We start from the raw sequence: 262766 nt of genomic DNA on the forward strand, positions 1-262766 counted from the left end.
GCATCTATTTTGCTAAAAAACATCTTTACCAGAAAATGCGTTTTTATTTATTTTTTTGGCCTGTGCAGAAAACTAAACTGCTGGAATTACCAATTGCTTAAAAGCAGGTCGTGTTGTGTAATACTAATACAGAAACTGCATTTATTTTAATAAAGAATATTCTGCAGGATCCTTGAAATAAGATCAGTTAATTGAAGTTAAATAAATAAAACACTAAATCATAAAGTAAATCACCAGACACATTTAACCCCTAACTGCTTGTAATGAATCAGTTGTGGAATTAATGTTTATGTAACAATTGTTATTTGACTACTGTAACCATAACATATAGGACTTGTGTAGTATGTGCTTAATCAATCATTCACAATCATTCCCATGCTCAGACTGATTCAAATACATTTTCAAAATTAAAAAGCTCAAACAGAAACATTATTTAGAATTACATTTTATTAAAACAACAGCAGCAGCAACAACAACAAAACAACAACATTTGGCTATGGAACTAGATAGCATTTCTGTAAGTGAAAAGCAGATGGATAAACAGCGGTAACTGAAAATAAATAAACTGAACAAATCAAGTTACCCCTTCACTTTTGAGCAAAACTGATTTACATGACGGTTATAATTTAGAATGACAGCGCTCATGCTGAAATGGGTACATCTGTAGAGGTGGGGATGCTTTTTGGACTCGATTATAATTCACAGTAGATGTTTGAATTTCAGTGTGTGCCAGTGGGATATAGGACTGTATGGTTGGTCTTTCCTTTTTATGTACACAGTTTGACAGTAACATTTGTTTTGTGGAAACCTATTATTTTGAATGACATTGTATTAAAACACAACAGCAGCAACACAAAGAACATGTGGCTATGGAGCTGAAAAGCAGATGGGTAAACAGCGGTAACCGTGTGGAAGCATGGCTGGCTCTGGAGAGGTTATTTCCGGGTCATCTCCATGGTAAGGGTGGCATCTTGTGTAAAACCATGGCCTAATCTTTGCTCAACTAACTCCAGCCTGTTGTTCAAATCCACAAGCTCCTGCTTTAACTGTGGGGGGGGGGAGGGGGGGGAAATAAACAGATCAAATTAAGTTATCCCTTCACTTGAGCACAATTGATTTCCATGCAGGTTACAATTTAGAATGATACTGCTCATGCTGAAATGGGTTCCACTGTTTTAGATTAAAAGGTGGGGATGCTTTTTTTCTCAATTATAAGTCACAGTAGGTGTTTTATATTATCTATCTATCTATCTATACATACTGTGTATATATATATATATATATATATACACACACACAGAGTATGGTGAATAATAAATACCTCTTTAATAGCCATCTGTGAAGTTTTGAGTTCAAAGTTCATCTCAGTAGCTGGAACCATATTTCTAGACTGCAAGACATAGCTATAAAAAAAAAAGTAATATTATGACATATTAACATAACAACATACAATAAAAAACAGTGAAAGAGGTCAGCAAAACTAGCCAGGCTTGGGTTAATTTCACATAAAACTCCAATGAATATCCTTACTGAAGAGAGGTGCCACTCTACTTGTTAGGAAGACATAAAACGTGTGTCACTGTACCCCACCAACTCATGCACTGTGTGTCACTGTACCCCACCAACCCATGCATCTAGGTAACACAGACTAGATCAGTCAAAGTCTCATTGTAGTTGTAAAAGCAGTACCAGATATATCATACTGTTTGCAAACATTATCAAAGGGGAAGGGACATTAAAAGGAAAAAAAAACAGATGCAACTGCAATTTGACGTAACATACTCTTTAATAAAAGCAAGCCCACTTGAAATCTGGTGAAATTAAAAGCAAAAGAACAAAAGGTTAACATGAAACAAATGAGCCTTGCTTTTAATGCAGTATACTCACCAGCTGATGTTCTCCTTGTGAAGGAGAAAGAGTTTCCTGAGAGAGGTGAAAGCTCTGGCAGTGGAGTGCAGCACCATGCCCACAGCGGACTGGCAGCATCCACACTGCAGGGGTTTATAGACACTGCAAACAAGAAGCACAACCCTTTATTTATTTATCTTTTACCAGGCATGAGCCAGACAGGATACAAGGAGTAGGTGATGCGGTGTTATGTACAGTAATGAGCACATTTATTAGAACAACTCAAGATTTATCATTGATATCCTTCATACACCTACCTGCAGAAAAACCTGAGTGGGAGAAGTTCAATTTTCAGTCAGTAATCACAGATATGGAAACAATATAGGCACTTGTGTGCAAATGTTACACCACTTTGTACTTTAATTAGGCACGTTAAACAATTTCTAAAAAGTCTCATGCATTTTCCAGTTTGTGGCTTTGTGTTTCTTTTCTCTTACTATTTTAAATGAAGTGCACGTGTGGCCTATTCTAGTGAATTCAATTAGACAATAACTAATTTGTCTATTTTGACAATGTTCCAAGATTTGCAGTGGTTTGATTTCATATGCACAACAAATTAAAAGTACAGATGCAATGGGGTTTTCTAATAAATATGCATACTACTGTATTTGTGACCTATTTTGAGAAAAGCTATAGACAGGGGGTAGTGACTATGCTTGACCTGCACCCAGTTCTGGTTTTTAAAACTACCTTGTTGAAAAGTGTTGCTAAAATGATCAGGTGTCAGTAATCTGTGCAACTTGTAATACATCTCACCTGAGTCAGTATGTCTTCAATTCATTATTTGTATTGTATTGTAACGCTTGAAATGTTTTTGCTTACGATTGTAAGTCGCCCTGGATAAGGGCGTCTGCTAAGAAATAAATAATAATAATAATAATAATTATTTAATTCATGCAGGAAACTGTGACTATGAATAGGTTTAGCATGAGCCTCAGTGAGAGAGAAAGAACCTCATGCAAGATACTTACCATCCAGAGACTTTTCCTTGCAGCCCAAACTGCAGCTCATCTTCTACCACCACATCATCAGTAACCTCTAAAAAAATTATAATGTTACAGGTCAAGAAGTTTAAAAAAAAAAAAAGAATTATGAAATTGCAAGCTTAAATGGTTTATGCAATATTAGCTTTCGCAGGGGCAAATGTATACAAACTTCCCTCACAAGGATGCTTATGTATGTTGTATGCCTGTCACAAAAATATAGGACTGAAAATCCCAAATGGAGGAATATTGAACCTGAGCATGCCTGCTATGCCATGGACGTTTTTGGCGTAGACTGGATGCTGTCAGCTACCAGGCAGTGTGGGCAGTCGGTATTAAAAAGTGTAACAAAATACTTGCTTACATAATCAGAAGTGTAGGGTAGAAATCATCAAGGGAGGCGTCACTTTAATGCATTAGGGAGAATTATCAAACACGGACCTAACAGCTTTGGACTGTCTTGCTTGGTAAATCCCTGGGCTAATAAAGAAAGCTTGTAGGGAAATGAACCTATTCAGCCTTGACAAAGAATGACCAGGGGAGACTTAAGGACATAGTTAGTAAATTTTGGAGACAGGTCAACGCAAAGTAGATTTTGGAGGGATGAACAAAAGGTAATTTCCAATAGTAACCAGACTACAGAAAGTAAGCAACCGCAGTCACAATTTTGTATAAAACGAGACTGCAAATAAAAATAATACGAGCAATTATGTACATAAATTGCACAGTATTTTTGTTTTATATATACAGATAACCACTTACTGAGGCAGATGATCACGTTCAGTCGTTTGTCGTCTCCGCACGTATTAAGAGAATCCCCCATCACCGTATTGCAGTGGCTGCACAGAAAAGCAGAATGGGATGTTGTCTGGAGATCGTTCGGTACTTCGTAAGTGGCGTTCTGTGAAATTCCAATGAGGAGGCTGTCGTCACCTTGTCGAAAAGGCTGTTTTGCGACTTTGTTGTAGCACTGACTGCTCATAGTTTTATCATAGGAAAGCTCATCAGACACATCATAAGTGACATTCGGCAAAACCATCCCCAGCACTTGGTGGTCTTGCATGAAATATTTCCCAGCATTCTGCCTAAGTGCGTGTTCACCAACTAAAGTTTCTTCGCAAGTACCTCCGAATACAGGAGTAATGTAAGTATTTTTTTGAGGGGTCTTTTTGTCTGTGTTTATATTGATATTGGATAATCTGGCAATTATATCGCGTTTTGCAGAGCTCTTACTAAAAGCCATATCTTCCAGGTCTCATGCACATTTTAAACCAAGCCCGCCCAGCAGCTCTCAACATTGAACCTTAAGCTTTTTCCGTCATTAAACTTCTTAAACCAATCAGAGACAACGAAGACGGCGATTGCTTCCTGTTTTCAATCATGACGCGCAACCAACAATTGTAGGTGTGGGTTGGGTACAAGCAAGACAATTTTAACCAATAGCGTGGTTAGCTTGGCTTTTTTGAATTTTGTTCTCTGTAACGGTTTGGCGCGTAGATTCAGATGGTGGAGTGTTCACAGAATAACTACCAGGAGCGGGGTTTTATTGTTTACTGAATTACATTACAAACATAAAAACATCAGTAAAATGGACATGGATTTGGAGTCCCTGAAATACGTGGAATTGCAGCGACTTGCAAAGGATGTTGGTCTTAAAGCCAATATGAAGGTACAGTAGATATTTTGTGTTGCGAGTATGAATGATAAACAATTTCATTACAATACATTTCTCATTTCCAGCAAACCAATACAATCATATTTTTTATATTCCAATTCATATTTACCTTCAGTTCAACCAGTGACTATCAGCGCTCATTTAGTTCCACAATGTAACTTTATTTACAATTGAAAAACATCTTTATCCATTTAATCAAATCTTATTAGTTTCTTACTTGTTTATATACTACTATGTGGGTTGTGTATCTTGTTGTATTGTTTCTGTTAAACTCTGTATTTATCAGGCTTATTAATTCTTTTTTCAAACAAAGCAAAATTGCTCATCTGCCTGGCAAGCAGAGCTTTATTTGTCAAACATAAATCTGCCATGTGGCATCACATGGAAGCTAATGAAGTGAAATGTTCTGAAGCTTTTAAAAAAATTAAATAGTTTTTCCTACGCTTCAATATAAAGTACCAATGCTATTTTGGTAAACCTTTTTTTTTTAATTTTGTTTACGGAATTACGGAATAGTTTTATTGTGGTTATGTTGCAAAAAAGCATTGGATTAATTCATTTATTTAGACAACAGAGTGATTTGTGTTGCATGCTCTTTTTGTATCAAGGCAAATAACCCAGTTGGTCATTTGTTAAAAATATGAACCATCAAATCAACAATTTTCTATAACGGGGCTTTGTTGGCTGTCAAAACTTTGCTTGATCAGTGTTATTAATTTCGGTAGATAGCATTGCTTTTGGCAATTGCATAGTCGGTTTCAGTCAAGTTTCTGTGATCAAACCGCTTTTTGCGACTTGACCTTGTGGCAGAACTTGGTCCCAGCCATAGTGTTAGTTTGTCCACAGCTGTTGTTGTTAATAATAATATTATCCAAATATCTGTTGTGCATTATGTCCTCCACGAGTAAATAGAGTTGGCATCACTTGACACATGCAGTACAATTGGGCCTCAACTGCTGAAGTATCAAACGTGCAACAACACTTTTAGCCCATTAGTTTTTGTTGTGGGGTCTTTGTTAGTTACTTTAACTGGAAAAACACTTCCGAACCTACAGTGATGTGCTGTATTAACATGACTTTTTTCTCTCTCTCTCTCCATAGGCTGAAAGGCTCCTGAAAGCTCTGAAGCAGCATTTTCAAAAGCCTCAGCAGGATGAGGTTTCAAGAGAACAGGTGAGAACAGGAATAGGGAGATGTCACATTACTCTAATCCTCTGGTTACATTTAACAAGTTATGGTAGACCACATTTGTTTGTCTCCGACAGGGCGTAAGCCATAAAAAGCCAATACAGTACTGATGGCCTCTTTTAATGTCAGTATTCCCCTGATCATGAGGAAATGTAGATTTGATGTTTAAGAATTAAGTCATCGGTATAAACATCAAGACTAATGTCCTTCAGTTGCAGCTTATGGCTTCAAATCCAATAGTATAATCAGTTTCTTATTTAAGACATGATTGCACTAAGCTACTTACTACTGAAGTTTTTTTTTGTTTTTGTGTTTTATTTTTTATTTTGTTCTTAGTCATATTTATATAAATACACCTACTGCAGTGTGTTTGTTCCCCTTTGTATGTTATACTAATGTGTCATTTTCATAGTTGAATTAAGTTCTCACCTGGTGATGTTTGTCTCCACTAACCCACAGGAAGAACATATCAATATGGATACCACTTCTTCCACTGAGTGTGGTGGTTTAAACCTCAGTCTGGAGCAGCAGACTATTGAAACTACAGTATTCGTAACTACACGGCGTAGACATGGCAGACAGGCTGCCAAAACCAAGGAAAGCTATCCTGAAAACAATCGTGAAGAAGTGAAAGCTGAACTGCAAAAAGAAGTTGAAAATGAATCAAAGGTAACTGGCAGGTTTCTGTAAGGTCTTTTGTTTGGTTGCTTTTTCTCTGGAACATTGTCGTCTTCGTACAGTTTTGGGATGGGTGTGGAAATATGAGTAATAGGTTAGGTCATTTATAAACATTCAGATAATTACTAAGCCTGACAACAGTTACCAAATATTTAGTATAGATTTTTAGGGTTCATTGTGTAGCACAACTGATCAGGGTTTTTATACCATATGAATCCTCTTCAACAAAGCAATATAATGTAAATTATGGTACAGCTGGGGTTTAATATGTACAGTAATAAAAATATTATTAAAAACAGCTACTAAACAATGTTCAGATTTCTCTGGTAAAGGCATGTCTGACCTAAATGTCATTTAATAAGAAAAATGAAGAAAGCAGATCAACAATTGCCACTTTGTCAAGATGTTCTGCTTTTGTGGGATCTTGGTACAGTCTACTCCACTTATGTGTATATCATATAAGTGTATATCCTGCCTGTATGTACCTGTGCTGGCCCTGCAGGCACAGAGTGAATAAACTAAACAAATGAATTGTTGGCCTGAATTAAGTGAAGCCTCAAGAAATTGTAACTACGTAGGACTGTGCCACAATGAATTGTTACCAGTACAGTAACAGCTTAAGTGTATGCTCCATTTGTGTGTAAATACTAATGGAAAACAGGTTATACACTAAAGCGGGTTAGACTGTATTTGTGCCAGGGGTAACTCGGTGTCTCAGATGATGCCGCTGATTGGCTTGTACAGTTGGATGTTTCCCCTCACTTTGTTCAAGGGAGGTTGAAAGTTTGGGGGCTTCACCCCTATTTATCAATTAGTATTTTTTAAAGGTGTGGGATAAGAATTTGGATAAAATAATATACACAAAAAAAAAGTTTAATTACATATAACCTTCACGTCGTAATTTTATTTTCCCAAACCTTTAGGCTAATGTTGAAGAAACGGAGCAGACTGTGGGACAAAACCCAAACAAGAGGAAACACTGCCTGAGAGAGACAGTTTCTAGTGATTCTGAAGCAGAGGTGGTAGAAAACGAAAGAGAAAAATTTGCAGTTTCAGAGACTGGTGCTGAGCAGGTGATCGAAAAAGGTAATGAGCGATTTTTAGCTTTAAATACATTTCAAATAAGATCAATCAGTAGATAGTATCAATAAAACAAATGGCAGAGGACTTTTTTTCCCCTTGTGCAAATGGTGACAAACATCAATCTGTTTAACTGCTATTGTGTTTATTTGCCTGAAATTATCCACCTCATTAACTATTACACACAATCAGTGAGCCTTTCATGTTGGAATATCATCTTTAATGTGTGTGTGTGTATTCTAAATTATTTTTGTGTGTTTACTATAGAAAAGCGTCAGACAATACATCCAGCTGGGAAGATTCCTCGACTTGCAGGGCTTCTAAATCGAAAAACTATAATGAAGCCAACAACTCCAAGTAAGAGTCCAAATGTATCTGCTCTTCCCGAGTGCCTGGGTTATGTCACAGCGGTCATTTAAGTGTGTTCTTATATTTTTTAACTTGAAGGAAAAAAAAAAGTAAGCGTACAGCCCTGTAGGTCATCGTGATGAAACATATCTGAATCTGGGGGTATGTGAAGAAATCTGTCTATTCAAACATACATTTTTACATGTACGTACATACAGTGGATAGGTCATGAAATCTGCTTTTTCATGTTGAGGGCTCTGCTTTTAAATTTAGAGCCGTGGCAGGGGATGAATGTCACTGACATGATTGTTAAATAATACATACAAATGTTAAACTTGTGATAGTTTCCAAAGATCGGGTTATACTGTGGAAAATAAGTGTGATAATTATGCTGAGTGCATTTTCCATCACCTTCAGACTTCAAGAAGCTGCATGAAGCACATTTCAGTAAGCTGGAGTCCATTGATTCTTACATTCAGAGGAAGAACAAGCAAATGGAAGCCTTCAAAAATTCAGTGAAAGAAGTCAAAGTAAGTGCTATTTTACTTTTTCTCTTCAGTCTACAGTATATACCTATCAATCCTGATGTAGGTTTGGATTTGCTTGGTTGTCAATCAACCATCACTTGGGCTTTTGCTCCAGTTAAATAAAAAAAGAAAACGTACAAAATGTGGACACCATCCAAACAAATGCATTTAAAAGAGATTGTCATATGTGTGTTTGTTTTTAAATGTTCTAGGTTTACTTGCTTTTGCAATTGAATGTCGTTTTAAATGTGGTTTCATTTATTTTAAATGAGTAATAGATTTTTAAATGTATTTTTATTTTAGATCATGTCTGCAAATATCTTGAAACCATCTGAAGGAAGAACTCCAGGCCAGAACTCCAAGGTAAATTGCATAAAATAATGTGTTTGCTAGTCACAGGGTGAACTGAAAATGTTGTAAAAGGTATCTGCATTTTTAAAATGTTTTTCCTTTTTCAGAAGTCCCTTTCAAGCCGAAGCAGCTCCTTGTTTAGCCCGAAGACTCAGGAAAAGAAACGTACTGCAACTCCTTCTAATCTGCACAGATCACCACGTACTTCTACCAATAAGCCCAATACAAGTGTGATATCTACTTTCAAACCAACTATACTCTCAGCCAGGAAAATTAACGTCAGGTAAATAAATCGGAAGTTAAAACGATTCTTATATAATGTATACTTTATTGGTCCAGTTATTTGCTACGGGTGGGTTTAAGAGCTTTACGGTTTGTTCACTAGCTTTCAGTGTTTCATGAGTGTCCAAGTATATTATATTGACAAATATTTATAAGGGGCCATGTCTTGGAGAAAAATTAGGTTAACTTGCCTATTGCTCTGTAGTGTTCCATTTAAATGCTTCGCTTCAGTTTGTTACTACACAATGTTTAGCTATTCATTTAAGTTTTAATTTTGCACAGAATTTAAGAGGTAACTGTTTGTGTGTGGTTTCTTTTAAGATTTTCTCAGGCAACAAAGGATAACGAGCACAAGCGCTCTCTTGTGAGGACCCCATCCCGGAGGTCCCAATATACTGAGATTGCTAAAACTCCAACAGGACAGTCGAAAAGGGTGAAGCCAAACATTGACAAGCCAGGGGTAACAAGTTCAAATAGCAAATTGCCAGGTGATTAACTCAGCACTCTATAATGACTGAAGTGTATATTTTTCTTTTTTCATTTAACATATTGCAGAACAATTTACCCATTATTGTAATCTTTTTTTTTAGTGGCTACACCATTCAAGTTTGAAGGAGCAACAGCTGGTACACCAGGGACCAACAAAAAGAATACTGTGTTTGACTTGAAGGCCAGTCTTGCGCGACCACTTGCCTATCAGCCTCACAAAGGTATACTGGATGAACTGGGGTGGAATGAGCCATAGTAAACTGTAAATCAGTTTTTCTGTAACACCTTGTTAAATCTAGTAACATTTTACATCAATCCCATAGATTGTATATTGAATTGTGTTTTTTTTAATGTTGTTGTGGACATAACTGTTGCCTTTATTTTCCTCTGATAAAGGCAAACTTAAGCCATTGGAAGCTACGAAAGAAAACAAAGCAGTACTGAACAAACCTCTGAATTCAAGTGTGTGTTCACACCAGAAAAATTACAAACAACATCCCATCCAAACAAGGTGAGTGGCTAAGTAAAGGACAGTGTGGATTGATTTGTTTGTTGGTTTGTTTTGTTTGTTTTAGGGATGTGCTTTTGGTACATTTTAATGAATGTTTTAAATGCCAATGTGTTTAAACCATATCTACATACACACACACTTTTTATATTACATTACGATGTATACTGACAGCTGCCCTGGTTAGTATTTCCCAAGCAAAGAACCCCTAAATAAGCAAATAACGTTTTAACGTTGCAAAGACCTATCTACAAAGTTTTAAAAAAACAAAACAAAAAAAAAAACACGCACACACCAAAGTCATATACTGAAGTTAGGTCATTGGTTGATTAACCGGTAGATTCATCCATGCAGGTTTGTAAAAGTTAACTATCTTTTATAGTGGCTGTCCTGCATGTAATACTAAAACATCAATAGAATCATCTAAAAAAGCTCAATGGGAATTTGGTCTTATTAAAAGCATTTGTATTATTTTTATCTTGGTAAATTGTATTTTTTGTACTACACTATTGAGGTGTACCTGTGGGCACAAAGTGAATAAACTAAACGTATATTTTATTAAAATGTTTTTACATTATATTCAAAGAACAAAACCAATAATAGTAATAAAAAAAACACAGCTTACATATCTTGCAAAATCTATCAAATGCACAGATTCCAATACATTGTTATATTAACTCTACAGTTCAGGGATCGGTGCCACAAACGGGAAATCCATTTAAAAAATAAATTTAAATATCCTTCTGTTCACAAATTACATAGATATATAGGACTTTTTTTTAAACAAATGATTTGCATAAGAGTGTACTGGTAAATTAAAACCTATACATAATTTATTTACACTTACGCATTCTCTGAGTTAATATTGAAAAAAACATCCTTTTAAAATGGTGTTATACGTATTCACAGTCTCCATCTAGAGCGTTCTGTTTATTATGGATGTTTGCTTTTTACTGCATTCAGTAACTCCATCCACAGTAATAATTAATGTTTTCATTTCAAATGATGAAGCATTGAACTTGTGTTTGTGGTACGGCAATTTTGTTAGGCATAATTATACCACGGTTTTTTCGTCCGGTTCCTCAAAATAATTCCAAATGTGGCTTTGCCTCGTTGTTTTGTTTAGAGATGCAATTTTATTAAAATATATAACAAATGTCAGAAAAAACGCTTTTCTTACCCTGTGTGGACTGAACCATACCACGCCCACTACAACCTGAACAGAGTGTGCCAATGATGCGCCAGACCAACCAAGAATAAAACCCGCCCCAGTGTCAATCTTTCTATTGCACCAATTAGAAAAACTACTTGGAGACAATTGCCAAACCCCTTCCTTTTTATAATATCTGCCCTTACTGTGACACCACAGCAGTTGGATGCTATATATAAAGTAATACATAAAAAAGTGCTTGTTATCGATGGTATCTGTCTTTTGCATGCAAGGTAAGATTTAACTGTCTAATTTAATGTAACTCTTGGCTGCTCACCTGAACAGCGTTTGCTTGGAAGTTAGCCTCATTGCTTCAGCAGAGCAGGTTTGAGTTTTATTTAAAAAAAAAAAAAAACAGTTTTAGCCTTATTTGTGTTTGAGTAAAAGCAGCAAGGTCTATTTATTATTTTAAAGTAGAGTGCCACATATGGTTAGCTCTAGCCATATAAAATTTGACACCATACCAAATGGACAAAATAATTAGTCACCTGTCACACAATACAGTTAAATGTCACTTGTGACTTCAATTTTACTGGTTTCCGTATCAAGAGTAGTCAGTTATGGTATTATGGAATGGTATGCCTAGTTTCATGATATACTAATTAGTTGTCGCACACTTTTTGGCCAGCTACAAAAAAATATATAAAACTAAAAGGGAAATGGTGGCTTACCATAAATTCAGTCTTTCATTTCCATACAATGGGTTAATAAACTTTTGGAATGTATTTATTAAAGCACCAGTGTTGGCATTAGATGTATGTCACAACATTTTCTACATGTTTAGAGAATCACTTTTATAATTTTTTCTCCCCAGGGGAGAGAGACGAGAAAAGCATTTTGAGGACAGGAAGCAGAAGAAAGATAAAATTCTTGGTGCCCGAAGAGGCCTGGCCATGAACTAAAATAATTCTAAAACCTAATGTACATATTGGATAACATTTCATAAACCATTTTATTTCATCTTCTTTTCAGCTGATTAGCACAATTATCACAGTTGCTTCCACCACCAACTTGTTGGTGTAATTGTTAGTCTTTTACTTAATTCTGAGGCTTGTAAATAGTATTCCCTTGAGTCTTGTGTCTTGCATTTTGTACTTTAAATGTCATTTCTGTTTTAAGTCAAGACTTTATTAAAAAAAAAAAAAAGTTTTGTACAATTTAAAATATATATATTATCTGTTTTCTTTTTATCTATGACTATAATTGTGTTTTTAGACAAGATTGTCTTTCATCTCATTTTTATCTGTTGTGGATTTAATTGAAATGGTATAAAACTAGACATGTGCATGGGTATTGTAGGTAGTGAACTGTGTATCTTCTAGGTAAATTGAATGAAATTTATAGACACATTTTTAGATACATCTGCACTTGTAAGACAACATTAAAGTAACTTACATATATTAGCAGTGGTTGGTTATCTCTAAAGGAAATCATATTTAGTAAGCAAATGAGGTGGGGAAAATGGGTAACAAATGCCCCAGTGCTACTAACAGTTTTATACTCCATTAATGTAAATGATGATTGTGTACAGACCTACAAAGTAAAGTGTAAAATCCCTTTTCCCAAAATGTAACATATGAAAATGGATGGATTAAAAAGTTTAATGATCAAAATGACCATCTATATTGATGATTTAGATTTGGGGGGGGGAGGGATAATTAGCAAGCTTGTCATATTTGCAGGTGGCACTTTCAGCCTACCAGGAAATCCAAAAGGATTTGGACTGCATGCAGAACTCGGCAGGTATGTGGCAAATGAAATAGAATGTCAACAAATGTAGTATGTAGGATACAAATACCAAGTGAGGTATCAACTCAAACAGACTCTCCAAGAGAAAGCCCTTGGTTGTTGTGAAAGTTATTGTCAGCAATCAAAAAGGTAAACAGCATGCTTGGATTTAGTCAGAAATGTAGTCTACAAATCAAAGGTGGTTATACAATGCACTATACAATCTGATCTGGTGTCAATCAATGGTGGAATCAAGTTACAGCTTACACTCTCCATCTTGTCATTCTGAAATTTAAAATTGAATTGTGGTAAACGATTTCACTATCCAGGCACCTAGAATGACGTGGGAGAAAAATTCTCTGTGTATTGCCATAGATTCTGAAGACCCTTAAAGAGCTGCATCACCTCAAGAACATTGTTTTATTTGTTCAGAGGGTCTCTTGGTGTTTGTTTCTTATTTTGCAACACTAATGTGAAAAATTCTTTCAAAAAAGTAATCATTGAAGTCTGGGATTCGGAGGTGTGCTTATGGAGCTTCAAAATAAAAAAAAAAAATATATATATATATAGTATATATTATATTGAAACAAAGCACACATTGCTTGTTGATTCTGATTAGCACCCACAACTGTTGGAATAAGAATACAAATAAAGAAAACAACACTGAGAACAACTGTCAGTAATGCGAACTGAATGACACAAGTACAGTAGTTTCTTTTAATGTTGATGTACTACTGTTTACACAGGTTTTATGAAATTCAGCCAAGGTAATGAAATATTCACAGTATACAGGTGTATAGAGAGATAGATTTTCTTGTAAATATATAAACACTTCTAACTATACTTCAGTGTATCAGATTCTGCCCCTCTGCAAGTGCACCTGTTCTGAAAACCAATACACTTGCAGCTGGTCTGTTCATATCAAGTATATTTCAATACTTTTACATTCATATCTTCCCCAAGCGCAGCCAGTATGAAAAGTTAGACTTCGGGATTCCTCTTGTACTTCTCATAAGCAAACTCCTCTGTGTGTGCCCGGTCATTGCACACAGCAATGAAGTCAATCTCCAGCTGAAATGGCCCATCAGCTTTGTCACCCAGGGTAAAGCCAATAGTGTTGATCTGGAAAGAGTTCAAAACCCACTCCATAAAACACATGTATATTATACTTCAACTTCTATGCGATGGTCACAATTAAAATAAAGTAGGATCTATGGCTCTAGTTACTACTTCCATTTAAATCGCACTCCTGTTACCGATGCTGTACTATGACATTTTATGCCCCTATGCAACTTGCTCCATGCTCATTCGTGACATAAAACTGACCAAAACAAGATTTTATTTTAGTAATTTCCAAAGGTAAAAACTTAACTCAAATACAACACGTCCAGTTTGGTCCAAAAACATCTGGTAGCCTCACTGTTGGTTGCTGCCAGTTATGCATTGCATTTGGATTTTATGCAGGGTCAACCATAGATCATTAAAAACGTAATGGTTGTCTGCAATTAAAGTATTTTTTTCTTTTTGTATATATTTTCTTTTTATGGTGTTACAGGAGTTGAGCAGTAAGTGAAGTAAAACAAATCTCAATAAATACGCATCCTGCTTCTGTGCATAAATGAGTTGACAACATCGGGTAGTTTACTTCACATCCAACGAGGCTTGTTTAGCTTCTATACTGAGCTTCAAATAAGCAGGTAATCTTTTTTCTCTGACCTTGTTAAATATAGTCTTGTGTCTGCTAAATAAGCTTTTAGCTTCTGGTCTATATATTATTATGTATTACCTTTAGCTACTGGTAAATACAGTATTTATTTATTACACAGACAGGCTTCTAGAAACATTTTAATTTATAGTACAAAAGTAATTAAAAAAATAAAAGTATATATATATATATTTCATATATAAAGTATATATATATATATATATATTTATTTCATATATTTCAGTGCCCCTCCAAAAAGTTTTATGTTCCAAAACATGTTTCTCTCTCAGACTTATCTGGTTACTTTTATTAAGAAAACCAATGCATACACATAAAGGGTCCTCAACACGTACAGGTTAAAAATCTTCAATAAACCGGTTTTATGTATCAAACCAAGATGCAATCCTTGGTTATAGAAGGCCAGCAGCATATGACAGAGGTTTGGAGACGATGGAATGGCTCAAACTGCTATGCAATAGGAGCCTTAAGTTATACCTGGACATATTTGTTATTATCATTTGTATGTCTCTGTGCTGTCTTCTCCAGCAGTCTTGTGGGTGTGTTCTACTCTCTATATTACTCCAGTCCATTACCCAAAAACATCTATGGTTTACCTTGTCTAACCAGAGTGGATGCTGGCTGTCTTGTATTCTCCCACGGCTGGAAAGAAAGAACTTTGAAAATGGAATCTAAAATTGGAAGAAGAAATGAAGAGAAACTAAATTAAATTCAAGTAACCAGCGCTGGAAAATTGGTTGGTTAAAACATTTGTTAATACACAAGCCAGTGGGGTCAACACTGCAGTGTAGCCAGATCATGTTCCCTAATGCAACAATGCTGGTGCTGTGATTGAAGTGAGTGGTGTATTGTGGGAACAGAAAACCAGCATTGTTGTAGGAGGGATGATGATCTTGATGCACTGTGATCTTGATGCACTGAGAACGCTCTAGAGCAAATGTTGAGAATATGTTCCCCAGTTGATTTATGGCCCAGCACGTGTAATTGAAAAATGTCAACACGGGACACAGCAAAGGTAACGGAATGTGTTTCTTGTAAGCGCTGCAGTGCTCTGTTACTCTTTAAAATGAAGACAATCATAGAATAGAGCTGTATCAAATATTAAAACAATGGGTTTTATTTAAAACAGTATATGTGAATCTCTGGTGTATTCTCTTTGAAAGCAAGTCAAATGCCATGTTTGGTTATATTTCAATACTTAAATAGTGGTGATGTTTAGATCACTTCATTAGATCCCAATAACTCTGTGTTATGTTTATATACTCAACTTAAGTCACATGGCTATAAATATGGAGGCAATGTGAGCCATATTTAACTGTAAACCCAGCTGTGGATATATTAAATATCTGGTATCCCATACCTTTACATCTTGCCAGTAGGGTCCACCCCGAGTAAACAGGAAATAGTTGTACATGTCGTCCTTCTGATGAGAGAAATATGTTTCAGCTGCAATGTTGATCATCCAGGGTCGCCCGTCTCCTCGGATACGCAGGTAGAGGGAATTGAAATTGGACCAGTCATGGTGCTTCTTACGATCAAAAGCACCCTATTGGGAAATCAAAGCAACAGTCAAGATGCACCAACTCAGATTTACAAAAAAACTATTATTTATTTTGTTTCGAAATACAGTTTGCATCAGTTTATCTTTTGCATTGCAGAAACCCTCTGCAGTATTTAATGCTGTCTCTACTGCAGCAATATATTTTTAAACAATCCATATTGTTTTGATACTTTTTAATTTCACACATCAAAGATCAAAAATCAACTGCAGTATGATCTAGATCTGGTAAGTGTTATTATAAGGGGATATAGTGATATGTCAGTGGTATGTCACACTTCACATTGTTGCATATCTATTCAATTCTAATAACACTTAGTATTATTATGTAGCACAAGTTATTGAATATATCAGATCCTGGGGATATAGAGGGAGTGTATGTCTGTCCCTCCATCTGTATGTCACACTTAAACTTTTTGCATTACTCTGGAGAAACCTTTATCCAATTGTCATCAAATTCGGTATTAACGTAGCAAGTTTCCCCAGTAGCTGGGGATGTGTATCCTTTGTGGAGAATGATACCATCATCAATGTTTGGGTCAAGAAGTCACATCAAGAACTCCTGTAATGATTTCCATTACACGAGAGTAGATGTTAAAACTTCATGCTGATTTGAACTCGGCTCTCGCCAAGATAAGCACCAACTAAGACGTAGCTTTACAGTAAACTAATGTGATCCATATGCGTCTCCATCCATTTACGTTTCCTTCCATATGATGATGTAGATATCCTTCTGTCTGGTGTTAATGGCTGAAGTGTAATGCTGGCTCCAGGGATCAGCTTATTTTGCCTCCCTGGCGCATCAGCAGTACCTTGTCCTCAAACAACAAAACTGCTCCACTAGCACTCACAAATGTACATGTGGGGGAAGCCCATATTGTACTTACCAGTAACTGTTTCGATCGTAGTGAGCAGTACCCACTATATCTTGTCTCCCCATCTCTGGGAACCTCAGTGCAGAGGTTCCCATACAGCAGAGCGGTAAGGTTGTTTCTACCCATTTTCATATATGCCTCACTCTTCCCTCCAATCTCCCTGTCTGAAGATGCCACCCACTGTGCCAGGCTTTCCGGGCCCCGGAATTCCCAGATCACCCGCGTCTGCTCCAGAATGTGCTCCTTTAAGGGTCTCCCTTCTGGTCCCTCGAAACGACCCAGCATCTCTTTTTTCAGGAGGCCAAAGTGCTTTTTCACACCCTCTACACCCTTGGCAAAGTTTAAGTTAATTCTCTTCCAGGGAGGAATGTTTTCCGGTGGCACACCAGGCCTGCGATAGCTCCGGCTGTGTGCCTGTTCAGGGCGTGCCCCATTGGACAGAGGGTACAAGCTTGCTTTAAGGTATGCACGACTGTTTTTAATACACAGCAGTCTGTTTGTGACCAAAGCCATTGTCTATAAAAGTAATCCCCCTAGTTTTCTTGCAGGAAAGGGTATTCTTTATGGCACAGGAATGAATCCAGGTTTGGTTGTCTTTCTTTAGTCAACTCTGTCTTTGAGCAAAAGAAAAAAAAAAAGCATAATTTTGAAGCAACACAATAGAAGCAAACGGAACAATTACAGCAGAGCATACGAGAAATATTTTCTGACTCACAAACCTTTTCCAAGATGGACCAGCTTGAAGTTTAGAGTAAAGGTGGTCTACCGCAGAAAGCGTTTGTTCAGCATTAACTGAGGACATTGGTTTAGTACCAGTTGCACTAGCTTCCATATTTTTTTTTTTATTTATATCTGGCATAATTTGACAATTTAAAAAATATATATATAAAAATGTCCACTAAATTTATAAGCGGTGTGAATATATTCTGCAACAAAAATGAGACTACAGGGAGAAATGTTAGCAATATACAAGCTAGAATCGATCTCTAATGTGACACAAGCTACTTGACCATATTGTTGTTTCATACTAAGAGGATTTGACATTCGCACTGTTATAACACTAATTTAACTTGTACCTGCAGGAAACATGTAACATGTCTGTGCGACAAATGTTTCTAGCGATAAAAGAATCCCAACAAATGACACTGAGGTAAAACTATCATCACATTTTATAGTGATAGTTTTAGAGGCTTCTAAATTTGAGCTATTGAACAACTCAATTGGCTCAGGAGTCGGGAGGGGGCGCCGTTGGACCCACAGAGCTGAACGTTCGGATATTCTTTTTCTTATGGATACCATTTGTGTGCATTTCTTAAACGAAATTCCTTGTCTCACTGGACCAGCATGGCTTTATCAGAATTAATTGTGTAACACAAATGGCTCTGCAAAGCACAAACCTGGTATTTAAACCATTTGCACCAAAAGTAATTACATATTTTAATTGCAATTATACAAATTACTTACGTTCCAAAGTTAAGGTCACACGGATTTCTCTTGCGAAAGAGAAGTGCATCCGGACTCGATCAGTGAAACACACACCACTGAAAATTTTACCTTAATAAATATAATCTCTCGTATACCAAACTGAAAATACGTTTTACGTTGTATTACTATAGACATATAGCTGTTAAAATCTGACCTACTTGGTAAAAAAAAGCTTTCCAGAACCCTGAAATTCTATAAGTGTTCCGTCATGTTATTCAGTCCGAATGGAAAACGGAGCTACTCTAAATATTCACCCCAGTCTGTTGTTAGATTGTTGATTTACGAGTAATCTACAAGTAAACGTATATTTATGTGTACTCTCATTAATACATTAACATTAACTGACAATCATCTAAAATTTGAATCTTCCCCACGACAGGCTGTAAAAAATATTAATACGATTAATACGTCAGTCAAATTCAGTAAAATATGCACAGGACACTGGGCAAGTCCCACTCATCACAAACAGGTTTTAGCCTTTAGATAATTATTTGACATCTATCTATGCGAACAAATGGGGCAAGATGGCGTTCCAATTTACACACCAAAATTACGTAATATCCAATGTTCTCCTTTTATATCTATGGATATGGTTTTATGACCTATATATATATATATATATATATATATATATATATATATATATATAGTGCAACTTTGGCTTGTTATGTTAACTTCACCAACATGGCCACCAGCTGACTTCAGCCTGAAGGAAGAAAACCTGTGACGTCAGTAAAGTAACTCAACGACGCTGGCGCGAAGTTTACGTAGCTGAGTACGCAGGCTCGGGGTATACCACAGCGCCTTTGTGTGGAGTGTAAGGGCAGCTGTAAAAAGGTTTGGATCTCTCTGGGTTCATTCAGGCAGTTTGTACGCTCTACACGATACAGGTAAAACCATGGCGAAGAAACGGAAAGGACGAGTTGTTATTGATTCTGATTCCGAAGACAGCGCAAGCGACGACAATCTCGACCAGGTAAAGCAATTTACAGGTTTACAACAGTGCATTTTTTGTAGCATTTATTTTAGGCTGCAAAGGAAGCCGCGCTACAACAGGCCGTCCCAAAAAGCCTCGGGTTTGGCTAGTGTTTTTGGTCGGGAGAGGGTATATTTGCAAGCAAGTCTGTGGTATAAAGCGGCCAAAGGGCTGCGCTGTACGTCTTTCCTCTGGTGTATTCTAAAATATTAAAAACATGAACTATATAAATATTCATGTATTTGTAGTAAAAGCAGCAGTATCTACGTATGCATGTTACATAAACAATACAACAAAATCAATCTGTCCCTGAGTAGCCCTGTCTTGTGTGATGGCATTCGATTTGCAGATTGTAGAGTGGCGCGTTTTAATATTATCACATTCACTTGATATATGATTTTACAACCTTGTTTTTGCAATGAATAGCTTATTTCAGGTTGCTTTACCGTACATTATGATAGTGATAGTATCAAAAATTGTGTGGCATGTAGTACTGTCCCACTTCACGAGTTACAGGCACACATCCAGTAGCAGCAACATATACAGATTTATTTACTTTATTGAGTTTTGTTTAACTGGGAACACTATTATATGCTGGTAAGCAGATGCCTAAAGAAATACATGTCAATGTTTCTGTGCAGTTTCTATTACCTGGGTCTATGACCCAGCTGAAGTGAAACACATTCATTATTCAATATTCAGATAGTGATTAAAAATTGAAGTTAGACACACACCAGAATAATGGGTTTACCTATGGCGAACCTGTCGTATTTGTTTTGAGTTTTTTTTTTTATTGGACAGAAATATGTTTATCACCACAAACACGTGAATTTATATAATATGAAATAATGATGGTGTTGGTACCCTTGATGACTTTTTAAAACTAGACATGGCTCAGGAATGTTTTCACAAATTGCCCTTGTAGTGTTTAAAAATATTAAATCTGCATTGTGCAATTTGTTTTCAGTAAGGTTGTAACTGATGTTCTGTAAAGCTTTAAAGTTGAAATCCCTTATAAGTGACTTATATAAATGTAAAAAAAAAAAATGCTACTATATTAAGTTTTCTAAATAGCCATGTCAAAGGGAAAACAAATATGAACTGCTTTATTGATGTTATTAACAGCACAGAGTCTTCCCTTGTTTGTTTTGGATTGATTTATGCTATGCAAATATTTCAAACTGGATTTTTAAAACCTTCAAAGTGCATGTCTTTTAGTCCTGGTGATAGTCTGCTCTTGTTGCTCCTTGCAGGATGCAAGGTCCTGTATTGTAATTCAGGGACCAGAATTGAATGCAGTGTTCAAAGTGCAATCTCCTCCGTGCATTGTGCTCATCATTGCCTCCCTTGGTTTTTCCACTGTACACTACAGCATACTTGCTAGCTTTTTTTTTAATTGCATGGTTGCTTTCTTACTGAATGATTAGAACTTCAATGTTTTTACCATTTTGGTATCTAACAATAAGCATGTACTGTGTTTAGCCTAGTTTGCTGTTGGTCTGTGACCTAATTTTAACCAGGTCCTTTCTTTATTTAACAATTAAGCATCTTTATAGAGGAGTGTATGGATTTGAAAAACTTCTGCCGCTGCTTCTACATCTCCAGCCCTTTCAACAGCAACTTCATACAATCAGTGTTATGGAAACTATTTGGGCAAAATCCAACAGCACCCATCACTTTGACATGTTCCCTGATGGGTGCCGTATTTGGGGCAAACCTGTGACTTTTTGCTACAATGATAGTCTCATATCTCAAATTATCCGAGGTAGTAACAGCATATTTACAGTGTTACATAAACCTGCATGCTAAATTAGTTGGTGGCCATGGCACTAACCTATGACCTAATATGCTGTCATATTGAGGTCATGTGACATTGTCTGCTTTATAAAGACAGTACACCAAATTATCATTAATGATTGGTATGCAGTTGTATTCTTATAATAAGCTCAATACAATGTTATTGCATCAGTTATACCAATGTATTGTACAATTAGACACAGTATATAAATAATAATATAATGTATTAACAGACATTCAACTTTATGTACTATTTTCCTGATACCCCCTATTGTTGCTGCGGTCGGTTGTAAGTGGCAAATCATGTCTGAGTACAGCTGCAGCTCATGGTGTTTGAAATAGCAATTATTTAATCAACATGTTGGCTTCAAAGTTCCGGAGATGTGTGGCAGCATTTTAAAACTAGTTTCTGGTGAGGAAACACTCTAATTTAAAGTGTCACCTAGATTTGTCAGCAAAAAACTATAAAGCTAGAACTCCGGACCTAAACTAATTTCAATACATGCGCTGTAAATTAAGCCACCTTAATACAAATAAACTGACCTGCTCACAGAAGCATCCAATTTCAATGTAGCTTCCAGATGTTTGTCTGCTGTATCCCTTTCCATTGCAGGTGGTTTATTGTAGAAAATAACCATTTTACTGCGTCATTGTTTAACTCTTCAGTGCCGCTAGAAATCGTTCATATGTGAATGATGCTGTAATCGTGACATCATGCCCATTTAAGCAATTTCAAATAAACATTGGTTGCTTACCAAATGACTGACATCTCCAATGGCTCCAACAGCCAATCAGGGATGGTTTTACATGCTTTCAGAACGAAAGTACAGTTAGATAGAAAGAAAGCTAGAAGAGATTTTTTCTTTTTCTAACGGGAGTTTCAGCGATCACAAGTACAAGCTTGCCAGAAATCATACTAAATCGTCCAACATGTTTAATAAACCCAAAAATAAATTAACAAAATATTAACTGTAGTGAACTATTCATAGGATAAATGTCCCGGATGACTCTCCAATCAAAATGCATTTCACTTAAGCCCCAGGCCAATAGAGATACATTTTATGAGGTGCAGCATTTGTGTCTTGGGTTTCAGTTTCGATTACAGTATATACCATGGTTTTAAAGCTCAGCATTACCGGAGAGCATACTAAATTGCTTTACATGACCAAGAATGCTTACTGACCCTGAAAGAATTATTATTTTTATTTACAAACATGTTAAAGAGTTGACAGCTCTATCTTATGGTGAACTTCTTCTCATTACTCACCTGTCAAACAATTTGGTGGAAAACCAGACACTGTATTTATAAAATTCTTTCTGATCCCAGTTCCTGAGGGTTGTGGCTACCACTGAACTTTTTACAGCAGGAGTAGGAGATTACTAAATTACACTTATGGAGACATTTCTAAAAAAATTAATTTGATTATATTTTAAAACTTGTTATATTCAAACTAGGTAATCGTAGGTTATATTTCATCATAGAGTGAAATCGTTATTCTCTTAATAATCTTCAGACTCTCAGCTGTTTAGAAAGGTATAATATGGTATACTGTCTGTGGATATTTGTCCTGATACACAAGCTGAAAGTCACGTTATGTCAGTCAGACCTCCAACAGGTACAGTGTTCACTGGTGTGGACGGGTTAAACCTCTGTACATGTTAAACTCATTCAATGCATGGAAAGGCTTATTTTACTTCTGAGATCTCTTTCGCAGTAATATGGTACAAAAACTGTACTTTTGTTCAAAACCGTGCTAATTCAAAATTATATTTGAAGACAAGTTTAAATTTTGAAAGTATAATCTAACATAAAAAACATGTTAATCAGAGCACTATTCCACTCGGATTATGCAACCAGGGATGCTTTGTTGTTTTTCACAGTAACACCCATTTCTGTTTAACAAATTAATCTATTGATGTAATAAATAGGGGTGTGCTGAAAGTTAAATGCAAAACATGCTGCAGTGTGCCATTCATATTTATTAGTATATACAAGTGTTACGTGGTATATCGATACCTATGGTATATCATGATATCACTGGGCAGCAGTGTGGAGTAGTGGTTAGGGCTCTGGACTCTTGACCGGAGGGTTGTGGGTTCAGACCCCAGTGGGGGACACTGCTGCTTTACCCTTGAGCAAGGTACTTTACCTAGATTGCTCCAGTAAAAACCCAACTGTATAAATGGGTAATTGTATGTAAAATAATGTGATATCTGTATAATGTGAAATAATGTATAATGTGATATCTTGTAACAATTGTAAGTCGCCCTGGATAAGGGCGTCTGCTAAGAAATAAATAATAATAATGATACCAAAATCCTATGATACCTAATATGGGGTTAAAATATTAAAGTATCATGATTTTTTTTAATACCGTTATTTTTTTTTAGGGTTTTTTTGAGTTTTTAAAACAGAACTAATTCTGTGCTTCTAAAAACTATATAAACTTGGCTTACTCATTGCCGGTTAGCGGAAGTGACCAACTACCCTGCGCGTTCTGGGAAAATACAATTACTGAAGCAGTCCTGGCGAGTGAAGCGATAAAGAAGCTTGATGTGGAACTATTTAGAATTTCAGGCAGATGACAACGGCAGTCTGATTGACGGCGGACAGCCAACATGTTTTAAAGAAGTGAAAAACAAGGGAGGAAACACCACCAATTTGTTGAAGCGTCTTCCAGGTCACCACCCCGATCTTTTTGCTGAAGTTTACTTTTTTTTTTTTTTTTTTTTTTACTGTAGTTTCTTCATTTATTTTTGTTTAAGTGAATCCCCAGTGCATATTACTTATATTTAAAAAGGCACAGCAAAGATAACCAGTATATCAGGAATGCTTGTTTATTTCGTCATTGAAGTGCATTTGCTATAAGCTCCAAAAATATACTTTGCAGACATGTGCCATTAAAACTACTGCGTGTCAAATGTTAGCAATGTTTTCATGTTCTTTGGATTTTGTGGTAATCAGTATGTAATGTGATAACTGTGTTTTGAATTGTATGCATTAACGATGGAAAGACCAGGGTGAATACAGGCTTCATTGCTAGCATATCAGTTTCCCTACAGATAACAGGTTTAATGTGACTCTTCACCTGCAGAGGCTGCAGGTTCAGCATGAAATCAATAAAAAGCACTTAGTTTACTGCAGGCGCCAGAGTGGTTGTCTTTTGTCTAATTTACTTTCTTTGTAAGATTTTTAACCAAACACGCATGAATGGGCTCCTCACGCTAGTAAAATGTCTTCTGTTCTTATTTAAGGTGCACTGGGGCGTTGTTTTGATGGAGACATTTGGTTTGAATACGCTTAAACAGGATTCTGTTCTAACAGCACGTAAGAGGAAGGCATCTACATTAGTAGCCTGTTTTGTTTTAGAAATGTAGCATTAAATATCATGCTTAACTTTTGAATTTTTCACTATTGAATTGCATATGTTAGCAGCGTTTTTAGTACTATCAGAATCAGTTCTATGCCAGAAATACCTTTTTTATTATTTTTTAATCCGCTGAACTAATTTTATTAAATTTGGAAGTGGTGATTTTAAAAATCTTAACACTATAAAATTGTTAAATGAATGCATAGTGTTTAAAAATTAAGGGATACATTTGTGTGTATTCCCTAATTTGAACACATTACTGTGTTCATTTAAAAAAAGTTTTGCAGTGTACATGAATCAATCAGGGTGGTCTAGTTTAGCATTATACTCTGTGTTTACTTGTTTTACTTTCTGAGAGATTTGAACAGTATAGATTCATGGAGGTATTATGTTGTATGTGACTTAAGAAGATAATAAATGTTACAAACAAGAGGAGGTCCATATGGCCCATCTTGCTCATTTGGTTGTTTGAACCAAGCAAGAACCTCAAGCCATTTCTTGAAGTACCCACGTGAATCAGCATCCACAAGACTGCTTCACTTTAATTCCTTGCTCACTTCTAAGATACTCCTCTATGTCAAACATCTGGCCTAGTTATAACATGTCTGCTTCAAGGAAAGTATTTCTGTTCTTTTGTTATATATAAGAATTAAGAGATTCCTTGTAATTGGAGTATTTGAAGCTGTCTGAAATGCTAGTTCTCTTTTTATATGTAAGAAATTAAGAAAATTGTGTATTTTTACACTATCATTATTATTATTATTATTATTATTATTATTATTATTATTATTTATTTCTTAGCTGCCGCCATTATCCAGGGCAATATATCACATTATTTTTACATACAATTACCCATTTATACAGTTGGGTTTTTACTGGAGCAATCAAGGTAAAGTACCTTGCTCAAGGGTACAGCAGCAGGAAATATTTAAACAGCAAGCTTTCCACCATGCAGTAGCATTATTAACTGTGTATTAGTCTCTTATGCACTTTGCCCTTTCAAAAAAAGGAATTTGGCAGCCATTTAACATGTAATAGACATAAGATCCAAAGTATTGAATATCACGATACTGTGCATGGTACCGATGCTCCCTAAATGAGGTATCACAGAACACTAGTATATACTCCCCCTGACTTTTCATTCACTGTATACAAATAATGTTTTTGTCAAGCCCACTGTAATTGAACCAGAGACCTAAAGCTGAGGGAACACTAAGCCACTTTGTGGCTTGGAACTTTCAGGAGACTAGATTTCAGGCTACTGCATGGCACACCGGGGGAGATGGGGTTTGATACAGGAAAGTTGCCTACGGCCCAGTCCACACTATGCCTTTAAACCGTATTAGTTACGTTTAAGCCGGCTTAAAAGTGCTAAATACGGTTTGTGTCCACACTACGCAGCATTTAGTACCGTACTCGAGAACCCGACTCGAGACCACCTGAGGAGGTAGTCTCGAGTCCGGTTTTAATTGGATCGCATCAGGTAGTGCGGCTTATCAGAAGTGTGGACGCTGTAATACCAAACTACATTCTTTTTGTGTATCCTCCAATATCTCAAAATGCTTTGTGGTATGTTTGGCAAAATACTCAGGGCAGGCACCTGAAGGACTTGCTATCAGTGTACACTCCGCACTAGGTATTCATTTTTATGCTTCAAAAAATCTGTCAAGACATCTCTGTTAAACTAGTGGGGAAAATAACAAAAACACAACGTTAAATTAGGCGACTGCAAAAATGAAATGCGAGTTAAAAGTAGGATCACATAATTTGTCAGCTCTGTTTGAAATAAAATTAAGAATTAGGCTCCGGCAAGATATGAAGGTAAAAACAAAGTTTGTTTTGTAATTAACAGCTTTTTCTGATTTTAATTATAAAACACAATCAGCTCAATTTGTTTAAAGGGACTTCACCTGATTAAAAATAAAACCTGAAAACTTCAAGCCCTACTTGTATGTGTTCGGATTTACTTTTTCCACAATACTTGTTATATTTCTTTTTTAGCAATATGGACCTCTGTTAATATGGGGCAAAACAAATTATTTTAAAATAAAATAGTGCATGGTGGGATACTAACATATTTAATGTCCACGGTTCGTTGAGCTGCTGGGAATTGTAATTGAACTATTCTAATGGTGTGTGGACGCATCAAGCCTGACTAAACACGAAACGGTACTTCAGTGTGGACGCTTTGATCTGGATTAATTAGAACGGTTCTCGAGATCGGTTATGTAGTGTGGACAGGGCCTAGAACTCCCGGTCTCCTGGAGCCAGGTTTGAAGCCACTGTTCCTGAAAAAGTGACTTTGTGTTGCCATCGCTTAAGCGGAGGTGTGTTATTGTTGATCATCACCGGAGCCCTGTGTTTTTTCGCAAGTACGAAAGAACACAATGTAACTTATAAAACGAAATGCAAATATAAAAAGAAATAACACGAAAAATAATTATAAAACAATCGTAGTAACATTTTTAAATTGTGAGGTTTATACAGAAAATACTTTAAATAAATACCATAGACAAGGTCTGGAAGGGAAACGGAAGCTCTGACTAGCACATGAGCAGATGTATAATTTGAAGCGAGTCGTTTGGGAATTAAAATTGTGATGGAAGAGAAGAGACGTTTGTTTCTAAAATGCCTAAACCATGCAAAGAATTTGAGCATGAGGGGATGTATGCAGCTGACAGTAACAAAATAATGATGTGCAGATTTTGCAACTGTCTGCTGGCATGGGAGTCGAGAGATACCGTCGTTAAGCATCATTAGCTGTTTATTGTTTTTAGGGGGGAAATATGACTTGTTTGCTTGTGTTTTGTATTAGTATGCTAATTCTTTGTTTTATTTCAAGTGGTGCAAACTTTGCACTGGAGCAAATGCTGTTTTGGTTTTGAATGGATTTGAATGAATGAATCTACTTTGTTTAGTGTTTAAATACTGAGAAACTCCAAGCTTGTTGTATACTGCTTCAGTGCACTGGAATTTAAATACAAATCATATTGTGTGTGTTTTTTTTTAATGGGTAGATTGCTGTACGTGCAATTGACAGCCCCACAATAGTAGGGCAGTGTAAATATATATTTATCTTGTATTTTTATAGAGGGATGGGCAGTATTTACTGTAAATAGGCAGTTGATTAAAGAGTGCGGGATTGTACGTTACAATTACTGCCGCCAATAAGAAATGATGGTAGCTAAATTATTTTTCTGTGCAAGGTCTGTTTGTCAATGTTTTAAAAAAATCGGATAATGTTTAATAAATATGCAAGTAGTTAAAACATGATGTATCCTTTTATAATTAATTAAACAACATTTGTGAAAAAATGGTATTACTGGACTTACCCCCAAGTTCTTGCTAAGAGTCATGTGATGTCTTAACTGTGAGGTAAGAATCAAGTACTCTGTGAACACAACAAGTGTTATCTGACCGGACAGTACATTAGTTTAGGATCATCTAATAACAACAATAAAAACACTACCCTGCATGCTCATGGTACTGCAGCCAGGATTTTACAAATGAGGATGCAAATGTGAAGTTTGGATTAGGGCTGCTTCGATAAAGTTGATTTTTCAGTCTTTTCCGTTCCTCATTATATACATAGAGATAAATACTGGATAATCAATTTAAATAATTACATTTTTATTTTTATCAATGAAACTGCACCGAACACTCTGCCTTGCTATTTACAGTATTTCTACCAATGACAAGCAATGGGCGTGTTCTTCTTTTCCTGCTGAAGTGTTAACTAGCATCTAATGGGCTGGTCCCATCCTGATTACCAGCAAATCTGTTTTGAAAATGCTGCGCAAGTAAATACGTGCCCTCTGTGTATTCGATGTAAACAAAAAGCACGCTGCCTTGGATCCAGAGCAGGTCGACAAGCTTGTATTCCTGGCAAACAACATGTAAATAAATTGCGCACATTGAAGAACTGACTGTATATAGTTAGCGCTTCTTTAGAGTTTCAAAATGAACTGTTAAACCTGGGAATACTGTTTTTTATTTGATTTTTGTTTTATTTCCCCCCAATATATTTTTCAGACCGGGCTGCATGCACCATCAGGGTTTCCTGATTGATGACCAATCAATGCTGTCCACAGCTGATAAAACATTTTTATGCCAGTACTCCTGTACAGTCCAACGTGCAAAGCTATATTGCAGTCAGTTACCCCTCGCACTCCATTGTTGTGCACAAGCTTTTAATGAACAGCAATGATATTAAAGTAATTACGTCAATGGGAGGCGGGAGCGAACATTTCTGTGGGCAGTACAATCATCTATGTTTTTGCCAACGATTTTTTTGTGTGCCCAATTAATTGATTGCTATTTTGGTGGCTTAACTGACAGCCCAGCCCTAGTTTGGGTGTAAATTGTTTTCTAGATTTTTAAAAGTATGCAGAGTACAAATCCAGTTCACAGTGCATGTCACCACAAGTGTCAAACAGGTGGCTCTTTTGGAATTCTGATTGTTTGAAACCTTTTATGTTAAATGAGACCTGAAGGTTTACACAAAATCTATTTTGTTCCACGCCCTCTTCTGCACTTTTTTTCCTTTTTTTTTTTTTTCCTTTTTTTTTTTTTTTTTTTTGTGAGTGTCAACACACAAGTGGGTGTACTGTTGCGCACTGTGGTAATCTCTAGTCTCTTTCTTTCTCTTAGGAGCTGCTGTCGTTGGCAAAGAGGAAGCGGGCTGATTCAGAGGAACAGGAGGAGCCAGTCAGCAAACCATCCGCATCGACAGACTCGGAGACCTCAGACAGCGATGACGAGGTACTGAAGCTTGGGACCTACAGTGAAAATACTTTTTTTTTTTTTTTGTTTGTTTTGTTTTGTTATCTTAAGTGCAGTAATTGGTTGTGAGATCTTGAACACCTTTTACTTATCACTCAGTTTTCCCAAATTGCAAGATTCAATATTCTTGCGCTTGGTTCCAGTAGAGCATTTCCATGATTAAACATATGTCTTGATGTGTGTTTTTTTTATTCTGCTGTAATACCAGTGAACTGTGTATAATTTGTCTTGTCCAGTTGTCAAAGTCCTTGCTTAAACCACCCACTGTGACATGGTCTTTACAGTTGGTACACAGCTGTATTCAATGGTCTTGATGTTCCATTACAGGTGGTATCCAGCAAAGAATCGTTTTACATTGTTTTACCCAACAACGATCATATCAAGGCATGCTTTGATAATGCCTTAACATTTAGTACACAGTTCCGTTACAGGTGTTGCATATTAGAAATGAAATATTTTGCTGACATGTTTTCTGGTAAGCTTGCTGCCCATACACTAGTTCACTTTTAAAACCATTTTTCAATGTTTACAAACCTGGCTATTAGTTACCATTCCTCTTGACATTATTCCCTGGGGAAATGTGTTTTTATTCACAAACAACCCATTCTAATTCTAAATGGAATGGCCTCCTCCTTTGCTTCTAGTGGACTGTGGGAGGCACAAAGGCCAAGAAGAAAGTTAAGCCAGGGAAAGGAGGGGAAAAGAAAGGAGCAACAAAGAAACGAGTTCACAAAGCCGCATCATCTGGCAGTTCAGATGGAGACAGTTCAGCCGAGAGTTCTGCTCCAGAGGAAGGTGAGAGTGACCAAGGGAGAGAGTCCAGGGAGCCCCAGTTTCATTGCTGTCCATAGTTAAATGCCTAGAAATCTTTACCTGTTTTAGATTTTAAAGATTTGTACTCGGTGATTTACATTTTGTGTTCTATTTTATATGATTATTTGTGTATAATGCAAGATCCATTTGGTTTTTTGTCTTATGCCCACATTGGCTAATCCACCGTCTTATGTTTATAGGTGAAGTTTCAGACTCTGACAGTAACAGTTCGTCCTCCAGTTCGGACTCTGAGTCCTCCTCGGAGGATGAGGAGTTTCACGATGGCTACGGAGAGGACCTGATGGGAGACGCGGAGGACCGGGAACGTTTGGAACAGATGACTGAGAAAGAAAGGGAGCAGGAGCTGTTCAACAGAATTGAGAAGAGAGAGGTGCTCAAGAGGAGGTGAGGCAGCTCTAAATTACACTCCAGGGTATCTTTCTCTTGTCTGATAAAACCAGAATTATATGTGAAACGGTTCTGTGGGGCTCACAGTCAGCTCATCCTAAAACCAGCTTGGCCCAAGCACTGTCGTACGCAAGTCATCTCGGTTATAGCTACTGTGGGTATTAACTATGTTGCTCAAAGAACTGAGTACACTATTGTTGTTGTTGTTGTTTTTTTATTATAATATCCGGCAGTTTTACACAACACATACAGTTTGTTCACTTTTAATTTGCTTGCTGTTTTTTTAGGTTAGTGAAATAATGATTCTGATTGTAATTACTATTCATGAATGGTTTGACCAGACTTACCTCTGTAATCCGAGATGACTGCCCTCTTATTTGACTGGCATCCGACAGTGCTAGGGCCGACCTGGTTTTGGGACTAGTTGGCTGGTATCCTTCTGCAGTACCTACCAGACATGAAGCATTTTGAATTTAGCATACATAATTGAATATTCACTTTTAAAGCTGCTAATATTTATATCTTGCTTATCACGAAACAACAAATAGTACAGAGCTTCATTCAGATTAGGTTTACACCATTTCTTGCTGATGCGCCTTATACATTTGAATCATTTCATAAATAAACATGTTTTTTGTTAAGTATACATTATTTAATACCATAGAAAACATTAAGTTAGCTCCAAGAATTGATGAACCGCACGCCCAGCGCTCAGTTCTAGACCCAAATGAGTGGGGAATATGTTCAAGGTAGTCTTTCTGAAATCTTTTCTTTTTTCAACCATGAAGGGTTTTATTTACTTAATCATACTAGGTTTGAAATCAAGAAGAAACTGAAAACGGCAAAGAAGAAAGAGAAGAAAGAAAAGAAGAAAAAACAGGACGAGGAGCAGCAAGAGAAGAAGAAGCTCTCTCAGATTCAAGACACTCAAGTGGTAATTAACTTTTGGAGCTTTACAATGGTTACTGTTGAGGCGACAGTCCCTTATCTTTGGTTCCATCACCTGACCTCGCGTGCTGTCTTGTTTCAGTTGAGGACAGTTCTTGCTGGACCTAAAGACTAAATCCTGAAACAGGATAACTGTTTTAAACAGTTGCTGTGTGATTTGTTTTTGACCTTTCCTGCATTTTGGCATCCCTTGACTGGGGCAGGGCCTTTTAAGCCAGCTTGGTCGAGAGTGATTCATACACTGGAGGAATCAGAGACCTTTTTGTACCTTTCAGAAACAGAAGATCAACAGCCACCTGGAGTTCCTGTGGGGCTTGGCATTGCCAATTCTCCTTATGGCTGAATGGCTTACTTTATTAAATTAGGCATATTTTATGTTTTGTATTTGTCATAACATTTCCAAATACCAAGGATTGAAGGATATTAGCAATACAGTGGTCCACTTTAATTTCATTTGACAGATGCTGCCAACAGCCCTGATTTTAACATTAGCCCCTCCCAAACAAAGGAATTAAATAAAACATTCTTTGTCAGGAATGTGGTGTGTATTTGGAAATCTAGTCTTTTGTATCCAAAATGTAATTCTTGCTTGTTTATATTCATTGGGATACACAATCTAACTTGATTTTGTGTTCGTCATTTGTGTTGTTCTACATCAAATGTATAAGTTCATTTCTGATGAAAGTGCTTTTAGTTGATGCTGTACTGAATAAGCTGATGGATATTGGGAGGTGTTTTAGCAAAGAAAATAAGAGATGCCCTTGCTGCAATTTAATCTCTCAACGAAGGATTATAAATAGCACCATAACGTGTGAATTAATTTTTGCTTGTTTTAAATTATACATTTTTTAATAAGAAGAGTGTTTGCTGTTTTCAGGTGATGTCGCACAATAAAGAACGGAGATCTAAGCGGGATGAGAAACTGGATAAGAAATCACAAGCCATGGAAGAGCTAAAGGCTGAGAGAGAGAAAAAGAAAAACAGAACAGGTACTTATTGGTTAGAACTTTATACAGTTTCTTTGTTGTCCATTCTGCAGCATTCAGTTAAGGGGAGCTTCTAGGATAACTCAAACTCTGTTTGTATTTTTTCTTGGAGGGAGCAAATTATATTTCATACACTGCTTCACGTATGTAAGTGTAATGTTCCACTTCTGTTGTGGGAAGTTAACTGTACCCTTCACTTTTACCTGTGACCTGTATTTTACGGTTATTTTGTTTGTCATATTTTACAGTAACACATTACACACAGAATATAAATCTGTTGCAGGTATCTGTTTCGTATTGCATAATATTCTGTTGGGTCATTCCATGTGAAATCAGATCCAAGTTGAAATGTCACCTAAACAGCAGCCTTGTTTATGATTTAAAAGCTGACCCATAGCATCTGACCTTTTATTTCCTGAGATATTAGGTCACGTAACATTGGCAGAAAGTGAAACTGTGAACAACTAGTCATTTAATAACTTTATTCTAAGCTAACCTGAGTTCCAATCACTTTCGAGTGATAGATATAGCAAATATTGCATCACTTAATATCCATTAGACGGGGGGTGCCTAGAGAAGAGGGAATTGTGGATGCTATATCTGTTAAACTGTTCTGTCAAAAGAGAAAGTAATTCAATAAATGGTTAAACGACTACTTGCACTACGAACACATATCTCTGAAATTATGGGTCCTTTGTTTGCGCCATAGACCCTCACAACAATTACGTCCGAATCAGAGTAATAAATATCACCCTATTGTGTTGATTTTTATTGATATTTCACTCTCCTTTTGTAGTTGAACTTTTGTCAAAGAAGCAGCCCCTTAAAACAAGTGAGGTTTACTCGGATGATGAAGAGGAGGAGGATGACGATAAGTCCAGTGTGAAGAGCGATCGATCCTCAAGGTCGTCCTCATCCGATGAGGAAGAAGAGTACGTAACTATGGAAACATGTACACAAATCCTCATAGTAACTGACAAGCGGGTTAAACCCGGAAAGTATAGATTTGCAAAGGTTAGTCTTCCACCTTCCTCGGTAAGTAGATAGGCAAGGTTTATACTCGACATCAAAACAAAGCCAATTAGAAAAAATAAATACAATGTAGAAAGTTGTAGCTGTGAATAATGAGTTTTCTCAGGAAGGTGTGGTTAATTAGTGGAGTTCATCAGAAGGAAATTGGTCTGGCCACTCTTCTAATGGGGACAGCTGGGGACATCTGTCCATCAGACTTTCCTGTAAACAACCTGCAGAAAATCTATATGTTTGTAGGGGAAAGAGTAAGCTTGGGTTTTAGAACTAAAAAAAAGTTGAACAATATTGTGTAAAATTACTTCATCAACTGTGTTTGTTTTCTTATAGGAAAGAAGAGACCCCACCTAAATCTCAACCAGTTTCCCTCCCAGATGAGCTGAACAGAATCAGGCTATCTCGCCATAAACTGGAGCGTTGGTGTCACATGCCATTCTTTGCCAAGACGGTAACAGGCTGCTTTGTAAGGATAGGCATTGGAAACAGTAGCAGCAAACCAGTATACAGGGTAGGAAATTCTTATCTTTTATCATTTAAGATCTGACACATTCTTTTTCGCCAACAACAAATCGTATTGTCTTAACTTTGTCATTTGTGAACTTTTTTTTTTCTGTGATCCTTCTGGGCCATTAACGAGGACATTTATAGATATTTTTCAGCTCTGAAACAGTTGCATATTTCAAATTAGCTATAGCATTTTATAAGTAACTTTTTAGGAGCTGAGAACAATTAAAAAGGTCTAATTATTAGTTCAGTTAAGGGGTCTAGTTAAGTAATTGAGAGCTCAGTTGGAATGAAAATCAGAAGACACAGGGGGGTCTCCAGGACCAGGGATGGGAGCCCTGCCTTAGGTGCTAAGGTAACATGCAGAAGTCAGAATAACTGGGTTTTATAACACCGTGTAACAATTTTTTTTTTTTTTTTTGTTCCTGGGTAGTGTTATTTCCTAATTGCTTATGCCTCAAAAGTATAGAAAATGGCTATTATTCCCCACAAACTTTGCTTTTGTGACCAGGACAGTGATATTTTGAAATTTACCTATTTTCCAGAACATTCCAGATAGATTCAGTGCTGAGTAAACTTGGAGTAACTTCTAGAACTTTCCAGTAATATAAATAGTAGTATAAATACAGGGGCCTTAAGCCCACCAGTTCAGTTTAGTTCCAGCTGCCTAAGTGGATACATATCTGCATTTTCCTGAGATGGCATCAAGAGGCTGCAAGCATCCGGCAGACGCATTTTGCTATGTCTGCGGCCAATTTATCAAGACGAGCGAAAAAGTACTCCGTGGAAGCATCTGCTAAGATGTGTGAGGCCTACAAGGCATATTTCGGCATGCCTGTCGGGGATCAAGACAAACCCTGGGCACCTCATTTCACCTGCGAGCACTGCAAAAAAACTCTGGAAGGTAAGATGGACAATTGTTGCTCGGAATGTTATGTTATAAAATTTGTTAATTTTTAAAATTGTAAATTTTTAATTTTAAAATGTTTTATAATTTTCAATGTTATTGAAAAAATATCATATATGAAAAATGTTGTGAGAATCTCTTACACATTAGTCATGGGTGAAATAAATGTATTTTTGTAGGATGGTACAGAGGGGAAAAGAGAGCCATGAAGTTTGCTATCCCAAGAATTTGGCGGGAACCCACTGACCACTCAAGCAACTGCTACTTCTGCATGGTGGACCCTTCCAAACGTTGGACTGGCAAGAATGCACCTGCTATCACGTATCTGGACCTTCCTTCATCCATCGCCCCGGTGCCACACTGCCATGAGCTCCCCATACCCACTCCTCCGGAGAGAGAGCAGCCGTCTTTAGAAGAGAGCAGCAAGTCAGAGAGCGAGGAAGACGTTGTAGATCCAGATGACAATTTCAGAGGTGGAGCTGAGGAGAGAAACCCATACTACCCCAACCAAAAAGACCTCAACGACTTGATTAGAGATCTTGGTCTCACCAAGTCCAATGCCGAGCTTTTGACGTCTAGGCTCAAGCAGTGGAACTTGTTGGATGAAAGTGTGCAAGTCGCAGATCAGAGGAAGCGTCACCATCCTTTTTCCAGCTTCTTCACCCGTCAAGATGGGCTCTGCTTCTGGCACAATATGACCAGTCTGTTCGAGGCAATCGGAATCGCCTGTAACCAGAATGAGTGGCGCCTCTTCATTGACAGCTCATCCAGGAGCCTTAAAGCCGTGCTGCTCCATAATGGTAACAAGTACCCGTCTCTTCCCCTGGCTCACTCTGTGCACCTCAAAGAGGATTACAACAGCATCAAGACCTTGCTGGACGCCTTGAAGTATGATGAGTACGGCTGGGAGGTCATAGGAGACTTCAAAATGGTGGCATTCCTGATGGGTCTCCAAGGAGGTTTTACCAAGTTTCCTTGCTATCTTTGCCTTTGGGACAGCAGGCGGGACTGGCCACAGCGGACCAAGTTCTCTGTGGGGAGGAACAACATCAAGTGGGAGCCACTGGTGGACCCCCGGAAGGTGCTGATGCCACCACTGCACATCAAATTGGGCCTTATGAAACAATTTGTCAGAGCTCTAGATAAGGAGTCGGCAGCCTTCAAATACCTTCAAGACTTCTTCCCTAAGCTGTCTGAGGCAAAGGTCAAAGCTGGTGTCTTCGTCGGACCACAGATAAAGAAGATCCTGGAGTGCAATGAATTACCCCAGAAACTCACTAGTAAGGAGAAAGCGGCTTGGAACAGCTTTGTCGCAGTTGTTCGGGGCTTCCTGGGCAATCACAAGGCCGAAAACTATGTGGAGCTGGTTGAGACTCTGGTGAAGAACTACGGCACAATGGGCTGTATGATGTCCTTCAAAGTCCATATCCTTGATGCTCATCTTGATAAATTCAAGGAGAACATGGGAGCGTACTCGGAGGAGCAAGGCGAGAGCTTCCACCAGGATATACTGGACTTTGAACGCCGCTACCAAGGACAGTATAACGAGAACATGATGGGAGACTACATTTGGGGGCTGATTCGTGAAAGTGATTTGCAGTATAATAGTAAATCTCGAAAAACTACTTGCTTCTAAATCTTTTGAGGTTAAATTTCAAAATATCACTGTCCTGGTCACAAAAGCAAAGTTTGTGGGGAATAATAGCCATTTTCTATACTTTTGAGGCATAAGCAAATTAGGAAATAACACTTACTACCCAGGAACAAAAATTGTGTTACATAGTGTAATTACAGGTAGGCTAATGCCACCTGGTGGCAGCAAAAATGAAGTGCTGCTGATGCAAAGTTCAAAGGAAGTCTGTTAGATGGTTTTTACATATACCTAGAGAACCTCATTCAGTTTGATAACTTGAAAAGCATATTTTTTAGCAAAGGTTTGGAGTCTTGGTAATTTTTTCATGTTAATTTAGTATCTACAGTTGTGCCAGTGGATGAAAACATGCTTGCTTTTCACAAAAAAACCCAGCATTTAGGCAGAATTTGGTATGACAGAGATCTCTACTGCAAGAGATGCCGAACAAGTTAGATACATAATCTGGGTTTCTGCTTCTTGGTAGAGGCTATACTACCAGGTCTTAACGATTGAATACAAACCTGGTTTATTTTGGTTTTACAACACAGTTTTATCTTTACAGGTTGCTGAAATTGTTGATGTTGTAGAAACGGCAAAAGTTTACCAGCTAGGAACCACCAGGACAAATAAAGGTCTACAGTTACGGTAAGACCCATCCTTTAATTTTTTTTGGAAAATTAAAGAAATATGCTTCCTTTTTGTCCTTCGCACACTCTGGGTTTACGTTATCTGACATTTTAACATTAAATCTGTCTCCTCTTCTTAACTTATTAGTAGAGGAGACCATACATATACCTGTCCATAGGTCTGTGCGTACATCTAGAGCCCCCCTAATCTACTTTAAACTTTACATGTTACATGTTCTTCCAGTAGGACATGGTGGTCCTAGTTTTTTTTTTTAATTTTGCTGATATCTCATTTGGTATAAGCTGTGGCAGGGGAAATTGTATACAGTACACAATGACATGTGGGGACCTGCCTACATACCATACAGTACTGTAATAGTTTGAGTACTAGTATTTCACTTAAAGAATTTGTAAAGAGTGGTTTTAAAAAGCCACTAAGACTAATGGAATAAAGAAATGCAAAGAAATTAATTCAGTAACAAATGTTTCTCAAGGTTTCTGGTCAGGAGAATAGAATGGCACCCACGCATTAACTTTTTTTCCCTCTCTTTATCCAGAGACTGTCCTGATCCTCCGAATTGCATTCTTCTTAGCTCCTGAGTAAAAAAAGAGTGATGTTTTCAGGTATTCAATTTCTCTATCTCTGTTTTACAGGCATGGCAACGATACACGAGTGTTCCGCCTGGAGTTTGTCTCAAACCAGGAATTTACAGAGAATGAGTTCATGAAGTGGAAAGAGGCGGTAAGTGACCTTGATGAAACTTGTACAGTTCTTTGACAAACATTTACTGTGACATCTTGGAAGAAATCAGACACATTCTTTTCTTTTACATATTTATCAATGTCTCAAAGTATTCTGCATATTTTAAGATTTTAAATTATATTTTGGTTGGATGAAGTTTCTATAAAACAAACTATTTTAGTAATCTGCATGCGAGAGACAGTTGTATTTTCCATCATATACTTAAAATAAACGACAGAAACGGGTACAAGTTCAGAAAAAATACTTTTGTTTTTCTGTGTGAGCCAAGAAAACAAGGTAATCTGTATTAAATGAGAGCTAATACACTATGGTTCTGAGTGGGAATACCCTGCCACTTAGTCTTAAACACTTTAGAGTAAACGTAACCCATTGCAGGATATTGAGTCATATTGCATCAACTACTTATGGATTGCATAGAAGTTTGTCGATAGTAATTCTCTGACGTTCATGCTGTACTCTTTGTACAGGCTGCATTGCCAGTTAAATTAAAACAAAAGAATCTTAGAATGGATAAAGCTTGTATTTACCATTTGTTTTTCTTTGTTTCTATAAGAACATCAGGGATGGAAATAAGACTTCTATTGCATAGCAGTTTTATCCATTTCAGGTTTTAATACAGGTTTGGTTAGCCACTGTGTCTTATTAACCAGGCATCGATCATACTGCTACTCACTGGGGGAGTCTTATTTCCATCCCTGAACATGTATCATCTCTGTTAGAATCTGACAAAGAGAATTCAAAGAGGCTATACAAAATTATAAATTTATGAATTGTGGATGGTAAATAAATGTAAGCATTTAACAAGGTTTTTTTATAGCTTGTATTGTGTGTGTGTTTTTTTTATTTTTTTTTACTTTAAAATGTAAGCCACCAAAAACAATTTTCTTCAGTAAGGGCATGTAATTTATTTATTTAAAAAAAAAAAAAAGTCTATGTGTCTATATATGTTGTAGAAATATTGATACTGGTGGAGACAATCTGTCAAATCTGAAGAGTACATATAAAATCTTGTTTTTCAGATGATAATCGCAGGAATGCAGGTCCCTAATTTGGATGAAATCACCAAAAAGGAACATGCCATTAAAGAAGCAGTCAACCACAAATTCAATGATAAGGACATTGAAGATGTAAGAGAATTTAGAGGGGGCTTGGGTTGGACTAGTGGCCCAGTTGACTGCAATTATTGCTTTAAGAGGCATGTAAAGACATTTTTACTTAGCAGTGTGTCACATCTCGGATCTGTTTATTGTATGGTATTAGATTATTATTATTTTTATTTATTTCTTAGCAGACGACCTTATCCAAGGCGACTTACAATTGTTACAAGATATCACATTATTTTTACATACAATTACCCATTGGGTTTTTACTGGAGCAATTTAGGTAAAGTACCTTGCTCAAGGGTACAGCAGCAGTGTCCCCTACCAGGAATTGAACCCACAACCCTCCAGTCAAGAGTCCAGAGCCCTAACCACTACGCCACACTGCTGCCCTAGATAAATGAGAAGTCTCTAATCCTTATTCTCCACAGTAGTTCCTCATCTAAGGAAGTTCCTATTTTGTGTGTTGGCTTTTGTGTATTGACCAGAGTAGAAATTCAAACGTTTCTGAACTTGTCTCGCTTACTTGATGATACACCAGTGACCTTGACCTTTGAACTAAGATAGCTTGGAGACTTGCAAACATGACTTTAAATATACAGAAACTTGCATGCTTTGTTTTTCATTTTCTTATTTGTAGATTGTAAAAGAGAAAGATAGGTTTCGTAAGGGACCTGCAAATTATGCCATGAAGAAAACCCAGCTTCTAAAGGAGAAGGTAAGATCAAAAAGAATGTTCTGGTAAAGGGGTTTGTTAAAAACAGTGTACCGGCATTTAAAAAAAAAAAAAAAAAAAAAAAAAAATAGGAAACGTATTGGCAGGGATTTCTGAACCCTTCAGTCTGAGTGTGTTGCAGACATTCCATTCAGGTTCTGTTAGTTTCTGCTGTATCTGCTTTCCACAGTTATTGTTTTAATTCCTCTAATCTTGTGTACATTATATTACTAGTGTTGTACAGTACAGTGTACCCTCTCATTGTGGCATTGTTTTAACCTCTGGACATAATCGGTGATACAGACCATACTCTTTGACTTGGTGTCTTTATAGATGCTACACGGCTGTAATCGACAATTCTGTCATTGATTTGTGTTGTGTGTGTGGTGTGGTGTTTTTTTTTTTTTTTTTTTTTTTAATTCTATAAACACTGTTTTGTTTTTGGATTTAGCATTTTATAATCATCTAAAATCCCCAAATATTTAATGGCTATTTTTAAGCCTGGGGGAAAAAAAAAAAAAAAAAAACACCCAATAAAAGGTTGTTTCCCGTCACACATCTTTAAATACTGACATTATTGAAGTCCATGTATTTGAGGTAAATATATAGGGAAGACAGAATATATTTTTCAATTCGACTACAAAGCGGTATAGACCACATTTGTAATGTACTTTCTTTTGACACTATCAAGTCTCTCTTGCCCTCACCCACCCTGAAATATTGAATTTGTTAACATTACATACAAAATGTAATGCACAATAGTTTTCTAAAGTACAGGGTGATTAGAAAGTAAGTTTACTACATCAATTATTTGGTGTGTCAACTTTCTAATCACCCTGTATATAAAAACAGTAATAGTATTGATTTTGCATAAACTGAATAAATATATAACCATCAGTAAATAAATAATTGTCATCTCTTGCTTTACCAGTAGCGGAACCACTTTCTGTGAAATCTAGATCATGCACACTTGCACTTAAGAATGGGGAAATGTGTTTATGCACCTTGGATAAATATGGGACTTGGCCATTTTAATGATCTTTCTTAACAATGGGATTGCTGAAACCCAGAACAGGGTGCATGTCTATTGTGAGTTTCTAACTCTGTCTTCATTTAAGAAACTACAATTCTTTGAATTTGTATTTGTCTTTAGGCCATGGCAGAAGAGTCTGCAGATGGTGAAAAAGTGAAGCGCATTCAAAATGAGCTGGAAGAGCTGGAGGAGAGAGCAGAGGCACTGGACAGGCAGAGAACCAAAAATATATCTGCTATCAGGTCAGAGGAGCTTATTCTTACTGTATCTCTGAGGATTCAAAAGCACATTTCAAGAATTCAAACATTAAGTAGCAATGTAATGAATTATGAATTTGTCATTTAGCAGACACTTATCTAAAGCGACTTACAGAGACTAGGGGGTGAACTATGCATCAACAACTGCTGCTGCAGAGTCACTTACAATAGGACCTCGGTTTTTCATCTCATCCGAAGGATGGGTAATGTTTGGTTCAGTTAAATGTTTGATTTTTGCTGTTGGAATCAGAAGGCAAGTGGAACAAGTGCTAATTACAGAATTGTTCCTCATCATGTGTAATCTTCGTGGTATTTGCTTTCATTGGTATTTCACTATTTTAAGAAGTGTCACCAAGGATACATTGACAGCAGCTAGTCACTTGGCCAAATGTCTGACTTGGCAATTTGACAACTTTTTCACCAATCAGTGTAAATCAAGTTTTTAATTGCACTTGGTTTCATGATGCATGAGAGTTTTGAATAGCAAAAGTTTTCACGCTGTGTGCAATAGTTTCAGAAGACCCTTTTGAAGGCGATCAAACAGACTAGAGGGTTGACCACATTTGGTGTATTGGGTCCTAATTGACCCAGAGACCTGTAGTTTACTTCATCGCAAGGGCCCTGTGAAATTCAGGGGAGAATTAAAACAGGACTAACCTGCAATTCAGTCCTAAACCTCCAGATGTCAGTGTAGCCACTCCAGCTAAACTGATCTAAAGAATAATTAAGGAATCAACACATTACATTCTGAATAATTAGAAAATACCCCCTATTTACCAGGGACTATTATGGCCATTCTAGAAACTGATGAAAAAAAAAAGATGTACCAACAAAATCTAAAAATTTCTTTGGGAGATTGCACGTTGCAATATCCACCTGGTGTCTCGGCTCTCCCTGATTTGCAGTGCATGGTAAGGGCAAGAAAGGCTAAAAGATATTTCAGTTACCAGTTCTGTGGATGCTGAAAGGTTCTTCATATGGATACATTTTCACAGAGCAATGTAAATCCACGAAAGAATACCCCTTCTGATCCAGAGATCAAGGAAATGTAATTAACAAATGATTTGCGTAAAAGTGTACTGGTAAATGAAAACCTAGAAATGTATTTATACTTGTTCTCCTGAAATAATGAAAAAAACGTCCTTTTAAAATCCTGTTATACGTATTGACAGGGATGTAAGGGTTAAATAAATGTCAGTACCCATCTACAGCGTTCTGTTTATTAATCTGCTAATATGTACTTTGTAGTAACGGGACGAGCAATTCAGATGTTTAATGTGATGGGATGATTGCTCATTACGTGGCACACTGTGGAGGCTATATTGACATTGTCTGGTTAAAGGACTAAGTTACAGGCTAAACAATAAGCTGTGAAACGCAGGTCCCTAGTCATAGCAAGGAAATATTTAATGATTTCTGACTTTGCAGTATAAAAAATATTTATGTAAATTTCCACAATATAATGTGTGTGGTTTTTTTTTTTTTTTTTTTGGTGGGTGCTTATACTTCTATCAATGCAAATGATAGGGCAGGTTTTATGTGCATTTAAACAGTTTTGTAATGCTTGCAGGTTGCTTTTGCTGGTTGGGATAGAACTCAGAATCCACAGGTGCAATGTATCCGTTCCCTAATTGGCACTATTCATGGTACCTAGTCGGAGAACATGTGTACCAGAATATCGATTCTGTTAGATCGATCTAAAATCTCTAATGTATTTAAATTCCTAAATACTGTTTGTTTTCCAGTTACATTAACCAAAGGAACAGAAGTTGGAACATTGTTGAATCTGAGAAGGCACTTGTGGTAATTAATCATTTTAGTTTCATGAAAAACTATAAAGGGTTAGCATTGTGTTTTGAGGTGGGTTGGGTCCCTCCTTATGCCACTTTTTTTTGGAGGGGATGTCAGAACCTATTGAGGGTGTTGGAAGCAATTACAAACCAGTATTGCTTTTGCTTTGCAGTTCAGCTGGCAATTTAAAAGTCCAGACGTGAGCCCAGGCTGCGTCTAATCGTTTGCAGCATGACAATCCACTGAAAACTGTGATGTCTATCATAATTGTTTTATATTTGGTTAAAATAATATTATAAAAGCCATTATTTGCCCAATTTTGAATTTTTGAATTTTGTAAATGGCAGACAGACATTTCCCCATGCACACAGAAGAGGAAAAAAAACAACATTTGTTACTTTTTTTTTTCTGAATCCAGTTATTTTTTTTTACTTTCGCAGCTTGAGGGACAAAATGCAAAGAACCAACAGATGGATCCCTTCACAAGACGTCAGTGCAAACCCACCATGGTGTCCAATGTACGTATTAACCTTTTTATATTTGACTTTCTTTCCTGCAGTTAATAAACACAATCAAAATTCTAAAGTAAAACTAAGTTGAAAGAAACCAAGTAATACAAGACAAACAATTTCGGCTAGTGCTTTCGGTGTATACTGAAGAAGTGACCACTCCGATTTAACAAGATTAAAAAATGAAAAGTAAGGATCCAGGAGTGGCTCACCTGGTAAGTCTGGTCTTCCCTGGGGATTCCTGAGGGAGCGTTGCACTGGCTTTGGTGCTGCCGTCAGGGACTGTTTCTCCTCATTGCGCTACAGCAGACCCTACTGACCAGGTTCCTGGTGAGCTCAGGCAGACACCTACAGGCTGGCCTTTGTCCTCTAGAGCCCGATAGCTCACTTACATCTGCTTTCGAGTTCTTGTGTGTAAGAGGAAACTGGCTTGGTCATGGGATCGGAGGACACCCACTGAACCTTCAGTTCTCCAGAGTTGTGTGTGGAATTGCTGCAGTGATAACTGGACATTCTAAAAAAAGTAATTGGAGATTCTAAATTGGGGAGAAAATCGGGAGGTAAAAAAAAAAAATTCTAAAATGCAGTCTGTTTTCAGCAGTGTTGTTTTCTTGTACAAGATTATCGAAAATACTGAAGTCCTAACTTTACAGAAATATATAACTTAGCAGAAACCCAGTTTGTGTGTGTGTGTACTTGTTTGCTTTGTCCTGATGACCTAAAGTGATTTTTTTATTTTACTTTTTTTTTTTTTTTAGTAGCATGTTCAGAAAATGAACTTTTACATTTTGTAGATTTTAGAGTTGTGCCTCAATTGATGGCACCTGTACATTAAATAGAAGCCTCTGTGTAATGACAGCTTTTGTTTATTTGCAGGCCAGAGATCCTTCTGTTCATGCTGCTATCCTTGCTCATCTGAACCAGAAATATGGCTCTGATTCCACACCAGACAACAGTCAAGAAACCAGTAAGATGGTAGGTAGCTTTCAACCATATTTAATGTGTTTTGAAATGCCAGCGAAACAATACACATCCGAGTTAAAATTACTGAATCAAATGCTAGGATTTGATTTGCGTTACGTTAACCGAGATTGCAAACTTTGTAAGAATGAAAGGACTGAATGTTGTGGATTCAAGAGACCAAGGGCTCAATTTTGAGTAAACCTGATAAAATGTGAGCTGGAAAATTGTTTGGAAAAAGTCTCACTTGTTCCCTCACTCCTTCACTACTTGCTGTTCCCTTTTCGTAATGGGATCGACAGTGCCTGCGTTTCAAATAAACCTTTTACCTGGTTAGTTTGTGAACTCCATCTGCACTGTCATTGAAATCGCTCAACACCAAGATGCAAGTGAGGCCCGACAGTTATGCCGACCACTTGCACCAACACAGACGGAAAAGGACGGGACAAAGTATGTCAACAAAACTTGTTTTGTTTTGCCCCGTTGTCAAAATTGGGCCTCAAATCTTAATTTTATTAAATGAGACACAGTTGAAGTTTCTAGATTAAACCTGTCCGCAGATCATGAAATTTAAGGATGTGGTTTTGGTGGGGGGGACAACTTTCCTAGATTTATGTTGTCATTATTACTTTGCAGTTTGTATATGGTATGAATGTAGAATAATGTTGGTATTTTTTTGTGCAGGCCCTTGGGAAGGTGGTAGGGAAACTCTTATTTAGTTTTAAATGATGAAATTAATCATTCGAAAGCTGTCTTTTTGCGATTTGCTTTGTGATATTTGTTATGTGTTGCTTGATACTCCTTCAGGGTCTCGGTTGTAAGGATAAAGACGTTGCCAAAACCAATAGTGACCTATCTGAGGATCTTTTCAAAGTTCACGATTTTGATGTCAAGATTGACCTTCAGGTTCCAAACACAGGTGAGAAGGGATCTGCTTTAAAACTTGCATTTTTGGTTGTTTTTCTATATCTTTAATGATGTTTTCAATCTTTTTATATATAATATAAACGAGTCCTGTTTATTTTATTTTTCCCTCCATAGAAGCTAAATCCTTGTCGGTGAGTTCCAACATACCACCAGTAAAGCATGGTGCACCCAGGAGGTCACTCAATTTGGAGGATTACAAGAAGAGGAGGGGACTGATTTGAGCCTGAACAGTCTGCAGTTTACCTTGCATGTGTCGGTCATAGGGCTGGGACCTCATTCATACATTATGGATTACATCATGGACTTTCTGTACACCTGGGAGAGAAGAGACTCTTATTGTGGTTTTTTTTATTTTTTTAATATATAAAAAGTCTATTTGCGTATTTTGTGCAGAACTGCACCCTTTTTTTTTTTTTTGGTCCTTGAATTGTTTCTGTATTGCATAACACAGTACATCAAAATTTTCCAATGAAACACCTCCAGCTTCACAGAAGTAATGTTTTAAGGTTTAACCAAGAACCCATTTTAAATGGAAGAGGTCTGACTTAGAATGTGATAGGTATGTTTTTATGTGTCATTTCTTTGTTGGTTTCTTGCCTACAGCACCTCTTGCTGTAAAAGAAAAAAAAAAAAAAGATCTGCATTATGGATACTAGATGTCAATTGTAGCACCCAACAGACCTGCTTGAACATCCTGATTTGTAGTTGAGACCCGTGTCTTACGGAGTTCACAAGGGTATCCTGTGGTAGAGTGATACTTGTGTGTGACTGATCCAGTCCTTTTTCAATCCAGGACCTTGTTCTAACCAGGTATTTTAAACACTTCATTGAAATCCGAAGTCTCTGGGCTGCGTCAGTTCTATATTTAAGATCATGGTTGGAACAGGATCCTGGACTGGATTTAAAGAGCCACAAATGAATACCACTGCTCCAGTCATTTCTACATTTGGAAACAAGAATAACATTTTTAGAAGTAGTACTGTACAGTGATGGTCTCCTTTTTTTATATATATAAAAAATGAAAATTGAATGTTCAAGAGTTGTATTTACATGTGAATTAAGATATACCTCCGTACACTAGATCATTTACTTGTAGATGTGGCATACCTTGTAAATATGCAATTCTGATGGGTGCTACTCAATAATAAAAAATAAAAAAAAGACTTTTTCATACATTTGTTTGGTTGTTTTATCAGTACTTTATAAAGGTGTTTTTCAAAAAAAAAGTTTATATATAGCTTTTTCATCAGAACTAGGTCAATTATTTCCAAAAGCACATTTATATAAAGGTTGATGTTTAAATTAACGGCCACTTCAGCATGGCAAAACAGCATATGTATTGATCATATGAATATAATTGCAACATGGGATGTGAAATCCATAAGGATATGGCCATACATGTTGCCACCCGCCCGTCACATGGTCATGATCTTTTAAAAGGAGCCGTCATTTCATCTTCTGCAGTCGTTATGTATACCCTGCAACACTATAGTGCACAAACGGAACACTTCTATGGAATTTAAAAGAATGCTGCACCTGCATTGCAGGAATATTAAGAGGATCCCAGCCTTTTGAGTACAATTCTAATATATAGTAGGATGCAGACATTGTTGTTTTGATGTGTTTTATGTACAACTTAAATTATTTGTTATACATAATTATGCATTAATGTGTCATTGTGATATTAAAAGAAATCAGTGTTTTATCCGAGAAACTTTTTCACCATAGAGGCCAAATTAAGTAACCAGAAATACATACAACCGCCACTGAGTTTTGTCGCTACGGTAAAACTTTATAGTAAAAAAAAAATTATGAAACTGCACCTGCCATCTACACTATTTCTTCTGTGGCTTGCATTTTAACACCTTTCTGCATTAATCATCTACTGTAGGCCTTAATGCTGCTTGTACTAGTGATTTTAATACAGTAACCAATTGTGTGTAGTTTGAGTGATGATGTCATGTGAGGAAGAATTTGAGAAGTGAAATCTCCACTTGCAGCAGAAGAGATATTTTCCTCAATTTATGAACATTGGAAACTCCCAAGATTTGAAAATAATCCCGCCTTGTTACACAAGACTACATAGATGTACAGTACAGAATACTGTTCTCAGCCACTGCCTACTTTGATTAACCCATGCGTGCTGCCACTCTCTTTCTTTGGTTTTAGCCCCACGTAAGGTTTCATCACAGTGGTGAATTATTCGTTATCCAATTATGTATTTTTCAGGTTTACCACACTGGCATCCCCCAGCCTGTGTGGATAATTGAAGTCTTACTGTACCTGCAATTCTGCTGCAGCATTGACTAGTATATGAACAGATGAAGAAATGCAGAATGATTGGTGTTTTTGATGCCCAATTTACTCAACTCAGGAACTTTTTAAATATCATGATATCCCTGAATAGGTAATGGTCTCCTACTCAAATATATATAATATGGACAGATTTCAATATACTAAACAAGTACGATTTTCTCATTAAATTATCAATTTAGTTAAAATTTATGGAACTACATTAAAATGGCTATGTTAAATGCCAAAAATGCTGTTTTTATTGTGTTTGAGTTATCACAAGCAATTGTAATTAAATTGTTCATCAATCATCCCTAGTAGTTTCTGTAACATGTTTTTTTGCTGGAGTCGGGTGGAAGCCTTCAGCTATTAAAGTTGTTTGGGGCATTATCTGTGTTCACTCCTAGATGTGTGTTTTCTTTTTTCCAGGTTCTCACCTTTTGGTTATTAATGAATGAAGGGTGAATGGTAGGAATGCAACAATGCATTGTGTTTGGATTCATTTTAATACTTCAAACAATACAATATGTGATGTAGAAGGGAATGGTCGAGCCGTGTTAGCAAGCTGAGCAAGCTCCTATTTTGGCCATGTTTCTTAATTTTTTATATCAGTTAAAAATGTATTTCACAACACGTAACTACAAATAATGGATGTTATGGGCAGTTGCTGAAGTCGGGCACTTAACAATACCTGGGCAGAGCCCAGTTTGACATCGCAAAGCTAACATGCAAAGAGGCCACACTTCAAATGGCTGCTCCACCAACATGTTCAATCAGAAACATTTCATTTCCTGATGCCTCTCCCAAAGTTCTGCATTTTGATTGGTTCAGCTGTCCTACCTGCTCACTCTGGCACAGGTTAATTAATCGCAATGTTTTGCAGACCCCTGCCTGATGCAAGATGTACAGGGGGCATACCTCCAGCCATATGGATATTTATTATTTGTACTCACAATATGTATAAGACGGTGTCACACAGAACACTTTGTAGCCGAAGCAGTGAAATCTGCTGTCCATCTATACGCTGTTGTGTTGTTTAACATGTAGAGTTCTTGCTTAAGGTTGTATGACTGGTTCTTATTCCACTAACCCACCAAAATGATTTCTGTATTTATTTATTTATTACCATTACAATGGGGCTTGTCATGCACATTCATAAACCTGTTCCTGCTGAACTTGGGGAGAGGAGTCAGAACCAATTAAATGTTTCTGACCGAACAGATTTGATTTTAGCAGCTGATGTTATGAACTCAGAAGAGATTTCAATGGGAAGACCCGATGCATAACGGATGTGAAATTAAAATGACTGGCCTAAACAGATTTATATGTGAAGAGTAAAAAACACGATTATTTTGAAAAATATATTGCAGGAATATGTACAACAAAGCAGAAAGCTAGGTAAAGTAATGCGTTGTGTTCTAAACCCTACAGCTTGTTCAGTAACACTTCAAACTACTGTACTTCATTTAAATGCGCTTTTATGCTTAAACAACAATTGCATGTGTGCTCTACTTAGGCTACTCACTCACATTACTTGAAATCTTTGCATATGTAGCCCAGAAATTGTTGTTAAAAAAAGAGAGCTTTTAGTCACAGGTATTTATTAGTAAAGATGGAATCAATTGAGTAAAATTTACACTAAATTGTAAGGAGCATTAATGCAAAGTAAAGCAGACACAGTGTCTACCTTAAAAAGCATTTTATTACAACAGTACATGTATATACAGTAACAGGATGGGTTGGTGGAAATGGAGCAGTGGTTTAGAAGCACTTCCTGTGGACGATGGAGGGGCCTGCCTCATCATATTCCTGCTTGCTGATCCACATCTGTTGGAAGGTGGACAGAGAGGCCAGGATGGAGCCACCGATCCAGACAGAGTATTTACGCTCAGGGGGAGCGATGATCTGCACAAGAAACAGAGAGAGAGTTTTAGAGAGGATTAACCCAAATCACTGGTTGACGTTATTTGACCCCTGTGTTTCTCCCCAATTTAGAATGCCCTTCACCGCGGTAATCTCTACAACAGCTCAGGAGAACTGAAGCTTAGTGGCTGTACTCTGATTCTCATAGCCATCCTAAATCCTTTATTAAACCCTGGAGATCTATAGTGGATGCAGGTGAACTACCACCCCTTAGAGGACAAAAGCCATTGCTGCAGTCAGGGTTCATCATGGCAAGTATGGTCTGCTGTAGCATAGGGAAGAAAACAATCCCTGAACTCAACAGGACTATTTGTGTTTTTATAATAAGTTTATATAAAAAAAAGTTACCTATCTAAGATTCATATTATGTTACTTTACAATGTTCCTGTAAATGCCCCTATTTAAAATGTCCATTTATCTATGTAAATATACTTTTTAGGTTCGTCACAGTCTGTCACACATGCTAGTTAACGATTGTTGTTTAAGTACAACAATGGGACTGGAATTCCCGAAAAACACTTCTCATTTAAGTTAGATTTCAGTTTTAATGTGAAATCCTATTTCTCTGCACATTGCTACTGGTTCAATTATATCTCACCTTAATCTTCATGGTGCTGGGAGCCAGGGCAGTGATCTCCTTCTGCATGCGGTCAGCAATACCAGGGTACATGGTGGTACCACCAGACAGCACGTTGTTGGCGTACAGGTCCTTACGGATGTCAATGTCGCACTTCATGATAGAATTGTAGGCAGTCTCATGAATACCAGCAGATTCCATACCTGTTCAGAGGGTGAGATATTGTTGTTTAATAATATATAATGCACCTATCGTTGTTCACGTATTACATGTATTACACTAAGAATCAATGTCTCAATACATTCGTAAGGACTGGCCCTGATTAACAGTAGTTTTGGACTACTTTACCTAAAATAACATTAGTGATTTTTAGGTAAGATTAGTGATAATCACGGTCTGTGAAACCAGCCATTAGAGTCAGCATGTGTTTTATTGGTAATAGGGGAGGAACAGTAGGTTATGTGCCTTAGTGGTTGGAGCTGAGGCAGCCTGCTTGTGTCTGTAAGTGTGTTAAGAGCAGATTACTGGTAGTGATTGCAGTGATAATTACCAATGAAGGAAGGCTGGAAGAGGGTCTCAGGGCAGCGGAAGCGCTCGTTGCCGATGGTGATGACCTGGCCATCAGGAAGTTCATAGCTCTTCTCCAGGGAGGAGGAGGAGGCTGCAGTTGCCATCTCATTCTCAAAGTCCAGAGCCACATAGCACAGCTTCTCCTTGATGTCACGCACAATCTCACGCTCAGCTAGGGAAGGGGTAGTATAAAGACAGGTGTAAGATGTGCAGGAATTATACTCTTGTTCATAAGGGAAGTGGGTGTAAAATCGAACTCTCACCTCCTTAACCCCAGTGGCTATATTCATTTCATTACTATCATTATTATTTAACTAAAAAAATGCCTTGTTTACTGTAGATGCTTTCCTCAAAATGTACAGCGTTTAAAGGGACATGACCTATGGTCAATGCTCAAGCTTAATAAATACAAAGTACTTATTTAGAAGGTAAAACGTTTTCCATATAAGGTTTTGCATATCTATTTATTTATCTATCCATTTATGTTTATCTGCCTGTCTTTGGCACATCAAATCTTTGACACGGTAGACAGAATGAGGACCATCGTTCTTTTACTTGGCTTTAAAACTCTTCCTCTCTCTGTGTTAGATCCTTACCAGTGGTGACGAATGAGTATCCTCTCTCAGTCAGGATTTTCATCAGGTAGTCAGTCAGGTCTCTGCCGGCAAGATCCAGACGCATGATGGCGTGGGGCAGGGCATAACCTTCATAGATGGGGACATTGTGGGTCACACCATCTCCAGAGTCCAGCACGATACCTGTAGGCACACAAAAAGACATCAGACAAGCCTGCTGGAATACTTCTATTTCTGTAGCGGTAAACTACAGTCAAGAAAACTTTAAATATCTAGATGCTGTGGTCTTACTCACTTTGCCAGTTGTAAAAAAAAAAAGATGAGTCACATACGGTATAGAATTGTAGTAACAGTATACAGTATAATATAAAATATTCAGTGAAGTAAGATTTTTTGATACTGAAATAAAAATCTATAACGAAAGTGACATTTTTCTGTATTTATGTTTTATAAATTTATAAATTATATTATGTATAATTTAGGCAGATTTGATCAATTCATTACCCAGAACAACCTAGACTTACACGATTAACCCTGTTCTAATGAGTTTCTTATCAACTTCTGGATACAATCATGCTTTTACATTAGCAAATGCTGTTTTCTCTTAGTCCTATTGAAGTACAAATGCAATCTCTATGGGATACTTACCAGTGGTACGACCAGAGGCGTACAGGGACAGCACAGCCTGGATGGCAACATACATGGCGGGGACATTGAAGGTCTCAAACATGATCTAGAAGAGACAATAAACCATTATGAAAATACAACGGTCACATTTCACTGTCTGAGATTTCCATATTTATTGTACCACATTAATGAATCAATACTTATCCAAAATGTAAGTACTGTCATTTATTATACCGTATAACCACTCATAATGAACTGAGGGTAGGTCATGCTTTATTTTAATGGTCAAAAGCGATTTTGACAAACTGAAGATCTGCAACTTGGCACAGCCAGGTCACTAACCTGCGCTCTCCTGACTGCATGAGTCACCTTCCACAGTCAAAAGATGAAGTAACCCAATCAGAACTCTTTGAATCAACACCAGGTTCTTAATGCTATTAGTGATGCTGTGCTTACCTGGGTCATCTTCTCCCTGTTGGCCTTGGGGTTGAGGGGGGCCTCAGTGAGCAGGGTGGGGTGCTCCTCTGGGGCCACACGGAGCTCATTGTAGAAGGTGTGGTGCCAGATCTTTAAGGTTTCAAAAACAGGGGAACCTTTTTTTTAATACAGTACGGGAATGCTGTTCATAGGTTATGTTGTCTAAACTTGATAAGCTTATAAGTCTGTTCATGATATCTACTCTCGCACGTGATTTCATCGCACATGATTCATTCTACAGAGCTTGGACTTACTTTTTCTCTGGACTATGTTTCTTATCAAAGTACTTATCTGACCCATACCTAGGAGTAGGATCTGAAGAAATCAGCATCTAATGGTATTAAATTCACATATATATATATATATATATATATATATATATATATATATATATATATATATATATATATATATATATATAAAGATAAGCTTAAGGGAGAAGAGAAGTAAGAAGTTTTCTGGATGCTCACCTTCTCCATGTCATCCCAGTTGGTGATGATGCCGTGCTCAATAGGGTACTTCAGGGTCAGGATACCCCTCTTGCTCTGGGCTTCATCTCCTACATAGCTGTCCTTCTGACCCATACCCACCATCACTCCCTGGTAGAGAGAACAAGGAAGAGGAGTCACAGGAGGAAGAATAGGGCTGCTGCATGGGAATGTCTTTGAGAATGCTTCCACAAAAAATGATTAAATACAATAAATGTATGCATCTCATAATCATGTATTTTTTATGTACATATATATTTTTCACTATTAAAATATTTTGAATGCTATTTACTATGCATGGAGCTCTGTTGCTGTGAACACAGTTGTTTTAATATGAGGAAACATACCGTGAACCATTTGCAGACCCAATGTAAACGAAGTACTATTTCTGTAGTGAGAAGGCATTCTATTCTGAAATTGCAGAGACTGTACAGATCCAAGTGTTCATTAATGTTCTAATCATTTGAAACTGTGTAACATAAAGGTATCTGTGTTGAAGTCACTGCTGAGCTGAGCAGTAACATACTGGTTACAATATAAACTGGCCAGTGTTCCATACCAATATTCAGTTTGACAATCAGCCAATCAGAGTGCATTGTCCATAAAGACTGATCTTTACCTGGTGACGAGGTCGGCCCACAATGGAGGGGAAGACAGCACGTGGAGCATCATCTCCGGCGAATCCTGCCTTGACCAACCCAGAGCCGTTGTCACACACAAGAGCTGTGGTCTCGTCTTCGTCACACATGGTTAGTTTGTAATGGGCCGGTCTGAGGGAAGCGGAGCAAAGACAAAACTAATCCTTAGCTTCTAAATAGCACTGACACATATCTAGAAGACATTATGGGGAATGCAAAATCTCCATTTAAGATTGCCCCAAAGGTATTTTCTTTGTCCATGCCACCCCAAAACAGTACATCTTTCCTATCCAAGTTACATCTAATATATTTTAAAGCCCAGCAAGAAATCAGTTGTTTGAATTTCCATCAGATTATCTGTAGACTAGATATTGTTTACTGGGATAAAAGACACATGCAGTACCCACACTGAACAATAATGACAAAATAAATCACTTAGTATTGTTTCATAAAAGAGCAATGATTCCGATGCTTTACCTGAAAGAAGCTATAAAATATATTGCTGTGTTTTCCTGATCTATCTGCTAGCCATGGGCATTTAAATACAATCTTCCTATTCCCAAGGCAGGCTTGGTTCAGAGTGGGGGCTTAACCAACAAATGGAACATTGCAATTGAATAGGTGTCATTGTAAATATATCATACCATCTATACCCACTCATCTATAACAACTCAACCTGGGTATTCATTTTCATTTAGCTTTTCTAACATTTTTAACACAAAAAAAATAAAAAAATCATCAAACTTCAGCAACTAACTAATGTAACTACTGGATCTTTCTGATTGTTTTTTAATAACACTGTTCAATTTAAAAATCAGCTTCAAACAGTAGTTACTACTACACCCCCCTTTTAATATATTTCAACTTAAGTCCTGTGCTCTTCTTCTCTAAGTTATATCCCAGTGCAAAAGGTAACAAAAAAGCTTTAGCCAGTCCCTGCAGGCAATAATATTCCAAAGACACTCACCAAGTTGTACCACAAGACAGATGCTTCCACAGGGACACAGCTCAGAGGGGGCAGCTCTTTAAATAACCCCTGAGAATGGAAGCTTGGAGGCGGGCCCAGCTGTCAGGCAAGCCCTAAAAAGAGTCTAAAAACAGTGCATAAATGGGTGTCTGCTGAGCTGTGACAGGATGCCTTTGAAAACAGCGTGGTGCTACTGACCCAGAAGTATGCTGATGTACTTTTATTGTATAAATGAGAAACTACTACTACTAATAGACAATTACCTCAAATATGAAGGCTCTGGGATTATATGTGATTCGTCATATATTAATATCACCTTTCTGAGTTATCTGTATGTAGACAATCTATTCAACTGCCCATACATAGTAAGGAATGTAGGAGTGGCCTTTTTTAACCTAAAAAAAGACACACTTAACAGTTGCTGGGTAAATATCAGTGAGGAACTTGTAGGTGTTCTATAACAGTAAGGTTATTTTGGTAGACATAACCCTTAGACAAGTAAATACATAGCAAAGTGCAATACAACACGGTGAGAGCATGGTCATGCATAGGTAAGCACTGAAAAGCCCAGAGAGGTATGCTAAAGCATAACATGGTAAACTTTGATAAATGTATAAGGAAAGCATGGGGAAACTGAAAAATGAATGTGCACATTTACTGTGAGAAAAAGAGATCATAGCATACAAGGACATTGTTTAGGCTAAAGTGTTTACGCATATTTTTTTTTATCAAAGATGGATCCTTTCAAAACAATAGAATCTCCTTTGTTAATCAAAATCTAGAATTAGAGAAAACCAATGACTCCTTAAAGGGGAATGTTATACTGCAGCGGTGTCTTTAATCAGAGTAGGTCACCCCAATATCTATAACATTCTGAGTGGCCACAGCTTCAGGCACAAAATACTGTATATGTCACGTGGGCAGTACATTGGTATGTGTGACAGCCTAAACACGAGAGACAGCTGAAGGTATGCCAGCCAGGCTTCCACCTCAGTGGCTGCTAGCTCAGTCTGTGGCAGAGGAGCACTCTGATAGGCTCAGTGGTCTCCTTTTAGGGTTATGTAGAAAAGCAGGTGTCTTTGAGTTAGTGGTGGGGGTTGGTGCAGGCTGTTGAATGTACTTCTATAGGTCCATATAAGTCACCCCCAGTTTGAATGAACACAGCATTTATATTTTGGTATGGAGTGTCATCCCATGCAAAGCATTTAAGGTACACATCAAACTTCTTTTTCAACATCACTGTGTTGATTACCTAAAAAAAACCCTCCAGTTCATTAGGTACAATATTGGCATGGACCGATGTATACATTATCATCAGCTTACCTTATCTCTTTTAGGAAAAGACTAAATATATTATTACTGCATACATTATCACAGCAGTGACACTTATAGTCAGGGGAAAATATCCTTTCTGTTGGATTCATTTTCTTAATAGCTTTGAGCCATATGAACATAATTTACAGCTAAGGCCAAAAGTTTTGCATCACCCTATAGAATTAACACATTTTGCTTTATAAAGTCGAATGAAACCTGCTGAATAATGTTATGTGAACATATTGAATTACATACTGCTTTGTAGCTTTCCATATACTTAATGAAAAACAGACAAAAAATAAAAATGTGATATTTCAAAATCTAACATGAAATACTGTACTACTATTATGGCTTCTGGAATGTTATGATTTTGTATTTTCTTTGATTAGATGATTTAAAAAAAAAAAAAAAAAATGTCCATATAGTTTTTTTGTTATTTAATTATGTCTCAATCCTAAAATTCTAGGTGATGCAAAACTCTTGGCCTAAGCTGTGAATCTTTTATTTAACATCATGTCATCAAAGAAACTACAAAATAATATTGCATAAAGTCTACTGGAAGCCAAAATAGTAGTACTGTATTTCATGTTAGATTTCGAAATGTCACATTTTTCAATGTAATATTTAAAACATACTTGAAGATATTAAGCAATTATTTATTATCATTTTAGCAGCAAAGTCAAAAAATATGAACAGCTAACGAGTCAGAAGCAGAAAGCAATGCATCTGGGAGCTGTAAGAAAGCATTTCAAAAGGGCCCAGGCTTGGAGCTGTTAGAAGCTGTTGGCTCATTGCCATCATGTACAGTATGTTAAGGGGCTAGGGTAAAACAGCTTAACAGATAGAAAGATTGTGCTCCTGTCATTCCAATTGCATTACTCAAGTTGAGCAAACTTGCTGGAGACTATTTAAGGAGATGTACACAGTGACCAAGTACAGACTTGGGAGGAGTCTTTAGCCCAGCCTACCACTCTCTCTGTTTAATATTGTACCAGTACAATCACACTGTCATGCAATGACATGTACATTTTAATTGCTTGATCATTTATCAATTCATCAAACAGCAAACACAAAACACTTTAAAATGTTAACTCTCCAAAAGTATAAAATATTATTTAAAAGTTTTTTTTTGGATGTAGACAAGGTTTAAATGATAAAAAATATATATCATTTTTTGAGGATGTTTCAGACAAAATCTGAAGAAGGGCTTTGTCTGAAATGTCCTACAATTTTGAATACATTTTTTCCTTTTTTATACCTATATCATTTGTGTGTACTGTGGCAGTGCTGAGATTATAAATAGTGTGTGTGTGTGTGTTTTTTTGTTATAAATAAAGCTTGTTTATTTTCAATGTAAATTTGGCAGGGATGGGGTTACAATTCCGTTCCTGCCAAATCCATGTGCAGAATGTGCCTAGGTGCTGACTGATCGATTGATTGATTGATTGTCAATCAGCCCTGGTCACATGGTATAAAAGAGCCAGATCCTTTCTTCTGGGCTCATTTCGTTTAGGGAAAACGATGTAACCCCAGTTCCCTGAAAGAGAAGATGACCGCCAACAATACTTTGGGGATATACCTGCTTGTCAGGTATTTGCTGAGCATTTTACATCAAAGCTGCTGATAGGCCCCTCCATGGAGTGAAGTCCTCGGTCCCGCCTCCCGAGGTAATAAATAGTCACTGCACAAAGACGTCAGTCTGTTTTGCATTGAACCCGCGAATGCGAGTGATGCGACCTTGCAAGGTTGGCGTTCATCTTCTCTTTCAGGGAACATTTCCCTTTCAATTCAAAGATGACCGCCAACAATACTTTTGGGAAAGAATACCAAAGCCGTCGTGCGGGAGAATGAGTGGACAGCAAATGAGGGACATCTCGCTACTGCTGTCTAGTGTTGGTGGTGTGAGCGTGCAACCTCAAGGACCCTGGTGCCTACTGAAGGCATAGAGGAATCTACGACATTAAGATGGTAGAACCTGGTAAATGTATGTGGAGTAGCCCAGCCAACCGCAGTACAAATATCGCTCTAAAGAGGGCGCATGACGTAGCCAGGTGGGGGTAGGCCGGCATTAGTATACGCAGTTGAAGCCGTGTCCACAATCCAATGGGACAGTCACTGCTTAGAGAGGGATTGACCTCGGGTCTGTTCACCATGGCAAACAAAGAGCTGGTCAGACTGATGCAGCACTCTCATTCTATTCACATAACATCTGAATGTCCAAACTGGGCAGAGGGAATTTAATCTCCTATCCGACTCCTCCGTGACGGGAGGGGGATGGAAAGCCTCTAGTTCCACTGACTGATTCAAGTGAAAAGCTGTAATCACCTTGAGGAGGAAGGTGATTACAGCTTTTGTTTCCATGTTTCCATTATCCCAAATACACATACAGGAGCAGTGCACGGACAGTGCCTGTAGCTCACTGACCCGCTTAGCGGAGGTGATAGCTAATAGAATGGCTGTCTTCATAGAGAGTTACTTCAGCTCTATGGAATGTGTGGGATCAAACTCCATTCTGGGAGGACGTAACCGCCGAGCACCCTTTAGAAAACGGAACGCCTGTGTGTGAGTGCCCGGGGATACTGAGTCAACGAGAACATGGCAAGCAGATATGGCTGCTAGGTACACTTTCAATGTAGAAGGGGATTTACCTGCCTCTAGTAGATCTTGCAGAAACTGTAAAATAATTGCTACTACTCCTTCCTGGGACTGGGAACAAATTAACCAGTCGTTCAGCCGCAAGGGAGCTAGGATGGCGTCCATGCACTTTGAGGCACCAAGGGTGTTGAGGCACGGAGGTACGCGAGGGTCTCGAGGGTACTGGAGCACAAGGCTTAAAAGACCTTGAAGCGTCGAAGCGCTGAGGCGTATAGTCCTCGAGGCACCAAGGGTGTCGAAACAAAGAGGTACCAAGGCTATGGAGCGCAGGGGCACCGAGGCCACAGAGGGTGCCGATGCGCAGGGCTTAAAAGCCTCTAAGGCGTCGAGGCGCCGAGTCCTCGAGGCACAGAGAGTGTCGAAGCACCAAGGTACCGAGGCTCTGGGGCAGCGTGGCACCGAAGGCGCTACTGCAAAGGACTTGAAAATCCTCAAGGCGTTGAAGTGCCGAGGATACCAAAGCACAGAGGCTATGGAGCACCGAGGCACGAAGCCACCGATGTTGGGAAGCACTTGAACACCGAGGGGGCCAAGGCACCAAGGTGTCAAGGCATTAGTGCACCGAAGCACCGAGGCTCTGAGGCACTGAGGACCCAAGGGTACCGCGGGTGTCGAGGCCAGACACTGGGGCGCCGAAGCACCAAGCACCAAGTACTGAGGGCAAAACACCAAGGTTCTGGACTGTGTGTCAGTGTCTGGGCTGCTTGCAGTCACACAACCAGGAACAGCACGTAGATTACAACGGTGTGGAACGTAGCCTGCAGACAGTTGCAGTGCAGTCACACAACCAGTGCAGCGTAAAGCTTGCAGTGGAGTGTAGCACCCAAGATGGCGTCTGGATCGCGTGCAGCATACGGGTGGCACACCGCGTAGCTTGCTGCGGGGCGGCACAGCCTACAAACCTGGAGAAGGGAGAAAAAGAGAGACAGAAGAAAAAAACACTTTTTTTTCATACCTACCCACCGCTTTATGGGTGAGTAGATCATTGTGCTTGTCTGCTCAACAATAGGGCCAGATAACGGGTCTAATGGAGGAAGCATGAGGTTGTTATATGCAAGGCAGTAGTACACACAGACACTCGACAGTAAACTGGAGAGTGAGGATTTATTTTTATTTTTATTTTTTTAACTGTAACGCAGTAACCAAAAAACAGTAGTAATCAACAACCTGTAGGGGCACTAGGCCGCGCACAGTGAGTGGCCGTACCGAGGTCACCCAGAGCCCTCCAGTCAACAGCGGGGCAGAGCGGGGCTGGACTCGCTGGAGGGTCGCGTTCTCCCTATATATATATATATATATATATATATATATATATATATATATATATATATATATATATATATAAATATATATATATATATTAAACTAAGTACAGTTGCGTAGCATTAAGCTCAGCCTTCAGCTGCAGGGTTTCTGATTATGGGGAATTGGCAAGCCTACTTCCAGCAATAAAATTGCAGGGGAACTAAAGAAAAACTCAAGACAAAGCACTCTTAAAAGGGTCAATTACTCAACTGGAAGAGGTTAGTTTTTATGCTCACCCTGCCTACCTGTTCATGAAAGGCAAGAGTTAAGGCTCTGTGCAGTGACTATTTATTAACTCGGGAGGCAGGACCGAGGACGTCACTCCACGGAGGGGCCTATCGGCAGCTTTGATAGAAAATGCTCAGCAAATACCATGATAAGCAGGCATATCCCAAAAGTATTATTGGCGGTCATCTTCGAATTGAAAGGGAACACTGGGAGCAGCTGGTTATGCGCCCTACCGCTGCACTGTAATAGCGATTAATTTAATATAATTTTGTTTAATTAAGCGTAGTTCTCCCGCTTGGCCGCTAGGGGGTACTCTATCCCACCACTAGCACCATATATGTAGGGTAGCGTAACCTAATTATATTAGGCTGGCTTAGTAGCAACAGACACAGGCGGAAGACTGCAATTCAGCGGGGCTGCGCACTTTTATTAACAAATGAAACAAAATATTTAAACAAATACAAAAAACTAAATAAATCAATGCACCCAAGCAGAACTATCTGCTTAACATACATCTTCGTACATTTTGCTCTCCATACAGTGATTTTCTATTACACTGTGCTGTACACAATGTACTGTAGGGGTGTGTAGATTGTCCTAAATGCACACGGTACTACTGCGCACGCATTGTGCAGACCATTACCTTGTTATATGATACATAATATTAGTTTAAATCCTGTCGATGTAATTAATACAGAAATACAATGCAATAATGTAAATTATTTATATAAAGGTGGGAATTTGCTCAACAGCGCACAGAAAATGTATCTTCTCATCGTCTCCCGGTTTACATTTTCTATACAGGTCTATATTATGGGCTAGTTGGTTCCCATGGTCAGTTTAACTTGGTCCACTTGATAATATCAGCTAAACTAACTCGTTTTGTTCAATTCCTAGGGATTTTTAATTCCGAAGTTAGTCCGCTTAAAACGTACTAAACCACTGCCACGCTGCAACAGTTCTTCGCTACAGTGCTGCTCGCGGATGACTGTTTATATAGTTTTACCAGAGCGTGTTTACGTAAGACAGAATGACGCGTCCTGGTCCGCCAGCACTGTAATGCAGTGATGGCTATGTGTGTTGCAGTATAAGTTTTAAAAGTTATTTTTTTGGATTTAACAACCAAGGCATCATTATTTTTGTACAGATGGAATACTTCGCTGTATTATGCCTGTTCAGCATTTATTACTACGACTACTTCAAGAAGTAACAGATAATTTAGCATTGGGGCCGTTCTGTGTCTGTTTTTTACAGAATGAGTTTTTGTGAAAAGCGTCCTAGAAGAGAATAATGAATATACTGATAGTCAGGATAATGAACTGGAAGCCCTTGCTTCCATCTACGGAGAAGATTTTCAGGATCTACGGAAAAGTCTACCGTGGAAGGTAAGAAATGTTGCATGTAGTTAAAAATAACGTCATGCATGAATTCCCTAGTTTTAACTCCTCTGAAAACAATTTTAAACTAATTATCTTAGTTGTGGATACAACGAAGTATAGACTGAATGGTGATTTTTGTAGTAGGGATCAGATATTTTCACAGTGTACAAATGGGGCTTATTGTGACACTCCCACAGCTATGTAAGAGACACCGCCAATGTGTCCACTACTATACGTGTCTAGGCGACATAGTTATTGTGTCAACAGGTACACGTGCTTATATTTATCCCCCTTAAAATGGTTACTGAAAATGTACATTAGTAACTAATTTAATTTTTGTCTTAAAAAAGTCCAGAATGAAATGATCATTTAATTGCATTATGCATCATACAAGTAGCATATCAGGACCACCTATCATGATACATATCTGCATATTGCGATACAGATGTCTATAGTGTGACACAGCCACTGTGTCAACCAGTACGGGTGCTCACAGTGTATTGTGACACAGCAACTGTGTCAGCTAGTACTGTGGAAAGCCAAATTGTCATTTAGGGATATTTCAAATTAATGTGTAGATATCTGTAAATATTTTAAGATATCTCTAAATCATTGCCAGATATCTCTAAATATTTGAAAATATCTTCAAATATTTCAAGATATCTCTAAAGCCCTTTTCACACTGGCATGCTCTACCCATGTCAGAACCTACCCGGGTCAGGACCCAGTGTCAGGGTATGCGATTTCACACTGCTTTTGATAAAGCAGGGTTGACCTGGGTGACAGACGCAAGTACACAACGTGCCTATCAATGTCCCGGAAGCAGCTTGTTACGGACGCTTCCATCCAAGCTTCTCTGGATTGAACCGGCGGCCCAAATGTTGATTAGAGCAAATGTTTCTTCATCCCTGCTGCAATGTGGCTCATGGTGTGTCTCAAGGAACAAAAATATGGCTAAACAGAAACGTTCCTTGTGGAAGTGAAACCTTCAAGCAGGTGTGGCTGTTTGTTATTTTGTCGGCCGGCATGTATTTTGACTTGCTCAACCCGGGTCAAAGCATGTTGACCCAAATCCTGAGGTGGGTCGCTGGAACCCAGGTCAACCCAAGTACGCCCCAGGTACGTGGTTTCGTACTACATGGGATTGTGACCCGGGTAGCCTGAACCCAGGTCTGGACACGGGTAGGTGTGCCAGTGTGAAAGGGGCTTAAATCTAAAATACATTGAGCTATCTCAAAATTATTTCCAGATATCTTAAATGGAGCTATAAATGAGAGATCTAAATTGCATTTTAAGATATCTCAAAATGTTTTTGAGATATCTTTAAATTCTTTTCTGATCTCTAAATAACTTCCTGTTCATTTAGAGATATCTCTTAAGTCATTTTAAGATATCTCTAAATAACTTGCTGCTCATTTCGAGATATTTCAAGACAGCTGTAAATGAACAGGAAGATTATTTAGAGATATCAGAAAAGGATTTAACGATATCTCAAAAACAAATGATTTACAGATATCGCTAAATATTTCAAGATATCTTAAAATTAAGTTTGAGATATCTCTAAATGATCATTTGGCTTGCCATACCAGTTGACACAGAAGCTGTGTCACTTAAGGGACAGTTGTACCAACTGATTATGGTTTAATCACTAACACCACATTTGATTTGATTTTACAATCTGCACCACGTATATCATTACAGTATATATCTACTGACTAAAATACATAAGACTTTGGAAAACCATCCAGTTAGACCGTAATGTCTGGTAATGGTTCTTAAACAGAAAATATTTTCAAGATTGAAGATTTTCATATTCAGCGTCTTGTATACGACCTTCCTCCTTATATTAAGGCAGCAGTGTGGAGTAGTGGTTAGGGCTCTGGCCTCTTGACCGGAGGGTCGTGGGTTCAATCCCTGGTAGGGGACACTGCTGCTGTACCCTTGAGCAAGGTACGTTACCTAGATTGCTCCAGTAAAAACCCAACTGTATAAATGGGTAATTGTATGTAAAAAAACTAAATTGTAAGTCGCCCTGGATAAGGGCGTCTGCTAAGAAATAAATAATAATAATAATAATAATATTAAAGACATGAATCAAGTTTTGTTGATGTTCTAGGATTTTGGATTACAAGAAGACAGTATTGTGCATACCAAGAATGTTCAAACTTTATATACTAATATTTGCAGCTATGGTGTGGGATATGCGTGTTACTGTTTATTGTTTTGCATTGACTATTATTATTATTATTATTATTATTATTATTATTATTATTATTATTATTATTTATATTTTAGGTTAAACGTCCACCAGAGGTTTTCTTATCCCTGCGTCCTCAGGGTTTGACAAGTCGTCAGGAGACTTATGTCACCATTGATCTGTGGGTACAATGCCCACCTACATACCCTGATGTGTAAGTACTTCCTAATTAACTTTTAACTTCTGGAATCATCCTGCTATCCACAGATTGTTTAGTGATTTTTCAAACTCCAAACAAAGTGCCATAAATGTTAGTGATAGGATACACAGTGAGCTGTTGTGCAGGGTAGTGTATTGTACGTTGCACAATTTGGCAGTGATTTACCTGCACTTTATACTCTCTGGATTTTTAGTTTTTTGTTTACTTGTTAATCCACTATGTGTGTTCTTATGAGATAATAAAGATTCAGAGTTTCCTTTATGCTGGGGCTAACAGAACAAACAGAATTATCCAAAATAAATGGCATGCTGATAAAATTAATTCTTGACAGTATATAAATATCAAAAGGAGTACACTTTTTTTAGGGTTGGAACAATGATCATTTATTGGATGATGGCAAACAAAATAACATAACATTTTTTTTTAAACAATTAGGAGTGTTGTATAGAACAAAATTGTGTCTCTGTTACATAAATTAAATTTTTTTTGTGAAAAAAAGGCATGCTCTTTTTTATAGTTTTGTGTAAACTTTAGGAATAAAATTTATGACAATTATCTAGGGTTATAGGTGCAACTAGAGGCAAGTAACAATTTATTAAGATAGTATGGGAGTTCAGCCAAGATCGACAATTCCGGTATATACTAATATTTCAGGCCCCCAGAAGTTGAGTTGAAGAATGTCAAAGGGCTGTCCACTGAGAACCTGCAGAACCTCCAATCAGAGCTGAAGAAGTTGGCAGCAGAACTCTGTGGAGAGGTAAGCCCTGGTTTTTAACTTGGCCCCATTTATAGTAACCTGCCTGCTTTTGTACATGGGAAATGGGAAATCAGATATTCTTTAAAAATCCAGTTTTGTTCTTCCACTTCAGATCAATTCGGAACATCTCAACTAACTTTGAGTGAGGCTGCAGTGAAGACCAACCAGACTAATGCTAGGGCTTAAGAAATGAGATGAAGATAGGCTGAGGGAACTGAAGCTTTGTAGCCTAAGAAGCATTAGGGGGAGTTGATTGCAGTTTTTTAAATCTTAAAAGGAGTTGACAAAGTTAACCCTATCCAGTACTTTAAGCACAGCATAGAGAAAAGACCAGAGGATAATTAAGTCGAGACAGACCTAGGCAGCAGTGAAGGCATGGAATGGGTTACCAAGCAATATTGTTGAAGCTTAATCATTGGTATCCTTTAAGACCCGACTCAATTTTTGGGATCGATCAGCTGCAAGAAACCAGCCTCCCCTTGCTTGTAAATGTTCTTGTGTATTACCGCAGTTCACTCTGGAGTTTTATACAGTGTATACAGTGGTGATTTGGTTTTTCCTGTGATCGCTTTATTTTGTATTTTGTTTTAATACTATGTTTTCCAGTACAGTATTCTGTTTTTAATATTGGTTCTTTTAAGACGGTTAAGCCCTTAGCGTTACTCTTGTGGTGCAGGTAATGATATTCCAGCTTGCTGAGCATGTGCAGTGTTTTCTGAGTGAGCACAACATTCCACCTCCCAAGTCGTTCCATGAAGAGATGCTGAAGAACCAGCAGCGTCGGCAGGAGAAGCTAGCACAAGAACAACAGCAGAGAATTGACCAGCAAAGGAAGCATGAGGAACAAATGGTAAGAGTCAGTATGGAGCATTGTCAGGATTTTCGAATCCTGCTCCTCGCTGTTGTATGAAAGTTAGAACAGTGTACTTTGGTACTGAATGCTTATTTCTTAGATCCCTTTAACATAGCTAAGCACATTAATTTACTTTTGCAGAATGGTCTTTATATTAATAAAAGGCTAACTGGTTGTAATACATATTTTCTATTGCCTACTTAGTAGATTCCAAAAGAAAATTCCCTTTTTAGGTGATTGCATTTATATGATTCCTGAGTTAGGATGGAGAAAAAGAAATGGACTATGTAGAGGTGATGGTATGTAGGTACTGAACTATAAATTGGACATGTGTCCTTAAATTAGTTTTATGACCCACGTATTGTGAGCTGTTTTATAAATATACAATACAAATGTATTTTTATAGAGCACACTTCAAGCCATGGCATCCCACAGCGCTGTACAAAGTTAAAAACAAAACAAGCGTTTATATGTACACTCCAGCTACAAACAATTATATAAAAGCACATTAAAAAAATGTTTTCAATTTAGACTTAAAAGAATTAAATGTTTCAACCTGCCTAATGTCAACCGGAATAGAGTTCCACAAACGAGGAGCGCAACAGCAAAAGGCTCCGACTCCATAGGATTTAAGAGGATTTGTTGGCACAACTATAAAAGTGTCTTCCTTCCAGTGTAATAATGTCAGTATTTTTTTTATTACAGCAAAATGAATTTCGGGCTGAAATACAGAGACAAGAGGAAGAGAAGAAAGAAGAAAAGAAAAGGAAAGAAATGGCCAAACAGGTGCTGCAGTGACCTTTTACTTTAAAAAACATTGTGATTATCTACGTGTGTGTGTGTCTATACAGTATATATTATGTAATATATATAACAACACTGGACTGGGACAAAAGTGTGGGCATGCTTTTATGAAGCATTACAGTCGACTGTAAAATTGTGATGAACCTTACAGTGTATGTACTTCATGATGATTTACTGTCATGTGATACAGGTAACAGATGGTCTGTATGTCACACGTAAATATATCTACAGAACTGCTTCTCCAATTATGATAGGACTTTAACAGGACAATCTAGCACAGTTATGTAGGGTATCAGAATATGGAGGCCAATGGAGGCTGTCTCTGTTTGTCTTTCTGTCCAATGAAGCAGCTATTCATTAGCAGCAGTATTTGAAAGTTAGTGGAAGTATCGGGAGGAGTCTATCCATCTGTCTGTGTGTCACACTTATTTTTCTACATACAATGGATATAGGTCATGGTAGTGATTGTTTTCAATGTTCCTGATAGTTCTGATTTTGTATTTTGTATAATACTTAATATAATATAATGTATATTGTATATGATTTTGTGTTGTATAATGTACAGGAACGTTTGGAAAATGCTGCTATGACCAGACCAGAAAGCCCCAAGCTGGTATGTGCCAGTGGAGGAACAGCGGACCAACCAGAAGCCAAACGAAGGGGGAACAATCGAAGACGAGCCCACTCCAGTGGACATTCCAGGCATGTGTTTGTAATGCTTCTTGATCTGCACTTGTACATTGGCTTAGTAAGTCATGATTTCAGAGTTGTAAGCTCTTCTACCTCTCTTCCCATTTACTCACATACCTCTTCAACCTCTCGTAAGTCTTTCTACTTAACCTGGGAGCACAACTGTTCAATTTGAAACAATGTAAAACTAGTATATAAAAAATGCATAGAATGTTTTTTTAGTAATGCTTGTGAGGTAATCCTATTTGAACAAAGAAGGTGCCAACGTAGCTAGCTATGTACGCATCGGAGAAAGAGCTTTCTATGAATATATCATCCTTTAAACTGTTTCATTGGAGGTGTGTGGAAGGGTAGCTTTGCATTCAAGACAAGCAGCAGGCAAGAATAGCAAAGCAGGGTGCAGACTTGAGCGCTAGGCGGTCTGCCTGCCACAAGGAGCCATTTCCCTTTCTAAGTACTTTCATTATTTACATGTCACTGGAAAAAATCCTTTATGCAAGGAAGAATTTCAAGGGAGTGTAAATATTGAAGATGTGTATCTCTTTTTCTGTTTCTAGAAGGGACAGACAGCATTCCTGTTGTAGTAATGAGGAAAGCACCAGACCACTTGAAGTTTTGCAATTTAGTGCTGGATCAAGGGGTGATATCACTGTGTTCAGAGGAAAGTGCATTGGTAAGATATGAATTCAGAAATATCTCTATTTATTTATTTATTTTTTCTTAAGAATGTTTGTATGTTACACCCATTCATTTGAATGCAAAATAGGTGTGGGGTGATCTCAGGCGATGGTAATATGCAAATGCCAATTTTCCACCCTCCATACACCATGTAATATTCCCTTTAACCTACCTGGCTTCTGCTGGCTGCTTTTTATTGACAATGATACTAAATGTTTTTCGGTTATAACATTGATTCTCTCAGAGTGCCAAGGATGTATATACTTTAGCCAGCAGATTGGTGGAGGGTATTTTTATTTTTTTTGTTTTACTTTAAGACAAATAATGCTGTTCTGTTGAAACTCATTTTCTCTGCAAGATTCAGTTCTGACTGGCATAAAATAACCTATATTAATGCTTTGGCTCATTTTAGGTTCAATTAGCTAAGCTTCAGGGGAACCAGTGACATCTTATTTTTCAGTTGTAAGTCTCCCTCTTGTGTTCAAAAGAGGTATTAAAGTAACTCCCTTGAAACCATTTGAAATAACTCGGAAGTAAAGCTGCTAAACTTAGAGCCAATTTTGTTCATGTCGTGGGTTACATTAGAGAACAATAATCAAACCATTAAAATTCCCTCTAAATCAGTAAATACCTATAAAACATTATAATAATGAACCTGATTTAAAACAGGTAGATTCCAATTTAACTGACAAAAGGGACTCCTTGTCTTAGCTCTGCATGTTTACCTGATTTACATACTTCATTTACATGTGCCTACGTCGGTTTGGGATGCATTAAAAAAAAAATGTACCATTTAACTATTGTGGGACACTCCAGCTTTATTTGTATCTTGCAGTGCCAACAAATCAGGCTGTTCCTCAAAGAGATTCAGTATAGAATGACATTCATTTTAAATGCCTTCTCAGTGACCACATCTATTCTCTGACCACTAATTGAGCAAGAAATAAGACCAAACCATCATCAATCACCATGTTAATCACCAGTGTGATCTGGACATCTTCCACGCATTCCAAACCTACAGTACGCTCACCAGCCCTAAGAGCAGCGTTCACACTGTGCCATTATCTTCAGACCTTCTGGTGTGCTGTTAGGGTGCTTTTAGATGGCATGATTGTGGGCTTGTTTCTCATCAATGAGCACACAGCAGCTCAAGCATTTCCACTGCTGCCTTAGTAAGACATACAAGAGCAATTCAGTGCCAAAGTGACAGCCTGAACAATGATTTTCTATGGGATATATGTAAACTTCTTAGCCAGCATGTACACAGTCATGTATAATAAATAACTTTTGTTATTCACAGGGGAGAGTGAGCAGCTGGGACGCAGGGTTTACTATGCCTTCGAGGCAACCTCAGGAGACTTTGTGATTGTGTACGAATGGATTCTGCAATGGAATAAGAAGATGGGGAAGTTTTTCACAACCCAAGAAAAGGACAAAATTGAAAAGTGTAAGAAGCAGGTAAGTTTTGTCCATTTGTAACGGTCAGCGGAGTCACCATTAGGGTTCTTAATAACCAGTCCTGAGTAGCTCTACAGTCTCTACGGTCAACCCTCTAACATGATGGACATACGGGACATGAGTGTGTAGTTGAGAATTTGTATACACATCTCTAAATGACCCTTCTGTTACTGCAGTCACTGAGCAAGGGGATCTAAAAATGTGTTTCAAACTTATCTTGATCTTTTAAATGCCGTGGTAGTTAAATTAATTCTATGGGATTAAATTGGTTTTGGATGCTAGTTTGCAAGTGCTTGCGTAATCTATGACTAATTAAGAAACTTTAAGAAGTGGGAATGAATGTGGAGGAATAAATAGCCCACATTGCACCAATGACCCACATTTAAGGAACTGTTGCATGGACATCCTGCCATTTGTTTCTTAACATACTATGTGAGTGTAGCTCGCAACAGCATGCTTTTACAGTGCTTACACCTGCCTGACTGAGCATTGAAGGCTATATTTTTGGTACTGCTCCTCCAAATATACAAATGATTTTGAAGAGCAAGAGCCTGGGCGGGCCATATTGGGAAAATTGAATGTAGTTTTGTTTAATGCATTACACTTATTATTATGATGGTAATGTGTGTATTTTTTTTTATACTCGACAGATTCAAGGAGCAGAGAGTGAACTAAATTCATTATTAAAACTGGATCACCCAAACCTTGTACATTATACTGCCTTGAGCCACAGAGAGCATGAGGACTCCATTGTGATAAACCTCTTGGTAGAACACATCAACGGATCCAGTCTCTCCTGCAGTCTCAGCAAAAGCACTCCACTTCCGATTGACCAAATCCGTAACTATGCATCGCAGCTTCTCACTGTGCTCGACTTCCTCCACAGCAACTCCGTAGTTCACAAAGTGTTATCCGCTGTGTTTTAGTGGACAGTGAGGGCAATGTGAAGCTGACAGACTACAGTATTTCCAAACGCCTGGCTGAGATTTGTAAGGAGGACATTTTTGAGCAAACGAGGGTGCGCTTTTGTGAAGATGCTCTACCAAGAAAGACTGGGAAGAAGGGAGATGTGTGGAATCTGGGGCTCTTGTTGCTTGCACTTAGCCTGGGCAAAGAAGTGAAGCAGTATCCACTAACTGTTCCCTCTAGCTTGCCAAGTGACTTCCAGGATTTCCTGCACAAGTGAGTACTTTTTTTTTTGTTTCTATACACTACTTTAAACCTTATGGATTAGTTCAGTGTGTTCAACAAGAAGTACCATTGCAGAGTGCAACTTCATATTTTCAGTGCTTCACTTTGACATATGAATGTAATTTATGATGTCACAGAAACCATGGAAGAAATTATTTTCCTGTAGCTCACTGAAGCTATGTATATAATTTTTAAAAACATTTTTTACTTTCAGCTAAAATTGGGATGGGTTTCAATCAGGCAGTTATTTTCCAGGTTACGGTCCATGCAAGAAAAATAGTTTGAATAAAATAAAATGCTTTTGGTGTTACTCCCACTATAAAAAAAAATGTGTTTGAGGACTTGCTGTGTTGGGGGCATGTTGTCGGCCCTTAGTGAAAGCTTGCAAATAGTCATTCAATCTGTTGTGTTTTATTGCAGGTGTGTTTGCGTAGATGACACAGAGCGATGGAACACTCAACAGCTACTGGAACATGCATTTGTAAATCCTCCGCTAGTGAAAACACCATCACAGCTCAAAGAAGACAGCCCGGAAGGCAAGTCATATTAACTTTCCATTTTCTGCTTTTGACATGCTGCTACAACAAGAAGGATTGGTCACTGTATAATAGTCTTCTAGGGTATGGGAGAAGTTTTCAGCAGAAAGGTTCGAATCAGTCTTGAAATGCAGAACATGTCCTGGGAACAACTGGTGCCAATTACATTAGGGCCAAAGAAATGCTGAAAAAACCTGACTCAGTTTCCACTATCTGGGCTTTTATTAAGCAAATGTATTAAAACAGTAATCGATCAATTTTCTTTTGTGGATTTGCTTTCATTTTACAGAGACAGGAATAGACTTTGTTTCAACAATGACACCCAGCAATTATATCCTAAATGCTCCTTTTGGTCCAGAAATACATAAGCAGTTTTCGCGGTATTACACTGAGTTTGAGGAACTGAAGCTTCTTGGGAAAGGGGCATTTGGAGCAGTTATTAAGGTATGTATATCTTTTTACAATTGGTTTTAATATATATATATATTTATAGTGTAACAGAGCGGGGAGGGGGTTAATCCTCCCTGCATGGAAAACGTGCGAATGCACAGTAGTTTAATTTAATTGTTTTTGTTTATTGATTAATTATTTCTGTTAATTGTTTTATTGTTAATTATCACCTGCACCTGGCTATGATTGTAAATTAGAGCCAGGTGCAGGGTTTATACGGAGAGCAGTCAGTCTGCTTATGGCTGCTGAGTAGAAGGAAGCAGAAGGCTGTGTGTGCTGTTTCCGAGCAGTCTCCTTTGTAAGTACTGTGTGTACGGTTGTGTGTTTATGTCTACCGGTAAACAGCTTAGCTGTCCGGTTTGGTAGTTAGGGTGAGCCTGCCTGTTTAGTTAGTGCTCTAAAAGGAGCTAGGTGTTTGTTTTATTTATTTTGTGTTTTGTTTATTTTGTTTATTAAAAATATAGCGCGTCAGCGCGCAAAAAATCCATTCCTGCGTCCTAGGTCTGATTTTAAAGGGGCAAAGAACCGTGAATGGTGCCGGCCGGTTCACAATATATATATATATATATGTGCAAAACTCTCTCGCTCTCCATCTGACCTCTATAACAGCAAAAAAAGGTAAATTATTATAGGATAATAATTAGTAACAACACAGGAAGCAGAGAGTTTTGTAACTTCCATTTGGGGCCACATACTCAGTGGTGTGCCACAGGGTTTGGTGCTGGAACTGCCTCGCTTTCTTATATACATAAACAACCTTGACCCAGGGATAGTCCATAAAATTTGCATACGAAGCAGGTGGAAGTGGCTGACATGTCTCAGGAAATCCGGAGGGATTAAAATGGAGATGAGCAGAAAACTGTCATACAAACCTTAATGGGCATATATATATATATATATATATACACCATCTGGGATACCATTCCCCTTACGTTCTACCCCTAGGGATGAACTTGTTTTTTGTGTTTACTCTGCAGGTCCAGAACAAACTGGATGGCTGTTCCTACGCTGTGAAACGAATTCAAGTGAATCCAGCAAGCAAGCAGTTCCGCAGAATAAAGGGAGAAGTCACTTTACTTTCTCGACTCAATCATGAAAACATTGTGCGTTACTACAACGCATGGATTGAAAAACAACAGATGCCCTCTAGTGGTGTCCTAAGCAATGAAAGCTCAGAAGAGAAGACTTCCAATGCCAGTCCTCTCCAGGATAAGGTAAACGAGCTGGGGTTGATGGACAATGTGGAAGACAATGCCCCTCCTCCTGCTTTGGCGAGCTCCGTGGAGTGTAGTACCACTGTTGAGAAGTCCTCGAGAGCCAAACGTGGTGGAGAAGATCAGGAGTCCAGTGATGATGAAGATGTGTTCTGCGCCTCTTTCCGGTAAGTTCTCCTTTGCAAAATTGTTATGGATGAAAATCACGTCAATCGCACACGAGTTTTCTCTGTTAATGAGTCTGGATAGGGTAAATTGGGCACTAACATGGATGAATATGTTACAGCGCCTATAACAGTGACTGCGACAGTGACATCATATTTGCAAATGGGGATGGCAGCAGAGACGGTCACTCACAGGTAGGTTCTGGAACATTCATTTTGCTTAGCTTTCTGGGTAATATGGTGCTGACAGTGGGTCCCATGAACATTTCCCCAGTACCCTGACAGGCTTGCACCGTCAGTACCATGTTAACTTTATTATTATTATTATTATTTATATAAACATGGATCAACTGCATTTTATGAAAAATCCCCTGAAGAACCATCAATCGTACAATTCAACGCCTTGTGCACCTTTGCAGGCAATCTCAGGTAGGGAACAAATGATTGGATTGGCTTAGATACTGCCGTCCATTAGCCTTAACAGGACAGTATTCCAGGGTCTGTTAAGACAGGCTTCTAGCCACGTAATTCCAGTGCTTGTGCAGGACTTCGAGATGCAGATAGAACTATGGACAGTGTTGCCAGCAAAGAGCCCTTCATCCACTCTGACAATTATCACAAAATAGAGGGGAAACGTAGTGCTAGAATGTTTTAATCTTATAGATTAGTACACATCTTAAAACCAGTAACTTTTTGTTTGTTTTTTTCAGTGTATCATGGTGACAGTCAGATCTTTTTTTCACTCTTGTCCAGGAGGAAGAAAGTAAGAGGAATGCTGCTGGCCCTTTGTCTGCTCCAGAGAGCAGTGAGGAGGAGAGACCAGTCCTGTTGACAGTCCACTATCTGTACATTCAGGTCAGGCACATTTCTTCACTTCATCTCTAAAGTGTGTCAATGTTAGCTGTGTTTTGTGAGATTCTACAGCTATGGCCAAAAGTTTTGCATCACCTAGAATTTCAGGACTGAGACACAATTAAAAAAAATAAATAATAAATAATAAAATAAAAAAACTATATGAACAATTTTTTTTTTTTTTTTAACATAATGTAGTCAAAGAAACTACGAAATGATATCGCAAGTGTCTACCGGAAGCCATAATAGTAGTACAGTATTTCATGTTAGATTTTGAAATGTCCATTTTTTTTGTTATTTACTAATGGAAAACTACAAAACAGCATGAAATTCAACATGTATTCAAACAATGTGGTAACACAGCATTATTCAACAAGTTTCCTTTATTGATCACATTTATATATATTTTATAGTCACATTTTTACAGCTGAAGCATTATCATTGGAGACAATAATGAGGCCACGAGTTATTAGCAGAAGTTCAGCAATGATATGTTATCAATTTCTGGTAGAAACATCGGAAACCTCGCTGTTTATGCAGGATCTTGAATGCTTCTCAAATGGCTGCTCTTTTATAAAGTATCCTTGAGTGCAAAGCTAAACCTTGTTTTGCTTAACATATCTCTTTAAGTTCCACAGTGGTCCATTCTTTATTGCACAAGGTCAAGTAAAGTCAGGTCTCCACAACCCTCAAAATTCCTTATTTTAAAAGGAGTAAAACATCCTCTCTTGAGAGCATTGTTTGCACATCTACACCCTGTACGTTACAGCTTTCTAAATGTTATTTGCTTAAAAAATCACAACTCTCCGTTTCCATCTATTTTTAAGCTGATTGACTAAATAAAAGTTTGTTTTGTATAGACACTTGGAGATAGGCTTTGTAATTTCACCAATAATGCAACATTTTACTTTTCAGAAATCGAACCTTATGAGTAATGTGTAAATACATATATTTTTTACTGGTAGTATCCTGCTTTTGTAAAGCTGTATTGAATAATGGTCCAGTGCATCCTGGTACAGGTGCATTAAGAAAAGCATTACCGTCGTTCTGTTTCTTTTGCAGTATTTTACACTACAGCTTTGGCATGACTGTTTTTGGAACCCAATGTGATAGAAATAAACAGATTAGTGAAATCAAAATACGTGACGGGATGTCTACAGTGAACAACTCGGCAAGTCGCAACATTTTTTTAACTTTTTTTTTTTTTTTTTTTTTTTTATTTTTTATATAAAGTGTTTATTTTCTCTTTTAAAGATGGAATACTGTGAAAGAAGCACTTTAAGAGATACCATCGACCGAGGGTTATATCAGGACAATAGCCGTCTTTGGAGACTTTTCAGAGAAATCCTTGATGGGCTGGCATACATCCATGAACAGGTCGGTGTCCACTAAATGCATTCTACATGTGAGCAAACTGATAATGCTGTTTACCTCCCCATCCTAAAAAAAGATTATAGCTTCGGTTGAAGACGCATGTCAACGTGATGCATTGCAATCTTTGCTTCTGGGGCCAGGAGGGTATATGCAGGTGCACAGAGCCTTTCAATTCTTTTTTTGGATGTCCACATTTTGTAGTGCGGCAACCATCAACTTCAACTGCTTGGATGCACTCTACATACATGTAATACTGTAGCCCTGGGATCCTTGCTTTTACACAGGAATCAATATTGATTAGCGCCGGGATAAAAACACAGTGAGAAAGTGGCAGTTTGCTTATTGTGTTCTACCCTAAACTAAAATGTGAAATCATTATTATGAGGAGTGTATTTCTTGCATTAAGCACTGCAACGGTTATAGGGGAAAGCACCTGTTTTATAATGTTCATCCTTTTTAAATAGGGAATGATTCACAGAGACCTGAAGCCTGTTAATATCTTTCTTGATTCCAATGACCATGTGAAAATAGGAGACTTTGGATTGGCTACAGATCATCCAGCTAATGTGGTTGGTCACTTTTCTACTTATTTTATTTTAATGATAACCAATAAGAACATGCAATATTCCTTCTTTACCCATGTTTCAGATGAGTGATAATTAATCAAGCTGAGATATATAATGCTATATATGTTTATTTAAAATGGTTGATTTGGAAAATACACCAAACATTAAAAAGTAAGGTTTTACATGGATATCGGTGTAGTTTCACCAGTGAAGGTACTACCAGAGGTGGATGGACAGCAGTGACTGAGTCCCAGTGCTACCCTCTTCCATACCCCAGTCACTAGGCAATGCTCTATGGCAGCCACAGTTTCCTGCCACTCTTCTTCTATCTTAGTTTAGACTTGCTGTACTACCAACACATTCTAAAGTATAAAGAACCGTATCTCTAGCCCTTGGTAGGTAATCTCAGTTGTACAGTGTATTCTCATGTTCATATTTCTTTGTCTATGACCATTCCAGGCAGACAGTGTTTTTTACATTTCTCAGTGTTATTCTTTTTGTATTTCCTTCCACAGGCTGCAGACAAGTGTGAAGTAGAAGACAATGTCCATGTTATCAAACAAGATGCAACAGGTGATATAACTCAAAGGGATTGACTCGTTGCTGGGAGTTTAACCTCGCCCCTGTCGTAAAAATGTTTTGGGGTCCTTAATAATTTTGTAAGAACTGAGCAACAGCAAGGAAGATAGTGTGATGAATCTGCTGTGGGCTTTATTCCAATCTGCGGGGCTTTATTATTTGTTTATTTATTATTTGTTTATTTAGCAGACGCCTTTATCCAAGGTGACTTACAGAGACTAGGGTGTGTGAACTATGCATCCGCTGCAGAGTCACTTACAACTACGTCTCACCCGAAAGACGGAGCACAAGGAGGTTAAGTGACTTGCTCAGGGTCACACAATGAGTCAGTGGCTGAGGTGGGATTTGAACCAGTAACCTCCTGGGTACAAGCCCTTTTCTTTAACCACTGGACCACACAGCCTCCTTATTTGAATTGTACAGGGCTGATATGAAGTCCCTGGATTTTGAAAACATAAATTTACAACAGCACATAATAATCCTGATACTGAACTTTATAGATGATAAGAATGTCTCAGAATCCATTAGTTGTCAAAACATAGTGGCTCCAGTGCAGCCAAACACCTAGAAGTAAGCTGTCCTTGGTAGTTAAATATAGATTAGTTTAGAAAACATATTTTTGTTAGTGTTCTAAAATCTTTCTCAGCATAACCACACCCATACTGTATATGAGGCCGAGATATCTGGAGTTACACAGACATAATCGCTGTTTTAGGAAACCATAGAGACAACTTCAGAAATACTGTCATAGTTGAAACATTTACTTTTACCAAGAGAACAACTATCTGATCCTAAGATGAATAAATACATATATGTTTGTTTTAGCATATGGAAGCTGATTCTCAAAAATAACTAAATACATATTTTAATAATGGTAATTAAAACATGACTTTATTTAATCCGTATAGACAATATGACTGGAATGGTTGGCACAGCCTTATATGTGAGCCCAGAAGTTGAAGGCAGTACCAGAGCTGCATACAATCGGGTAAAGAATTAAACAAAATAGACTGGCTTTGGTTCCCAAAGCAAAGTTTAATATAGCTTTGTAAGGTAGTAATACCAAACATTATGTTGCCTTATCCCTTTGCGGTCCATTGTCGGACCTGATCCGACATTGCAATTATTCCTATCCGGTCCATTGTCGGACCCTGTCCGACATCATCAAAAAAACGCAAAAAACGGGAAAAGCAGAGAAAACCATTCAGTGGCCGAGTGGGAGCGACAGGAGCCGAGGCAAGCCGATTTAAAAAAAAAAAAAAAAGGCGGCGTATCTCATGATTAGTCATACTTGCCCCTGGCATTACATAGGGGCGGTCATATGGAAACAAGCTGGCTGCTACTGAGTCAGCGCACAGAGACTATCACGGACATTTGCAGAGCTTTTTGAGATGTTATAGTAATAAAATAATGACTTGGATTGCATTATTGAGGAGTTTGGTGATAAAACGAGTGATCAGGAGATGATTGATCGGTATGTACGACTATTATTATTATTATTATTATTTATTTCTTAGCATATGTGAAAGCGATAGCGAGCGAAAGGGTGGAGCATGGCTGGAGATGCCTAGTGAGTGCTTTGTTGATTTGCAGGGCCTTTTAAACCCGTTTGACTGGGGGAAAAAAAATACTTTTAAACAGCGTGTCTAAAATTAACTGCGCGTGTGAAAATAAATTGGACCTGACGCACCTGACGCGCACTTAATAAATGGACTGCAAAGGGTTATTATTATGAAGATGTTAGTATAGTACATTATAATACAATTGTGTGCTTAGAAAACACTGGAGAGTCATGCCTGTGGTCAGAGGGTGACTTTCCCTTCATTTTATTTTGCTTGCAAAATGTGGCCTTGAACTTGACCTCTGACCCAATATGGCCGTCATGTGAGCTGCTATGTGACTTTTCCATTTCTAGATGATAGGCACCACTTATCAGCTATGGTAAGTCCCACCCTTTTTCATTTGTCCACCATTTTCATCCACTAGTGAATTCAAGGGTAATGCAACAGCGGTGAGAGACATGGGGGCATGCCTTCTGTTTATATTAAAAGGTGGTTCGCACTGTGTATTACTGTAGTCAGTTGTACAGCACAGATATACACAACCACTTCCCTTTTGTCTTTTTAATTTAGAAAGTCGACCTGTTTAGCCTGGGAATTATCTTCTTTGAGATGTCTTACCGTCCAATGACTACTGCCTCAGAAAGGATCTCTGTGCTCAGTCAGCTGCGCCTGGTAAGCAGAGCATGTATCCCTGTCGTCGAAACTAGAAGAGCAGAAAAATATTGATTCTCCAGCACAGTTGCTGATGTTGTGGAGGTTGGGTGATTCACATAGTATGAGGAGTGTTGCCCATTAAATACATTTCTGTGAGATTGGGAGAATGATAACGGTTACATACAGTACATACAAATAAAGACACCTACTGGGTGTACTGGAACTAAACTTTGTTTCTCTGTTGCTTTTAAATGGCTTCGCAGTTAACTCCCGGTGCACAAAATATAAACACAAAAACAATATTTATGTTTGCAAATGAAGTCTATGAAGTTCAACCCGTGAATTGAATTAATTGTGTTTATTTTTATTATAAAAGAAGAATGCTTTGCTTTTACCTCACACAGTGTAAAATATAAATTTGTCAGTTGTGATTGATCGTTTGCTTTTCTATAACCAAAAAAAAAAAAACCCTTTCATTATTTATAATTCATTCCTCTTTATTTCCACAGCCAACGATAGTTTCCTGAAGATTTTGATTATGACAAAACTGAGACAGGTAATTTGTTTAGGATTCGGTATCATATATTTGTGTATTCTTCTAATTGAAGGCAATTGAATGTATTCATTTTTTTTCAGTTCTTTATGAACACAGGTGGCCCATCAGTGCTCATCAGGTCTAGAGCAGTGGCTGATTGCTCACTTGTTGGAATGTTTGCTGCAGTTGTTTAAACTGTACAGAATGCTGCTTTGTAATTAGAGATGGATGGGAAAAAAAGGCATGGATAGAACCAATTTCACAAGAGACGGACAGCAATAGCGTCATGAAGAACAGCAGTTCTTCATGACACTATAGTAGCTAAGAGAAAGCACTGGATTCAGAGCTCAAACTACAGGTCAAGCAGCTACCTTTGCTGATTTTTATTTTGGCATGACAATAAAATAAAGAAATTCAACCATAATCGGAGAGTTTGACGCAGCAAAATGCTCAGGAAGAACAATACAGACAATCAACAAAAACCCTAATCTGAATAACAGCACGTTTGCAGAGCGGAATTTTAGCAGTATAAAATATAACATGGTGATCGCTCCTCTATTGCACTTCATTTGTTTTTCTCGTCCCAGAGACGGGTCATTACTTGGCTTTTGGAACACGATCCAGCCCTGAGGCCGACAGCCGCAGAGCTGTTGAAAAGCGAGCACCTGCCTCCCTCCCAGGTGGAGGAATCTGAGCTGCATGAGGTGTTGCACCACACGCTGGCTAACCTGAATGGAAAAGCCTACCGCAACATGCTCAATCTGCTCTTCTCACAAAATATCTCACCAGTGATGGACTACACGTATGACATTGACCTCTGCAAGGTTTCTCTTTTTATTTTCATGATGAAGGTGTAAAATGCCAGGATCCTTGGTAACTGGAAGGGCATGCAAGTCAAGGGGCAATCCAGGAGCAAAGTGCTTTACCGTCTTGCACTTCCATTACCTGTGAAAGCCCCACATGTGCTGAATTGAAAAGAAACGCATGTTAAAGCAGGAACACTCCATCAGAATGACTGTTTATTTAGTTTCTAATATGATGCAGGCCACATATTCAGAATTCATTCAATTGGAACACCATAGGAAGAACTTCTATTCCATTGGAGTCATTATTATTCTTTTTCTGACCATTATTTTAAAGTGTAATTGTTATGGCAAACATGTATTTAAAAGATATGTATATATTGTACCATACTAGGACCAGAGAACACAGTTGGAAATGAAGTGGAGATGCTTAGGACAGGGAATGAGAGACTTCGTCACACAGACAGTGTTGAGGGTATATAATTGGCTATCTAGGCAAAGTATTATGCTGAGGGCCGAGTGAGTGTGGCCAACAGTTAATAAATAAGGTTATTGCATACCTTTTTATGCTTAAATGGGTATGTTTCATCCACTGCCTGTACAATATGTGGTTGTAGTCTCAGTGATGGTGAAAGTATTACATATTGATGTTTTCTTGTTGTTTTTTTTTATTAGGGAAGTTATTCATCCCATGGTGCCAAACTACAGCAATATGTATATGAAACAGTAACCAGGGTCTTTAAAATGCATGGTAAGTACTGAAGGGGATTTCATTGAACAGGAGAACTGCTTTTCTATGTGTGAAACTTGGTTAGGACATTCCTAAGATCAAATAACAGAGAGGATCAGAAACTGGAGATAATAGAGATTTCTGTCTGTCTTTATGTACAAACAAACGCCATACTAGCAGTACATGTAGAATAGCTTATCCAGTTGTAAAACAACAACAAAAACTTGGTTATGACATACTAGTTAACAAAATAGTTCCACAAAATAGTTTTGCAAACTTGTATTACACCAGGTTAAAAAAATCTCATATCATGCCTTTACATTGTCCTGCACATCATGGGTCATTTCACTCTGTCCATAACCAGTCAGCTGCTTCCCTTGTTGGCTGACATGCTTTCAGCCAGTAATATGCTTTGACCCAGAAGACAGTCCTGGGCTGAACTGACCAAAGAGTAAAGCAGTAACAGACTTCCTCGAAAGGCAAGGCAAACAAACTGAGTATTTGTTTTATCCTAGTGTAGTACCAGTACATTAATACAAGTGCAAAATGGGTTCGATGTATGGAATTCTTTTGTTGGTGTATATACAGTACATTATATCTTGAGAATCAGCAATTGTGAGGAAACTTGGTTAGAACATTCTTTAGTACAGGTACTTGTATTCTTTAGTACAGGTTGTTCTATTCAGATTTCAGTGTCTGAAGACATTGTAATGGCTCATTTATTTTAGTAACACGTTTCAAAGGTAGTTTGTTGAATACGAGGGACAGCTATGGCCAACAGTTTTGCATCACCTAGAATTTTAGGATTGAGACAAAATTAAAATAAATAAATAAATATCTTAATTTATGTATTTTATTTAACGTCATGTAATCAAATAAACTACAGAATGATATCGCAAAAGTATTCTGGAAGCCATAATAGTAGTACAGTATTTCATGTTAGATGTTTTTCAGTTAAATATATGGAAAACTACAAAGCGGTATGTAATTCAGTATGTTAACGTAACATTATTCAGCAGATTTCATTCGACTTCTTTATGAAGCAAAATGTGTTCATTCTATAGGGTGATGCAGAACTTTTGGCCTTCGCTGTACATATTTTAATAAGACAAATGTATTATGGGGTACCATTCCAAACTTTGTTCATAAAAGAATGTGTTACTATTTTGTTTTCCACAGTAGAAAGGATTTTCATTTCTGTTTGATAACAGGTTGTAAACCTACCTAACCTGGACATGTTGCCAAGTTTTCATAGTTTCCACAGTTTAGTGAGGGAATGCTCTGAAGCTTACAATGAGCAGAGACTGAAAGCTTTAACCCCTTAAGGTACACAAGGAATTGAGCGTGACAATTTGGATGACCAGAGCCAACCTTTCAGTATATTTTAAACCCTGTTTCGTGCACCTCATTGCAAAAATAAGAAAGTTAGCATAATTTGTATTTGTGGGACACCTGACCATTGTACCTTAAAAGGTTAAAACTGGAATCATATTCAAAGGGACTTTGCTTTATCTTTCAGGAGCGGTAAAATTGCAAACCCCTCTTTTTATGCCAAAGAATAAGAAATTGTATGAGGGCATTGAGGTTGCATGTTTCATGGACCACAGGGGGATGCTTGTGATGGTGCCATATGATCTCAGGGTAAGTCCTTTTTATATTGAAATACCAACGGTTCATTACACTCAATTCCATTTTGTGAGACTGTAATGTAGCTCAGAACTGTTCCATCCCCGCATTTGTGCTAAGCATTTTTTTTTTATTTTTCAGATTATGTTTGCAAGATTTGTTGCAAAAAACAACATTACAAACTTGAAAAGGTAAGGAAGGACACTCTGTAACTGATGTATACATTTATAGTAATGTTGTGCAAGTGGTAGCCAACTCATTCAAAAATGATTTGTTCTCCAATGTAAGATACTACATTCTGTCTGTTGTAGTCAACACCAACAGTTTTGAGCTATCGTCCAATTGTCTATCACATTTAGTGTTCTTGGGCTCTCATTTTTAACTCTAACCCTTTTTTTTTTTGAGGTACTGCAGTTAATACTGTTTTCTTTCTCTAGATACAGTATTGAGAGAGTGTTCCGTCCCCGGAAGTTAGATCGCTCTCATCCCAGAGAGCTATTGGAATGTGCCTTCGATATCGTCACATCAACAACAAACAGCCTTTTACCAGAGGCAGAGACGATATACACTATATCTGAAATCATTTACGAATTTCCAGTACTTCAGGTATTTACCTCTTTGCAGAATCTACCCATTTTTTTGGTGCTTAAATGATGTTGCCTGCAAGTCTTCTATTTTAAACTGTGTTGTAAATGTCATTTTTAAAGTTAGTGGTGTACACATTTCAATTGTATTTAGTTCATGTAAGACATACAACCATACAATTGTTAGTAATTCTTTGTTTTGTGTCCTGAGATCTGATAAAGATGTAATACTGGCTGTTACTTTTATAGGAAAGAAACTACAGCATTTACCTAAACCACACCTGCCTCCTTAAAGCGATATTGCTACACTGTGGAATACCTGAGGATAAACTAAGTCAATCTTCCACTATTCTATATGAAGCAATGGTAAGGAGCTGTATCAATTAAGACAAGGATTTTGCTATCTTGTAAGAACAGTTTAAAGACAAATGAGAACATTTCTTTGAAGAGTGCACATTTTTCATAAGTTTCTTAAGAATTTGTTGTGCATGAAAGTTCTTAACCTTTTTTTTTCTGGATTTAAGATTTTTCTTAAGAACGTTTCAAGAATACGACCCTGTTTTTTTTTTTTTTTTTTTTATACCAACATTTGTTAAATATATAAATAACTATTAAAGGTTTGTATTCTGCGGTTTTAGCTTAGAAGCTCAATTAGAACAAATGCTTTACCAAAAAGAGGTGACTTTTTTCAGGTGAAATGGGTCATTTGCAATTTGGTTTTATCCCATGGACCACATGAAAAAAAAAATCTCCCAAAACTGAGATGGTGACTCACTTCTGCCCTGTGGATGTTTTAGCTTTGTTCACAAAGTCTCATTACTAGACCGCTTACTAAGCCTCTCAATGAAACATTATTTTGCATTCTGAAATGCACCTCTTTCTGTTGCAGAGTGAAAAGCTGACAAGACAGGTGCTTGAAGCCAAATTTTGCAATCTTTCACTGTCAACAAAAAGTGTGAGTATTTCTGTAACCTATATTTTCTAGGACCACTGAAGACTCTGACTTTTCGAACATGCACACACTGTTCACTGTTGATGCCTCTGCATTAAGGGGGTATTTGATCTGTACCTGTGGATTACCCCCAATTTACTACCCCGAATGTGATCAATCAGTTTGCTGTCGTGCCGCTTGTTATTTAGCATGAATGAACTCAACCAGAATCAATTTTCTGTTAGTTTTTTATGAGAAAAATGGACATCCACAGAAATAATGTACTTTTGATGTAAAATACTTTTTTTCTGTAATTAAATACACACCACCCTAACTAAAGGGACTAGATTTGTTTGACATGCCATATATCCATTAGTGCAGAAACAGTAGTACATTCTGAATAAGAACGTGAGAACAAACAATATTCTTCATATTGCATCCTACCATGTTTTTTGTCACAAGCGGTTATGTTGGGGAAAGGTATTATATGTATATGTGTGTAAGAGAATCTGGTTAAAGGAAAGTTAATTGCTGCAGATCAGGTGGATGGGGAATGAAAGATGGGAGGGAATCTCATTACCTAAAAAGCAATGTCATAAATAATATAGCTGCTGAAAAGGCTGATGCCTTTGCTAGATATGCACTAAGCCTCTGTAAGGACAGCCTTTTCTGCAATACTATATTGCAACCGACAGTGAAGTGGAAAGGAAGCCTGGAGGACGGATTTCATTTGCTGGTTTCATTTTGTGGTTTTGCTAATCCGTTGTTATTGGATTAAGCCTAGCGGTTAATGAACCATCCCTTTTAAAACCAGGGACCCAAGGCTTTGTAAAAATCTGATTCTTTATTTCCGTGTAACATTCTGTTTTTTTATTTTATGGATTTCAGCTGCAAACACTCTATAAGTATATAGATCAGAAAGGGGACCTGCCGGAACTGAGCCCATTAATAAACACCCTGACCAAGCAGAAAACAGCCGTCGCTCAGCTGGCAAAACAGGGCATGAAGGACCTGGAGGAGGTCACTGGGCTCTTAAAGAAACTAGGTGTGAAACTGCAGGTTAGTCTCCGTCATTCTCTGTCGCAACACAACACAGTACAGTGCATCTGAAGTCAGCTTTACGTTATTGGTTTCTTTTTTTAGTTTTATAAATGTTTTCAGAAAAGGGAATAATTTGGAATTGGGGAAACTTTTTTCAGTATTTATCTTTTTTTATAGCTTTTTGCTGATACATCCCAGGGATTCAATGAATGGGTTGTGAAGATGGGAACTAAATATATTTAGCCTAGAACAAAAAAAAAAGATGAGGAGAAACTTGTTAACCTTAGCCAATAATTTAAGCACAGAGGCCACAGTTGGAAATTCAATTGAGACTTCTTTAAGACAGAGGGTACAGTGTTGAGGGTATGGAAAGAGTTTCCAGGCCACCTTGTTGATGCAGGATTATTGGGATCTAATCTTTGGGAATAATTGGCTACAAGAAACCGGATGAGCATTGATGGGGGATGGACGGCCTCCTTTCGTTCGTAAATGTTCTTATGTTCCCTAACATCAAACGTATGACAAATAAATTACTTGAAGGTTACGGTTTCTAAATGTATTTCTTTGCTTCTGTACTGCAGGTGGTCATCAATCTCGGTCTGTTCTATAAAGTTCAGCACCACAGCGGGATCATTTTTCAGTTTGTAGCGTTTGTCAAGCGAAGGCACAGGACAGTACCAGATATTGTGGCAGCTGGTGGAAGATATGATCACCTGGTAAACATCTACTGGCTTGTTCATTCATATTCAGAATTGAGAATTCAAGATGCAGTACTGAGCTGTGTTTATGTTCTTGTTTTTATAGATCCCACAGTTCAGAGGACCCGAGTTATCAGGACCAATCCCTTCTGCTGTAGGAGCCAGTTTAGCTCTGGAAAAAATCTGTGCTGCTCTTGCTAGCATGGAAGAACCTGTAAGAGGACATCTATTTACTATCGCAAAAGTCTACCGGAAGCCATAGTAGTAGTACAGTATTTCATGTTAGATTTCGAAATGTCATATCTTTTCAGTTTTTTGTTAAGTATATGGAAAAACTACTAAGCGGTATGTAATTCAATATGTTAATGTAACATTATTCAGCAGGTTTCATTTGACTTTATGAAGCAGAATTAATTAATTCTATAGGGTAATGCAAAGCTTTTGGTCATCGCTGTATTTTGTTACTTTTTATTAGTGTGAGCAACTATATCAGTAGCCTCGATTCAGTCTTTGGTTTTAGCTCAGGATGCATTAAAACAAAAATAAGCAAATTGTGTATATTGGAGGAGTCTACACCTACTGTACTTGTGGCACACCTCCAATTTTACATGTATCTAGAGAACAACTTATACAGTTGTGATGAGACTTGGTTAGGGAAATCTTTACCACAGATTATAAAGTATCATAATGTGGCATTATATGGTGGGTCCTGTCCATCCAAGTGTTGCTTTGTCACATTTGGTGGATGTAGGTCACGGTGCTCTACTTCATGATACAAACCCAGCTCTAATGTTGTATTTATAGCCGTGGCAGGGGGTGTATGTAACAGATATACTTATTTATCATTATTAAAGTGTTACAGAACACCCTGCAAAATTCACAAGAAACTCATTGCGTTGCGCTTGCTATGTCCCTTGTGTTCCAACGCTGTGATTTTATATATAAAATCAAGCAAAGAAATGTGTTTCTTGTAAACACTGCAGAGGGTTCTGTAACACTATAACATGCAAATCTATCTTGGCAGCTCAGCTATGAAACATGGTCAAGGCGTCGGAGATGTGGTCTGCACAGCAGTAATAATTGGTGCTAGGAATTGTACATTTTAAACAGTCTTTCCTGAAGGAAATGGGCACCTGTCTTTGAGGAAGCAGTTGGCATGGCAACTTTATGGGCTACATATAGAGGAAGAAAACCCAAGCTGACACACCATGCCTTAGGCAACAGTAAACAGTACTTGTACAATAAATCATTTTCTTTAGTATTCTTTATTGGGTGTCATGTAACCAAGGTAATACAGTAATCATGGTGTTTAAGTATTTATTTTGCTTCAGTAAATAAATCTCCACGTTTTACCTATATATTGAATATGAATTTTAGATTTCACAAAACCATTTTTACCCAGCTAAAATGTTACTTGAATCTGGCTCTTTTATTTTCTCTTGTCAATTAGCCTTCAATAAGCTGCTGTGACATGCTGGTGGTTTCTGTTGGCCAGGCGTCGATGGATAGAGCTATTAAAATCCTTCAGAAACTCTGGACAGCTGGGGTGTCGGCTGATGTCATGTACGATGTGTCGCAGGTAAGTAATTGCAATAGGGTCTTCCTTTGTAAAGTGATGCTAGAGTGTGACGTTGTTTCTGAACAAGAATGCAGCTGAAGCCAAAGTTGCAGCCATTGCTTGCTTTTACTGTCCTGCATTACAAGGATTTGGCAATAGTATTAATTAATTTCTTAGCAGATGCCTTTATCCAGGGCGACTTACAATTGTTACAAGATATCACATTATTTTTTACATGCAATTACCCATTTATACAGTTGGGTTTTTAGTGTAGCAATCTAGGTAAAGTACCTTGCTCAAGGGTACAGCAGCAGTGTCCTCCACCTGGGATTGATCCCACAACCCTCCGGTCAAGAGTCCAAAGCCCTAACGACTACTCCACACTGCTGCCCACTAGTAACTTGTCTAGGTTACTGTATGTGAAGTTGTAACAAACGTTATTTGATCAAATCTAAAAAGGACTTGATTATCCCAAAAGGAGTTGACAAAGTTAACCCTGACCTAATACTTTGGTCAAGTGCAGCACAGAAACCAGGACCAGAGGACACAGTTGTAAACTAAGTGGAGCTAGACTTAGAACCGAGGACAGGATAGGCTTCTTTACACGGAGAGTGGCGACGGTGTGGAATGGGTTACCTAGTCCTGTTGTTGATGCTGAATCATTAGGATTGTTGATGAGCTACATTAATCTGATGCATCACCAGTCTTATGTTAATGGAGGGGGGCATTTTAACAAGACTATGTAGACTGTATACCCTTCAGGAATGTGTTGGGTGGCCTTGTCCTTGACCTCCTAGTCTTGTACACCAGTTTTTCTTGTTTTTGCGACACATTTTGTAATCTTGTAGCTGTCCATTTTGTGAACATGCTCCTTTTTTAGGTTACAGTCAAGTAAACTGTTGATTTTAAACATTCCCTCTCTTCACGTTCTTAGCACTTGTGTAGACACTGCAGTTTAATTGAATTTGAGTAATACGGTATCAAGTGAAATCTGACGTGTTTTACAGCTGTTGGCAGCAGCTTGATCAAGAGGAGAAGTCATTTTCTTTGCTAATAGAGCATAACAATGCATATGTGTAAATTATGCAAAATGCATACTACTGTAAGTCGTAACATAGTAAACTGTTATTTCTCTACCTGTAGTCACAAGAAACTGTGCAGGAACATTGCAAACATGTTGGAATCGCCTGTGTAGCATTCGTTTCTGAAAAAGAGGGAAACTACATCAAGGTAATGTGTGAGGCTTATTGTGTGGATGAACCCAGAGTCATTTGCTCAACACAACAATCAGCTTTATTAAAATCAGCATGCAATATGAAAATGGCATTAATGCACATAACTAGCAATTTCGGAGACAACCGACTGCTATTCACACCAGTGAGCCAGATAACGATACTGTTAATTATTTATTTCAAATATATACTAATTGATAACATTATGGCTTGCCCAAGTCCTTATACAAGCAATAGAAATGGGTATCATAGGACCCAATTCATACAGCTTGAACTGGGTTATTTAAAGTCTATTTTAATGAGCGAGATGAAGCTGAAAACTCTTGAAACCACCCCAGACTGGTAGAAGATCAACTACTGATCAATATTGAAACTGAAAAAAATATTTCACAAGATTCAGTAGTCTGTTAACAAAGCATATGCAATCAGCAGCAGAGGTCTTAATGCATTGTTGAGTGATCTTCCCTTAAACCAGACCCTAAAGAATTATTAGTAGTTGTGAGTTTTTCCAGCAACTTGATCATTTCTGAATATACCAAACCAGGACTCAAATTAATTTATATCAACGTTTTGGAAGGGAGTGACTCTTGTGTCCAAATAGTAGATAATTTTTATAAATTCCCTATAATGCATGTCTTTGACATACTGAATAAAGTTACAGGCACACTCCTTTTTTTTTTTTATTTAAGGTCAAATCATTTGAAAAGGACCGGCAATCAGAAAAGAAGATTTTAGAGACAGATTTAGTGGACCACCTCGTTCAAAAATTCAGGACCAAATTTTCTGATGACGGGTTTACCAGGTAAGATAAATTGAAATTGTACGTGTGAGATTTCAAAGACGACAGCACACGGAAACGGGAATCTGCTTCGGAGACCAAATAGTTTTTTTTAGTGAGCTACATGATGTAAATATTGCAAAAGTGTAAGAGGACATGTGCTGTTGCTGAATGTAAGGCCATATATGCATTATTTTAAGTGTAGGATTGACCAAGCCCTGCAGTCGTTCCCTTTTCCATGAAAAATTATAAGTATGTTTGGATTCCTGTCAACTAGTAATAAATGCAAAGTTGCAGGTCTTTGAAAATCAAAATGTTTTTCAAATCAACCAACATTCAAGGTCTTCAAACTTGTACTACAAGACGCTGTATAAATGTAATTGTTGTTATAGTATGATGGTATAACAGATACAGGATGATGAGTTTTTCCCTCTAAATATGCCTTTTGCTTTTGTTTTTTTAGAGATGTATCTGAAAATGGTGCCCTCCAGAACCCCAAAGCATCACTTCTGCTTACTTCAGGTGCAGCTAAGCTTAACATTTCTTGTACTTCTTGACCCATTCCTCCTTACCTGCTGGGCTTAGTGAGGCGATCGCCTAATTGATACTTTAGGGAGATCGGAGACCCCCACATACTGCTGTAGAGAAGGAGAAAGAGGTGGAGGGATGTTGATGCTAGCACACATTTACAAAGCAGGGATGCAAGTCCTTTATATACTTGAGGAACAATAAAGATCCAAGCACTGGCCCTTGTGGTACTTCAACCCACTGATTTGTACACCTCCACAAAAGTCAAGATTGACCTTGGTCTTATAAATCCAAGCTGGATGTCTGCTATTCTATTGTTGCTACACAAGCGGCCTTCAAACCTACCCTTAATATTGCTTCCCTCAGTTGGCATGTTTTGGATGTTAAACGAATGGCACTGTAGCTACCTGTGTCTGTCTTGCTTCATTTTAAAATACTGGCAGAACATTTGCAAGTTTCCAGCCCTGTGGAACCTCACCTGTTGCATATTTCTTTCCATAACAGTGTTTCTCCGTTTATTATTATTATTATTATTATTGGTTAGGAAATGATGATTGCTTCCTCCAAACAGCTGTTCCTTTTGTTCTAGGATCATCTGAGCCATATGGAAGCCGCACAGTGCTGAATGTGAATGTTGTCGCGCCTGAAAAATTGTCTGCCAGCGCAAGAAGACGATATGAAACGCAGGTATGCTACTTTTATATTTCATTTGTATCATTGCTTTCTTTTTAAGGGTTTTGTTAGGCATTTTCACAGAGCAAATGGATATCGAGCATCAACATTATAAGAAGTGTCCCAACCATAGGATATGTGAAACCACAAATTTTTGTGGATTCACAGAGACCTACTGTTGGAGAAGTGCAGTTTTCTTATGAACCTCATTAGAAATGCCTTTTCTTACAACACCCATTTGGGTGCTTGACATGGAAAAGTTCTGTTGTAACCAGTAAGGGCTCTGAATAAATATCCTCATATTTCTTCTCACTTCTCCCTTAAAGACGCATTACTGGAACTTTCCATCAACAGTCCAAAGCACCTTTGACCATTGTTCCATAGTCCAATTTCTGTGTTTGTGCATATTTTACGCTTTTAGTCTTGTTCCCTTTTTAATAGAGGTATTCTTACTGCAACACATCCTTTAAGTCCTGATTTCAAGAGTGACCTTCGTACTGTTGATTTGATGGACAAAGACACCTGTGCCTTCTGCCAGTTCTGTTGCCAATTCAACGCTTGTCGTCTTTCTATTCCTTAAGGATATTATCTTCAAGTATTGCTCATCCTTGTTGGACAGCTTTTTGGGTCTTCCTGTCCTGGGTTTGTCAATTACAGATGATGTTTCTCTATACTTGTTGATTATGCTTCGGATACCACACCTTGAAAATCGAGTGATGCGAGCTATTTCACTCAATGTTTTTCCTTCTTTGTGCAAGTCAAGGTTGTTATAATAGTAGAAAACACTAGTGGAGGCTTTGAGTAAAAATGCAACATGTCTAAGACTTTTGCACAGCAGTGTATATCCTATTGTATTTTCCATTTTTCTGGATATGCATTCGTATTTTAGACGAATGCATAGTCCTATTTTTTTTTTTTTTTATTTAGTCGTTGCCAATTAGTTTTTATTATTTTCTCCCCAATTTGAAATGCCCAATTATTTTTTAGGCTCAGCTCACCGCTACCACCCCTGCGCTGACTCGGGAGGGGCGAAGATGAACACACGCTGTCCTCAGAAGCGTGTGCTGTCAGCCGCCCGCTTCTTTCACACTGCGAACTCACCGTGCAGCCGTCTCGGAGCTACAGCGTCGGAGGACAACACAGCTCTGGGCAGCTTACAGGCAAGCCCGCAGGCGCCTGGCCAGACTACAGGGGTCGCTGCTGCGCGGTGAGCCGAGGACACCTTGGCCGACCTAACCCTCCCTCCCCCCCCGGGCGACACTCTGCCAATTGAGCGCCGCCCCCTGGGAGCTCCCGTCCACGGTCAGCTGTGGAATAGCCTGGACTCGAACCGGCGACGTCCAGGCTATAGAACGCATCCTGCACTCTAGCGAGTGCTTTTACTGGATGCGCCACTCGGGAGCCCACATATTCCTATTTTTAAACATACTCAAAATTACCTATTTCTCAAGGTTTGGGAGATTCCAACTTCCGTGATGTAAATGCGATGCCCCCTGGAATTGCTATGTATTGTAGGAAGGAGAATTCCCTTCCACTGTCTGAATGGAAGGCTCCCGTGCCTCTATAACGATGCCCCATCTGCACCAATGTGTACCGCGGCTCAAGGTGCCACAATCTCGCCTGCGTGATTTATTTTTTGTTGTTTTGAAACATTGTAACAATTTTTTTTTTTTTTTTTAGATACAATCAAGACTGCAGAATATGGCCAGTAATTTTCAAAACAAATATAATGACATGGAAGTGTTAGCAGTAAGTATTTATTTATTTTATAAACAAAATGTCAGGTTTTACATATTTGTTAATTTTTATAATGTTCAAATTTGGCATCCTCCCATCAGGCCAATAGTCCTGGGAAGAGTTGAATCAGACAGAGGAGAAAATACAGGAATTGGTTAAATAAGAAATCTGACTTGCTATGTATTGTTCATTGCTTTAGTCTTTGGATGCTTCAGCATTCTTTTTTTCTTGATAAATCAACATGTGATATTTATTAGCAATATGGGCTAGTTACAGAGAGAGAGTCTCACAGTCGTCATCCAGTTACAAAGAAAACAAATAGTTTTCTTTATTTTCTGTATATCCATGTATGGAAAAACATAATATAGTATCTGTATACATCTGTGCTAAGAATGTTTGATGCATTTGTGCTTTTAAACCATACTGACAATTAAAAGAGCTACAAAGTAAAATCTATAATTCCAAAGCAGATTACATGTTATAAACCTGTAGCACAGTACGCTTGTGTGCTGGATCGGAAATGTGAGCTTGTTGAAGATGTGCTGTATTTTACTGGTCATGTTTACAGATATTACATTTCCTGTGATTTTCAGAATTGTGTTTGCTGGATAATGATTGCTAATGTATTAACAAGCGTTGCATGGACAGCTATGCTTTCTTATTCAGAGTCAGCTGTGCTGCTTGTTCTGTTGTAACCAGTAAGGGCTCTGAATAAATATCCTCATATTTCTTCTCCCTTAAAGACGCGTTACTGGAACTTCAGCAGTGTCAACGGAATCCAATTGATGTTTTTACAAGTCTCCTACCAACACTTCACCAATTCACAGTAAACCATTTGAGAACAGCTTTTTTAGTGTTCTGCAAAATGTAACTGTGCCCTTCGCTTTGACTGTATACTGTATAGCTACCGTGCCATACTACCACACTTGTGTGAAACGATCATATCTCAGGAATTGTTATAATAGGACTGCAACCTTTGTGTGCTTTAAAATGACTAGTATATAACATCTAGTTGTTTGTTTGTTTGTTTGTTTGTTTTTACAGATTGACTTGCCCAAGGAAATGTTAATACACTTCTTGACACTTGAGGTGAGCAATACCAATGTTTAAAAATATATAAATTGTATTTATACATACTTTACAGTATTAAGTCAAGCCAGTGTATATTGTGTAAACCACATGTGGCTCAGTATGAGGGTGTTTAATTCAGAACAGATAAAACACATACCCCATTGTACTGTATGTAACCCATAACATATGTGTAATTTACACAGGGGACATGTCCCCCTCACTTTTTCATTATTTCAGATACAATAATCTTTATGTATGCGTCAGCTACAGAAACTGGGCCCCCCCACTTTTGAAACCAAAGTTACGCCAGTGACCCATAACCAAGTTGATATTACTGTGTGATGAATTTGACACAAGGTATGGTGAAATGAATATAAAACGGTGATATATTTTAAAGAGCCTGTCGCAACATTAGTAATAAAAAGAGCGGAGTGAATAAGTTTAACATTGATTCATTTTTATATTTGTTTTAGTATGATGGGGACGAGCAAATGTTTTATGCAAGTGTGAAACAGTTGCTCTCTCGACTGCCAAAGCAACGATATTTAAAATCAATCTGTGAAGAAATTCACCAGTTCAAAATAGTTAAGAGGTAACAATTTATTCTCCTATCTATCTATCTATCTATCTATCTATCTATCTTGTAGTTAAGCTACTTTTGTTTGACATAGCTCCACTAAAATCACTTTCATTATGGATCTTCTCAATCTGTGTTGGCTGTCTCCAGTAGTAACAACATACAGTAGGAGATAACCAGCATTTATTCAGAAAAGTATATTGCTGTTTGACAACCCTCTTGAATGTATTTGGAAAAGTATATATTTTAACTTGGCAAAGACTGCATAAAAGAAAAATCCTTAATGAAATCCGTGGAGAATACAAGGTAACCATATCACAATCCAGCTTCTGATTTCCCACTTCAGTTGTATTCCCTGTTAAGTATTAGTCCCACATTTGCAATTTGCCAGTGAGAGGTGACCTCTCCTGGCTCTGGTGATTGTAGTTGAAAGTATGATTTATTTAGGTGTGTTCTCTGTGAACATGAGCTGGTAGTGTGGACACCCAACAGCACTGACATGTATATTTCTTTGTTTTTAGGGTGGCAGTGCTGGTTTTGTACAGCTATAAAGATGATTACTACAAGGTTCTCTCTTAAACTTTAACAAAACAGATTTCCACGAAGAGCAAAATCCTTAGTGTTTTTTTCTGCCTTCTGTATTTTCTTCATGTTTATACATATGTTTAAAATGTTAGACACACTTGCATACTGTAGATTGCAAAAGGAGGAGATGTGTAAAAACATTTGATTCATGGTTATAAAATAACTATCTTTTTATTAAAGAATATTGCTTACATGGTTGCAAAGAGGCTGTGTGAACATAAACTTCTCTTGTTGAACCAGGATAGTAATGAGATGTATTTCAGTCGTTTTTATAAAAAAAATAAATAAAAAAACGAATACAAACAAAAGGTGGTCTGCTTACCTTAAAAATGATTATGCTAAATAAAGTATTCTTAGTTTTTTTTTTTTAGGTTCTTGGTCCAACGGCACTAAATTTAAAGTCACTGATGTTTGTGGATGTCCATAGGCTGTAGCAAGCTTTTGGATTTGAATTATTTACAGTTTATAGGCTGAAGTAAAGTAATTGTAGCCAACAAAAGCATGACATCTGGCCCTACACTAGGGGCAAGTGAAACTGTCTGCACCTCTTGAGCACATACTTACCTGTCAGTAACCAATCAGCTGTTTTCCCTGATGACTGTCATGCTTTGACCTTGAAGGCACTGCAAGGGGGAATTGACCAAGGAAGTAAAGCAGTAACAGACTTCCTGGAGGGCAAGGCAAGCAACCTGAGAACTTCCTTGAACTTGTACCAGGTGTCATGATTTCAAATGTGTTTATTCAGAACTGCACATTTGAACCCTATATAGTGAATAAATATCTGCGAACATCTCAAACCCCTGAGCAGATGCTGAGACATGTTAATTTGTCATCCAAGATTTGTGCAATGTGGGGCCTGTGAAAGTTTATCATTGAACTATACCTATTCGTGCCATATTGACACTGGCATTGCCTATGGCTGTTCAACAGTGTGGTGCAGAGAGCTTCGTCTGCTCTTCATTAACAGCCAAGCTAACCTGGGCAATTTGCCACCCATGAACCGGAAAAAAGGCTCTTTCAAAACAAGTTTCAAATAAGAGCCCACTCAGTTTTCAAACGAGGGGTATTTAACCCTTTCAGTTCTAAATTATTTTTATATATTTATACACCACCTCAGACTGGGACCTGGGAGTTCTGTGAGGTTCCATCACGATTTCTTCCGGCATACGTTAACATACGGCACCAAGATAAGGTGGGACCTGAAAGGGTTAGTACAGTCAACATTGCTAAATGTATTTGCTTTATTACTGTACACATTTGAGAATGAAACAATTCACAGAATATATACATTCAAGGCAACAACGATTTTGATCACAAATGTATTTATTTTTCAAGGAAAGATGTTTTACAAATCAAACATTTGCTGTTGGGAAAATAAATAAGCAACTTTACATGTTCTGAAGAGTAAAGTAGGCAAAGAAAAAAAAAGGTTAACACAACTAAAAACGTACAGCAGGTGTGGCTCCATTGAGCTTTCCGCTCATTACCTGCTGACCACTATAATTAGCTTTTAAAACTAGTTTTATTAATAATAAATAAAGCTATGTGAAAAAATAAATAAGGAACTCTTTCTTTCATCTAATTTGATGCTTATTTTTACACTTAGAGTTACAAGCATTTGCAAAAGCATTTAACATGTAGCTTTTCCCCCCATGCCTTAAAAAACACTTGGTTAAGATTAGTAATATTCTTAAATATCATCATCATCACAGCAAGTTAAGTCTATGTTATTAGTATACAAGCACACTGTCCAAAAAATAAGATACCCCAAAATAAAAATCTCTTTATATGTAAACCATATAATAATAATAGAATAACAATAGTTTGTTTGAACTTTACAATCCGCAATAATTTTGTAATGTATTTTACATGTAGTAAAACAAGCTCATCAGAACAGTAGTGCTTTTATATAAAACCAAATATGCAACTACTGCACCTTTGCTCCAGCTGTCAATAATATGGCATCCATCTTTCACAGCTCTCCTATAATTTAAGAAACTCTGCATTGCTCTGGACTGTTATATTTTTTTATATATTAAGTATTTTTTACAAACAAATCATTTCAATGATGTAACAGTTTTGTGAAAATTGCATGTGGTAGAAGCAGCTTGTCGCAATGAACCACAGAAATATACAATTCTCATTTTTAAACAGCATAACCTTTATCCACAGAAGAAATCAACCTGCTAGTGTTAGGCTTTTAAGAATAGGGACCGTATGCTGGTGTGTCTACAATTTACTTACCTAATGTGCCCTAAAAATAGAAGTGATTTAGACTTCCAGCTGAAAAAAGATGCTTAAAAACCTTCTCTGGTGCCCATCTTTTCTGTTATACCGATGGCCCTTTTGAAAAACGTTTTTTAAAAAAACACACATTCATAATTCACTCATTTGGTTTATTCACTAGGCCATGTTGACAGTAAATGGTAAAAGTCCTAGATTTTCCTGCATAAGGACCCTCCATTAATACCACTGTTTTCAATGCCTCATGTTTTTTTTTGATGTGCAAGTCAGATAGCGACATAGAGGGAGCCCTGTGATTGTGAGAGAGGCTCAGCCCTATATAGAACTACTCTGCCAAAATTCCACAGCTGCTGCAATACACGAGGTGTAATCAAAGCTACCCCACTCCCAGCCTTTACCAGTAGAATTCATGTACATACAATTTAACCTGATAAAGTATGTTTTAAGAACTGTAACACTGCTAAGTGTTTATCACCATTGTTTTTTTTTTTGTTTTTTTTTGTATCCTCGTAGTTTACTTCATACAAAATTAGTGACCTGGTAATGCAGCATTTGTGTTGAATAAAACATGCTTCTCTTTTCGAGCTCTTGTTAAAAACACATTAGTAAGGAGGCAGGCATATACACGGTCTGCTGCATGCTGCTGGTAAATTCTTTAGATTAGGGTAGTTGAATGCTTTTCAAAGTGTTCAAAACTCATTGCAGTAGCTATAATGTTAAAATGCTCCAAATATGGGTAGAGAGAATGCATGACATATGAGAAACAGGTAAGTAATACTTTAGCATCCATAACTATTAAACATCCAATAGTGCTGAATTTGGAAATACTAAAAGAAATTCATTCAATGACAAGCATTGCTACAAGAAGCCTTTCTGATGTCTTACCCCTCCACAAAAAACGAAGAATGCACAATTTTGTCGTTGAATTTAAGCATTTTAAGTAAGACTAACAGTTCTGTGCTGTTTCGCTGTCAAATAAACAGTTGAGTAAAAGGTGTTCTGAATCTCCTTTCCATTAAAACAATGCGAAAAGGCAATGCAGATGCAGTATAAATAATGACGTATGTTTATTTGTGTAAGCATTGTACTATTACACAGTTAGCACTCGGATATACGACACTCAGATACACGTCAGTCGCGTTTTACTGTCCTTGTATTAAGAAACAAATCAATTCCCATTTTATACATATACATATATACAGACGTGCTCAAATTTGTTGGTACCCCTCCACAAAAAACGAAGAATGCACAATTTTCTCTGAAATAACTTGAAACTGACAAAAGTAATTGGCATCCACCATTGTTTATTCCATATTTAATAGAAATCAGACTTTGTTTTTATTTTTTATTCAACATAATATTGTAAATAAGAAAACAAATGAAAATGGCATGGACAAAAATGATGGGACCGCTAACCTAATATTTTGTTGCACAACCTTTAGAGGCAATCACTGCAATCAAACGTTTTCTGTAGCTCTCAATGAGACTTCTGCACCTGTTAACATGTAGTTTGGCCCACTCTTCCTGAGCAAACTGCTCCAGCTGTCTCAGGTTTGATGGGTGCCTTCTCCAGCCTGCAAGTTTCAGCTCTTTCCATAGATGTTCGATAGGATTCAGATCAGGACTCATAGAAGGCCACTTCAGAATAGTCCAATGTTTTGTTCTTATCCATTCTTGGGGGCTTTTAGCTGTGTGTTTTGGGTCATTATCCTGTTGGAGGACCCATGACCTGCGACTGAGACAGAGCTTTCTGACACTGGGCAGTACGTTTCGCTCCAGAATGCCTTGATAGTCTTGAGATTTCATTGTGCCCTGCACAGATTCAAGGCACCCTGTGCCAGGCGCAGCAAAGCAGCCCCAAAACATAACCGAGCCTCCTCCATGTTTCACTGTAGGTATGGTGTTCTTTTCTTTGAAAGCTTCATTTTTTCGTCTGTGAACATAGAGCTGATGTGACTTGCCAAAAAGCTCCAGTTTTGACTCATCTGTCCAAAGGACATTCTCCCAGAAGGATTGTGGCTTGTCAATATGCATTTTAGCAAATTCCAGTCTGGCTTTTTTATGTTTTTCTTTCAAAAGTGGAGTCCTCCTGGGTCTTCTTCCATGGAGCCCACTTTCGCTCAAAAAGCGACCGATGGTGCGATCAGAAACTGACGTACCTTCACCTTGGAGTTCAGCTTGTATCTCTTTGGCAGTTATCCTTGGTTCTTTTTCTACCATTCGCACTATCCTTCTGTTCACTCGGGTCGATTTTCCTCTTGCGGCCGCGCCCAGGGAGGTTGGCTACAGTTCCATGGACCTTAAACTTCTTAATATTTGCAACTGTTGTCACAGGAACATCAAGCTGCTTGGAGATGGTCTTGTAGCCTTTACCTTTACCATGCTTGTCTATTTTCTTTCTGATCTCCTCAGACAACTCTCTCCTTTGCTTTCTCTGGTCAATGTTCAGTGTGGTGCACACAATGATACCAAACAGCACAGTGACTACTTTTCTCCATTTAAATAGGCTGAATGACTGATTACAAGATTGGTGACATGTGTGATACTAATTAAAAAAACTAATTAGTTTGAAATATAACTATAATCCAATTATTTATTATCTTTTCTAAGGGGTACCAACAAATGTGTCCAGGCCATTTTAGAATATCTTTGTAGAATAAGCAATAATTAATCTCTTTTCACAGCTTCTTTGCTTTATTCTATGACATACCAAAGGCATGCAAGTATACATGATAAAATAGCTTTTAATTTCATCACTTTTCAGGAGGAATGAAGCATTATTTCAATGAGCTGTAAGGGTACCAACACATTTGAGCAAGTCTGTATATATATAACAAATTAATGCACTTACCTGTCACTCGTGATTTCACACTCAACAGTTTTCTGATACAAGCCTGTCTCTTCAATGTTACTATTTATTTGACTATCCGTCACAGTCTGCATTTTTTTCCTTGCATGTGCAAATCAGTCTGTCTTTATTGTGCAGTTACACATCGCTTCCTGCAGTTTAACCTGATGAAAATGCAGCAAAAATAAAGCGAACGAGACCAGCTATTGTAATGTAAAACAGTTAGTCATTAACCAGTTTGATACTGTGATGTAATTTTATTTTATTTATTTTTTTAAATCGGTAATCTTTAGTTGCTTTTGTGCATTGTCATAACTGTTGAACTGTAACATTAGGGCCATATCGAGCACTATAGTCTGCAATTTTGAATACTGACTTTGGATACTGTTTTAATTCTGGAAACTTTTTTTAAATCTATTGCTAAATTGCATTGCCTTTTATGTTTTACGCAGTTCTGTGCATGGGTAACATTTTGATTTCATTTTGCTGTCGTTAACGGTCGTTTACTGGAAACCGGATTTAAAAGTACGTACTGTATTACAGCCCACGTGTCTGTTTTGACAAGTGATATTTTCAGAATCATACGTTCTGAATTAAAATACTTAAGTTGAAAATATAGTACTTTACCAACAAAACCAACTACAGTACATCTAAATGGATGCCTACTTATTTTACAAACACAGTCCTTTCAGCTATGTATTTTTGACATTGTACCTTTTTTGTGTTCCCTGAAAAACGGACAAGAGTTGGAACGGGCCAAAATGAAATAATCAGATATGAGTCACACTCTTAACCATCACTGATGTCAAAAAATATAGGGTCGGATATGTGAGTGCCGACTGTGTACTGGATTTGGCTGTGTGGGAATGGTTGAGGAATATCACATTTTCAATTCATACTGTTGCACACAGGGTTTGCCTTAGTTTAGGTTATTTAAAGCTTTAGTAAATTTATATATATAAAAGATCACAAGATAAAATTGCAGATGTACTTAGTTTTGCATTGCAATATCTTTCAATAAATGTCCATTTTATGGGCTGTAAAATGAAACCCAAATCCCAGGCCTCCGTGTGTGTTTCTATCCCAGCAGCCGACTTTGCTGCTGCTTCTGTTTTTCTGTTTGATCGCTGTGTCTTTCATTGCTGATTTGAACTTGCTTCTGTGGATACATTTACTCTGCATTCATTCCTGACATTTCGAAATGTATTCTCCTTTGAAGGCTCCATATATACGACAGAGTTTTTGTTTACATGTTTTTTCAAAATTACGGTCTAAAAAAAAAAAAAAAAAAGCCATAAAAAAGACATACAAAGTAATTTCAATGTAAAAAAAAAAAAAAATGTATCTAATGATGCAGTGAACAAAATATTATGATGTATTTATACGTTACATACCATTTTTTATATTTTCTAATACACAGTAAGGGTAAGTACATAGCTACTGTTCATTATTATTTTTATTATTATTATTCACACATGAAAAAGGGATCATTTATTATAATAAACCTGTCGTAAAGAATCAGTGTCAAACACATTATTCTAATTTTGAGGTTTCTGTTTCCAATTGGATGAACATGTCAGTATTCATATTCCTAATTCAATGACCTTATATTATATTACATTTAAAATTCAGTAAAATGAAAACGTTGTTTTCATTTTACTGAAAGCTCAGGTCGGTTTGTCAGGAGGTGTCTTAGCTTGATTAATGTATTTATGTTCGGTGTATCTCTATGCATTGTTCGTAGTGTCCTGCCTTCCTTGGTAATGTTACCTTTACGTGGTATCTGTTGGCATAAGGCGATTTCCTTTACTGATTGCTCTCCGATGCATTTGTACTTGTGATGTGAGGCACTGTAAACATGTCATTCACATGGTGTTATATGTTCTAAAGTGCTGTGTGTTACTAAGGCGTTAATGTATTTCTTACCTTTTTGGGTGCACTGTAGCAGGGCATTTGTACCCATTTCTTCTTCTTGTTTATTACAAGAGCAGCTATGAGGAATATGACAGTAGTCAGCAATACACCGGCTACAATCCAGGCTGCAGATTGGTATATCAATGCAACCTCCATCTGGCTTGGGTAATCTTCATTTTTAATTTTTCCTTCTAAAATGAAGTATACAAGAAGACACTATTTCATTTCAAATGAATCCCCATCCGATTCCTCAGATGCAGTTACACAGCATTAAACACTTCCTGTTGTGTTATGTTTTATAATACCTGCATTCTATGCATTTAAAAAAAAATACTTCATAGAGTGAGCATAGATAATCTGTTGTCAATGTGAATTATGTGGTAGATGAGAGCTAAGAGTAAGAATGCATTATTGTAATCCAGTGATTTTAAATATTAACACCACAGAACACATGAATTTGCTTTTGTTAAAATCTCTCTTGATGAGACCTCTAAATACATTTGAATTGGCTACTCTTATTATTGAACCTTTTTATTTATTTTTTTAAATACAAGCTTTTATAAGAAACTTTTTTGCAATAGAAATTTTAGCAAATAGGTTTGTCACTGCAGGTGTGGAAAAACTTGTCAAACTGAAGGGCCCTGGATTATACAGCTAAAATACCTTTGATCTTCTAAACTGTTGACTGTAACACTTTACCTGTAATTGAAATAATGTGTGGAACTTCAGTTGTGGACAACCATTGTTCAGTGTCCTCGGGATAGGTTTTCACAGAGGGGGTGAGAGTTGACAGCAACGTTGGCAAGACCTTTGTGCCATCTTTACAGAAGGAAAAAAGGAATCCGTTAAAATAAAAAGCAACTTGGTATGTTTATGAAATATCTTATAGGTATTCTCTGTGCTGGTTTGACTCACTTTGTATGATTTTCAGTTTCAATCATAGCATTCTGGTGACTTTGTAAACCTCAGTGTTCAGAGTACCACTGTGGCCTCAACATACAGTACTGTGCAAAAGTTTTAGGCAGGTGTGAAAAAATGCTGTAAAGTAAGAATGCTTTCAAAAATAGACATGTTAATAGATTATATTTATCAATTAACTAAATGCAAAGTGAGTGAACAGAAGAAAAATCTAAATCAAATCCATATTTAGTGTGACCACCCTTTGCCTTCAAAACAGCATCAATTCTTCTAGGTACACTTGCACAAAGTCAGGGATTTTGTAGGCATATAGTCAGGTGTATGATTAAACAATTATACCAAACAGGTGCTAATGATCATCAATTCAATATGTAGGTTGAAACACAATCATTAACTGAAACAGAAACAGCTGTGTAGGAGGAATAAAACTGGGTGAGGAACAGCCAAACTCAGCTAACAAGGTGAGGTTGCTGAAGACAGTTTACTGTCAAAAGTCATACACCATGGCAAGACTGAGCACAGCAACAAGACACAAGGTAATTATACTGCATCAGCAAGGTCTCTCCCAGGCAGAAATTTCAAGGCAGACAGGGGTTTCCAGATGTGCTGTCCAAGCTCTTTTGATGAAGCACAAAGAAACGGGTAACGTTGAGGACCGTAGACGCAGTGGTCGGCCAAGGAAACTTACTGCAGCAGATGAAAGACACATCATGCTTACTTCCCTTCGCAGTCGGAAGATGTCCAGCAGTGCCATCAGCTCAGAATTAGCAGAAAACAGTGGGACCCTGGTACACCCATCTACTGTCCGGAGAAGTCTGGTCAGAAGTGGCCTTCATGGAAGACTTGCGGCCAAAAAGCCATACCTCCGACGTGGAAACAAGGCCAAGCGACTCAACTATGCACGAAAACACAGGAACTGGGGTGCAGAAAAATGGCAGCAGGTGCTCTGGACTGATGAGTCAAAATTTGAAATATTTGGCTGTAGCAGAAGGCAGTTTGTTCGCCGAAGGGCTGGAGAGCGGTACACGAATGAGTATCTGCAGGCAACAGTGAAGCATGGTGGAGGTTCCTTGCAAGTTTGGGGCTGCATTTCTGCAAATGGAGTTGGGGATTTGGTCAGAATTAATGGTCTCCTCAATGCTGAGAAGTACAGGCAGATGCTTATCCATCATGCAATACCATCAGGGAGGCACCTGATTGGCCCCAAATTTATTCTGCAGCATGACAACGACCCCAAACATACAGCGAAAGTCATTAAGAACTATCTTCAGCGTAAAGAACAAGGAGTCCTGGAAGTGATGGTGTGGCCCCCACAGAGCCCTGATCTCAACATCATCGAGTCTGTCTGGGATTACATGAAGAGAGAGAAGCAACTGAGGCTGCCTAAATCCACAGAAGAACTGTGGTTAGTTCTCCAAGATGTTTGGGCCAACCTACCTGCCGAGTTCCTTCAAAAACTGTGTGCAAGTGTACCTAGAAGAATTGATGCTGTTTTGAAGGCAAAGGGTGGTCACACCAAATATTGATTTGATGTAGATTTTTCTTCTGTTCACTCACTTTGCATTTTGTTAATTGATAAATATAAACTATTAACATGTCTTTTTGAAAGCATTCTTACTTTACAGCATTTTTTCACACCTGCCTAAAACTTTTGCACAGTACTGTAGCTCTGAGAGTCACATCTAACCTCTGATTACATCTGGCACACCAGTGTAACCATTAACCAGCCCCCTTCATCACTTCCTGAATCCACGAACACCCCGGTCAGACGTGACTCTATGAGCTCATCCAAAGTCACAGGGGTACTTCCATGTTTTAAAAAGTAACCAGGATGTGATAAGCACACAATTATAAAACTTAAATGAAAACATCCAGAAGAACAGACTGTGCTTGATACTGAAGTATGATCAAATATACATTAGATACCAAGTTGTAATAAGTGCTGACAGCAAGATACTGATTGTGGAGTAAACTGAGTTGTTATATCAATAGAATAAATAAAGCAAGAGCTTCCTAGCAGTACTTCAGGTACTTCAATGTAATGTGCTTTTGCAGGAATAAAACAATAAAAAATCTGAATGAAATAACTCCATAATTTCTGACAGCACTGTAAGTATTATGGGAAATCTTTGTGCCTAAAAACAAAAGGGGAGAATACGAGCTCACACTCACATTGTCTGTTCACTCTGTTCCAGCTCTGTACGACATTTAGATACAGCGCTTTTACATTTATTAACAATTTCTGCATACGGATCAGACAGCCCCCTTAACTTTGTTTGATCTGCTCATTTCACAAGCTTACTAATTATCCCGTCCAGATAACTTGTGCAGAGGATATACAAGGACATTTTTTAAATGTTTTTAGTTTTTATTCTGGATTGGACTGCTTTAGCTTTTAAAGTGAGTTTCAAGATTCTAAAGTCTTTTCAGCCTTTAGAAGGCATCTACTGTAGAATAATGACTGTTGTACTTGGAATCTGATTTGCTCAGATGACCTGTTTATATATTCTTTAGGAAGTTATCATATTAAAATCACTGACACTGCCAGACACAAAGTCAGCGTTGCCATTTTTCATTAAACATTACCTAAGCAATATGGGCAACATTGCCCTTTCCGCAAGACAGGAACTCTGCAAAAAGCAGGAGGGCAGCTTTGAGAGAAGCACTGGATGGTTCCATTACTGCATGTGCAGCTTGTGCAGGGATTAGCTTTCCAAGATTCTCCAGCCAAAAGAATCTCTCCTTCGCTGGATATACAGTACTCAGGCTGACTGCTGTTTACAGGTAAAAGTGGTTTAAGATGGTCATCTGGGGAGATAAAGTTAGTTTGAGGATTATGATTTGTCATCCTATGAAATCACAGATCATCCCATTCAGTTTGTTTGACTACATTTAATGGCAATAGTTGAGAAATACAACAGATGCAGCTGTTTGAAAACATAGCTAATTTAGTTAAAAATAATAAACAAAACGTCCTTTTAAAAATCAATAGAATTGATTGACTCTCAAAATGCATGAATATTGGGACTCTCTTCTCTTTGTATGGTTTATATCATGCTCAATCTTGCCCATAGTGCATCATAGAACTACTGCATACAGCAACTCCATTATTTCTTCTTTTTCATGCCAAAACATACAGTAAAACATGTCACGTGCTGTGCGAATATTTTTCCTTCTACAGATATCAAATACATTATATATCGCTGCTGGCACATTGCAAATATAATACCCATATTTAAAAAGGGAGACAAGGTGGAATCAGGAAACTTCAGACCCATCAGTCTCACCTTCATAACATGTAAAATCATGGAATCAAGTGTCTGAGAGAAACTAGAGCAGTATCTATACAGCAACGGCATCATCGGGCACAGCAAACAGATTCAGAAAAGGGTGCTCCTGCCTGACAAATCATATACGAAGAAGCCACTGCAACTATGGACACAAAAAAAGCCTATGACATCATCTACTTGAAAGCTTTTTCTGCACAAAAACTGCCACAGACCTGAAGCCAAAAAATGTAATGAAACTCAATATAAAATGTAGCACTGCATACCTGCGCAAGTGTTGCAGCATGTATCCATGCTTTTGACAGGCGTTTGGCAGAGAACGGGAGGGCAGACCTCGGTGTCACACAGAACACGGCCCTTCCTGCAGGTACAGTAGGTGCACTCATCAAGCTGCCACGTCTCTCCTTCCACATAGAATTCTCCTCCTGGGGCTTTGCACACAGCAAGATCAACTACATCAGGCTGCTGTCCACTGCCAGATTCATCTGGAAAACAAATACTGTTATTCAGCAGTGGTAGCCACTCAACAGTTAAAATTTTTTCTATACAAACTTTAATCTGACATTTCTTCCCTGCACTAGTTGGATGTTGTTTTTTACTCACCAGATTGAAGCTATGCCTGGTACCCAGGCTTATACAGTATACTGATCGTTGAACCCTGTTGACCCCCTGCTTACTTAAAATCACAATTAGCAAAGAAAAAGTTCATGCTTCACATGTCAAGAGTTGCGTTAAAAGAAAGAAACTCACAAAGTTGCTCAACCATATATTTTAACCTTTTGTCTGACCATACTCATAATTGTTGCATTTTAACAATTGTGCAAACTGGCACAAAAATAAATATATAAATAAGATATGATTACACTAATCTTGGCTTGGGTAAACTGGGTACCTCGTTACAGTACAACCTCAGGTGGAAAAGTATTTGTCTGGTCATTCTTTGCCTACCGAGTGAAAAATGCTGAAAATACTTGGTAACGTGATGAATATATTTACTTTCAAACTAGCATACTGCCTTCCTTTGGAGCCTAATGGGATTAAAATGTTACTATGCCCAGGACTGAATAAGACTCGGCTCCCCTCACAGGGGTGCTTCGTTAAAGCTGCACTTGCCTTCACAGCTCGGGCAGCACTGGCCCGTTCGGACCACAGGATGTAAACAGCTTGGAACAGGGCAGGTAATCAACACACACATCTCCCGAGCAGCCTGACAGAAACAATCCCGACAGCCGTCATGCCAGCTCTCCCCCTCCTCATAACCATCACCAGTAGCTGTGACACAGTAGTTGGCTTTGGGAGCAGGAAGTGAAGTGCTTGGAACATGTTTGGTCTCTGTAGAAAAATATGGTGTTAACTAGAAGTGTTTCATTGTATTACAGTGTACTGTATTGTCTTTCACAATGGTTTCAAACTAAATTATTGTTAGTTCTACCTTTGAATGTAAACATCGATCTCTCTTTTCTACTTTCACCTGAAGAGACCTTTGAGGTCTTGAAAGCTTGTGATTAATTATTGTTTAGTTAGTCCAATTAAAGGTATGTCCTTGTCTATCTAAACTAAATAATAAAATGCAAAGCAATATCTTAAAATTGTATAAACGCAGCCCGTAATGTTTAAGATTAGAGTCATTACTTGATTTAAGCTTAAATATTATTTTTACAAAGCAATCTTGAGAATCTGATTGAGGTGGTATGTTCTATAATGCAGTGTTGTATCTTCAGAGAGCTTTCAAAGCGAATGTACTTCCGAGTAGGAATGAAAAGTTCATAAAACATGGCCTGTAGCAAAACTGCAGGGAAAGATGCTGCTATGGTGGCACAACAACTGCAAATCTGAGTAAGTATGTAATTCACCAAGACGTTAAAGTCGTGCAGTTTGTTGAGTTCTGCTCTGATGTCAATCTGTCGTTCAATCTCATTGAAACGTGAGGAGTTAGTTATTGCACTATAAAAAAGGGTCTCAAGTATAAATACTGCATGAATTAAATATAAAATTGATCACATAATTAAGCCTACGGTAGACGATCAACCAGAAAGAAAGTAACGATTTGTCTTAGACTAATATAAATATGTAGTTCTACAACCGGTACCATATTTAAAAAAGTCTACTCCTCAAACTAAAACGATATGATCGTCACTACTCTGAACTAAGGAGGTTCAAACTAAAATCAACATCTTATTTTTGTATTTGTTCATACATGCAAGAAAGGTGGAAAAATTAACTACAAAAATAAGCACAGTGATCCATGTTTCTTTTGTTGTTGCTTTTCTTTATCAAACTCAAGGGGTCTTTCCCTAAAAGTTTGAAAAAGATTCTCAACATTAGAGCTATAAAACGGAGCGAATGCTTTAAAGTAGGTGCCATTTACTTATTTGACATCCTGTAAAACATGCATGAATTGTACCTTTGCACAGACAGATGGAGCACCCTTTCTTATTCTGCTGATAACCCTCCCAGCATTCCTTATCACAAGTAAAAGGAGGGCATTTCACACAGCGACACATCTCACAGCCATGTTTGTTTCTCCTGTGTCAAAAGAACAGCACAAGATCAGATCTGTTAAACCTGACCAAACATATTATAGTGCAGGTTGGAATAACGAGATCAATGTACAGAGATGCGAATCTACTGCACAAAAAGGACAACGTATAAAAAGGATCAGCTGATACTATATCTTTTTTGAAGACTGAAATGCTTAGTTCCCAGTTATTTGCATTACCTGCAGCAAATGAATAGATCCATGCAGTTGCATTTCTGGGTTAGTACTAGCCGTTTAAGGGACATTTAATTTTTATGTAAAAATGCAACACAAAATCAATACAGAATATGAATGTAAATTCTTATAAAAACAGGATGACATGGCCAGTACTAAAGGGTGGGAGGGTCCTTTTCCACAGATGTGGTTCATGTATATATTGTTGTATATATTGTGTATATATTGTTGTATGAGGTTTCCAGACACTGACTGGTGGCAGCCTTCACAATTCATGGTTTCAATGTATTATAATTTATACGATTCTGACTAATACAATCTAAACTGAAGGGTGGTTTGCAGGCCAATATATTTGTCGATGTCAGTGATAGATCTTTAACATTCTTTGTACTGACTTTGATATTTGTGTGTGTCCTAATCAGACTTACACATATCCATATGGACAGGTCTTACTGCAGGACATCGGACGACATTTAGGTATCTGAGAAGTACATTCACATACAGGACAGCCATAATCATCTGTCTCGTAACCAAAGGGACACTGGAGTGAGCAGTACATATCCAGATCTGGACAAGATTCATCTGAAACAAAAAGCATTAATAGAATCAAAAATGCATTTGTTACCCTCTAGCTATTGCTATATATCTCATGAAGAGTATGTGAACACTATGTGGCACAGTCCAGACTGACAACAAGAAAGTCACATTTATCACTGCCAAGGACTTCTTGAAAAACAGACTCCATAAAGTCTATTGCCTTGTGATAATGCAGGCACCACACACTCCTCAGATCCTGCTTGCAGCTTCTCTCTCTATCGTGGCCTCCAGCTGATCAGCTCATGGATCCTCAGCTGTTAGAGTGCGCTCCAGCTCTTCAAGTCCCCAGATGCAGGATCTGACCGACAAATGCAAACTAGCTACTGAGGACAGAAATTCAGCATGGCTCTAGGATTTTGGACTCACATTCTTAGCTCTTATGGCATCCAGATGAATAGGATGCATACAGTAAGTGCCAAATGTGTTGTGATCTGTTTCAGCCATATTACAAACAGGAGGGGTGAGCAGGGGGCAGGAGATTTCATTAATCTGGTTTTAGACATAATGGGACTTTTCTGGCCTCTGAGGTAGTTGACAGATTTTTAAACACCTACTTTTTTAAAAGCACGAAACCATTTGAAGTGGATTTTTTGTTTTAATGTATTAACAACTGTATATTGTAAATTAGAAAATAGACACCTTTTCTTTTTCAATGTATAAATGCATAGTTTTTCTACAGGAAATCTGTATAACGGAAGTGAGTCATGCCTGCCAGACTGCAGTGGAGAAGCTACCATGATGCGGTCTGTGTAAGGTCATGTAATGGCTACAGATATTGCAATAAGATTCGTTCAAAAGTCTTAAATAATAATAAGATATCCTGAACTGTATCAGTACTTATGACCATGCCAGTCCTTTTTTTGTGCTTGTGGTAAAAATATGTATTGCCATTGAGCACTGTTTTTTTTATTAAATTTATCAGTTTAACCACCAATTTAAAACCACAAGATGTCAGTATTTATGCACATCTGAATATGAGCAACTTGCTTAATGCTTCCCAGTGTTGACAATATTGTAACAAATACTACAATTAAGCTGAATGGCAAAATGTGTTGCAAAAAAAAAAAAAAAAAAATTATATATATACACACACACAGTTGTAGTCAAAGGTTTATATACCTCAATGGAAATGTATAATTTTTAGAAATTTCTCAAAAACAAGGAATTTTAGGGAAAAAGTTTTGCTTTTGTGGATGAGGAAAAAAAAGTTACAAGAAATATGTCTACAATTATTTATTCCAGCAATTTGTTTCCAAAACTCAAAAAAGGCTAATTCAGAAGTATTCATATCCTATGATGCTACAAGGTGCTAGAAATTTCAATATGATAATGCAGAACCTAATTCTAGAAAAGTCTAGAAATGCTGGATTGTAGGTGAACATTCTTAGAGAGTATAAAAGGGTTAGGCATAGGATGATTGCTGTCATTATCAATAAGTCAATATGGGAAAAAGTAAGAGCTATCTGAAGACCTTGGGCATAAAATTATTTATTGTCATAAAGCTGGAGAAGGATACAAGATTTCCAAGAATTTGAGTATGCCAATTTCAACTATTGTTTCTATTATCAAGAAGTACAAGACTCATGGTACTGTCACAACGCTCCCTCGGTCTGGAAGAAAGAAGGTTCTTTCACCAAGAGCAAGTAGAAGAATTGTGAGGAAGGTTAATATCAATCTGAGATTTGACTGCCAAAGATATTCAAAGTGAATTGGCTGCAAGTGGGACTGGGGTTTCCATTTCAATCATAGGTCGAGTATTGCATGGTGAAGGTCTCAATGGTCGCAGGCCAAGGAAAAAGCCACTCTTAGGAAAACGTCACAAGGACAATCGCTTAAAGTTTGCAAAACAGCATTTGAATGATGGATTTGAGTTCTGTTCAAAGGTTTTGTGGAGTGATGAAAACAAAAATCAAGCTATTTGGTCATGCTGATAATTGTTACATTTGGAGAAAGTCTGGCGAGGCGTACAAAGAAAAGAAGACCATACCTAATTTTTCCGCTAATGGCACAGGACATTTAGTTCCAATACATGGTAAAATGGATTCCATAGCATACCAAAAGATATTGTCCAGTCATCTGAAACCTCCACTGTAAAACTTGGTTTAAAGCGCAACTGGACGTTCCAACACAACAACAATCCAAAGCACACATCAAAATCTACTTCAGAGTCGTTAAAGAATAAAAGTAAGAATAAAATCAAGGTTCTGGAATGGCCTAGTCAAAGTCCTGATCTAAATCCGATTGAGAATCTTTGGTATGAGTTGAAGAAAGAAATGGAACATTTTTGTGTTGAAGAATGGTCAAAAATCACTAAAGAATCATGCCAAAAGCTCATTGACAAATATCCTAATTGTTTAAAAAAAGGTTATTATTGCTAATGGTGCTTCAACTAGCTGTTCATTTAAAGTTTCCTTGTTAGGGTATGAATACTTTTGAATTAGCAAAATAGAATTGCTGAAATAAATAATTGTAGACATCTATTTCTTGTAACTTTTGCTAAAAAGATTTCTAAAAAAAAACACTTACTTGTTAAGCATTTACATAGCAAGCATCCATTCTTATCTTGCATAAATCCGTACGGACAGTCTTTCTCTGAAAGAGTGCAGTTCTCCAGTTTCGGACAGGTAATTGGACTAACTGTTTCATACGTAGGCTCTGAAATAAGCAATATGCAAGATGTGTGAAGCTATAAAGCAGTAATACAAATGTCAAAGTTATTCTATAAACATATGGATATGCACAGATAACTACATACTGTACATGCCTACATACATACATATACATAATGAATCTCAATAAACCTTTCACTACAAGCAAGGAGAGGCTTGCTAAGGTCCACTTTATCTTAATATGCTATTAATATCAGATAAAATTGCATTAGTAATTCCTGTTCCTTAAGTGAAGGACTGTAGGTGATGTCCATTGTTTTAAGGTTAGTTTCTCTCATTTCATGCTCAGGGAGGCAAAGCTAAAAATGTGATTGACAGCATGGCTATGTAATGGAGTCCTATTGGAAAGAAGAACTATTGGGTATTTTGTAGCCTTTAAAAACAATGGATCCTATTCACTGCCATCTGTTTTTAGACACTTCATTATTTGATCCATCAAAATTTAACTCAAAGTACAAAGTATCCAGTGCACCTTCACAGAACGGGCAGCACTCTCCGTGTATCTTGACTGGGTTTTGGCAGGTCTGTTTACATGCCATGGCGGTGCAGTGAGGATCCCCATCAACACACTGACAGAACGTACAGTCGTCCTCCTTCCACTGCTCTTCATGGTGCCTCAGTTTGTTGTTTACCCAGCAGCTAGCTCCACTACTCCCGAGAGAAAACAACCCTGTATCTTAAAGGAAAAATAGCGCATATCATATAGAGTACAGCAAGTGCAGACAGACAGCAAATCAAATGCATGCAGTTTAACTCGAGCGCTCTGTGCCAGTAGAAGATTTATCAGCCAACACTTTTGGCTCATAGCTATTAAATGAAATGTTTGCTGGTAAGCACATTATCCAAAATATCACAATAGTGTTCTGCAGTCATGGTTGGACAAGTCTGGACAACCACTCACACAGCCATCTGAAACAGTTTGTACTCACTACATTCACACTTTGATTCATGATACACTCCAAAGCTACAGAAGAGTGGTTCTGCAGTGTGCAGCTGCTTAGCCATTGTAAACAAGCTAATGAATAGATGTCTGTATCCACACAGACCATGTTACACTGTGTAATAATAATAACATCTTTATTTTTATATAGCGCCTTTCATAGTAGACCACCATCACAAAGTGCTTTACAGAGTGAACTGTGTATTATATGCAGAGTCACTTACAATAGGACACTGATTTAACATCTCATCTGAAGGACGGAGCACAAGGAAGTTAAGCGACTTGCTCAGGGTCACACAGTGAGTCAGTCAGTGGCAGAGGTGGGATCTGAACCGGTGAACTTCTGGTTATAAGACCTGGACTTTAACCACTGGACCACACTGCCCCCTTAATGATCAAATATTATTCTTTTGATCAATGATTTGGTGATTCTTATAATTAGCTATTACTATAATACTGTCACCCTTAGTATAACTTCATGCATGTTCTATTTATTGAACAGAGCAGGAGGTAATTAGGATACCCGTCTAATTAAGGTCTAAGTGGCTTCTCTTCTGCCAGGTCTATTTCGAGCAGTTATCTGTAGCTCAAGGTGGAATGTTGAAGGGAGCAGTGCAGCAACATTCACTCAGTTCAGAGATAATTTGCTTTTGTACTGTCCCAGTTATTGGGGGTTCTCTTGTCAGTTCAAGTATTTTGCACTATAGACCAATTGTTCAGTGTCATGTGGATTGTAGATTAAGGTGCCTTAAGGCTTCTTCTCTTTTTTTCCTTGGATTATTTTGCTTCGTCTAAGGTTGGGTTATTCAAATAATATTCCAGCACTATTTATTTATTTTTTACAGGGACTGTTGGCGATAGGCTAGGCATGCCTGCCGTTGGATAAACCCTTTTGTTGATTTGATCAGGACAGGAAGCATCCCTTGCAGTTCCTGTTGGGTTCCATTTGGCCACCACATTGCCTACGGGGGACTTTGGGATGCTGATTAGCCCTGCGTAATATGTGATCCTTATGGGTGTCACGATGGAGGATAGTGAAATTCTATCACCATACCTGTAAGCATTTTGAAAAATCACCAAATTCTAAATCAACACTACCCAAGGGCATGATCAAAGCAAATGTCCTACACAGCCAAGCCAGATGTCATCACGTCACACACACACGTCTCAGATTATAGAGACGGCAGGCTTCAGAGGGGAGTTTCACTTCTCATGAGTTCTGAAATCTATAAGAGCCCTCCGGCAAGAAGCAATAAAATAAAACAAAGCTACTTCCTCCAGTCCAAAAAAGCAGCTACAGGCCAGTGCACACTGGATCTGTTTTACTGCCGTTGTGGTGATCACACGCAGCAGCGGATTGAATCAATTTGATCTGGATTCCAACATGAATGCATTACTACTACAGTGCAATTATAATGATTGTAAACGGCTTTATTTGTGCTGTACAATAGGAATGTATACATTCCAACAAAGGCCAAATGCCAATCAGTCCCAGATACATTTGTTTGCCCTAAAACGTACAAATTCTTTCATATAAACTACCAGGAGAGCCAAACACTAATCAGTTTGAAATTGTCAGAAAAAAAAATGAATATTGAAGCCGATTATAGTAATGTGATTCTACTTTAACAAAGCTATTTAAAGCAGTTCCTGAAATGGGCCTGTATCTTAACTTCACTCCATTGATGAAATGGCCAGCTGTCAACGCATCCATGTACATAAGAGTAAGCATAATCATGGCAGTTGCTTTCTCTTCAAATTCTAATTTCAATGCTATAATCTATAAACTGTGGACAATGAAGAAAACTATTTAAAGCAGTTTTATTCCCAACATGCACTTTTGTAATGTGATCAAATTGACAACGGTCTTAATACATTCAAGTAAACTGGAGTAACTACTGTACAACAAATGTTCTTTATATTTCTTATTAGAAGGCTGTATTTCATCATAGAAACAGTAACTTCAATCTCATCAGTTTGTGTGACTTGTGGCACGCACAGTGGTTTCTAGATACTTTAACCCTGGATGTTTGAGAGTAAACATTTTGTGGTGGTTTATTTCAACTTGCATTAAACATAATCAGGTTCTAGTTTATCATCAATGTTAGATTGTGGAACCAGAAATGGCCAAATCAATTGTGGCCATTGGTGCAACACCATAGGCTATAGCAGTGCTGCTTTGGGGCTTTCACTCAGCACATTGCATTGCTGTGGTCATGGTCTGGGCTTGCATTCTGTTCACTCCTACTGCTTCCCGTTCTGTTACATTTTATCGGCCTGCAATAATAAAGTACTCTACAACCAAAACATCTTTTGGTTTGAGAATTACAGGTCTACATTATGAAGAGAAATTGCTGCTGACTTCTGTGTTTATTTATTCCCCCTTCTCTGTTTATAGAAATGTTTAGATTTTTATTTTAAAAAAATATATACCAAAACAGTGGTTTAGATTTGTATCAATGTTTTGTTTTTTTAATACCAAACAGTGAACTGACTGGTTGCTTCTGGCATTGCACAAAAGTACTTTTCTCTATCAGTTTGATGGACTTAAAAACATTCAGTAAGCTACATAAATGGGTGAGTCTGTGAACACAAAAATTCAATTTGATTTTGAATACTGTGAAGTTCTACAGCAGGATGCTGATGGAGCATTTCAAGCAATCTCTCATATTGCCACAGTCTAGTTCATAAGAGTGTTGATAATGAATACAATGCAGTTGCCCCCCTCCCACTCCCCAATTATAGTACAGTACTTATTTTCTTGCTGTAATGTAATTAAACAGCAAGGGGCTTATTTCATTTGAATGGTAATATATTAGAGTCAATGTATACATTAATGGTTATGATAATATTTAAATTGGATTAAACACAGTTACTGTGCATTGTCTTGTGCAATGAACCCATGGTTTTAGTCAATACCATGCACAAAACCAGTCCCAGTGCGCTTCCACAAAGAAAGTCAGCATTACATTAGGAGACTATTGCATTTGTGCATTAGCACAGTGAATAACTAAATGTAAGTGTACTTACCTTTACACACTGGGCAGCATTCTCCCTCAGGGATGTAGAAACTCTCACATTCCAGCTCAGCACATTCAGCTTTGGAACAGAAAGATATCCCCCCTCGACACTGGCACAGCCAGCAGGTATCCATCCGATACACCTGCCCCTCTGCGTATTCCTTCTCATTGTGCACACACTTTGGTGAAACTGCAGCAGGAACAACACAATGCCTTAATGAATCAATGTATCAATCACTTTAGTTAAAAGAAACAAAACAAACAGTAGACTTCTCGGGGGTTCATCTACACAATGAATCCGATGTTACATGACTGTGTAAATTACATTCAGTGCAGTTAAACTGCCACCTAACCACTTTGCATGTTGGTCCCAACAGGTTGCTCTATTGCAGAGTTGTTTTTTAAAATGGGTCGCCATTTCCAAACCACAATCCTGTCGGAAACCAATTGAACAAAAAAAAAAAAAAAACCAGAATGGAAAAGTGGGGAAGAGGTAATCCTAACCATTGTGATGGCCATTATACAAAAGGTATTTACAAACTTTCTACAGAGTGCAGCATAAAGCACATATCTCACCGAGATGCAGTGTTAATATTTTCAAGGTTTAACTTTGTCAACTCCTTTAGGATTTGAAAAACTTTAGTCAAGTCTCCCCTTACCCTTCATTGTTGTAAGTTATTTGACAATTTTATACCTTTTAGCTCTGGGATTAGTCTGGTTGCTCTTCGCTAGACTCTCTCCAAAGCCACAATGTCCTTTTTGTAGTGCATTGACTAAACTGTTAGAAGATACTCGATGAACATTAATATACTTTATTTATTCCACGAATGAGGACAGCTAAATAACCGATGAGTCTCTGAAAAGGTACACAATTGGGGTTTTTATGGTGATCGTCTTGAGTGAAATTACCACAATGCTCCATGACCGTTCATGGAATATTCTGTTTATAAAAATGAACAAAGTACAATGTACTGAAAAGATGCATTACTTTCCTTAGATCCAGCTTTCCATCTGTTTAAAATGTTTAACCCTGCATTAAATGTGACTGAAAGAGCACAACTCCTTGTTTAATAAATTGCGAACACACTTAGACACACGACTTTGAGAATGTCACTAAAAATACGTTTTAAACACAACTTAAAAACGTGCCTACTAGAAAAACAGGGTCTATTAATAGCTGAAACGTTGGGGCTTGTTGAGTTTAAACAAGCAAAGAACAAAGGAACACTTTTACAAATTATTTATCATAGTATTAATCAGGAACAAGTGGACTGGAGTGAGTCCTTTCTTAATATAATTCAAATAAACACCATGAACTAAAACAAAAGCATGTTGCCACACCAGCTGGATTTGAGACGGGATAGACTCTATAGGAATAGATGTAAATAAACTTGATAAAATGGCTACCAAAACCTCCATATGGAAAAATGTACCCTTTGTATAGCCCTAAAAACTGATCAAACTTTTTTAAATGCAAGGGACTGCCTTCTCAAAACTGTCTTCTTTTGATGTCAGAGCATTCATATGCTCTTAATCTACAGCAAGGTCAACACAAAAGGCATCGAGCACAGCCAGAAAAGAGCAGCAGACATTTGTTATGAAAACACTGATCTCTTTCCTCCCCGTCACAATTAATTCAGCTCTACATGACTAATAGAATTAGCTTCCACCGTTCAGATGGCACAACATTAAAAGCATTCCCATCACTGAACTGGTGAACTTTTTAATTTTAGATGTGTGACCAGACAAACTTTTTGACATATTCATGGCCTTAGCAGTTTTATTGTCAGTGACCAAATACAATCCATTAATTCTAGCACTCAGAACACATTTATCTATGGAAAGGCATAATGTGAATTTGTTATGTTTGTAAAACACTGAAATGTTGCTATAGTCATTGCACGGTATATATCAAAATTGTTAATCCAAGTGCCAACACTTTCAAGATAACATGTCAGGCACTTTTTATATTACTGTGGTTATTTAAAAAGCCTAATCAAATCCTATTCTCCAGGGCCATGGGTTAAAAACTAAATGTTGTATCCTCTTTGCTTGAAATTAACTGGAATAGTTAATTTTAAAATTAACCCATCCAAGGGGTCATCATCTAATGGGAATGTCCTGATGTTAAAACATCGTGGCAGTGAAATGGTTTAATTATACCGACACCACCTGCAATGGAACTTAATTGAGTGTACTATGAAGTGTCAGAAAGCTAGTGGTCTGTATCATTAATATGGCCAATGTGTTTATTGCTATAGCCCCATTTGGTAATGCAGTATTTACAAATATATACTTGAACTGAACAAATTAGCACAAGAAAAGGTGCACTTAAAATAAATGATCTAACGTGTATAGCGATTATACTATATTCATATACAAAAATTGCTATTTATTTCTTAGCAGACGCCCTTACCCAGGGCAACTTACAGTTGTATACAAAAAATACATATGAAGAATTACAGTACAATTTAGAGCAAGATACAAAATACAATGACTTCAGTCCTAATAAGAGCAAATACAAGTACGATTCGATATCGGGGCAGTTCAAGAGCAGATAACAGTGTTGATAGTTATATCAGGGTTAGATACAAATGCAGGTGAAATACAAAATGTATTTATTGGGTTAAGTTAAGTGCAGGATTGAATACAGTAAAATAGGGAGCAGATAAGTGCAAGTTAAAGTGCATTAAAAGGCAGAGTGCTATATTGTCCAAAAGGGAAGAGTTTTACAGGTGTTGTTTGTATATAGTAGTATCAACATTACAAAACAACAACATGTTCCTACCTCTTTGACACTCATATTCATCACAGCACTCTCCGGGGATTCCTTTTCCTTCCATAACCAGGACCGGCTGGTATCCATGGGAACACTCCCTTTCTTCACAGACACGGAAGTTGCAGGTGCAGAATGCTGGCACTGAAGGGCAGCAGGCTGCTGGTGGAGTGTATGTCTTGCTCAGCACAGAACCCTTGGGGCAATCCAGAATAGGTTGTTTTGGGCAAGTGACTCCAGCACACATCAGCTGATCTGCAATAGACAAAGAACCAATACAAAATGTCAACACTTCACAAAATCCACGCTTTATACAAAACATAATGCATATTTCTATAAACTGCTTAGATTATTTTATTCTAAGACCCTGAAATTAAAAGTGAGTCACCAATGACGTAGATTCCAGAAATATTTTCGATCTATGGTGCGGCTGGTGTCTTTTTCATTGAAGACATTTTAAAGAAATCTTACAGCTCTATGCAGGGGGTTCAATCATTTGCCAGAAGTAAACTGCCAGGTTCCTGTCACAGGTATTGTGGCAGTAACGCGAATGTTCACTACATTATTATTTTTAAGTGCAAAAAAATATATGTATAGTTACACTGTTTTCAGAAATGTGAATTTCACAGGGAACTAACTACATATTACAGAGCATTGGGTACATTTCACGGAAATCCTGTAATCCGTGAGAACAGTGAAAAAATACAGCCTTAACCATAATTCTACAGCCTTACCAATGCTCTAACATGCTGTACTACACTTTGCAATGCTTTTGCTATGGGAAGCTTTTATAAGGAAAGCTTCTGTACTTTTCAAGGTATAGCAAAAGACATACGAATCCAGGAGGATCTAAATTATTACCCCATTTCCAGGGATATGCATTCCCCACAGGGGATAAAAAGGTCACATGCAATGATGACTCAATTTACACTTCAGATGTCAGTGGTTGCAATTTCAGCCTCCGTGCCACTATAAAGTATATTTTATTCACCGACTTCTTTAATGAAGTGTATAACTCTGAGTTTACTCGTTATTTAATAATTAGCCTTCATACGTACAGTACTTCTATATCTTTGCTGGCGTATGGCTGAGTTAAAAAAATACCAACCTGAACACCAGTTTGTGGAAGGAAAACAAGCTAATCTAAATGCAACTGCTTTTTAAATGAACTTGGTATTTGTCTTCGGATGTAGTTACAAGGAACTCATTCATAAAAGTAACCAAGTCAGAAATGTACTACTGTATAAAGACTGTACTGTGTATATAAAAGCAGCATAGTCACCTCGTTTTGCTTAATATTACCATCAAAAACTAATTTTCTGGAAAATTTAAAAAGACATAACGGAAAATGGAAACGCGTTTCATCTTTCAAAAACTTGCATTCACTTTGTACCGATAATAGGATACGAGGATTGTTTTCAGAAAATGTAATTGTAGGTTATCCAGTGGGTTCTATGTTTTTTCCAGGATACCCCTGAATCGTTTCAATTGACTTTAATAAAAGTAATCCATCAATATTAAAAGGGTACATAAGGATTTTATTTTATTGTTACATGTTCCCATGTGTTGCTACAACTGTTTACGTAAGATGTGTGTATTGTTTTATTTATTTATTTTTTACATTTTTGACCACTTTTTAAAACTTTTAAATTGCATTCCCTGCCTCAAGATGGCTTCCCATGTACCCACATGGACCTCTCAGAACTATATTTCCCATCACCCTCCTGCTCACTGGTAAATCCATCTCAGTTACATATGTGAGCAAGAGGCTTATGGGAAATGTAGTCCTCATGTACCCTTTAAGACCACCACATATTTACGGATTACGGCCACTATGTGCGGTCCCAAATTAACCAAATTAATCAAACCTCAGTTAAATGACCTATATGATACAACCAACAAGTAACCTGCACATTTTCAATAGGAGTCACTATCACAACACCATACAAACGCTTTCATTTGCTTTAATTTAAACATTGTAACAAATGATCCTAATACTACTAATAATACACAGTACAGTGCCAGTTTATTTCACCACAATATGTACTCTAACAATCTCAATTAGAGCAACAAGACACAGTACTTTTCATACATGTATTATTAGAATCATACATGTTTGTACTGGACTGTCATGCAGGTGTATTATACTGGGCCTAATGTATTGTGCTACATATGTTCCAGTGAACATTTTGACTTTATTTGTATTTTAAAAACACACACTGACTTCAACGTTACGAAGACCTATTCAGTGCATGTAATTTAGCATCCGAAGTCATCTTTGCACTATAGCAAGTTTGTAACCCTTCACTTTTTAAAATGATTCACCCCTGCAATATGATGCTAGTAGAGGATATGTTTCTCAGCCTTGACATTCAGGTTTCCGTAAGACGATCCCGGTGAGTTTTTAAACAGATGAGAAGAAAACAAAAAAAAAAAAAGTCTGGATAGTTGCCCTTTTACAGACAGCATACCGTTTTGATTTCCACAAAGATTATATTAGACCGGATCAAGTATTATTTTGAAGGATTTCTTACGTATTTAAGATCCTACATCAAAAAAAGCGTGATGCTGTAATCAAACGTTTGGGATAGCGGTGTTTTGATTTTGGAGTAGAATTGTTTCACCTGCAGACAAAGTGTTGGGTTTGAAGGATCTAAACAGCGACAGATCTAAATATATCCCATCTTAACTAAATATGAATCCTCCCGATGTGTTCCTTCATTACTCTATCCTGGCCATGCATTTCCATCTACTTGTTTGCCACACAGGTCTGTCTGCATGAAGTGGTTATGACTAATTAAACAGTTCCGATTCTGTCATGCACTTCCATGAGTCATGAACTAACATGCACAGTTTTGAAAGAGGTACAGACGAGATGTATTTTCATTTAAAATATGTAGCTCTATGGAATACTGCTAGGTTAAAGAAAGTTTTCAGTTTGCATGTCTTACATTCACATAGTCTGTTCACTTCCAAGGTAATCAGCAGTGTCTCTGGGGTTAAAGGATGTTGGTCATATGGGGAAGTAGCTGGTTAAAGTGATTAGTAACAAATCGTTTAATAAATCTTACCGGTTTTGCACGCTTCACAATATGTTATACTTGCACAGGCTACGTCAACACTATTTGAAAGCATGTCTTGCAAATAGAGATTACAAAATATATATATATATATATATATATATATATATATATATATATATATATATATATATATATATATATATATATAGATATCTATATATCTATATATATATATATAGATATCATCTGTAACATGTGCTTAAGCTGTGTATTTGTTTGAACGACAGTGCTATTAAGACGTGCGATTGTTAAGATCAATTTAAAAGACCCCACTATCTCAAAGCACATGGCATGGCAGGATTTTGAAAAAGGTTCATTTTAACTGGACAACACCCATACAACTGTGTACCAAATATGAAGACAATATCTCAAAGTGTTCCGTCTCTATTATGCAGAAACTTAAGCAACTATATTGGGACAGAGGTCCATTTCTAGACCATATATAAAGACATTGATAAAGACTATACACCTGTCTTCTACACACTAGAGAACCATGAACTTCTAAACATGAAGAATGATAAACAGATTAACAGCAGTAATACATTTCATTTCAAGATGCACAACGTAGCAAGTCAGAATAATTACATTATTATTCTACTCATTCCCCACAATGTATACCATAATTAAGCCTATAATGTGTACCTTTTTACAAAACTGTATGGAATGGTTATGCACGAGGCACACAGTATAATTGGGTAATCGTATACAGGACACCTTTGTAAGTGAGATGGCATCACCTCAATGGGATTATCCTACTAAAATGTTTTAAATAAATACATTACAATACCAACTATCAAATAATGAATACTAGTGCTTCAAGCAAGCGGTGCACATTATTCAAGGGATGCAACCCAAGGATGCTCAGTCTTGCATCTTAGAACATTTATAGTGTGATTTAGGATCCAATTATTACATGTATATGCAATCCACATACTCACACAAGTACTGTACGGTAACTGCAAAAAAAGAATCTCCAGCATGTCATCACGCTCAACTGCATCAGCTTTGTTTGTGAACAAACCACTGCTGTATTTTTTCACTTGTTTCAGTGCTGCCCAGGCAGAAAAAGTAAATGAAAAACGATCACCTGTCTTACTTCACAGCTGGTGGCACATCTGGTTTTGTTTGCACCCACAACACTTTTTAAATCCTCATTGTGACTGCATGTGCTACTTCCTTAGTGTCAGGGACTATAACTGTATACGCCACAAATTAGTAAGAATAAAAATGCTTTACGAGTTCATTCTACAGTAATATAGATTACCCTGTCTGCTGTGATTCAGTATTAGGTACTGTAGTAATTTCCAACAGACACAACCCACCGATTTTGTAAGCAGTAAAGCTAAATCAATTTGGTCTAGACAATCTGTTGAATGTCTTCACTGTTATATCCATTATAAGCCACTAAGTGGCTGAACTTTTAATAGCACATAAAGATTAAAAACGGTGGCAAAAGGGAAATTGTTTTATCACCACATAAAGACTGAATGTAAACAATGCATATCTCTTACTTTTCTAAATTGCATTCATGAAAGAAGCAGTTCTCGGTGTGTATTCTCTTCCATGGTACAGTATAAGGGTGCAGTCTTCTGCTGCTCAGTTGTGCTCTTGTAGGCAGAGGAGGTTGTGATGACAGCCCAAAGTTTACTCATGGAAAAACTACACAATGCAAGTTCTGTTCACTTACTGACTTTGGAATCAAGTCAGAAGAGAACAAAGCCGTCTTAGTGCTGCTGCCCTCGGTGGGTTTGGTAAGTCTTCAGGTTTTATATAGTTAGTACGCAAAGGGATAACGGGCCTGTTTTTCACGTAAGCCGTATAAATTTGGAGGCGTGCCATATGCAGTTCAGAAAATTCAGCATTGTTAACACCATAAAGCAGCATTGAGAACAAGCTTATCCCACAGGAAAGGCAACAGTAAAAATAAATATGAGACACACTGCCTGTCAAATAACCTCCTTCAAAAGCAACCAGACAGTGCTGCTAATGTACAGTATAGTCACTTAAGTAATGAATGGTTCATGTTCGTTCACTTGATCAGTGTTTTCTGCCACTAAGTATCTAAAATAAAAATCTAATATTAAATGGCAGAGGCCTCAGGTAAAAGGATTCTACATTAAATGCATTCAGTTCAAATGCAATTTTTGTGTCAAGAATGACTATGCAATCAAAAATAGCTGAAAGGGCCTGTAAGATGGACAGGGAATTAATATGCCAATAAGCTTCTTTATTCTTTTTTTATATCAATATATTTTAAAATACTATTTATAGTAAAGGTCTCATCTTTTTTTGGGCAGAGAGCTGCTTCTGTCTGCTGCAGGGACTATCAAATTGGGATCAAATGAAACTCTGAAAGATAATAATTCAAACGCTAAGCAGTAACATTTTACATTAGAAGGGGTTAGCCACCTGTGAGTTTAGTGCATTGCAGTGTGGGCAATTCATCTCCACCACGGCTGTGAATTCAAAATTAGAGCGATCAGTACAAAAAGTAGATTGCCATGACCTATAAATCGACTGTATGCATAACAAATTTAAATAATTTGGACATGCAGATACAGACAAATGCCATAATACCGATTCTTATACTTCAATAGTGTGTCCAAACCACAACAACTGAAGTGGTTCTCTAGATATGTTAAAATGTGTGACACTGACAAGCAGACAGCCTCCAGAGAGATTATGGTTGTGTGGGTGCCAAAGAAGGTCAACAGCAAGTTTCTTCACAATAAGGTAAGCGGTTCCCCAGATATGCGACATGCATCCACCTCCGTTATAACTAAAGGCCAACTAAAAGTATCAGTAACATGAAAAATAAATATTTGTCTGGTTTTATTTTTAGTGTTGCTACTCACACTCTGAATAGCCTCCCAGATATCCTGAGATGATGTTTAACTCAATAGTTTGTGTTAAGAATATCCTTAGCAGTATAGCTGAATTTGACAACGGATTCCTTAAATAAATGAAAAAAATCACAATAGAAAATGTCATTTTAGAAGTTCATTGAGGAATAATCTTCTGAACTTGACAAAACACAACCATGTATACAGTACTGTGTTGGGTGATGGGCTGCTGTGAAACAATGGTCTGTAAATTACACAGAGCACTTTGGTTGTAAGCGCCAAGTTAAGGGCACTAGTGGACACCCGTGAACATAAAAACTTAAGAGAATTATAAACGAGAGGATGTTCCTAGTAGCTGATTGATCTCAAAACTTTCTCAAGTTGGGTTTTAGCAATGGTTTGGTTTACATCTAGTAGTATCGCAGCAACACAGTTGCTCTGTTGCCACTGCTGTATTTTACAGGGACTGTGTGTTCACTGACTAAGAAATGGACAGAGATATGCCCGGCAAACGGAACAAACAACCAGCTGCCAAATACAACTTCCCACAGTGCCAGATCGTGAAATTCAAAATAATTTCCAATAATCCATTTACTAAGTCCTCCATACAAAAACACAGTTTGGGCTGACATTTTCCGGTATTTATTTATTTTTTTATTTTTTTATGAGGTGCAAAATACAGCTATAAATCACTCATCTTTAAGAAGAACATATTTGTTTTAGGTTGTCTTGGATTCAACAAGGGAGAAGACCAATTGAAATAAGGGCAAAGTGTCACCAAGTGCTGTTTCAACTGTTTCACCTTTCCTACATGCAGAGGAATGTCTTCTGCCCACAATGATATTTCATGTGGATATATAAATGAACTTTGTCATGCTTAAGGGTAGAGCCGTCATCTATGCCTATCACCTAAAGAAAAAAAATATACCAACATGGTATTAAGAAGTAACTTCACATCAACATGGAATCTGGTAAAGTATCTATTGATGTTTTCATGGTGTGTCTTGCATGTAAGGACACCGGTGTCACCTATGGGTAGCTTAAAGAGTAAGTATCGGGGTTCCCCACGTGTTGCTACAACTGTTTAAATAACGAACCTGTCATTTTTCTTTTCATTGTTAACATCCTGACAACTTTTTTACACTTTTAAGCCGTTTTCAAAATGGCTGCTCTGGTGCACTGGTGTTTGAGATCTGTCCTCTACTGCAGGAAAAACATAACAAGTGCTCTGGCTTTTCTGTTCCGTACCACATCATGGATTGTTATTGCTATCTTACCTGTTTGACAATGTAGGCAATAATCCTTACACTATCAGTGTACTAGAGTGGCTATTTTGAAAAGAGATTTGAAACAGATTTTAAAGTTATAAGTGTAAAAAGTTGTCAGGATGTTAATGAAAACAGTTGTAGCAACACGAGGGGACATATAACGCTATATTTTTTGGAACCTCACGCAACATAGTTGAAGAAATAATAGGGGGAAGTAATCCTTTTTAAATATTGCAATCAGAGTCATTTCAGTGTAGTTTTACTGTGTTAAGTCAAAAGGATACTGTTCTAGCAAGGTTCAAACTGCGCGCAATGATGTTTCTTATAAGAGACACTACACGTATTGCCTGATTATAAATCACAAAAAACAAGGCTGTACTCAGGAGCTATAAAAATAAAAGTGTTTGTGATGATTGGTTGATTTCTTATTCTGTAAGTGATTGCACTGCATTTCCAAGACTGAGTTTGAATACAACAAAGCAATATACCGTCATATATCAAATACACTTGCTCAACAGCACGATACATAACCCACGGCTCTATCGCCAGTAGAACAATAACAATCATAAACACAATAACATGCATTTACATATTACAGTGAGGGTCTCACCCTCACACCCCTCACTGGCTGCACGGGATGGCAGACTGTAGAATTGAGCCCTGAGCTCTGTGATCACTGTGGGCGAAGGCAGGCCCGATGAATGACAGTTAAAAAAAAAAAAGCATAACACTGGAATATACTAATTGAAAGTGGCAAATTTAAATATTTAATTTGACTTGAAATGTGTTGATTTAGCAAGCTATCCTTTCTGTGCAGTACCTGCCTATGGTATAAATAAACCACAATCCCCAGATCTCAATCCTTTTCAGCATGTAGGAATGAACATGAACAACTTGAGGAATCGTCACCTCTGCCTACATCTCTACACTAGTTGTGTGGAATATTAAAGACTGAATGGAGCAAATCCCTCAAAACACGTTTCAGCACTATGTGGAGTCTTTGCCACGCTGTGTCAAAGTTGGAGTCAGGGTCTTAAAGTGGAAAGCCAGTGTATATTTCAATTTTAGTACCATTTATTAAAGGAATGTGCCAATACTACATACGCTTCTAAATGCTTTTAATGTAATAAAGGTAAATTGATCTCTTTAAACTGTACCCTTAAAAATGACGGCAACATTGATGCCAGTATCCCAACTTTCCACCAAGGATTAATAAAGTCAAAGTCACTGTAGTCTACTGTCTCAACCTCAACCTACAGTACCAAAAACGAGCAGAAGAAACCACTTCCAAAGGCGACAACTTGTTCTATTTCAAAGTAAAAGCATCCCATTCATACATATTGCTTTTCCCTTTGTGAAATAACTAGGAAAAACTATGAAAGCCAGACTGGTGGTATAGCTGACCACAACATAAGCCTAGGGCTCAACCACAGTCAGAGCGAGTTAGGGTGATTGTATAGACATTATGGCTGGCCAACAGGAGCTGGCATTGAGGGTAGAATACATGGATTCAATATGCAATCTCAAACTGTGACAACAGCAAAGAAATGGGATGAAAGAGAGCTGAATAGCGCTTCCCTCTTTACAGAATACAGATGTGATTAATGGTTGTGTGTGGTCAGTAATGCGTACACTGTAGAACTAAGAGCAAGGCGTGTGGCCAGTTTCTTCCATCTGCTCCCGGGAAATCAGGAATTGTGACCTTTTCAAGTGTTTCGTTGAGACTCCAGACCAACATAATTCAAAACACAACAAACAGCACAAAATGCAAGTTTCAGCACCAAAATATAGGATCCCCATATTGTTATGAACGGAAATATGACAAGATCATTAATGATAATATATCCCCTTCAGTCACTGTGTGCATGATCGTACCATGTTAAGTTTCCTATCTATGTATCTATTTTATAACGCATATAAAAAAATATAATAATAATAATTTCCATTACACAAGAGTATATGTTAAAACTTCATTCTGATTTGAACTCGGCTCTCGCCAAGATAAGCACCAACTAAGACGTAGCTTTACAGTAAACTAATGTGATCCATATGTGTCTCCATCCATTCGCGCTTCCTTCCATATGATGATGCAGATATCATTCTGTCAGGTGTTGATGGCTGAAGTGTAATGCTGGCCCCAGGGATCAGCTTATTGCCTCCCTAGCGCATCAGCACACACAACGGCTGCGATGCAACTATAATAATAGTTAAGTTGTGTTTACTAATAGAAACTATATATATTTTTTTAAAAAGTCACACAACTCTAATGTAAGCTTGAGTACACATTGTGGTAAATAAGAACTCCCACATCCTATTAACTAGTGGCACCCAGAGTAGCCTCAGGATCTTTAAAGTGGAGGACTGAACTTGATGCACAGGTAAATCAGTGTGGTAGAGATACAGTGGAGCGTTTTGAGAATTACTTGTAAATACGGTTGTAACAGGAAAATGCATACAGGCAGTAAGGCAATAAAACAATGTTTATTACATAACTAAATACAGACCACCTGCCTTGGCTATTTCCTGTGCTTGAAAACTACTTGTCAAAAGTCACATCCCAGCAGGAACAGACTGCTAAATCAATGGGTTTACCAAGTACAATGTTTTTTTCCCCTATTATTTCTCCTATTGAATAATAATTAAAAAATATATGTCTGTGATTATTCTGAAAGACCACAATATTATAACAAGACCTTACTATCAATTTTCTAGCATTCAAAATTCTAATGCAATGACATTGCAACACTGTATATAGACTGTTAGTATTTCCAATCAGTGGGCAATATATTAATTACTAAAGAACACTGAATACCCATAACCTCACTTTTGCTTTAAAGTGCACTCAAATTTCACTCAATTTGTTTCCCTGTATTACTGCTAGTGAAACAGAGCCCGACCTTGATCCAAGAGGTTAAGGAATCCAATCATGTTGCCCAGTACTGTATCTCTCAGGCAGCTCCCTCTGTCTGTGATCACAGAAGATTCAGTTAAACTCTTCCTAAATTTAAATTCAGAGACACCCGAGGAATTTTAAACCATTACTTGCTACACTGCTCCATTCACTGTCCAAAGCATTGATAACAGGCAGTCAGCTATAGCAGCAGAAGTAACAGCACTGACTACAGAACAAGCAAACACAGGCTAACGACTAACAGATGGAGACACTAAAAGGGCTTTGTGCAGGAAGAAACAGCCCTGAAATGTTGTTTGGTGGTTCTAGTGCATGCTGCTTATGTGTTGCCTGCTTGGTGTTGTAGTTTAATAGCAGGTTGTTGCACCATTACCTAGCAGTATAACCTTTTAGATATCCTTTATAGTTTTGAATAGTTTATTCATGAAACATTAACTAACCGTTTATTAAAACCTGCTGGGAGAAATTACCTTACCCCATTAAGTGCCACTGTCCTCATTTGAGGACAGGCTCCTTTGTAATTGTTATAGCATTTTTAACTGGCATCTACCTATTCTTTTAATTTACTCTTTAACTATATTGTTATGATAGCTTACTCCAACTTTGTTAACCACAAAACTTAAGTCTAAATGTAATGCATCAAATTACACAAATACAGCTTGTGTTCCGCTTTTTTTCAAAGTATTTGGTACTTAATAGGTTAAACAGTTAAATGTTTCCAAAATACAACAGCCAGTTGCATAACAAACCCCCTGGATTGTCACATGACCCACACCAGTCTAACAATGATATGACTCATGGTGCGGACACTCATTGGAGCTCATATTGAAGACTGTATCTTTATATCACCGGTACAGTGTTCCTGAAATTATGTATGGCCAATTGTGCATATGGACAGTACTGAGTAGATCCCCACGCTCACCTACATTCATTATACTGTCAGATCTGATTATCATATGCTGAATGATACTGCCTCCACAAGGTGCTTTACATAGAAAAATACATCAAACTTTTTATTATTACTTTTTATTAGGATGCCATCTCATAAAGACACTGACCCAGAGTCTCTCATCCTGAGATAGTGAGTTCCAGAATGTCTGTGCATAGTACGACTTTCTCACCCATAGAGCACATCCTAGCACTTTTGAAGACTCTGCGATATAGTGGAGGGATCTGTTGACATGCCACACTAACAATCCCATTTACAGATGACAGTGATAACTGTAATTTTACAGCTGCAGCTGTGGCATAGATATGTGGAATACTTCTAACTAGGACTGTATTTTTTTCACTGTACAAAAAAAAAAAAAAAAAAAAAAGGCTTATTTCACAGCCCCCCTACCCCCTACCCCAATAATTTGCAGAGCACCATGAGAACTGACATCAAAACAAAATCATAAATGTAACCTCAAACTTACCGGAACTTCATTTTTTAAAATCTATGTCACTACTGCTCAAGACAAATGAAATTAATAACTTCAGTCCAATATTACATTTGTGTTCCAAACAGTAGAGCGTCAGCTGACTCATGCACACTGAAATACCATATCCCACTGTTTTACAGCTATGAAAATACAGATTCCACTGCCCCGGAGAGTGAAGTTTTACTCGACTTGATGGGCAGTATTGAATGTGGGGAACATGCTCCCCTGAAGGTTGTAAACACACAGGCCTCCCCAGTGGACATATTAAAATAGTAGTTTTTTGGTTTCCAGAGAGTATAACATTTTATAGGTACCATAATTATTAAAACTCACCTTTTGCCATCTGACATTCATTGTTGTTCAAGTAGGAAAAGTTGTCATGGCAGCCCTGTGATTCACACACACAACCTCGATCAGTCAGGTTACACCCAGAGAAAACACAGGCAGCAGAACCAGAGACACTGGGGAACTTGTATTTTATTCCAGGATCTTTTTCCTGATGCTGGTCTGAAAGTATAAAACATTATCAGGAGAAAAATAATGCAAACTGAAAATAAATGAAAAACACGGGTATAATAAAGTGCAGTGGAAAAAAACAAAACTGTGGTTGTTCCTAAGTAAAGATTAGCATCCTGAATTTAACAGTGTATTAAAATATTTCCCGAACTCTGACAATAGTTAAGTCAAGATGTTGTCTAGAACTTTAATAGTCTATTAAATATAATGTGGTGATGACAACACCAAAGCAGCATTTCAAAGCAAAACTACCTCACAACCAAACAAAGGCTGATTTTGTTCAACACCGATAACTACATAAAACCAATTCTATAAGAGAGCAGTAGGCCTCAGCAAAATATTCACGTGAACAGAATAATATGTGGTATGAAAGTCACTGATTTATACTTTTTATCAGTGGCTAAACTGCAGGGTTGTTTTAGTCCCCCAAGAGACGCTTACAACAATTCCTGTTGATATTATTAGCACAGGAAATGCGGATGTCTATTTAGTGCATATCAAAGCCCAGACGTCACTCCTGTGCCACGCACAGCAGCTGGTTGAAAAGACAATGAAAAAGGCTACAGAGTAAGCACCGGTTCCGTCCTGATCACAAGGCCCTACGCCATATTGACAGTACTATGGCAGGTGCTTCATTAGTACACAGTAAATGCTTAAAACATATTTTAAACATATTTTAGTCATCAATAATAAATCATCTGATGCTAGATGGTTCCGTTTATTGGCAATAGCACAGGAAACATTCATCTCTGGGTCAACAGTTCATATCCTGACTAGGTAGCAATTAGAAATCCTACCAATATAGGAGCTATTGGTACACTCAGCCCCGTTTCTACATTACTAAACACATATCGCTGTTTGCTTCCAGTGAGGTGAAAGATTGTATGGACCTGGAGACTAAGCTTCCCCCCATAAGAGAGAGAGTCTTTTCCACTGCCAATATTGTTCCTGTGAACCACAGTTTAGCAATTCTAATGCTAAAAGCAATAATAATAACAGTAATAATAACATGCACCTTACCTGATCCTGTTGCTCTAATGCAGGATTCTAAATTGGTATAGCTAAATGCATAAATACAGGTGCGTCGAGTGTCACAAGAACACAACCCTGCTTTTCTGTTACAGCCACTCATTTCAGGACAGTCTTCATCTTCTACACCTGCATTCGGATTGCTTGGTAAAACTGCAGACAAAAAACACAGAAATAAGACCATTAAACCTTTATCAATATTGAGACCATATATAGTAGTTATGCAGGAGCTCATTATTAACTCATGATGACTAATTTGTTTGTTATGCAAATGACATTCCTTATTTGAAACCTGTGAAAGCTGTATCTCCCTGTTGCAAGTTAGTTTCAGTCATAGACTGATGGAGACCACCACGTCAAAGGCATTTCTATCTTAACTTTCTTTTGGTATTAAATATCTTAGGGCTGCGTGTTTAAAGAGCTAACTGTGCTGCATACTGCCACTTTCCTGACTAATTTAGGAAGAATGGTTTGAAAACCCTGCAGATTTGTCTAGACGAATCAGTGGTGGTTACCCATGGTGACCCCACCCCTATCGCGCGAGCATAATAGGAGGTCCATCCCTCACCCAGGACAAAATGAACACTACTAAAAAATCCTCAATGTACACAGATTTTATTTTACCACTAAATTATAATATATTTTTGGATCTTCAACAAACATTTCATGTTGGTGAGCATCTACAGCGTTATCAATACAAACTTTATTATGCAATAACGTGAGGGTTGATATTTATCAATGATACAATAAACATGCTATTAATAATAAAAATGTTATGAAAACTGCCTTTGCTTAAATGTACAATAGACTACAATTAAAAAAAAGTATTTTGGACATTAAATAAATACTTTATTCAAGTATTTATTTACAGCCTAAGGGAAGCGGTTGCAAAAAGAAAAAGCATGGTGAAAAAGCACAGGAACACATTGACTTTTTCCACGGATTACTTTTCTATTATAATTGGCTTACCTTTACAGACTCCTACATCAGGTATAGTCACACGTCCTGTCCCATTCACTGTTGCGCAACTCAAGCCCACGCCACAGTACCCTGCTTCCCAGTTCTTTCCCCCGCAAGGCTCCCACTCCAGCCGGGTACAGTAAACGCAGCATCCACATGGGTCTCGGGCTAGGGTCCGGTCAGCCTCGCAGGTACCAGAGGGGTTCTTCACACAAGTCCGGAGCTCACATGGCGTGCATTCATAAGCCATTAGCACACGCACCAAAAATGTCAAATTCAGAAACGCGATTTTCAAATACTTGCTGTACATATCGAAAATTGCTGAAACCTTTTACAGCCAGGTCTTACTTTTAAGCCAATGAATAAATCGCTTTAAAAAAAAAAAATACTATTATAATTCAAACTAATTACTTCAAAAGTTGCAATTAAGCACACAAGATAACACATACACTTTTTATATTTTTTTTTATAATTTGGAGAAAGTCAACATACTGAAAAGTGTTAGTTAACTGAATACCACTCTATTACCAGAAATTATATCTTATACTGTATATTATAAGCTTCTACTTTCTCTGTTGAATGCTCCAGTGCTTTTTAAGATATTAAAATAGCCAAACTAAATCTATATAGTATTGCAGGAAATCACTACATCCAATCCAAGCCTGTACACTCTCTTGTGGAGATATCACTGAGTGAAAGGCACACGCCTCCTGTACGGGTATGCAATCTGAAACCTAAACTGACGTTACTGGCGAAGAGAAAGCAGTGGCACCCCTTACCGTGAGTGACAGGGGCTCTACCCACTAAGAACGACTGCATCAAGCAATGGGTGCTCTCCGCTACAAGTTGCCAGCGCTACATGTTAAACAATTAAAATTTGAGTTTGTTCTTGATTAGTAATCATGGTCACAACGACCTTGTGCTCTGTAGACATTGGAAGCAGACCAAACGAAACTAACGTCTGAGGATATGCAAGGGAGTAATTTCGGTACCAATAAGTTTCATGGTGATGTACCGTTATGTGCACTTTTACAGTTAGCTCTGCATCTGATCCGACGAATTGTGTTTAGAACATAACAAAAACTGCCTTGTGCCAGATTTGGGGGATATTGGGGGGGCGGGGGGAGGGGGGTTGTGTACGTAGTGTCGCAATACTTAATTATTTGGGATTTGTAGCGGAAAACATTTGGATAAACACATGTTAGTGTTGTAATAAATTGCCTAAATATAACAATAAGGATTTGAAAGATACGTAGCTAAATTTAAACGACATGTTTTCCCTTTTACTATGATTTATTGTGAATGGTTATGAAATCTTCTTATCAAATATATAGATTTATTTGTGTTATACTCCTTAATTTAAGGAATGATTCGTACTGTGCTAAAGCCAATCTGATTAATTAAAACCAGTTTGCAGGTCACCAAACAAACCTTCAACTGTTTAGAGAGGGTTAGTTAATTCTCATTTCCAAATACATTTTTAACCTAAGCTAATTTTTATGAAAAATAACAATCTCTTATTTATTTTTTTTTTTTTAGCTATCTGTCTTTATCTGGCATGTTGCGTACTTGGATGTCTTTTTGTCTTGGCGTCCCCACCCCCCTCTCTTATTAACTTTGTGAAAACGTGCTTATAAAAGCAAGTGGTCTGGTGTATTCTTGTATCAGTGTTGCATAAAACATGCCCATGCAAATGAACCAAGCCCTGTACACTGCAAGCGACTGTCTTAACCCCTGTGCAAACAAACCGGGCTCCCCTGCATTCATACTATCCTGAGACCCAGTGATTAGTAAAATGTTAACCGTCAAGGTCGAATGTTAAAATGGAATATCAACAACAATGGTTCAGCTACATCCCACATGCACCTGGGCAAAATTGAGTTTGGTATATAAATGAAAACTGTATTCAGCATGTCTGTGAACAAACAACTGCTAGTTTAATGGTTTTCAAGCCAAGCCAAATGATTTACTGACTTGAAGGGGCTGCTGGGGGTCTACTGGGGAGGTTACTGGTGGTCATTTCAGAACACTGCTTTACAACAACATGATTAGGTAGCCCATTGTATTCACTTTATCTATCTCCACTTAATTTCCAACTGTGTCTTCTGGTCCTGGTTTATGTGCTGCTCCATGTAAAGTTGTGCTCTGAATTGATAAGCTCACATGAATAATTAATTTCCATTAATACCACCATTTTTACCATGAGAGTGAGACTCTTACCTTATTATCTCCATTAAATAAATTGCTACGCGCTACCTGTAGTACAGCTGGCTGGGGCACAGCTTTCAAGCAACAGTAATGAGACATATATTATTACATGCAGTGTACGATTTTCTGTGACTAATCATTTCCTGTGAGATTAAAAATGTTAAACCCCCCCCATACGTATTGAGGTACAGAGAAAACATTCAAACAATACCTGGTTTAGTTTAAGGGATTACAATTTCACACTACAATTAATACTGCACTTTCTTTTTACAGTACTACCTGTATATTAAAAAAGAGAGTGGGTGGAAGTTGGACCAAGACAAAACTGCCCAGATGGGACACTAAAAAATAATATAATAATAATGATGATGATGATGATGATGATGATTTAAAATATATAGACTGCAGTAATCGTATGTTATAGTTTTCAAGACGTTTGTCATTGTCTTAGTCTGGCTTTCGTAGGATTCCCATTAAATATGTGTGCTGCGACAGCTAAATTGCTTTTAGTTGAAGAGATTATTACTAACTATGAAATTATATTTGGAATTCCAGGAACAAAACAATCAAGGAGACACCATTTGGAAATCAGTATTGCAGAAAATGAGCTAAAACTAAAAAAACATGGACTGATTAAAGCGAAAAACTAAAGAGAAATGAACATTGGCAAACAATCTGCTTGGCAGGTGGACTGCTTCTGGATACTTATTAAACCCCTCTGGAAATAAAAGTCCAGTTCACCATGAACATGGAAAAGCATTGAAGGAATTCTGGGATCCGAGATGGCATTCAGTCCTTGGACAGTCACGAATGGTTTGTGCTGGAAGTCCAGATGTCTTTAAATAGGCTATACACTGTAAAACAAGCAAACTTGTTTTAGTATTTTGTATTATTTTGTGTATAACCTATACATTGGGTGGGTGTGTATTTGCAATATGGGAATGTAATAGGATTATAATATCTGCAACTTGCATGTCATGAGTCCAGCTACATGCAATCCTTCCCATAATACAAAGTTTAAACTATTGTTGTTCTGGTGCCTACAGTCTTACCCACTAGTACATTCATATTAAATTAAAATGTAATAAATGTTGCACTGGGCGTCTTAATGTAGCCTGTTAATTTCATCATATGTATTGTTTTCCACATGTAGCCTACTTAGCAGACCACTCAACAAATCCATACATTGCTTGGTCATTAATTCAAACGTTACCAAACTAATCTCTCACTCCAACATAAAGAGAATCATTTATGTGACGGGCCGATCTGATATCCCGAACAAACCTTTAAAATCGGGTCGGTTTGTGTGGCTTACGAACCTTCTGCAAGATTCCTACAGGGTCTTCTTATATAGGAATGTGTAGTACTTTGATGTATGAATCTTAATTATAATAATTGTAATAGGAAATCACATAAACTGCTAAACATGCGATCAAATTACAGAAAATACAGCACTAACTGCTACTTAAACTTGCTAATAAAATCTTCGCCTCATAAGGGTATCGCATTTTCTCTTCATTTTACCCTCAAAAATAGTTTTCCAAGGAGAACACTACATTGAATATTGTACCTGTCTTGGCAGTCAACACAGGAAAAACATTTTTTTGGGGTAAAATAGAGAACGAATGCTTTAAATTCAGTAAATTAAATATTTTCAGGGTACCACTGAACTTGTGAATCCTTTGCATATTTTTTAAAAGGAGTCCATTAGGGGCAGCAGTGTGTTGTAGTGGTTAGGGCTCTGGACTCTTGACCGGAGGGTTGTGGGTTCAATCCCAGGTGGGGGACACTGCTGCTGTACCCTTGAGCAATGTACTTTACCTAGATTGCTCCAGTGAAATTGTATGTAAAAATAATGAGGTATCTGTATAATGTGATATCTTGTAACAATTGTAAGTTGCCCTGGATAAGGGCATCTGCTAAGAAATAAATAATAATCTAGTCAAGGATACCAAGATATTTAGAAAGTAAGAGGTTTGAGTGAGGAAAAATTGGCAATAAAATCCCCACACCCAGTTCTGTAAATCATTTGTTGTTTCCATAATTTGCGTTAATACTGTATATTTTAAATATGTCTTTTTTTTTTTTTAGTGTGCAAATAAAAACCTTTAAGGTTTTTTCTCATTATGGTAGCTTGCCATTTAGTGAAACTTGTGAGTTCAAGTTCCATTCCCTTGGAACTGCCTTGACTTGCAGATACAGTGCCTTGCGAAAGTATTCGGCCCCCTTGAACTTTGCGACCTTTTGCCACATTTCAGGCTTCAAACATAAAGATATGAAACTGTAATTTTTTGTGAAGAATCAACAACAAGTGGGACACAATCATGAAGTGGAACAAAATTTATTGGATATTTCAAACTTTTTTAACAAATAAAAAACTGAAAAATTGGGCGTGCAAAATTATTCAGCCCCTTTACTTTCAGTGCAGCAAACTCTCTCCAGAAGTTCAGTGAGGATCTCTGAATGATCCAATGTTGACCTAAATGACTAATGATGATAAATAGAATCCACCTGTGTGTAATCAAGTCTCCGTATAAATGCACCTGCACTGTTATAGTCTCAGAGGTCCGTTTAAAGCGCAGAGAGCATCATGAAGAACAAGGAACACACCAGGCAGGTCCGAGATACTGTTGTGGAGAAGTTTAAAGCCGGATTTGGATACAAAAAGATTTCCCAAGCTTTAAACATCCCAAGGAGCACTGTGCAAGCGATAATATTGAAATGGAAGGAGTATCAGACCACTGCAAATCTACCAAGACCTGGCCGTCCCTCTAAACTTTCAGCTCATACAAGGAGAAGACTGATCAGAGATGCAGCCAAGAGGCCCATGATCACTCTGGATGAACTGCAGAGATCTACAGCTGAGGTGGGAGACTCTGTCCATAGGACAACAATCAGTCGTATACTGCACAAATCTGGCCTTTATGGAAGAGTGGCAAGAAGAAAGCCATTTCTTAAAGATATCCATAAAAAGTGTTGTTTACAGTTTGCCACAAGCCACCTGGGAGACACACCAAACATGTGGAAGAAGGTGCTCTGGTCAGATGAAACCAAAATCGAACTTTTTGGCAACAATGCAAAACGTTATGTTTGGCGTAAAAGCAACACAGCTCATCACCCTGAACACACCATCCCCACTGTCAAACATGGTGGTGGCAGCATCATGGTTTGGGCCTGCTTTTCTTCAGCAGGGACAGGGAAGATGGTTAAAATTGATGGGAAGATGGATGGAGCCAAATACAGGACCATTCTGGAAGAAAACCTGATGGAGTCTGCAAAAGACCTGAGACTGGGACGGAGATTTGTCTTCCAACAAGACAATGATCCAAAACATAAAGCAAAATCTACAATGGAATGGTTCACAAATAAACATATCCAGGTGTTAGAATGGCCAAGTCAAAGTCCAGACCTGAATCCAATCGAGAATCTGTGGAAAGAACTGAAAACTGCTGTTCACAAATGCTCTCCATCCAACCTCACTGAGCTCGAGCTGTTTTGCAAGGAGGAATGGGCAAAAATTTCAGTCTCTCGATGTGCAAAACTGATAGAGACATACCCCAAGCGACTTACAGCTGTAATCGCAGCAAAAGGTGGCGCTACAAAGTATTAACTTAAGGGGGCTGAATAATTTTGCACGCCCAATTTTTCAGTTTTTTATTTGTTAAAAAAGTTTGAAATATCCAATAAATTTCGTTCCACTTCATGATTGTGTCCCACTTGTTGTTGATTCTTCACAAAAAATTACAGTTTCATATCTTTATGTTTGATGCCTGAAATGTGGCAAAAGGTCGCAAAGTTCAAGGGGGCCGAATACTTTCGCAAGGCACTGTATACAGTACAAGGCATTGGGGCTTACCTCCCACCATGCATGGAAGCCTTGGCTTTCTCTGTCTATCTCTCTCATAATAAAAGGGTAGAAGAATCACTAACTGATTTGACATTGCTGCTGTTCCACCCTCAATCGTGTCACTTCAGCAATAGACCTGAAGTTTCAACATAGCAATTGTTCTTCCACATTGGAAAAGGCACTCTAGACTTGGAGTATGCTTATCATAGCAAAAACTGTTTGAGAAATAAAAAAATTAAAATAGTCTGTTAACTGTTGGCCACTTGTATCTTGTTATGTATGACTTTGGGGTCCAATTGCAACCTAGAGGAGGTAGCTGCATGTCATAATGAAGTTTCACATAGGTCTGTTGGTTTACTAATATTTCATGCAGCTGTAGCCTGCAGTAGAAATGAGGCAAAAAGAGAGAAACTGAGGAAGGTGCAAGGTGCAAGCGACGTTATCAGCTGCCATCACAGGGTAAAAAGAAACTGCTACCATCAAGCATGGCAGCTTTCTTGGATGAAGCAACAAACAAAACCCCAGATATACAGTGGTGGTAGAAGAGGATATTGAAAAGTTAGATTCCCAAGTCCTATTACGCATACAGCATGGTCTGGCACGCTCCTGTCGCTTCTTCCTTAGCAACATACGCAGAACTTGCCCCTTCCTCACAGATTACTCCACACAGCTCCTAGTTCAGGCCCTAGTACTGTCCCGCCTTTACTACTGCAACTCCCTCCTGTCCGGCCTTCCTGCCACTGCTACCCGTCCACTCCAGCTCATCCAAAACTCTGCTGCTTGCCTTGTCTTCCACGTTTCTCCCACTTACACCACTGCTCCACTATCTGCACTGGCTCCCTATCACTGCTCGCACCCAATTCAAAACTCTTGTACTCACCTATCGCTGTCTTGACCATTCTGCTCGCCTATCGCTGTCTTGACCATCATTTCTCCCTACACCTCCTCTTGCCCTCTCTGCTCCCCCAATGCTACTGTATGGTTATTACTAGAATTGATTTTATTGTACTTTCATATCTGGTCTTATCTGTATGATATTCAGTAATGTGATATTTTAATGTGATAACCTGTAATGTGATATTTTATAATGCAATACTTTGTACTGTGATAACATGTAACAATTGTAAGTCGCCTTGGATAAGGGCGTCTGCTAATAAATAAATAAATAAATAAATAAATAAATAAATAAATAAATAAAGGTCTACAGACTGAGAACCAAGCAACAGACACTAACATTGCTGTGAGCACGACCAGATCACTATGCTCAACTGCCAGAGCATCAGTCAAAGACTGATACAGAAGACACATTGTCACTTTGGTCACTTTGCAGGCCTGCAAGTCAATTGAAGTTGTAGTGCTAGAGATGCCATGGTTTCATTTGTCATTGAGGCCTGTTGTAGCAAACTGAAGAACAAATTAAGATGCAGCTTGAAGCATTCTGGTAAAGTTAAGGAAGTTGAACGAAAAGACGCGTGCTGATAATATTGATAAGTAGCTTATCCCAGAAGGTGTCATCCGCTGCTTGGCTGCTTACCAGACCTTTGTTTGGAGTGCTCCTGTAGTACCTGCAGCTGCAGACTGTGGGTGTCTAGAAGAGGAAACTACAGACACTGAGCCAGGATATACAGATGTTACTGGAAGCGATTTGTCATCACTCAAGCAAATCGTACTCCCTCTACCAACTTGAATTAAGCATCCCTGTGAGGAGAGCTTGCATGAATGTCATATAATATGCTGCTGTATAGTACAACAGCTTTCAGAGACTTAGTTGTATCTCACAAATCATTTGAGGAAGTGACTGTCATATTTTCTAAATGTGTTAGTGAACATGTTATTGATCTCTGACCTCATGGCACCATATTGAGGTCATGTGACTATGTTTCTGCCATTTGGTCCATCTGTGGCTGTCTGGTTCCTAGTAGCGGATTGATCTCAAAACTTTGTCAAGCTGTGTCTTTTGTACACAGCTGTATTTATTTTCTTAGATAAGTTACAGATTATCTCTTGTGTTGCCCAGTCAAAAAAAAATCATACCAATTATACAGACGACATGACACAGCTGTATACTTTCTGGTGTCCAGTTAGCATTAACCATTTCAGTGCCACACTGATTTAACCAGAGTTAAGCCTTTTTTTTGTTTCAGCAGAAAATCACTTCTTCTCTTTACCATCCAACCAACCTTATGCTTTTTAGTCCTGATTGTAATGTAATGAACACTTGACAAGAACCAGTATAATGAATACCACATTTCTGTAGGAGTGTAATCAGTATACACAGTCATTAAGATTTTAACAGGGTTTCACTGTTTACTCTTGTATAATTATTAATGCCCATCCACTATAAAGACATTCACATGTTCTTAGCGAAAAAACAGACAGCGTAATTCCTTGGTTCTTTGTATGAATCACGGTTGCGAAATCTGCTTATGCTTTAAAAATGGTAGATGAATACAAGGATGTTGTCAATTTTTCCATTCTAAAATGATTTGCATGTTTTATCTCATTTTCCTGCTTGTCTGTCTGGTTGCAGCAGATGTCTGTGTGGAGCACAAGCACTTGAGCTAAGCCTGCAAAGGAACGATAAGTGCAAGCCCCATGGACCATGCTGTGAGTGTTTATTCTTCTACCAAACAGACTGTACAGGCATCACAAAAACACATTCTATTTTTTTAAAGAAAACATTTAAACAAAATCTTAAAAAAACAGAACAGAAATAAATAGGTATGTAAGTTTAACTTATATTCTACATCAAATCTGACATCTGTTATGGTCCTGCTTAACATTACAGCAATAAATGTGCCTTGATAAAACAGTCAGTGATAAAGAAAGAACTGCTTACACAATAACAACTGTAAGTAATAACAGTCACAAATCCAGATTAAAATGACCTCCATAAAGCACAGCACGAGGCCAGGCAGACAGGAGGCACAGGCAGGGAAGACCAGAGCAGACCATACATAAACTATACAGTGAATAACTAGTAGAATTATGGTGTGTCTTGCTGCTTCTCTGCAGCAATATTGTTTAATGACAGCAACGAATAACATGTGCTGTGTGTTACTGGAGCTGCAGCACCAGCCTTTAACAAAAAAAAAAACCCTATTTACTCAAGTCACAAAAATGCACCTATTGCTCGCACTTTTTTATATATATATACACAGTACTAAAAACAAATATAAAATACAACACTGGAGATCATCTACCCTCCAGTTAACCACCGAATATCTACCAGTGGTATCCAAATCTTATCCATTTATCAATGCAGAGGGACTGGGTGGGATATTTGTTTACCACACAGATGTGTTTCTGCAGTGGTAGTTTCCAGCACTGGTACAGTGTGAACCGTCTATTCAGAGATAGAAAGATATTTAGTAAACAAGGGGTTTGATTGGGGTAAAATGGACAATTAGCAAAAATATAAAAAGACCTAACCCTAACGTGTACAATCTTATATTTCAAAGAAATGCTTTACTTATATTTTAATAGCATCTAGATATATTTAATATGTTTTAGTTATTCTAAATTGTGGGTTTACCTAGTTAATATCTTCAGGTTTGATGATTAGCCCTATGCATTACAAATAAAATCACATACAAAACATGTTTTCCTTGCAAGAAATCTAACCTTTTTATTTCTGTATTGGTTTATAAAGTACAGTAAATGCACTGTCCTATACCCTATACCCATTGTTAAAGGGATGGGCACTGATTCGGAATACCTACTGGAAATACAGTCTATTCAGTATCCATGTAACCCTAACAGAATAACCATATATTTAAAATAGAAGGAAAAGCATACATTATAAATATATGGCCCATATATATTTGCAAGTCATTTTAAATGTTCTGGATGTATTTAATATATGACAAATATATAAATATATATTTAAATACAAAAAGGTGGCTTTTTATATATGAAACATATATTAGCAACAAAGGCACATTTTGTGAAAGGAATAAAAACAGATGTAACGATATGAAATCAGCTAGGATTTACAGTACTTACAGGTCAAGAATGTAACTGTTACTAAATGTTAGAAGTTATTTTTTGCTATTTTAATTCCATTAAAATAATTGGTATTCCTTATGGCTGAACCATTACTTGTTGTAGTATAGCTTTGTACTGTAATGGATAAATAATAATTAGTTAATTATTAGAATGAAGAAATAACTGATATTAATCTACCAGATTGACAGATCTTTTCATGCAGAAATCGAACCCAAATGCAGATGAACACTTATTTTGGGTTCTGCTCCAAAAAAGAAAAAAGTTAACATACAAACAAAACAAAACAAAAGTCTTTCTAGCTTCCTGTAAATTACATACCATCCATAAATCTGCAAGACATATGTTGCTGAGGAAAGAAAACACCAATTTCGTTTATACAGTTGTTTGCAGCTTTAATAGGCGTATTTAATAACCAAACCAAAGACCAGTACAACAGCCCCATCTAGCGGCTCATTTCTTTATACTTATTCTAAACTGGGCCAAGGAACAATGTACAGTACATGTGTAAGACTATAAACATACCTCTTATTCCATTTTCCTTGGATTATCTGCAGTGAAAAACAGAAATACAGTGTTTAAATGTTTACCTCTTGTAATTGGAGAACACATGAATGATGTATTCTGTATTTCTAGGTACTGCAATCCCTGTGTCCCAAAACATTTTATGTGTACAAAAACGTCCATGTTAGCATAGAACCTCCAGCTATATAAATATGTAATATGTACGATTGGTCCAAGTTATATACAAAAGGGTCAGCTCTGTAAAGATGTATGGTAAAAGTGGCAAAGTTAAACAGGGCACATTTTGTATTGCAAGAGAAACTGTAAGTAGCAACATGAATAAAAAAAAGTGAGGGGCCAAGTAAGCCCCAGTTTTGTCTTGTTTAGTCCCTTTACATTACATCTTTATACGGCTGGACCCTTCATGCTTTTACAGTATGAAAAACCACTAGGATTCAAAACCGTGCAAGACTTGTCGGAAACTTGACCAGAGTGCTTTAGACCAGAGGTCTCCAATCCTGGTCCTGGAGGGCTGGTGTCCCTCCTGGTTTTTGTTCCAACTGTACCCTAAATTAATTAATTTGATCAATTAAGTGCTTGTTAGAAGCCCTCCAGGACCAGGATTGGATACCCTTGATCTAGAGCTATCTAGAAAAAGCATTTGAATGGCTCTGAAACAACTGGGATAGATTTTGAAATGTGGAGCCCTCGACTCCTTTGATTGGATAGCAAGTGTGCAGGTACTATTCAAATCGACATGCCATGAGGCGTCAAAGTCGAAGATTAATTTAGAAATTATGTCCTCGGGGGACGGGCGAAAATACAAAACATAATTGGGAACTTAAAAAACGAATGCTTTTAACGGTGCATTTGAAGATATGTATGGAAATACATATTACTCAAAGGACAAAATGGTTATTGTAGCCTTTGGAAAAGTTCGAAATTCGTTATTTAAACCCGGTGTAGTGTTATTTTCAGGTACGCGGAAAAATCGCGCATGCCTAAACAAAGCATAAACAACCCGCTAAGAAAGCAGGGAAGCGCCCATTCAAATCTGTTACGTTATGCTGTTTTTTGTCTTTTACATCAAATTTAATTTAGTATATTTTACAGTAATTTACATTTGTTGTTAATGTAATTTATCATATTTTTCAACCATTAAGAAAATAGTACGTGAATATTTATCATATGCAATACATTGGGTCTTGGATATTTCTTTACTCTTGCAACTTTACGGTGGACTTCTCATTTTGTCTTGTTCGCGTTAATTGTTTTTTTTCTTTTTTGTGAAACTGATTGTCTGTTTCCAGTTTAAGTTTGCAAAAGACGAATGTATAATTAATGGTAAATGAACCTCTGTTTGACAATTGGAAAACATATCAGATCGCAATTGTTTGTTTTGACGTGGACCACATTCTAACACTACACCGGTTAATTCTTGTTTACAAATCATGCATAGAAGCTCGTTCTCTGGTCACAGCATCACATATAATTTTGAATTTACTGACTTTAGTTGCTATACTCTAATCCACGTCTGGGAGGTTACTAGACGTCTTCTGTTTAAACCAATTCTGAGGAAATCTGGTTTTTAGTCCCGCGTGAATAATGATTTACGGGTGTTGTAAAATCGAGACCTATAAGTACTCGACACATTTGCAATGAAAAACAGCAGGATGGACTTTGGTTTGGGATCTAAACATCAGGTAAGGTAGGTTATTCTTTCTATTTCATTTTTATGTTTGATAACTGCTCAGTAGTGGTTCTAAATGTGATTATGAGATGAAATACCACTGTTCTTAATTGGGCGATTTCGAGTTCATTGCAAGTTAACTTTTACTTACAGAAACGTTTTTATAAATTATTATCCATCTGCAAAAATCTCCCTCTCCCCCCCATCTGACATCGTTTGTATATAATCTCGTTGGTTAAATATTGTTGCAGAAGAACTGATTACAAGTTTCAAAGTCTTAAACCACTTCAGCATCCAACCAGAGAGGCCAAGAAAAACCAAACGTCATGAAGAACAGCAAGTGAGCCATTTAAAAAAAAAAAAAAAAAAAAAAAAAAAAATGGCCATGGGTGTTTTGTCTTTGCACTGTGTTATTCAGGACTTTGTCCCATTAGCAGAGCCAATTTTTTGGGGGGTCCGGTCCAAAGTCAACATGTTCCTGGTTATCCACATTTCTACTTGAGCAGCAACATGCAGCTCTTAGAACAGTCATAATCGTGTAGTAAGCACACAGTAAGTGGAAGATTATAGTCAAACGCAATTCAGAGGCAAACGTCTTTAGGAGCTAAGACTGTACAATAGAACAGAATAGAGGTTTGGGGAAGATTGGTTCAAAATCAGTACAGATATTGGGTTCACCATGTAGTGATTGTGGGTCAGTTAAATAGTCCCTTTTCACTAGGGCGGTTAGGTTATACGATTAGGTCACTAGGACAGGTCCCTGAATGGCTCGGCTGGTAAAGCTGGTCAGTGGTATGCAGGGTGAGTCATATAATCGGGGGCGTGCAGGTTCATATCCTGGCTGTGCGAAGTCTACGGTCTTCACATGGGATTCCAGAGAGACATCACATTGGCTCTGGCGCTCCTGCAGGTTAGGAAGGCAAAACCAGCAGGGACTGTTTCTCATCATTACACCAATATGAAAAATAGAAGAAATGTTATTTAGAAAGCCAGAAATTACATGTTGCATATGATAGATTCTTCAGTAATTTTACAATACATAGCATTACATTTGCCTCAATTTCACTAGCTTTCTAGAACAGCTGGTAATAACACTTCTGTGAAGTTACCGTCATCATTTTTTGACATATACAGTTTGCTCCTGTATCTAATATATTTTAATACTGTAACTGCCCATATCTATGATCAGCATCAGGCCTGTAATATATTTAGAATTTTTTTTCTGGGGTAATACTGCCACCCAGTAAGGATCAACAGTACTGGTTTACACCAAAACACATACATGAATACAACCTTCTCTGGGGATACACATGGCTTTGCAGCAACCCTACTCTTCCAGCAGGGGGCATTGCAGCAAAAGAAATACATTTTCTGGTAAGAAAAAAAGAATCCTAATGTTAACTTGCTTTAGATGTGCTGTAACATATTCACTACATCACATACAATTATCAATAATGAAAATAATGAGTGTGATATCTGTGTACCAGTAGTGGCAGTGATTAATTGTTATGCACTGATAAAATACCTCATGTTTTAAAATATAAAATCCTCCTACCCCTTGTGAACTGGAGGCTGGCTTGAAATGAGATGACAGTACACCAGAATACCCATCCCTTCGAGGAAAAGTAAAGGCAGGGAATTGTTTTTCATTTAGGTCTGTTTTGTAGTTGTCAGTTTTTAGCTGGTGTTTTCACAGAAAGGGTTTCCTGTTTTGCAGGCGCTCAATGCCAGCAAACAATAGCTGGAAGAGACTCACTCTCCGTCTAGACAAGCAGCTCTCGCTTCCTTGCTCATGCATTGTTTGGGTGGTTCAGAATGTAAATTCTCTTTATGAGAATGCTGGTAAACAGAGGATCCCCTGGAGCCCACTAAATAAAATGGAATACGCTACACAGAGACCTTTTATAATACTTGGTAAGGCTTTGTCAAGCTGCAAATATTATCCCTTAAAAACAGCTGAAACTCTACCTTAGACAAAATGTGGCTGGATCTGGGCAGAGACTGAAACTTAGTAGAAGGTGTCTGCAAAAAAATAGCACATCTCCTTCCCTATTTTGATCTACATTTTGATACTAGTGTAATGTACTGTTTGTGAAGGATAGTGGCAACAGGCATCCAGATTCTCTCATAACACACCTCAATACTGACTTGAACACTCCAGCCATTTCTTCCTGTTTAAAACAGAAACTGACACTCATGCAGAACGTGAGGTCATTATTTTTTTTTTAAATGGAGAAAAGTCATTTTACTTTTGACTAGATTTAAACTCAGACCCCCAGCGACGAAAGCCACAGAATTTCCCCTCTACTAATTGTTGATTTCTGATTTAATAATCAGCATACTGTAGAGTTGCTGTGAATGTGCATGTGACTTGCATGTAACACTGCTTCAACATGGTTCCCAAGTGGTTTTATGTCATTTTAATGACCACATCAGTCATATTCACTCTTGAGAGATTTCTTTAGTCAAGTTTTTTCAAACCATGGTTGGGAAATAGTCATCATTGTGCCCAAGTTATCTGCCCAGTCCCATAGATCACGCAGAGAGGAGATAAACATGCCAGTGAAGATGATAAATAAGGCTAAGCTGAATATAAATAGAAACTGAATATAAAGAGACTTGTGTCCTTAATGCCCTCATTTCTGATTGTCACATCCTGATTACCCCTGTACTGGAACATTTGTATTGTCTTCTCTGAAATCTAGAGCCCATCTTAAAATCATTGTACCCCTATAGCACTGTTTCCTTCGTTAGACTGGTATCACTGATAGCTGATGTAGTTACGGCTTCACGAACACAGCCCATATTTATGTCAATATCCTTTTCCTTGTCTTCGCAGATCCCTGTCAGCACATGGATTCATCTGGAGAACTACTTATCTAGTCATGATGAAACTTGAAAAGTACCTTCTTTAGCACAGCTGTTAAGAATATCAGCATCTGGGTGTAAAGGGAGGCATCTCTCTCTGTCTACAGGCTCAGCATCAGATATACCTTTTACACTGACGCACCTTTGCAGTGTACTTTGACCTTCAGGAAGTACATCATAGCTGACTTCCTCTCTGCGTCTGCTAACTTTTTTTTTTTTATTGATCAACATTTCAAAATGTAACTTTCAGAATCTAATCATAAGCTTCTCATATCATTTTCCCGTTCTTCTAAAACAGAATATGAAATCAAACAACGTGTATTAACTTACAAAGGGTACGTTTTATTGATTTTATTTTACTAGTTTCAATGTCTTTAAGTGGAGACTTGGAACAGAGGGAAGGAGATACTCCTTCACAAAGAGAGTGGTGAGAGTATGGAATAGAATCACGTGGATTCTTTAAAACTCAACCTGACAAAGTTTTTAGATGAATCATTTACAAGGAACCGGACAAGTTTAGATGGGCCAAATGGCCTCCTCTCATTCATAAATGTTATGTATTTTTTGTATCAAAGATGCCAGCAGCTTGTCCACACCAGTAGGTGATCAGTCATAGTTATATTGTTGTCTGCCTTATTGTTTATCTCATGATTTGTTTATAATCCCATCCTGTTATTTAGACTGGTCACATTTTCCAATACTTAACAACATGAAATTCTATTTTATGGTAGATGACGCAATACTTAAAACTAAATTAAAACTAAAAGAAACTTGATTTAAAAAGCAAAACACAGACACGTTATTGGTCCTATTTGTCTTTCATCAGTTTGATATAAAATCCTTTTTGCGCAAAAAAAACCAGTAAGACCCGACTCTTCTAGGGACTGTCCAATAAGGACATATCACTATGTGTGTTTTGATTGATTGATTGGTTCTGTTTTTAGATTTAAAATGTAGCAGTTTTGTAAATGACTGACTATAAGTGAAATGTTTTTTTCTTTTACAATTCCCATGATAGAAATGAGAGAACTTGAACTGGAGAAAAACAGAAAACATTTGTGTACCAAGTATGAAATTAATATCTCAACACGTTAGGTCTTTATCACACAGTAACCAAGTATTCACATGACACCAATATCATAGGTAAGGGTACCGTTATATTTTCAAATGGAACACTGGAAATATGAAGTTGCAATATGAAAGGCTGGTTTTGAGATATTAGCAGCTGAAGCAGCATTGTTTTAAACTACGCTGACAGGAAAGATTAAATATCCCTTACCGGGTAGAACAGAAGACTAATGACCCTCCCTCCGCATCTATAGAACGACTTATCCTTCTGAGAATAAATTAGAACATTCACCACAATCTTCTGTCTAACTGTCTTTCTGCAAGTCATTTTACCATTTGCGTATATCTGAGATCCTTTTGTCCAATAGAAATGAAACTTGCAAAGGGCCATCTTTAGCACAAATTATAGATTATATCATAGTATCAGATTATATGAACACTGTCTGTCTGTATGTCACTTACATTTTTTTTTGTATCTCTTTGAGAGCCCCTTGTCAAATTCTGATGAAACTTGCTGAGGGCATTCTTTATCAAGACTATTGCATGTAATCAGGGGGATATATGGAGGCACCCTGGTTACCTGTATGACACACTAAATTTTACATGTACCTAGAGAAGTGATTATTTGACTGATGAAATGTCATAATGTTAAATACTTTTGCTAGGTTGCTAGGGCAGAGTATAATAGGAACGAATGCAAACACAGCAAACCTGACTTATTTCAAGCCAAGACCTTACAATAAAAAAAATTCCCAGTGTTTAGCTGTAGTTGGTCCAGGTGGTTGCTAGTAAATGTGCTGGTACTGCAATCCTAAAAAAAAAAACAAGCACACACCATACACTCCAATCAGTGTGCTGTGAACATTTTTTTTAAAGCTGGCTTGACAGTTTTTGAGTTATCTGACCCTTACAGGTGTGAATATAAAACAAGCTCCATAGCCTGTCATTCGACCTGTTTTCACATGTGTAACGAGAGATGGCACCTCTAATATGTTTTCAGGCACACTGGTAAAGCCCATTAACAGTGCAGGTGAGATCATTAACAGGATCACTGGGCTGAAGCACAAGGAGTTGTGGAACAGATCCTTTCCTCAGGGAAGGCTTAAAACTTGATGTCCACATCAAGAACCAGAGAGGTTGCTTTAAAATCCAGGTCCTGTATCTGTGTGATAAGAGATCATTTGTGCTGGGAAGCACATTCACTTTAATACACTTCTAGTGTTGGTCTTTGGTTTCAGACAATCATTTACGCCTTTTGATATACACTGACCGGCCAAAACAAACACGTTAACGAGTCAAATAGAAGTCAGAGAGAAGTGTTTGTTTGTTTTTTTTGTTGTATTTTTTGCAATATTTCACTCGATAGTTACACTTATAAGTGTGTTTTGTTTTAAAATGAACGGACGCCCCAGGGCGTTGTGTGACACGAGACGAAGTCGAGTGCCTCCAACCCCCAAGAAGTCAGTATATTCGACGTATACAGACGCCCTGAAGGGCCTTATTGCATTTATAATCCAGGTTTTGTTGCTATCTTCCTGTTCATTTAATTGTTCTTCATCCAAATTTTGCAGGTAATTAGTCACTCAGTTTCATAGTTACAGTTGTACATCTGTAACTGTAAAATCAAGATTTCTGCCGATTACTTTAAATTGTTAGGCAGCGCGATGATTTAGGATATGTGACAAGATTCCAACTGTCTGTATCCATCCAATATACGGACAGCTGGAACCTTGCTCGTCCAGTCACATTGCTTGTTTCACGTTCCATTGCCAGCCCTGGATTATATATATATATATATATATATATATATATATATATATATATATATATATACACACACACACACACATTTCTTGAGCAACAAAAAACATTTGTAATATTTTGTGGGTGTTCAGAAAAATTGTTTCAACACTGTTTTTAATTTTATATATATATATGAAAACCTTTTTATTTACAAATCTGTTGTAATTACAATCACCTAAGAGCATACTAAATTGCTTTTCAAGACTGAGACCATAATTTGTTTTCACTTGAATGCAGCTGTGTGGCACGTTTTTAAACCAGACAGAAATGAATGTTATTATATTACAGCTGGACTGTCTACAGTGGTACAGTAGTAATGGGAGCAGTGCATTAAAAACAGAGGGTGCTGTACTTCAGGTTTTTTTTTATATAGTTAGATTCACAATTAATCTAGATGTTGTGCCTGTGTTGCACAAAAGACACAAGAATGTATTCTATTACAGCAAGCTGCCTACAGTAGTGCTGTGCACCACTACAAAAGACAGGATTGCTTTATAAAAGCACTACTTAAAAAACAATGATGAATGCCAAACAAAAGTCCAAGCCCCGGGTGCAAAGTTTGAAAGGCTGTGAAACCCCAACACTGGAAGTTCAAGGGTTTGCTCTTGCTTTAAGTGCAGTATGGGAACCAGGACTAGAGGACACAGTTGAAAATAGACTTAGGACAGAAAGTAGAAGACAGGTAGGTAAGGGTATAGAAAGGGCTACCTAGTCATGTTGTTGAGGCAGAATCACTTGGATCATATAAGACGCAACTTGGCAAAGGTCAGATCAATCAAGCTAATAGCAACCGGGTGAGTATACTGTAGGTGGTCTGAATTGCATCCTCTTGTTTGTATATGTTCTTATGTTCTTAAATTGTTCTTGAAGCAGAAAGTAGGCTACAATTGAAACAGTGCAGCTATCAGTAACAGTGGGTAAAGTCAAAGTGCTCCAACTCTCTAGACACTACCGTTATCAGCGTGTAAGATAAGTGTTGTGATTCCTGCTTTTTCTCTATTCCCCCAGATCTGTCCAGCTGCCTGACTTATCCTACAGTGTCTCACTTTAGCTAATCCTACCGGTGCTGGTGATGGCACTTTGTATGTTATAAGAAATTCTGTAATTTTGCCAATTCATTACATTCAATTGAGTTTATGCATTTCTTTTTCTTATTTAATCCACTTGCATTCAGGGGCTGCTCTTGACAAATTCATGAGACGGGGACTATACGAGTACACTGTTATTATAGACACTATAAATCATTTACTTTGAGTATTGCAAAAAGCCATTTAAATGGATTTGCCACTGACATTGTTATACATGACGGACCACTCACCCCTTATATGGCAATAACATCTTCTGAGGCCTACAACCAGATCACACTAACAAAGCTATAAAACTATTATGACAATAAAGGACCAAACTTTCAGAAGCAATATGCTTGATACAGAGCTACTGTATTGTTTCTTTCTTTTTACTGCCTCTTGCATTCCAATGTTACGTATTGATCTTATTGGGGTTTGACTTCAGCATTTGGGCAATGGGCTGGATTGGCACAGCCATTTGCTGAAAATCATCATTGGTGCATTTTTTATCGGAAAGGAAGACTCCGTTTACAATTCTAAAAGAAATAAGAAACAATTTGATTAAATTGCTGATTTGTTTATTTCTGGTAACTTTAGGTGCATTTTTACTGAAAGTTGTACTAATGATTTGACCATGAGAAACTAATATATTTAAAGTACATTATACTTTTTGACTTTAAATATACTTGTTTTATACTTCTAAGGGTTAAACATGGTCAATTTCCAGACTTCTAATCTGAAATAATTTTTGATTCCATATGTCACATTTACAGTTGTGGTTGGCTCTACAGCATACGGTGGTGGACTGGCCTTTACTTTTAACATAGAGCTCAGTTCCACCTTAAATCTGCAGAGTGTGCTCATGAAAACAGTCTGTTTCCTCGCGTGTTGGGACTTGAGGTTTAATCTATTGCACCTGTTCTGGAACAGAATTTGATGCGACTATAATGACACCTGCATGTGGCATGCTCCCAAGTGGAACTCAGCCAAAACTACATGCTAAAACACATGCTGCTCATCTGGTGGAATGACAGGGTTATCAGGTTTAACTTAGTTCAAAGAGTGTGATTTCTGTTAAATAGCATTAGATTAGTCATAACTGTGTATATAAAGCAATATAAAACTTGATGCATATTTCACTGTGACTTAAAAATACTGCTTGTAGTAAATGTGAAGTACTGTTCAATCGTCAATTGTAATGTAATATTTTTTGTGTGTTTTCTTTACATATCCTAGTATTTTTTTTTTCTTTAGAATGCCCCATCTATCATACATTGCTGTTGAGTTTATTGTGTTAACACAGAAAAATCATGTGACAGCCTTAGTTGGTACAAAAGAACGCTGTATTAGAAAATGTACAATTTTTTTTTTTAGGTTGTTTTCACATCGATGGCCCTAGATCATAAACCAGCATTACATGGTATGTGGACAAAACGACTTCCATGTCAGTTTGCGCAGTGCCACAGTCCTTCCCATCCGTGGCGAGCACAATAGAATTCTATGCCTAACCCGACCTTGTTGAAAAGCCCAACGGTTGTGTCAGAAGAGAGCAGGAGAGTTTTTAATTTTGTTTTAAATGTTTCTGAAATCGGAGGGTAGTGGTGAGATGTATCTGTTGTGTCTAATTTAAGCATTGCATACTCGCTAGCCAGTTTTATAAGGCGATATTTAGTTTAATAAGTAGATGCCGCTGCTGCATATATATTACATGTTGAGTGTGTGGTGATTTCTCAGATGGTTTTTGAATAAAGTGTTACTGCTACTGCTTACCTCATAGTTTTCTTTGTTTTGTTCTCTGATTAAATACCACAGTATATTTGCCATTTGTTCTGTAATTCTTAGTGACAGAGATGAAAAAAAAAGATTGTTGGATGATTTAAAATGCTGTTTCAGTTGTATGTTGACATTTGTACCTACAGAAACACTGTCTAGATAAGTGTTACTATTAAGGTGTAGTAATATTAATAGATCAGGTAAGTAAGTTGGTCTATGATGTCATAGCCGTGCGGTAAGACAATTCTTACCGCACGGTCATGTGATCTTGTTAAGCCAATCACAGCACTTCATTTATCCAAGCCATTTTATAAGCAGTTCTAATGATACACTACTCGGAGAAGCTCTTTAATTGTATTAACAGACACACTCCCCTGCTGAGTACCAAAACAAGCTTGTTCGTGCTGCAGAGCATTGCATCAACATCAATCCCTCTGTCGTTCTCAAATGACTCGCAGCGGATAACCCATACCCCTATTACAGAATGTCAATAAGATAATTCATTGGAATTTTTTCCAGTGGTTCAATTTTCTTCTCAGAGAAGTTTTTTTACCTTCTTATCTTCCAACATGTGTTGTAGCCTACGCATACTAAAGGAACGACCCAGAAGCACCATAGTTTCCTTGCACCATCCTTTGAAGAAGGACCGGTGTAAAAGTTGAAGGCCAGAAGTTTAAAGTGGAAAGACCATGGTTTAGAGTGGACACACTGCTGTTAAGTAGATGGCCCATGATTTAAAGTTGGCAGTAGTTTTTCACTATAATTCTCTACTCTAGTTGATATTTGTATAAAAAAGTCCAAGGCCACAGCCTAAGGGCATGACATTGATACCCAGTGGAGGTCACTTTTTTCCAACCCAATTGCCCAATTTCCTTTCTCCACCAGATGTCATTGTTTCCTCAGTTAAGACTCGTTTTTCAACATTTTTGATCATTAAACCGATATTGACACACATAAAAACAGTATGTGCGACAGATGCTTTTTTTGTAGTAGTTCTATTTATGGAATTTTAAACATACACTTTGTACCATTTCCTTTGAAAATACAAAACAAAATAGGCTTCTGCTCCTTAAAATCTGATTCAGTCATTTTCAAAATATAACCTTTTTGCAAATTGTAAAAGCATGTTACAGTCAAGTCATATATTTATGTTTGAGAAAATGTGCAATTAAGACTAAAGATTGTATAATGGGATTGTATAACTTCATAACAAGTGTACAGCTATAGCCAAACGTTTTGCATTACTGTCAGTACATGCATATAAAGACTTAAACTGTAAATGTCATCCTCAGGTTAGGCCCTTCTTGTGGCAAAGAGACCCTCATTCCCAGCTGCTGAAGATGGAGGGCTGTATGTGGAGAAGAGAATAGGTTATCCCCAGGCGAACATGAGCGCCTGGCCTAGAATCATATCTCTAGGCAGGATTTGACCTTCTGACCTCCCCGCTAAAACTGAATGACTCATAGCACCAGTTCTGATTAACATGCATCTTTCTTTAATCCTAATTAATTACTTATTCCTGTACTTTTAAGTACTCGCTACCCCAAGACCACATTAGGTCCTAATTTATGTTACTCCCTGTATATTTTAACATTTTGCTCAGTACTGTCTGCCCAATGTGACAGCTTAAGTAGTAGCAGTCCCTTTGTTGTGTGATGCACTGCCAAGTGTCTCTGGTTGCTTATTAGGGCTAGTGACTCAATAAATGTTTTATCATTTTCTTTTTCTCTCAATCAGTTTATTTTTTGCATGGGGACATAAGAACATAAGAGAAGTTACGAACAAGAGGAGGTTATTCAGTCCATCAATGCTCATCTTGTTCCTAGGTGCTTTGTGTGGTTGGTTCTTCAGGATCCCAGTGACAGCTGCATCAACATAGCTTGTTAACCCATTCCTACTCCCTGGGACCAATTGTGATCACAAGGCAAGCACTAACCCAAAGGTGGTTCGTGCCTGATTATGGGTACTGAGTGGGTACAAACGGGAGAAATCAGAATTGCCCTTGGAAGATTCGTCCTAACCTTTCCAATTGAGTACCAATCGACTGCAATTAACCTCCACATTGAGGGATTTAAAGCTTCCTGGAAGCAAATTTTCCTGTAATGGTAATATTTTGTGGTGATAGTTTCTACAATGCACTGGTGAGACAACTGCAATCAATTCTGTCCGCCACGTTACTAAAAGCACATTGTGGTCCCGGAGAGAGTCCAACGAAGAGCAACCAGACTAATCCCAGGAATGAGCTATGAAGATAGCTTGAAGAACTGAGGGGGGTGATTCAAGTCTTTAAAATCTTAAAAGGAGAAGACAAAGTGAACCCTAGCCAATTCTTTAAGGGCAACACAGAAACCAAGACAGTTGGAAATTAAGTGGAGATTAACTTAGGACAGAGGGTACTGCTATGCACAGAGAGCGATGAGGGTATGGAATGGGTTACCTACAGTAGCTGTGTTGTTGCTGCTGAATCATTGGGATACTTTAAGACCCAACTTGAGATCAATCAGCTTCTTGGAACCTGATGATCCTTGATGGGACAAATGGCCTCCTTTTGTTCGTAAATTTTCTCATGTTCTTATGTGAGAAATGTAAACACATGTTGAAACAGCAGGGATGTTTGCATCAGGTTCATCTAAACTTCCATATAGCATTTGCTTCATATAAATGTCACGCACTTTGTGCAGCTTTATCTTAGCATTCCTAGTACTTTTCTACAGTCCCAGTGGAAAATGAAATGTGTTCAGTAAAACCTGGGACACCTTAATAAACTTGAATTCAATTAATTTTAATAATAATAATAATAATAATAATAATAATAATAATAATAATAATAATAATAAACAAATTATAATTAGGTCTACAGTTTTCATTATATATAGTTTTTTGTATATTGTATGTTTTTTGTTTTTTATAAAACAAATAAAAACAATTAATGTATCCATCAAAAGTATAACTTCAGTAGAGGATACTATTTCACCATTAGAATTCTATAAGCTTTAAACATCAGCATTGCATGATTTTGTTTCTCTTGTTTGTTTTTGCTTGAAGGTTGTGTCGGTGTAATACCGAAACTCATGTGATGTGTATGCAGTCCCTCATCTGCTGAGTGCCATGTTACGATGAAACTCATTCTGAGAGCACTGTCTGGTTTATCGTCCGCCTACGATAAGATCTTATTTACGTATATTGTTTTACCACAATTTCTTTTGAAGAAGTTGAAAAGGATTTTTAGTCAAAAATGTATCAAAGATTTGTTTTTACCATTTCTAAACATCTGACCAATAAAAAAAAAAAAACAATGAAATCTTCATGCAATCTCAGTGCCTAATAACCAATTTGTTCCTTTTTTGGGGTCCTCATTTAAAAATGGGGACCCTTATACACTGATTGTGTACGTTTGTTTGTCTGTCCGTCCGTTTTTGCACTAATCTTCAATAAACTTTTGTTATACATTCCTAGTCTAGAGGACAGAGGATTTGGATTGCATTTGGCTATAAGACATATTGTAGAGACTGAAGAGTGGTCACAATTTATTAAAGTTACATTGGGGTGTACAGGATTGCGTGCAGGTGCATTCTTGTGACGAGTGCAGTCTCAGTCACGCTTTATCACACAGTCTTATCAGATGCTAAAATCAGTCAGAACAAAGGAACACGGAGATCATGAGAGCATAAGCAGGCCTTTATGTTTAACATTTCAGGAAATGAATAAACCGCAAGGTTACACGTGGTATGGAAAGTCCAAAAGATTTAGTTTGTGATTGGGGACAAAAAATCAGTAGACATTGATAAACTAAAACCAAAAACTGAATGAAACTACAGAATTGACATGGAGTTGCTGGTTTGGGTATAAGAAGTAAAGTGCTCAATTTCGGTATCATCACAGAACATGCCATGATGCATATTGAAGCCAGTACAGCACCTGCATATCACACACTTAATTATCTATGAGCAGCTATAAACACCTGACGATGTTCTATCAAATATGTGTGTGTCTACGCATTTAGTAAAAAGTAAAGTGTGCAAACGCGTCTTTCATCTATTTTCCAGCGTATTCCAGCCCAGTTCTGTATAGAGTGTACAATGGTGGTTTTTTAAACCACATGCCAAAACTAATCTAAATAGCCAAGGCTTGGCTTTGCCAGTAAAACAAAGATAAGCCACAGCATGTGAGGATATACCAACAGCACCTTTATGACAGCCCTGTGCAGTGAATCAGTGACCCAAAGGCATGAGAAGAGAGATATTCAACCTGTGTAAGAATATGGTTCTGGTTCTCAGGAAGGAAAGGGGTTGGGAAGTGGTGAACTGATCATAGTTATACAGTTAATGCACAGGTTAGTCAGTTGCTGTTTCTTATGAGCACTGCCCTTCCTTTTTTGGTTTCCGGGTTGCTAGGCACTGCAAGTGATGCTACTGTGATAGACTGTTGCTGAGAAACAGATCTAAATTTAAAAAAATTCTAGAAATTTCTCAAAAACAAAGAATTTTAGGAAAAATCTTTTGTAGCAAAAGTTTTGCTTTTGTGGATGAGGAAAAAAAGTTTTTTTTAAAAAACAGATGTCTACAATTGAATGTAATGGGCAGTGAGATTTCTAAAAAGCAGTACCTGTTAGTGTTTGACCTTGTAAATTAAAATGAATAGTGAATATTCTTAAACAGAATTACATGTATATATGCAGCATTCACAGTGATAAGGACAATGTTATAAAGGCCAAGAGTTTTCCACTTAAACACTTTGTAAGAAGTTAATTAATTGATTATAGGAACAGCGATGAAAAAAGGAATTCTACACACAGGACCCGACGTGATGAAAATGGGCAGTGTAAGACTGAGAGAGGTGAATTGTTGGTGTCTTGTTTGTCTTCAATTCAAAATCAGGTCCTTCAAATCTTGAATACAATACTATTTTGTCCTTACCCATTACAAGTGAAGGATAATTTTGCTAATTATTACCTAATGATTATTTTTCCTGGTAGGTTTTTTGACCTGTGCAAGAACCTTGACACCAACCATTGCTGTTCTTCCATGAAAGAGTGACACTTTCAATGTCTATGATGAGCTACGAAGATAAGTTAAAATAACTGAATCTATTTAGCCTAGAAGAATTAGGGGGGACATAATTAAAGTCTTTAAACTCGTAAAAGGAGTATACAGTAAATTCTTTAAGCGCAGCACAAAAACTAAGACCGGAGGACACAGCTTAAAATTAAGTGGAGACAGACTTAGAACAGGCACTTCTTTTAAAGTGTTGAGGGTATGGAATGGGTTACCTAGCCATGTTGTTGATGCTGAATCACTGAGTTCCTTAATACTCAACTTGAGATCAGCCAGCTACTAGGAACTAGACAAGCACTGATGGCCTGAATGGCCTCCTCTCGTCCGTAAATGTTCTTATGTTTTCATATAAAGTATGCAGGACCTGAAGAGAGTGCCCCAGACTCTACCAAAACCATTTCATGCACAATTACTGACAAGCTCCAGTTCTGCTAAGCATCTGAGATGTGGTGATAACAAAATGAAAGTTGGTATGACTTTAGGGGCAGTGCTTTGCACAGAGGCGGCCTTGTTATTAGTGTGATTTTCTGAGTACTGTTTTTTTTTTTTTTTTGTGAAAAGTTAGAAGTCAAATAAGAGGCAACTAATTTAATTCAACAGTTTGATTTTAACTCCCAGTTTCTAGGATTATATAAAACTTGAAGCATTAGTGAAAATAAAATGAGTGTCTGACAATGTTAGAGTTAATCATTCCTCCCTGATATACAAAACCATAAGGAGTGAGCCATTCCCTAGAGACCTGAAACAGGGCTGCTTCTGTGTCAGCTGCAACTCAATGAACCCGTTTTGTTCATGCCCTCTGACCTCTTTTGTCTCAGTACATCTCTGCAAGATGGATGTCTCCCATGGGGTTTCATGCTACAGAAAAGCAGGGGCATTCAGGTCCTATTAAATTCTGCTGAGCAAATAGAATCTTAAAGAGCAGTTCAAGTTTTTTCAAATGTATTAGTGTGTGTGTGTGCTTTGGAAACCTTCAGCAAATTAAATGTGTATGACCCAGAGGAAAAGAAACTCCAACAGCGTTTAGAAATGATTTGGCACAGTGACACCAACATCACATTAAGTAGAATGTATTTTATTTTTATTTACAGTATTTAAAGTGTTTATATTAGGGATGTACTGAGACTTGTCATATCAATAGTACAGTATCATAGGAATAACATTGTACTCCCATTGTAATAACAGTATCAGGAAGGCCTAAAGGAGTTAGGTCAGTCTATTAACTATTAATGCAACGTTTACAGTCTTTAAAACTCTTATCATTCAGCTATCCACCTGTCTAGACTCATCTAACCAGTAGAGTGCATGGATCACAAAAGATTACTACATGTTAATTGCAATGTTATTATGTCATTAGTAAGGCTTTGTGTAACAACTGTAGAGAACAGAATGGAGGTGGTGACACTAACAAAGAAAGGCATTTGTTAATTGCTGAGAAATTCTCATAGTGTTCACTGGCTTTTTACATAACAAACTGCAGTCAAGTGCTCACTGCAAGAGCCTACATTGAAACAGCTGTATGTTGTCATTGTCTAGAGTAAAACTGGTGTATTTATTTGAATGGAGTAACATTTCAATTGGGCCTATCATTTTTGACACACACACCTATGAAAGAGGGAAATCTCTTTTCTTGTGAGCCTGTTTCAGATAATGTGTGTGTGTGTGCATTAATCTATATTCACTGTGTAAATTGGCCACAAGACTTTGTGTTTCTGAGTAGTGAATTGCTATGGGTTTCCCCTGCCAATCCCCCATAGTCTCACATAATGTGTTGCGCTCTGTTTTTGATGTTTAGGGAGTATAACCGTCATTGTTATTTGTTATTTATCTTGCAAACCACTAGCTCTGGACTGAAAGCTTTTGAATTTTACATTTAAATCTTATTTGAAAATGATTACTTCTGATTACAACTGAAGTTTAATTATATAAAAAAAGATGTACATGGTTGATTTGTGCACTAAAATATGAAATGTATTAGTTGTACTAAAACCAGACAAAAGCACTGTTTGTGATTATTATTGAAAACAAAGCTCAGAAAAATCAGTAGAATCAGTAGAAATTACTGAAGAGCTGGGTTATACTCTACTTGTTATATGTTTTACTGACTGGTAATGTTCTGTGGCAGGTTTTCACTGAGACACAGCTGACTTGCATACAGATCTAGAGAAAATATATCATTTAAAACATTCTACAGTGGAAAATATTTGAAAACCACACTAATAACAAGGCCATCTTTATGCAAAGCACTGCCCCTAAAGTCATACCAATTTTCATTTTGTTATCACCACATCTCAGATGCTTAGCAGAACTGGAGCTTGTCAGTAATATTGCATGAAATGTTTTTGGTGGCGTCTGGGGCACATCAGAACATTTACAGACGAGAGGAGGCCATTGATTCTGTCACTGTGAAGATGGAATTCCATACATTGACAACAGCGGGTATTTTAAGATCCTACTCATATAATTTTAATCCATGCAATATATTTTTTACTAACGTTTAGAATTACCAGTGCACAGAAAATTTGATTTAAATGTTATCAGAACTGGGAAATAAAGTAGATAATTATTGTTTTATTTAAATCAGGATTTCATAAAAGTCAACCATAGACTGGAGTTGTCTTCACACGTGGGGCAATGTATCATTGTTTTTTCTTTCGTATCTTGACTTTTCGTAGGTTTTTGTGACTTCGTAGACCTGTTGTACTAAAGTAATTTTCACTCCTGTAACTTAGTTTCATCCCTGCTGCGGTAGTTTAGTTATGAGTGTTTGTTTCAAAGTACTTTCGTATGCAAATGTACGAATCTCATTATAATATCGAAGTTCCGCTCTTACCCTTGATGTAGTATCATTTTGTCCTGATTTACGACTTCGGTTTGTGCCTGTTATTTTATGAATGCCTCTCACTGGTGTAGATTCAGCTAGCTGTTTGTATGTGAAACTTCCTGTTCAAACGTGTACTGGCTTTTAGTTGCTTTAAAATAAAGCACTGTAAAATATAAAATAAACCAAAAAACAAACAAAAACATGTATATTTATAGTCTATATTAAATAGCAATGGCAATAAATACATTTTGTTTTGGTTTATTTTATATTTGAAGTTGCTTTATTTTAAACCACATTATTAATGGAAGGGAAACACAGAAACAAATCATTGCAGAGTTCTTTAATTAAACACAAACGGAAATCTTTAATTAATGTAATGCATAGACAACTGAAATACGACAAAAAGCATTTACTTGCGTAGCCTACTGTATGTACTGTACTTTTTTCCCTTTACACAACTAAAATATACACAGACTCAAACAAAAGATTTCTGCGATATTCTTAAATACTGAAAGCATAGGGAAGCATGGTCAGGGTACATACGAGTACAAACATGGTAAACTGCAGAATTACAGTGCAGATTTACCATGGTAAACTTCCATATATATAAATATATATTCAGTTTTTGGGGACCCTTTCTTTAGATCTACGTTTTGGTTTGTTTTCACATCACGTTCAGTTTGTCCTGCTTGTTTTTTATTTTCTGCTGCTTTTGTAATCCTCTTAAGGTCATGCCATATGTCAAGTGTCTGTCACTTACAATGTCCCAGAGAATTAATTTTGTTAGTTATTTCTTTCCATGTTTCTTATTTTAATGTTTTTTGGCCCTGCAAAGTGTTAAATAATATTTCCTGATTTTTTTTCCCATTTCACTAACTAACAGGTCAGTGTCGTCTTTGTGGAAGTTTGTTTTCCTTTTCTTTTTGGCCGGTTCCATAGCTGCATCAAGGTCGGAGTCTGCAGAAGCCATAGCTCCATCCTATTATATCTGCCTCCTACTTCTTTCTGTTCACTATACCACTCATTTATCTTTGCCAGAAGAAAGCTCTAAATCTTGACTGTTGGCGTTGCAAATCTATTTATAATGAGATGCAAATTTCAATCTCTCCTGTATAATGAGCAGTAATTTATGCTGTTCATAAACTTGCGGTGATATTACGGTAGTTGTTCACGAAAAAGAGCTGTTTAGCATGCAAAAATTCTATGAAGAATGAAGGCTACGAATTTGCAGTATTTACGAATATGTAAGTAATATTAGAACATAGAGCCCATGGTATCCAGGAACCATTCCTATATTATGTAATTTGTCATTCTGTCAGCAAGTCTAGTTTTTCCAGTTTGTACAACATTACAGTGCTGTGTCAGTTTAATGAGGCCTAAGTCAACCAGGAACACTTTCGTCACCAAGAGAACAGAGCTTTTCTGGGAATTTTTTTTAGCTATCAGTATGATGAAAACGTTGATGACAATGTGTGGTAGTGAGGGCTGCAGGGGTGACGTCAGGCCAGGAAATGAAACAGAAACACAAATGGTACGGGGCAAAACGGCGTGGCTGTGCTCATATTAAATGAGTACCTTTGTTCGCTGACTGGTAGCGTTTGCTCTTGCTCTTATCTCCTTTAAACTCTTCCCAACTCTGAGCAACAACAATACAAATTAATACAAACATACATTAATATGCACAAGGGGTGGGCACCCCGTCACACCATGAGATACAGGGTGATTAGAAAGTAAGTTTACCCTTGCATGGACCCTTGTAAATCACCAGAATCCTACGTTCTCAATAACTCATGCTAAATGAGTGTTAATATCAAGTTTCATGACAATTGGATAAGATCTCCGGGCAGGGGATAATAAGAATATAGGCCAAATTCACTAACATTTTGCAATTGAAAAATAACTGTACAAGATTCAAAACTAATAACATTCAAAACCTGACATCAAATGATGCTGTTTCTTATAAATGCTGTACAATAACATTATAACAGTTCAGAAAAACAAATTGTGCAAACTATTGCCCTGGAATGAAGACCCGATTAATTGTTTTGAAATGGAAGAGTGCTTTATTATATGTGCCACTTCCTCTAGTGCACTAGTGCTGAGTTTCCACAGAACATGTTGTGGTTGATGGCGCTCTGCCAACAGATGATATGGGAGCGACACACCCGTCTGTGTGAAGCAGATCTGCCAGACAGCTTTCTCTGTATAACACCAGACAACAAAGTAGCAATGGCCTGCAACCCGCACTGAAGTGGCGTGTCTTTGAATACTACAGTACTTCTTTCAATGCATACTGTGCTGGGGATGAACGAGACAGTAAATTTTAATTGACATGCCAATTTAGAGTTAAATAAAGAGATTGGGAGTCAAAATGTATACACTTGTGCATGTTGTCTCAAGCACTGTTAAAATGTGTATTTAGTTTTCCATAATTATTATTTTTTTTTAAATAGCAGGAAAGGGGTCCCCGAGTGGCTCACCTGGTAAAAGCACGGCTGCGTGGTATTTAGGGTGAGTCATACAGTCGGGAGTACTGGTTTGCGTCCTGGCTGTGCGAAGTCACCGAACTTTGCCAGGGATTACAGAAAGAGCGCCGCATTGGCTCCCTTGGGTTAGAGAGGCAAAACCAGAAGGAACTGTTTCTCCTCATCACGTTACAGCAGAGCGTACCAGTCAGGTGCCTAGTGAGCTCAATTAAATACAAAGGCAAACTTGCATTTTTATTCTGGGTCTTTATTTTCGGCCCATAATGCCAAAACCCCACTGCCCTGAACCCTTAGCCTGACTGAAAAAGCACCGCTATACTGTATGTTTGAAATTAAATTGAAACATTTCTAATGGGTTTCCTTTCTAAGTTAAATATGAATTAATAAATATGATTATTTTTGTTTTATAATAGCATTATTTAGTTCAAGTGAAACAGAGAGTAACAGTCTGTAAATATGAGGATGTAGGAGCACCTGAATGTAAAGCACTTATGTTTAAGTCTTGTTAGATGGGACATCAGAGGGCTGATAGTAGGCATCAGTTGGGAGTGTCTTCCATATTGAAGACTGCACAAATTACCACTGTTTCACAAGGAATAGTCTTACTTATGATTGATTATCCTGGAGAACAGACCTTCCTGCAGATTTCCACTCTCAACGATAACACATCCCTCCAGTACAATTTAAACATCTTGCAGACTGATCATGTTGACAGTTGTGTGGCTGGTGTTTCAATTTTTTTTGTGTGTTTATCTATATGTAGTCATTAACAGGAATAGTGATTCATTTTGTTACGCAAAATCCTTACTCATCCAGGCTCAACCATGTCATTATGTTGCAAAACATGACTTTGTCTTGTAGCTCTGTGTATTTACAGTATATTGTAATATTACTGAAACACGAGGATCATGATTCTTTTAGTATGCATCAGTAATCTTAATGTCAATAAACAAAATAGAGAACAGTTTTTTTTTTATTCCACTTTACAATAAATGTAGTCATTTTTGCAATAAACAAGCCAAAAACAACTATTATAAAACTGGATTGAAAACAAGCTGAATTTAACAATATTTAGATTGTGTTACACAATTTCAAAAGTACAAGTCGTAGTTTTTTTTTTTATTTACAGTTTTTATTCTGACATCACATGCAGTACATTAGATGCCCTGAGTACATGTCTGAGTGCAGAAAATGATCTTTCTGCATCAACGATATTTACTGATGCCATCAAGAACCAGACAGCAGTTACAGCTGGGCTGCCTTACTTTGCAGTTGTAAACAATCTGTTGCATTGTAATATTCAGGAAAGCTTTTCCTTTGTTTTAACTAACTTTGAGAGTTTAGTTCTCTTTCATGTTTGCTCCAGTCAAAACGCGAGTGTTTAACCACATTTGTGAATCTGAAAACACAGTAATTTTTTTTTTTTTAAGCTTGACATTTAAGACTTGGTTCTAAGGATTGGATCTGAGGCTTGGATCACCAACATTGCTGATTGGCAGGTTTTCAAACTGTAACATTAAGCCTGGCCATAAAAATACATAAAAAGCCACCCAATTTTTTGTTAAAAGGAAGTCAACTTAAATAAAGATTTAATATACTGTGTACAGTCAATTGGCCACTTCAAATTCCTGGTGTGAAAAAAACATTCACCACACAGCAATAAAAACTGTCAAGTGGAGGCTCGGTGAAAGGCAAAATAGGGTATTGTGTCTAATGTGTTATTAAACCCTTTTATTTTAACTCGCATGCCAATTGACTAACTCAGGCTCACATGACCACAAAACTGGTCAGTGGTAAAATTGATTTTAACCCACTAGTAATGGCTTTTTCAACTCTTTGGACAATAGTTTTCCCACTACAGGCCTCAACTGCAACCAATATTTAAATGATATATTGTGTCAGCTTCTACTTGGTTCTTTATTACTGCCTTCATGTCAATGTTGTTATGGTATAGGATCAGACATGGCTCTTTCTGTTATATAACCTGTATATTATTGAGCCAGCAAAGATTCTTCTATCAGCTTCATGGCCCTATTTTAATTAATTGAAGGGTTATTTGGCTTCTGATTGATACATTTGGGTGATTTGGTTGTGCAAAGACTGCTCCACTGAACCATGGTCCATGCAATTAGGCTACCGCCCGAAACCACACTCCAACCACAGTTTCCCAATTTGTAAAATCAATAGCTAATGGTAAAAAAAAAGAAACATCTCAAAACTTGCTGCTGTACTGTTCCTGCTTGCAACCAAGTTGTTTCATGTTTATTTAAGATAAATGGCGTATTGATAGGTTCATGACAAGTTGCCTTCCTGAAACATTTATTATTATTATTATTATTTATTTATTTTTTTAAAAAAATTTAGTCGTCGCCAATTTTTTACCCCAGTTTTCTCCCCAATTTAGCGTGCCCAATCATTATTTGTATCCTCGGCCCACCGCTCGCAACCCCCCCGCCGACTCGGGAAACGGCGGCTGGAGCACGCGTCCTCCGAAACGTGCTCCTGCCAAGCCGTCATTTTTCACACTGCGGATCCACAGCAATGCTACCAGCACCTATAGTGCCGGAGGACAACACAGAACTGGCAGCTCCACTGCAGAACCACAGGCGCCCTATCGGCCACAGGGGTCGCTGATGCGTGGTGAGCCGTGGATTCCCCTGCCGACCTAAGCCCTCCCTACCCGGGCAGCGCTCGGCCAATTGTGCGCCGCCCCCTAGGAACTCCCGATCACGATCGGCTGTGACATAGCCTGGATTCGAACCAGCGATCTCCCCCGGGGCAGGACTGGTCCTTCAATGCTCTGATTATTTGCCAGTTCTTTTATGTTTGACCAGAATGTATCGAAACTGCTCCTCAGATACTGAATGGTGGTTTTCAAGTGTTCAATAACTGAAGATGCTTGCTGGAGGCTCAGAGTACTGGCTTGCAAAGCTGTATTTGCAGCATCAACATGAGAGAATAACTTCAAAAGCAGATGCAGCATGAAGTACACAGCAAACGTCTCCAGTCTTGAACAAAATCCATTAGCTTTGGCACCAACTTCAGTGCGGTCTTGCTCAGCAGTCATCTGAAAAAATTCCAGTAACTCCCTGTAATTATCGGTAATTGATTTTAAGCTTGCTGCATGCAGGGTCCATCTAGTGGGTGCAAATGGTCGCAGGTTGTGTGTATCCGATTGATTCAGATTTTTAAATATTGCTAATCGTTTTGGAGATGCGCTTACAAAATGAATCAATTCCCTGATTTCATTGAGCACATCCCTACAGTTTGGTACATTTGCAACACAGTCCTGAACAAGCAAACCTAGGGAGTGAGCCAAACAATGAACAAAGATCGCGTGACGTTCAATTCACGGACTTTAGCCTGCACACCATTTCTTGTGCCCGAGACATTACCAGCCCCATCAAAGCACTGTCCCCTACACCTTTATAAATCCAAGCCACACCTTGTTAATACATCTTTGACAATGTTGAACAGTTCTTCTGCTGTTGTTTTAGCTGTCTCATAGAACCCAATAAAGTCTTCGTGAATATCCAAGCTCTCACTGACCCAACGAATACAAACAGAAACTGGGTGCTTATGTCTGCAGTTTCATCAATCATAATAGAAAAAAAACTCACAGCTCTGAATGTTCTTAAGCACCTTTTTCAGCACATCCTGATACATTATCATAAGCATTTCGTTTGTCGCTTCATGTGACAGCCATTTGAAGTTAGTTTGCTGCATCCATTGATTTATTTCAAGAACATCTTCACCCCTTAACTTAGCAAATTAAAAAAATTAGATCTGTCATCGGTATGACCACGTATGGCTTGGCCCTGCTGAGCAAGATACAATAGTGATGTGAATGCTTTTTTTAACACCAGGCGTGCAATGTGCATTTTGTTTTTCTTGGCTTCACTTACATTGCACACACATTTTGCGTGCTAGTTATTTTGCTAGAAGCCTCACGGTGGCAGTCAGATTGATAGTCAAATGACAGTTAACCCCTCCCTGAAGGTCTTGCACAATCTGCGGGAGTACACAGAAAAGTGCTTGTATTCACATGATTTTTCGTCCAATTGTACATAGTTGCTATTTTAGGTTTATTCAATTTTTGTGTGTTTTCGTGGGGTGTTTAGTAACACTTGTATAAAAAAATTTTGGGGGTGCTTGAGCACACACAGCACCTACGGAGCTGGCGCCAGTGCCTAGACATATCCGGAATAAAAGACAAGACAGTATGCTGATGTCCTGAGGAATGTTTTTAACCTCTTTTTGTCTGACTGATCAAGTAGAGCACTTCTTACTCTTCTTCACAAAGTAGTTAGAGGCTCCAAACTGTGCTTCATACCTGCAGATGGTATATGGAGACAGAGTCACAATCTGCAGCTTCTCTGCATAAGAACTTAAATCTTGCTCACAATCATAATCATTGCTGAAATTGATAGTGTAACAGAGTTACTTTAAAACAGGTGAGCTGTGAAATAAAAAAGAAAGGTCAAAAATCATTACAGGACATCCTCTGTATGTGACCTGGCTACAGCGAATAACACTTCTTATTTATAGTTCAGCAGTCATTAAAAACTTTACTTCTGTAGAAAAATCAACAACCTTCGGACTAGAGAGCTACAAGGTCAAAATCAGTTTTAAAGTTTACACCAAAAGATCATCTGACCCATCTACCATTAATTATACCGTTTTATCTTTAAAATGTGAATGACATTCATACCATAACTTTCCAAGATAAGGCTTTATTTCAGTGTAGGGTTACTCTCCACCCCATAAATTACATATGACCAACATTTTGATGCAAAGGTCCAAATAGTTTTGCGTTTGTGTAATCTATGATAACTCCATGTATATCAGTTGATTTGACACAGCTTGACTCTAAAGTCACTTGACCGGGTAGCGTTGGAATGGAGTCTCAGAGACCAGAACTTTACAGTTTAAGCGCTCATGAACATTTTATTTACAACACTCCATAACAATAAACAAACAACCAACCAGCACCGCACCGTACCTTCACTATCACTACTTCTAACACCCGTGAGCACCCTTTTTATACTCCTATGGCTTTTTATACACCCATGTGTTTTTGCCCCCTCCCTGCCACCCAATATTCCCTACACACCTGTGCACTGGCAGGGCTTTCACTCTGCCACACTGCCACAGGAGCCCAAAACTGTTTTTATTTATTTATTAGCTTCTTATTAAACAAAACTATAAGCAAAACACATCAACGTGACACACTGTTAAATGTATAAAATAGCTTGTAGAGGAGAAAAGTGTCTCAGAATAATTTATGGAAAACAAAAGCAAATGGTGGTATTAAACCCCAGACAAAAAGACTGTTCAATCCAAGGATTACTTTGATATAAACAACATCTCTCTCCAAATTTGAGAATGTCCCCATTCGCTAAACACTGCGGCTCCTCTGTTTATTCGACCGCTTATGCTTTTCATTTTCTCTATTTATTTTATTCCGAGGGTGAACAGAAGATTCCAATTATCCTGCACCTGCTGTATTATTAAATGTTTAACAAACAGCTGGGTATTTAAAAGTTTATTTTAAAACCAGCACGAGTAAAGCTGCCAGGCTTACAGAGTTCTTTTTTTGTCATTTGTTTCAGAATTGAAACCAGCGACATGCCGATTCTAACCACACAGCATTCGTGGTATAATGCCATCTATCATGGCTGAACCCCCCAGACATGTGTTTTAAGGCAGGACTGGCAGCACTGGAGACTGAGGTCCTCTCTAGCACAGGCCTAATTCCTCCACACAGTGCCCTCTCAATCTTTCCGAATAGGGAGCACATTGCATCTCACCCCCTGCAGTGTATTCATCTGTCCATCACACTTACATTTTTGAATATATCTATAGAATAATAGCAGTCTCGCAGCCACTTGAGATATGTCACAGGCTGACCTGTTTAAGAAATCCACATAAAACCCCTTAATAATGTGTAAAAAATTATGTGATATCTTGTAACAATTGTAAAGTCGCCCTGGCTAAGGGCGTCTGCTAAGAAATAAATAATAATAATAATGAATAGCACTATGTAGTTATGTACATTTGTAGTATGTTTATTTGATTATTTTCGCACATTATTTGATTAGATATTTTAAGGCATGTTTTTATAACTATCTTTTTTATCACATTTATTTTCTTTATGAAATTGTTTTACTTACCTTGCACTGAGTTTTTTTTTTTTTTTGTAGATAGCACATGGGCTTGATGAGGTCATCAGGACACGACAGGAAGTTTTTATTAACTTTTGGAGGCGAGGCTGCTGGGAGTTGTAGTTTTTAATCCAGCCAGTCATGCCTCTTGGGAAGCAGCATTTCGATAGAGTCGGTGCTACGTGTGTCTGTCTGCTATAGGCTGAAGTAGTGGAGGGGAGCGGTCCTTCCACTATATAAACTAGCAGCAGACAGGGAAAAAAAACGCAGAACGCAGAAATGACGGCATAGAAAGTAACCCCAGAGCACAACTACCAGGAACAAAGGATGGGAACAAGAAGTGTCGACAGGCAAGCCTTGCTTTAAATGCAGCATTGAGGGAAACAATTGGGTTATTTGTATTGTTTAAAGTGTGGAAGCATGTGGTATGGCACTTAACCCTTCTGCAACATCCCTGTGTTTTAATGAAGAGAGGTGCTGGACCAGTCCTGAGAGAAAGTGCTGCAGAGGGAGGATGATGATTGCCCTCGGCCCTACAATAAGCAGACTGTGGCACCTTTGTTTGTTCCATCTTCCCTCTTTAGTCTTTTGTTTGTTTGATACTTTGCGCCCTGGTACACAAGTGGGTTTTTTTTTTTTTTTACTTTCTGTCCAAGCCAGTGGTGGGCGCTAACCCTTTGGAGGTTAACAATTTTTTTTAGACATTTTATTTCCTGTTTTTAAAATATGAATAAAACATATCTGAACCTATGACGCCTGTGTTGTCTGTCCCTGGGTAGGTTGGTGTTTGGTCTGGCTCCTACTGGTCACATACAAATCAAACCTTCAGTTAGTTACAGATACAGAGGGAAAAGTTACACTGCAGATCTGTACCTGAAAAACACCTGGAAAAATAGTTCATTCAAATTGTTTTGTGAAGATAGACTGGCTAAGTGCAGCATTAAGTAAACTAAACCTTACAACCATTCTGCCTGCAGGGTGTCTGAGTTTGTTCAGACGAAGCTGCTGAAAGTCTGCAAATACACCAATTGGAGACAGTAGGACAGTTGTAGCACATCTATCCTGTATCAGAAACCATTATACAATACATAGTTGAAAAGAGGGTGAGAATAGCAGCAACTGATTGCTACCAGTCTGGTCTTAAAACAAATCAGTGACACAGAAGAGAAATTCAATTGCTGTACTGAGAACATATTCAATTTCACTTTAAGGGTTGTATTTTTCAATATTTCCACTATTTAATATTTAATACTTAACTATGACTTAAAGCAGAGTTCCCAAACCGGAGGCTGGGCACATGCAAAAATGTTCCCTCCCAAATGACCCTGACTAACTGATGTTCCTGATATATTTGTTCACCCTGCATAAATAAAATCAATTTGCAGTCAGTCAGCACAGTAATTATGGAGTGTTTTCTCAAATGTCTGAGAAATGTCACTGAACATAATAAAAGCAGTAGTACAGTACAAATGAACAACCTCTCAGCTATCAAAATGAAAATGTGGAGAGGAGTTCCTCAGTCTGGATATCTAATGCTATGGGGTGGGGGGGAGGGGCAACTTGGTATATGTATAATATTTAAAAACTGTGGTGCACCTGGTGTATGTAGAAATTATTCAGAGTGCTCTCTTGAGGTCATCAGGGTTTGCTGACTGAAACAGAATGTGGTACAAAGTGAATCTAAGAAGAAAAAAAAAAAGGGAAGCCGCACACTCAAACATACTCCTAAACGTTTACAAAATGTATTGAGAAAGAAACCAACGTTTCGGCTGCAAAGCCTTCATCAGTGTATCTAAAAAACAAGAAAAATACATTTAATAACTTTCATACCAATATCAAGTTGTCCTTTAAGATTGCCTGAGACTTTCTTTGTCACATTCTATGCAAGATAATACGTTTCTCAACAGTCTTTATAAAAATAATTTTCTGCTCTTAAGCATTAGCTGCCCTGACATTTGTCCATGGAGTCAGTAGCTAAACAGTACAGCAGTTTGACACAGTGCCACGGGATGTTTGGCACACGTTAGCTCAGATAGCTCAGTTTTCTTATCTTCAGAAAAGGACTCCAGAAGCCTTCCTTCACACACTGTATTGAAGGCTTGACAGATATATGTATGTGAAACTGACCTTCTGGCTGGAAAGCGAGGCTGATACCTACAGGTTGCAATCGACTCCCTATTCGATAAATCTCAACGAACAACACGTTGCAGCTTTGCTCTTATACAAACGTACCCACACATTTACTTCAGTGCAGAACGGAGATCACCACAGCATAACAAAACTATTTGTAAGCAGCCCAAAACTTTATCAGTCCAATGAAACACATGCAGTACCAGTATCAAGGTATCTACAATTAATGCTAAATAAACAATAGTAATGTAATAACTTATGTAAGCAAAATACTCATGGAAAGTAATCTATTAAAGAATGTGGAATCTCATATGACCATAATGCCCCATGCTTTCATTGTGACTGAATGTGTTAGTCTACTGTAGTGTTACTGATGTCTTAATGATTTTTTTTTTCTGCCCACAGCCAGGATACAATAATCATCAGAATGGCTTTATCTATGTGCTGATCTACAGCTATGGTCATTCCATCTTAAGTGAGACATTGAGGGTGTAGACACAAACAAATGATGCTCACTGGAGTCCATGACAAAAGTAAAACTTTAGGCCCTCATGTTCATCCATAAATGTATGTAAGATATTTTTATGGTTTTATTTTTGTGTATGCCATTGCAAGCACAGGTAAATCTCAACAGTGCAAGCACTTGTTAATACACTGTAAAGATAGACATTTTAATTACTTGTCAAAATATACAAGGTAAAATACATTAATAACATAATCAGCCTTTAACATTATAACTCGAGCCCAGTGTTTCTCGCAAACTACGAAACACAAAATGTACCATAAAAAACCAAATAAAACAAAATGCATATATAAAAAGAAATAACACGAAAAATCATTAGAAAACATACATAGAGTGACATTTTTAAATAAATACTTGCAATCGTAGTTGGCAAGGCTCAGCCGTTACCATAGACACGGTCTGAAGGGAAACGGAAGCTCTGACTAGCACTTGCTCAGATGTATAATTTGAAGCGATTGTGTTGGAAGAGAAGAGACGTTTGTTTCTAAAATGTCTAAACCGTGCATAACAATTAAACAACACTGCAAAGAATTTAAGCATGAGGGGATGTATGCAGCTGACGGTGACAAAATAATGATGTGCAGATTTTGCAACTGTCGGCTGGCATGGGAGTCGAGAGATACCGTCGTTAAGCATCATTAGCTGTTTATTCCTTTTGAGGAAAATATGGCTTGTTTGCTTGTGTTTTGTATTAGTATGCTAATTCTTTGTTTTATTTCAAGTGATGCAAACTTTGCAATGGAGCAAATGCTGGTTTGGTTTTGAATGGATTTGAATGAATGAATCTGTTTTGCTTAGTGTTTAAATACTGAGAGACCCCAAGCTTGTTGTATACTGCTTCAGTGCACTGGAATTTAAATTTTTTTTTTTTTTTGTAATGGGTAGATTGCTGTTATTATGATAGCCCCACAATAGTAGGGGAGTGTAAATATATATTTTGTTTATCTTATTGTATTTTTATAGAGGGCATGGGCAGTATTTACTGTAAATAGGCAGTTCATTAAGAAGAGTGGGGGACTCTATGTTACTGTTACCGCCACTAATGAGAAATTATGGTAACTAAACTATTTTGCTGTGCAAGGTCTGCATGTCAAAACGAAAAAAAAAATTGGATAATAAAAAATATGTATGTAGTTAAAACATGATGTATGCTATGCTATTATTGATATATATCTATTTGAATTGTTTTATTCATGTATATCTGTAATACAATGACATTTGTGAAAAATAAAACGAAAAATTATAAAAAAATTAAAATAATTTCACGGGGCTCTAATTATAACCAATAAGGTGTCACTACTATAAAACAATATTCATTGGAAGTACAGAAGCAGATGTAGCCTTCAATTAGTTCATCGACTACTGTTGACATGGTCTATATTCTAGTGCATTTTTAAAGTGACGCTAAGTTTTATGACAATTACCATGTTGTTTAAAAAATAATGTTTCCTGTGGCAAATGATTAACAGTCTGTCTATTGTTGTTATCATTACAACAGATCAGTGTTAACTGACATCCAGTAATAGTTTGTGGTTAATACATATGCACAAATACACATGCACACACAAACAGGTGATGATTGATCACTAATGATTTTACATGAAATCACCAACTCAAGTTACATTGCAGCTGCATTTACAAATCATGCCTATACCTATTACTACAGTTATGTATGTATTATTATTTTTATTATGTATTAGTGTCATCTCACCCAAACTTCATGCGATAACATCTCATATTCAATAAGAAACTCCCTCCACACAACGTATTAACTTATATTATAGAGAGTAATAATTCAGCTCTGCTTCATCCTAGCCACTTTGTATTCCTGTGCTTATTAGGTAGGCCCTATTCATTTGAGCTCCTATAGAAAGATCTGGGATTTTTGCAGTCTCAAAACTAATGACTGTGGAGCATTCTGGAGAACAGTATGTTCATTCTAGCTTCCAGGGTTCTTCACAAACTCCATGGCTGTGTCTCAATTCAATCTGTGTCCCCTATACCATAAATGCTAGATTTGTCTTTCTTTTCCTGCCAGAGAATGGGATAGTCCATGAAATATTGTTAATTTTTAGACTCACTTTTGACATATTTAGTCCAAACATTCATCATGGAAAATATTCAGTATCTGAGATCAAACTGATTGAAAAGCAACAGTATGGATAGATTCCTCACCTGTTTTCAAGCTGTTTTCATGGCATGGCAGATGCCCTGCACATATATATATCTAAACATTGTGTCAGGTCTATAACTATTGTAAACATTTGTGTTGAACACAGAGGTTATTAGTTTAAACCCCTGCATTGTATCTGGCTCTCCTCCAACAGGCAGATAAGTCAGCCATGTGAGAATGTGGCTGGACTGGTTCGTCTGACCTGATTGGAGGGGAACTTTAAAAACAAATGAGAATGTCGTCAAGCCAGATTGGTTAATTAATTGGCGATCTCACCTGACCACATGAAAAGGAGGAGCTAGGACACTTTCAGCTAAGTGTATTTGTGTAATACATGCCAGAGCAGCATATTGCGCTCTGGGTGCTAGATCACCGAGATAGTATTTGATTGGGTGGTTTGGGGTTTTGTTAATGCATTTCGTTGTTAATGAAAGTACATGATCATGTGCCTAACTGCATCTCCTCTGTCTTGCCTCTGCTGTTCCCACCACTAGCCACCCTTGGACGCAAAGCTACCCTTCCACAGTGTGGTACTTTATTTTTAACAAGCAGTACATTCGTTCTGCTTTTTCTTTATTGACTACAGTCTTCAATTAGGTATGCAAATTCCAGTTTTACTGTATTTGGTCAACTATGTTTGTTTTGTTGAGTAGGTGAGAATGCACTTCTGATTAAGAGACCATGTGATTGGTTAAAGGTTGGTGGCAAAGTGTAAAATAACAGTAAGAAAAAGCACCACTGCACACATCTTTTGAATAACAATGATGCTGTTTCAATTACCTGTAAGTGTACACTATTACTTATATTTGTGTTTCACAGCACTTCCGGTTAAGAATTACAAACAAACTAGCCCCTCCACTATCGTCATTAGGGATATATAGGGTTGTATTATAAGGAAATAAAAGCATAAGAAAAGTTATTAATGAGAGGAGGCCATTCATCTTACTAAAATGATTAAAACAACAGGACTCATTACGAGTACTCGTTTTAACTCATTACTGGGCACTGTCCGAATAACATTTCCAGATGCATAACTAACTGTTCTCAGAAAGGCTAAAAACATGGAACAGACCTGTTAGAAAGCAAACTAGAGAGTGTACTGTTGTACTAGCATATGCAAGTCATTTGTGAGGCTGATTATGGAATAATGTTGCCCACTATGACATGCTGGATTTTTCTATTATGGAAAGCTTTCAAAGGAAGGTAATAAACAGCATAGTTCTACCAAATAAAAAGAGCATGGAAAAAAGGGGAAAATGTATGTAATTTATATGCCATGATTTTAACTGATTTAAACTTGAATTAAAATGATATTTTCGGGTTCATCTGTATACATCCAACAAGACATATACTGTAAATGTACATTCACTGTATGTGTGAAGTAAAGAATAATCTGTTACAAACTACATTTAAAATATATTGCTGTCTCTCCTTTTACTATGATTATCTTCTATCTGTTTTTCTAACTATAGAATAACCTTTTGTTATGTTAAGGTCAATTCAGGGGCACTGTATTTCAAGTGTAATAGTCGTACACTTGAATAAAATAATGATGACTGTTAGCTAAACTTGAACTAAACTCTCGCGTGGCTACTCCTGGAAATTATGTTCAAGGATGTGGGCTTATTAAAAACACCAGGAGAGTGAGAGTAATCACCCAAGGGGAAACTTTGCAGATACGCTTGCACACTCAGTTAGAATTGCATTTTCGTTCACTCATAGTAGTTAATTCTACTTTAAGGCAGTGAGGTTAATGTGGGAAATGTTCTACTTCAACCAGGAGAGGGGGTTTGGGGGGCTCAAAGTGGGAGTGAAAAGGTGTCATGTCTGACGAAGCTGTTCTTCCTTTGTTCTCACATTAGCGTTGATGCTATGACTGAGCACCTTGGCTTTCCGTTTGGTTTACTTGCACCCTTACAGGTCTTCTTTAGTTTATTTGTAATATAAATCTCTTGCTTTGCCAGTCAGTTCTCTCTTTCTCTGTGTTTGTTTTAATCTCTGTGCCCTGTTTTTCTGCCAGTACTAACAGTACAAAGGTAGGTCATCAAATCAGAGCCAAACCACAATCCCCAGCGCTGCCAAGCCCACTGCCCGAGGCACTCTTCACAGCTGACTAACCCTGTCCGCTACTCTGTTTTATTTCAACTTTCCTTGACTTGTTTTGTTCTTTTAATTCCTCTTCTAAAAGACATGTTGAGGAGGAATCTATACTCTAGGAACCTCTGAGGCAGATTTTATCCAAGTTTATCAGAATTTCATGTATGTGAAGAAACTCATTTTATGCAGAAAGCTCAAATAAATCACATTCACAGAATGTATTATAACAACTGTTCTGGTTTCTATGTCCATTCTATGTGGGTGAATGTTTTTCTCAAAATGTACCATGTGGTGTTTCTGCTGAACTGAGAGAGAGTTTACACTGAGTTTGAGATTTGAGTTGATAAAGGCCTACTGTCCTATAAGCATTAAAGCCGACTGGTCTCTTAATACTCCCAAGTATGGTAAGAAACGATTCTCATTTGTCAGAAAAAAACATATGCTAGCCTATCAGCAGGAACACACTGTATTTAAATGATTATGATATGAAGATTAGTCTACTATTTTTTGTTGTTGTTTAGACTAAATACGGTACATTTCCGTTGTTAAGCTGCTAAAAATAACTAAAAGAGTACTTTAATACAACACTATTAATAACAGTATACTTTTAAGGACTGGAAAAGATAATATTATAATTTACTAAGAATCAAGCAATTGATATAAAAGCAGTAAAGAAAATATATAATCACAACAATCACTGTGTTTAATGGACTGTGAACGGGCAGCGTTGTGGTGCAGCCTTTAATGGCTGTAAAATAGCAGGCAGAGGCAAAGGAAGGCAGGTTAAGCACTCTTGTGTGTATTTATTTACAGAAACAAAACAAAATAAATGGGTACTGCGTTTTTTAATATTACAAGACTGTCTGCACTAGCCCAGGCAGAGCAAGTATATAAACAAGTGGTGTCCTTGTGGCTGGGCTTCACTGATTGTTAATTAATCAATTAGATCACAGCCACAGTCTGCACATGTATTTGGCAGGGTTAGTATTAACCCTACCCTTGCCAAACTGGAATAACAATAAATAATACATTTTATACAGGTCTTGCACCCTGTCACATGGACAAATTAATAACTGTTGATTAATTTGTCCATTAACCCTTCATCAGCAGCGAGGGGTACAAATGCACCCCAGCTTGTTAAAATGAACATACCTCATCGCTTACCGTTATTTTGATACCAAGCATGTCCTTATCTGCTTTGGGAGATGGGTGTAACCCTTCATTAAAATGCACAAGGTACATTTTTGACAATTTTTTCCGCCTTCCTTGGGTTACAAAAAAAAAAAAAAAAAAAAAATCTTCACGTACTGCAATCCCTAAATATTTGTTTAGCCAGTAGTTGTTTTCATGAAACTGTACTTCTATGTGTGTATAATACACTAGTTTCCAGCACTGTCTTTAATTGCTGCAATCTTTACAGTATCCTGCTTTTTACCTGATATACAGTATTGAAAAAATATCATTTTATATTTTTTTCCATCTTCAAGGAGCAAAAAAGTTGTGACTTGCTGTCACAAAGACGGCCAGAGTGGGTGGCGTCAGACCAGAAAAGGAATACACAGAGACGGTGATGGTGATGAGAAATGCTGAGTGCAATGGCTGCACTCAGCGTTTAATGACAAAATAAAAAGGTTTAAACAGAAAACACGGGACACGGCACTTGCGCCAAAATAAATAGACAAACGAAACGAACTAAACAGTGCACAGACAGACGAACAAAACACGGTGAGCAGATACAACTAATTTACGTTCTTACTTTGTTTTATTTTCTCCTTCTCTCTCTCCCGTTCTCCACTCACCGAACACCAACCACAAGTGACTAAAACGTGCATCTATATATACTGTTGTGCTGGGATTCAATTACTAATTAATTACTCACTTGAATCCCAGCACGTGAATTCATTACGTGCAACCCCGTGCCACACATTATACACATTTTATCTGCACGTGAAGTGATGTGCCATCCTCGTGCCTAAATATAATTATACACTTTCTAAATACACGTGAAACACAGACCCGTTTATATCCCGTGTACCAATCTATACACCGACATTAACACACGCAACATCCAACATACAACACAGATCACACAAATGCACACAGGGGCGGGGCACTTTGCCACATATACCCCCCCTTGTGCGCAGCACACATGGCCTCAACGGCCACCTCCCCCCTTAAAAACCCAGCAGTCCAGAACAAAGTCTTGGGCTGGGAAGGGAGGCTTCAGTGGGCCCTTGGCTGGCAATGCTGTCAGCACCCCTGCCGGTAGTGGCACGGCTGACAGCCTGTTGGTCCCGTCCTGCAGCGAAAAAGCTGCGGGGGCAGGTGGTCCCCCGACCTCCCCCTTCTTCGTAGCCGGCAGCTCCCTCCTGTGGGGCTCCGGCCACAAGAACTCCTGCAGCGAAACTGCTGCTGGGGAAAGTGGTCTCCAGACCTCCTCCCCCTTCTTCGTGGCCGGCAGCTCCCCTTTCTGGGGCTCCGGCCACCATACTCCCTGCGGAGGTACGGGCAGCAGAGGCAGCTCCTGCTCCTCTGCTCCGGGCGGTGGTGGAGGCAGAGGCAGCTCCAGCTCCTCTGCTCCTGGCGGTGGTGGAGGCAGAGGCAGCTCCAGCTCCTCTGCTCCTGGCGGTGGTGGAGGCAGAGGCAGCTCCAGCTCCTCTGCTCCTGGCGGTGGTGGTGGCGGAGGCAGAGGCAGCTCCTGCTCCTCTGCTCCTGGAGGTGGTGGAGGCAGAGGCAGCTCCTGCTCCTCTGCTCCTTGCGGTGGTGGTGGCGGAGGCAGAGGCAGCTCCTGCTCCTCTGCTCCTTGCGGAGGTGGTGGCGGAGGCAGAGGCAGCTCCTGCTCCTCTGCTCCTGGAGGTGGTGGAGGCAGAGGCAGCTCCTGCTCCTCTGCTCCTGGAGGTGGTGGAGGTAGAGGCAGCTCCAGCTCCTCTGCTCCTGGCGGTGCTGGCTCCCTCTGCTGTGGCGGCTGGGCATGTGCACGCCGTGCTGCCTTCAGCAGCATAGCGAGAGGCTGCTGGGGGACACCAGCATCCTGCCCTTCTCCCCCCCAAAAATTTTCAGGGGGTTGAGCCTGTAACTCCTCCCCTTCTGGCTCTTGGGGCTGAACCAGCAGGCATTTTCCCTCTGCTGGTGGCTTGGGTCCCAGGGCTGTGGAAGCCCCGACTTGCCTCCCTTTGGGCTGTGGACGCACCGACTCCTCCCTGTTGGGCTGTGGACGCCCCGACTCCTCCCTGTTGGGCTGTGGACGCCCCGACTCCTCCCTGTTGGGCTGTGGACGCCCCGACTCCTCCCTGTTGGGCTGTGGACGCCCCGACTCCTCCCTGTTGGGCTGTGGACGTTCGGGCTCCCCCCACTCAGGCGTAGGACGTTCGGGCTCCTCCCACTCAGGCGTAGGACGTTCGGGCTCCTCCCACTCAGGCGTAGGACGTTCGGGCTCCTCCCACTTAGGCGTAGGACGTTCGGGCTCCTCCCACTCAGGCGTAGGACATTCGGGCTCCTCCCACTCAGGCGTAGGACATTCGGGCTCCTTCCGCTTGGGCTCCTCCCATTTGGGCTGTGGATGCTCAGGCTCCTCCCATTTGGGCTGTGGAGGCAAAACCAGCAGGCATTCACCCTCTGCTGGTGGAGATGGGGACAGCAGGTACTCACCCTCTGCTGGTGAAGATGGGGACAGCAGGTACTCACCCTCTGCTGGTGGAGATGGGGACAGCAGGTACTCCTCTGCTGGTGGTCCTGCTACCTGGGCTGCTGTTCCATTTATGGTTGCCTCCAGGTAGTTGAGGACAAACTCCACACCCTCCTCCAAGGTGTTTGGGGTGTGTTCCTGCTGATATGCCTCCCATCTCTCACTGTCCATCATCCACAGGACCCGGACGACTATGGGCAGAGACTGGGCCTCCAGCCCAGCATTCTCCAGCAACCAGCCCCGCAGTTTGATGGCGTCTTCTGCCATTGACTTTTTTTTTTTTTTTTAAACAAAACCCCTCCTGGTCTGACGCTTGGAGGCGCGGCTATCCCACGATGACACCACGTGTCACAAAGACGGCCAGAGTGGGTGGTGTCAGACCAGAAGCAGGAAGTAAATAAACAGAGAGATGTGGTTTGTTTAAGCTGAGCGCGTGATCACGCTCAGTATTTAATAATTAACAGCACAGAAAATAAAAGGTTGGAACACAACAAAACACTGGACACGGCACTTGCGCCAAAATAAATAGACAAACGAAACGAACTAAACAGTGCACAGACAGACGAACAAAACACAGTGAGCAGATACAACTAATTTACGTTCTTACTTTGTTTTATTTTCTCCTTCTCTCTCTCCCGTTCTCCACTCACCGAACACCAACCACAAGTGACTAAAACGTGCATCTATATATACTGTTGTGCTGGGATTCAATTACTAATTAATTACTCACTTGAATCCCAGCACGTGAATTCATTACGTGCAACCCCGTGCCACACATTATACACATTTTATCTGCACGTGAAGTGATGTGCCATCCTCGTGCCTAAATATAATTATACACTTTCTAAATACACGTGAAACACAGACCCGTTTATATCCCGTGTACCAATCTATACACCGACATTAACACACGCAACATCCAACATACAACACAGATCACACAAATGCACACAGGGGAAGGGGCACTTTGCCACACTTGCATATACTGTATAGACTAGTAGACAGCTTCATTTTTTTTTTTTTTTGACAGCTTCATTTTTAGCCCTATGTAGTCAATGTCCTACCTGAGAAAGTATGTGTGTATAATACATACATTTCTAGCCCTGTACGTTATTACTGCATTATTTACAGTACCCTGCTTACTACCACCTACAGTGCATTATTGAAAAAATGCATTTTGCAAATAAGATGTCTTTCATATACGGCTACCACTAATATTAATATCTTATTTCTTAGCAGGTGCCCTTATCCAGGGCGACTTACAATTGTTACAAGATATCACATTATTTTTACATACAATTATATTATTTATACACACACAATTACCCATTTATATAGTTGGGTTTTTACTGGAGCAATCTAGGCAAATTACCTTGCTCAAGAGTACAGCAGCAGTGTCCCACACCTGGGATTGAACCCATGACCTTCTGGTCAAGAGTCTAGAGCCCTAACCACTACTCCACACTGCTGCTAATATGCAGCCCCTGTTGACTTGTAGAATCAATGCTTGAAAGATATGACAGGCAATTCACAGTAAATGTGGCCCATGTGCAAGACCTGGAAACTTTGATAATAGTGCTATTTGGACTGGCGTATTGAAATCCCACATAATCTAATTCTATAGCTCTCGTTATTCAAATTGCAACAGTATTATATCAAATATTTTGTAAAGTTTATTAACTTCAAGTGACAAATACTGCTAATGAAGCTATTGCTGAGACTTTTGATTAGGCCTGGTATATCTTACCTTCATAAGCCCTTGACAACAGACAATAAATAAACCCATGACATCACTGTGGTCTGAGCTGTAGCCATATCTGATAAGGCCATGCAACTGCTTATTATTATTATCATTATTCATTGTTTATTTCTTAGCAGACGCCCTTATCCAGGGCGACTTACAATTGTTACAAGATATCACATTATTTTTACATACAATTACCCATTTATACAGTTGGGTTTTTACTGGAGCAATCTAGGTAAAGTACCTTGCTCAAGGGTACAGCAGCAGTGTCCCCCATCTGGGATTGAACCCACGACCCTCCGGTCAAGAGTCTAGAGCCATAACCACTACTCTACACTGCTGCTCCTTATTAACACTTCAGTTGTTGGGTCAAAGGTAAAGTACCTTATTTCTACTCAAAGCAAGAGGTCAAAACCTTACCTCAAAAAGAGGGATGTTAAGCCAGACCTTTATGATCAGCTTGCTCATTAACAGACAACAGTAATGAGTTATAACATCTTTGAGTTGTCTAATAAAAAGTCAGTCTGCATATGCTGCCTAAAGGATTTGAGCAGTTTACTATCCTTGATGCAGTGATTCATAAGAAACATATGGTTATTTTGTTCTCTTTATATAGACACTATTTTAAAATGATTGATAATCAGGGATCCTAGGAATCCATATGCGGCGGAATAACAAATAATTTATTTTAACTGCGGAATAACACAGATTTTTTTTTTTTAAATTGGAGAATTTTGTTTTTTTTATTGTGGAAAACTAGGATCCCTGGTGATAATGTTCCAATATTACAGCTCATACAGTCCTTCTTGAATTAAAATATGTATACCTATAGTTACCATTCTCTTGTGTCCATCTCCATTGCTTTGTTGACAAAATATTTCAGTTGCCATTGTATTATAATTGTAATCTGTACAATATAAAACTGTGTTTTTTTCCTAAGTCATTTCTGTATTTTTTGAAGAGCTGTATTTTATTTTAACTAGTGAGTACACCTAACATACATCATTAACTAAGAGGAATTACATATATGAGGGAATGGTTTGTAAACGCATATGTGACGGTACTTGCCAGCAACTCTCTGTGAGTGAATAAACAAACATTTGACCACTGTGTGTGGAACCAGGGTTGTTGCTTCAAGAAATAGCAATTAGTCTAGGGGATTGTAATCCCACAATAGTATACGGAGGGTGTGTTAGGGAGAAGGTCCTGCAGTGGGACCTCCCTTTAACTGGGAGCAGCACTGAGATGATTATAGGCAACTTGTAGCTGCATTTTTTCACACTGTCTTGTGTTTTGCCTTTTTGTATTTATTGTTGTTCACACTGTTTATGAATCCATGCCCATGTGCTATACCATTGTTGTTATAGCTATGTGGTTTACACTGGAGTAACCCTGCACTAGGGGCATCATTTACGAAAGGGCACTTCATTTGGAGTTAGCGCGCATGTAGTGAGCTTAACGTGCACGATAAATCTAAATATAGTGCCCCATTTACTAACAGAGAATGCATTAATTTACATGCACAGTATTTGTCTAATTTACATACCATACCATGCACACTACATGTATTGTGAGCGATAATTTAATGTGCACGATCATGTCAGAGACTTACCCATGACCACTGTGATATCAAAAGCCCCCGGAGTCCAGGCATATATTTTGGTCAGTAGCTTATTGTGAAGGAGGAGGTAGCTTACATAAAATAAGCAATCAGGGGGCTCCCGAGTGGCGCATCCAGTAAAGGCGCTCCACGTGGAGTGCAGGATGCACTCTATAGTCTGTACGTCGCGAGTTCGAGTCCAGGCTATTCCACAGCCGACCGTGGACGGGAGCTTCCAGGGGGCTCAATTGGCCGAGCGCCGCCCGGGGGGAGGGAGGGTTAGGTCGGCCAGGGTGTCCTCGGCTCACCGCGCACCAGCGACCCCTGTAGTCTGTCCGGGCTTGCCTGTAAGCTGCCCGAGAGCTGCGTTGTCCTCCAACGCTGTAGCTCTTGGGTGGCTGCATGGTGAGTCTGCAGAGTGAAAAAAAGCGGTTGGCTGACGGCACACGCTTCAGAGGACAGCGTGTGTTCGTCTTCGCCCTCCCGAGTCAGCACAGGGGTGGTAGCGGTGAGCTGAGCATAATAAAATAATTGGCGATTCCAAATTGGGAGAAAATAATAAAAATAATTGGCAACGACTAAATTTATAAAAATAAATAAATAAATAAATAAATAAGCAATCAACAGACACAGCACTCAGCAGCAGGACAGGCAGAGGCAACGTAAAGTGAAACTGCACTGCTTACCTTTTAATTTTAACATGTATTCCTTGTCTGATGTAAAAAATAAAAAATATGCATACTCCCTTTAACGCATATACAATAACAGTAATGCTGTGCAATGGCATATTTTTCAGTGCTGTTAAAAACTTTTTTTTTTTTTTTTACTGTTTGAGAAGCTGCTTCTAGTTAATTTGTTTTGTGTAAAGTAGTTTATTTGAGTATATTGGCCTACATACAATTTATATAAACATTTTCATGTACATTATGATGTATATATATGTATGTAAATATTTTTTTACGGTGCGGCCCACCAAGTGAACAGTTTTAACTTAAATGGCCCTTCCTGCCAGACTTTTCCGTTCAAACTAATTTTCAGAACCAAATAATTCAGCAAGATTTTGTATTTATGTCGTGTTAGTGAATCAGTGAATCAAACAAACAACTTGAATTGATTCAATAGAAAACATTAAACAAGATTAATAGAAAACAGCTGTGCATGAAAATGTTATTGCCTAGGCCTGATTTCCTTCTTAGCATGAAGCTGGTGCAAAGTGCCTCTGCACACTGAATGTACACAGGGTGTAAATTCCTGCGATATGATGCACAGCTGCAAACCAGGTCTTTGTGCCCCAGATGTTTCTCAGAAAGCAAAGGTGGCGTCCCAAGATGAGAAAGTAAAGCTACTAAATAACTGCACAATCAGAGTATTGCACGATCCTTACTGTAGTGTGTCACATATCTCAGTGATTGATTTACTGGTTGCTCTCCAGGGCAATTCACAGATATTTAACTCTAATCCCCACTGCCAAGCACATGGCTGGCTGCTTATCTGACATTGGCAATGGTAAGCAGGGTACAGGGAGCCTGCTTCTGCTCCAGCACTGCTTCTCCTGGCAGGGGTTCCTGAAGAGAGGATAAAGGAGCTGATAATATTATACAATTAGGGCCTCATCTTTGCCACTGTGGCATACTCTGGGATGAACCTACGGTAGTAACTGGCTAGCCCCAATAGAGACCTCACCTGAGCCTTGGTTTTGGTGATTGCTACTCCATCAGTCTCTGAAAGGCAGCGGGTGCACCATGTAGCCCAAACAGCATGGTTATGAAATGTAACAGCCTATCAGGAGTTGAAAATGTGCTTTTTTTCTCTAGAACTGCGGGTTAAGGGGATCTGCCAGTATACCTTCATCAAGTCCAGAGGAGATAATCCTAGTCGTTCCCAGTCTATTGAGACGGTTGTTGACCCGAGGCATGGGGTAGGCATCGAACCTGGCAATAGTGTTTACCTTATGGAAATCAACACAGAAGCGGTTGGTGCCGTTCTTTTTGGCAACTGTCACAATCGGACTGCACCACTCACTCCTGGAAGGCTCAATCACCCCAAGTTCGAGCATCGCCCATACCTCTTTGCTAACGCCACTTTGTTGACTTTCTGGGATCCGGTAAGGTCTCTCTTGCACTGTGACACCTTGGGGAGAGATAATGGCATATTCAACAAGGTTAGTTCTACTGGGCAAGTCAGAAAAAACATAATTGAACTCCTTAATTAATTTACACAGCTCTCGTTGCTGATCTGGAAGTAACTGTTCCCCCATCGAAATGTCTTTAGTGCTAGGGGTCTCTAGACAGGTGCCTAAACCATTCTCTACTTCGCTTGCTGCTATAAATAAGGCCTCCCTTGCCTGCCAGGGCTTTAACACATTTATGTGATAAATGTGCGTACCCAAAAACCTAATAAAAAAGCATGAACAACAGAGTGCATGCAGTTTGTATGCCGACAAAGTGATTAAAGGTGATTACATTTCTTGTATTCATGTCTTAGGTGCTAATTCTATTCATATTAAATTGACTCGACTGATACTTCAGTTTAGAAATTACCTGGATGACACATTATGAAGCTGCCAGATGCCTACAGCCTCCCTTATCTTGAATATTCACTGTTGACAGGTATAAAGACATACCCAATCAGATATTCTTCTTAGATCAAAATAGGGCTTTATTTTATTTTAGGATTTATGGTTTTTAAAATACAGTAATAAATAACTCACCTTTCTGAAGTATTACTTCATTGAAACACCAAGAAATGTGGTACCAATAACTTCCACTTTGTTTTTGACCAGCTGAATTAAATACTGTGTAGGGGTGAGGATATCTAAGAAAAGCCAGCAGATTTTATGTCAATCCCATTCAACACCCACCTCGCCTGACTTACTCATACTGAATGAAAGACATTTTGCAATCTTACTGTAGGAGTCATTCTGACCTGGAATAACACCATTGCTAGGTAGTTGTGGGAAATAACTGACAACGAATGTCTTCACTGGTTGCCAGAACACTATGGCATGAACTCATTGTAGCTAACAAAATAGTTTTCAAAATGTTCTCTGCTATGCACATCCATTCATTATACAGGTCTCAAATGTGCAGTTTTGAAAGAAACACATTTTATAGCAAACACGTATTTTCATTTTAAAACATGATATCTATGGCAAGCCAAATTAACATTTAGAGATATCTCTAAATAATTTCCAGTTATCTCCAAATATTTGAAGATTTATTCAAATCATTTCAAGATACCTCTAAATGACTTCCTGTGAAAATGCTCTATTTTGAATGGACTTCCTGTCTATTTAGAGCTATCTCCAAATGAACAGAAAGTTATTTCGAGATATCTTCAAATGATTTAGAGATATCTTTAAATGAACAGGAAGTCATTTAGAGATATCTTCAAACGATTTAGAGTTATCTTTGAAACCTTCATTTTAAGATATCTCTAAATGACAGTTTGGTGTTGTGGTGTATTGTACTCCACAAGTTAAATAAAAAATAGCATAAAGGGTGTTACTATGACTTTATGACTTACGTAATCAGAGTGAGTCTTGTTGCGACTGGTTCACAGGCTGATTATATATGTGGTCCCCACGCTTGCAGCGCAGTCTTGACTTGGCTAACTAAGAAGAAGGTTCTTTTATTATATTTCTGCAATACAGTTGCTGTATTATTATAAAAAAAGGGATCTCTGGACTCTGTTGTGGTTTTTCCAAAAAATTTACACTATCCTTAAAATCAGGACACAGCAGGCGTACCATGCTAGCAAAATCCACATGGTTTCCAAATGATTTAAAGATATCTGTAAATCAAGAACTTTGCTAGCCGGTCTCACTGCTGCTAAAAAAACTATTGGTTCAGCGTTGGCTTCTTCCACACTCATTATCTTGGCGACCCTGGATGCTTACTTTCTCTGATGTTATTCTGTTAGAACTATCTACTGCCAGAGTCAATCTTGTCTCTGCTTTTGTGCTTGAAATATGGAAGGAGACCCATGTTAAGGTGTCCACGTTGATCATGGAATAGTTTTTTCTCATTTTATTTTGGTCCTGGGTGGGGGGGGGGGGGCAGGTTGCCTGGGTTTGGGTTACTGTATGTTTTGTTATTTGTTGTTTTGACCAATCTTTAAAATAAAATAAATTATTTATCGAAAAAAAGATATCTGTAAATATTGTCTCTAATTGATTTACAGATATCTTAAAATGAATTTTAGATATCTTAAAAACTGCACAATTAAAGATATCTGTAATTCAATGTGAAATATCTCGAAATGTTTTACAGATATCTCTAAATATTTCAAGATATCTTAAAATGCAATTTGCGATATCTCTAAATGATCATTTGGCTTGCCATAGATATCTGGTACCACACTAAGTTGAAGACACCTCTGTTTGCAAGCCATGCTTTTAGACTGTCTTATCATTTCACCTGGAGGGTGAATTTGTTCCAACACCTTCACTGGCTTTGTTCCTGTCAACAAACAATCAGCTGCTTCCCCTATCGACTGACATGCTTTCAGCCAGTAACATGCTCTGACCCAGAAGACACTGCTGGGATAAAATACCCAAGGAAGTGAAGCAGTAATATACTTCCTGGAACGCAAAGCAGGCACACTGAGTCCTTAGTGTCGAACCAGATGTCTGTTTTTAAATAATAATACAAGTTTGCTATCACATGCATTTCTTTAACAGTTCTTAGCTCCTGGAAGTGCACAATGGGATTTATGGAATTAATTTGTTAGCTACAATTACTTTAATGCTCCTGGTTTTAAAATTGAAAGCTCATAATACACCCAAGATGAGCTCTTGTTGACATTGGACATTGGCTAATACCAAGAATCAGAGAAAAGGGTCTTTTTTATAATGGCTCAAGGCAAAGGATTTCACTCTATGAGAATTAGTCTCTACCTGTTTACAAAACGTGATTGAGCTTAACAGATTTCTCTGTCTTTGTAAATCCCCTTGAAGCACAACAAGCCACCCCCCAATACACCTGAATGCCCAAGGCTGATTCCAAGAGGAAATTGAGCAATATTAACTTAGTCTTACTTTCACAAAATAATCTGGTGCCAGGTTTTTACTAAATAGCCTAAACATATATTATTAATTTGCTGCTGGTTTAGAGATTTGCTTTTGAGCAGTCTGTTCCCAGTCCAACGCTCCAATGCCATAAGTGTTCCCTGCTTTCATGGCTGATGTGAGACAATTACTTTTTTTTCTAAATATACTGGAGACCCTCGATCCAACCTAAACACAGCCTCCTGTGGAGTAAATTAGTAGCACATGTTAGAAATGTAGAGAGGTTGTTACTAAAAACAGGTAACAGGAGGACATGGTGTAATAAAGAAACAAGATGACAGGAAACAGATGCCAAGCTGTTAAGATTCTTTTCAAATAATCAGGGTCTGCACCTTCAGTCCAGCGCAGTATCTTTATGACTCTGGGCAGGGTGTTTACATCTACTGTAAGTGAACAACGGGTGTAACTAGAAATGAGAGTTTGTGAACATAAACAAACAGCACCACCAAGGGAAATCATGGACATAAATAAAGGTGTAACGACTTTTTTTATTTTTACTTTACATTATTGTCTGTTTCTCTAGAAACATCTAATTTACTACAGATGTAGAAGTAGCTTGCCTTCTGCACAGGCATCGCTGCATCTCACTGTAACACTTCAAATGAAATGTTCTATACTATAGTACACCACGTGCCATTCCTCAGAATATGCCACTTCTTGCAAGTCATCTGTTGGCATCAGACATTAATCTATTGCAGTTTGTGTAACTAAAAGCCTTGCTTACATGCCATATCATATACAGGTGTGTAATTCGTGGTTTAAACAAATGAGCTCTGCATGTTCTGATTTCGCATTAATCATCACTAGGTTTATTGTTTATTGCAGCATTTGCAATCTGAATTTGAGCTGGGAGTAAACATATATATTGAGGGTCAGTTGATGCTGCAATGCAGCTTTTTAATTTCATTTTAATTATTTTATTTTAATGGAAATAAATCATAACTTAACAATAACAATACATGCAGGTATGTGTTAGAAAAAGAAAAAAAAAATTCACAACTTAAGAAACATGACCATTACAACCAGTTACGGCAATTTTTCTATCTTAAATAATAAATTTTTATGATTAAAAAAAACACATCAATTAAATCAATATTCAATATTTTAAGCTCAGCCCAGAGACTGGGGTCAGACATGGTTGGGAATTGAGTAAAGACAGGCAGAGGATACAGCTCTTGGTGAGTGAGTGTATGGACTGGGTTACTCAGTTCCTGCTGCATCATTGTTCAGTCAGGAAACTCATACGATAGATTATTTATTAAAGCTTAGACTAGACAACATTACTACTTTCCTGAGCAACATCCGAAGAATCCGACCCTTCCTCACCAACTATGCTACCCAGCTCCTGTTCCAGGCCCTGGTACTCTCCCGCCTAGACTACTGCAACTCCCTCCTGGCTGGCCTCCCTGCGTCCGCCACCCGTCCGCTCCAGCTCATCCAGAACTCTGCTGCCTGCCTGGTGTTCTCTCTGCCTCGCTTCGCCCACACTACTCCACTACTCCGCTCGCTCCACTGGCTCCCGATCACCGCTCGCATCCAGTTCAAGACTCTTGTACTAGCCTACAGATGCCTTGACCAGTCTGCACCCAGCTACCTCCAGACCCTCATCTCTCCCTACACCCCCACTCGACCTCTCCGTTCCGCCTGCACTAGAAGACTAACTCTACCACCGCTACGCTCCCCTGCCTCCAAAGCCCGCTCCTTCTCCACCCTTGCTCCGCAGTGGTGGAATGACCTTCCTACAGATGTCAGGACTGCCCAGTCCCTGACCACATTCCGGCGCCTCCTTAGGACTCACCTCTTCAAAGAGCACCTGTAGAACTCCTCTGTTTGTATCCTGGGACACTATCACCCTTCATGTAAATGTGCTTTATTTTGCTCTTATCAGCCCCTATTTTACTGCATTTAATCCTGTACTTCAGAATACTGTAATCTGCCAAGTTTTTAACCTGTAGTACTTTGTATTTACTCACATCCTGATGTAACTATCACTATTTAATCATATCCTGATGTAACTATCACTATTACCTGCTGTATTATTGAATTGTGGTTTGTCAAACTTGTACTTTACTTGAACAAAAGTTATTGTATTTCTTGCTCTTATTGTATTACTTGTATTGTAACGCTTGAAATGTTTTTGCTTACGATTGTAAGTCGCCCTGGATAAGGGCGTCTGCTAAGAAATAAATAATAATAATAATAATAATAATAATAATAATAATAATAATAATAATAATAATAATAATAATAATAACTACATTATACATATTTTCACAATACATTTTCACACTACGCCTTTCAATGAACCCCTGCCCATAAATTAGCTTGCAGATAAATGGAGAGGCTGGGCAGGGGGGCAGGATAGCGTTAGATGAAGCCAAAAAGCAGGTGGGGGCTGGGGAGGAGCAGGCGAACTCTGAGGCACAGCAGGGACATAATGGATTGGGGAGGAGCTGGTGAACTCTGAGGCACAGCAGGGACGTAATGGATTGGGGAGGAGCTGGTGAACTCTGAGGCACAGCAGGGACGTAATGGATTGGGGAGGAGCTGGTGAACTCTGAGGCCCAGCAGGGACGTAGTGGATTGGGGAGGAGCTGGTGAACTCTGAGGCACAGCAGGGACGTAATGGATTGGGGAGGAGCTGGTGAACTCTGAGGCCCAGCAGGGATGTAGTGGATTGGGGAGGAGCTGGTGAACTCTGAGGCACAGCAGGGACGTAATGGATTGGGGAGGAGCTGGTGAACTCTGAGGTACAGCAGGGACGTAATGGATTGGGGAGGAGCTGGTGAACTCTGAGGCACAGCAGGGACGTAATGGATTGGGGAGGAGTTGGTGAACTCTGAGGCACAGCAGGGATGTAATGGATTGGGGAGGAGCTGATGAACTCTGAGGCACAGCAGGGACGTAATGGATTGGGGAGGAGCTGGTGAACTCTGAGGCCCAGCAGGGACGTAGTGGATTGGGGAGGAGCTGGTGAACTCTGAGGCACAGCAGGGATGTAATGGATTGGGGAGGAGCTGGTGAACTCTGAGGCCCAGCAGGGACGTAATGGATTGGGGAGGAGCTGGTGAACTCTGAGGCACAGCAGGGACATAATGGATTGGGGAGGAGCTGGTGAACTCTGAGGCACAGCAGGGATGTAATGGATTGGGGAGGAGCTGGCGAACTCTGAGGCACAGCAGGGACGTAATGGATTGGGGAGGAGGGGAGAACTCTGAGGCACAGCAGGGACGTAATGGATTGGGGAGGAGCTGGTGAACTCTGAGGAACAGCAGGGATGTAATGGATTGGGGAGGAGCTGGTGAACTCTGAGGCACAGCAGGGATGTAATGGATTGGGGAGGAGCTGGTGAACTCTGAGGCACAGCAGGGATGTGATGGATTGGGGAGGAGCTGGTGAACTCTGAGGCACAGCAGGGATGTAATGGATTGGGGAGGAGCTGGTGAACTCTGAGGCACAGCAGGGATGTAATGGATTGGGGAGGAGTTGGTGAACTCTGAGGCACAGCAGGGACGTAATGGATTGGGGAGGAGCTGGTGAACTCTGAGGCACAGCAGGGATGTAATGGATTGGGGAGGAGGGGTGAACTCTGAGGCACAGCAGGGATGTGATGGATTGGGGAGGAGCTGGCGAACTCTGAGGCACAGCAGGGATGTAATGGATTGGGGAGGAGCTGGTGAACTCTGAGGCACAGCAGGGACGTAATGGATTGGGGAGGAGCTGGTGAACTCTGAGGCACAGCAGGGATGTAATGGATTGGGGAGGAGGGGTGAACTCTGAGGCACAGCAGGGATGTAATGGATTGGGGAGGAGGGGCGAACTCTGAGGCACAGCAGGGATGTGATGGATTGGGGAGGAGCTGGCGAACTCTGAGGCACAGCAGGGATGTAATGGATTGGGGAGGAGCTGGTGAACTCTGAGGCACAGCAGGGATGCAATGGATTGAGGTGAGATATAAATCCCTTCCTTGCCGAACATTAGACCGTATTGTTTATCGAAAGATAAATAAGATACTAGCTATTCGACTAAACAATGTGTTCTGAGAATTTCGAAGCGCCTAAAATACACTTGATATTTACGTGACTTGATCGAAGGTTAAAAGTGAGTTCCCTGCCTGAACCACCGCTTTGCTTAATGGATCCTTTATGAACAGACAAGGTTACATTCCTGTTTGTCACTTCTCTCATGTTCTTGTTAGGGTTCCCATTCTGGTTTTGCCTGGATTGTTCTCTTTTTGAGGCAGCTGTTCTGGGAAATCTGTAAGACGTTACATATACTTATAAGTATATGATTTTTTAATTTTTTTTTTACGAAATGACTCTGGTGTCCCGTTTTTTTGTAAATTAGAGCCTGCAACCCTAGTTCTTGTGCTTATTATCACAGCATTGAGTTGCTCTGGACAGAATATAATGGGCCAATTGGCACAAGCTCCTGATAATATCACTCAGTTATTGTCACACTCCAGTTAATATCACTCACAATTATTAGTCATTAAAGTAATTTCCACCCCACTTAATATCACTGTTGGAAATATAAGCAAAAGATGAGAAGGTTTTCATTGACATTCTTTGACATTAAAAGCATGGTAGCCCTGTAAAGTGTATGTACATGTATAATACAGTTGAGTATACTGTATATTGAATATATTTTATTAATGAATGCCATACCTATATTTTGAGTTCCTCAGCAAAGCAGGCACATGTGTTGAATCAGCCCTTCTGTTTCTAATGGTTATATTGCCAGGTTGTTGGTGAACTAAAACAGTCAACTCTACTTATTGTCACAGTCGCTATTGAAGTGATGTTTAAAGGATTTGACTTTACATTGTTAACTAATCTGCAGTTTAAAAAAATACAGCTATTTGCCAAAATGTTGCATCAGCCTATAGAATTAACTAATTTTGCTTCATAAAAGTCGAATGAACCCTGCTAAATAATGCCAGTGTAACATATTGAATTACATACCACTTTGTCCGGTAGACTTTTGCAATCTCATTTTGTAGTTTCTTTGATTACATGATGTTAAGTAAAAGATGTAAATTATGTTCATATACCAGTCGTTCTTGTTTTAAAATGATGTCTCAATCCCAAACTTCTAGGTGATGTGACATTTTTGGCCAGAGCTGTACACTGTTAACTAATCTGCAGTTTTCAACAACATATAAAACATATGGCAACTTGGAGACAACCATGCCTTAATGTATGAGGCCTATATTTGTTGTACTAGTAATGTATTGTTACTGAGCATTAGCCTATGACTTATTTGCTTAATCACAGACATTATACCATTTTATTTAATAGTAAGAAACTACTTAACATTTATGAAGTGTGTTTGTGTAGCAATCGTAACTAAAGAAGGTATTGGATCAGAACAGCATCAGAACCACTAAATAGAAATACAGCTTTTGTATTCTATATGATTGAAATGAGGACCTCCAGCCTCCTGAAAACCACCCTGGGCTTTATGTTAAAAAAAAAAAAGCTTCAAAGACATCAATCCACTGCAGTGCATAATCAAACACTCTGGCAACTGTTTTTTGTAAGTATTCAATTATTCAATTTTTGTTTGGAACAGGCCAAAAAGAAATAAATCACTGAGTTAAAGATAGAGAGATTAATACAACTCAAGTGTAAGATAATGCAAAACATACTGTATGTTTGAACAACTCCAGAGCATAACTCATGAAAAAAATCCTAATAAAAAAGTATCATCATTTCTAGCATTATAAATGTAAGCCCTGCTACTGAAATAAGGGTTCCAGTTAAAACTGTATTTTTACATGGCATTTTTCTGCTTTTTTATTTCCTTTTTTTTTTCCTAATCGAAAATTATCTGCAGACTGCAAAGCCCCCTTACAAAAGCATATCTCAATAACAAATCTGGAACAAGATGTATTTTTTTTTTCATACAGGCCCCATCGTTCTTAAGATCCAACTTAAGCAGCTTAATATATCATTCAAATCTTCTTGCACAGCAATATTCTAGACATAAAGGCAGATTATTAACAACATTGATAAACACTGCTGAGAGTAGCAAGGTTCATTTCCAACATTTCCAATTGTAAGTCGCCCTGGATAAGGGCGTCTGCTAAGAAATAAATAATAATAATAATAATAACATCATTGCTAAGACCCAATAACTAGACTGGAAATGCAACCAATCTTTCCAGCCACCTGAGAAGATGCCAAGACATTAATGCAGATTCCAAATCTGCCACTCAAACAGAAACACCAGTGTGCCTTCAGAAAGAGTGTTCAGTATAGCAGCTGCTATAGTAAGAATATATATATATGAAGTGCTCTAAAGGCCAAACAGCTTGACCAGTTAGCGTCTTTGAAAATAAAACCTTAAGTCAACAATGCCTGTCTTGTAATTTAAAGTGGCTCATGTGACGTCCCCACAGCTAACACTGAAGAATGTAAACAAACTGGACTGTCAACGCAGTTTTGATAAAGTCGAATACACCAAAGTCAAACTATGGGAAAACATTGAAAAATGATTGTGATTGTTCACTGCAGCTTTAAACTGCATCCTTTTTAAATGCAGATCCCCTTGTTGGCAACGTTGAAAGATTTTTCTGGTAAATGTTTTGATTTTAAGGGTGTATCCCACTTGGTTTAGTATGGGCATGTTGAATCCTTTCGCTCAATGTAAACAATGTTTTGCATTTATGTGTCATGTTCATGAATATGTTTACTGGTAATGAAGATTAACATAATCTATTCATTACTAGACTGATGATTAAAAATTGCGTGTTTCTGCAGTTACCATAGCAGCTTTTGCATATAAAGCAAACAGTGTTGATTTAATTACTGGATTATACTGTTATATACATATACATATCTTTAAGCTATATTAAGCTAGTTGAAATATATCACATTTCATTTTAAAAAAATGTGATCTTCTTTACATTGCTACTTAAAAAAGCAAATAAAAATGTATTTTGCAGGTTTACAATAACAAAGATAAACAATGTTTCATGTTTTACTAACTGTATTGTGATACCTATCATCTCTCAACCCACATATCCAGGTATGCATCATGCTGCTGTGAAACCAAAGATACAGAGCTCTAGCAACCGCATGTTTCTACTTGTTTATCCCATAATTATATATTCTGTATTATGATGCTACTTTAATTATTATTAAAATGATTCCTAATTTTAGTTGAACTTTTATATGAAAGCAAACATGTTACTATGGCTTCCAGTTTTATACCAAGCAATGCTGGAAAACTTCCTTCTGTACTCTCCAATAGAGAATTTCGTTTTGAAAAGCAGAATGACAGCATTTTAATTACAGGCGTGTGGAAATTATGATATCTAAACTTGGTTTACCAAACTTCATCTGCAGCCTGTAATTATCTTTCAGCTAGAATGCTATTTTGAATAGGAAGGTCTGAAAAATCAACGCACTACAATATTTTAATATGCCAAATGATTGTAAATTTAGTTTCAAACTTCATACAAAACACTGAAAATCTATGAAATCTAAATATGCAAATATTGTTATCAATGATTCTAAAACTGTTAAGAGTTTGCTGCAGTACTGCACTTTTGTCACCCGCTCCCAATGCCAAGGTACGTCAATAACTCTGTCCGGAAGACAAAAGGATATGGTCTGACCCCACTTACCTCCAAGAAAAAAAGAAGCACTACATGGTGGAGTTGATCCCATTCACACTTTGAGATTTGAGGAGGCCCAGGGCCTGCAATCTGAGACCAGGGTCGGCCTTTACATATGTATGAACGCAAAACAGATTTAGGGCCTTGTGGCAATGTGCCCTGCCCATGTGTGCATTTCTATATTGTATGTTGCGTGTGGTGTGTTAATGTTGGTGTATAGAGATGGCTGCACGGGATATAATTGGGTGTGTGCAGCATGAGTTATTTAAAATGTATAATTGTATTTAGGCATGGGATTGCACATCACTTCACGTGCATTTAAAGTATTTAATATGTGAGCACGAGGTTGCACGTAATTAATTCACGTGCTGGGATTCAAGTGAATAATTAATTAGTAATTGAATACCAGCACAACAGTATATATAGATGCACTTTTTACTCACTCGGGGTTGTGTGTTCAGGGCGAAAGAACGGGAGAGAGTGAGGAGAGAAATAATCAATTGCTACGTCGTGCTGGAGGACCAGCACGGTACGTGTTTGTTTAGTGTTCGTCCCTGTTTGTTAGTGTCTGTTAGTTTTGTTTGTCTATTTATTTTGGCGTAAAGTGCCGTGTCCTGTTTTCTGTTAAAACCTTTTTATTTATAATAAACCGGCGCAAGCAAGCGTCATCATTTCACCTCATCTGTTCTGTCTCTGTGTATTCATTTCCTGGTTCTGACGTCACCACTCAGCCAGCCGTGTGACAGGCCTGCTTTCGTATCACATGACCAATGCGGTTACATATCTCAGTAGACACTCTCATACTCCCATGCGTGTGAAAGGTAAATAGAAATCTGAATGCTGTGCTAGGCAAGACGGCAGTGGATCAATATTGAATGGTAATTATTTCATACACCTTTAATTATAAAAATATTAAATGAAAAAAAAATCTAGCGGGTTAACGTTCAGATTGTTTCTGTCACATAATATACGAGCTGCAGTGCATTTATAATTATTTAGTAACTAAGTGATAAATATAAAAACTGCAGGATTGTGGTCAATAATGGTGCTGGTGACTTGGCATATTCAGCCACTATTGTTTATTTTGCATGTAATGATATACATAGCTACAGAAGTGTGCGTATTTACATTAAAATGCCGATCATTTATTTTAGCTGCTTGCTTTTACACACACATAAAATACTGTATGTAGCAGGTGCAGGGAATCAATCTCTTAAAAGATAACTAACCTGCAGATGACTGTAGTGGGACTGCTTCCCAGGTGATCCCACCAGGTGAAGTACATGATCGTAGTGTCCATTGTTCTCAGAAACCAAGGGAAAGAGATCTGTATGTGTCACTAGCGAACTGCGTACATGGATGCCAATTTACACAAGCTTTCTGAATTGCTGGGATGCTGAAAGGAGTTTGAGCAATGTCTCTTGGCTAGTGTTTGTCACTGTTTTTGTGACTTTTAAACTGTGTCTGCACATTTGTCTCTAATTTGGGGGGTTGTGGTGACCCACGTGTCACGTGGATAGGGTCATTATGTACTGATTTGTAAGAATCAAGGCATATGAGTTTTTGCAAGGCAGAAACACCAGTAAAAATGCAACAAGCAGCATTCCCATAAAGCATGTCACAAGAGCCAATGTGCACTTGGCCTAGACTAGGGAACCACACGGGGGAAACGGGACTGGTTTCCTACCACACATCTCTGTACTGTACGATAGGAAATGTCAAGAAAGGCAAACACACAGGGTTGACACAGAAATCAGTGACAGTGATTCAGATCCACAGCCAATAAACCTTACTCAGTGCTAGAATGCATTCTACACCACTTTCAAATGTTTCTATTAAAGGCTTCAGAAACTTGCTTTTTGTTTGTTGTTTTTTCATAAAAGGTTGTTAACAATGCCAAAATAATAATAAAAAAAAAATACAAATTAAAAAAAATGAAAATGGATTGTGGACAAAAACAAGTAAATGATGAAAGAAAAATAAATTTGGAATCCTTTTATCACATCAAAAATAACTTTTCTCAAAAGCCAGCAGGAGTCCGCAGGGACCCTTCAAAGTTTCCTGGCAAGGGAGGCTGGACATGTGGGCATCAGTCTGTGGACATCAAAGGGACCAGACCTCTCGAATTAGGGATCACACTAAACGCATGTTTTTGTTTAGGATATACATTTAAAAAAAGAAGCAAAGAAAACACAAAGACTGCATTCAAAAGATGATATAATTACTGATTATTTAAAATATTTAAAAACTGTATTTTCCAGTTTATCAACATCAAACTATAAAGTGACCAGAAGCAAAAAGTTTTTCTTCTTTTTTTTCCACTACGTAGTTATCATAATCACAAAAATATCAGATAAATTATGGTTTTAAAAACACCTATTTGCATCAGCACAGAAGGCATTTAAATTATGAAGGACCATACTGTATGCCAATTTCTCAATTATTGAAGTGTTTAGGGAAGGTAGAAATCTGAAAGGCCCACTTCAAACACTGTTCCTCATAACAGACCTCTACCAAAGTCTGTCAGATATACTAACTCGCCCTTTCAGGGACTTAAGCTGCCTTAAAATTTTAAAAATAAACAAATAATAAAAACCTAAGGAAAACAAGTGGCATTATAGGCGGGATCATAATCTGGATATACTGTGACACAAATACTCTTTCTCCTGGTGAATAGTCCAGAGAAATATTTATGGTCTTTTTCCCCATGTAATTAATGACCTGAGAAGTGTGAATAAAAATATCAAAACAATAACTATGTTGAAAACTATAGCAAACAAGGTAAATGTTTCTTGTAAACACGATGTTCTGTAACCCTTTAAAAGCATTACTGAATAGATCTTTGAATTGTATTTGTACATTTTATTAAATATATTTCAATTTAATTAAGATTAAAAAACAGCAAAGCCATACTATAGACAGTTTAAAATTAAAAGTGCACTCATTTCTTTTTTTTTACATGTTCCTCAGCTGTATCTAAGTTTTTTTGTGTTCACTTCAATTATTTTCTTTTCCATTGTCCGTGTTTCACATCTGTGCCTCTGCGGTTTATTCAACAAGGGAGTGGAGTTTTTCCACTGGCACACTCCTTTCAGAGCTGTGCTTTTGTTATCACAGATCTGCGTGACACAGCGACTGCTAATGGACTCCAGATGTGGAGAGGAGAGGAGACTTCAGTCTGTTCCTGGCAGGGATGCATGGGAATTGAAAGAAAAAAAAGGGTTCTAACTTCTCACTCTGTCTTACACACATCCCTTTCACTGCCCACTGAATGCTATAAATTAGTTTAAAAGTCTACATTATCTCTTAGAGACCCGTGTGGGATGCTGAAAATAAAGAATGATTGACCATGATGTGGGATATAGTTTTATCAGAGATATGTAATACCTTTGATGTAAGTATTATAGTTCATATTAAAGGACAGTATTCTAGCCATGTCATTTCACTCTTTGATGTTTTTTCAAATTAATATAATTTAGGGGTCAAACTAGGTCACTAAGGGTTAAACTAGGGATGCTTACATTTAGGGTTTTATTTGAAGATTTAAAAAATGATGGTAATAGGGCTGTAGTGGCCACTGTAGCAGGGTGAGGTGACTTTATGCCAGGTTTTGCCTCCCTAACCAGCAGGAGTGCATGAGCCAATTTGACATTCCATATGGAATTCCCAGCAAAGACAGGCAACCCTGTAGAGCCGGGACCCCAACCAGCATTCCCTTGACTATAAGATTCACCCTGCTCACTGTTTGCCTACCTTTTTCACTTTTTATTTACAGGACAGTTGCTATCTTCCAGATAAGTTTTATTTTAAATAGCACATTGATATACAATATTTTTTCCTATATATTTAGCAAAGCGTGGTTCAGGCAGGGAAATAACTTTTTAAGCTAGATTAAAACCATAAACATCAAGCATATTAGGCAGCCCCATTTCCAGAACATCGTCAGTTAAATGGCTAGTATTTCATTCGTCACGCGGTAAACAGCATGTCCAATGATCAGCTACAAAGGGCTTTATATCTTACCTCAATCCGTTCGCAGCTGTCCTGCCCCCCTGCCCATGGCTTCCCTACAGGCAGCCTCTCCACTATCAGCAAACTAAATTAAGGGAAGGGGTACCTCGGAGGGCAAGGCCAAAAGCCAAAGATGTAATTAAAATATGTATAATGTTGTTGTATTTGTTGTCTAAGCTTTAATAAATATTTTCCTCTATCGCATGAGTTTTCCTGTAATTTTAAGATCATTAATATGGGGATTATTAGCTAGACATGCAAATAGATTTTATTTACCAGTTGCATACCAGTTAAAAAAAAGTGGTGCAATTTATTTATAAACTCATCATATGTGGTCTATGATTTTCTGTAGCCTACACAAATGCTTTATTGCTTTGTGTAAATGTTTTCTTTTTTTTTTAAATAAATTATTTGCATTTAACAAAACCATATGCACACTTGTCTACACATAAAAAAATAACATTATACTGGAAAAAACTGTGACGAATCGATTTTAAAAAAAATATTGCTATTATTTATTTTGCTTACGGTAACAACATATTTTTTGTATTCCTACCTTGCCCCCATCATTTGAAATCCCAAGGAACTCAACAACAAAAATCAATATAATACTACTCAGAAACAACGTGCGAAGTTCAGGGTTTACCCCCTAGGATGTGAAGAATACAAACATTATAATTGAAAATGTTTTATTTTAAAAGCCATCTATTTTAAAAGTAGTTAATTGCAGGATGCGGTCATGCTTAAGCTTGGAATTGATGCCTGGCCTTTTAACATTAATCATATACACACATTTCCTGCACATCTCTTTTGAAAATTGGGCCATTTCTTCTGTGAGTTAAATACTGTAATATATAAAAATAGCTATGACACACTAGGTATTTCGTATATTCTTTTTAAAACAGTGAACAGTCTTTAAAATCCTATGTACAAAAAGGATTGCAAGTGTCTTTGAACAAGTTGAACCACTAACAGTGTGGAAGCTTGCGTAACGTTCTAATGGGTAAACGCAGCCCAGATAATCAATCAAAGCTAACTGCCTTGGCCGAGTTTGGCAGAGGAAACCCATGTTATTTACTGCTTTATTTTGTAAAACACATTAAATAGGATAAATAGTTAATCAGAACTTGTTTATGAGAACATTTATTTACAAATTTAACAAAGTGAAATCATATGCTTTGAAGCCAAAATCATTCACACACATATACAAATATTTCCTGTTGTTTTCTACCAGGGGCATCATTTGGGGGGGGGGGGGGGGTGGACTCAGGGTGATTGCACCTGCCAAGCTTGGCGGGGGGGGGGGGGGGGGGGGGCTAAATGGCAGTTTCTGTGAGAAGTTAAAAGGCTTAAAGGAAAGTGGGACAACGAAAGTGCACTGACTAGCTCGTCAGTGTAACATTGTTGAATGAAACATTCTCTTATTTTCTCGCCAAAAGCTGCAGTGCTACTATGAATTAAAATGGTTCTACCTAAACAGCCAAGTTATTGCGATAATCTGCATTTGTTGAAATTCTAAATTAACGATAACAGCTGTTGTGTTACAAAAAGCAAAAGAGAAAGGTACGTTTTACTAATAATTATGTTCAAGTGTTTAAGATGTGTTCTGGGAACTTGACAGTAGAAGTGCTTGGCTTATAAGTAGCACATGTCACAGCAACTAAGAAAATAACAAAATAATACTAGCCAGGGCCGGTGTCAGCACCAGGGCAACCTGGGCAAGAGCCTGGGGCCCCGACGCCAGAGGGGGGCCCCAACACCAGAGGGGGCCCACACACATACAGAAATAAAACTGGAAATATGAGTAAATGTACTGTTTCTGTGCCAGCTATCCTACTCAAGCAGCCTTTAGGACTAGCAACGTTTCGTTTTCACTCAACTAAACTAAACTGTATGTGTGCAGTGCAGTGAAACTTTTAAAATCTCTCCCCTTTTTTCCCTCTTTTCCTGCTTGCCTCCTGTTCTGTTACTCCCACCTCTTCTCACTCCCTATTGGCCTCCGTCCTCCGCAGGGCTTTTTTAAAGCCGGAGGCTATTGGCTGATCTCAACATACACTATACAAATGTGCCAATTAATTGGCACGTTTACTTTCCAACAATCAAGACTTTCATTTGACAAGCGTTTTGTTGAGCCTCACTATCATAACGTCTATTATCATAACGCCTGAACGCCTATTATAATTATATGATTTTAAACCATCAAAAATGAAACCTGCCGAACCTCTGGAATCTCCAAATAAAAAGAAACTAAAATCTGGATGTCAAAAACGGAAGGACAAGACTACAAAAAAAACTGGAGGTCCATTGCCCAGGGCCCACAAAAACTTGCCATTTTAACTAATTAAGAAGTTACTGAGTCAAAGAGGGGAATGAAAAGCTGAACTCGTGCCACCTGTAGTTTTTATTCTCTTTTTCAGCTGGTACAACTCTAAAAGGATACTTGCTATTACTTATATATTACTAAAAATCATCAAGGTAGTCATCACTCTTCCAGTAACCACTGCAAGCAATGAGCGTCTGTTTTCTGTTTTAAGTTTGGTTAAAACCTATTTACGAACTTCCAGGACCAATCCTCGTCTGAGTGATCTGCTTGTGGATACATGTTACCAATTTCAGTACTACTCTTGGACTTGGGTATTATTGAACCTGCAATGCTGAATACTGTCTACATCTGTAACAACTTGGCATCTCAGCCCACTGAAGTGAATGGAGAAGCAAGGGCTGGACACAAACTTCTAGCTTTACTGTTCAAAGATGAACATCTTTCCATTTGACTTAAGAGCAAGCTGTCTAGCCAAGAGCTAAGAACATGTCTTATGCTGATGTCAGTATTATTAAGTCATTGGCTAGTAGGAGGAGATCCATTCCACTGTATCAGTACAACTGGAACTTTGCAAGACCCTGAGCTCCTGTTTGCACCGTGCAGCACTATGCTGGGACAGTGCATGGGGATTTTGTGGGAGCTGTCCCCGTGGTCGTGCATGGGAGTGAACATCTGGACATGTTGCAAAGACTGGCTCCCCCATAGAAGTATATGGGTGCAACTTTGCACAGGCATTGACCTCTTACTAGCGTGGGAAGGGGCCAGTGGGGAGGAGGACTGGAACGGCCACTGATTGGTTTAGAACATGGGATGAGTTACAACAATGTAGGGGACAGTGGGCTATTTAAAGGACAGCCTGCATGCTGTTTGGGATATAGTAGGAGTATGTGAGAATCTGCATATTGGTGTTGTGCTGCCAGTAAAGAGAGACCTGCTTCAAGTTCTTCATTTGTCATTGCTTGATACTATATATACAGTATATATATATATATATATATATATATATATATATATATATATATATATATATATATATATATATAAAATTAGGCACCTATACTGTATATATAGATAATATACATGCTGTCAAATTTTCATAATTACTACATTGAGTTTATGTGCAGATACGCAAACATTTGTTACCATAAATATTTTCAAACTGGGACATCCACAAAATTAAGTTGACACAGATATTTGATATTTTATAGCAATATAATTGTTACATGTATTTTTTATGATATATATTTTTTTCAAACAGAGGGACTTGATCGGGTAATGGGATATTGTGTAACATTGCAATAAAGAAACTGGGGTAGGTAGGAGAACGGACTCTTGTAAAATGTATTGAACACAGACTCTTTCAAATGATACAAACCTCAACTCTAACAGTAGCCAAAACAGCAGCGCTTGCACACTGCGGGCCATAACAAGTTTTAAAAACCAGGAGTTTTAAAAACTAATTCTGTACTTCTGTTTAAATGATTTTTCAATCTGTGATCAAATCAGTGATTTGGGTTTCAGAAAAGGGAGTGTAAGTGACTTATTTTGGCTTCAAGAACCAGTTATCATTATATATATATATTTGAGATCGTATTTTACCCAGTTTGAATGTCTCCTCACTGCTGCAATCCGGTTAACGATCAGGATCACGCTGTCAAGTTCAGATGCTGCCAAGCTACAGAGCCCCAGAGGCAGGGACCAGCCCAGGAAGTCTCCTTCTAGACTCGTCTGGCACCTGACCAGCAAGTGTCACTGAAGACTGATGCGTTAAACTCTTCCCACATGATTTTCCTCCTTCACCCACAGGAGCACAATGACCAATGCAGCTCTCCCTTGGGCCCGCAGCCAGGATTAACAACCACGGTTTTATGACTCAACCTGGTCTCCAGTAGTGGTGCTTTTACTAGGTGAGCCCCTGGGACCCCTAAGAACCAGTTGCTAGAAATAGTTATTCTAAATAACGGTATTTTCAGGGCATCACTGGTGTAAAATCTATGACATTTTGGTTATTTCAAGTTAACATCTGGAACACACATACATTTCTGTTCTGATTTTTCTTCATTTGTTGGAAAACTAATGTATACTGCATTCAGGCAAATGAAGGCTATTTGTAAGAAATAATTCCCTGGTGATTCTTTGACCTTGTTCGCTACTGTTAAGGTAGACGTGTGAGATAATCCTGTACTGTAGTGTAAAACACTACAAAAAAAGTATCTCTTGCTGATTCGTTTTTCACTTGTTACCTAACATTTCTAACTACTGCATATATCTCTATACTGCCAGATCCAAGACTTCTAAAGCAGCCACCCTTATTATTCAGAATTGCATACTCACTCAATGGCAGTCAAGTCCTGTTTTGTCTCAATGTCATAAGTAGCAGCTGGTTGGTTAATAATTGGAAAGAAGGCATTGGGAGTAAAAGTTCTGACTACCTGGAAGTAAGGCATGCAAACTAAGAGCTTTCTTTAACCTACAGAGGTATGGTACCAGATTGTTAACTTCTTTCCACACTGGACATATAACACCCGAAAAGCAAGTGGACGTGACTGTTATTATGTATCGGTTTATATAATAAGCTGAAACGCATGGCTAAAGGCTGTGCTATTTCTAATGGTTAGATAATGGCTTTTTGTATGCCATCATGTAAACAACTAACCTACTCCCCAGGTAGAAAGCCGAACACTTTAATCATCCTTCTGTGCTTATTTAATCAGACACAATGCTGCTGGTGAATGCTGGTGAATGCAGGCCCTGCGTGTTTGTGCCCACTGAAACATCTTCTATCTCTGTGTGTGATGAGTTATCTTGGATTTCTGTACCATACTCGTGGCAGTATGTTGAGTGCCTGTGAGCTTGACAGACTTAACCTGATGGGAGCCTTTCCTTTCTTGCCTATGTAACTTGCGCTAACTAACCATTCACAACTCTGCTAGGTTAATGTCCTGTTCATGGATAATTAACACACACATACTTCTCTTAATGGGACCATTAAGAGACCATTTACAGGGATTATACAGTATATATGTGAACCAAACTGATTTTCAACATTGATGAAACATTTGTCACTGAATTTATTACGTTTCAGTATTTCTAAATGGAGCGCTATTGAGTTATGGGTGGAATCCCGAGTCTTACTGTCGCTGTTTAAAATGGATTTGAGTTCCACCTTTTAAAACCTGTTTGTGTTTCTTCGATCTTGAACTGTCTTTTTTTGCCCATATTCAAGACAAGACATAGTTTTCCAATCTTCACACTATTGTATGTTTTCCCCCTGATGTGGACACAGCTGCTGCTGAAACTCATAAAGCCTCCTTTACCAATGCAGTGCACCATTTGCTGGCCTGCTCTACATCTCACATGCTCTGAAGTGCATCACCATATCACCTCAGTATTGAACAGTCTTCACTGGCTTTAGGTGCCAAAAGACAACCAAAGCCTAAATCCTATAAGACATAAAGTGCAGGGCTACCTAACTTAATTCATTCTTTTCTATCTGACCAGGCATGCAGGCCTTTTATCCCTGCCTACTTTCAGTAGAATGTAGCAATGTTTTATCCAATCAATCCCCTAGTCTAATCAGCACACCTTTAAGTGTAGTGCAATACCTTAAAGGTAAAAAAGAGCTTTTCTTTACTGCTAAGGAGTAGCCTAGACAGCTACAGTGTGTGAGATTCAGAAATGTACTAATGTAATAAAAGTTGTTATCCTTCTGACTAACAGAAGGCTATCTGAATACATTGTTATATTTGGCTGATTGCCTTATTAAAGAAGCAATAACTATAAAACCCTATTAAAACGTCTCCGGGTGTTAACTTAAACAGTGGTAATAAACATCCCTCTGCAGCACGAGTGTATTTTATTAAGGCTGTAAAGGTTTAAAGTTTACAGTTTCAGCATTTGTAGTATCTAGATGCATTGTATACCACTGAAATGAATACTAATGTAAAAATATTAAGATTACAAATGATTTTAATTACATGAGAGTAGCTGTTATTTACTTCATGCTAATATTGGACCTGGCTTTCGCACAGATAAAATGAGATAATAACGGGGGGAAGCAACCAAGACATAGCTTCGCTGTAATATACAAGCCTTCAGTGCTTTTCCTCCAGGTGATGTGGATTTCCTATTGGCCTGGTGTTGATGGCTGAAGTGTAATGCTGGCTCCCTAGTGTAGCCTCCCTAGCGCCTCAACATGGCAACCGTCTAGAATGGGCTGGGTGGGGCACTTTGCAGGGGTCATCTTTTTCAATGAAAATTTCTGGTCACGCTTTATTTTAAGGGCGTTGTTAATTTTTAGCTAAGGGTTAGGGTTAGGATTAATATAAAAACTGATTTAATTTGCTAAACATTACTACAGTAATAATTTGAACCGATTTCAAGCATATGATCAACTGGGTATTGATCATCCATAGGTCTTTGGTGTTTGATTGATCATCCATAGGGCTCTGGTGTTTGCAGTTTTAGCTGGCCTATTATATATTATTAACTAACAGTTAACAGAAAAATAAATAATGTACATTAACATGTTTATTAGCTGTTTGTTAACAGTTAATAAACAAAAAACGTCTCTTAAAATAAAGCGTGACCAAATTTCGATCATAATTTTAACAGGAAACCGTTTACAAAGGATCAAACGTTTAATCTGTTAAATGCAGATGCATATCCTAATCCTTTAAAAACAAATACAGTATGGGCCTTGAAAACTATGCATATTGATAGATGCTACAGCTTTCCATATTGTTGATAAACATGTGTATTGTCATAACTGTTCAATAAGGGAAATAATACATGCATAGAGCATATAAGTGATTTTCAGTCATGTTCCCCCAACAGTCCAAGTTTTTTCTTCAATCAGTTCTCTTTTCTTTTTTTGTATTTTAGTCTGGCACTCGCTGTAGCTACACACTGTTTAAACAAAAATCAGGGGCGTTGGGGTTACTTGAGAACCATGGCATAGACAGCTGTAATGTGAAAGCCCTTTTGAATATTAAAATCTATTCATTTTGTATTTTATATTATGTATTATGTTTTCTTTTGTTCATAAAATATGTCGATTGTTTTTCTATTTAAAAAAGTTGTTTGTTATTTGTGTCTGACACACAGTTGGTTATGTAGAGTACTGGTTTATATACTGTATCTTTTTAAAATATTGTTGGTATTTACAGTACTGTGCAAAAGTTTTAGGCAGGTGTGAAAAAATGCTGTAAAGTAAGAATGCTTTCAAAAATAGACATGTTAATAGTTTATATTTATCAATTAACAAAATGCAAAGTGAGTGAACAGAAGAAAAATCTACATCAAATCAATATTTGGTGTGACCACCCTTTGCCTTCAAAACAGCATCAATTCTTCTAGGTACACTTGCACACAGTTTTTGAAGGAACTCAGCAGGTAGGTTGGCCCAAACATCTTGGAGAACTAACCACAGTTCTTCTGTGGATTTAGGCAGCCTCAGTTGCTTCTCTCTCTTCATGTAATCCCAGACAGACTTGATGATGTTGAGATCAGGGCTCTGTGGGGGCCATACCATCACTTCCAGGACTCCTTATTCTTCTTTACGCTGAAGATAGTTCTTAATGACTTTCGCTGTATGTTTGGGGTCGTTGTCATGCTGCAGAATAAATTTGGGGCCAATCAGATGGTATTGCATGATGGATAAGTATCTGCCTGTACTTCTCAGCATTGAGGAGACCATTGATTCTGACCAAATCCCCAACTCCATTTGCAGAAATGCAGCCCCAAACTTGCAAGGAACCTCCACCATGCTTCACTGTTGCCTGCAGACACTCATTCGTGTACCGCTCTCCAGCCCTTCGGCGAACAAACTGCCTTCTGCTACAGCCAAATAGTTCAAATTTTGACTCATCAGTCCAGAGCACCTGCTGCCATTTTTCTTCACCCCAGTTCCTGTGTTTTCGTGCATAGTTGAGTCGCTTGGCCTTCTTTCCACGTCGGAGGTATGGCTTTTTAACCGCAAGTCTTCCATGAAGGCCACTTCTGACCAGACTTCTCCGGACAGTAGATGGGTGTACCAGGGTCCCACTGTTTTCTGCCAATTCTGAGCTGATGGCACTGCTGGACATATTCCGATTGCGAAGGGAAGTAAGCATGATGTGTCTTTCATCTGCTGCAGTAAGTTTCCTTGGCCGACCACTGCGTATACGATCCTCAGCGTTGCCCGTTTCTTTGTGCTTCTTCAAAAGAGCTTGGAGAGCACATCTGGAAACCCCTGTCTGCCTTGAAATTTCTGCCTGGGAGATACCTTGCTGATGCAGTATAAATACCTTGTGTCTTGTTGTTGTGCTCAGTCTTGCCATGGTGTATGACTTTTGACAGTAAACTGTCTTCAGCAACCTCACCTTGTTAGCTGAGTTTGGCTGTTCCTCACCCAGTTTTATTCCTCCTACACAGCTGTTTCTGTTTCAGTTAATGATTGTGTTTCAACCTACATATTGAATTGATGATCATTAGCACCTGTTTGGTATAATTGTTTAATCATACACCTGACTTTGTGCAAGTGTACCTAGAAGAATTGATACTGTTTTGAAGGCAAAGGGTGGTCACACCAAATATGGATTTGATTTAGATTTTTCTTCTGTTCACTCACTTTGCATTTAGTTAATTGATAAATATAATCTATTAACATGTCTATTTTTGAAAGCATTCTTACTTTACAGCATTTTTTCACACCTGCCTAAAACTTTTGCACAGTACTGTATTTCCAGTGAATAAGTGAAAATGAGAAAAATGTAATGCTGAGTGGAGCACTGATGTGTTAGGCTTTGTAAATCAAGTATTTTAAGCTAAATTAAAGTTAAGCATGGATGTTTTCAACAACATTTTAAATGACCAATAGTGTTCCTTTGAAAAAAGAAATAAGATTAGCAAAAACAGTATATACGTTTTTCACATTATATGCTTTTATGAGGCAAATGTTTTATGAATAATACATTAAAAGTCATCATTTCTCTTTTATTTGTTCAGTTGTTATTTGTTTTCTGCAGTTCAGTTCTCCTTATTGTTCCCTTGGAGATTATCTGTAAAACTATAAATAAGATAAAGTCTCAAAATTGATAAATATCTTTATAAAACACTGATCCCCTACAATAGATATATTGTTTCTCTGTCCTCGTGTGACCTTGGTTGGAGTGTGTTATTGTTTAAACATGTTTAAGTCCATCCCGAGTCTTGGATTTGGTTTCTGTAATCTGAGCCAAGAACAATATTTCTTCCACTCGCTCCTCAGTTCTTCAGTCTGGCTTACAATCTTGGCTATGAATTAGGGATCTTTTGGTGACAGAGTAGCGATTGCAAACACTTTCAAATCACATCTAAGCCTAAGCAGGAAAACATTTCTAATATATTTGTATGCTAACAGAATTATGCTGCTCTTTAATTTGTTTAGTCAAATCCTTCTGCAAAACATCTCAGGTGCACGGGGATCAATAAAACCATATCTTAAAAAGCCATTTGATTTAAAACTATAAATAATAATGATTTAATATGATTAATGACATTGGGTAAACCCTAGAGTAAAAATCTAGCCATTATTAGTATTTTACTACAGCTTTTTAAAAGATATTTATTTAATTGCCTTTGATTGTCTGAAATTGCAGTCCACTGAAAGAGTTAAGTTTTTTGAAAGCAGGGCTCGAGCGTCCATGTGAAGCGTTTCATCAGTAAGCAGCGGTTTTAAAACAGGTGTCATTAATTAGTGTCATTTCTCAGACGTGCTTTATTTGCCGTTCTGTTATTGGGTAATAACATAATACATAAACCAAAACAGTGACATGATTTCAATATGGAAGTTATACTGGGTCAGAGGCCAATTTTAGGGTCACCAACACAGTTACCCTACTATGTTTATGTAACCAAGCAAATAATAAAGTCAGTACCTCAAGTGGTCTGAGTAACGAGGTTTAAACACTGTGGTGGTGACAGCTTTGGAAAATTATTGCCACAAAAGAGTCACTTTTCATCTTGGTCAAAACTAGAATTTGGCTACAATTTAAATTATACCAGCCCAGCTATATTATAAATAACTATACATTTGGTGAATCTGTTATGACTTTTCTCCTAACACAGAACCACATTTATAAAGTGCCAATACTCCAGTATCAATGCAATGTTTTTAACTGGTTCGTATGTGAAAAATACACTTGTTCTAAAAGGTAGGTGGAGTGGGGGGAGTAACATATAGGATCAGGCTAAAGGCAGAGTACTTTAGCATCAGCAACACAGCTGGGTAACACATTCCATACACTTACCCACTTAAGTATTGGGTAGGGTTAATTCTGTGTACTTGCTCCTTATACTTGTAGAGGGTAGTGTAAACAGTGGAGCAGCATAGCTGAAAAAATGTTACCAATTTGCCACTTTGCAGAAACAATAGCCTAACCATGACAATATGGTAATTAAGTCAACAAACCCCTTTTCGTAAGTAGTGGTGCATTGTAGATAACACCCATGTAAGAACCTACGAACATATTAGAGTTGCAAGGATGCAATGGTTATTCAATTTTATCACAATACAGCTGTTTGTATCATTTGTATACTAGTATTATACGCACAAGGCAGTATTGTAATTCAGAGTTACTGCACAGTGGTGGCATTATACAGAAAATGTTTTGGTAACTATAGGTTTTTAATGTAACTTCAGGTACAGATTGTATTGAGTCTCTTATTTTAACATTGTTTTGTTCAGTGCACTGCTGTAATTTGGTATGCATTAGATGCAATACACAGGGCTCTCTCAAGCCTCCATTTCATTTATATGCTTATGCAGCTTACTCAGAATATGTTCTAAATTATTTATTTTATCAATTGTTTATTTTACTGGATATGTTTGGATTATAACTGTACTCTAACTAGCATGATCTCAAGACAAATAAACAGTAAACATGACTTTTCATTTTACATTTTTGTTGGCAGGCATGAATCCCCACCACAATGTATAGTACAGATTATAAATATTTATTTATACTTGAAATAGTTGATAAATAGTACATAATTGAGGCTGTGTCTCCACAATTTACCTCTAAAGGATTATAGGCCAAACTTTACAAGGGGCCGAGATGAAATTCACAGCCTTGTGGCATTTTCTGTTTGAGCTCAGACAATGCTCTGTGTAGCCCAGTGCAGCATCTGGTGCGAATGAGACTTAATTCCTTTTATCTAGTTATTGTTTTTTAATTAAGGCTGTCAAGTGCAGATGTTAACATCAGAACTGATGTCATTGAGCCTACACTTCCAAAAAATGTTTTTATCCTTCAAGATCATCAATGCTTTTACAGCTAGTGTAGAAATGGGCTGTTATGTCAGCCGTTGTTTTACAGTTTTGCTTAATTGTGTCTGTCAGTCCACTCGTCTCTGGCTCTTTGTCACACTCGACATGGTGAACACGATAATGATTTTGCAGCAAACTTCACCAAACCTTTATAATACACTCTTAGCCTTGTATAGATGTTTTAAATGGATTTGTCCACGCTGGACAGGCAATATGTATGCTTCGGTAATATGTATGCTGTATAGAGAGTGATTCTGGCCAGTTGAGGAAGAAGGTGATTGGTGTGATCCATTGATGAGATGGATGTTCCATTTGATGACATATGTCAGTACTGTTCCTTTTCCTGTCTTGCTGGCATTAAAGGTGACACACCAGGTACTGTATCTGACCAAGCCTGGGGGACTCCAGCATTGATGGCAGGGAAGGGAAGGCATAGCATCAAGGAAGATGGTGGGAGTCCAAGAAGCCTTTAATACTCCTGATGAGATTGTCGTCCAAAAGATATGGCTTTTCTGAGTTGGCCTTAATACCATACTTAGTCAAAGGCCTTCTTGATATAAAGGGCAATGACAAGCACTTCCGGTCATCTATCAAGTGCATCCTCCCAGGTTTGGATAACCAAAAACTAACTTAAATGATAGAATGGCCCAATCTGAAGCCAAATTGAGAATCACAAAGAAGATGGTTAATTTCTTGTCTCTTCAGAGCTGCTTGTTAGTGATGGATAAAAGAGAGATGGTTCTGTAGTGGCTTGGATCACTAGATTCAGCCCTTCTTTGAGATGCGAGTGACATGGTGTTGAAAGGTGGTGGGTAATAAAACAATGTCCAGACTTATTTCCAAAAGAAAAAACCCGATTTCAGGGTGAGTTTATTTACAGAAATCATAAAACAAAACGATAGGGAGAAGGGAGCGAAGGAGTAAACAATGCTGTACAATAGAAGCTTTGCTGCAGTCCTTCTGCATGTACTCACATCAAGTCTCAGTCTTCTTCGTACTCTGTGCAATAAATAATTAGCAGCATTAAATCCATATCCAAACAAACTTTGTCTCTCCCTGGTCCACACTCACCGGCTTCCAAACACCAACAAACGAGTAAAACATCTGGGTTCCCTTTTATACTCTAAACCCCGCCCCTGAGATCAGTGGAACACCAGTCAGTGCCCTGCAGGTGTTCTCAATATACACTTGACCTGAGTGGCAGGGAATCGTATGCCCATACTGTTGCCCTATACAAAGATGGCATCCCTGGGAAGTGTGATGGACATCATGGTCATGTGATCTTTGTAAGGGGTTCTGAGTGTTGGCCCAGCGCCCTCTAGCGTCCGGGAGGTTGGATTCCAGCCCAAGACCTTTTCCTCTCATCACACATGGGCTACCTTCCATTTCTTTGGAACCCTTTTGGTCTTGCAGGAGATCTGGAAGATGGGAGCCTGGGTGTCAAGCAAGCTCGTTGGCAAAGTAAAGTAGGACCCAGCATGAAATACTATCACTGGGCTTTACTGGGATCAAGATGAACCAATAGTCAATAAACTCTCTTGGGCGGGGAAACGACGTAAGAAAGGCTCTTTTCCCTGGTCATTGATAGTGGCAGTTAAGGCAAAGATAGACTGCTCTTTCTCCACAACAAAGCAGAGGGACAGACAAGGACTTGTTGATCCTGCATCATCTGGTGTGAATGAGGCTTAACACTTCAGGGATGCTTAATTCTGTTTGAAAGGTAGATAGCTTTGACTTAAGTTTAGTATCTTGGTGTTTTGGGAAGTGTCTGGTTCTCATGATTCCTGCACTCTGGTTCCGGTACAGTAGCCTGAGGCATTCTGAGTCCTAGACAGCTGTTCTGATTATGTTATCTTTATCTAAATTTCATGTGGACAGCTCAGATAATGATGTTTTTACTAATCAAAAAGCACCATAAACAGGAAAAGGAGTTGTAACCTTCATTTCCAGGGTCCTAATTCCTCCCCATGAGACTAAATCTGGATTTTGGTTGCTTATGAAAACTCAGTTAGCATTGTAATGTACTAGCAATTCATCCACAACTTTAAACTCACAATCATCAAATCTGAATAAGATCAAAGATTAAGCAGTTTCAGCTCACCTTTCTCTGCTCCTGTGTTATTCTTTAGTTTAAGTTCAACTTCAAGCTTTCATTACTTTGAAACATTGACTTTGACACTCTTTGCTGTACACTACATTCAATTGATCTAAATAGTGGAATATCTACAGTGGCTCTCAAAAATATTCATCCCCCTTGGACTTATTGTGTTACAACATGGAATCAAAATTGATTTAATTAGGAGTTTTTGCCACTGATCAACACAAAAAAATCATGAAAAATAAAATCTACTAATTGTTCTAAATTAATTACAAATATAAAACAGAAAATAATTGATTGCATAAGTATTCACCCCCTTTGCTATGACACAAATAAATAAACTCTGATGCAACCAATTGTCTTTAGAAGTCACATAATTAGTTGAATGGAGTCCACCTGTGTGCAATTAAGGTGTTTCACATGATTTCAGGTTAAATACACCTGTCTCTGGGAGTCCCACAGTTGGTTAGTACATTTCCTAACAAAAACTACATCATGAAGATGAAGGAACATTCAAAGCAAATCCGGAATAAGGTTCTTCAAAAGCACCAATCAGGGATAGGATATAAGAAGATTTCCAAGGCATTGAATATCCCCCAGAGCACAGTACAGTCCATTATTAAGAAATGGAGAGAATATGGCACAACTGTGAATCTGTCTAGAGCAGGCCATCCTCAAAAACTGAGTATCCGGGAGAGAAGGGCACTAGTCAGGGAGGCCACCAAGAGGCCTATGGCAACTCTAAAGGAGTTACAGTTTTCCACGGCTGAGCTGGGAGACACTGTGCATACAGCAACAATAGCCTGGGTGCTTCACAAAACTGGCCTTTATGGGAGAGTGGCAAAAAGAAAGCCATTGTTGAAAAAAACTCACATCAAATCTTGGCTAGAGTTTGCCAGAAGGCATGTGGGAGACTCTGAGACCAAGTGGAAGAAGATTCTATGGTCTGATGAGACCAAAATAGAGCTTTTTGGGCTAAGTGCTATGTTTGGTGCAAGCCTAACACCACACATCATCCTGAGAACACCCTCCCTACCGTGAAGCATGGTGGTGGCAGCATCATGCTATGGGGATGCTTCTCTGCGTCAGGGCCTGGAAAGCTCGTGAAGATAGAGGGCAAAATGGATGCAGCAAAGTACAGAGAAATCCTGGAGGAAAACCTGCTGAAGTATGCAAGAGACCTGGGACTTGGGAGAAGATTCATCTTCCAGCAGGACAATGACCCCAAACATACAGCCAAAGCCACACTGGAGTGGCTTAAAAACAAAAAGGTCAATGTCCTGGAGTGGCCCAGTCAAAGCCCGGACCTCAATCCAATTGAGAATATGTGGAAAGAGTTGAAAATTGCTGTTCACCAAAGGTCCTCATCCAACTTGACGGAGCTTGAGCAATTTTGCAAAGAAGAATGGGCAAAAATTGCAGTGTCCAGATGTGCAAAGCTGGTAGAGACTTATCCAAATAGATTCATGGCTGTAATTGCTGCCAAAGGTGCCTCTACCAAATATTGACTCAAGGGGGTGAATACTTATGCAATCAATTATTTTCTGTTTTATATTTGTAATTAATTTAGAACAATTTGTAGATTTTATTTTTCACTTTGACATTATGGACTTTTTTGTGTTGATCTGTGGCAAAAACTCCTAATTAAATCCATTTTGATTCCATGTTGTAACACAATAAAATGTGGAAAAGTCCAAGGGGGGTGAATACTTTTGAAAGCCACTGTAAATACATACTATCCATTAAATCATTAAAGGAGGAGCCTGGCATTTTACTGAACTTTACATAAGTAATGCACCAAAGTGATGCACATGTACTTACTCACTGTTATTTTATTGCATTGCATTGCCCGGCCACTTCAACCTTGTGCCCCCCAGTTTGTCAGCTTTGTATTCGTGTGCGTCTGCTTCAATATTTATCCATGAATTTTCCATTTGCAATGCCCAGAATGTCCACTCCTGAGTAACTCCCCTTCGACCGCCCCTTTCCACATAGACAACGGCCATACATTCAGTGAATAGGGGCAGGGCTTGTGCGGAGTGAATTTAGCAGTTCAAAGAAGTATACACATTTAAATATGTAAATATATAGCGTAAAAGCTACAACGATGGATATTAGAAAATGGACAAATAAAAGCATCTGATACTAGTTGGAAATTCAGATAGTGTGTTGTGTTTTCTTAATTTTAGCATTCAGTCTCCTGTCGTTGTGTTTCAGTTTGTCGATTGCCTTCTGTCAAATCATTGACAGAAACAGAACACTGTAATGTATGTAAACAGTACTGTAATTGGTGACCCGTTTTCTTTTGGCAGACCCGTGAAATATTTAAGTCCACTGACATTTCAGCTGTGCAGTGTAAATAACTTTCTGATACTGTGTTCCCAGCACAAGCAAGCTAAGGGTACCGTGAGCGTGACTTTCTGCTGCCCCTTTAAACAGAAAAGTAAATCAATCCCCCTCAGGCTGCAAGCTTTGTTTAAAAATCAACAGTAAATCTGGAACAAGATGCCGACATCAGCAAAAGCAGGCAGCAGGGTTACGCAAGGTCAAGGCTGCCACTAAGCGACTGTGAAATCAAAACACTTTCGGAAGGCAGCTCAGTAAATCCCTCCTTTCAGGAGGACTTTCAGTAACCCTTTAAATGCTGGAACCCTGCACTATACTGTTGGCTTATAGGAAACCAGAGAAGCACAGCTGACCATTCGAATTGTTTCAATGTTAAATTTAGCATCGCCTTTTCTGTTCCTGTGTGACATGGCTGAAAAGGTTCTAACAGATGAAGAAGACTATTTAAGGCAACCCCTTCATATAGGGTATCACACAACTTGCTCAACAAGCATGCCAAAGAAGTATAGTCCAACCCTGTGACATTGGCAGTTCTTCATTTGCAGTATTCATGTTCTAGCAGTACTCCATGTGGTGGATTGTAACACTGCTAAACAGAAAGGGTTGAAAACTAAACTGTATTCCTCATTAAGAAACAGTGGGTATTCACAAATGATCTACCCAGAAGAAATCAACATAAAACAATACAATTGTCTGCAAGTACATTGAACATTTTAACTCCACGATGGAGGAGCGATGGAGGAGTGATGGAGTTGTGGTTTGGAATGGGGAATAATAAAATATGCTTTTATTGTTATCTATCTAAATGAATCAATCAATATTCTCAGCCAACAAGTTAGGAAAATAAACATCTACTCCAATAGGAAGTTACACAAGCAGGTGGAATGCTATTTGTTTGGGGTTTTCCATTTTTCCAGTTATGTAACATATTTGAGTGTTGCCCAAATACAAATAACCAAAACAAAACTTAGCAACAGATACAACTCTTCAAGTAAAACATGGTACTTCCTTATAAACCAGGATATTTTTCTACTTTTGTTTAAATGTGGCTATTTTTTTTTGTTTCAACTAAACAAAGATGTGTATGGGCAGAATAACTGATAAGTCAAGTCTGCAGGACTGTAGTTACACATAGTACTAATTGTGGGACTGCACTTGCTAACTGCGTAGAAGCACTAAAATAACAGCTCTACATTAACAGTTTTTTTTTTCATTAATCACATGGGACAGCTTTTCAGTGAGTGAACTTTTAACCTTATCCTGTGCCAGTTGGGAGGGGCTTTGCTAGAGAGCTTACAATGATCTGGTATATGTGTTAGTCAAAAAAAAAAAAAAAAAAAAGCCTTGCACACAGGTTTTAAAAAAACTTTTGGGTTTGTGTGCGTTGGGTGGGGGTGGGTGGGGGTTGGATTGGGAGGCTAACACAAGGAGCACTTAGTGTAATAGCTATTTAAAGTAAGATAAAGAACTGTATAAACATCTGTATATATGCTTTATAATGGGAACGATTAGTATATAGGTCTCAGAGAATCTACTCAATTGTTTTAAACAAAATATATTTATTAATTGTTTAAACAATTTTTAACCAAAACTCCCCAGTTTTGTAGCTGAAATACAACTATTGCTCCCTGTATTCCAAATTATAAATGTGTAAGGAACAATAGAGAAATATATAGTTGTTAATGACTGAGGATGGAGGTGGTATTAACTGGGTCTTCTGGTTAAGAGATGAATATGTTGCAGTAGGCTCCATACTACTTTCATTACACAAAGCACTCAATTCTACAAAGATCTTGTGCACATGAATGTAACCACCTCTTGTCCTAGGCCTCGGGTATGAATTGACGTTTATTTTAGTATGTACTTATTTATTTTAACTGCCTACAGTATATGCCTCAATTGTCATGCAACAGTTTTTGCATTTCTGCTGTGGAGCTGGTTATTTTTTATAATAAAAGATGTCCTTTTGGATTGCACAGACAATAAGGTTTCAATGTCAGTGTATTACCCAATGTCATTGTGGTAGATAGTTTGAGATTATCCAGGGGTAACCCATGTACATTACTACAGATTTTTGACCAATGCTGACCTCTAGATGGAGGGTCAATGTCCTTCACATTATATAGGCAGTACTGTAGTCCCCAACACAAGCCTCATATTCAACAGACCAACAGTGTTTCTGTTCTGCTAAAAGACCCAGGCTCTGTGAGTGGAGTGGACACACACCTCAATATGTTACAACTCAGCCAGTTAAAAACAAACCCTTTTATACATATTACACACTACAAATCAGAAGGTCCATCTCTTCTAAATGTTTCCCATAGTAAAAACATAATTAAGCGTAATGAAAACATGGTAAAGCTTAGGCAAGCATTGTAAAGCCCAGAGAGATATGGTAAAGCATATTAAAAAAACAAAGTAAACCATTGTAAATGCATAGTACTGTATAACTTTGGGGAAAGTACTGGAATGCTGCACAATTACAATGCCATTTTATTTTACTGTGGTAAACCTTTATTTTTGTAAGGGATGTCAGAACAAAGAGCATAAATAAAGCTTACTTCCACAGTTACACTTCAAAAATGGACTGGCACAGCATATCAGTGGGTATGGTATTTAAACAGAGGGCTCTGTCCCTTTAAGGCTAAAACCAAAATAAAAACAAGGAGGCAGAAAGCTGTCATTTGAACATGATTTCTGTTGTAAGTGTTAGATGTAAACTTATCTCCTGCCCTTTTTAGAGTTTTGTTGGTCTTCTGTTAAAATAATGGCCTCAGGTTATTTTGGCAGAGTAATATCACTGTGGCTACAGATGCTATTGAAAGAAAAATTAACTGCTTAGTGTATGTTGTTGTCTCTCAATGTACACTTTAAAGACTGATGAAGAATATACATCTACATCTTCAATAATCTTTAAAGGGTTAAAAGGCCCCTTTCTGAAATGCCAGTCTTCCAACAAAATGATAAATGTCTGTTGATTTGTGCTGCAGGGGGTGGGCATTTATGTCATATTTCACTGCTGAGAACCCAGTATTTTCAAAATGTCTTGGTATTCCAAAATAGAGAAACCACCTCCCCTATTCAAAATCAGAAAACAATACTGGGGTGCACACTTCTTGTATCTACTGTACATTGCTACTTCCTCCCTCTGTACCTCAACAACCCAACAATACTGACCTATTTTTCAAGGGCATGTCAGTAAAGTTTCCAGAAATAAATTATTGCTGAACTATTGCTATGGTGTAAAGAAGAAACAGACTTCTGTGAGCTGTTAGTCCAGCAGGTGGCAGACATACTGAGAGGAGCTCTGGGTTTGTGTTTCCCAGGCACTGAAAATAAGTTCTCATCAAAATGTTTTTCTTTAACAAACAATAAATATTTTAAAGGTTTCCTGTCTTGCCTTTCCGTCGGTAAAACTTTTTCACATGAAAAAGCAATACTCAAACCCAGAAAAATTTCATTATGATAAAGGTTTCAGTTTCCCCACATTGGAGATTTCATATTAAATATCACACGACAATCACCTGACATAATCATGGCACAGGTTACAGATGTCATGAGTGCGTGAGACCAAAGCAACAAGTAAGTTCTTGGTTGAGGTTGTGGTTATGGTTCACAGTACTGTCACAAACTCATGCTTTTATGTGATGTCGGTGGTTATGAAGCTGGTAAAACTTCACAGAATAATTAAAAAAGCTCTTGGAACTAGTTACCACATATTTTATTCCAAACCAGATCTCACAGACATTTCTATTGAACTGCACCTTACCCCAGATCTGAATGGCTTGCAGACACAATATTTTTTAGATCAATACTCTTTTCTTGCCTTGACAAAATGAATTGAAATTGCAATGGATATCCTTCTAGCTGCTGATGTGTTAATAATGTGTACATCAGCATAAGACACCTATCGACTACAGAGCTTGCGTTATTAACTCTCTGGCAAGTGATCTGAACCTCTTTCAGAATCAACACAATATTTTATTTTTTAGATTAATAGTCTTTTCTTGCCCTTACAAAATGCTTTGCAATTGTAATGAATCTCCACCTAGCAGCTGATGTGTTAATTAAACTGACATGAACATTAGACACGTACTTACCTCTCGACTATAGAGCTTGCTCTTTATTTGAATGGTAAGACATTTGTCTTTGAACTGTCAGTTTAGTGGTTGACATCCAGCCCTTGCCTTTCCATTTTATTCAATGGGCCAAGATGTCAATTTATTATAAAATCAACAGTTGATTTCCAAAGTATCACTGCAGTAGTCCACCAGTCCACTGGAGTATAATTCAATAACAGACAACAGTTATTACTACTACAAAGGAATATAAATGGTAACTATTTTTGGACATGTCCTATTGAAGCACAATAGTGATACAGTAGGATTCCTGCTCTCTCTAGTGTTGCCACCACACTATAAGAGTTTAAATATTTGCTGTGGTACGCCAAGTTGATTCTAGGATTAATGGTAGGCTACTTTAAGTATCCACTATACTGTATATGGATAGGAATCTCTGATCCATGTTACTGTAAGACACTTTCTTCATCTTTTTAATGGGCAGGAATGGCGAAATACACCCTAAAACTAAAATTAAGAGTTCATTTGAGGTTAAGCAGTTTTAATTTCTGGTAACTGAATCCATTTTTTTTATTACCAACCTAAAGGGTCTAGTGGTTAGCACAGATGCCTTCAAAAAAGTAATTGGTTTGAGGAACATCTGGGGTTCATTCTCTGTGAAGGCAAGTATTACATTAATGATCTTGAACTGTTTGGCACCTTGCCAGAAGGTAGGACTAATCAGCATGACTATATGAATCTATAGAGCCTGAGCATGTCACACACTGCCAGAGATTGCATTGAGATAAACAAAAAAAAGAAGCATCTTTGGGAGTAGGGTCGGTTTGCCCTTTTAGGTAAGATTCTGCTTCAATAATCAGCTGATGAACCCATAAACACCATCATACCAAAGAATGACAAGTATAAATACAGACAGAGAAATTCAAAGACTGAATGTTTTTTGTTCACCAGAGATTTGGAATTCTGTTTCTCTTGCTCCTATTCCAAAATTACATTTTTCATTCAAATCTATTCATAGTGAACATGTGATGTCCAAATGCTGTAATTTCTTTTTTTAAACAGCTTAGGTTTATCACAGTGCAATACTCATCTGACCTGTTCACCACCTTGTCCATAACTCCCCCCATCTCTTAGTGCAGGCCTCAGCCACACGTTCTTTGGCCTTTGTCTGAATTAAGACTCCCAAATTATACTGCTGTGAGTGATTTAAGGCCAAGAGACTTGCCAATATCCAGCCTACTCGATTCTCCCCGTCCAAAACATAGTTATTAAAATCATCTTGTTGTGCTATCAATTCGATGTAAAGTTTCCCCTTCTTGTCTTGAGTCCAGGACACGCGTGCCAACACGGGAGAAAAAGCAGGCAGGAGGATTGGCCAGGGCACTACTATCAACTGGCTGCAATATGAAACAGCCAGTTATATGAAGGTGCGAGCCAGTTTTTCTGACCCCTGGGGTGAGACACTAGACTTAGTGAGAGATGCCTTTGGCAATACTGACATAGTGGTTCACTTTCCTTATGTGGCTTGGCTTCTTTTATCTGAGTATTGCCAGCTGTGTTGTAATTCTCAAATCTGTTTCCTGTATGCTGCAGACATGCAGGTTATAGTGAAGAGAACAGCAATTACTTATCAAAGATATTGATTCTGTGACTGAGGAAGCTGATCCTAAAACTGGCTTTTGCTTTCTCACAAATATTGTCTGAACTCCTATACTAAGTTATATGTTAACTATTGGAAGGAGAGTATTGGCAAAGGAATGTGTCAGGGAGACATTAAGATAGTAGTTATTTTGGAATAGGTGGTATTATGACCAAATGGCCAATATTTCTTGTATGGGCTTGTTAGCCCAGGATGCCAGGACTGCCCTTATGGAATGGGCCAAGGCCTTTCCCACAAGCAATCAACACTCCTGGTTGCAGCAGATCTTTCTTATCTTGTACCTGGTTACTCCTTGGCAAGTTCAGCAACACCTATGAACAGTTGGCCGGTGGATCTGATATCTTGGGCTCTGATGATTTTGTAGCAGAGAGATGTTCTTACGACCTGCAAGTGCTTTCCTTTCTTCCACAAAGGCACGAGGAAGAGAATAAAACTGTGGAACTGTGGAGTGATGGGTTGAGAAAACTGAAATTCAGTATATGGGTACAGCATGTTACTCTGGAAGGATATGTAGAGTCTAATGTGGCTTGTACTGTGTCCTAGGTCTCATCATTGGACTGGAATTTCTCCATTTGCTCCATTTTGGGGATGGGGTTGGTATTTGATGCTTTACAATGGACGTATCATCTTATTCTCATTCTATCTGATTTTCCAGTTTTGGGGGGTGGGGGAAGGACACTCCAGCTACTGCCTTAGAAGGGCTGGGGTCAGCAGGTCTGTCAGTCAGTCATGAGGACCTGATTACTACTATCACTAGAAAAAAAAATAGTCCTGAGAGAGAAAAGATAGGATCTGTGCAGGCAGGCATATTTCCTTTAAGCTTCCTCATAGCTTGACAATCGCAGGGGTGGCTTACTGTACACATGCACTTACACATTTGCACATACACTTAGTCAACACTGCACATATTAACTCTTGCAGGTGCCTACGGGACCAGTTTTAAGATCAGCTACCATTTCCAGTGTCAAAAGATTCCATTCTCCTCTCTCAAGCAACCAACTATATCCAAAGTTTAGATGTAGGGTTTATTTACTATCTGGTGTGCTGGCAAGGGCCACTTCTTGTTCCCAACATTTCTCCAGTCATCTGCATGCTATTGCTACATGGGATGTTTTGTTTAGAAGTTAGAATGCCCAATTATGTTTCCACACTGCTGCAATTACCCACAACAGTTCAGGAGAACTTAAGGTCAGTGAGTGTCCTCTGATCCCACCACCAAGACAATTGCGTCTTTACACCCAGGAACTTGAGAGTGGATGATTATGAGCTACCAGCCTCTGGAGGACAAAGGCCAGCCCTGCAGGAGCACCAAAGTCAACGTGTCACTCCCTCTGGAATCCCTAGTGAAAACTTTGCACAGCCAGGACACAAACCTTTGCTCCCCTGATTCTATGACTCACCATGCAGCTGTGCTTTAACCATGTGAGCCACTCAGAGACCCTGCCTGCTACATGGGATGTGTTAACCAGTTGAAATGAGGTGATATAGATATTAGTGCAGTTTGCTAACCATTCTGCCGTGAAGAAAAAACAGAACAAGTAAAAAGTTGGCAATTTCCCTGATGTCAGACTTCACACATTATAACAACAGTGTCTGAAGCAGTCATATATATAGTTTCTGGGTATACTCATGGAGCCAAACAGGTTTAGTAAAAATAAAACAGCACTTTGTAAGCTAACTACAGTACATAAATGTATTAGTTGATTTGCACACCTCTGAGCTGGATTGCAAGTGCAGCTACGTGCAGCTTTATAGCTTTGCTAAGAGGGCCACAGGTACAAAAGGTCATTAGTTCAGGCTTGTGGTTGGGATAGGAGTGCATGCACACACACCCCTCCAAGTGTGACAGCAGTTTAGATTAAAATCGGAGCTCAGTCTTTGGTGAGTGTACGTTCACAATAAACAGTCTTCCTTATTGCTAAAGATGACTGATTTGTTATTCTTGGCAGGAGTAGGGCTTGGAGTTCTCGAAGTGTGCTGTTATTGTTTTTGTAACTCTTTTTCTTTATCTCTCAAAGTACGGATCAGGTTACTGTGCTCTGCACCACCTTTATATTCTTTTAAGGGTTCTCCCAAGAGCTGTAAGAAATGACATAGCTGGATCTCTTAAGTGTAAAAAGTGTCACAGTTACTATTTCAACAGCTACTATGCACATATTATTCAGGAAGTCTCTAAAAGCTATGTTTCATGTTCTCCAGCTCTCCTCTTTCCTCTTGTATCCCAACACAGCATTATCAGCCAAGAGACCTGGCCAAGACTCAGACGACAGACCCTCTTCCAGAGGGAAATGCTGGTCACATTGTTTTTTTGTTTCACCATGGGGGCAGGCTTAATGGCAGGAGAGACAATTTAGGGACATTGTCGAACTATTGCATTAGATTCAGAGCTAAACAGTGAAACAGAACTAAAGAAATGTAATACTTTGCAGGTATATAAGCAGGTCAAAATGTGTATTAGCTGTCTGTGTGGCTAAGGCATGTCTGGAGGCTGTGTGGAAGCTAAGGCCTGTGTGGAGTCTAAAGCCTGTGTAGCGGTTTAGACCTGTGTGAAGGATAAGGCCCGTGAAGGCTGTCTGTGTGAAGGCTAAGGCCTGTGCAGAGACCTGTGTAAAGTCTGTTGGCCTCTGTGTGAAGCCAGTGTATAACCTGTGTGGTCAGAAGCTATTGTTAAATGTGCATTGTGCGTAACTTGTGAACTGTGTGTAACAAGTGTTTTTGGTGACCAATAAACAGCTTAGCCGACCGGCTTATATTTAGGAATTTGTAAAAGTTGTTAGCACTCCTTGGTGGAGTTAGCCTTTTATTTTGTTTATTTTGTTTTTGAATATAAATACAGGCACCACCCTGTTTTCAATATATTCTGTGTCTGGGTCTAATGTTTCAAGGATGCAGACCAGCCTTGGCTGGGATGCTACGCCACAATATATATACAGTAGTCTCTGGCTAAGAGAACACCCCTTGGGAAGCAAGCAAAGTGTTCTTATAGCCAAAGTGTTCTCTAAGACGGAGTTAGCCACCAGACACAATATGAATCAATCAATAAATAAATACATATGTATTACTTGTCACGACGCACGTGCATCAACATATGAAATGAACTGAATAAAAGCAAAACTAAGGCAAGTGTATGTTAATAAACTATAATAATAAAGTAACAAACAAACTAACATTAATAAAACTAAGCAAAACAACACAGTCAAAAAGCTTAAATCGCTATGTACTATAAAAATAGCTGGCGGGTGTGTTTCGGGCTATCACAATGGCAGAGGCAAAAATAATGGCCGTTACTTAGGGTTAACTTAACGTTAATAAACTAACTGTCAAACTAAATTAACACAGCACCCCTACACACGTTACAAAATGGTGAAGCAACTCACCAGAATGGGAAACACCAAATTGCTCTGCGACTTGTGTCTGATTCAGGTTTTTTTCAAGAGCTCGAACAATTTCTAACTTTGTGTAGCACGAGGAACAGCACCGCATTTAACGTTTGTTTACACGTCTTTTTGTAGCGATGAGGTGCGCTCGTGGAACTCAGACTACAAAACAATTCAATGACATAATCCAATCAGTGTCCCTCAAGACACTCTCGTGAAGACAAGTTTTACAAAACAGTACTGTATCCATTGTGAACGAATCGCTATCGGTGCCAAGGTATTCTTTTAAGCAAAGTTCCTGTTCCTTTAGCAGGAGCGTTTACAATGGGAAAAATCAGTTTCACCACAAGGATGTTAATACATATAAATGTATGTATTCTGATTGAAAATAACTGCAAAACGGGCATTGTATCGACTCCTGAGAAGACAAGTGTAGTGTTCACTCTAGGTTAAAATAAAGGTCACTACGCCTTGCTTCTTTAGAGGTGCCCTTCTATGTGTATTTAAAATGTATGATTTGCTTTACTGGTCTATAACCAATAAAACTGAATTAGATCACACTTTACCAGTAACAAATTATTTGACATCTGCCTTTGCTGTAGAACGTATGGATATAAATAAACAAATCATGTTCATACAGTTGTTTGTGTTTTTTTGAGTGGAATATTCCCCCTCCCTACACCTCCCATCCCGGGTCACTGTCTTTTTCAGCATACAATAGTACCCTTCTGTCAAAACCATAAGATGACCCTATTCACCAGCCTCTCTCAATCCTTATCTCAGCTACAATAAGGTGAAATAATGACTTCCTGAAGACTGCCTAATGTGAGACACAAGGTTTAACTCCATACAATACCTGAAACAGAGGTCTGATATTGACGTTTATCAAAAATAAGATCAAAAGTAAGACCGAGGCTTCTCAGAATAACCTCAGACTTCAACTGTAAGAAACTGTTTTGCATCCATCAATTTTCTTCAATTTCAGTTACAACAGTCAGACCCTATCGCCAGGGTTAAAACTATAACCCCATACTTTCACCATACTGCTCACCTTATCGTTGTTTAGTAGAATTTTTTCTTGTTAAAGGCGCTGTTGCTAAGGTTTTAAAATTAATGTTCTTACTGCTGCAGTTTGTACTGCTATCATTGAATGCTGCTCTACCCATCACATGTCAGTATCTAGGCTAAAAGCCTAACCTGGATGGTGGTATGGCATGCTGGACTTTTGTAGCTTCAGGCTGCACTTTTGAAGTTAATTTAATTGTCATTTTGTGTAATTTCCTGACTTTTGTGTCTTCAAGCTTAAAAAATCCCCAAATTTTTTGTAAAGTAGATTCGGCTAGCAGAGCTTAAAGGTCACACATCATGATTAGGTGATATGAGAATGATGTCATAAAATAATGCTGCACTCCACACTCCACACTCCACCTAAAGTTTTATGGTACCCCTCATTGAAATTATTTGGAATAATTAGCCTTAATCAAATCAGTTAACCACCAAATCTAATTTCATTGTGGTTAATCAATTATGACTGCAAAAAGCATATGTCTTTATATAGGAATCTATAACTTTGGTGCTTTCTATAAAGAAATAATAATAGAAATAAATAGTCAGGCAATAAAAGTTGCCTTTTTATATAACACAGCTGATCATTTTACATTTAGTTCATTAGTGAGCAGTTATTCATTTTCGATAATAAAGGCAGCACACTTCTTAGTAACCCATATCATAAAAACAGACTCCTATTTCATTTTTGTGCACCAGCTACATATATCCTATCCTCCTAATAAGGTCTGGATTCAATCTAAGAAATATAGCAGAGCTTTATCACCCATGTTATTTCTTTGTTTATGGTGCCATTTAAGCATATTCCAGAAATAGAAGGATATCCCTCCCAACACACCATTGATGAGCAAGAGTCAAAAACAAACGTCTCCTGCGCCTCGTGCAAACATCCCATCTGTCTTCAATGTGCCCAAATGGCATCTGAGCAATGAAACTGCGCTGAAACATTTGAATAGTGCGGGTTTCTTTTGCTAAAGTGTCATTTTGTTAAATTGATTTAATTTGTCAGTTTCTTAGACCAAATAAACAATGGATCCACTGGACCTGTGGATACCACTTGATAAACTTTTTTTTCGGTGGATAGTAGTTACGGGTTAAAAAAAAAAGATTTCTGTCTTCTTGAGGGTAGGCCAGCTTTTATGGTTTGTTTAGAGCAAAAAGAGAAGCTGAGCTACAATACAAAGTTCCTCGCTTATGGAGTTCAATTTGCAACCTAGTCACCCGTTTAGAAGGCATATATAATTTAATTGTTAACTGCTTAATTGTTAACTTGCTTCAGTCAGTTAGCAGCCAACTGGTGCTGGTTGGGGTTCACTGATTATGCCACATTCATCATGACGCTTTTGGCTACATGGAGCGAAAAAAATAATTCCAGTAAATCTTACCTAAAATATATCTGTGTCAGGGCTGAGACCGTGCACAGTTTGTGTTTTTTTTCTTTGGTTATTTAGTCACATACTTCGTATGGGCCAGCTGCAAATTCCCAACCAGGAAGTGGGATTGTCTCGGCAGGGCATCTCGCTATAAAAAGGAGCTACCGAGAACACCTCTCTGCTACTAGCCCAGACAAAGGAATCCGTATGAACAGTGAGTAGAAGATACCTTGCTGGGTGGTGATCAGCCAGAGTTCCAGTTCTAGAACTCTGGATCAACCAGTGTCGGGTGTGTTCTTTCAAACAGAAGTGCAACCTTTACCGGTTTTATTGTTTACAAATGAAAAAAAATGCAGTTGAAAATCAAATACACCTTTAACAAATTTTATATAGGAAAATATTACATCTACAAAGTCATTGTAAAACTTACTGGATTTATTTTATTAGCCATATGCTGCTATAGTCAAACTCTGCTTACCAAAACTTAACTTATCCTAGTCTGCCATGGAATGTCCATGAATTGAAAATTGGGCTTCACCACTGGTTCTTGGGTACAAACTTAATGACTGCACGTGGGATGTTTATAAGCACAGAACAGCTGCAGACATTGCACATTTTCTGTAAATCACTTTGAAAGTAAAGAATGTACATGCTCCAAAAGTTTTCACTTAAAACGGTTTCTGAGTCTTATGACTTATGAACAGATTGTTGGATTGAATTGAAAATTATTAATATAATTTTTTGCTTGTGAACATTGATGTGATTTGCTGTGTCATGCAAACATCGTTCTAGTTTAACCTAATACTACTATACGGTGGCCCAGAGGTGCAAAACACAATTAAAATATCCTGACAACACATAAAATATTTTGACAACACAAAAAATAGCAGCAGCAGGAGGAGGAGGATGAAAAAGAAGGACTTGTGAATTCAGTAAGTAATATTTATCTTAATGACAACTTCATCTTCGTAAACAGATGCGTCCTTATGTTAGTAAGGTGAATAATAGGGCTCTAGCTAGTGTATTAAGGATTTGTTTTCGTAAGGAAGGACTTGTGAATTCAGTAAGTAATATTTATTTTAATGACAACTTCATCTTCGTCGCGTCGTTATGTTAGTAAGGTAAATATTTATTAGGGCAAAATATTTTAACTGTGTTTTGTACCTCTGGGCCACCGTATAATACACTTTTCATCTTTTTCTGTTTTCCTTACATAGAGGATACCCAACCTTAATGATATTACTTATAGCTTTATAAAAAAGGGCCTTTTTTTAGACATTCATTACGTATTGCATGTAAAAATAAAAATAAATTGAAAACAGTAAACTGTGTGACATTTATAATTGTATATTCACTTACCGGTAAGTGACTTCTAAATAACAAGACCGTTTGGAAAGTAATTGCAGTAGTCTGGTTTGGGTTTCTATTCATGCTCTTTAAACGTGGATATTTTCATGAAACACAGCGCTAGTCTGTTTATTTCCTTAGTCTTCCTCCCAAAAAACATGGTGCATCTAGGAGTGCCAGAATACAAAGAGGCTTCCGAATATGAGGGAGCATTGGTGTCAGACAAGATGGTGTCCACCATGGCACCAAAGAATTTCTAGCAATAAAATATATTTGACACAAGCATTTCCGTGACAAGGCTGTAAATAAAAAATAGAGCTATCAGTAATATGAAAGCATAAATCACATGTACAAATTATATTTTGGCATACATGCCAGACAACAGAGAAACCTCTACATACCCTGCAGATTATGAATCACTCAATAACAGTAAAGTACTTGCTGAAGACCCAACTGCTTTTTAAAAGGGTTCTAGACCTCACTGGTGATGGATGATGGATGGATAAACGAGAAAGTGATGACTATATGGACATCTGTTGGTATATTCCGAAATATGAGGACATGTAATAACCTTACTGCTTACTTAATATGTGATTTACAATACACAGCAAAAGCCTTCTGTGGAAAAGGTGTTGCATTCACATAAAATACCATACATTTTGTAAGAACTTCAATGAAAAGGACCTTTTTTTCATACATATATGTAATACTATATATACAATATGATAATATTGTCCATATGATAATGTTTATTCTACTTGCCAAGCACTGAGATCAGTTGGTGCTAGAGTATCCAGTCGTGAGTCTCTTTCTTCCACATAAACAAAGGAAGGTAGTGTAACAGGTGCACCCATTAATCATAATAAAAGGGTTCAGGATGTGCTGACAGAAGAATAAAGAGTTCTGATTTGTATGAAGTCTCCCACAGGCTTTCCTGGATACACTCAAACACCTTTCGCAGAGACGCCTTTTTCACAACTTCACTTTAAAGCTTTCCTGAATGCAGTGCCAAACAAGTTAAATGACTCCTAAGCCATAAAACCATCCATTCTGCGGAAGGAACCACAATGCCAAGAACAGGCGGTAAAAGGGGACTCATAAGCCGCTGCAACTGCAGCAACATTGTTCTGCACAGCAATTATATATGACCACAACCCACACAGCAAATGCCAGTATGTTTTTTTTTGCTTTTCTAAAGAATGGTGTCCCGAGGTAGTTGATAAACTTACAGTAAGTTCCAAAGACTTCCTTACATGTCTTAGTTTATACCAAATGTGAGGCAAAACTGCGATTTCTTATATTTAAACTTTTTTTTTTTTGTGTGTAACTTGTCTTGTGAGGGTATGCTGAATTTAAGTATGGTTTTCTCAGTGACTTTTAAATGTAAAGATTGTTGTCAGCTTATGTGAAATAATTTAGTGAACAGTTGCACAAGAGATCACCAAAAGAGGGGTTCAACAAATTGACTGTTTTTTCAAAAATGTGGACCACAGCAGAAGTTATGAAAATAGAACACTGAGAAGCATTGTTGTAATAAGGGAGTGTGACACAGTGAGTGGGCCCTGTTACTATTTTAGAAGTCCGCCCACAGCTATAGGACTTCAACTGTAAATATGATATTGTACTGTATTGTTTAATGCACATTTCAGCAAGGGATTGATTGATCCCCAGCATATTAAGCTCCCCTGTGCTGACTAGATGACCAATTGGATTTTTAGCCAATTAAGCTAATCAACATGTAAAGCAGGTGGATATAAAAGGATGCACTGAGGGGAGTGGAGACTGGAGCTTATTAGGGAGCTGAACCAAGTAGCCAAACTTGAAAAGACATTTGTAAATGTATTCTCGTGATTCTTGCCTGCCAGACAACTTGACTACCTGTTTACAAAGAGAAAGTATATAAGTGGCTGTGGCAAAGTGCCCCGCCCCTGTGTGCATTTGTGTGTTCTGTGTTGTATGTTGCGTGCGTGTGTTAATGTTGGTGTATAGTTATTGGTACACGGGATGTAAACAGGTCTGTGTTTCACGTGTATTTAAAAAGTGTAGATTTGTATTTAGGCACGAGGAGAGCACAAATCACTTCACGTGCTGGTTAAATGTAATATGTGAGCACGGGGTTGCACGTAATGAATTCACGTGCTGGGATTCAAGTGAATAATTAATTAGTAATTGAATCCCAGCACAACAGTATATATAGAGACATGTAGCACTCAGTCGTGGTTGGGTGTTCGAGAGTGGAGAATGGGTGAGGAGAAGGAGGAAAGTAGTAAAGTAAAATAATATCTAGAAGTGTTTGTACTCACCGTGTTTGTTTGTCTCTCCGTGCACCGTTTGTTAAGTGTTTAGTACGTTTTGTTTGTCTATTTATTTTGGCGCAAGTGCCGTGTCCTGTTTTGTTTTGTGTTCAAACCTTTTATTTTCTGTGCTGTTTTATTAAATGCTGAGCGAAACCATTCGCTCAGCTCCACCAAACTCCAAATCTCTGTCTGTTTATTTCCTGCATCTGGTCTGACACCACCCACTCCGGCCGTCTTTGTGACACGTGGTGTCTTCGTGGGATAGCCGCGCCTCCAAGCGTCAGACCAGGAGGGGTCTGGATTGAAAAAAATAAATAAAGGATTACAAATATTGTTTTGGGGGAAAAAAAAAAAAGTCAATGGCAGAAGACGCCATCAAACTACGGGGCTGGTTCCTGGAGAATGCTGGGCTGGAGGCCCAGTCTCTGCCCATAGTCGTCCGGGCCCTGTGGATGATGGACAGTGAGAGATGGGAGGCATATCAGGAGGAACACACCCCAAACACCTTGGAGGAAGGTGTGGAGTTTGTCCTCGGCTACCTGGAGGCAACCATAAACGGAACAGCAGCCCAGGTAGCAGGACCACCAGCAGAGGAGTACCTGCTGTCCCCATCTCCACCAGCAGAGGGTGAATGCCTGCTGGTTTTGCCTCCACAGCCCAAGCGGGAGGAGCCCGAACGTCCTACGCCTGAGTGGGAGGAGCCCGAACGTCCTACGCCTGAGTGGGAGGAGCCCGAACGTCCTACGCCTGAGTGGGAGGAGCCCGAACGTCCTACGCCTGAGTGGGAGGAGCCCGAACGTCCTACGCCTGAGTGGGAGGAGCCCGAACGTCCTACGCCTGAGTGGGGGGAGCCCGAACGTCCACAGCCCAAGAGGGGGGAGTCGGTGCGTCCACAGCCCAAAAGGGAGGAGTCGGTGCGTCCACAGCCCAAAAGAGAGGAGTCGGTGCGTCCACAGCCCAAAAGGGAGGAGTCGGTGTGTCCACAGCCCAAAGGGAGGCAAGTCGGGGCTTCCACAGCTCTGGGACCCAAGCCACCAGCAGAGGGAAAATGCCTGCTGGTTCAGCCCCAAGAGCCGGAAGGGGAGGAGTTACAGGCCCAACCCCCTGAAAATTTTTTGGGGGGAGAGGGGCAGGAGGCTGGTGTCCCCCAGCAGCCTCTATTCATGCTGCTGAAGGCAGCACGGCGCGCACCAGCCCAGCCGCCACAGCGGAGGGAGCCAGTGCCGCCAGGAGCAGAGGAGCTGCCTCTGCCTCCGCCACCTCCACCGGCAGGAACAGAACAGCAGGAGCTGCCTCTGTCTCCGCCACCTCCACCGGAAGGAGCAGAGGAGCAGGAGCTGCCTCTGCCTCCGCCACCTCCACCGCTTCCTCCACTAGGAGCAGAGGAGCAGGAGCTGCCTCTGCCTCCACCACCACCAGGAGCAGAGGAGCTGGAGCTACCTCTGCTTCCGCCACCGCCCAGAGCAGAGGAGCAGGAGCTGCCTCTGCTGCCCGTACCTCCACAGGGAGTACGGTGGCCGGAGCCCCAGAAAGGGGAGCTGCCGGCCACGAAGAAGGGGGACGAGGTCTGGAGACCACTTTCCCCAGCAGCAGTTTCGCTGCAGGAGTTCTTGTGGCCGGAGCCCCACAGGAGGGAGCTGCCGGCTATGAAGAAGGGGGAGGTCGGGGGACCACCTGCCCCCGCAGCTTTTTCGCTGCAGGACGGGACCAGCATGCTGTCAGCCGTGCCACTACCGGCAGGGGAGCTGACAGCATTTCCAGACATGGGCCCACTGAAGCCTCCCTTCCCAGCCCGAGACTTTGGCCTGGACTGCTGGGTATTTAAGGGGGGAGGTGGCCGTTGAGGCCATGTGTGCTGCGCACAAGGGGGGGTATATGTGGCAAAGTGCCCCGCCCCTGTGTGCATTTGTCTGTTCTGTGTTGTATGTTGCGTGCGTGTGTTAATGTTGGTGTATAGTTATTGGTACACGGGATGTAAACGGGTCTGTGTTTCACGTGTATTTAAAAAGTGTAGATTTGTATTTAGGCACGAGGAGAGCACAAATCACTTCACGTGCTGGTTAAATGTAATATGTGAGCACGGGGTTGCACGTAATGAATTCACGTTCTGGGATTCAAGTGAATAATTAATTAGTAATTGAATCCCAGCACAACAGTATATATAGAGACACGTAGCACTCAGTCGTGGTTGGGTGTTTGAGAGTGGAGAACGGGTGAGGAGAAGGAGGAAAGTAGTAAAGTAAAATAATATCTAGAAGTGTTTGTACTCACCGTGTTTGTTTGTCTCTCCGTGCACCGTTTGTTAAGTGTTTAGTACGTTTTGTTTGTCTATTTATTTTGGCGCAAGTGCCGTGTCCTGTTCTGTTTTGTGTTCAAACCTTTTATTTTCTGTGCTGTTTTATTAAATGCTGAGCGAAACCATTCGCTCAGCTCCACCAAACTCCAAATCTCTGTCTGTTTATTTCCTGCATCTGGTCTGACACCACCCACTCCGGCCGTCTTTGTGACAGTGGCCCACACATCCATGATATGTAAACCACATGCAAAAGACAAATATATAAATAAAATGATCTTTCATGGCACCTGATAAGCATTCCTATATATTGGGAAGCACAAGCACAGGCCTCTGTCCACCATAGGAATCTTGTGCTGTATATAAAATGATGACCTGTTGATTAAATTCTGTGCAACACAAGCAATTCTGAATTCTGCATGCAGGGAATAATGGAGCTCCCCAGGGGTTTTACGCCAGGATAAACTCTTTGTAGCAACTAATTTCCAAGAGTGTCCTAGAATGTTGCTGGTGTTTCTCCCTCAAGGAAGATTTATTGAATCCCTTCTTAACTGACAAGCTGTCATGTATGGACCTGACTCGATGGCCTGGAGGTATGAGTTCATAACCCCTGGCTAAGACACTGAGCCCCCCTGCCTTCACACTGCACTATGTTCTGTCTTTGTGCTTTTCAGCTGACTGATCCAACCAGTGGGGTTAAGGTTGCTGTAACATCATGAGACAATTAAAGTACTCAAATGGGAGCCAAACACATCTGTGTTCAGTGGAGCAGAGAACACCAAATCAAAAACCCAATAACAACATAGCCTCTATAGTTCCTTTGACAGCACTTCAGATCTGAAATCACTTGAGGCTGAAGAACAGGCATAACAGGTATGTCTTGTTGAACAAGCCTTGAATTAAAACACCCATGATGTTGCACAATCCTAGCTAAAAGAATCTTTAATTCTCAGTTTTATAGTTTATAAGTAGTAGTGTAAGAATACACTTGCATTTTTTTATAAACGGTTCCTTCGTCCAATGTAGTTAATAAGGCAGTAAACATTTAGTTTACTGACATTAGGTATTCAAAAAAAATTGTGTTACACAAGGTCGCAAAAACAACAAGTTTTGGGGCTGAAAAAAAATTGCTTACTGTACAGTAGAACAAAAAAAAAGACAATTACAAATGTATTTTTTTGTGAACAAAAACAACCATCCATGAGTGTTATGTACACATGAAATAAAATCCGTATATATATTCTGTAGTACCACCCCAAGGTAAATTGTCCATTGTGCCATAGCTGAGAATCAGCATGAAGCAGACTGTCTGGTGCAGACAAGTTCATTTATAAAAATTAGAGGAGACAAGTTTAACAACCCCATGACTGCTACCTGTCATATAATTGTTTCCTTTAAGGTCTAAAAGTTAATTGATTTCTTTAAACCAACATTTCTTTTTGATTAACACCTAAAGTGAATGTCACAAGTGATGAATTGTATTTATTTATTTTTTTGCACTTATTATTGTTTTGATCTGTTGCACTTTATATTGTGTTATGTGTTATTGGAGTTATTTGTTTTTTTATTGCACTGTGTTTTTATTTTTTGCACGTATATAGAGATAGCTTTATTCAATCACTGCTAGTTTTTTTTTAATATTGGACGGCTGTGCGTAGTTAATTTATCCACTTGTGAACTTCCAATTATGACCCCGCTTTTACAATTGGTGAGAAGTTGTTCATTGGATACTGCAGCAGGACTATAGAATAAAAGGTGGGGATTAGGAGAACGAAAAGGAGAATGAAAGGAGAACGAAACGGGAATGAAAGGGGAACGAAAGCAGAGCGGATAGAGGGAAGAAAGAGAGTGGACACAGGAGCAGGCAATCGGAGTGACTGTGTATAGAGTGTGTCGATAACAACAACAACAACATCAGCAGGAGTAGCTGCATGGCGAATCCAGGAAATGGGATTTTACAGACAGTGAGGTATTATTGTTTACTGCTGGTCGATGGTTGTGCCCTGCAATTTAGAAATAAGGAATGAATTGAAACGGGACAGTGAAAACTGTATCGTATTTTATTTCGGGACTCTTTTTATTTTTTTTATCCATGTTACCAAATTCCTTGGTTTAGCAGGAACTGGATCGCTTGTTTGGGTCTTTGACAATAATAACTAGAGTTATGGTGGTGGGTGGATTGTATCATTCCAGTCTGGGGAATTGTCTGCTAGCCTTGAGTTGCAGCGTGGAACTGGCTGGATACTTAAGGAGAGAGAGAAGTGGTTGTTCAGACAAGAAGTAGTTTGACTAGCCTTGTTGAACTACTTACTGATCATATCCATTTGACCCGGTGTCTGCTTGGAACAAGTTGCAAGGTGATTGATTAGCGACAGCTGGGATCTCCTGACTGTGGCCATCTACATAAGGGAAGTGATATTTTAAATTTTTTGAAGGTGCGGGACCCTGAAGGTCTTTACTGTTTTGCCCCCTCCCATGTTTCCTGGGACCTCCCACTCCAGCTTTGGTTCGGACGCTAGAGAAGGCCTTCATCCTCGTTGACGTCACTCCATGATTCTGCCCTCGGACGACAACCCTACCAGAAGCATTAATAGACATATCTATGTGTATGACACTACAATCTCAGTTTCACCAGTTAAGCAGAGACTTTTGCAAAGGATGTTGTTTTAGATAGTATTTTATATAAACTTTTAGTGTGTATTTGCTCGTTGAATAATCTCTATTATTTTTGCCCCATTAATTTAATAAAACTTGTAACTTTGATTATACTTACCCCTGTGTTTGTGTTGTGGTGGATCCTGGGAATCTAAAGAACCTGCTAAGGGAAGGAAATATCTGGTTAGTGCTAGGAGGACCTTGTCCTCCAAAATAAAAACAAGGTGGCGTGGTCGGCTACGAATATAGAAATAGTTTTAGACTTACCATTAGTGGTTGCTTGTCGTTAACCAGTGACACGTGTTACTTACTGTGTGACATGAATACAATTGTCAAAGTGATTTGCCTGCATGCAACAGTTCATGAAGTTAATCATCACCATTATCTGCAGGTCAGTTCAAGTCACTTGCTTCCATATGTGGCGGTGGTTTCCAAAAACAAAGCAAGACAGTATGTACTAGGACTATGGTTTGAAAGCAATGATAACCACAGACATGGAGGGACATTTATTCATGCACCCATCCATGTACTCTCACATACCGTTTGCAAGAAAAAAGACTACAAAGAATATTTACAATAAGAATAAGAATACAAAGAATATTTACTATAAGAATACAAAGAATAAGAATACAAAGAATATTTACTATAAGAGATCAGTATGACTCCAATTTGAGCTTCTTTATGTCTGTAATGAGTTTCAGTTGTTTTCCACAACCCAAGTTTTTGGTTAGTTTTGACCAACAGTGACGCATACGTACAGGTCATGTTAGTTAAAGACATTAAGAGTTCATTAGGACCCTGTTCCTTCATATGAACCCTGTTCTTTCTTTCTTAATACTGTATCTTGAACTGGTGCCATGGCTGGCTGCCAATCTCAGTCACACTCTATTAATCAGACTCCTAAGCCAATAACTCCAGTGTAAGGGCTATTGTCTGGAGTTTTAAAAGGGCAGTTTATTTATTCCTATATGTCTAGTATTTACTCAGATGGAACAAGCTTGTGGTTCTTTGTTTGTTTTTTAATGGGGATTTAGTGAAAAGCATGGGGTAAACTAAGATGAACCCAGAGAGAGATCATGTGAACATGTGCAGTCAAATCTATCTGTGCGTGCTAATCTTGACATGACATGGTAATAAAGGGTTTGAGCTTAAATACGATGTTTTACTTTGATATATTGTTCGAGAAAAAAACCTGTTTAACTAAAAACAGGAGTGAATAAAAGACATCTATGAAGTAAATGGGAGATGTTAAATAGATAATTGCTATGGCCAGAAGTTAAAAGAATGTTGTTTGCTGGACACCACTTGAAACTTGAGTAGGGTTTCCATATGACTCCATGTACACTTGGACTGTTTGGGACAGTTCGGTATTTTCAACTCCCATCGCAATGCATGGTGGTAAGTTTGAGCTGTCTCAGGTATTTTTCACAGCAGGACTACATTTACCAGAATGCATTGGGATATGAGTTGAAAAGCCCGAACTGTCCCAAACAGTCCTTGTGTAAATGGAGTACTTGAGAATCATAAATATAGAATATAGTCTGTATTATTGACTATAGAATATAGTATAGAATATAGTCTGTATTATTGATATGATCAGGGATTAAAACAGTGTTGAAACTGTAATAGAAAAAATGGTTGTAGAAAAAAACAAGAAAATCATAGGATACAGATGTGAACCAAATATCAATACAATAATTATGTGTTTACCCAAAAAACACTGAAGTTGTGACCTCAATATGGCAGTGTAACAGGGCGAGCAGCCCTGTACATTGTTTATTTATTTTTAGATCGGGGTCTCCCCCTCCGCCCCTGTGCAGAGTGTTTTGTATTATTTATTTAGTTTTATTGTATTATATTTATGACGGCGTAGTGCCGTGTTTTGTTTATTTTTTAAAACGTGTCCTGGCAGAGGCGAGATCAGTGCTCGTCCTCTGCCAGGAGTAATAAGTAAAACTCGTGCAGAAGGTGGCCATCTCCCGAATTAATTAGGCGATTTAATTTGTTGCTAATCGGGAGATGGTCACCTGTTATAAAAAGCCTGCAGCTCTCTAGATCGGGGTGGGTGATAGAGAGGAGAGAGCGAGCAGAGAGCGAGAGAAGGTTTAGTTAAAAACGAAACTAAATCATAGCATACAGGAACAGTGACAGCGACTGCCCAGCCTGACCTGTATGGTTTATTTATTTTGGATTTTGTGTTAGTGATTTGTTTTTGTTTAACCTTTTATTTTGCTCTGTGAGCGAGTGTTTTCTGTTTGAAATATTTATTTTATTTTTGGTTGCTTTAAATAAAACGGCGCCCACGCCACTGCACAATACCTTTTTGTTTTTGGTTGTCCCTTCTTCTGCCGTGACGTCAGACCCTCAGCCATTCCTGCCACAGGCAGCCATATTTTTTTCTCAAAGAATACAGTTGAGTACCCAGTAAGAAGCCACTATCTGTATCTGAATGCCTTAAGACTTTATCATACGGAAACCAAAACAATGAATAAGGCATCTTAGGTCACAGGTCAAAGTGAACTGTATCATTAGATTTTGCCTGAGGAGAAACCATAGAAAATATGAAGCTGGCATATGAAATGGTTTATGACATATTACATATTAGTTTACAGAAACTTATAGTCTCCCCTCAGGAAGTGAAGTGTGTGTGCAATACAGCCCACAACACAACTGACCTTGATATGACACTGAATCACAACCCTCCTCAAGCAACACCAATAATCCTTCAGATCCTAGCAGACAAGTATTGCCACAGCTTGTATGCTAAGAAGTGAATGTGTCAGAATAAATCAGGTAATTTAGTATTTCAATGAGCTGGGGATATGGTAGAGGTGGGCATATATAGGTCTCTACATACATACTGTATGTCTCACTTCACTTTCGAGTTTTACATAGATCTAGCAAACCACTTATCCAGCTGTGATGAAACGTGATAATATAATGCATTTGGGGGTATATGGAGTCTGTCTGACTGATTGTTTGTCTAACATCCTTACATGTGTACATATATCTAGAGAACTGGTTATCAGATTTTAATGAAATAATAATGGACATCTTTTATCAAGTTATCAAGCGTAGTCGAATCTGGGGCAATATGAAGGTAGTCTGTCAGATTACAATTTTGCTTGTGCATAAAGTTGTGGTGAATTCTTTCATATCTCTAATGTACCATGATAAAAGTTTCCCATAGTAAAAACATAAGAAAGTGCAATAAAGCATAGTGAAAGCATAATAAAGCATATGCATTGTTAAGAATAGAGTGGTATAGTAAAGCATATTAATAAACATGGAAAACCAGGGTAAACTATGGTAAATGCATAGTATAACCACAGGAAAAGCAGGGGAAAACTGCAAAAGTACTGTGGTAAATGTTATAAGGCTCTAATGTATTGTTGTATTTACAGACATGTCAAGGAATGTATGTCACCGACATCCAATATTTTATCACAGTTGCCTTTGTTCTGTTTAAAACTTGCACATCTGATGTTTTGCTAAATATAACACTTGGAGGGAAACATTGTAAAAGCAATTTATTATAAGAGCCATTTAGCCTGGAGCAATTTTACCAATGGAATTATGAAACTGGTAAACAATGAGGTTTAAAAAAATGAAATAAAGCCTGTACACGGAAGACTTGTTTAGCAACTTGAAGAAAAAAAGAAACCTGGTGGTTAGAGGGTATCCCATGGTTTTTAGTGGGATGTACCAGCCACTGCTTGAGTAGAGAAAACCACAAATCTCACAGGCTCCTTGAAAGAAGGGAGCCCCTAGAAACCGCATATTCAAATTTTAAAGCCACAATAACTGAAAATGATATCAGCCAACAAGAAGCAGTTAGTTTAAACTTATCAAAAGTTCAGTCCAAAGTTACAGTGTCTCTTCTGCACGTTAAACAACAATGGAGGGCTGTGAAGCTGATAGAGTCATCTCTATCAGCTCATTTGGTAAAGTTGCAGTGATATTAATGGGGAACTTTCAAAGAACTATATTATTATATGGTATTTCCTCACCCTGTAATAAACCACAACACAGTTTGATTTCATATTAGTCAACACCAATAATGAAAGATGACTGAGAGAATCATAGAAGACTATCGTGTTCCAAATAAGAAGATGGAATGTCTGACCAGCATCACATGGCCAGGGGTTTAAAAACAATGTTTGCAATGGAACTGGCAATTTTAACTAGATACCTGTAACGGAACTTGACTGAAAGAATCATAGAATACAACTATATGCAGGTGGTTTATGTAAACCACCTGCATATGCGATGGCCAGGGCATTCTCAAGCAAAATATATTAATTCAATTTAAAAAAAAAAGAAAAAAAACAACTTATAATTACCAGTAGGGGTTAAACTGTACTTCACATTTAGTAGTAAGCTGTACATAATGCCCTAAGTAAGGTGGAACACAAAATTCAGTTACTTAAGGAAAGTCATTTGTATATATGCTTCTGGTACAGGACATTTAGAGAAACGTTTGGCTAATTTAAATGCAACACCATCTCAACCATCCCCCTGAAACTACAGCTTTTACTGTCCATACATCCACACTGCAAAATGATTCATATGACATTCTTAGAATGACAAGTACTGTAAGTAAACAACTAAACACAAAACTGCTTCAGATTTACAAAGAATAGACTTAGTTTTTTTAATTTCTATTATGCCATCATTAAAGTACAGCATGCTATATATTGTTATTTGAAACAGCTCATAATTCAAATTATTTATCTACTGTTCCAATTATATTGGAAGAATAAATGGTCTGCATCATAAAAAACAGGAATAGAAATACTTCTGCTCATAAATTATTAATGTAGCCGGTGGGTAGGTGTTCTTGTTGCTTTGGGGAAATGTGAACAATAGAAGGTGTTTACACGTAACGAGTAAGGTAAATCTCTATATTTACATTCTAAATCCTCTCAGGATCAGTATTTGGTTGTGTCTAGAGCGCAGTGCATTGTGTAGGTTGACCTATGGTTACCATATGATTCCATGTACACTACGACTGTGGGACAGTTCAGGCTTTTCAACTCGCACAGCAGTGCATTCTGGTACGATTTGAGGTACCTATCACAACATGACTACACTTACCAGAATGCATTGGGGTGTGAGTTGAAAACCCTGAACTGTCCCAAACTGTCCTACTGTACATGCAGGCATATAGTAACCCTAGGTTGACCGGCATTTAGTCAGTATGAGATTACTGTTACCAGGGCCAACGTCAGGGGGAGTGCAAGGGACACAACTGCACCCGGGCCCAGCCTTTGGGTGGCCCCAGCCCCGAGTAATTTTTAAAAAAATGTTCTGAGCCCACTTTAATAACGAGACATAAAAAATATAGAGGTGCCATCTACTCCACTGAGATTTGGAAAAAACAGTAGCAAGGTAGTATTGGCGGTCTGCAGGCGGGACAGAACGAGCGCTCTGGCAGTAGGTCAGTGTTAAGGTCATGTGATTGCTCTGCAGAGAGATGTGATACACTAAAGGCGTAATTTCATGAGACCGAACAAACCAAACAGAACTGGACAACCTGATTTGGTGAAACCGTTCACCTTCCTGCCGTGGAATGTGTTCTGCTTGTTTGGTCGAACAGTCTGGTCTGCTTGAGGAACAGTTACACACGGTGAAACATGGTGGAGCCCCGCAGGTACAGCTATGGCCAAAAGTTTTGCATCACCTACATTTTTTTTTTTTTTTTTTGGATTGAGACATAATTTACAGAACGATATTGCAAACGTCTACCGGAAGCCATAATAGTTGTACAGCAGTATTTCATGTTGGATTTCGAAATGTCACATTTTTAAAATGTTGTCAGTTTTTCATTAAGTATGGAAAATTACAAAGCGGTATGGAATTCAATATGTTAACGTAGCATTATTCCACAGGCTTCATTTGATTCTATGAAACAAAATGATTTTATTATATAGGGAGATGCAAAACTTTTGGCCATAACTGTACTGCTAATTCACTGTATTCTAATAGATAAATTACAACTGTATACGCAACACTGGCAAAATACAATTATACAAAATACAAATCGCTCAGCCATGATACTAGAACAGAAATGGAACTAAATGATTTCACGAAAAAGTCTAAAACCTGTCTCTGTTCCTCATCGAACAATCTGAACGTGTCAGTAGTTGGGTTACTGTCTTGTTCACAGTCATCTTAAAACAATGTTAGAATACGTTTTGTTGAAAAAAAATATATATATATATATATATATTTTCTTTAGGCTTTGCTGCAGCAACAATGCGCGTTTATTTCTTTTTTTTTTGGGGGGGGGGGGGGGGGGGGGGGTCTACTTCACAGTCTTGCGCCAGGGCCCAGTAAATCCTAGCGCCGGCATGGACTTACAATAAACAAACAAAGATAAATAATATTGACTTGACATCTGCATGTTTGTTTGCAGTTCATGTATTTGTTCTAAATGATTAAAAACTAAACAGAAATGTTTACAAGTTTAAAGTGTATTCATAGTGCTGTCTCCATCATGCAGATACCTAAAAAGTTACATGACCTCAAGATGACAACCATCTTAGGTGAGAGGTCAGACACATGTGATATTCAATGTTTATATAGCCCTGATGGAGAAATATGGTGTGGAGGAAAAGAATGAACTTCTTTGCTGTTGGTAAAATGAGTAAAAGCATATGTGGCAGAGTAGGGGCAGGAGAGAGAAAAAAATGTAGTATTTGGGCTGGATGTAAGACTACATCCCCCAGAATGCCATGGGAGTGAGCCAGGATGAGTTTCACCTGGCTCTAATTTAATGTGAAGAACCTGAGGCTGAATAAGCCCTGGATTAGAGCCGGGGGAAACCCTGTAGATGTGAAGGACGAAGTCCTATGTGGGCTAAGAAAAGATACTGTGTGAACCTTAGTGTTTTGGTTAAACTTGTAAACTGTGTGTGTAATCGGTAAACAGCTTAGCCATCTGATATAGTTAGAACTTGAAGAAAAGTATAGTTTAGAACTCCACGTGGGAGTTAGGTGTTTTGTTTTGTTTGTTTTAATTTCTGTAAATAATGAAAGTGCTGAAAAAAGCACCGTTCTGTGTGTGGGTGTGCTATTTTAAAGGGTGCAAATGAGTCTTAGCCGGGAGGCTGTGTTACACAAAGCATAGTGTGATAAAGCAGAGTGAAAGCATAGTAAAGCATAGGTAAGTATTGTATTAGAAAAACAGTAGAAAATGTGGCAAACCATGATAAAGAATTGGGGGAAACATTTCCAGTGGTAAACTTTTAAAAGGGTAAAAGAACACAGTAGTTGGACAAACCACTTGGAGCATGCTGTTGTGACTAATTAATCTGAAAATATATCCCTGATTTGTGTTGTGTAATTTTTTTGTAAGATGTTCCTGTTTGTAAGTCTGTTTTGGTCAGGACTGCATATATAACAGACCTGCACACATTTCTGATGCTTCACAAGAAACACATTCTTGTAAGTGATCACTAAGAACAGACTTCGCTGCTGATAATCTGCCTAGATTTGGAGAGTTAATCACAATGTTAATGTTACAAAGCCAAAAAAAATAAGAATAATGTGGAAGTTACTTTAAGGATTTATGCTTGATGCTTCTGACAAGCTGCATTTAAAAAGACCCTAGAATTGCTCTAGATTTAGTTTAGTTTAGTGTGGTTTTCTGATGTGATAATGCACAATTTGTCTGTGTTTTTGTGTTGTATATTGTGCTCTAGCTAAAGTCAATACCTGTTACATTACATATGTCCAAAAAGACTCATCTGTGCAAAAAAAAAAGAAGATAAAGTAAGATAACAACCAAAGTGAGAAATGAGGTGACAAAGTTCAAGTTACCACAACCTCAGGACAGGTGTCAGGTGTTGCTTCAGATGTAGTTCTTCCTTTTGCAATCAGCATGACTTTAAATAATAATCTCAAACATGACCATGCACTGCACTGCATTGTACTGTAATCTAACCTGTATTTTTACTTCCAATTTCACTTATTTTTCAGTATAAGACATTGTGGCAGGGCCGAGTCCCTGCACATCTACATTTTTATATATTGTGTGCGTGAAGTTGATTGCATAATTGTTCTAAATATTTGTATTTAAAAGCAGTTTGTTTAGTTTTAGACAAGATCGGGAGTTTTATTTGGTGTAGACCTCTCGGTAAGCATTAAGACTCTGCATGATTATTGAGTGCATCGGAATCTGGGGGTATATGGAAGCTGTATAACACTATAATCACATTTCCAATATTTGCTCCTACTTCATATTCCTTGTATCACATTTGCATATTGCATGCCTCTTAAACCGGGCTATTCCTCTTGGAAGGGGTATTTGTAACACGGCTTAAGGCAAACATTTAAGGGACGCCAGATTCCCAAGCACTCCGTATTGGGCATTGCCTGGATCGGTGCTTCTTCTATATAACAGATAGACAGAAGTCATAATTAAGAGGCTGTGCTATTTGTATTCCACCTCCTAACGAGAATGCAAGTGCTAATGGAATGGCAAGATGGAGAAATTTTATAGGAGTCTTTTATATTGTTGGTGCTTGGATATAAAGGGCTCTAATAAGGGAGCACTGCAATTGTTATTGCTTACCTGATACATGTTAGAAAGTTATTTATAGAATAAAATGCGGCCCTTGCTCATGATCTTCCATGATCCTCTTGCACCAGAAGTATACTTTGATAACATAATCCTAATGTTCACTGTAAAAAAAAGAAAGAAAAAAAGTCTAAAATCCTTTAGCTTGGTGCTCTAACAGTGGATTGTTCTTTGTGTTCATGACCTTGTCCAGACTTGCCCAGTCAATGGGGTATCTTTGTGACATATCATTAAAGTGCAGTAAAAGGCAGCAGTCAAAGTGTAAACCTTAAAAGGCAGGTGTGGATTTCAGACCCGTGTTGTCTGAAGCAAATTGAAGTGTTCTATGCACTGTGGACTCCTCTCAGCAGCGCTGAGATAAGTCTGGCTGCTCTTTGATGGATTTTTATCAAAGCCACAATGTCCTTTTGTTAGTGAAGGATCTAAATTTAATGCAGAATTTTAAATGCAGCCTTACAAGTGCATGATACAACCTCATCAATAACTCCTTTGATTTCTACTCTAAGACTACTCTGTATGACTTGTCTGGTATTTTAATTCTCATTTTTGGGGTGGGCATGTAACACTTTACTTTTAAAAATGTTAATTTGCCATGTTTAAACCCAGTTCTGTATGCGTTCTATGAGGGTCATGTATCAAGCGTTTGCGACATCATTAATGTAATAGTGCAGAGTATACGCTGGCCTTAAAATATTAAAATTAGATTTATGAAGCAAAACAGCTGTGCCGGCTCTAAAAGGCTCTAAAGGCTCGCATTTAAGCATTTAAATGTGGCAGCTTACGCCGTGCCTCATTAATTTTGTGCTAGTTAATGCATTCGGGATGGGGTAAAATTTGTGCCGCGGCAGAGCGCTGCTTTACACACCGCCAATTTAGCGCTGCGTCGGTTGATCTTGATAAATGTCCCCACTACATGTCAAAGTTTTGCTAGAACACGACAAATTTCATTTAATATTAATACATTTCAAGTACAGTACATCCCAGTTATAAAGCATAACTTAGTTAAATCCATACTCACTTATCCAGTAAGCCATAATTACAACATTATTTTTTCTCTCTTGTTTCCAGATTTAGTGTGCCTGTTTGAGGGTCTTTGCCAAACTACACTTTTTAATATTCTGATAAAAACACCGTCTGCAAGTCCATATAATTCACATTCACATTCACATTTAACTCTGCCAATGTGTCATTGATGACAATATGTGTGATAATATAAATATAAGACTTGCTGGTATACATATGCCTAATTTCCCCTGTGGGCTGGGGCCGGCCAGGGCCAAGAAAAACACGTTTCAGTGTTTTTTTCCAAACGTGGCCAACCTCGTAAGTTTTTGTCCTGTGTCAAAAGGTCACTGGAGGATTGTGGGATAGTATTGTGTTGTGTTTTAAAGAATCCCGTAGCAGTACTATGTTCAGAAAAAAAAACAATAAAACTGCCTGAGCAATGGATGCTGCAATTGAAACAATGTCCGTCGCTTATTTTTTTCGCTCTACATATGATATTAGACAGCCTTCTCAACACGCATATATTCCGCACAGCGGCCATTAACCGTTTCTGGATTTCACAGCCAGCCCAGATTGCTAATTTCATTTCTTCATTCCCCCACATGCAGCCACAATGATCTTTTTTGGCCAAACTCTTCTTGACAGCCATTACGTAGTGAAAAAAGCCTGAAAAGTGTAGCTCTGTTCCCATTGGCTGCTTATCCAGCACGCGCCTCCCTGCTACGTGATAACATAGATCCTTTGTGGTCAGGTCTGGCCACATCGGCTAAGATATAGCAAACCAGGCCAGAAAAAGTGGCCATGGCTGGCCTGGGCAATGTGGCCAGCAATGGAAACCCTTTTTTTTTTAGGGCCAGCAGTGGAAATGGGGTAAGAGAGTACTGCTCGTGGGGCACTGGCCATTTATTTAATTTAAAATGAGTAACTTGTGTGACATATTTTGCTTCAGCAGCTTTGTGCCAAAGAGGTACCACTGGTTGTAAAAAAACAAAACAAAAAAAGAAAACCATAACTGGTTGGAATATAACTTCCTGCTGTATTCCTTGTCCATAGTGCAGTATTTTTTCCCACCAGATATGTCTTTTTTCACACCTCACAGGGAAATAAACTAGGGAATTACTTTTTTTCAACTTTTACACCGAAATGTTCACCAGGAGAGAGAGATTGTTTCTTCTAAATATCGCAGTGTATCCACATCATGCTCCCTCCTGCAACAATGATGCTGCTCTGATTGAAATGAGTGGCATATTGTGGGAACAGAAAACCAGTATTGTTGCAGGAGGGAACATGATCTGTATACACTACAATCCTTAGAGTTTTTTTTTTCTCCCGGCAAACAATCACAATTAAATGGTGAGAAATGTATTGCCCAGTTGATTTATGATGTGTGATTTAAAAATGTAAAAAGAGTCGGCAAAGGTAATGTGATTAGTTTCTTGTAATCTTTGCAGGGTGCTGAGTAACACTTTAAACTAGATGCTTAGCTAAAGTTGTTTGCAGAGTAAAAACGGACAGTGGTGGTTTGTTAGTTGCATTTGCTTCAGGCCTCTTCACTCTCACACATTTTGACAATGCACAAAAATACCAGTTTATAATTGCACCTTACAGCACATCATAAACTGCAGTCCAAGTGAATTAGTGTTAATGCAGTTACAATGCCAATAAATAAAGTTGTCCTGGATTCCAGTTACAATGTCAAGACAAAGCAGATACACTGCAGTTAAATTCAGCAGATGTTACAAAACCTGCAATTAGATAAGAAACTGGTTAAAGGCTTTTGTGCACAGAGAGGGGAACCACGCTAATCACCGGACAGGAGCAATTTGAAATAATTAGCTTTCTCCATCTTTTAAAAATGAGTAAGGGGGGCTTAGCTTATTAAAAAAAAAAAAAAGCCCAAATACTTCAAACATAGGCGTGAATCACCATGACCTACATCTACAGCCTACACAGATAAAACTGACACAGGAGGATATTTAAAACTCTGCATTGTGAAATTCTTAAGACAGTCTCCACTATATCCCCCTGGCCAGACTAACTTGCTTTCCATGTGAAATAGTATACAAATATTGACTGAAAATGAGGCTTATAAAACTGTTTCCTCACCAGTTAACAAACAGTGGAAATAATGTGGGTTTTATAAAATTGCTAAATTTAAACCAGGATTTTCAGGCAAATGTCGTAACTGCAAAAACACTGCCGGTTTTTTATACCACTCATTCTGGTCCTGTTCGCAGGTTAAACATTTCTGGGCACACGATTTCAAACTTTCAAGTCTAGGCTACCAATTTCCAGTTCAATTGAAGTCTGTTCTGCTGGGAATTTGCTGTGCTGTGATATTTATGTTAAGAATGGTATAAAAAGGTTTTATTTTAACTTACTATCTTATTTGTAAAAGACTGATATTGTTAAACTGGAAAACTGGAAGTCTTCCAAATACTGACACAACTATTTATAAACTAGTACATATTGTGTCCCTATCTCACCTCAATGCTCTTACCAGTAAACAACTGTCAAGCACCAAGAAACACAGATGAGAGTGGCGTTAATTATTCAATCTGGCTTGATAACATATATAGGAGAAGCTGGGAGACAGCTCTGTGGTTAGTCGTAGGGAGAACTGAGAGCAACAAGCTGTGCTCGAGGTCCTTGCACCAAGCGTCTTGTTTGTGTTCTTGTTTAACTGTAAATATTAAAAGTGCACAGAAATCTGTGATGCTGTGGCTTGTCTGCCATTGTGTGTATTGTGAGTTGGTGTCAGACGGTACTATTGACTGCTGCTATATAAACACATTCGTTTGCCCCTATAAAAACGTAGACCCAACACAAAACTTTAACGCTTTTTACTCGCACTTTTAATAATACAAAAAATAAACTAAAACAAAATAAACACCTAGCTCTACTCGAGCACTAACTGAACACACAGGAACCCGTTAACAAACACACTGTTTTACACACTGTAGCACGGTAACACACAGTACCTTTCGTTTGACTGCTCGGCAGCAGGGTACACTTTCCTGCTTCCTTCTACTCAGCAGTGCAGAACAGACTGGCTGTATCCCCTTTTAAACTCTGCACCTGGCTTTAATTTACAATAACTGCCAGGTGCAGGTGATAATTTCACAACAATAACATTAAACAATTAACACACGCATTTGCACGTGTGTTTGGCAAGGAAGATTTTAACCCCCTCTTTGCCTTGCTACAAATATATATAATGACTTTATTATTAACTAGTGTTCAAATGTGTGCAAAAAACATCAAGGGAAATGCATATATTTAAAATCTATATACACCAGTCCCAACATGGTAACTTATATTAATTTACCTTAGGAAAGTTGTTGGATTTTGTTTCTGTTTTTAAACTGTTATTTCCCACTGTGATCATTTTGCTTTGAGCACGTGGCTTGCCAGTGATATTATCTTGCAGATGTTAGACCACAGAATTGAATTCAGAATTCTGGGCAGCATTAGTGTAGCTATATCAACTTTTTTTTTTTACCTTAGTATTTTATTGTTAGTTTTTGTAATAGCAGACAGAAAAAAAAAACCTGGAACGCTTCATGGATTTTCATGTCATCTTTGTGCAAGGCCATGCTAATCTTCTCTGCGTTTTTCCAATTTTAGCATACGTGCTGCTGAAGCAAGCACAGACATTAGCATCTATAATAATAACATTACATGTAGAAATGTTAGATTCATTTGGAGCTAGGTGTTACTTAAACACGATGTAGCAAAAAAATAAAATACATATTCATAGATGTAACTGTCGACCTGGTTTGCAATTGCTAAAATACTGTTTTTTATTTTATTTGTTTGTTCATTGTCCTGAGTTCAGAACTGTCTTTTCAGTTCTAGTTGCCAGTCATGCTATGTAACAAAGGCTAGAGTGTCCTGTTAAGAAGCACCAGATATACAAAATCATTTATTATGATGGTAAAACACGGTGCCAGGGCTGAGGCCCTGCACATGTGAATAATGTATTGTTTGTTTGCTGTACAAATAAAGTTGTATTTGGATTTGGCAGGGGTGGGGTTAATTCCATTCCTGCCAAATCCGTGTGCGGAACATGGCTGGGTCCCGAGTGATTATTTGATGGTCAATCAAGCCCCAGCCACATGTAAAAGAGGAGCAAGATCTCTTTGTTAGAGAGTTAGTTTAGGGGAAAGGCTGAGAGCAGCAAGTATATTAAAAAGTTTGAGTGAAATGGAGGATCTTTAAGCACTGCACAATAAAAAATAAAAAAAAAACTCTTGTGTTTTGCAAAAGAAGTCAAAGACCCAGTTTAACTAAAATTCATATTGGCTCAGTTCCTCCTTCAGTCTCATGGGGTTTGGAAGATTTCCAAATCTGATGAGGGCACAATTTATTTTACGAATATAAAAACATATATTTAACTTCTAGTTGTGAATAATATGTGCTCCTGATTTAAGCACACAGTCAGTGGTGACTAGCTTTCCATGGCTTTTTGTCAAAGAAAGTGCCTATTTACACATACCATGTAAGAGCTGAAACTGAAAAATGAAAGCTAAATTGCACCCCCAACATGCACTCTGAAAAATACACATTAAAAGACTTTCAACATCTCAAACATAAAACAGAATTTACTGCAGATTTTCAACCAAAACTTCACTGAAGGAACTAGAGGTGGTAATCATATAGGACTGTACACTTATACACTTATAGATAGATTTAGGACAGGGGGAGAGTCCACAATAGGCTACCTACCCATGTTGTTGAGGCAGAATCACTTGGATCTTTTATAACCCAACTTGACAAAGTTCTAAGATAAATCAGCAACTAGGAACCAGACAAGCTTAGATGGGCCAAATGGCCTCCTCTCAGTCATACATTTTCTGTTGTATTTTTAGAGACCATCAAAATGCAACTTAAATGTTTTTTTGTAAAATGCCCCCTGCAATGATAATTGTATAAATTAAATGATAGACCAGACACTACATATTTTGTAGGTGTTTATAAAAATGTGATTCCAAGAAATTGTATCATCACAATTCATTATAGGAAATGACTAGCCCAAGTGTTGTTCTCCTCCACAGGTTAAGTAAAGTCGTTCATAAATGAAAAAGACTGCATGTACAGCACTGTGAGGATTACATGTGGATGCTAGCTCTTTAAATAACTTCTGCATTTAACAGGTCTATCCTCTATCTGCAGCTTGCAAGTGTCTGTCTTTTGTCTGTCTTTCACACTAAAAAAGAAACCCAGTGTCTATTCCAGTAAAAGTTAACACTGGGATTGACCCAGCAAGGGCAAGACTCTATTGAGTTGAGCACAGATGTGTCCATATCTCCACTTTTAAAAGTCATAGGGTCATAGGCGCCGGAGATGGGTGGGCCAATGGGCCACTTCCCAAGCACTTTTTAAACAGGGGGGGCCCTGCCCACCCACTTTTAACAGCGAGGGTGACAAGAAAAGAAATATATACTGTATATATTTTTTTAATACCTTGAATCTCATCGTTCTTCCAAAACACAATGGCACAGATAAGTGAAATAAATCCACAAATTAAGACGACACCGGAACTGTGTTGCTAGACAATAATTCTAACGTTTCGCTAGCTGTGCCGGCAGCTTCTACAGGTACATTGAAGCTCTTAACAAAGCCTATGGGAAAGAAAGAGTGCAGCGAAGCCCAGTTTATGTGTGGTAGCGAACGTTGCTACATTCGTCATCTTGTAACACTATAGAACTGTTGAAACATGTTGAAACATTTGTTACCATTTCATGTAATTTGTGTCCGAAGCAGTAAATAACTGTACTGTATATACTGTAATAGTATTGTTGTGTATATGTGTGCTTAATTTTATTATTATAATATAACTGCACTTGTAAAACTTGTACCCAAATAATAAAAATAGTTTCCAGGACTGCACACACATGTTGACAACTGAATCTCTGTTTTTTCTGTAAAATATCAACAGTGGCAAGAATGGTAAACCTAGAAGATCTGTGCACTGAAGGTTCAAAGACAGAGGAATCCACATGGAAGAGAAACATATGTCAGTGTATTTCAAAGCACTAAAAATATATCTCAAATATGTTGCAGTATATAAAGAGCAACCAGACTAATCCCAGGGCTTAAAGGAATGAGCTACAAAGACAGGCTGAAAGAACTGAACCTATTTAGCCTAGAACAAAGACATCTTAAAAGGAGTTGATATAGTTAACCCTAACCAATACTTTAAGTATAGTACAAAAACCAGGTCCACAGGACATGTGCACAGTTGGAAATTAAGTGGATAGACTTAGGATAGAGGGAAGGACATAATTCTTCATACAGCTACCTAGCCATGTGGTGTTTTTTATTTTTTATTCATTTTCCAGTTTGAAATGTCCAATTATTATTCAACCTGGCTCACCGCTGCAACCCCCGAACTAACTCAGGAGAGACGAAGGTGAGCACTCGCGTCCTCCGAAACGACTCCCGTCAGCCGTCCGCTTTTTTTCACTCTGCAAGCCCGCCATATATCCAGAACTTACAGCGTTGGAGGACCACTCAGTTCCGAATAGCGTACAGGCCAGCCTGCAGGCACCCGGCCAGCCACAGGGGTCGCTGGTGTGTTAGGGCAGGTATTGGGGTTAAATCCCAGCACTATTTACTGTTTAAGCCATGTGAGAATCTGAACTGTGGTATGTCTGATCTGATTGGAGGGGAACAAAAGCAACATGTGAGAATGTGGCCAGGTTAAATTGGATAATGTATTGCCAATTTAACCTGAGCACCTGTGTGTAATGGAATGGCTGGTCTAGCCAGCTAAACATGGGAAGTCAAGGAGAGGCTTGGGTGTGGTTTGCAATGCCTGACCCAGGGTTGTTTGGTGTTATTTTCTTAAAATAAAATTGTGCAACCCAGTGCTAAAACAAGGTGTCTGGGTACAGGGTTGCATTGTTTTGGGCAAGCAGTTCTGAACATACAGAGCTCTGTTCAATTAATATAAATGACAGTGAATCTAAATTCTGCTGCTATTTAGAACACTAAAATATCAATAGGACCCTTTTATGTTCAATGTTCTAAAAACAGCATCTCCAACAGCTCAGGGGTTCTTTGGTATTTTTGTCAACAGGGCTTTGTTTTATTTGTCGTTAATAATCAACACCAAGTGCATCACACTTACTCAGCTAGTCAACTAGTCATTTTCTTACTCATAGACGTCGAATCCTAAAATATATTGTTACAGTGCAGTTTTGTCAATCAATTAATGGAACAGTAAAGTATTTTTTTTATTGTGCATGTTATGTATATAGAGTTTTTTTTTCTTCTTTATATATACAGTTCATCATAGTAATAGAACCTTTGTGGATTTCGGGGGGTTGGAGCCGGGAATCCTCCCTTGTGTCACCCCGCTAAAATATCTGTCAGTCAACCTTTAATTACCTGTCAGTCACCCTATTTAAACCATTGCCAGCTTCCTTCCTAGTGGATTCTTACATTCGCTCTTCTCTCCTTGATAGTATTTCCTCTCAAAAAGTATTGCTAGCATGCCCGGAGTGGAGGCCATCTCTCCACCAGGACCACCAGAGGTTTCCTCCCACAAAAAAAAAAATATATATATATATATATATATATATATATAGAATTGTAATTAATCACTAACTTTCTTATCTAACTAACAATTTTCTCTCTTCTTTGCATTGGTGGAGCAGTTGCAGGGAGCTGGGGGTCCTCTTTTGGGGGCAAGTGAAGCACACTTCCCAACCTTAGAGGCTGACTATGTCGCTTCGCTCTCTGAGGAAGGTTGCCCCTGGCCCTCTGGCCCCCTGGCCCTCTTTATGTGTTTATTTCTTATTCTCTTTTCTAGCGCTTTTGTTCTTCCTGTGTAGATCGCGAGGCTCTCCATGCGGCCTCGGAGCGTCAGCAGAGTCTGACCTCTCTCGACTAGACGACTCATTAAGCCAGGGAGACCTTGGTTTCGTCCTCCTATCCTTCCTTAGTTTCTCCTTGGGGGAAGTCCTTGCTTCCCGGCCTTGGAGGTCGATCGGTTCGGCCTCACCTCAGCGAGGGCGGTTCTCCGAGTAGTCAAGGGGAAACCCCTATTCTGTTACTAAGTCACAAACACTTTGTCTTTATTCTAGTAGTCCCTTACGCAGGCCTGGCTCCTGCCTCGTGAATAGTTCTCGTCTGTCAGACAAAAAGATACTGGATCTGGGTTCCAGTGCAGTCCGGCACAAATTAACCCCTTTATCAGGGTCAAGGAAGTGGCTCGAAAAGAGCTAAGGTTGCCTACTTCTGTTTAAATGACTGATAGCAGCACCTCATGAGTGCTTTACAGTATATGCAATGACATTGTTTTACATGCAGGCACTGTTCCAACATAAATCAAGGAGATACATTTCGCTTTTGTTACTTTGGTTTTCTTGATGTTAATAAGACCTGGCCCAAACTAAACAAAAGATTATGAAATCAGCCTACCATCTTATGTTGCTGTAGAGTAAAAGCTGTGTGTGTGTGCCTGGTATAAGAACGGTTAAGATTTTGAGCTTTACTACTTTGTTTATAGCCATCGAAACTTGGCTCTCGTAGGCAGGCAGCTCGTGCCATTGTTTGTGATGGACTGGCCAGCAGCCAAGGCTGAAATAAATCAGCGCTGTCAGTCAACAGCAGCAGCGGCGTGCAGACAGGAGGAGACCAAGTTTCTGTTGTGAAATCCAAGTTCTAAAATATCCCTGATATTGCTGAATATAACCCTTCTACAATTCCTTCGAATTCGTAATTGCCAACACTGAGAGCTCTCAGCTAACATTAACTCACATTTCATTGACTTACTCTTTTTTTCTCTAAAGAAAAACGGAAAGTAAAATAAAGAGTTTGTTGCCTTTTTTTTTGTCTGGCAACGTTCCCAAATTCTCACATCCCGTATAAAAAACTAAAGCATATTGCCATGGCACAGAACAGTTGTGAATAACGTTTCAGTATTTTTGGAGTTTAAATGAAAAGGGCATGTTCAGTAAACAAAACTGAAAATGGTTATGAAGCAGGTTATTTGATCCATATGCTTACATCTATGTTTTAATATATATATTTAAAGCTGTAGTTATTAGTGCTGGCCTGACAGCGACACTACAGACATTAACCATGCCTATTTATGTTTTTTACCTCAGCACAAGCAGACATGTGAGCTTCCCTGAAGGTGCCCCAATACTGCCCCCCTCTAGGATCTCCATGACCGTAGCAATGTTACAAGTGCTGGTTTATGTGTTTCTAGTAAAATAAGTAATACGATGTTATATTATGTAACTAGATTTATGAAATATAATGCATGAGTGTTAAAACATTTATACTTTAAATACAGTAGTTAAAACATTAAATCCAGTATGATTTATTTTTCATTTTTCCATTTACAACCAACGTTTTAACTGCCACTGCCTTGATAACGGTGCAGGATCACCGGAATTAAAAGTTATAATTCAAATTGGATAAAACTGAGTTGCTTAGGTTGCTCTTTAACTATTTCAATAATGTACGTTTCTGCACCAGGGGGTTAGTTTTACCACCAGTTTGTTAACTTTAAACAAAATAAAATACAAAAACATTCAGCAACATATGCAGATATTACTATGTTTTCTGTCCAGCGCAATCTTCCCAGCATTGTCCCCCTTTTTTTGCCAGCACAGTTACAGCAGTAAAGTGACCTGCCTACTCTGCGCACATTAATCATCCCATTGACAGCTTTCTGGCCTGGTTAAATTACTGTACCCCCTGGCTAAATCTCCACACGGGGTCAGGACATCCCTGTAAAATACATTTAGCACCTCAGGGGATCTGTTCTGCCTAAACACTGTCTAATATATATTTATTTTAAAGCATTTAAAATTAAGATAGCTCAGTAGACCACATGGAAGTAATACTAAAATGTTTTTAGGCCTAAGAACAAAGAAAAACTGGACAACAGTACCTCACCACAACTCACCCACTTCCGCCCTGTCGAGGGTAAAATTGAAAGATAGACTGTCACTGAAACTCCATAATAAATACTGGCAATATTTGTATCATTTCCCAAGCCAATCAGATTCACTAGTCTAACTTGGTGTAAACTCACAGCTTAAATAAAATAAGTATATAGTATAAACTATAAACAGAAAATTCTGAGGCCTAATTTACTTACCCGTAGAAAACAGTACATGATTGTATTACATGGATTGCTTACATTTTCCTGAATTCTGTAGTTTCTAATGTGCCTTTTATATAAGTGTTTTTCTTTCAGGGTTTTTGGCTGAACTGTTGAATACTGCATTGTTTAAGTACTATGGTGCGATTCAGAAGGCAGAGCAATGGCTCCTCAATTGGCTCCCATTCTGAAACACCCAGAGTGTGCCTTACCTTTGTCTGCATTGTGTTGCTCTTGTACAGAAACTCCACTCTGCCACCTCTGCAGTGATGTCTTCTCCTCTGGAGGCCGTGGCTCTCTCATCACTCCCCTTGGAAGGTCTGCAGCTGTCAAAGGCAGCTTCTGGCTTAGACAGAGAGGACCCTAAGGCAAAAAAAAAGTTACAATTGGTTTAATCTTTGCAGACATTGCTCCCACCTCATGAATGTTTACTGTTAGACAATGACAATATAATTAATATTCATGCATTTGTGCTCCCACAGTAAAATCATAGCAAAGTGAAAGCATGATAAAGCAGAGGTAAGCATTGTAAAGCACAGAAAGGTCTGGTATAGAATAGTTAAAAAAAACAAAAAAATGGCAAACCACTATTCTTAAATTATGTATTGAATGTGTTAAAAGGGGCTTTTTACTTTCTTGTTTCTATTTAATTTAGTGTAGATTTAGAGAGGGAAAAAGATTCCAGTAACACACATTGAGTAGTACAGGTAGGGCAGTGCATATAATCTGGCTTTTTGTCTCTTAAGGGAACTAGTCTCAATCGAATTATTGGAAAGGCCCCTGACAATTTGATACCATATTTCCCATGACAGAATAAACCCTACAATTCACTCCAATAACAAATCTACCTTTCAGAAGGTAAAACATGTAAATCAAGCTTATTCATACCATTATACTTAAATCAGCATTCCAGTAGTACTCATGTCAAACACAGGTTTGACTTCCCTAAAGTACCAACATATACCCCATCCATACGCAGCGGCATGACAGTATAGTGTAACTAACATGCTTTAATTCACACAGCACTATTTGTTGCAAATCAGTTTTACTGACTTAAGACATTTCAGACTTTGATAGAGGGCAATAGGAAGCGATCGCTCAGCAGGTGCTATTTTATCTCACAAATAACAATATTACGACTCTGCCCATGGTGGCTGGCTCAATATCCTATTGACCTGTTTTGGAGGGGGTGTTTCAGCATCTGCAGTGCTCAATATGACAAAGATATGTTCATGTTAGAGCACAGGCCAGACATGTGATTGATACATTATTATTATTATTATTATTTATATCTTAGCAGACGCCCTTATCCAGGGCGACTTACAATCGTAAGCAAATAAATTGTTGTTGAGTTGTTGAGTTGAGTTGACTCTTGTTCTCATAAGATGATCAGAACCTTTTTTGCTGTAGATGAATTATGTCTAATTGGTAGAAATAAAACTGTTTAATATTCATTGCACTACTAGGCCTTTTCCTGGAACTAGCCATTACATTGTTGGAATACCGGGCACATTAAAGTTCTAGAACTCTGTCTAGAGGGGATTACCGTCTGGTAATTGACTGTGCTGGGAAGGTAAGATTCCAAGCCATAGAAGAGGGCTCTACCATACAAACAAGGTCATTTACCAAGGTAATGCCTGATAATTTCTGGCTACCATATGACCCTGTTAGTAACATTGCTTTACATATGCAAATGAGTCATGAGAAATATCACTGCAATTGTTTGTACTCTGATATCAGAGACAGCTCTGTGGTAAAGGCTTGGTGTGACAGGAAGAACTACTGTAGACATTGCTGGGTTCCCACAACCAAACCTATACATAACAAGACATGAGATGAGACATGAGATGAGACAAGGTTAAAATGATGGGAAATGACCCAGCCTGTGGTATAGTAAGCCAGTGTCAGAGATTGTATTTCAAAAGTTTATCTTTATTTATACATGCTGAAACCCCACTAAGATTTTGCATATTGTTTACAAGAGTATAAGAGACAATGGTCACGGAGTTTTCTGATAAAATGTCACACTTATCAGACACAGATTCACATTGTCAACCTTTGGTGTTTATAAAGTTTATGAAGCTAAAGGTAGGTCACAATACATGAATGCCACAAGTCAGTATATCATTGTTTATAATCTGTATTTTTTTTATATAGAAAATACATTTTAAGCTGTGTAAATAAAGGGGAAACTGGTCTCTGTTGCATGGTAATGAGGAAATGGTCATCTTTTTTGTCATATTAATAGCTCTAATTTGTTATTTGCAGCTGTGGCAGTAATGTATGTTACTGATATTCTAGTTTTACTGAGCTAGAGCTGTAGTACAGCCTAGTGCTTAGCTCCATAACAGAGACATGTGTCTCCCAGAACCTGCAGCAGATAGCATATCCACACAACCATGCCAACGTTACCAAATATAACAGTCTCAGGACATCTGTTAAACATTTCATTCAAAGATATGGAGCATCCAACAGCAACGTACCCCTTAATGACATGCAGAGGCATTGGTTCTAGCCCAAAGTGAGGATGAGCCCGTACCACCATCATTTCATATACTTCAGTCAGGAAACTCATGCGATAGAAAGAACAAAATGCATTAAGCTTAGACAAGTCAATACTACATTATATATATATTTTCATTACATTCTTTGGCCTTTGGCCTCGATGTCAAGGTACCGCTACCCATAATTGAGCTTGCTGATAAGTGGAGAGGCTGCCCTCCCCTTAGATGAAGCCAAAAAAAATAGGTGGAGGCTGGAGAGGAGGAAGCGAACTCTGACGCACGGCAGGGACGAATGGATTGATATCCCTTCCCAGCTGGTCATTGGACGTGTTGTTTATTGAATTACGTATGAGATACTAGTTATCTGACTGACGAATGTTCTGGTAATGGAGGCACCTCATGTGCTTGATGTTTATGATTTATCTAGATTAAAAGTGTGTTCCCTGCCTCAACCACTGCTTTTCTGAATTTCATCTCCTGTTATCCACTGGGTTTTTTTTTTTTTTTACTAAACCATTTAACTCATTATAAATACATTCTCTGACAAGAATATGTGTTTCACATCTTCCATAATCCAGTACAGTAAACAGATTCTTTGATTAAAAATATATATATGTGTGTGTGTGTGTGTTTATATTGCGACTCACTTCACCCTCAATTGGATTTAAACTGCAGTTCACAGGAAAGGAGATACCCCATTCTCTTTGCCTGTGAATTGCTGTTTAAATCCAATTGGGTGTTGGTGAGTCACAACACATTCACATATTCTTATTAGAGAAGTGTGCCATGTGGGGCAGAAACTAATACAGTACAGTACTGGAGCGACTGTCACATCCATTTTATGGACATGGTTACGTATGTTTGTTACTGCCTACTGGGAGCACTATGACTGTAAAAAGCTTTAAACACAGTACAGAAACCAGGACCAGAGGAAACAGTTGGAAATTAAGTGGCGACAGACTTACAGTAGGACAGAGGGTATAGGAGACATTTTACACAGAGAGGGGTGAAGGTATGGAATGGGTTACCAAGCCTTGTGGTTGATGCTAAATCAATGGGACCTGACTTGACATAGTTTTGGGCAAGGAACCGGACAAGCATTGATAGGCCGAATAGCCTACACTCAGTTGTAAAAGTTATGTTATTCCTATGTTCTTACCAAAGTCCTTTCCCACTTATTGGAACTGTCCACACTATTGGTTTTTAAATTATTATTTATATAGTTTTGCCTTTCCTTTTCTACACTGTAAATACATGTGGCACAGCTTTCCTTCACTTCCCGCTTGATCCAGTCAGGTACAGATGCTATACAGTGCCTTGCGAAAGTATTCGGCCCCCTTGAACTTTGCGACCTTTTGCCACATTTCAGGCTTCAAACATAAAGATATGAAACTGTAATTTTTTGTGAAGAATCAACAACAAGTGGGACACAATCATGAAGTGGAACGAAATTTATTGGATATTTCAAACTTTTTTAACAAATAAAAAACTGAAAAATTGGGCGTGCAAAATTATTCAGCCCCTTTACTTTCAGTGCAGCAAACTCTCTCCAGAAGTTCAGTGAGGATCTCTGAATGATCCAATGTTGACCTAAATGACTAATGATGATAAATAGAATCCACCTGTGTGTAATCAAGTCTCCGTATAAATGCACCTGCACTGTGATAGTCTCAGAGGTCAGTTTAAAGCGCAGAGAGCATCATGAAGAACAAGGAACACACCAGGCAGGTCCGAGATACTGTTGTGGAGAAGTTTAAAGCCGGATTTGGATACAAAAAGATTTCCCAAGCTTTAAACATCCCAAGGAGCACTGTGCAAGCGATAATATTGAAATGGAAGGAGTATCAGACCACTGCAAATCTACCAAGACCTGGCCGTCCCTCTAAACTTTCATCTCATACAAGGAGAAGACTGATCAGAGATGCAGCCAAGAGGCCCATGATCACTCTGGATGAACTGCAGAGATCTACAGCTGAGGTGGGAGACTCTGTCCATAGGACAACAATCAGTCGTATACTGCACAAATCTGGCCTTTATGGAAGAGTGGCAAGAAGAAAGCCATTTCTTAAAGATATCCATAAAAAGTGTCGTTTACAGTTTGCCACAAGCCACCTGGGAGACACACCAAACATGTGGAAGAAGGTGCTCTGGTCAGATGAAACCAAAATCGAACTTTTTGGCAACAATGCAAAACGTTATGTTTGGCGTAAAAGCAACACAGCTCATCACCCTGAACACACCATCCCCACTGTCAAACATGGTGGTGGCAGCATCATGGTTTGGGCCTGCTTTTCTTCAGCAGGGACAGGGAAGATGGTTAAAATTGATGGGAAGATGGATGGAGCCAAATACAGGACCATTCTGGAAGAAAACCTGATGGAGTCTGCAAAAGACCTGAGACTGGGACGGAGATTTGTCTTCCAACAAGACAATGATCCAAAACATAAAGCAAAATCTACAATGGAATGGTTCACAAATAAACATATCCAGGTGTTAGAATGGCCAAGTCAAAGTCCAGACCTGAATCCAATCGAGAATCTGTGGAAAGAACTGAAAACTGCTGTTCACAAATGCTCTCCATCCAACCTCACTGAGCTCGAGCTGTTTTGCAAGGAGGAATGGGCAAACATTTCAGTCTCTCGATGTGCAAAACTGATAGAGACATACCCCAAGCGACTTACAGCTGTAATCGCAGCAAAAGGTGGCGCTACAAAGTATTAACTTAAGGGGGCTGAATAATTTTGCACGCCCAATTTTTCAGTTTTTTATTTGTTAAAAAAGTTTGAAATATCCAATAAATTTCGTTCCACTTCATGATTGTGTCCCACTTGTTGTTGATTCTTCACAAAAAATTACAGTTTCATATCTTTATGTTTGAAGCCTGAAATGTGGCAAAAGGTCGCAAAGTTCAAGGGGGCCGAATACTTTCGCAAGGCACTGTAGGGTATCCACAATCATACCCTCAGAAATGGTTTAGCCCTTTCACATAACTCTGACTTATAATTTCCAGATAGTTCCCAATAAAGTGTGCATTCTCCCTGTATATTCAGAATACTGAATAATATTGTTGTTATCATTATTTTACTGCGTTTGATCCAGGATTGTCAACACTGAAGATTGGAGTTCTCTATTTCTCCACAGAGAAAGGATACCACCAGCCACAGAAGCGTGCCTCATTTCTAGGTGAGGGAGCATTCTCTCTTTTTCAGACTGACAGCTCGTCAGGATGCCCCATTCCACGTGTGCCACTGTATGGTGGTTTAGTAACCAAGACAACTGAGACCACTTTTCTGTTTTTCATAGATGTATGTACTGAACATTTAGTGTATGTCTCGAAAAACAGAAATGTTACAGCCATGGGATGTTTATGCAATAGAAAGTAATTGTTAATACTCTTGTTCAGCCCCTGGCTTGAAAGTATATGGGAAATCGTTATTAGGTGGCAATTATCAAATTAACTGAACAAAAAAATTCACAGGGTAAAAGTGATACTGCCAGAGAGACTCCCATAGTAACTTGATGCCTGTTTAAATGTTTTTTCTTTCTCATTCCTTTGTCTTAGCTAAGCGTTTTATTCATTTAAAAGGTATCTGTTTGCAGGTTCACGTTACAAACAGCTTTTCATGCAATCAGTTTAGTAGATTGAAAACCTACTTCACCAAGCGGTTTATTCTGCTAAACAACAGTCATTCTCAACAGTTCCTGTCCTTACCTTTAAGATGTTATTGCTGTGTTATTTGTTTATCCCTGTTGGTCACACTTTATTAATTTATTTATTTTTACAAATTTTAAAACGGTTTGTGTGAATTCTGTGGAGTGCGAGAAGTTGCCCTGCCATAACTCTGAAAAAAGCAAAACAGATATGCTTTATAATATAGATACATAGATGGGAAACTTAACAACATGGTACCATTGTGCACATAGTCACTGGCTATATAATATTGTTGTTTTACAAAAAAAGTAAACCAATGTTATCTGACCTGTTTGGCTGTCCAAAATATGACTGGAAAACTGTTAATACAATATACCCAATAAAGAAACCTTCAAACACAATTCCAATTCCAATGTCAGTGACACACATCTCCCACCACGGCTGTAAATACAAAATTAGAGCTATCAGCCAGTAACATGACTAAGAAAAAGGGGTTCTCAAGAAAAGTGTGACATAGAGGGAGTCAGACAGAATCGTTGGATGAACACTTTTGGAAAGTTTTCATAAGTCGTGTAAGTATCCACAAATAATCTGAAAGTGTGTGCTGGTGCTGTCCCAGCAGTATTTTAAGCATCCACTAATAATCCTAATTTTTGATATTTTTCCCCAAAACATCTGTGCTTACTTAAATGCTCAATTTACAATTTGTTCAGCCAGGCATGACCTATTACAAAAAATATGATCAAACTGTACCCTGTATGATATGGACAAAAAGGTACAGACAGAA

At 38.3% G+C, this 262766-nt stretch overlaps 7 protein-coding genes, 1 long non-coding RNA gene and 1 other non-coding gene across 11 annotated transcripts; 4 read left to right on the forward strand and 5 right to left on the reverse strand.

Moving 5' to 3' along the window:
* Positions 1 to 425: 425 nt before the first annotated feature.
* On the reverse strand, positions 426 to 4245 carry LOC117418043 (protein Mis18-beta-like). The gene is made up of 5 exons (XM_034918840.2): positions 3654 to 4245; positions 2880 to 2946; positions 1888 to 2010; positions 1322 to 1403; positions 426 to 1046 (listed from the first exon to the last, which is right to left on the reverse strand). The coding sequence occupies exons 1-5, from the start codon at positions 4132 to 4134 to the stop codon at positions 936 to 938; spliced, it is 864 nt and encodes a 287-aa protein (XP_034774731.2). The 5' UTR covers positions 4135 to 4245; the 3' UTR covers positions 426 to 935.
* A 95-nt stretch (positions 4246 to 4340) lies between these two features.
* On the forward strand, positions 4341 to 12843 carry LOC117418039 (nucleolar and spindle-associated protein 1-like). Its single transcript, XM_034030574.3, has 12 exons — positions 4341 to 4560; positions 5668 to 5739; positions 6214 to 6423; positions 7356 to 7518; positions 7780 to 7869; positions 8278 to 8390; positions 8691 to 8750; positions 8846 to 9021; positions 9342 to 9508; positions 9611 to 9730; positions 9906 to 10020; positions 12042 to 12843. The coding sequence occupies exons 1-12, from the start codon at positions 4480 to 4482 to the stop codon at positions 12127 to 12129; spliced, it is 1455 nt and encodes a 484-aa protein (XP_033886465.3). The 5' UTR covers positions 4341 to 4479; the 3' UTR covers positions 12130 to 12843.
* An 806-nt stretch (positions 12844 to 13649) lies between these two features.
* LOC117970983 (complex I intermediate-associated protein 30, mitochondrial-like) lies at positions 13650 to 19115 on the reverse strand. 3 transcript variants are annotated; one of them, XM_034918837.2, is made up of 5 exons: positions 18576 to 19111; positions 17124 to 17725; positions 16039 to 16224; positions 15275 to 15349; positions 13650 to 14077 (listed from the first exon to the last, which is right to left on the reverse strand). In XM_034918837.2, exons 2-5 carry the CDS (start codon positions 17622 to 17624, stop codon positions 13937 to 13939), a joined length of 903 nt encoding a protein of 300 aa, XP_034774728.1. In that variant the 5' UTR covers positions 17625 to 17725; positions 18576 to 19111; the 3' UTR covers positions 13650 to 13936. The 3 variants fall into 3 exon arrangements, with proteins under 3 accessions (XP_034774728.1, XP_034774727.2, XP_058847369.1); XM_034918836.2 differs by lacking the exon at positions 13650 to 14077 and having other exon boundaries at positions 14952 to 15349; positions 17124 to 17721; positions 18576 to 19115; XM_058991386.1 differs by lacking the exon at positions 13650 to 14077 and having other exon boundaries at positions 14952 to 15349; positions 18576 to 19115.
* A 228-nt stretch (positions 19116 to 19343) lies between these two features.
* LOC117970986 (RNA polymerase-associated protein RTF1 homolog) lies at positions 19344 to 46606 on the forward strand. Its single transcript, XM_058991387.1, has 18 exons — positions 19344 to 19572; positions 29391 to 29501; positions 30167 to 30317; positions 30536 to 30740; positions 31557 to 31677; positions 32569 to 32680; positions 33474 to 33609; positions 34037 to 34214; positions 37313 to 37395; positions 38031 to 38118; positions 39159 to 39266; positions 39880 to 39957; positions 41108 to 41229; positions 42990 to 43047; positions 43476 to 43553; positions 44421 to 44519; positions 45312 to 45423; positions 45546 to 46606. Exons 1-18 carry the CDS (start codon positions 19495 to 19497, stop codon positions 45650 to 45652), a joined length of 2025 nt encoding a protein of 674 aa, XP_058847370.1. The 5' UTR covers positions 19344 to 19494; the 3' UTR covers positions 45653 to 46606.
* A 2701-nt stretch (positions 46607 to 49307) lies between these two features.
* On the reverse strand, positions 49308 to 54694 carry LOC117422419 (actin, alpha cardiac muscle). The gene is made up of 9 exons (XM_034037428.3): positions 54566 to 54694; positions 53580 to 53730; positions 52943 to 53071; positions 52452 to 52562; positions 52017 to 52101; positions 51390 to 51551; positions 50774 to 50965; positions 50245 to 50426; positions 49308 to 49628 (listed from the first exon to the last, which is right to left on the reverse strand). The coding sequence occupies exons 2-9, from the start codon at positions 53706 to 53708 to the stop codon at positions 49485 to 49487; spliced, it is 1134 nt and encodes a 377-aa protein (XP_033893319.3). The 5' UTR covers positions 53709 to 53730; positions 54566 to 54694; the 3' UTR covers positions 49308 to 49484.
* Positions 54695 to 58793: 4099 nt separating this feature from the next.
* On the forward strand, positions 58794 to 95015 carry LOC117422162 (eIF-2-alpha kinase GCN2). The gene is given in 41 exon segments (XM_058992174.1): positions 58794 to 59019; positions 61328 to 61452; positions 63742 to 63857; positions 64518 to 64620; positions 65297 to 65470; positions 66179 to 66259; positions 66843 to 66979; positions 67525 to 67640; positions 68946 to 69103; positions 69754 to 70018; positions 70021 to 70285; positions 70715 to 70830; positions 71120 to 71274; positions 72258 to 72661; positions 72781 to 72853; positions 73412 to 73513; positions 74765 to 74887; positions 75349 to 75453; positions 75966 to 76023; positions 76938 to 77017; positions 78162 to 78284; positions 78765 to 78804; positions 79363 to 79604; positions 80259 to 80334; positions 81833 to 81954; positions 82081 to 82130; positions 82377 to 82545; positions 82773 to 82889; positions 83413 to 83478; positions 84343 to 84513; positions 85077 to 85211; positions 85300 to 85407; positions 86644 to 86772; positions 87895 to 87981; positions 88673 to 88785; positions 89225 to 89283; positions 89879 to 89976; positions 91642 to 91710; positions 92743 to 92787; positions 93243 to 93361; positions 93868 to 95015. Coding segments are annotated over 41 exon segments (5178 nt in total). The 3' UTR covers positions 93926 to 95015.
* A 221-nt stretch (positions 95016 to 95236) lies between these two features.
* Positions 95237 to 132605, reverse strand: LOC117422163 (cysteine-rich motor neuron 1 protein-like). The gene is made up of 15 exons (XM_058991388.1): positions 131901 to 132605; positions 130923 to 131084; positions 129720 to 129893; positions 117870 to 118112; positions 115092 to 115271; positions 111594 to 111797; positions 110979 to 111107; positions 108284 to 108437; positions 107547 to 107668; positions 106256 to 106474; positions 105409 to 105627; positions 104442 to 104663; positions 101637 to 101756; positions 100950 to 101128; positions 95237 to 100294 (listed from the first exon to the last, which is right to left on the reverse strand). Exons 1-15 carry the CDS (start codon positions 132199 to 132201, stop codon positions 100160 to 100162), a joined length of 2763 nt encoding a protein of 920 aa, XP_058847371.1. The 5' UTR covers positions 132202 to 132605; the 3' UTR covers positions 95237 to 100159.
* A 101529-nt stretch (positions 132606 to 234134) lies between these two features.
* Positions 234135 to 236226, forward strand: LOC131698534 (uncharacterized). The gene is made up of 2 exons (XR_009307618.1): positions 234135 to 234327; positions 235956 to 236226. It is a non-coding gene; the product is annotated as an uncharacterized LOC131698534 (long non-coding RNA).
* A 13016-nt stretch (positions 236227 to 249242) lies between these two features.
* On the reverse strand, positions 249243 to 249348 carry LOC117425471 (U6 spliceosomal RNA). Its single transcript, XR_004548003.1, has one exon. It is a non-coding gene; the product is annotated as a U6 spliceosomal RNA (small nuclear RNA).
* Positions 249349 to 262766: the final 13418 nt, after the last annotated feature.

This window comes from Acipenser ruthenus, chromosome 18, assembly GCF_902713425.1.
Source record: "Acipenser ruthenus chromosome 18, fAciRut3.2 maternal haplotype, whole genome shotgun sequence".
Taxonomy (NCBI): domain Eukaryota; kingdom Metazoa; phylum Chordata; class Actinopteri; order Acipenseriformes; family Acipenseridae; genus Acipenser; species Acipenser ruthenus.

Bases quoted from the DNA above. Each gene is read 5' to 3' on its own strand.
- LOC117418039 (XM_034030574.3), top strand. From the start codon at position 4,480: ATGGACATGGATTTGGAGTCCCTGAAATACGTGGAATTGCAGCGACTT. The intron at 8,751-8,845 runs GTAAATTGCATA...TTCCTTTTTCAG, and splicing joins CTCCAGGCCAGAACTCCAAG to AAGTCCCTTTCAAGCCGAAG. The intron at 9,022-9,341 runs GTAAATAAATCG...GTTTCTTTTAAG, and splicing joins GCCAGGAAAATTAACGTCAG to ATTTTCTCAGGCAACAAAGG.
- LOC117970986 (XM_058991387.1), top strand. From the start codon at position 19,495: ATGGCGAAGAAACGGAAAGGACGAGTTGTTATTGATTCTGATTCCGAA. The intron at 37,396-38,030 runs GTAAGACCCATC...TCTGTTTTACAG, and splicing joins AATAAAGGTCTACAGTTACG to GCATGGCAACGATACACGAG. The intron at 41,230-42,989 runs GTCAGAGGAGCT...TTTGTTTTCCAG, and splicing joins AAAAATATATCTGCTATCAG to TTACATTAACCAAAGGAACA.
- LOC117422163 (XM_058991388.1), bottom strand. From the start codon at position 132,201: ATGTACAGCAAGTATTTGAAAATCGCGTTTCTGAATTTGACATTTTTG. The intron at 106,475-107,546 runs GTACAATTCATG...ATTTTTCTACAG, and splicing joins CTCCATCTGTCTGTGCAAAG to AGACCAAACATGTTCCAAGC. The intron at 105,628-106,255 runs GCAAGTGCAGCT...TTTGTTTTCCAG, and splicing joins GTGCTGCCCGAGCTGTGAAG to ATGAATCTGGCAGTGGACAG.
- LOC117418043 (XM_034918840.2), bottom strand. From the start codon at position 4,134: ATGGCTTTTAGTAAGAGCTCTGCAAAACGCGATATAATTGCCAGATTA. The intron at 2,947-3,653 runs GTAAGTGGTTAT...TAATTTTTTTAG, and splicing joins GAACGTGATCATCTGCCTCA to AGGTTACTGATGATGTGGTG. The intron at 2,011-2,879 runs GTAAGTATCTTG...TCTTGTTTGCAG, and splicing joins CAAGGAAAAGTCTCTGGATG to TGTCTATAAACCCCTGCAGT.
- LOC117422419 (XM_034037428.3), bottom strand. From the start codon at position 53,708: ATGTGTGACGAAGACGAGACCACAGCTCTTGTGTGTGACAACGGCTCT. The intron at 51,552-52,016 runs GTAAGTATCCCA...GTGTGCCTACAG, and splicing joins CGCCTCTGGTCGTACCACTG to GTATCGTGCTGGACTCTGGA. The intron at 50,966-51,389 runs GTAAGGATCTAA...CCCCTTCCCTAG, and splicing joins ATACTCATTCGTCACCACTG to CTGAGCGTGAGATTGTGCGT.
- LOC117970983 (XM_034918836.2), bottom strand. From the start codon at position 17,624: ATGGCTTTGGTCACAAACAGACTGCTGTGTATTAAAAACAGTCGTGCA. The intron at 16,225-17,123 runs GTAAGTACAATA...ATTTCCCAATAG, and splicing joins TACGATCGAAACAGTTACTG to GGTGCTTTTGATCGTAAGAA. The intron at 15,350-16,038 runs GTATGGGATACC...TTCCAATTTTAG, and splicing joins CCTACTGGCAAGATGTAAAG to ATTCCATTTTCAAAGTTCTT.